Source organism: Anser brachyrhynchus (genome assembly GCF_964034855.1).
Source record: "Anser brachyrhynchus genome assembly, chromosome: 1".
Classification (NCBI taxonomy): Eukaryota; Metazoa; Chordata; class Aves; order Anseriformes; family Anatidae; genus Anser; species Anser brachyrhynchus.
Genome location: NC_137694.1, coordinates 109529704 through 109818061, shown reverse-complemented (window position 1 = coordinate 109818061; position 288358 = coordinate 109529704). Strand labels below are relative to the sequence as shown.

At 38.7% G+C, this 288358-nt stretch overlaps 1 protein-coding gene across 1 annotated transcript; it reads right to left on the bottom strand.

Moving 5' to 3' along the window:
- Nucleotides 1-46711: 46711 nt before the first annotated feature.
- Nucleotides 46712-266428, bottom strand: LOC308195819 (uncharacterized protein). The gene is made up of 2 exons (XM_080593868.1): nt 266137-266428; nt 46712-51354 (listed from the first exon to the last, which is right to left on the bottom strand). The coding sequence occupies exons 1-2, from the start codon at nt 266221-266223 to the stop codon at nt 49006-49008; spliced, it is 2436 nt and encodes an 811-aa protein (XP_080449994.1). The 5' UTR covers nt 266224-266428; the 3' UTR covers nt 46712-49005.
- Between the last annotated feature and the right edge of the window lie 21930 nt (nt 266429-288358).

The following is a 288358-nucleotide window of genomic DNA, read 5'->3' as shown; positions in this document are numbered from 1 at the left end:
TTATGTAGCCCAAGACACAATCAGCTTTCTGAGCTTCAAGTACAACACCTTGCACTTGACCTTCTTGAACTTTATGAGGTTCACAGGGTATCACCACCTCTCAAGCCTGTCCAGGTCCCTCTGGATGTCATCCCTTCCCTCTAGTGTATCAACTGTACCATTCAGCTTGGTGTCATCCACAAACTCACTGAGGGTTTACTCAATGCTGTTTATGTCATTAATAAAGATATTAAATAAAACTAGTCCCACTATGGACCCCTGAGAGATACCACTTGTCACTGTTGTACCTTGCTTATTACTGTTTTGCTGACTAAACTTTATCATGCAGATGCAGTAATTCAAATATTTTTCATGCTATTTATTTTCCCTCGAAAGACACAAAGAGGCTTAAAAATGGTCAAATTCATTAAAAAAAAAAAAAAAGTGCTGGCACATATACTTTCCATTCACCCATCCACACATCCAACCATCCTTCTCTAACTCCCTAGTGATTTCAGGAAACTGCTTAAAATACTTCCCCATCTGCTCCTGGAATGCCTACAGATCTCCATCTTTCACACTCGCTTTTCTACTTTCCTATTGTGCAACTGATGTTTTTTCCTCTCTCCCTTTTCAGTAGAGGGCTGGACGTTAGACTGAAGTGTTACATATATTTCATTTTGCTAGTAGTCCAACCCACAGACTGTCAAGCAGCAGAGATGCTCTCTGACAAATGTGTCCTTCCGAAATAGAGCTGACCCTGGATACAGCAGCTAATTCCCATTTTATATACACAGTAAGTCACAATAGAAAATCAATCACGTCATCATTGCATCATTAAAAAATGAAATACAATATCTCTGAAGTCTGAGGAAAAAAGAGAGGTTAAAATCACAAACTGAAGCTATAATTTATGACTTAATTAAACTCTGCATTGATACGCTTATCTGGCAATACCTTTTTTGCTCTTAAATTGGTGTCGTGGGAATGAATCACAAGGGTTATGATTAACTGAGTCTCAGTAGGCAATCAGATAGGAAATAGGAACAGATGTACTGAAGATTTCTAATATTTTCAATCCTTCTTTCTCTTTTCAGCGTCTTTGCAAAATTTCATCTATCACAAAGTAGTAGAGAGTTGTGATACAAAAGGTCATACAAAGAGTCTAATTGCTGAGTCGTTTCCTCTGAAATGAATTAGTTATGACATTGGTCATCATGCTTCCTTGCATGATCTTGGAATATTTGTTTTCGATATCAAAGCCTTTGTCCCTTACAAAGACAAAGCAGAGCCCATATTTTGCAGTAGTGCTACATACAGATTTGACATTTTCTGCAGCATTGTGCCCTGGCAAAGGTGAAATCCTATATACACCAATGCTTCAACCACAGATATTTTGAGTACAAAAGCCAATATAATACATATAAATATATGCAATATATTTTTGTGTTACAAACATAGACTGAGGCCATAACTGTTTCTAAACTTTACTTTTGTCTCTTTCTTACTCCCTAATGCTATAAGAAAATATGATAATTGAATAAAAAATATATTTATTTTTAATGTTTGCTTCTTTTAAGGACAGATTCACCCATCTATTTAATCTTAAAGTGACAGATAAATTAAGAGGTGAAGAATTGCCTAAATTATTTTTTAGTGGCTTAAAGAACATGAAATGAAGAATTCTTCATCCCACATTAAAAATAGCTTTTGTTGGATCAACTAACTTTGGAACTAAAGTACTCAAACTTCATCTCAAGCTTTTTTTGTCTACACATCTGAGTAATTTTTGCTCTTATGTTTTTATTTAGGACTTATTTTATCTGTGGAATACATTATACAAATACCAAATATTAATACTGTCAGCACAGCAGCAATGTTATGTGTGTCCATTCTTTTCTTTGGTCTAACTGTTGTAATTCTAATATAGAGAGCATTCCAGAATTTGTGTCCTGCAGAAAAGGCCAGATTTAGGACCATTATGTGGGTAACATCTGGAAAATGAAGGTTTTGAAGGTTTTAGTTCATGATCTACTCCCTGCCCCCCCCATCCCCAAGGGGAAAAAAATAAAAATAAAAAAGGAAATTTTTAATCAGGTTATGAATGGATCAAGTAGGATGCTGTCATAAATTTATAAAATGTCTTACTCCTAAAATTAATAAATAATAATAACCACAAACCAAGACATATTCCAACAACTATACCTCATTGGCCAACATATATTGCATAGACTTTTTCTAATATTTAGAAAATAACATTTTCTACTAATTATTATAAAGAATCTCTAGAAAGATTCATTTGCAGAACATAATATACTTCTGATCATTTGAGAATTTCTGGTCCTTTGTCTCTCCACCTCATGCCTGAAAAATGCTCATAAAAATAGTACCTGGGTTAGAAAGTTTTGGTAACTAATTTTTGTAGGTGTTTTTTGCTATTTTTTTTTTTTTTTTGCATATGCCTATGAAGAGTTGTTTGGTTATTACATTAGCAGGCTTTAAAATAGATGTTTAAACATAAATTCAGGAGTTACCCGTATTTAGGAAAAGATCAGAATCATATTTAATTCCCATAAATTTCAGAAATATCATACTAAAGGAAACATCAGGTTGTAAAACATGATATTCAAATAAAAGCGGAATACGTGTACCAACATCACGATTAAAAATCACCCATGTTTTTTTCACAGGTTTCTATTGCAAAGAGAGCTGTACTACAGAAAGAATTGCTCACTTATTACACATAAGAACACTGAACTTCTTCCTAGGTTTTGGGTCTACTCTTAGAGACTATGGAGTATTTCTTTACAGTGTGCACCATTAAAACAGAAGGTGATCAGAACCTAAAAAATTAACCTTTTAGAAATTGAAAAAGTTGGAATTATACTATAGAATCAGGACTAGTAATAGGTTTCTCAAAGTTGTTACTGATTTTGTCCACCTGTACTTGGCAACTTTTTTTACCGTCTCATTTATCTCACTATAGAGGAGAAAAAAGTCCATCGCAGATGTCTTGGTTTTGCAAAGTACTTGGAATAGCTGTTTTAATTTGCAGCAAGATTATTTTCTCTCATGCTCAAATTTCATTTCTTGATTCATTCTGTATGAAGCCAATCTATTCATTGCATAAACTGAACATTCTCCATAATGCAGCAATAATTGTGTTCAACTATAGACATTTGGATGATAATTATTTAATATTAAAGCACTGATTTGTATCTGACTTTGCAATAGTATATTTTTTAATTTCAATGTACTGTATCTAAAATAGCCTTAATAATCATTTCCCCTTTACTTCTTCAGCAAGATGAGGACAGCTGTACTTTTCAATCTAACGATGCTGATCTTTATCTGAATCATTAATAAAAGCTGCTGTTCATGCAAGCAATATTCTCCATCTAGCTTTAGCAAAAAGAGAAGACAACATTTCTCAGATCCTACAGTTTCGACAAAGCAGGCTAATTTAAACAAAACTGTGCTTGTAACCATACAGACAAACAAAGCTTAAAGTTTGATTGGGACCTTCAAAAGCTGGAAAACTATGGCTCCCAGACACTCCATGTTGATAAACTCAGCTAATTGTCTTCCGTCTCCAGTGAACTGCTTTGAACTGCTATTCACACTAGCTCTGGCTGTGTCTAACTACAAATTACAGTAAGGGTAGTTACAATCAGTATTAATTGACTGAATTTTTATGGAAACCTGAAGGCTACAGACAGTTGTGTTTGCTAGTCTTCTTAGACACAGTTGTACTTAAGTTATAAACTCTCCCCTGAAGAATTTTCATCCTAATAAACACAAGCTGTTTGGCAATCACTGCAAAGAAAGGTTTGGGGACTGTATGAACACGGTAATAATAACCTTTAAGTTATTTAAAGATTTTACTCTGAACTTTAATTTGAAGAGAGTCATGATTTTATTTTTTTGACATGAGCTGAGTAGAGCTACATAGATTAACAAGAAAATAAAATGGTGAATATGAGAATTTTAAAAGGGTCCATATTCTTATAAAGTAACAGTAATATATAGGTGCTGTGTTTTAACCCCGGAAGACTAAGCCCCATACACTCACTCACTCACTCACTCGCTCACTCACTCACTCACTCTTCCTGAGTGGGATGGGGAAAAGAATCAAAAAGATAAAAGAAAACTCATGGGTTCATATAAAGGCAGTTTATTAGGGAGGGAGGAAAAAAGGAAAAAAAAAAAAAAAAGGTGTTTGCACAAGCAAGATAAACAAGAAAATCATTCACTACCTCCCATCAGCAGGAAGATATTCAGCCACTTCCAGGAAAGCAGGGCCCATAAAACATAATGGTTCCTCGGGAAGACAAATGCCATCACTTCAAGCATTCCCCCTTCTTCCTTCTTTCCCCCAGCTTTCATCACTGAGCATGATGCTGCATGGTGTGAAACATCCCTTTGGCCAGCCTGGGTTAGCTGTCCTGGCTATGTCCCCTCCCAGTTTCTTGGTTACCCTCAGCCCGCTCACTGTCTGGGCAGTGTGAGAAGCAAGATCTTGACTCTGTGTAAACACTAGTCAAAAACAACTAAAACATTAATGTGTTATCAACACTATTTTCATCACAAATAGAAAACACAGCACCATACTACCTACTACAAAGAAAATCAATTTTATCCTGGCTAAACCAGCCCAATAGGCCAAATATCAAATAGAAAGGAGGAGAGATGTCTGTGACAGCATCAGACAGGGGAGGAGAGATGTCTGGGACAGCATCAGACAGGAGGCTTAGCATTGTGAAGGCAGGTATAGAACTCTCATTTGGGGTGTATTGATTGTAAAACTGCTTTTCATTAAAAAAATTAACAAACAAGCAAACAAAAGCAAAACAAACAAATAAACAAAAACAAACACCACACTGTTTCTGAATCAGTGGCTGTTAAGAAGAGAGGTTCAAATTCTGCTTTTAGTAACACATTTCAAAGACCAGGTCACAGATCTGCAGCAAAGATGCTCATGGTTTCTAACAAAGCATTTTGCTAAGGTTATCAGTAGAAGGACAGAGGGTACAAATGACAAGAGTAATATCCCAGAGGAGTACAACTGAGACAGAAATATTTCAACATAATAAATAATTAAATACATGTAAAAATAAATGTATATTACATTCTCTATGAATTTCAACTATTTTTATCATACCTCATTTAGAAAAGTTCTTTGCATCATAATGTCTTTTAAGCTTTTTTAAAAACCTTTCTTTTTAAACACAATATTGAGAGATTCCATATTTAAATTTAGCCTTAGCAAGTGACAACATAAAGATACAAAAAAATAAATATTTAGTATTCCATATTTAACCTCAATACCTTTTTATTATTTTTTTTTCCAAAGAAAAAATATTTAAAAGTCCAAAACTGAACCATTCATGTTTCCAAAAACATGAACGAATGTTTTCCCCTAGACTACAGCTAGGTCACTAAGAGCAACTTTCTGCTATGTTTATTCACACCTATTAATGCCACCTTCTAAAGTTTGCCTATTCAATTGCCAAAAGAACAGCTTACAAGAGAACTTTCTGTTCAGTGGGAATAAGGCCATTAGAATGAGAGCTTGTCCATTGCAAGAAGAAAACCCACACTCCAAACACATCTGTACAATTACAGGAGTCTGACCTCCCATTTTTATAATGTTGTCATTAAGGGTAGAAGGCCTCCATCTGTTCATAAGACAATCACAATGAGCTTTGAAAATTCCTAATACAATTTTTTCCTCTATTTTTCTCCTCTTGTATTTTACAGTGCAGAATCTGCTCTGACCACTATTATTCTGTGGAAAAACACCATCTTTTATTGGACAATCAACAATCATTGCTTTAATACAGTATACTTTTAAAATATTTGACATTGTTGTCCCCAGAGTTAAGAAAGTGCTGATATACATACTTTTAGCCGTTTTCACAGCACACACTTGTAAAATTATTATAAATGGTAGCTTTTCTATTGCTATAAAGTGTGTAGAAAATGATCCAGTTACAGTCTGTGAAAGTCTAAAAAATGGGAAAAAATAAAAATATCTTCTCAGTCAGTCCCTACTCTAGAACAGAAACCAGAAGAATGATCCAATAATATACTATTAGCAGCTCAGTCTTACTCTTGACGGAGAATCAAGTGTCAGTAGTGCATTATGTGGCAAGGTTTTTGTAGCAGGGGACTGAAGGGGTGGCTTTTGTGAGGAGTCCAGCAGCTGCCCCATGTTAGATAAGGGCCAGTTTCAGCCTGCTCCAGAGGTACCACTGGTGGCCAGAGCTGAGACAATAAGCGATCTTTGTGCCTCTGGGAGAGCGGAATTGAGGGGGGGGGGGGGGGGGGGGTTGTTAAGTGCTGTGCAACAGAACAGCAGCTGGGAAAATTAAAATGAGATGTGAGAACCTGCCCTGCAGACCCCAAGGTCAGAGCAGCAGGACGGCAAGAGGTACTCCAGGCACACAGAATCACAGAATCACAGAATCATCTAGGTTGGAAGAGACCTCCAAAATCACCTAGTCCAACCTCTGACCTAACACTAACAAGTCCTCCACTAAACCATATCACTAAGCTCTACATCTAAACGTCTTTTAAAGACCTCCAGGGATGGTGACTCAACCACTTCCCTGGGCAGCCCATTCCAATGCCTAACAACCTTTTTCAGTAAAGAAGTTCCTCCTAATATCCAACCTAAACCTCCCCTGGCACAACTTTAGACCATGCCCCCTCATCCTGTCACCAGGCACGTGGGAGAATAGACCAACCCCCACCTCTCTACAGCCTCCTTTAAGGTACCTGTAGAGTGCAGTAAGGTCGCCCCTGAACCTCCTCTTCTCCAGACTGAACAATCCCAGTTCCCTCAGCCGCTCCTCTTAAGACTTGTTCTCCAGACCCCTCACCAGCTTCGTCGCCCTTCTCTGGACTCACTCAAGCACCTCGACGTCCTTCTTGTAGCGAGGGGCCCAAAACTGAACACAGTACTCGAGGTGCGACCTCACCAGAGCCGAGTACAGGGGGACAATCACTTCCCTAGACCTGCTGGCCACACTGCTTCTTATGCAAGCCAGGATGCTGTTGGTCTTCTCGGCCACCTGAGCACACTGCTGGCTCATATTCAGCCGACTATCAACCAGTACTCCCAGGTCCTTCTCTGCCAGGCAGCTTTCTAACCACTCATCTCCCAGCCTGTAGCTCTGCTTGGGGTTGTTGTGCCCCAGGTGCAGGACCCGGCACTTGGTCTTGTGGAACCTCATACAGTTGGCCTCATCCCATCGGTCCAGCCTATCCAGATCCTCCTGCAGAGCCTTCCTACCCTTGAGCAGATCGACACATGCACCTAACTTGGTGTCATCTGCAAACTTATTGAGGGTGCACTCGATCCCCTCATCCAGATCATCGGTAAAGATATTAAAGAGGACTGGCCCCAGTACTGAGCCCTGGGGGACTCCACTAGTGACCGGCCTCCAACTGGATTTAACTCCATTCACCACGACTCTTTGGGCCCGGCTACCCAGCCAGTTTTTAACCCAACGAAGCATACGCCAGTCCAATCCACGAGCAGCCAGTTTCTGGAGGAGAACGTTGTGGGAAACGGTGTCAAAAGCCTTACTGAAATCAAGGTAGACCACATCCACAGCCTTTCCCTCATCCACCAAGCGCGTCACTTTGTCACAGAAGGAGATCAGGTTCGTCAAGCAGGACCTACCTTTCATAAACCCATGCCGACTGGGCCTGATCGCCTGGTTGCCCTGCAAGTGCCGCATGATGACAGTCAAGATAATCTGCTCCATGAGGTTCCCTGGCACTGAGGTCAAACTAACAGGCCTATAGTCTACCCTCTGGCCCTTCTTGTAGATGGGAGTCATGTTTGCCAGCCGCCAGTTGACTGGGACCTCCCCTGATAGCCAGGACTGCCGATAAATGATGGAAAGCGACTTGGCCAGCTCCTCCGCCAGTTCGCTCAGTACCCTCAGGTGGATCCCATCCGGCCCCATCGACTTGCGTACATCCAAGTGCTGCAAATGGTCGCCAACCATTTCCTCGTGTATTATGAGGGCCACATCCTGCACCCCATCCCCTTCTTCAGGGTACTGGGTATCCAGAGAACAACTGGTTTTGCTGCTGAAGACTGAGGCAAAGAAGGCATTAAGCACCTCAGCCTTTTCCTCATCTCTCGTCACTGATTTTTCCCCCCGCATCCAGTAAAGGATGGAGATTCTCCTTAGTCCTCCTTTTGGTGTCAATTTATTTGTAAAAACATTTTTTGTTATCTTTAACCACAGTAGCCAGATGAGCTCCAGATGAGCTGTGGCCTTTCTAATTTTCTCCCTGCGCAGCCTCGCAACATCCTTATAGTCCTCGTGAGTGGCCCGCCCTCTTTTCCAAAGATCATAAACCCTCTTTTTTCTCCTAAGCTCTAGCCACAACTCTCTGTTCAGCCAGGCCGGTCTTCTTCCGTGCTGGCTCGTCTTTGGACACGTGGGAACAGACCGCTCCTGAACCGTTAAGATTTCCTCCTTGAGGAGTGCCCAACCTTCCTGGACTCCTTTGCCCTTCAGAACCACCTCCCAAGGAACTCTGCCAACCAGCGTCCTGAACAGGTCAAAGTCTGCGCTCCGGAAGTCCAAGACAGCGGTTTTACTGATCCCTTTCCTGACTTCACCAAGAATAGAGAACTCTACCATTTCGTGGTCACTCTGCCCAAGACAGCTCTCGACCACCACATCTCCCACCAGGCCTCTGTTTGTGAACAGAAGGTCTAGCGGGACACCTCCCCTGGTAGGCTCTCTAACCAGCTGCGTCAGGAAGCTATCTTCCACGCTCTCCAGAAACCTCCTAGACTGCTTTCTCTGGGCTGCGTTGTGCTTCCAGGATATGTCTGGGAAGTTGAAGTCCCCCATGAGAATAAGCGCTGATGATTTTGCAACTTTTGCCAGCTGCCTGTAGAATACCTCCTCTGTCTCCTCATCCTGGTTTGGCGGTCTATAACAGACCCCCACCAGGATGCTTGCCTTGTTGGCCTTCCCACTGATCCTAACCCATAGGGACTCAACCTTACCAGTCCCAGCCTCAAGTTCCACAACATCAAAACACTCTCTGATATAGAGAGCCACACCACCACCCCTTCTGTGCTGCCTGTCCCTTCTGAAGAGCCTATAACCAGTCATTGCAGCACTCCAGTCATGAGAGTGGTCCCACCACATTTCAGTGATTGCAACCAAGTCATAGCTAGCCTGCTGCACAATGGCTTCCAGCTCCTCTTGTTCGTTGCCAATGCTGCGTGCATTAGTGTAGATGCCCTTCAGTTGGGCCATTGCCTTCTCCCCCGGCCTTGCCATTGTTCCCCCTGGCACAGCTCCAACAAGCCTTACTTCAGCCCCGTCCCCCTTCTTACCTAGTTTAAAGCCCTCTCCATGAGCCCTGCCAGCTCCTGGGCAAGGATCCGTTTTCCCCTTAGAGATAGGGACCCGTCTGCGGCCATCAGGCTGGGTGCCAAGTAAAGCGCCCCATGGTCAAAAAAACCCACAAAATTTCTGTGTTGGCACCAGCCTCTGAGCCACCTTTTTATCAGGTGGGCTTTCCGAGTCCTCTCTGTACCCTTCCTTGCCACTGTAGGGATGGACGAAAACACCACCTGTACTCCCGCTCCATCCACTAACCGTCCCAGTCCCCTAAAGTCCCATTTGATAGCCTTCAGGCTTCTCTCTTCAATATCATCTCTGCCAGCCTGGACTATCAAAAGAGGGTAGTAATCAGAGGGGCGAACCAGGTTGAACCAGGTTGGGAAGCTTTCTGTCAATGGCCCTGACCCTGGCCCCAGGGAGGCAGCAGACTTCCCTATGGGTTTGGTCAGGCTGACAAACAGGGCCCTCTGTTCCCCTGAGAAGGGAGTCTCCTTCTACGATCACCCTTCTGTCTTTCTTGGTGGAGGCAGTCCTGAGGCATGGAGTCAACTTCCTCGCCCTAGGCATCCTCCTGGATAGACTTTCTACCTCATCCTCACCCACTGGTCTCTCAAGCTCCAGGGCCTCAAATTTGTTGTGTAAGGGTACCTGGGAAGGTGGGGCCAGTGGGGGGGGGGGGGGGGGGGGGGCGCTGCCTGCGAGGTCGAGCAGGGACCTGTTTCCATTCTTCCTCATCTCCTAGGTCCCCTCCCTCTGCCCGACAGCGACAGGGCAGGGGGTCCACCACTGTTTGGGGTGTCTCACCCCGGTACCTCTCCTTCAGGCCTTGCAGGGAGTTGCTCCACCAGTCTATCTCCCGCTCACACTCCCTGATGGCCCTCAACCTCTCCACCTCCACCCTGAGCTCTGCCACCAGGCGGACCAGGTCATCCACCTGCTAGCACCTCACACACACAGTATCTCTGCCTCCCTCAGATGGCAGCAACAGGCTCAGACACTCCATGCATCCAGAGACCTGAGCTGCCACATTTTTGAGCGGGCAGCCAGTCTGGGTGGTTACAGACTTTCTAGAGAGAGCTCTTGGCCTAGCGTAGACAATTGTGGCCTAGCTAGTGGTAGACAGCCATTAGATGAGTTGTTCTTATGGGCGGGGCAGAACGCTCTGCCCTGCCTGAGCGCGCCCTGCCTGCGCAAACTGCTGCGCAAACTGCCTCGCCCTGCCCTTCTGACGCGCCACACCCTGTTTGCCCATCCTGGTCGCCGCGCTCCTGGTCGTTCACGCTCCCTAGGGGCTGCTTTTGAACGTCAGGGTAGAGGGGCATTGCTGGCTCCGCCTACACCTCGTCAGCCTCCCTCGCGAGGGCTGCCGGGTCCTGTCGACTCCCTCGGCTGCCTTGAGTGGCCTCGAGGCCTGAAAAAAAAGCCCTGCCCGCCTCGATCCCCGCTCTGCTGCAGAATGTGTCTGCCCCAGAGCTGATCACCTCGGCGAGTGAAGAAGTTCCCCTGTGGCCTGTGTAGAGGCCCCCGGTGGAGCAGGCTGTCGCCCTGCAGCCCATGGGTGCCACATGGAGCAGATCTCCATGCTGCAGCCCGGGGATGAGCCCCCGGTGGAGCAGGTGGATGTGGCCTGGAGGAGGCTGCGGCCCATGGAGAATCCCCACAGGAGCAGGCCCCAGGCCGGAGCTGCAGCCCGTGGAGAGGAGCCCATGCAGGAGCTGGGGGTCTGGGGGGAGCTGCCGCCCGTGGGGGACCCATGCTGGAGCAGTTTGCTCCTGGGGGATGGACCCCGTGGTACGGAGCCATGTGGGAGCATTTCTTGAAAAGCTGCTGCCTGTGGGCAGCCCCAGCAGGCTCAGTTCGGGAAGGATGGCATCCCTTGGGAGGGACCCCATGTGGAGCAGGGGCAGAGAGTGACCGTGAAGGAGCGGCGGAGACGAAGCATCAGGGACTGACCGCAGCCCCCATTCCCCATTCCCCTGAGCCACTCAGGGGGGAGGAAGTAGAATAGGGTGGATGGTGAGAAGGTGTCTATAGTATGCTTATATTTTTTTTTCACCATTCTAGTCTGTTATTAGTAGGCAAGAAATTACATTAATCTCCCTCCACTTAGTCTGTTTTGCCTGTGACGATAATTGGTGACTGATCTCCATGTCCTTATCTCAACCCTTGAACCCTTTTCATCGTATTTTTTCCCCTTTCCCTTTGAGGAGGAGGAATGAGACAGTAGCTGTGGTGGAGCTCAGCAGCCCAGATGGTTAAAACCACCACAGTGTCATGATCTGTTTTTACTCAGAAAGTCTAGAAAACTCATCCAGAGTCAATTTGCACCCAGAAATAAATAGTACATTTAAAAAAAAAAATCTGATAATTAATGTGTTTGTGTACTTTTAAACTCTGCAGTAGGTGCACATCATTATCTGGATTTGAGAGGTGTATCTACTTAATTCATGAAAGTTACAGTGGCTTTATGCTTTATGGCAATGGGGAACATTAGTGTTTGTCCCACTTTTCTCAGTTTCACTCTTTCTCTTTTATTTTTTTTTTTTTTCTTGAGCCTCTGAGGCCACAGATTCAGGCAGCAGTCATGAGTCATCTGCAGAATAATTATGTACAATAGAGAGTGAATAAGATGAAAATTCATTTATCTACATATCACGTTTTTTTCTTAACCTAATGCTAAAATGTGAGAGTAGGTAGCTGCTCTCCAAATATGTGTGACCTCAAAATCTTTTCACTTCCTAATGAACAACAGAACTACCTTGTCCCTGCTTTTAAGGAATTCTGCCTCAAGAAAGAACACTGTTTTTGTTTGCTTGCTTGCTTGATTAACTGGTTGATTTGCAAAGTTAATTTTTAGTGCAAGATAATATTTATATAACAGTTGATGTAGCTGGGAAACCAATGTAGGCTGTAGAACGCACAGGCTTTCTTCAGGTCTAAAGCTGAATCGGTAATCTTAAACTATGTGCAAATTGAGTACAACTGTTGAGTTTAATCTGATTGTATTAACTGATGAGGCAATTTGAAAGAAAAGCTGATACCACCCAAGGAGAAGAGGTGGATGACAAGTAAAGGTAATAACGTCAGTAATGCTTATGGAAAAGAGAGAGAATATAGGAAAGGTAAGGAAAATTATAAGATGTTTAGATTCTTAGTGATGCATTAGAATACTTAGCTCTCCAGAGTCAAAGCTTTCATTTTGGCTTTCCACACATATTTATTTTCAATACAGGTGTCTAGGGAACACAACAGTTAGAAGAACCTTCAAATGTTCACATTTATCTCTGTCTTCACAAGTGTACAAGAAGGTCAACTGTAATCTTAAGTGGATGTGGAAATGAAATTTTCTGAAGTAGAGACTTCTGAGATCCAACAATTCATTTTCCTTGTGCTTTTGAAGTTTTGTTTTGCTTATTTCCCATCTGTTATAAAATGCCTTGAGAAGAGAGATGCATTTAGTTTGTCCAGCAAGATGTGGGATTTTCTATTCCTATTTTTATTGAGGGTGTTTTGTTTTTTTTTTTTTCCCCATGTGGTTGCCATGGATTCCTAAACTTTTTTTTTTTTTTTTTTTTTAACTCTTCTGCAATTCTTGCTGATACTGTTCACGGCAAATTCCTGAATTCTGGTCTAGTCAATGATATTCAGACAAGGTCACCAACATACACAGTGTTGTTAATATTCACTTCATTCATTCAAATGTCTCATTTACAATGTTCTTGATTGTTCTGCAGATTGATATACTTTCTGCATCTGTGTTGAATAGTTACAGAGATAAAGTATGCAACCTTGGCATATATCTCTCTTGATGTCACACTGTTTAGTAGCTTCACAATCTGTTTGTATTGCTGCTTTCTCAAAAAGTGCATTTTTTTATTAGCTGCATATTTCATAAGTCACCATTACATATTCAAAAATATGTATGTCTGATATACTGGGTTTTACCAACAGTCTTCTCAAAATCAAGAAAACATTAATGAGCTTTTCTTTGAATATCTAATACATTAGTGTTTCTCATGCCCATGTAGAATCCAAACACACATTATAATGCTAGTCTCAGTGTCTTGACAGTAATGTGCAGAGGAGTTGCAACTATACCTTCATGGTAAATTTTGTAATTTGATATCGTGTACAGTTTTTGGTGTAGAAATTAGCACCAGTTATTTGAACAAATTTGTACATGTGATTTCTAAAAGTAAAAGCAGGCTTAGAGTTTACTTTGATGGCGTGAAATTTTTCAGCTTTTTAATACCATCCTGCCAACACATTCATTTTTGCTTGGTACAAACAATCTTCTGCCTAGATGTCATTTTGTAAGTATAAGAGATTCATGTCTGTAGCATCAAGTCTTTATTTTCAGGTTTATAAGAATCATCAAAAATATATATATATATAATAGTTAATTAAAATATCTGGAATATAACATACCTGTATTTAAATTCTTGCTCTGATGCAGAACTCACATTTGAATGTCAAACTCTTGTTTCCCTAGTGAATCTTCAAACATAAAAGTTGCTTAATTTTAGGGAGTCTTCCTCATAGCCCCTTTTGTTGAAATACTTTCACTTTTGGTTTGTTTCAGATTTTTTTTCAAGAAATAAACTTGTTTCTGAACCTCATTTTTGTTTCTCAGATCATAGTTCCTAATCCAACAGAAGACAGTTCAGAACAAGAAAGCTTGTCTCCTAATATGTCATTTTTGAAGTCTTTCATATGATGGCTTAAATTTTATTTCTGCATGCTTGCAATGTGCTTCATTTTGCTTTTTTCATTTTTCCTTTTGCTAGGGCTGATTAAGTCAAGAATGCCCTCTTGGTAGTCATGTAATTGCCACCAGTTCACTTGATCTCTGTCTTGCATGATTATTACAGAACTCTGTGAATTCTTGAGGACCTATTATTACTTATAGTAATATGTATGCCATTTATATGTATAACTAATCTTGTAGTTATTCAATACTGTTTAGCTGATTGCTTATTTTTCCTTACCTCGTTGTACTTGATTACTGAGGCCCGGTGTTAAAGGACAATATGTAATAAATAGCTTTCTCCTCTATGTATTTAGTTTTGCAGGACCAGTGTCCAGTCAACCTTTCTAAAAGTCAGTTATCACACACAAATGACTAATATAAAAGTTAGTCTTTTCCAGTACTCAACATCATATTTATTATCACTTTAAAAAACGAAGGAAATTGTCAATCAAGGACCTTCTGTGTGGTGCTTTTTAAAAAATGTACATAAAAATAAATAAATAATAATATCCATAGCTTTTAAGTGGTAGCAAATGAGAAAAAAATGTGGTTGTGAACCATTTTTTCATTATAAAATTTATTATGTCACTCTTTAAAATGTTGCCTTTCTGAAGTAAGGTTTTATGTCTCTTCTTTGACCAACTAAATCATAGTCTGTTGCCCAGTAATTCTCTAGAGTTTTGAATTATAGTCTTCAATCCAGTTTCCATATCATCAAAAGCAGCTTAAGTAGTATAGTACAGTTTTGACCAATACATAGTCCATTTACACCTTTACTTTTCATGTATATTTCCACATAACTGCACATGAGTGAAGGGATTCTGACTAAGAAAGACAAGCACTTGGAATTGTTCACAGTATTAGGTTGTTAAATCCAATTTAATCTGAAAAGCTGTCTCACAGGCATTTTATTTTCCTATGCTTTTATTTTAAATAGAAACCAAATAACTAATCTGAATCTGAATTTTGAAATTAAAAAATTTCTGAGTTTTGGAAAAAAGGCCAGGCTCTAATTTGTAGTGTTGTGTCAGTGGTACAGTCTAATTCAAAAAGCTGTTTAGGTTCCTAGCATGAGAAATGAATTTGTAAATATTTTGTAGAAGAAGGTCTACACTATTTTATCCCTTTCACTTATTCTTTCAGAGCTTACTTTAGCTTAGTCCCTTTGGCCACACATAAAAGGAGAAAATCAAGCTTATGCAATCACTCATTTTCCCAAGTGAGTAAAGCATGTAGCAGAGAAGCTTGCCTTATTCATAGCCACACCTGTATTCAACATCCAGAAGATGTGGTTGGAATATAATAGCCCTTCATTTCAGAAGTTGTGCAGGCATAGAGCCCGTGTTCATATAATTAAATTATGGGTTTTAATTAGATATTTAAATATTTTTAATTTCACATTCCCCATTTGCTTATGCCACTATTGGATGTTATAAAGTACTGATAATTTATGTTAGTCTTTCTGGACATTAATACTACAGGCAGCTTTAGGGTCAAAGTCAAATTCTGACATGAATCTCTGCAGCTAATGGGCACTGCTGTTCTGGCAAAATGAGCTGGGTAAGTGTGATGGCACTTCACTTTAAGTCAATCTGTGCTGGATTAGCTATTTTAAACTAAATAATTTGGTGCCAGAGACAGTAGTCAGGTGGAAATGATCATTGCAGTCATTGCGTTATTTAGCTGTTGTGGAACAGAATGTCTTGGGTCATACTTGCAGTATCCTAGAAGAGTTTATTATGTGAGCTGCAGTTTAATAGAGAACAGGCTGTATGAAGAAACAGGTATAAAATTTAGAATGAGAAGTCTTCTGGGACCCAAAACTCACCATGAATTTCCACGTTTCACTTTTTTCCTGAGAATACTGTATGCTTTTATTTTTTATTTATAGGCTTGAGCTGAAAATACAAACAAACAACAACAAAAAAAATCTTTTTCCCTAGGTGCAGCATTAAGATGAAAACACCAAAATAAGGATATGAGTACTGTGCACACTGCACTGTTTACACTGTTGTTGAAGCTGTACCCGAAGTGTTCCAGCCTAGCAAGCTCAAGCCTTGGGAGCAATATATCTGGAGGTGGCAGTAACAAAAATTTCACCCTATTACACAGCTGTTGTGATCTGTGATGCAGATGTACCCACTGACGATCTATTTTCCTTACTAGAAATGTCTCAGGTGTTAAAGCTAGATGAGGAAATAGTGTTAGTAGATAACTTGTATAAGAAGCAGAACCTAGAATTTGTACTCAGTCTACTTGGTACTTGTTGCAGCCGGCTTCTGTCTCCATGGCACAGAACCCTGAAATTTCTTCAGTTCTGCAAGTGGCGGGCTTCTGTTTATGTTTGGACATTCATCCCCTCAACATACACATATATGCAATTATGTGCTTCCTGTTGGTATTCACAGTTTAAGCTTTTTTTTTTTTTCATCTATGACAATCGGTAGAAGATTATTTCAGTAGAAAACAAATAAAAAATATCCAAGTGGCCAATATGTTTCTGCATGTCTGCCTATAAAATTAAAAAAAATAAAATTAAAATTAAAAAAAAAAATCACAGGCTTAAATACTGTACAATGTGGCTTGTTGTTCTACAGCAAAATAATACATTATGTTGGTAATGATGCAGCATTGTAGTTGTGAAATATTTTCAAAACCTTGATCACTGCTGGAAAGGTTTTTTTCTTCACCTTTTGAAAGGAGATTGAGTCAAAGGATATAACTGTCTTCTGTGTAGTTAAAATCAAACTTGCTTTTAGTCAAACTGGAATTAGTTTAGGGGTAAAGACAGACAAAAATAGAGGAAAAGAAAAAGAAGAGCTTGAGTAATCTGATGAACTCTATCTGAGAATGTCAATTCAGTCCCCTTTAGTCTCCATCCCACACGTCTCTCTCTTAGATATCTGTCTAGACTGCATCTCTCATAGTTGCTGACAAGCTCACAGAGTCCTATTAGCTCTTCAGGTTCACTGACATCAGTTGTTCTGGTATCAACATTACTGAGCATTTATAAAAAGAGTGAAAATTCTGTAGTTCAAAAAATCCAGGAAAGTTGCAAAGTTGCATTTATATATATATATAAAAGTTTAAAATAATCCCTTTAAATAAAATAAATAAATAATAAAATAAATAAAATCCCTTTATATATATATATATATTTATTTTAAGCTTTAATTCTTTATAAACCTTTAATACCAAACTGTGGTCTTTTTTAAGTGGAGTCATTATCACTACGAAGTTTCTTACAAAATCTTGTAAGCTTTTTCCGGGTATATTTATCAAAGGAGAAAAAACATATGAGGTAAAAGAATAGGGAAGAAATCAAGGAAGAAGATAAATTTTGTGAAACTACATGTAATTCAAAAACATTGTTTTGTTATACAGTAGAAGACATATCATAGACTTGACTTTCAGATTAAAATAAACAGTGTCTTTCAGAGTTGCATGACAACAGTTTTATCACTTCTAGGCAGCATGTTAACCCTGCCATTAGTCATTAAGGGATCATACCTTTTTTCCATAAATTAATGAAAATAAGGTTGATAGTACTAGTATATGCTCAGTCTTGTTGGCATGGTGACATGCCAAGCCAAGGATGTAATGAAATTTATGAAATCTGCATAGTTAACTTAATTTCTGATCTCTTAGTATTCTCCGAGGATCTTGACACATTTCTGAAGCTACTGCAATGTTAAAAGACACAAATTTACAAGAATTATTTTAATTTACTGAAAACATGTATTTTTCAAAGATTTGAGCTTATACGTGAATTATATTAATCACAGAGCACTTTACAACACTATTTAACAAATTGTACTGGTTTTGTATTGGAATGGAGTTAATTTTCTTCATAGCAGCCCTTATGGTGCTGTGTTTTGAATTTGTGACCAAAACTGTGCTGATATCAAAGAGACATCAGCACAGTAAGACACCAGTGTCTTATTGCTGAGCAGTGTTTGCACAGAATCAAGAACTTTTCTTTCTCCCACTCTGTCCCCATATTAGGTATGCTGGAGGTGCACAAGAAGCTGGGAGGGGACACAGGCAGGACAACTGGCCCATACTGACCAAAGGGATATCCTATACTATAAGACATGCTCACCATAAAAGTTCAAGAAAAAGGAGAAAGAAAGAACATTTGTGGTTATGATGTTTGTCTTCCCAAGCAACTGTTATGTGTGCCAAAGCCCCATTTTCCGGGAAATGGCTGAACATCTGCCTGTCTATGGGAAGTAGTGAATGAATGCTTTATTTTGCTTTGCTTCACTTATTGAACTGTCTTTATCATCAAGATGAGGTTTTTCCCTTCTTCCCTTCTGATTCTCTCCCCTGCCTTGCTGCTGGAGGAAGTGAGTAAGCAGCTGGGTGGGGTCTTATTTGCCAGGCAAGGTCAACCCACCATAAAAATGAAGTAGCGCAAACATGTTAAAGGATGGTCGTGATCCTCAAATTGTGATGAGAAGACTCATTCGAGTCTTGCATTGGATATGAATCCATAGATATTCATTCTGTCTCACTTAAATTTCATTCATTGGTATCAAGCCTTGGGAGTTCAAGCTTTTGGTTCAAAATATGCTCCAGGTCTCTATCTCTGCAGTAGATTTTAAATTAGTATGACTGATTTTAGTAAGATATAGTCATAGAATCACTGAGGTTGGAAAAGACCTGGTCCAACCTTTAACCTAGCACTGTCAAGTCCACCATAAAATCATGTCACCAAGAACTACATCTATGTGTTTTTTGAATACCTCCAGGAACGGTGATTCAATTACTTCCCTGGGCAGCCTGTTCCAATACTTTACGACCCTTTCAGTGAAGAAATTTTTCGTAATATCCAACCTAAACTTCCCCTGGCGCAGCTTAGATCCCAGTGCACATTTCTCATAGATCTTTGTTGCCCTAGTCATAAGAAAAAATAAAAAAGAAAAAAAAAAAAAGGTTCTGTCTATATTTTTCTTCGTCCTTTATCCCTTTATCCCCACTTCCATACGGATTTAATTCTAACACCTTTCTCTGTAGCATTTCAAGGCTATGTGCCAGGTCCTGCACTTGGATCACAACAACCCCATGCAAAGGTAAAGGCTGGGGGAAGAGTGACTTGAAAGCTGCCCAGTGGAAAGTTGCATTGGGTTTACGTGGCAAGGGTTTTGTAGCAGGGGGCTGCAGGGGTGGCCTCTGTGAGAAGAGACCAACAGCTGTCCCAGGTCAGATAAGGGCCAGCTCCAGATGGATTCAAAAGAGACCTGTTGCTGGCAATAGCCAAAACAAGGATCAATGCTGGTTGCACCTCTGTGTGACCAGATTTAAGAAAGAAAAACAACTGCTGCACAACACCAGCTGGGAGAGTGAGGAGTGAGAAACAGCCCTGCAGACACCAGGATCAGCACAGAAGGAGGGCAGGAGGTGCTCCAGGCAATGGAGCAGCAGTTCATCTGCGGCCTGTGGAGAGGCCCCTGGTGGAGCAGGCTGTCCCTCTGCAGCCCATGGTGTACCACGGCAGAGCAGATCTCCACACTGCATTCTGTGCAGAAGCCCCCAGTGGAGCAGGTGGATCTGACCTAAAGGAGGCTGCGGCCCATGGAGAGCCCCCGCAGGAGCAGGCCCCGGGCCGGAGCTGCAGCCAGTGGAGAGGAGCCCACGCAGCAGCAGGGGGTCTGGGGGGAGCTGCCGCCCGTGGGGGACCTATGTTGAAGCAGTTTGCTCCTGATGGATGGAACCCATGGTACAGACCCATGTTGGAGCATTTCTTGAAGAGCTGCTGCCTGTGGGAAGCCCAGGTAGGATCAGTTCAGGAAAGACAGCTTCCCGTGGGAGGGATCCCATGTGGAGTAGAGGCAGAGATTGACCATGAAAGAGCGGCAGAGACGAAGCATTGGTGACTGACTGTAGACCCCATTCCCCTGCACTGCTCAGGGGGAGGAGGTAGAAGAGGATGGATGGTGGGGAAAGGTGTTTTTAGTTTGCTTTTATTTTCTCATTGTTCTAGTCTGATAGTGATAGGCAATAAATTATATTACTTCCCTATGCTGAGTTGATTTTACACGACAACAATTCTTGAGTGATCTTCCTGTCCTTATCTCAACACCTGAGCCCTTTCTGTCATATTTTTCCCTCTTTTTCTTTGAGGAGGGGGAGTGAGAGAGTGATTTTGGTGGAGTTCAGCTGGCCAACAAGGTAAAACCACCACAAAAGGGACCTGAGGGTATTGGTCAATAGGCAGCTGAATATGAGCCAGCAGTGTTCTCAGGTGGCCAAGAAGGCCAGCAGCATCCTGGCTTGTATCAGAAATAATATGGTCAGCAGAACTAGGGAAGCAATTGTCACTCTGTACTCAACTCTGGTGAAACTGCAGCTCAAATACCATGTTCAGTTTTGGGCCCCTCACTACAGGAAGGACATCAAGGTGCTGGAGCATGTCAAAAGAAGGGCAACAAAGCTGCTGAATGGTCTAGAGAACAAGTTTTATGAGGAGTGGTTGAGGGAAGTGGGGTTATTTAGCCTAGAGAAAATAAGTCTCAGGGGAGATCTTATTGTTCTCTATAGTTACTTCAAAGGAAGTTGTAGTGAGGTGCGGGTCGGTCTCTTCTCTCAAGCAACAAGCAATAGGACAAAACGAAATGACCTCAAGTTGCTCCAGGGGAGGATTAGACTGGATATTAGGGAAAATTTCTTCACTGAAAGGGTTGTGACGCATTGGAACTGGCTGTCCAGAGAAGTGGTTGTCACCCTCCCTGGAGGTACGCAAAAGATGTGGTTCTTAAGGACGTGGTTTAGTGGTAGAATTGGCAGTGCTAGATTGGTTGGACTTGATGATCTTAGAGGTCTTTTCCAACCCAAATGATTCAGTGATTCTATGATTCTATGATCCCAGGTTAGAGTGGTTAGCAGGTGGTGACAGGGCAACCTGAGGTAGCAAGGTCTTGTTTCTGCTTCACTTCTACATTCAGATAGGTGATGAAGTGTGATCCCATTTGTGTGATCTCATACTCTGCATTCATTTTTTCACAGACTGCAAAAGAGAAAAGAATTAGACCTCTTAAAATCCTGAGGCACAGTCAAACATTAAATGATCTTGATAGCAACACAACAGAATCTTAAAATATGTAGCTACGTTTTAAATGTCTGAATACTTGGTGCAAATTGATTCACTGCTCTTGCCTCAAATTTTCTATACCTTTGCATCACATATTACAGTGAATATAATGATGTAAACAATATAGAAACTATGCAGGATTTACGCTATAGTATAGCAATTCTTTATGGTGTTAAACTATTATATGTCAGCACAAGATAACGGTTTTACGGTACAGTGTAATATCTGTACTATAGTTTCTGTATCACAGTATCTCAAAGATGAACAGGGTCCACTGAAAGAGGAAGGATCTGATGATTATACCTTAGGTGCTGATTTTCTTCAGTCATGAATCTTTGACCTCTCTCCAAGACCAACCTGAACAGAATTTTCCCAGTTGCAATTATGTCCAATGCATAAAATAATTAAAACTGGAAATTTAGAAGAGTTTTAGATACAGATGTGCTGATTGTGTGTAACTATTTTTGTTTGGTGATATAATGACATCGGATAAATAGGTGTGAATATTCTCTAATGACTAAGGTATAAATATTGGCCTGATAAATGAAAGAAGTATTTTCTGTTGTGGATATTTTAGTCACACATTCACTCCAGAATTGCCTTTGTATTCTAGTAATTAACAATCCAAATCATTAGAGGTTTTTTAATTAATGGTAAATTAATTAAACATTATTTAACTTTTTTTTCTTTTTTTTTTTCCCCAACATAAAAACAGCATTTATCTAAAATTATCCCTTAACATATAGAGGAATGAGTTTCTGTAACATCTCCAAATATAATTTCAATCTTTCACCAGATTTCAGTACTTCAAATAAAATTTGAAAGTATAAAAAGTATGAATAAAATGATTAAAAGTATGCTTTTTATTTACTGCATAGGTTTACTAGTGCTCCTCAGTTTGGGACAATAAATTGCCTCCATCCCAGTCAGTGTCAGTGCCATGAACCCTTTGGTCATAATAGTTCTTCAGTTTGACAACATTACAGGATTAACTCTTGATTTGAACTGAATTAAAAATTTCTGATCTTCCTAATTATATTTTTCCATAGTCCAGCTGCCTTCCGCTTTGGATTTCTGTTTCAGTCTGTTAAGTCTATGCTTACAGTTTGGCATTTCAGAACAAATTAAAATAACAAAATCTGGATTGAACCTAAAAATTCTCAGTATGTGTTTTCCTTCATCACATTCAGTCTTCTGCCAAACACACACATAAGTTTATAAACAGGTTAAAAATAATCACAGAATCATAGAATGGTTTGGGTTGGAAGGGACTTTAAAGATCATCCGACCCCCCTGCCATGCACAGGGCAGAAATTCTGAAGTTCTAACAGAGAGGACTTTCGCTATTCATTCTATGTTTTCCTCTTTCATTTGAATGGTCAATATTTTGCTTAGAAGTGCAAAACAATCATCATGTGAAGTTTTGTTCTGTATCTATGGTACTTCTGTGACCCCTGCCCTTACCTAGATTGTTATGACATTTCTAGCAGTTTCTACACTCAGTAACACGGCATAACTTTTGTGTAGCTCAGGCCCCTTGTCTACTCTAAAGAAAGCCCCAGGTTAACATTTTCCTTTCTAACCTGCTGCAGACCAAAGCTTTGCGCTCCAAGTCCATACCACCGCCTCCATCACACCACAGGCACTGAGCTCTTGCCGAAGTGCCTTCACGCCTTTTGAGGCACTTTTAGCCCCCAGACCACTGTCTTTCCCCATGTGGCTCCTGCTTCACTTGCATCTGTGTTGACACAAGGTTGCAGTGCTCCTACCCAACTTGATCACAGCTTAAAGCTTGTGACATTTTGAGGCCTTCCTTTTTCTCAGAATCTCAGATGACAGATGCAAGTGATTTTTTTTTTTTTTTTTTATAAGCTGGAGCCTCAGTAGGACTATTGGGAGGAATGGGTTAAAAACGGAAGATTGCTGAGGGGATGGCATCAGAATTGAAGACTGGCACGGAGGATTGTAAATACACACAAGTGACCTTGCAGCTGGGAATGTGTAAAGTCTGGGGAGCAGCAATGTAGAAAAACATGTAAATTGTCTGCTGCTGTTTGTGCTCTGTGTGTCTGACAAGTAGCACACCTGTGCTTAGATAGCATAGGTGTTTGGTGGACTTGGAGGTGCCATATCAGATGTGCTTGAGCTCCTGGCCTTGGTACAGAGAAGATCAAAGAAGCACAGTGAGAATCATAGCATGATGGTAAAAACTGCGCCTGCATGAACTCTTGATAAAAACAGGTGAAACCAGCAGGCTGGTGATCTCCTAGCATGGACCCTATTTAGCAGTTCCTGCGTTCCCACTTGTGTGCCTGTGTTTGTGTACCTGTACTCGGGTGCTCGGGGATTCTCCGCTTGGCGAGGTAACAAGAATAAATCTACTCTTTGCATTTTAGCTACGAGTCTGTGGTCGTTCCTGTTGCCTGCCTGTGATGACTCACAGAGGGACCCATCCATCTTTTATTTCCCTCGTTCAGGAAATCTTCAATTTTCTGGCACAGATGCTTACCATTGTCTTTTTGTTAGGATTTAGCAGTCTTGCCTGTCTTCAGATTTGCATGGTTCTTTTACTCATTTATCAGCCTGCTCCACTCATTTATCTTCTTTACTTGGCTACACAGTATTGAATGAAATTCTGTGTTTCTTCCCTACCCCACCCCCCAGTTAAACACAGTATCTTAAGATGCAGAACTGCAGAGATGGAGCTCATCAGTATAAATATTCGTAGGACAAGCTAAAACAAGTAGATGGTTTTTATGCACAGTGTTTATTTATCACTGACTATGGATTTTGTGAAATGGGTAAAAATATCATCATACACTGTAATATTCTCTCCCTACGGCTTTTGAGAAGTATGTTCTGAATGAAGCCTTTTTCTGTGAGCTCTCTCCCAATACCATTCAAACACAGACACTTCCCAATGCTTAGTGCTACTGCAACTGGTGTTTTACTGATACAATCATGAATTTGTGCTTTTTTTCCTCTGTGTCTTTATATCTTCAGAGTTGGCCTTTCCTCCCGCACTAGGCGATGATAAAACATATTTGTGGAAAAGACCTTGCATAACTTAAATTTTAGATGTATACCTTACTTGTAAATAGTCCATTAAGAACTGCTAAAGGAAGAAATGGAGGCTAACAAATAATCTTTCCAGTATGCCATTCATTAAAACATTTGTTTTAAATCCTGAGATAAGGAAACAATCATTTCCTCTGCTATACACTATTTCTGGAACTCAGTTTCTCATTTATAAAATGACAAAGTAGTTGACTACCTCATAGATAAACATATAAAAGAAGTCTTGAGGTGATCAAATACTACAGTAATGATGTTTTGTAGAGGACTAAACTATCAGTGTTTTCTGCATTACAATATTAGGGTTTCAGGGACATTATAGTCCATTTTATAAGTACTAGAATCAAATTTTTTAAATGTCTGAAGAAATTGTTCTATGATGATTATGGGAAAAGGAAGATTAAGTGTTCATTATAGACCCATTTCTATAACAGGGAAAACAAAAAAAGAATCTAACTTACCGGTAGGACTGTTTCCCTTTCTCTGCTACCCTCCAATTCACCTTAAAATGCATATTAAGTGAAAATTGTGTGCATGTCTCTGGGTACAATAATCTCAAGTGTAGGGAGCACTCACACTTTCTTATATGGGAATGGATGTATAGATCTTAGATTGCATACGAGAAAGACATTTTAGAAGTTTTCAGAAGGATTCACCCCTGAGTGCTGTAGAAGTTAGCAGACTTTATAGCTGAATCCCTCTCAACTATTTACCAAGAGTCATTGAAATCTGGGGAGGTCCCTTCTGACTGGAAGCCAGCCTGCATTATACCCATCTACAAAAAGGGCATGAGAAAAGACCCAGGAAACTATGGAGGAGTTCATCTAACCTCAGTCCTAGGAAAAGTTATGGGGAAGGATATCCTGGGGTTATTGAAAGTCAGTTTAAGAACAAAGCTCTTATCAGGCATAGTCAACATGTTTTCATCAAGGGAAAGTCCTCCCTAAGTAATCTGATTTCCTTCTATGATAAGGTCACCTGCTTGGTAGATGAAAGGAAGGCAGTAGATGTAATCTTTCTGTATTAGTAAGGCCTTTGATACTGTCCCTCACAGCATCCTTCTGGAGAACTTGACCAAATGTGAGAAAAAAAAAAAAAAAAAAGGTTAACATTACACTGGGTGACGAACTGGCGCAACAGCAAAGCTCAAAAGTTTGTAGTGAATAAGGCTACATCTGTCTGGCATCTGATCGATCTAGGTGTTCCCCAGGGTTCAGCTGTAGGTCCAGTTGCGTTCAACATTTTTATCAATGACCTGGATGCAGAAGTGGAATGCATCCTCAGCAAGTTTGGAAGGAACAAAACTGTACCAGGAGAGGTTCAAATTGGACATTAGGAAAAAATTCTTTACCGTGAGGACAGTCAGACACTGGAACAGGAAGTTGAGAGGTGGTTGAGGCTCCATGCCTGTCAGTGTTCGAGGCATTTGGATAATGCCTTTAATAATATGCTTTATCTTTTGTTTAGCCCTGAAGTGATCTGGCAGTTAGACTAGATGATCTTTGAAGATCCCTTCCAACTGAACTATTCTATTCTATTCTATTCTATTCTATTCTATTCTATTCTATTCTATTCTATTCTATTCTATTCTATTCTATTCTATTCTATGCTACGCTATGCGACGCTATGCGACGCTATGCGACGCTATGCGACGCTATGCGACGCTACGCTATGCTACGCTATGCTATGCTATGCTAAAAATTTTATCAGCAGGTAAATACATCATATGGCACTCTCTGTCAGGTAAGTAATTTCCCATCATGATTCTACAGCACATTAATAATGTCCTTTTCACTACAGCTAGTAATATTCAGAGCTGCTGGTACAGGTTTATGATCACAGTTCACAAATGCACAGCAAGTATGGTGGTGCATAATTAGCAAATCTGGTATATCCTTATCCCCTTAATTAGCTTTCCCTTGACATGCCATTTACATAGTGTGCAGAAATATTTGACTTTTTGGTGTATGCATAATTTTTGGAGAGTGAAAAGTGTGTGATGAGTTGTTTTTACATCAGAGATTCAATATTAAAACAAGTCTGCCAAACAGTTGTGGTTTGCCTAGTGGGAAGGTGAGTCTGTCCTTTCCCAAGAAACAATAGGCTCATCATGGGATGCAGTGATGTGGTACATGTCCTGCATTAGTTGGTGGTCATTTTCCTGAGCTGGAATTGTTCTGTGCTACCCAGATATAAACAGATGTGTCTGCATGCCACTTTCCAGAAAAGGTGATGTCTGTAGGGTATAAACTATCTCTTACTTTATTTTTCAGATAAAGCTCTGCTTCAGATCTAGCCTTTTGGAACCACAGCTCCTTCATCCAAGGAAGAAATCCTTCCATCTAGCTACTGAATACACTGGTGTCTCCCATAAGAATTCTTCCAAGGTGGCCTCTTAAAACAAGGTAATTAAAATATTAATAATTTTAGCCAGGAGAGTGGAAGGCATCCACCTATTTCCAGTCATGGGGTCCATTTAAACTTGAACTGTTTTCTCTGACTGTCATTTCTGATATATTTAATGGGGTCTCTCCATGACTACTACATTTTTGAAGAACCCTTGATTAGCTGCCAAACTGCTCCCTTGGTGACCAGAAGCACTCACAATGCGTTATTCTGCCAACAGTCGTGACACTGGGGTTTGCAGCATTACGGTTTTCCTCATCTTCTAAGACTACAGCCTGAGGAAAAAACAAAAACAAAACAAAACAAAACAAAACAACAACAACAACAACAAAACACAAAAGCTAGGGGCAGGTTTTTCTTTCTGCTCTCCTTGTTTTCTCTCATTCTAATAAGCTTTGTAAGAATAAGTGTTTGTGGTAGATCTTAGTCACAGTCAAGAAAGACTTTAATTAACTTAAATTAAAAAAATGACTTGCAAAAATATGCATTTATCCCAATCAGTTGGGTTTTAACAGGTATTACAATTACCCTTGTTTTTTTTTAAAGGTTTTAAATGGTATGTAATTTTTATGATGAAAGATTTGCAGATTCCCTTCTTAATCATTAGACACACACAGACCTTCTTTCTAAGTTTCATCTCATTTGCTAAGCAATTAAATCTGTTCACATTAATGAATTTTGGATTTCTATAAATATGATAAAGCTGAAAAATGTAGTGTTTAGTAAATAACACCAGTGTTATTTAACAATAGTAATCTATGAGTAGAGTGATTATCACTACTTTGCTTGCATATTTGTTTGTTGTTTTTTTTCCAAGTTACTATTTAACAATAATTTCAATTCTTCAGTTCTATCTCTGACAGCTTTTCCATGTGACTCACTGTTTTGGTGGGCCAGAATTGTACAACATGAAAGGTCTTTTTGAATTAAGCATATTCAACTGATAGTTTCTTTGGCAAAAATAGTTTCAATTTTTATAACATTAATAGTGAGCATCTAATTATAATAATTTCTAATTTATGCTTCTCTTTATAGTTGGACATTAAATCAAAGATTAAACAGTGATATGGAAGTCAAATGCATATGTATGCCTTTGTTTTTTTTAAGTGAATATAAGTCATTCAATAAAATAAACTTTTTATAAATAATCTTTCCAGATTTTTTTCCCTAAATGCAGCTGTATCAATACCATATTTTTCCCCAAATTTTTCAATTTAATTGCATTTGTTTTGACTGTGTTTACACCTTTCTGTCTGCTTGCTGGAAATAATGAGCAAATTAGTTCACTGGCATGAATGCTAATGCAAAATTTATTTTACCCGTGTATTGCCAAATATTTGTAGGAGTAAACTATCATTCATATACGCCATTAGTTACAGATGAAAACTCATTATAAGATTTTGGTTCATTAAATAAAATAAATAGCGTCTATAGCTGAATTTAATCAAAACAACTGGTTTTACAAAATACAAATGTTTAAAATTAGTTGCACTTAAAAAGCTACTGATCAGAAGAAGTTGGTGCACACAGTTTGTCAGATGCCAAGGAAATACCTCAGATTAAACTGGAGACCAAAATTAGTTTGTTTGCTTGTTTTTAACGAAATTCATCCATGAAAGAGGTGTTTATTTACAGAAAGCGTATGAAGAATTAAACTATAATAATTTGCCATTAATTATTTGCCAATAAAGAGCTTACATGTTGGGTCACACAGTTTCAGTAGGAAAGAACTAATTATTTACATATAATGTGCGGTCAGTCTAAATAGTAGCCCCTTATGCACCATGCATTTAAAAATAAATAAATCAAAGCATAAAAAATAAGTAGATAGTGTCACCATATTCTGCAAAGCTATTATACTTTTCTTAAAGCTCTGCCTATCCGGGGCAGATGTGTTCTGCTGCGGAGCAGGGAATCGAGGCGGGCAGGGCTTTTTTGCGGCATCGAGGCCACTCAAAGCAGCCAAGGGAGCCGCCAGGACCTGGCAGCCCTCATGAGGAAAGCTGACGCGGGGTAGGCAGAGCCAGCAGCGCCCCCTCCCCGGCCACTCAAAGGCAGCCCCAAGGGAGCGCAAGTGAACAGGGCAGGTAAACAAATAGCGTGGGCAAACAGGGTGAGGTGCGGCAGTTTGCGTGGCAGTTCACGTGGGCAGGGCAGAGCATTTTGCCCTGCTCACATCTACCGGATGCCTACCTATAGGTAAACCGTCATGGTCACCACAAGGAGGAGAGCTCTTTTTAGACAGTCTGTGGCCACCTAGACTGAGTGCCTGCTCAAAAAAGTGGCAGTTCAGGTCGCTCGATGCACGGAGTGCCTGGGCCTGTTGCTGCCATCTGAGGGCGGCAGAGACACCGCATGTGTGAGATGTGAGCAGGTGGATGACCTGCTCAGCCTGGTGGCAGAGCTCAAGGAGGAGCTGGAGAGGTTGAGGGATATCAAGGAGTGCGAGCGGGAGATAGACCTTTGGAGCAACTCCCTGCAAGGCCTGAAGGAAAAGCACTGGGGTGAGACACCCCAAACAGTGGTGGACCCCCTGCCCTGCCGAGCAGAGGGAGAGGACCTAGGAGATGAGGAGGAATGGAAACAGGTCCCTGCTCGACCTCGCAGGCAATGCCCCTCCCTACCGGCCCTGCATCCCCGGCCCATACACAACAGGTTTGAGGCCCTGGAGCTTGAGAGACCGGTGGGTGAGGATGAGGTGAACAGTCTACCCAGGAGGATGCCTAGGGCGAGGAAGTTGACTCCACACCTCAGGACTGCCCCCACTAAGAAAGACAGAAGGGTGATCGTTGCAGGCGATTGCCTTCTCAGGGGAACAGAGGGCCCTATTTGTCAACCTGACCAAACCCATAGGGAAGTCTGCTGCCTCCCTGGGGCCAGGGTCAGGGCCATTGACAGAAAGCTTCCTATCCTGGTTTGCCCCTCTGACTACTATCCTCTTTTGATACGCCAGGCTGGCAGAGATGATATTGAAGAGAGAAGCCTGAAGGCTATCAAACGGGATTTTAGGGGACTGGGAAAATTAGTAGATGGAGCGGGAGTACAGGTCATGCTTTCCTCCATCCCTACAGTGGCAGGAAGGGGTACAGAGAGGACTCGGAAAGCCCACCTGATAAACAGGTGGCTCAGAGGCTGGTGCCAACACAGAAATTTTGGTTTTTTTGACCATGGGGCGCTTTACTCAGTACCTGGCCTGATGGCCGCAGACAGGTCCCACCTATCTCTAAGGGGAAAACGGATGCTAGCCCAGGAGCTGGCAGGGCTCATGGAGAGGGCTTTAAACTAGGTAAGAAGGGGAACCGTGTGGGAATAAGGCTCGTTAGAGGTGTGCCAGGGAGAACAATGTCAGGGTCAGGGGAGCAGGCAATGGCCCATCTGAAGTGCATCTACACTAATGCACGCAGCATGGGCAACAAACAGGAGGAGTTGGAAGCCATTGTGCAGCAGGCTAGCTATGACTTGGTTGCAATCACTGAAATGTGGTGGGACCACTCTCATGACTGGAGTGCCGCAATGACTGGTTATAGGCTCTTCAGAAGGGACAGGCAGCACAGAAGGGGTGGTGGTGTGGCTCTCTATATCAGAGAATGTTTTGATGTTGTGGAACTTGAGGCTGGGACTGGTAAGGTTGAGTCCCTATGGGTTAGGATCAGTGGGAAGGCCAACAAGGCAAGCATCCTGGTGGGGGTCTGTTATGGACTGCCAAACCAGGATGAGGAGACAGATGAGGAATTCTACAGGCAGCTGGCAAAAGTTGCAAAATCGTCAGCGCTTATTCTCATGGGGGACTTCAACTTCCCAGACATACCCTGGAGATGCAATACAGCCCAGAGAAAGCAGTCTAGGAGGTTTCTGGAGAGTGTGGAAGATAGCTTCCTGACGCAGCTGGTTAGTGGGCCTACCAGGGGAGGTGCCCCTCTAGACCTTCTGTTCACAAACAGAGGTCTGGTGGGAGATGTGGTGGTCGGGAGCTATCTTGGGCAGAGTGACCACGAAATGGTAGAGTTCTCTATTCTTGGTGAAGTCAGGAAAGGGATCAGTAAAACTGCTGTCTTGGACTTCCGAAGGGCAGAAGGACGCTGTTGGCAGAGTCCCTTGGGAGGCAGTTCTGAAGGGCAAAGGAGTCCAGGAAGGCTGGGCACTCCTCAAGAAGGAAATCTTAATGGTTCAGGAGTAGTCTGTCCCCACGTGTCCAAAGATGAGCCAGCATGGAAGAAGACCGGCCTGGCTGAACAGAGAGTTGTGGCTAGAGCTTAGGAGAAAAAAGAGGGTTTATGATCTTTGGAAAAGAGGGCAGGCCACTCAGAAGGATTATAAGGATGTTGTAAGGATGTGTAGGGAGAAAATTAGAAAGGCCACAGCTCATCTGGAGCTCAATCTGGCTACTGCTGTTAAAGAAAACAGAAAATGTTTTTACAAATAAATTGACACCAAAAGGAGGACTAAGGAGAATCTCCATCCTTTACTGGATGCGGGGGGAAACTTAGTGACGAGAGATGAGGAAAAGGCTGAGGTGCTTAATGCCTTCTTTGCCTCTGTCTTTAGCGGCAAGACTATTTATCTGGATACCCAGTACCCTGAGCTGGTGGAAGGGGATGGGGAGCAGGATGTCGCCCTCACAATCCATGAGGAAACGGTTGGCGACCTGCTACAGCACTTAGAATGTGGTCTATTTTAACTTCAGTAAGGCTTTTGACACCGTTTCCCACAGCATTCTCCTCAAGAAACTGTCTGCTCGTGGATTGGACTGGTGTATGCTTCGTTGGGTTAAAAACTGGCTGGGTAGCCAGGCCCAAAGAGTCGTGGTGAATGGAGTTAAATCCAGTTGGAGGCCGGTCACTAGTGGAGTCCCCCAGGGCTCAGTACTGGGGCCAGTCCTCTTTAATATCTTTACCGATGATCTGGATGAGGGGATCGAGTGCACCCTCAATAAGTTTGCAGATGACACCAAGTTAGGTGCATGTGTCGATCTGCTCAAGGGTAGGAAGGCTCTGCAGGAGGATCTGGATAGGCTGGACCGATGGGCTGAGGCCAACTGTATGAGGTTCCACAAGACCAAGTGCCGGGTCCTGCACCTGGGGCACAACAACCCCAAGCAGAGCTACAGGCTGGGAGATGAGTGGTTAGAAAGCTGCCTGGCAGAGAAGGACCTGGGAGTATTGGTTGATAGTCGGCTGAATATGAGCCAGCAGTGTGCTCAGGTGGCCGAGAAGACCAACAGCATCCTGGCTTGCATAAGAAGCAGTGTGGCCAGCAGGTCTAGGGAAGTGATTGTGCCCCTGTACTCGGCTCTGGTGAGGTCGCACCTCGAGTACTGTGTTCAGTTTTGGGCCCCTCGCTACAAGAAGGACGTCGAGGTGCTTGAGTGAGTCCAGAGAAGGGCGACGAAGCTGGTGAGGGGTCTGGAGAACAAGTCTTAAGAGGAGCGGCTGAGGGAACTGGGATTGTTCAGTCTGGAGAAGAGGAGGTTCAGGGGCGACCTTACTGCACTCTACAGGTACCTTAAAGGAGGCTGTAGAGAGGTGGGGGTTGGTCTATTCTCCCACGTGCCTGGTGACAGGACGAGGGAGCATGGTCTGAAGTTGTGCCAGGGGAGGTTTAGGTTGGGTATTAGGAGGAACTTCTTTACTGAAAGGGTTGTTAGGCATTGGAATGGGCTGCCCAGGGAAGTGGTTGAGTCACCATCCCTGGAGGTCTTTAAAAGACGTTTAGATTTAGAACTTATTGATATGGTTTAGTGGAGGACTTGTTAGTGTTAGGGCAGAGGTTGGACTGGGTGATCTTGGAGGTCTCTTCCAACCTAGATGATTCTGTGATTTTGTAAAAACTTGAGATTATTTAAGGGATTTTTTTATTTTTATTTTTAAGAATAAGGCTCACAATATTATATTCTTCCAACAACAGTACCAAATAAAAATTAACAAAGTAAATAATTTTAAAATCTCATTTTCTAAACCTAAACTTAAATATGTCCTGTCTCGACAACTAATTCCTCTTTGACTTGGTCATTTATTTTAAATATAATCTTTACTCTGAGATTTACTCCACCTCACTATTGAGGACTTAGTGTGAGTAGAGGTTATTTGATATGTTCTTTGCTATAATAAATGTCTTTAAGAAAAAGACAATTTCATCCTGAACAATTCAATCAAAGCATAGCAAAGGTCATTCTTTGCTTTAACAAGTGCAACGTATGTGTTTGTCTGCTTTTTTAAAGGGAATTCCCTTAAAGAATTCTTCATATTGTTGTAATGACCTTTTACATGTAGGTGCTGAGCCTAAGCCTTGATGATTATTCTAACTGAATGACTGAAGCATTTTACCACTGTGGGATAAAACACAAAACTTGACAGAGTAATGATTGACAAAAGGCCACTTTACATGGCATGGTAGCCATTCAGGTTTTTGTAACTTTTAAAATTATTATTATTTATTTACTGCAGGTGGATGAACGGGTGTTGTATTAAAAGGTAAAGAAGTTTGGCAGGACCTAAACCCCCTTGCATTCCAGCTTGTCCTCAGATATCAGAGGGGCTGGGAATGGCTGGGCTTAGATTCTGAGTGGTGCCCAATTCAGCACTATAAGTCTGGTCACATTCAATATAGTGAATTACCATGATCACAGATGCACAAGTAGCATGACACACCTTCACTCGAGTAGATTAATGACCGGTGCAGTTTTTTGAAGCAACGGGATTTCAGGTTCTTTTGGATTACCAGTGAGAACTACACTAACTGTAAAGCACATGCCAATACCAAGAATATGACTAACACAACCAACTATGTATAAGTTAACTTATAAAACAACTCTATAGAGACTGCTAGGTTTCCCAGAGAAGCCCTCAGTATAACCAAAGGTTTGAATCTCATCTAGTATGTGTCCCTGTGGGGAGGAAGAGAGGTACAGCCCATTGACTGATCCCAGAAATCAGCCATGTTCTCCTGACTCGTCTGCCATGGTATCTTCCCTAACATTCTTTCTCTGTTGAGCCATTTTTATACTATTTTCTTACTTTTAGGTGGAGGTTAAGTTACTCTAATCATACATACCTTTGTTATGATTGATATAGAATTTTCTCTCTTTTGCTTTAAATGTATAAGGCTTAGAGAAATTCAGAGTGCATTCTCCCTGAGGGGCAGTCACACCTTGGAGGTGGGTAGCCTTTGGGATGGAGGTGTGTTTTGGCATTATAATGAGATTATAATGAGCACAGGTCACCAAAAGAACATGATTTTGCTATGAGTTCAGCTCAGGGCTGGCCATGCAGTCTGTCAGATCCGTAGTAGCATCAGGTTCCCCATCCCTGAGATGATACCACAGAGCCCGGCTGTGGGGTGTCCATTACACTCCACCCTCCATGCTGTTTCTCTTACAGTCAGCACACCAAGCTCCCCTGGTGTTGCCAGTATCTAAGGTTGCAGGTTACATTGCCAAGTGGACTACCATGGAACAGATTCCTTGCATATCTGCCTCATCTCACCCCAGAATTTTCCTCAGCACTGAACCATCTCTTAAGATGTGGACATGCCTTTAGCGTCAATAAGTCACCTCCAGCAATTATTCCACACAAGGGAAACAACATTGAGGAAAAGAACAGTGGGGTTTTCTTTTGGTTGTTTTTTGTGCTGCTGAACATCTGCAGAAAGCAAGGAAGAATCAAAGCTATTTAAATATAGATAGAAAAAAATAAGTTTTGCTAATAAAATTTATTTAGCTATCCAAATAAGTTGTCCAAGACAGCTGCTATCCTGTTGAAAAACAGGGAAAGATGTTTGCTCCAGGTATCTGGCACCACATATGAATGTCTAAGTCTGGCAATTGATAACAAGCTTGTGCTTAGTCGGTAAGATGAATAGCTAAATTGCTTATTTGTAGTTAATGCTTGATACTTAATTTGTTACTCGTTAATTGTTTAATTAATTAGTTTACGTCAGCAATCCCTCCCCCACAGTCTGAAAACCCTCACATCTTTAGTTATAAGAAAGGTGGTGTAGAGTCAAGGCCAGTTGAGGGGAAGATTTGCCTTTGCAATCCCTACTGATCTGACATAACTTCCCTCTGTAGGTGCTGCTGTTCATCTGTGGCCAGTGTTACTGCAAACATTGAAAGATCAGTAAGACTGGTCAGTAAGAAAGATGAATAGGACTGAAAGAAGTTTCTGTCCACAACTGTTTGGGAATGCTGGAGGCCATCTTTCTGCTTCAGCATGTGGTGTGTTACTTCTTCCAGTTGGAAATACTTTCAGATTTCAGTTCCAGGAGAAGTTGGATTTTCATCCTGTTTGGGTGGAATTTTGGTCTTTGTGTCAGTTTTGAACAAAACATGGTTATCGCTCCTTAATTCTCACCCTCACTAGCTGTGGAGCCAGCGCTACAATAAGTTATTCTAATTTATTCCAACTGACTTCCTTCCCTGAAGGCTGGCAATTGCTGATTTAGTAAACTCCAGTGGAACCATATGCTGTCAAACCATGAAGTTTTGTTAGCTGAAATCTTCATGAAATTGACTTTTCAGACAGTGTCTGTTGTGAGGTGGGAAGAAGGGGATAGGTGGGGTCCTATTTTAACTATTTTGTTTTAAAACTTCCTGAAGGCAAATGTAATTCCTTTTTCTGAACAAATAAGGGTTTGGGCTTTTCCTACTCTGGTTGTAAAAAGACCTTTTGGCTTTTTGAATAAATGTAAAGTAGAAGATGATAAATATTGTCAGCCCTCCCCCTCAATTTCTTATTGTAACTCATTTGCCAACATAAATATGACAGAACAACTGTGCAAGGGTTGGACACAATTTTTTTCTCATTTAGAAAATCTGTTAACTGATACCAAATGATTTTGCAGCTTATTTTATCAAAACACAAGCTTTTCCAGGTGCTCTGCCTCTAGTTTAAATTAACTCTTTCTGCGTCTCCATTAAGATTTAGTTTCAGTGATCTTTTTTGCATTTAAAGAGAAAGAACAGCACAACATAAAACTGAATGCATGGGAAAGAAGCAGGTAGTGAGACAATTAAGCTACCCAAGAAATTAATAAATCATACAATCATAAATCATAGAATGGCTGTGATTGGAAGGGACTTCAAAGATTATCCAGTTCCAACCCCCCCTGCCATGGACATGGACACCTCCCTCTAGACCAGGTTGCTCAAAGCCCCATCCAGACAGGTACTGAACACTTCCAAGGACGAGGCATCCACAACGTCCCTGAGCAACCTGTTCCAGTGCCTCACCACCCTCATAGTGAAGAATTTCCTCCTAACATCAAATCTAAATCTTCCTTCTTTTATTTTAAAACCATTCCCCCTTTCACTATCATTATCTGCCTGAGCAAATGGGAATAGCTAGGTTGGCTGTGGTGGAGGGATTCATCATTTTCCTTGAAGTCACTTCTTACCATAGCTTTTTGGTTACTCTGCATAAGAATAAGCTTTTGATGATGAACACCAATTTGTTAAAATGTCCTTTTTCATTAAAAAATGAGGGGAAGGTAGTTAAGAAGGATAAGTAATGGTGAGGAACTGTATAAACTATTGATGATGAGCTACATAAATTATTAGATCTAAAGTTGGAAAGAACTTTGAGAGCAAGTCAATAAAAACAGCAGCTTGCACATTCTGAATTCATACTGTGGGAAATAGAGAAGCTTTAGCAGAGACCAAATTAAACTTCCTGAAACACGCTACGTTGAAAGAGAAAAAGAAAGGCATCTGTTCCAGCCTGAAATCTTAAGACCTGTTTTCCTTCTGTATTCTGCCCATCTGTACTATCTTTCCAGAAAGTATTTCCATATGTAAAATACTTTTTCTCAAAAACTAATTCGAAGGCATCTTAATTGTTACTTTCATGTTGCAATTTCCACAAATAACTAATTAAATAATCCTAAACCCTATTTTGGAGACATTGCTGCAAAATGTGTCCTACTATCAGATATTTCTCTAGACATAATCTAGTGTATCTGTGGGCTTGGTTCACTCCTTATGTGTGTCCTCTGTGTAATTCAGTATGCCAGATTAGAAGGCATTTTAACACTTCACAAGGCTTCTGGCATATGTTGTGTTGCTGGTGGGACAACCACGGTAATAAGCAACTGGCACTCATATCATTAGCATGGATTGCTGTTTTGGCTAGTGCCAGTACCTTGGCTGGTAGCATGCATAAAAGCCCTTGTTTCTACCACTATGGTTATAAATACATATATGAATATATGTGTTTCTTATTATTTTCATACTGAATGAAAAAGATAATTTTAAGTAAAGTTACAAATAAGTCTTTAGTCTGAACAAGGCCTTTAATATGTTTTTTACAGACAGGCCACTTAAAGTCAGAGGATAGACTTAGCTCTTAAAGTCTTTGTAGTTAAGAAGATCCTTAGAGTCTTCTGTACAAACCTGTTTAAGTTGTTTTTTGCTGGCAAGGTGAGTCATAGAATCACAGAATGTTTTGGGCTTGAAAGGACCTTAAAAATCATCTAATTCCAACCCACCTGCCATGGACAGGGACACCTCCCACTAGACCAGGTTGCTCAAAGCCCCATCCAACTTGGCCTTGAACACTTCCAGGGATGGGGCATCCACAGCTTCTCTGGGCAACTTGTTCCAGTGCCTCACCACCCTCATACTGAAGAAATTCTTCATTATATTTAGTCTAAATCTACCCTTTTTTAGTTTAAAACCATTACTCCTTGCCCTATCACTACACTTCTTGACAAAGAGAACCTCCCCAGCTTTCCTGTCAGCCTGCTTTAAGCACTAGAAAGCCACTATAAGGTCTCCCCAGAGCTTTCTCTTCTTGAGGTTGAACAACCCCAAATCCCTCAGCCTGCCTTCATGGAAGAGGTGCTCCAGACCTTTGACCATCCTCGTGGCCCTCCTCTGTACTCATTTCAATAACTCCATGTCCTTCTTGTGCTGGGGGCCCCAGAACTGAATGCAGTACTCCTGCTCCAGGTCTCACAAGAGCAGAGGGGGAGAATCACCTCCCTCAACCTGCTGGCCACACTTCTTGTCATAGAATCATAGAATCATTAAGGTTGTGAAAGACCTCCAAGATCATCTGGTCCAACCATCACACTACTGTCAATGTCACCCACTAAACCATGTCGCTAAGTACCACATCCAACCTTTCCTTAAACACCCCCAGGGACAGTGGCTCCACCACTTCTCTGGGCAACCCGTTCCAATGCCTGACTGCTCTTTCTGAGAAGAAATGTCTGCTAATTTCCAAACTAAACCTCCCCTGGTGTAGCTTGAGGACATTCTCTCTAGTCCTGTCACTAATTATCTGTGAGAAAAGGCTGACCCTCAGCTCCCCACACCTTCCTTTTAGGTAGTTGTAGAGAGAAGCTATAAGGTCTCCCCTGAGCCTCCTCTTCTCTAGACTAAAGAACCCCAGTTCCCTCAGCCACTCCTCATAGGACTTGTGTTCCAGGCCCTTCTTGTAGCCCTCCTCTGGACACATTCCAGGGCCTCAATGTCTTTCTTGTAGTGAGGCGCCCAAAACTGAACACATTACTTGAGGCGTGGCCTCACCAGGGCAGAATACAAGAGGATGATCACCTGCCTGGTCCTGCTGGCTACACTATTCCTGATACAAGCCAGTATTGGCCACTTGGGCACACTGACGGCTCATGTTCAGGCAAGCATCAATCAGCACCCACAGATCCTTTTCCTCTGCACAGCTTTCGAGCCACTCTCTCCCAAGCCTGTAGCGCTGCATGGGGTTGTTGTGGCCAAAGTGCAGAACCTGGCATTTAGCCATGTTGAACCTCATCGATCCAACCTGTCCAGGTTCTTCTGCAGGGCCTTTCTACTCTGCAGCAGTTTGACACTTCCCCCCAACTTGGTGTATAGTTGGCTTTCTGGGCTGTAAACAAGCATTGCTGGCTCATGTTGAGCTATCTATAATCCTATCTGTGCTTAGGATTGTCCCAGCCCTGATGCAGGGCCTTGTACTTAGCCTTGCTGAACTTCTTGAGGTTCACACAGGCCCACCTCTCAAGCCTGTCCAGGTCCCTCTGGATGGCATCTCTTCATTCCAACATGTTGACAAAACCACACAGCTTAGTATCACCAGCAAACTTGCTGAGAGCACATTCAATTTCACTGTCCATGTCACCGACAAAGATATTAAACAGCACCAATCCCAATAGTGACCCCTGAGGAGCACCAGTTGTCACTGATCTCCACTTGGACATTGAGCTGTTGATGACAACTCTTGGAGTTGTGGGTGGAGTGTGATCCAGCCAATTCCATAGACATCAAGTGGTTCACCCATCATATCCACGTCTCTCCAGTTTAGAGACAAGGATATCATGGGGGACAGTGTCAAATACGTTGCACAAGTCCAGGCAGATGATATCATTTGCTCTTCCACTACCCACCAATGCTGTAACCCCATTGCAGAAGGCCACCTGGTTTGTCAGACATCCTATGCCCTTAGTGAAACCATGTTGGCTGTCACCACTCACCTTCTTATTTTCCATGTGCCTTAGCGTAGTTTTCAGAAGGATCTGCTCCATAGTTTTGCCAGGCAGAGAGGTGAGACTGGCTAGCCTGTAGTTCCCCAGATCTTCCCTTTTTCCCTTTCTAAAAATGGGGGTTATGTTTACCCTCTTCCAGTCAGTGGGAACTTCACCAAACTGCCACAACTTCTCAAATGTGATGGACAGTGGCTTCGCAACTACATCCACCAGTTCCCTCAAGACCAACATGTGTATCTCATCAGGTTCCATGGAGAGTCCTAAGCTGAAGTGAATTGTTAGAGCTTTTTTACATTGGTGAAATGGACAGAAGGAAACTTTTATGGATTTTTTGTTTGTTTGTTTGTTGTTTTTTTATGATTTGAGGGGTGGGAGATTAAATTGGGTCCTTATTGAGTTATTTTAATGTCTTTTGTACAGCAGTTCTTGATTTTGAGTCAACAATAAAGGAATCTGTATTTGTATTTGAGTAATGATGGAATTTTTAACCCACAGAGACTGCACTAAGTCAAAGACTGTAGAACTGCTGGCCCATGACCTACTCTTTGCTAATGATTGTATACAGATTGAGCAAACGCTACAGAATTTGCAGTACATTGCTATTTTGATCGTGCTGCTAAGTGGTTTGGCCCAAACATCAGCTTAATAAACAAAGGTCTGGGTCCAGCCATATCCTAATGAAAAGCAAGTCAAGCCAGTTGTTTTTGTTGACAGTGCAGCACCGACTGTTCTGCCCCTGTGGAAATGTGCCGTCTCAGAGTGTCATGATTGATGATGAAGACCCGTGGAGCAGAGGAAAAGCTTGAACAGCTTTTGTGGAGATTAAAACAGCCTTTCAAGATGCAAATAAGCATCTGAATCCAAACAAAAGTAAATGTGCACCATGCTGTTGGAATCTCTGTTCTCTTGCGTGGCTTAAAAATGATTTACGTCTGTTCCAGTAAGCATTTGGGGCTCTTTCACATGCATACTCTCTGTGCCCATGCAGCACAAACTTCCAGAATAATAGCCAATGTAGTAAAAGTCAAATATTCAAGCAAGACTCCTACAGGCTCAGATATATTGGACTGGCATCTGAGGCCTATGTCAGATTGTCTAAAATTATTTCAATAGATGCCAAAAATTAGTTGGATTGCCAGGAAGGCAGGCCAATGAAAGCTTAAGAAAATGTGCACAGGCAAATCTTTATCTATCTGATGTTATTTCCACAACATAGGAAAACTGCTATTATTGTAGATTTGCTGGTGGAAGAGTTGCCAGAACTGGTGGTTGCAGTGATGGTGTCAAAGTCACTAAGCTAAACCAGCAGAATAAAAGGTAACAGAGGAAAGCAATCATAACAAACAGAAAAAAATGCATGTGTGTTGCCTGTGGCATATAGTAAATTATGGAAACATTGGGCTAATCTCTCATCCAAGCCACAAAATACACTAATCTAGTCTACAGGGACTATAAATTTAACAACTCATGATTTTTTTTTCCTTTTTTTTTTTTTTTATTTTTCTTTCAGCAGTTTAATCCAGTGTTACTCATTTCACACATGAGGTCCAAAAAAGTTCAAGTATTGTTATCTGTTTTTATCTCTATGCAAGGGGTGGTGGGTGCCTTATGTCTAAAATGGAAAACAACTTGTTTCAGTTTTGGACACAACTTTAAGGTATGATTTTATCTTTAGACGGAGTTTTGTGGGTCGGTGGAATGGGTCGTGCCTCAATAAATGTTCCCCATTTTGGAGCATTAATGGTATTCTGTATCACCATTCAGTGTATATATGGTTTTTAGAGGACTTAAGAGTAAACATTTAAAGATAGAACAGATTTTCAACCTTAGGTATAACAGAATGAAGCTCAGCTATAACCAAAAGGCTTGTAAGTTACCCTGAAAAGGTCAGTAAGCTACCCCATGAAAGACATAGACAGTAAAACCCCAAATATCACCACTACGTTAGCAGGATATATCATCCTTAAAAACAGTGGATAGTCATTCGTCAGTACAATAAATTCTTAGCCCTCACTTGGGCATCTGCTCTATTTATCATATTGTGTTAAACCAGACAGCATTACTAGTGATGCAGTCTTTGACTGACGTGATTCCTGTCAGACATGACTACTGGTCTATCCTTTTCTTTTACAGAAAGCAAAGGTTTTTGGCTCTTTATCTGTTTTCAGAAAAGTCTTAACCTATGCTCTTCTCAGTTTTTTATTATTGTCTACCAGCATTTATCGTTAGTAAAATTCATTATTATGAGCTTGATTTTTCACTTATTATTATTTTCTTAATTATTTAATTTTCATCTCCCTATTCCATGTATCATTTTATACTTCATCATTGTTTTCACAACTAATTTAGTTAACATTTTTGCAAAGCCTTTATTTAGAATATATATACATAACCTATATCTTAAGTCCATTACTGAAAGTTGTTTAGACAGCTGTTACATCAGTAGGTAGTATGAATGTTTTCCCTTGTTATCTTGTATTCTTCTACTAGACACATCTAGGGTACCTCATTAATAGCCTGTGTAATGAAATATCATATCTTCATGACAAGAATAAGATTTGTTTTCCTTAGAAAAAAGTTATTATACCCATTTTCTTCGAGTTTTTTTCTTTGTTTTCCACAAGTTCAATAACATTCAATTAAAATAAGTATTTCATGAAAAATTATTGCTTTAACAGCAAATAATTTAATTTCCTTTAGGGCTCACCTGATGTCACTTTATGGATTCACTTGGCATCAAGAGGTATTTGTAGAAATATTTACAGTGGAATACAGTGTTCAGTTTGCTGAATTAGAAGAAAGTTATCAGACTCAAAGTGTCTGGATGTCTAACTAAATACCTGCTTTCTTTCAATATAGCCATCTCTGTACCTTACTAAAACCAAACATGGTAATGAGTAGAAGGATAATTCACTGATAAGCAGAAGAAAAAATTTATGCTACACAAAGGAAACAAACAAAAAAGTTTTACACTCAGATGTGTACACCTAAACTATGCATATTCCGTAAAGACAATCCCTTATTAAAAGCAGAATAAATTGCTTTTTTCTCACAACAGAACCTTATCACATAAGCACATCAGAATACATTATTTTAATTTTAAAAAAATGGAAGAAGAAATTAAAGATATTTGTGAGATAGGTTCTGTTTGAAGTAAATTTCTGGGATACTCATTTAGCAGAATTTCTAATTCAAAAAGAAAGAGACTTTTAAACATAAATTCCAACTTTCTGGATAAGAGTTAAACATAATGAAGGCTTAACCCAGTCATTTTTTTCACTTAAAGTATGTAAACATTTCATTTTTACTTCCCAGCTTTCTTGTGCCCCTTGAAAGGGAAAATCAGTGGATCATTTACACCAATATACCACTCCTTTGTTTTTGTTGCTGTATTGTATAGTACTGACCAAATCAAGCAGACCTAAATAACACAACTGAAAGTCTCATCAAATTTTACATTATATGCAATCAATTGTAAACTATGTTTCTGGAAGCAAAGCAATAACAATGAGAATGAGAATACTAGTAACATACCCATTAGCTTAATTTGTTTCATTTGTACTTTGGGCAAACCAAATGCAGTTATGGTATTCTTTAAACATTGCACTTGTTTTCTCAATACTTTGTATAAATTATCGCTATGATAAACTATCACTATTATCTCACCTACCAAACATATTGTACATGCATTAAAACTATTTTGACCATTAGTTCATATTTCTTTTAAAAAATACCTCTCCAATAATGTCTTTTGCTTTCTATTGTCAGCTAAGAAAAGCCACAATCTCACTCTATGTAAAGAACTTGATGTGCAGATAGATTCATTCTGAGTTCTGTACTGGGCATAGTCAGGGAAGGAAACATGCTGAAATGGATAACCCTTCTGGATCATTATAGGCAGTCTAAGATTTCATGCAGATGTAACTCTTCTTTTAACTCTATCCTTTGATTCCAGCCTTATGTAGATTTTTTTGTTCCTTTTGCTCTTGACATTCTCTTCGTTATCTGTGTTCAAACCTGTTTTACAGTTTTTCGTGAAGCATTTAATTTAAGGTGCAAGAATGACCTTGATTTTTCAATTTAAAATTTGCTCATGAACTGTATTCTTCAAAATCACTTTGAGACCAAGATACTGGCAGAAGACTTGCAAATTCTACCTAAAGGTGAATAAGGTGAATAGAAATGTTGAAAGAGTTCCTGCCACCTGGCAAGCTTAATCTGCATATTTATCACTTGGTTTTAACATCATTTTATAAACTGCTTTTTTTTTTTTTTTTTTTTTTTTTGTATCAGAAGCCTTCCTAAGAGGATATTTTATAACCTTCTCTTAGGAATGACGGTGACAATTATATGTAGCTCAACATGAATAGGAAGGTTCAGTGAGCACCTTTAAGGGAAAATATATGTACCAAAGGTTCTTCTTTGAGTCACTTAACAAGTACGTTTAACAGGAGTCCTACTTCTAATAATCATGTGCATTTTAAAGTGTAATTTATGATAGCATAATTTATTAATACTACAGAGAGAAAGTTGGACATCAGAGTCAAGTAGTCCCATGGTTGCATTATACAGTCCAATTTGGACAAAGATGAGGAGGAAATTTGATCTTGGTCAGTCAAAAAAATTATAACCTAGGTTGTTGAAATTCATTGAATAAGCTCAAGTGCCGCTGAAATTCACAATGCGGATGGGAACCTAGAGCAGGAAAAGAAAGTCTGTTACCAGTTTGTTGTGTTCAATAGTTATGATTCTTTCTTCTATTATAGTTATAGACATTTGCTTCTAGTGACTGGAAAATGAGGCCTTCATTTAGACTACAAAAACACTCCGGATAACACTAGTTTTAGAATTTCACAAATACATCCAAACACAAATATCCAACTTTCAGGGAGCAGAATTTATAAGTAGTGTTTGAATTTGTTTAAAATCGTTACTTTACAGGAGTTTTTTCCCCTAGTAAATAACACTATGTCTCAAACTATTGTATTTTTATTATGCAACTGCATAAAAGCTCCAAATTTTTACCAGACAAATGAATAAAATTCCAGTGCGCACAAATGGATTTTTCTGCTAAGAGGCTATTTAACCATGTAACAGCAGCAGTAGCTTGGCAAATACAGAGGGATTAATGGAAGGCAACATAACTCCAATTTTAAAGCTTCAGAGAAGAAACGTGCAGTTAACTCTTGGCACCACTGAGTTCAGTTAACTTCAGAGAGGACAGAATATTAGCACTAGGTTGTTATCTCTGATGAGTCTTAAATTACACATATTTTACATCTGCATTGACCCATGTAGTCCTTCATTTACTTTCAAGTGTTATTGTATGCCTTTGCTGGTATTCTAAAGTAAGAAAATTACTGAAGACTGTAAGACCTCATACTGAAACAATCAGAAAGATTTATCACTTGAGCTACAGCAATGTAGATATACATTTTTTTCTCAAACTTTGGAAAAATAAATTGAGGGGATACTCCATTGCTGAGATTTATATATATATATATACATATACATATACACACACACATATATATATATTCAGTGTTAAATTTGTGACATCCTGAGCCAATAACAAGATAAGAAAAGGAATGGTGACAACCCAGAGCCATGACAGTTTAGGTGAAGTCTGAATCCATGTGACTACTCTAAGCTCTGTAAGGCAGCACTGAGCTTGCTCAGAATTCAGGACCCATTTCCCTAGGTTAGAGCACACAGCTAAAGCGGGCTGGGCCAGGAAGAGAGAAGACTTTGTGCTGGCACCTGAGACATTTTATGGTGTTGCCTGCATTATCATAGGCAAATATGATTAAAATCTGGGGAGTGTAATTGCCAGCAGGAGCATTTGGCAACAATAATAACTGTTTTCAGGTAACTAAAACATTTTTTCATACTCTGATTAAGATGCCTGTGGGATGAGAACTGCTGGTGATGAGTTGTACCTGTACGTAAAAACATTCGTATTTGAATGTTGAGATGGAAATAATTTTTCATTAAATCTACTGGAAAAATCATTAATTATGTTAAACTAAGGCTTTGAAAATAAAGTTGCTTTTAAACCTTTTTATCTTTAAACAACATTATCTTTTTAAGATAATCCTGACTTCATAAATATTTTTACTTTAAAGATTTCAAGATCAATATTTTTTGTCCTGTTTTTCCCCTCTCCTCTCAGCTTTCCATCTGTTATCTTCAGCTCCTTTTGTCTCAGCTCAGGAAAAAACTTGTAAGGAAGATGAGATAATGGTGCCTGTCTTGCCTCTCTAGCAGGGAAAGTAATTGAGAATGTAATTTAAGAATAGCTCAATTATGCCACTCAGATAAGCACAACCTCATAAGCACACCACCATGTATCCTTTGTAAGGTATTACAAAGAATCTCTAACTTGTTATTTTGCAAAATAGTAGACAAAGGTGAACTAGTGAGCATAATTTAATTAAGGGTAATATTAAATTATAAATTAACTTGCAGCATAAAGCACAAGAAATCGATAAAATCAAATTAATACCGATGTACTATGCTGAAATTTTGTGTGGTCTATTTACATTTCAACTGAAAACTGGAAAAAAAAAGTATTTTGAAGGATGCAGTTAGATAAATTGTAAACACATTTCTTGATTAATTATTTCCTTTTGACAGCAAATATATTTCCTACTTGAAAAAACAATACAAATGAAGTTACTGTGGCAAAGGGGTCTAACAGATATTTCAGTCTGGTGATGATCAGTCAAGGTAAAAAGTTAAGTTCGGGGTGTGAGATGAGTAACTGTCCACTCCAGATTGGGATGAGCAGGTTTCTCTCTCTCTCTCTCTCTCTCTCTCTCTCTCTCTTTTTTTTTTTTAAATCTTCTCATTAAGAATGACTGTCATAGACCCTTAAGCATATAAACTGCAACAGTGAAACATATTGTCCATCCTTTACAGAAATCAAGTTATCATATAGAAAGACTATCACTTGACTTACAGAATCATTTGTTTTCTACATGAATAAAGATTAACCTATCACTCTTTAAGTCCTTCCTCAAACTTTTGCACTTCTAGAAACAAAACTATTTTTCAGTGCTAGCTTGTTGATTCCATCCTCATTTTACAACAAGGAAAAAAAGAAGCAATTCATTATTTTAATAAATAACACAGACACATGTCCCACACTTTGAATGACAGTTCCAATTAAAATGGAAAATCCTTAAAGTTAAAAATTCTTAGATATGTACTAGACCCACAAAAGGAATTCTTTATGCTTAAAACTTGTAGTTTTGTCAACACTACTGTAGGTCCAACTAGCATATGATAAAGTATGATTTCAGTTCCACTTCACATGCACTTTCATGAAAACATTTCAAGACAAACTCTTTAATCACTGAGTTTTTATGCTGAATTTGTCAACAACAGCAGCATATGCAGTCTTCATCTGGGTACAGGTGTAAGAAGCAGCAGTAGACCCAAAAGTTTATCAGAGTCACCAACATAATTATCAATTTTATCCCTTGACACCATGAAGCCCAACTGTCCATTATTTTCCAAATCACATTGACAGACTTGGTGTCATTAGAGCAGGCAAGACCTGCACTTATTTTGAATATCTCTTGCTCAGTGAGTCACCCCTCAGAACAGCCTTTTTATGTGGCATTCTCAAGAATCTTCTCAGGGGAATGGCCTAGTTACTTCCAAAAAGTATAGTACCCTTTCTTTATTCAGAGTTGTCAGTGTAACGTGTTTAATAGCAAGATATTCATGCCCATTTATTCTTTCCATCTAACCTCACTGAAGGCAGGATTCTGGCAGACCAGAGACAAGTGAAAATTGAGGCTACCTTATACTGATTGCATATCAGATTTAGTACAAGATTCCTGTCTATAGTTTCCTCAGAATTTCACATTAATCAGTGTTCCTCTATCAGTCTTTCCTGACAGTCTGTTTTTGCCAGTTAACACAAAACCTAAATGTGGTTGGAAGACTACTCTTGAAAAGTCCTAGGTCAATGACCACCTTTTCTGTATACTGTAGGAGATCCAAGAGGACACCATCTTAATTCGTACTGAATGAGTATATACTTACTCTATTTAATAAAATGAACATATGTTCCACCCATTAGATGTTTTTCAGCAGAGTGATATTTAGACCTGCCATTCATGGCCCTTAGACTGTGAGGAAAAACTTGGTAACTGGATGTTCATTTAACACATATAATTAGGAGAACCAGCTCTCCATGTATTTTTAATACTGTTTTACTCATGGTTGTTTGTGTGTACATTTATATATTTATATACATAGACAAATTGTACATATATATGTGTTGTGGTTTAACCCGGCTGGCAGCTAAACACCACACAGCCGTTCGCTCACCCTCCCCCCTCCCTCTCTGGGATGGGGGAGAGAAACGGGAAAGTGAAGCCGGTGAGTTGAGATAAAGACAGTTTATTAAGACAGGAATATAATAATAACAATAATAATAATAATAGTGATAATGATAATAGTATTAATAATAATAATGTGTAAGAAAACAAGTGATGCACAATGCAATTGCTCACCACCCGTTGACCGATGCCCAGCCTATCCCCGAGCAGCCGGCCCTCCCACCCCGGCCAGCCACCCCTATATATTGTTTAGCATGACGTCAGATGGTATGGAATACCCCTTTGGCCAGTTTGGGTCAGCTGTCCTGGGTCTGTCCCCTCCCAGCTCCTGCTGCACCCCCAGCCTGCTCGCTGGCAGGACAGAGCGAGAAGCCGAAAAGTCCTTGGCCTGATGTAAACACTGCTCTGCAACAATTAAAACATCAGCATGTTATCAGCGCTCTTCTCATCCTAATCCAAAACATAGCACCCTACCAGCTACTATGAGCTACTTAACTCTGTCCTAACTGGAACCAGGACAGATATCCACCCCTTATTCCATACCATTTATGTCATGCTCAGGTTACACTCTTTCCAATACATTCTACTTAATCACCATTTTCATCTATGATATATAGCAATCATGGTAGTGATGACATACAGTATTATATAATAATTAACATACTACAATTCAACTCATGGGCTATTCTCACCCAGTATCAAATCCCCTTGAGGTACACACCGGACCTCCCCATTCTTTTGCATTACCCACCAAGTGCATCCAGGTCCCTGAGCAAAAGCAATTCCACGAATGGGTTTGCCTTTTCCTGAGGCAGGAGTAGCCCAGACTGTTTTACCCAGCATGTTTCTTACGTGCACTACAGGAACTTTAACCCCTTCTACAGTGCGTAACAGGTTTGATTGGGCAGGTCCAGCTCAGTTGGCAGATCCCCTGGTATTGACTAACCAGGTGACTTTTGCCAAATGTGTATCCCAATTTTTGAATGTCCCAGCACCCATTGCTTTCAGTGTAGTCTTCAACAGTCCATTGTATCGTTCAACTTTTCCAGAGGCTGGTGCATGATAGGGGATGTGATACACCCACTCAATACCATGTTCTTTGGCCCAAGTGTCTATAAGGTTGTTTCGGAAATGGGTCCCGTTGTCTGACTCAATTCTCTCTGGGGTGCCATGTTGCCATAGGACTTGCTTTTCAAGGCCCAGGATAGTGTTCCGGGCGGTGGCATGGGGCACAGGATATGTTTCCAGCCATCCGGTGTTTGCTTCCACCATTGTAAGTACGTGGCGCTTGCCGTTGCGGGTTTGAGGGAGTGTGATGTAATCAATTTGCCAGGCCTCTCCATATTTATATTTCAGCCATCGTCCTCCATACCAAAGAGGCTTTGACCGTTTGGATTGCTTGATTGCAGCACATGTTTCACAGTCATGAATAACCTGTGCTATAGTGTCCATGGTCAGGTCCACCCCTCGATCACGAGCCCATCTCTATGTTGCATCTCTACCTTGATGGCCTGAGGTGTCATGGGCCCATCGGGCTATAAATAATTCACCTTTATGTTGCCAGTCCAGGTCCACCTGAGCCACTTCAATCTTAGCAGCCTGATCCACCTGCTGGTTGTTTTGATGTTCTTCAGTAGCCCGATTCTTGGGCACATGAGCATCTACATGGTGTACCTTTACAACCAGGTTCTCTACCCGGGCAGCAATATCTTGCCACAATGCCGCAGCCCAGATGGGCTTGCCCCTGCGCTGCCAGTTGTTCTGCTTCCATTGCTGTAACCACCCCCACAGGGCATTTGCTACCATCCATGAGTCAGTATAGAGATAGAGAACTGGCCACTTTTCTCGTTCAGCAATATCTAAAGCCAGCTGAATGGCTTTCACTTCTGTAAACTGACTCGATTCACCTTCTCCCTCAGCAGCCTCTGCAACTCGTCGTGTAGGACTCCATACAGCAGCTTTCCATCTCCGATGCTTTCCCACAATACGACAGGACCCGTCAGTGAACAAGGCATATTTCTTCCCATTTTCCGGTAGCTTGTTGTACAGTGGGGCTTCTTCAGCACGAACCACCTCCTCCTCTGATGATATCCCAAAGTATTTGCCTTCTGGCCAGTCCATAATCACCTCCAAGATTCCTGGGCGACTGGGGTTTCCTATTCGAGCCTGCTGAGTAATCAGTGCAACCCACTTGCTCCATGTAGCATCAGTTGCATGATGTGTAGAGGGGACCCTTCCTTTGAACATCCAGCCTAGTACCGGCAGTCGGGGTGCCAGGAGGAGCTGCGCTTCAGTACCGACCACTTCCGAAGCAGATCGAACTCCTTCATATGCTGCCAATATCTCCTTTTCAGTTGGAGTATAGCGGGCTTCAGATCCTCTGTATCCCCGACTCCAAAACCCCAGGGGTCGACCTCGAGTTTCCCCAGGTTCTTTCTGCCAGAGGCTCCAGGTGGGACCATTCTCCCCGGCTGCAGTGTAGAGCACATTCTTTACATCTGGTCCTGTTCGGACTGGCCCGAGGGCTACTGCATGAACTATTTCCTGCTTAATTTGTTCAAAGGCTTGTCGTTGATCAGGGCCCCATTCAAAAGCATTCTTCTTACGGGTTACTTGGTAGAGCGGGTTTACAATCAGACTGTAATTTGGAATATGCATTCTCCAAAACCCCACGACACCTAGGAAAGTTTGTGTTTCTTTTTTGCTAGCTGGTGGAGACATAGCTGTTATTTTGTTGATCACATCCATTGGGCTTTGACGACGTCCATCTTGCCATTTTATTCCTAAAAACTGGATCTCTCGTGCAGGTCCTTTAACTTTATTCTGTTTTATGGCAAAACCGGCCTTCAGAAGGATTTGGACTATTTTCTTCCCTTTCTCGAAAACTTCTTCTGCAGTGTCACCCCACACAATGATGTCATCGATGTACTGCAGGTGTTCAGGAGCTTCCCCCTGCTCCAGCGCAGACTGGATCAGTCCATGGCAAATGGTAGGGCTGTGTTTCCACCCCTGGGGCAGCCGATTCCAAGTATATTGGACTCCCCTCCAAGCGAAAGCAAACTGTGGCCTGCACTGTGCTGCTAGAGGGATGGAGAAAAATGCATTAGCGATATCAATTGTGGCATACCACTTGGCTGCCTTTGATTCCAGTTCATACTGGAGTTCTAGCATGTCCGGCACTGCAGCACTCAGTGGTGGCGTGACTTCGTTCAGGCCACGATAGTCCACTGTTAGTCTCCACTCACCATTAGACTTTCGCACTGGCCATATGGGACAAATAAAAGGTGAATGAGTCTTGCTGATCACTCCTTGGCTCTCCAGTTGACGAATTAGCTTATGGATGGGAATCAGGGAGTCTCGGTTGGTGCGATATTGCCGCCGGTGCACAGCTGTGGTAGCGATCGGCACTTGCTGTTCTTCAACCCTCAGCAACCCCACAACAGAAGGGTCCTCTGAGAGACCAGGCAAGGTAGACAACTGTTTAATGTCCTCTGTCTCCAAGGCAGCTATGCCAAAAGCCCAGCGGAACCCTTTTGGGTCCTTGAAATATCCTCTTCTAAGATAGTCTATGCCAAGGATGCATGGAGCATCTGGGCCAGTCACAATACGGTGCTTTTGCCACTCATTACCGGTTAGACTCACTTCAGCCTCCAATACAGTTAACTGCTGGGATCCCCCCATCACACCATAAATACAGATGGGCTCTGGCCCTTTATAGCTTGATGGCATTAGAGTACATTGTGCACCGGTGTCTACCAAAGCCTTATACTTCTGTGCGTCTGACGTGCCAGGCCATCGAATCCACACAGTCCAATAAACTCGATTGTCCCTTTCCTCCCCCTGGCTGGAGGCAGGGCCCCTCTAGTCCTGGTCAGAATCTTCGTTTCTGTGTTTAAAGGACTGCCTGCTGGAAGTTGGAGCAGCAAACTTTTCAGAGAACTCCTTTTTCCCAATTGTTTTCCTTTGCAATTCACGTACCCGTGCCTCTAGGGTCGCAGTAGATTTTCCATCCCATTTTCTCATGTCCTCTCCATGGTCACGTAGGTAAAACCACAGGGTGGCGCGGTGTGTGTGCCCATCATATTGTCTTCCTTGCATAGATGAACGTTTACCCCTAATAGCTGAGACACTGGTTTGTACAGGTGGGGAGGAAAATAATCTCTCTTCAAGTTGGTGGATCTTTTCAGAAAGTTTCTGCAAAGCATTCTCTTTTAGCTGGTGGACACTGGTTCGTTCAGGTGGAGGGGAAGATAAATTCTCTTTAAGTTGGTGGACCTCTTCAGAGAGTTTCTCCACAGCCGAGACACAGGCCTGTAGGGAAGAGGAGAGATTTCCTTCGTACTGCCGGAGTAATTTAGCCACGTCATTCACTGGGGGATTCTCCTCTGCTTTCCAGGCTAGTATTGCCAATGAGCTGGCATATGATGATGGTGCACTCCGTACAAACTTCCGCCACATAGGTGGTGTACACCGGACTGCATCTGGATCTGCGGATGTTTGTGCGTCGTCTAGGTCCTTATAAATGACTTCCCGTACGGCCAATTCCCTCAGGTACTGAATTCCCTTCTCCATGGTGGTCCATTTGCCTGGTAGACATACAAGTTCTTCCTTGAAGGGATACCTTTCCTGAACAGCTGACAGGAGACGCCTCCAGAGGCTGCGAGGTCGTGCTCCATCTCCAATTGCTTTGTCAATGCATGCGTCCCTAGCAAGGGATCCCAGCCGCCTGGCTTCCTTGCCCTCTAATTCCACATAATTGGCTCCCGTGTCCCAGCACCGGAGCAGCCAGGTGACAAGCTGCTCACCTATACAGCGACCAAAATCTTTTCGCACATCTCGTAGCTCACGCTGGTATAGAGTCCGGGTAGTTACTGATGATTTTTTGACATCCTCATCCTCATCTTCAGTCTCCTGCACCTTTGATGGCCCAGCCTCGTCTTCACTATGCCCAGACTTAGCAGAAGACTGTCTGCGTTCTAAACGACCTGAGCCTCTATACCATTTTTTCACCTTGTCTACAGGGGCAACTTGCACTGCTACAGCTCGTTTCTCTAACCCAGATACAGGGTCTGCCACAGGGGTTGGAATACCCTCTGCGGGGTCAACTTGCACTGCTACAGCTCGTTTCTCTGACCCAGACACAGGAGTGGGAGCAGCTGCAGGAGCTGGAGCTGCTGCAGGGGCTGGAGTGGCTGCGGGAGCTGGAGCTGGAGCAGCTGCAGGGGCTGGAGCGGCTGCAGGGGCTGGAGCGGCTGCAGGAGCTGGAACTGGAGCGGCTGCAGGAGCTGGAGCGGCTGCAGGAGCTGGAGCTGGAGTAGCTGCAGGAGCTGGAACTGGAGCGGCTGCAGGAGCTGGAGCGGGAGTAGCTGCAGGAGCTGGAGCTGGAGCAGCTGCAGGAGCTGGAACTGGAGTGGCTGCAGGAGCTGGAGCTGGAGCGGCTGCAGGAGCTGGAGCTGGAGCAGCTGCAGGAGCTGGAACTGGAGTGGCTGCAGGAGCTGGAGCTGGAGCGGCTGCAGGAGCTGGAGCGGCTGCAGGAGCTGGAGCGGCTGCAGGAGCGGGAGCTAGGTTGCTAGTAGCATCAATTGCAGCTCGATAGGCACAAGCCAGACCCCAGCACGCTACAGTGATTTGTGTCACTTTGGAACTGCCAGAGTCATGACACCTTTTTTTCAAGCATTCTGCCAGCTTTTTAGGATTTTGCAGTTGTTCAGGGGTGAATGTCCAAAACACTGGAGGCGACCACTGCTCTAGAAACCTGCCCATATCCTCCCACACTCCCTGCCACTCGCAACTATCCCGCCTCAAGACAGATCTCCGGATGAGATTCCTAAGTAGTTGTTTAACCCTCAACAAAACCTGAAGCGCATTCAGGAGACATAACAACAAGAGCAGGCTGGTCTGAGTATCCCAAGGATATTCAACATCTCGGAGAACCACCGTAACTAGCTCGGGGGATAAGAGGGTGGTGAAGGAGAAAGGGAGAGTGAACAGGTAGGGAAACATGTCTTCCCCTGTCCCCTTCACAGATTGGCTCCCTAACGAAAACAGGCAATAGGTGTAATTGCTAATAGTTTCCGAGATATGGGTTCCAAAGTATAGAGTCGACGTCAGTGCTGAGTACAAATACCAGGTTAAAGTCGTGACCAGATATTTCGTCATTTCATAAGCCATTGTTACACCGCACAGTACCATAACAATCTTAAACCAGGGCCCGGAAAGGATAAACAGTGCAACAGGGAGCACATACAGAAAGTAACGCACCATAAAACTCAATTTGGAATACAGGTACAGCAGACTGGAGATTAAGGCAATCAACATCGTGACTAGCAACTATTAAGCAGGTCCAATACTTATACCAATTTTAGTTTAACACACTCTGGTCAAATTTGTCGATATCTCAACCCTTCATGCCCCACGTTGGGCGCCAAAAGGGCTGTTGTGGTTTAACCCGGCTGGCAGCTAAACACCACACAGCCGTTCGCTCACCCTCCCCCCTCCCTCTCTGGGATGGGGGAGAGAAACAGGAAAGTGAAGCCGGTGAGTTGAGATAAAGACAGTTTATTAAGACAGGAATATAATAATAACAATAATAATAATAATAGTGATAATGATAATAGTATTAATAATAATAATGTGTAAGAAAACAAGTGATGCACAACGCAATTGCTCACCACCCGCTGACCGATGCCCAGCCTATCCCCGAGCAGCCGGCCCCCCACCCCGGCCAGCCACCCCTATATATTGTTTAGCATGACGTCAGATGGTATGGAATACCCCTTTGGCCAGTTTGGGTCAGCTGTCCTGGGTCTGTCCCCTCCCAGCTCCTGCTGCACCCCTAGCCTGCTCGCTGGCAGGACAGAGCGAGAAGCCGAAAAGTCCTTGGCCTGGTGTAAACACTGCTCTGCAACAATTGAAACATCAGCATGTTATCAGCGCTCTTCTCATCCTAATTCAAAACATAGCACCCTACCAGCTACTATGAGGGAAAATTAACTCTGTCCTAACTGGAACCAGGACAATATGTTTGCAGATCGGTTAACTTGTATGTTTCAGTTGCTCTGCTCTGTCAACTATCTACTAACTACAAATAAAAATAACTTTTTAACTTACACTTTTTGACTAAAACAGCATTTAGAACCATGACCTTGGAAGTTAAATTTTTTTGACTTTATCCTCAATATCCTCAAATTTAACAGAACACAGTATTTTTCTTGCATCTTAAATTAATTTGAAGTATATGCTAACATTTTCAACTGCTGGGTAAAAAAAAAAAAAGAACGAACAACAACAACAAAAAACACATCTATTATGTGAGCCCATAAAAGAAAGAATCTAAAAATATATATATTAAAAAATGTTATGGCAGAAACCACTGCCTTTTAATATTCATAGTGAATTTAGTTTGGAAGGAATCTTTTAAGGTCATCTTCTCTTATCTTTTTCACAAAGTAAGGCAGGTTTGGATTAGTGCATCCCGTCCAAGCTTCTGCCTGAGTCAAGGCCTCTAGCGTGCCAGAAGGCGGTCACTGCTATGAGTGCAGGGCAGGTCCTGTGGCACATCACCACCCAAAAACTAGTAGTCACATGCAGTCTTAAATGACCCCTCATGGACTCCTTTCCACACCAGCTGTCCTAGTTCCTTTGCTCATTCTGTTTAACGATCTCCTAGTCACTTGTGCTCTCTTCATGTTAGTTAGGTAGGAAGCCATACGCAAGCCTGCTCCATCTCTTCTAATCACCATGAGATTGGCTACTTAGAAGGCACCTTCTGATGTTGTCTTTTGGTTCCCAATTTTGATTCACAGGTCTTGTGAATGCTGAGCCAACTGCATGGTCCTTCCACCCACACTTTTTAAGATTTAAGAAAACCACCAGCCTACTCTGAGCATGGGTTTGGACAATGTGGCCTTTGGAGGTCCATTGAAACCTAAATTATTGTTCTACAATATATATATATATATTTCATATTTATATAACATGAACACAGAACAAAAGGATCTATAGCAAAAAAAAAATAATAAAAAAGTTGGTTCCAGTATAACACCATTCTATTATTTGAAGGAACATATCAAATTTATAGTGACAAGTGTTTCATTGCAGAATTTTTTAACTCAAACATGACACAGTCAGTTTAGTTGTAAAAATAAACTAAGATCAGTGTTGCTTTAACATTTTAGGGTATTCCTTTCATGTTTTCTGCCTTTGAGGTAACTGGAAAAAATATTGTGTTGTTTTTATTATTGTTTTTTCTTAATGTGCATATTGGTTATTAGGGGAACTGCTGTCAGTTAGTCCAGTGGTTTTCACTCTTTTCAGATATGAAGCAACTTTAAAATGTGTGACTCACTGTTATTTTCCAATGAGGACCTGTATCTGATTTAACTAAAGCTAAGATTTTCATGTCTGAAAACTGTGCACATTGAAATGTAGAAAATAAAAGCTCAGTTTTGTAGCAGACCCTAACCACAGAACTTGTGATAAGCTTTCCAGATCCAAAAGTCTTTCCCTTTTGACTTCCATTCTACTTTTATGAAATGATACATTAAATAACATTAATGGAGTCATAAAAGTCTTCCTCTCCTTTAAGTGTATCTGATCATTGAAGTACAAAACAGTGAACATGACTGATGGGGAAAAAGAAACAAAAAGAATGATAACAGCTTGCTATAGGTAAATAGATAGATAGATAGATAGATAGATAGATAGATAGATAGATAGATAAATACATAATTTGATTCATTTAGAATAGGAAAGACGTTTTCAGATAACTTATTTTCTCTAGTCTTGGACAGACTTTTCCACTAGATAGATGTGAATAGCTTCTGTGACATTTTTGTTGCTGGGCAACAGCCTGAGAGATATGAAAAGAGAAGCCAATAAAAGCAAAGTTACATGAGAAGCCAAATCAAAATATGCACATTCTTTGTGTAGTTCTCAAAAATATAGTGTAATTATGCAAATCTTCCTCATTCTGTTATTTAAAATGTTTGTCAACCAATCAGACTTAATGTGAGGAAGACAAAATATCCATATGGCATTTTTGTAAAGCATGATTATTTCAATCAGAGCACAGGGATTCCCTTTGTATAGCTCTGTTCCTGATCTGCCTGGAGTTGGAAAGTAGGCTTCAGCTGTTTTCTCGTTGTGGCAGAGATATATGCTTGTGCCTGCGAGAGGGGAAAGCCTTTCCTCAGACTTGGCATCACATCATACAAAGCCCAACATAAAGCATTCATTAGTATCTGGGCTCCTCAGAAACACCTTGGAATGCAAGCCATAAGTTGTGACGACCCTACTACTTCATTTGGCTTCTTTGCCTCTGTAGAGTTCATGCATCCTAACCTTGCGCACATTGCTTGATCTGAAACTTACTGTAAATAAAGACAGTATTTCTGAGCAAGTCATAGGATATGGTACTTATTATGAGACTGTACAAGTCTCATACAAGTACTGAACAAGTACGAGGTTACAAGTATTGAAATAAAAACTGCTGGCTCATCAAGATGAAAGGCCGGATGGATCCCTTTCAAATGATTTACACATATTCAGTGTCCACCAGCCCTAGATTTGAATTTTCTAAAACCAAACTAGCAGCTGAACACAACACTGCAGGACATACTTCGTGACAGCCTGCCTTTGTGTCACCACTGAGGAGTAGGTATATCCCTTCTACTGAACATGCCAATGAATGTAACATCAATCCGTCACACTGATCAAGAAATTGTAGAGCCTCCATGTCCTGCTTTAAAAATGCTGCTAACTGTCCACAAATGTTTCTTTATATTTCATAGGCTAGTTAATCAGGAGGTATTTCTCTTCTCAAGATTTTTTTTTCTCTCAAGCTGTATTTGAAAAGCTGCAGCAATGTCAACTTTATGAGATCTTACCCTTTTTTTTGCCATAAAAGAGTTTCCCTAATGAAAAGTCTTTTACTGTACAGAATTAAAAAGCAGCTGCTATTAAAGTAAAATATTTAATCAGCCACCTGTTTTCCTAGAATTCAGAAAGGTTACTGATTTCTGTCATTTTCAATTTGATATTTAGTTGAATTGTATACATATAATCCAAATTAGTTTTCAGTCAGGAGATGAGTTGAGCTTTCACTAACGGAACACATTTGGGCTACTTTGAAACTTTCTGTTTTCAGATTATAGAATCATAGAATCATAGAATATCCCGAGTTGGAAGGGACCCATAAGGATCATCAAGTCCAACTCCTGGCACTGCACAGGTCTGCCCAAAAGTTTAGACCATGTGACTAAGTGCACAGTCCAATCTCTTCTTAAATTCAGATGGGCTTGGTGCAGTGACTACTTCACTGGGGAGCCTGTTCCAGTGTGCTACCACCCTCTCGGCGAAGAACCTCTTCCTCATGTCCAGCCCAAACTTCCCCTGCCTCAGCTTCACATCGTTCCCATGGGTCCTGTCACTGGTGATAACAGAGAATAGGTCACCTGCCTCTCCACTCCCTCTCGCGAGGAAGTTGTAAACTGCGATGAGGTCCCCCCTCAGCCTCCTCTTCTCCAGGCTGAACAGGCCAAGTGACCTCAGCCGCTCCTCATATGTCTTCCCCTCTAGGGCCTTCACCATCTTCATCGCCCTCCTCTGGACACTCTCCAACAGTTTAATGTCCTTCTTGTACTGCGGTGCCCAGAACTGCACACAGTACTCGAGGTGAGGCCGCACCAGCACAGAGTAGAGCGGGACAATCACCTCCCTCGACCGACTAGCAATGCCGTGCTTGATGCATCCCAGGATATGGTTGGCCCTCCTGGCTGCCAGGGCACACTGGTGGCTCATATTCAACTTGCTGTCAACCACAACCCCCAGATCCCTCTCTGCAGGGCTGCTCTCCAGCGTCTCATCGCCCAGTCTGTACGTATAGCCAGGGTTGCCCCGTCCCAGGTGCAGGACCCAGCACTTGCTTTTGTTAAACTTCATGTGGTTGGTGATTGCCCAGCTCTCCAATCTGTCCAGATCTCTCTGCAAGGCCTTTCCACCCTCATCCGAGTCCACAACTCCTCCAAGTTTGGTGTCGTCGGCAAATTTGCTCAGAACACCTTCTAGTCCTACATCCAAATCATTTATAAAGACATTGAAGAGGACTGGCCCTAAAATGGAGCCTTGAGGGACCCCACTAGTGACCATCCGCCAGCCAGATGTGGCCCCATTCACCACAACCCTTTGAGCCCTGCCCGTCAGCCAATTGCTCACCCATCGTATGATGGTTTTGTTTAGCTCTATGCTGGACAATTTGTCCAGTAGGATCCTATGGGAAATCGTGTCAAAAGCTTTGCTGAAGTCCAAAAAGATCACATCAGCTGGTTTCCCTTGATCAACTAGATGGGTGATCTTATCATAAAAAGAAATCAAATTTGTTAGGCAGGACCTACCCCTCATGAACCCATGTTGGCTGCGACCAATGACTGCATTGTCCCCCAGGTGCGCCTCAATAACTTCAAGGATCATCTTCTCCATAATTTTACCAGGCACTGACGTGAGACTGACAGGCCTGTAATTGCTAGGGTCTTCTTTCTTACCCTTCTTGAAAATTGGCACAACATTTGCCAGCTTCCAGTCTACTGGGACCTCTCCAGATTCCCAAGATCGCTGAAAAATAATTGAGAGAGGTCCTGCGATGATGTCTGCCAGTTCTTTAAGCACCCTGGGATGAACCCCATCCGGACCCATGGACTTGTATGGATCCAGGTGGAGCAGCAAATCCATTCAGGGTTGGTTGGGTGTTTGTCATTCCCACCGTCATGGTCCTCCAGCTCAGAGTACCCTGGGTCCCGAAGCCCATCATCAGCGTTGAAGACAGAGGCAAAGAAGGCATTAAACGTCTCTGCTTTGCCTATGTCATTGCCTGTGAGGAGACCCTCCCCGTCAAGTATCGGACCTATGTTTTCTTTGGTTCTCCTTTTTCTGTTCACATATCTAAAAAAACCTTTTTTACTGTCTCTCACAGACATGGCCAGCTTCAACTCTAGTTGGGCTTTGGCCACACAAATTTTCTCCCTACAAACACAAACAGCATCCCTGTAGTCCTTCATCATCGCATGACCCTCCTTCCATCAGCCGTACACCTTCTTTTTTCACCTAAGCTCCAGTAGAAGATCCCTGGTCAGCCAGGCCGGCCTTCTGCCCCACTTGCCTGACTTCCGATATTTTGGAATCGCCTGATCTTGTGCTTTTAGGAGGCAGTGCTTAAAGATGAACCAGCACTGGTGGACACCAATGCCTTCAAAAGCAGTTTCCCAGGGGACCTTGCTGACTAATTCCCTCAGCAGCCTGAAGTCTGCTTTCCCCACATCCAGGGCTGAAGTTTCGGTGGCTGTTTTCCTTCTGTCACCATAAATTCTAAACTCAACCACTTCATGGTCACTATGACCGAGACGGCCGCCAATTGCCACGTCTCCCACAAGACCCTCTCTGTTCTCCAGCAACAGATCTAGGAGGGCGCCTTTCCTAGTTGGCTCGCTTAGCACATGCACCAAGAAGTTATCATCTAGGTGCTTTATGAACCTCCTGGACTTGCTCGTGTCAGCCATGTGGTGATCCCAGTTGACTTCTGGCAATTTAAAATCCCCCATTAGGACAAGGGGAGTTGATCTTGAGGAATCTCTTAGTTCTGCAAAGAATAATTCATCGGCGTTGTCGTCCTGGCCAGGTGGTCTGTAATAGACTCCTACAACAACATCCCCTTTATTTGTTCGTCCCTTAATCCTCACCCAGAGGCTCTCAACTTTGCCATCGCCAACTTGAAGTTCGACACAGTCCAGCCCATTCTTCACATACATCGCCACCCCACCACTTCGCCTACCCTGACTGTCCCTCCTGAAGAGCCTGTAACCATCTATTGCAGCACATCAGCCACAGGACTCATCCCACCAGGTTTCGCTTATGCTGATGATGTCGCAGCTGTGGGACTGGGCCAAGACTTCTAGCTCATCCATTTTATTCCTCATACTGTGTGTGTTTGTGTAGAAGCACTTCAAATGCGCTTCCCTACACGCAGCACCTTGTGTATCCGACCGAAGGGCCTCACTAGCACACTGTCCCTCTGATTCTAGCACACCATCCCTTAGCTCATCACCGGTGTGCCTGGTTCTATCCCCTTCCCCCTTCGACTCTAGTTTAAAGCCCTTTCTATCAGCCCAACCAACTCCTGAGCAAATATCCTCATCCCTCTCTAAGAGAGGCGCATCCCATTTGGTGCCAGCAAGCCCGGGGTCGCATAGACCTTCCCGTGATCGAAAAACCCAAAATTCTGCCAGTTGCACCAGTCCCAAAGCCACGTGTTAATGTGACGAGTCTGCTTGTCAGGTTCGATCCCTCCTATCGGAAGGACAGAGGCAAGTACAACCTGTGCCCCTACTGATCCTTTAAGTAGTCGCCCCAAAGACCTAAAGTCCCTTTTGATCGCTCTCGGACTTCTCGTTGCTACCTCGTCATTACCAGCCCGAAAGACCAGTAGCGGGTAGTAGTCAGTGGGCCGTACCGAGCCCCAGGGAGGCAACAGACTTCCCTGTGGGTAGGGTCCAGTCGGCATATTGGGCCCTCTGTCCCTTTCAAAAGGGAGTCCCCCATGACAATAACCCTTCTTTCTTTTTTAAGAGCTGATGTAGCAATGTGGGGGGTAGGGGACCTTGCCTTAGGCATCCTCACCAACCAGGACGGGCTTTCGCCTGCTTCATTGTTCTGGTTGTCATGTTCTAGAGCTTCGTACCTGTTATATAAGGGTAGATGGGAAGGTGAGGTGGGCAGGGACAGGGCTCTCCTACCCCCCGAACCGGAACCTGCCTCCATTCCCCTCCTTGGCTTAGGTCCCCTCCTGCTGCCTGGCGGGATGAGGGAGCTTTTGTCTTCTGCGTAGCAGGAGACATTTGTGCTATGGCAGGCTCATGAGTCTGTCTCAGGGAGGGTAGATTACACCTCCACCAGTCAATTTCCCTCTCTGACTCCCTGATGCTTCTGAGCCTGCTCACCTCCTCCTGAAGCTCCGCTACCTGGCTGAGCAGCTCTTCAACCTGGGCACCTCCCACAGGCATACCCCTCGCCGCTGCTGTCGGATACGGACAGAAGACTTGGGCACACCCTGCAGCCCAAGACCTGGACGTCTGTGTGTTTCCCCGAGCCCTCCGTCTGCGTAGCCACATCGATGACAGTGGCTGGAGAGGCCGCAAGAGATGCGCAGGCCATGGTTTTCTGCCTGGTTGATACCATGACCAGGTTCCTCACAGGCAGGTTACAGGTACCAAAGGGAAAGGCTGCTGCAAAAGACCGGCGAGGGGCCTTCCCTGCTCGCCCTGCTTGCGCGAACTGCTGCGCAAAGTGCTGCGCCACTCCCTTCTGACGCGCCACGCCCTGTTTGCCCGCTCTGTTTGCCGCACTCCTGGTCGCTCATGCTCCCTAGGGGCTGCTTTCGAGAGGCCAGGGAGGGGGCGCTGCTGGCTCCACCTACGCCTCATCAGCCTCCCTTGTGAGGGCTGCCGGGTCCTGGCGGCTCCCTTGAGTGGCCTCGATGCCAGAAAAAAAAGCCCTGCCTGTCCCAATCCCCCGCTCTGCTGCAGAACGCGTCTGCCGCGGAGCCGATCACCTCGGCAAGTGGCTGCGAAATGGCGGTGGTGCCCGATTTAAATGTCCCGCCACTGACGCTGCTGGCTCCGCCTACACCTCGTCAGCCTCCCTCGTGAGGTCTGCTGGGTCCTGGCGGCTCCCTCGAGTGGCCTTGATGCCGGAAAAAAAAGCCCTGCCTGTCCCGATCCCCCGCTCCACCGCAGAACACGTCTGCCCTGGAGCCGATCTCCTCGGCAAGTGGTATAGGTTTTTAGGTATATTGGATAGGATATTTTATGTTTGGTATGTCTTTCTTAATTACCCTCATCCTTCTCACTTTCTATCCCTCATTCTCCCTTGTTCCTCCTTTCCTTTAAGACAATGTTAAAAAAAATGCACACTGTGTCATTGTACCTTTCCTCCTTTCTACACAGTAGTCCATTAATGAAACAATTGTTTCATGAAATGCTCAAATCAGTACTAAATCACAATGGACAACTTCTTTTTCTACCCTCCTTAGTTTCTCTTTTCCAGTAAATGCATGTATATTCCACCTCTGTCATACCAGTAAACATCTGTAATTTAGCATGCTTGCTTTTGGTGCAATGGAGTTAATATTGACATATAGAGAGTATCCCTACAGGATAACATGCTGAAGTTCAGACAAAAGTAGACTAGCAACTGACAACTGCACTTTCTAAAAGAAGGAATTGAAGAGAGGAGTATGTTTGCCTCAGTGCATTCTTCAGGCAAGGTTATTGATAAAAGGAGAAACTTTTAATATACTGAAATGCTACTTGGACATGCATGCTTCAAAGGGAAAATCACCAGAAAGGGTAATTTGAACTAGGCACTGAAGCAGTACACACAAATGAAAGAGTGAACAGACCTGTGAGATATTACTTGGAAATCTGTGTTTGCTTCTTAGATATAATGGGCTTGCATTGCAGCATTCAGAATTTAGAAGGGAAAGGGTTTTCAAATGCAATAGAACTGAAGTTCAAATTAAAGTTCAGTTCTGTCCTGAAAGCTGGCCAAGAAACTTGGGTGAGCATAGTTATTATACAGTATATAAAACCAGAGAATTTTTGTTCATTTTAGTAGCAGTAGTATAGAGAATTTCTGGTAGAGAGAATTTAGAAAACAGGTGAATAGGTGGTTTGGATCACTAACTTAGAGTGTTAATTAAATTGACTGCATGTATAACAAGCAAGCAAATAAGCCAGTGCTCATAAAGATTTTATGTCTAAATTTAAGGACATTTTGGAATTCAGAGTGCAATCTCATTGCATCCATTGCTACTAAAATTGAGAGGTTCCCAAAACTACTTCATTAGCAAGGTCCTAGCATTATATGTCATGTCTGACTGGTTCATGCAGCTCTTTTCTGGTACAAATTGTTATATTTACTTTAGATGTGTACAAGATGGCTACTGGTTGGTCCTACAGTAGTTTCATGTGTTCTCTGGGATCTCATCATTCAGTTACTCAAATTCGCAGTTCATCATTAAACAGCAACCTGTATCCTGATTGCTCAGCTGTAGGAATCCAACCTTGGAAAACTGTCTGGTAGAGAACTGAAAGAAGAAAAAGTGAAATGTCAGCTGGCTCATTGATCTGTGGTCTCGGATCCATTTTCAATTGTCAAAAATACAGCCAGAGGTGGACCGAGTGTTATATCAAATGGCTGGAGCACATTATCAAAACAGTCAAATCCCTCATTTACGTGATTCCATGAATTTCACTAGCAGGACAATTATAATTGATGAAATAAAATACCCAGGTAGGCTTATAGGACTCCACATATACCTGTGGACAGAGGATTTGACATCAAGTTGTATTGCATTAAAAAGATATTTTGGTGGCAGGCAGACCAGGCACTTGTGATATGATGTAGAAATATTAAAACTATTGCTGACAGTAGGATCTGATAAATAGAGATTCTGAGCAGACTTTAAGAATAATCATGGTCTGGACAACTTTAGGAAATGCCTCGTAGGCTGGAAGACTCAGACTTGGAGAAAGAGAGTGGGGGAGTCTGATTTTTAGGAGACAAGCTATGCTCCCCTCTAACATTTTATGATTCCTAAATGCATTCATCCAAACACTAAACATGTCTGGGTATAGATTAATGAAAATTTTATTCTGAGACTGCTCTTCATCCCAGTCACTTTAACATTTGTCACTTTTTCAACCATGTCACCAATGAGCACTTGCTTTTGTTCCTCCAGTAATTTTAGTGGCAAATTCTCTTAGCTTGCAAGCATTTTTCAGTGTTTGTGTGTTAGTCCATTTCTAGGGTTCTACTTAATATGCACCATCATAGACTTCAGTTTATATATCTTTCAGTCATGCTGGGGATGTATAAATAGGCAAAGGAAACATAATGTACTGAAAAACACATTCTGCTTAATGTCAACAACTGCTTAGTAGGCTCCTTTATGAGGTTATTTAAATCATGTATTGCTAGGTATAACAGAATTTTTCTGTGAGCTAAGTGGAACTGTCTAATTACTCTTCCTAAGTGAGTGCAACAGAACTCCTAGGCATTCTTAGGAGTATTTTCCCTGTCAGACACATGCACTATAGTTGCCATGGACAGCAATGTGTTTGCTACCAATCATCTTAATTTTTTTAAGGTCCCCACTTACAGGTGACTCTGAATAGGTTCACACTCAACCTGTTAGAATTTAAGGGCAAGCTATCAGTTTTAAAACAGAAAATAAAATACCTCCTACTTAACAATAACTTCTGCTACCTTGCAGCTTAGTTGACTTGTTTTCCTAAATACCTGTTGATTGTAATCATTTATCATAATTTTTCTCATATTTATAGAATAAGAAAAGAAAAAATTAAACTGTAGATGCTCCTCCCCACTGTTTTATGACACCTTCCAGCAAGAGTAGAAAGCTTCTCAAAAAGGCACGTGCAGTCTGTATGATCTTTCTCTCTCCTCCTTTCACCTTACATAGACATGCTATATTATTTATATATATACATATATATATATTTATCTATACACTCCAGAGTATTTCATATGTCTATCAAAACATTAATGTTCAAATAATGTAAGCTACTCCTTAAGCACCATAAATACATTTGTTCTACATAAATGAAGCCCACTGGCTGTAATGACCTTAATGTTTTACACTGTCTGATATGCCAGCAGTCATTTAAGCAGTGAATTTATATATGAGAAATGTGATTTTTTCACATTTCACAATTTGAGACTGACACAAAAAGAATAATTTTTTGGATAAATGTTTTCTGAAATATTTTAAAACAAGTTTTCATTTTCAAACAGATTTTATTTATTAAAGTGGGAAAAAAGAGGGACATCATGGGGTTTCTAATAGTTCTTACTTGTGTAATATTTTTTACTTTTTAATTATTTTTATTTTAATTATTTATTGTTATTTGAATCTGTGATTCTATTTGTGCTTTACGTGTTTCCTACTAATTTTAGGAGAAAAAATACTGTTAGACAAAGGGGTCCTCAGAGGCCATTAAATGGAAAGAAGGAAAACAAAGATTCATGTCAGTTTGTTGGAAAAATATTGTTTCAAAAGTTCACTTCAAAAAATAAATCAGCTTTCAAAAAAATGTGAAAGCCTCTTTTTTGTTTTGATTCATGAAAATTGTTTTTTCTATCTTCAATGAACTCTATTTAACATTCCCCCCCCCCCAAAAAAAAAAAAAAAGTAGTGTAATCCTACACTGACATGAAGTTGTGGTGACATTCTTTTTCACAGTTTTTGTATGGTTTCAATGCTGTATAATGCTGAGCACTTTATTTTTTCTTTATAAAGCCTTTAAATAATGTGCTTAAATTTAAGCTACTAATTTCAGTTGCAGCAATGAAGTAGTATTCACTGACATGGCAGTATTTGTTGAAGCATGCAAACAATGACTTGATGTCAGTAAACATGTCACTGCTATAACTGAAATAAGAAACATTGCTTTACATGCTTAAATTTAAATATGTGCTTTAGTCAAAAAGCTCAGTGGCCGAAGATCATCTCTTAGTCCCCTTTGCTTAGCTGCTTGCACAGTACAACCCTGTTGTTGTGTATCACGGCATTGCCATTGCTAGTAGTGGGCCATAAACACTGTAATAAATTTGTAAGGCCTCAGGGCTGAGGCTTGCCAGTCCTGCTCTGTCTGAACTATTCCTGACCTTCCTGCAGATTCATTGTACGTGGCTTACCTTTGACAGCAGTTTCTCTAATCAACCACATCCTAGTTTGTTTTGCTTTTGTTTATCTTTGTGTGATACAAGCATAGTTTTAAACAAATAATAGTCACAAGCTGCTATTCTGTGACTATTCTTACCAAATTAAGAAATAAATAAAAATAAAAAAATAAATAAAAAAAAAAGACAGGATTCCAGCTAAGCCCTTTTCACATACAGGCACATCCATACACTGAAGCCTGAAGAAGACTTATTTTTCCCTAGACCCTCTTAGGTGACAGGCTTTTCCACTTATCAAGTTTTTAAAACATTCCACATCATCAAACTACTCTTTTGTGGTACCAGTACTTGTCCTAGATACCTTCATCCTCCTTAGAGCCTTTGAAACACTCTATCTCATGCTTCTATAAATGTGAGAAATATGAGTATTTGTTAAGCCTTTGCTACATCAAAAATGTTGTTCTCTTTTAGGTTCTAGTTCTCATCTTCCACATTTTTTAATTCTTGCATGTTTTTATCTTCCTCTCCTTCATTAAATTATTTTATTAAATAAATAAAACTTTTTCTTTTTTTTTTTTTGGGGGGGGGGAAGGGGGAACGGGAAATATCCACCTGGAGCTTCATCCCAACCTCTCTGTCAAAAAAAGGTGAGATAAGTCAGTTTCCAGAAGTGCCCCCCATCCCCCTTGGGATAACGAGTAATTTGGCCTCAACATCTTAATTTTAGAAGGCTAAGACTGATTGAGATGGCTTCTAGGGTTCAAAGGCTTCTAACAGCATGATTGTTTCTAATATTAGTGTTAAATATATGCTGAAAAAAAAATCAATTGAAGAATAAGAATTACATTTAGTTAAAAACAAAGGAAAACTAATTTCCACCCCATAAAGCAAATATAAGTTAAAGAGTTTGAAGTTACAGACTCACTAACCTAGGAGAGATTGGGAAGTCTTTTACCCTGTCCTATGGCATGATAATCTAGGTGGTATCCTTCCTGCCAGGAGCTTTTGTAAATTATTCTTGAAGTTTTCCAGTGGCGAACACTAATTCACTTTCCTTCCTACTAGAAAATTGTACATGGACATCTTGTCATTATAGGTGTATGTCTTCTTCCTTGCAGCAGCCTTTGTAAGTCTTTGGAGATCTACACCATGTCCATGCACAGCACTAGTCTTTTTTGACTAAAAGAACCCCAGACAGGGCATGTTAAATTCATGACCAATCATTCTTTTCTCTGTCTTCTGCATAATCTCTGCAGTTGGTTGGTCTACATCTTTTTGAAGCAAGGCATGTGCCAAAGTTGAGAGTAGGACATATTTGTTTATTTACAAATCTTTCAGCAATTCCCCTCCTTGGCTTTGGACCATTTTGTTATCTACTGGTCACTAACTAGATTAGGTTATTCTATTTTAGGACATCAGAATGTTTTTGATTCACAGTCAGCTTGCAGTTCAATAATGCACCTCAATCCCTTTATTAGACAGCTGCTCTCTACCAAGTTCCTTATTGCCACTTGAATTTGCCTGAGTGGTAAGACCTTGCCCTTTCCTCTGGTAAAAAACATCATGCATTTTTCATATCATATATCCTCAGTTTTTCAAGTTCATTTTGAGTCCCAAATTTTCTCTCCTGTATATGAGCAATTTCTCCCAAAGTGATGTAATTCATGAGTTGAATAAGCATATTTCATCACTACAGTAGTTAACGAAAATATTGAAAACAACAGGTCTGATTCTGCTTGATAACCTTTCATTTTTAACAGCAAGCCAATTGCTCATTTGCACATAAGAATGTCATATGTCAAAAAGCCTTACTACCACGAAAAAATGACATCTCCTACTTCTCTTCTATCCACAATCCTTATTGCCATGTCAGAGAAGGAAATTAAATTGGTCTGACAGAGCTTTTTTTCTTGACAAATCCATGTTAGCTACTTTGTACCTCTTAAAAGACAATTTTTTCCACTGGGTTGTTCAGCTTCCAATTTCTTAACTAGTGACGTCATGAAATCTCAGTTGTTTTCTAATTACCGCAGAGCTCTTGGGACAGAAATAGTCTAGATTGCTTATTTCTAAAAGTAAAATAAGATTTTTTTTCTAGGCTTTTTAGCAGTTAGAAAAAGAATATATAAGCAAACTTCCAACATATATCTTGATGCTTTATTTGACTACTCTGCAATGTAACCCATGAAATGCCAGATGATGGAACTTTACAGCGCTGTATTTGGATCATTATTATCATTATTATTATTAATAATAATAATAATAATTATTATTATTATTATTATTTATTTTACTATTTTATTTTTTTGATACTTAACATTTAGCATTATCTATAAACACAATTTATTTAATATATCATTATAGTATGGGATATTCTAATGTGAACAATATGAGTATAGATATTGATTCCCATGAATTTGAATTCTAGGGCAAAACCAGACATTTTCCATAGGTATTATCATCATTCCCCTTAAGTTCCAAGTATGAAAATAATCAACTATTCTTAAAAACAGAATTAACACTCCAAAAAGAAATTCTAAATAATTTCCCATTCTAATGCAATAATCAATGCCTATCTACTCTTAATATTTTTGTTTCTGAAAATGTTGTTGAAAAAGCTGACCATTTCATTGATAGTGCATTATTCTTTGTTTATAAAATTAAACTTAGAAGAATTTTGTCTTTTGTTCATGCTGCACTGAATATCTGCATGTCATTATAGCCTTCTACTTATCGAGGATAACTGTAACCACATGCTATGTAATGATACAGTTCACACTAGGCAAACTCAATGTTTGATGGGAATAATTAATCCCTAATATTCCATTATCAGAGGGGAAAAAATCCCTCAGAACAGGACATTTGGCATTAATTTTATTTTTATTTTGCAACAAGTCACACTGAAATACAAAAAAGCTTCAAGAACCTACTAAGAGGTCTTCTTTCTCATCCTTAATTTATCTTTTGTGCTATTAAAATTAAATAAAGTTTTCCTGAAGAGTTTACCTGTGTCTTCCAGGAGTATGAGAAAATTAGTGCCTAGACAGATAGCTTGGTTATTTGTGGGTAGGTCTACCTTTGATACAGCAATCAGGTGAACTTTATGTTTGCACATAAACCAGTTGGTCAAGAGAGAGTCAGAAAATCTCATATGTACTTTTATTGCACCTATTAGGTGTCTAACATTTGGCAAGTTACTTTTGTGTGTGTGTGTGTATGTGTGTGTTGCTTTCTTCATGCTACTTTCAAACATACAAAGGGAATGTAAGAAAAGTTCAAAGATCCATCTAGTGTTCTGTTCATCATAGTGTTCTGTTAATAGTGGTCAAAAGCAGATGCCTAGAGAAGAATATAAAAACATAAGGTGATATTTCCCCAAATACTGCTTTAGGTGCTAACAATTTATAGCTCAAAAGCTATTTTAATCCTCTGTGCCAAAAGATATCACAAAGCATGACTCTTATTGCATAGAAACCCTCAGAACTCCTGACAAAATCAAGTGATCAACCTTAGGTTTTGTGCTTCTGTATCCTTCATGTCCTTACACTTATGTGAACAACATATGATTTCATCAATCAGTTTCACAGCTATTTTCTAACCACATTTATTAGCATGCTGTAATCTCATTTATTAGAAGTGCTTTAGATGGATTTAGAGATATATCTCCTCCCATTCTGAAAACTACTTGTAGAAAAACTATTGCAGAATTTCTAGCAACTGCTGGAGCAGCATGTTCAAAATATTGGGATGAACCACATTTTTTACAGATTGCAGCTTACTTCATTAGGAGGTTGGACTAGTGCTATCATAGAGCCTGATATCCATACTGTCGATAAAGCCTTAATTTTAGATAAGATTGTAGTGTTATTCATTTCAATCAGCCAATTCACGTTCTTTAACTTTTGTTGTTTTGTGTTTTTTTGTTTGGTTGGTTGGTTTTTAACCTGTTGTGTTTTGAGCAATTGGGCTCTTCAGGTATATAAAAAAAAGCTATTTACAAAAAGCTAGAATGGTAAGATAAATTTCACTACACTTTTTCAAAGTACCTTTGAAAATATTCTGACAACTAAAAATATAAGTCAAAGGAGACATCAGGCAGGAGACAATGTGGCAGGCATTTAAGCACCACACAGCCTTTCACTCATTCCTCCCCAACCCTACCCCAAAGTGGGATGGGGGAGAGAATCAGAAAAAGGTAGAACTCATGGGTTGAGATAAAGACAATTTATTAGGACAGAAAAGGAATGGATAATATAATAATAATAATATACAAAACAAGTGACGCACGATGCAGTTGCTCACCACCCACTAACTGATACCCAGACAGTCCTCAAGCTGCAGCAGCCTTCCTTCAGCCAACTCTCACCAGTTTTACTGTTCAGCATTACACCACATAGTATGGGATATCCCTTTGGCCATTTTGGGTCAGTTGTTCTGGTTCTGTCCCCTCCCAACTGGCAGGGCAGCATGAGAAGCTGAAAAGTCCTTGACTGTGTGAGCACTGCTCAACTACAAATAAGCATCAATATGTTACCAACACTACTTTTCTTTTAACTCCAAAACATGGCACCATACCAGTCACAATGAAGAAAATTAACTTTATATCATCCAAATCAGGACAGAATTCATCTATAATTATGGTGACATAATTAAAATTTTTACAGCATGACAGTAATTGGCTGCCCTGGATATTTTTTCACTATCTTCTTTTTTTTCTCATCAGTTTTAAGACCCCTAATGTACCAAAGAGCTTCAGTGGATTTTTAGTAAATATTTCCAAAAGATGATATTCCAAGAAGAAAGAAGTTAATGAGAATATGAAGTATCTCCTATAGTTTCAGAAAACTTTAAAATACAGATTTTTGTTTTTCAAAACACCTCTGTTGGTTTTGTTATTGACAATTTAGATTCACCTCCAAACAAATATGGATATATGATTATTTTTTTTTTAATAAAAAACAAAAACATAAACATATGACTTCAGATTTTTGAAAAAAAAAAAACACGAAAAACATCAAATTACCGCATACATTTTTAATTGTCACACTTTTGGTGATCAATGTCAGAAAAGGAAGGAGATGGTATTGATTAAAGGTAATCAATTCTGGTGGGAAAATCAGTTTATATATAACTTTTCAAAAAGTCAGATTTAAAGTAGTAGTGGCTAGTAGGTGAAGACATTATCACAGAATCACAGAATCACAGAATCACAGAATTGTCTAGGTTGGAAGAGACCTCCAAGATCACCCAGTCCAACCTCTGACCTAACACTAACAAGTCCTCCACTAAACCATATCACTAAGCTCTACATCTAAACGTCTCTTAAAGACCTCCAGGGATGGTGCCTGAACCACTTCCCTGGGCAGCCCATTCCAATGCCTAACAACCCTTTCAGTAAAGAAGGTCTTCCTAATATCCAACATAAACCTCCCCTGGCACAACTTTAGCCCATTCCCCCTTGTCCGGTCACCAGGCACGTGGGAGAATAGACCACCCCCACCTCGCTACAGCCTCCTTTAAGGTATCTATAGAGAGCGATGAGGTCACCCCTGAGCCTCCTCCTCCAGGCTGAACAATCCCAGCTCCCTCAGCCGCTCCTCATAAGACTTGTTCTCCAGACCCCTCACCAGCATTGTCACCCTTCTCTGGACTCTCTCGAGCACCTCGACGTCCTTCTTGTAGCAAGGGGCCCAAAACTGAACACAGTACTCGAGGTGCGGCCCCACCAGAGCCGAGTACAGGGGGACAATCACTTCCCTAGACCTGCTGGCCACACTGCTTCTTATACAAGCCAGGATGCTGTTGGCCTTCTTGGCCACCTGAGCACACTGCTGGCTCATATTCAGCCGACTATCAACCAGTACTCCCAGGTCCTTCTCTGCCAGGCAGCTTTCCGACCACTCACCTCCCAGCCTGTAGTGCTGCTTGGGGTTGTTACGCCCCAGGTGCAGGACCCGGCACTTAGCCTTGTGGAACATCATACAGTTGACCTCAGCCCATCAGTCCAGCCTATCCAGATCCTCCCGCAGAGCCTTCCTACCTTGAGCAAATCGACACATGCACCTAACTTGGTGTCGTCTGCAAACTTACCGAGGGTGCACTCAATCCCCTCATCCAGATCATCGATAAAGATATTAAAGAGGACTGGCCCCAGTACTGAGCCCTGGGGGACTCCACTAGTGACCGGCCTCCAACTGGATTTAACTCCATTCACCACGACTCTTTGGGCCTGGCCATCCAGCCAGTTTTTAACCCAACGAAGCATACGCCAGTCCAATCCACAAGCAGCCAGTTTCTGGAGGAGAATGTTGTGGGAAATGGTGTCAAAAGCCTTACTGAAGTCAAGGTAGACCACATCCACAGCCTTTCCCTCATCCACTAAGCGCGTCACTTGGTCATAGCAGGAGATCAGGTTCGTCAAGCAGGACCTGCCCTTCATAAACCCATGCTGACTGGGCCTGATCGCCTGGTTGCCCTGTAAGTGCTGCGTGATGACAGTCAAGATCATCTGCTCCATGAGGTTCCCTGGCACTGAGGTCAAACTAACAGGCCTATAGTTCCCCGGGTCTACCCTCTGGCCCTTTTTGTAGATGGGAGTCATGTTTGCTAGCCGCCGGTCGACTGGGACCTCCCCTGATAGCCAGGACTGCCGATAAATGATGGAAAGCGACTTGGCCAGCTCCTCCACCAGTTCTCTCAGTACCCTCGGGTGGATCCCATCCGGCCCCATCGACTTGCGTACATCCAAGTGTTGTAGCAGGTCACCAACCATTTCCTCGTGTATTATGAGGGCCACATCCTGCTCCCCATCCCCTTCCACCAGCTCAGGGTACTGGGTATCCAGATAAATAGTCTTGCCGCTAAAGACAGAGGCAAAGAAGGCATTAAGCACCTCAGCCTTTTCCTCATCTCTCGTCACTAAGTTTCCCCCCGCATCCAGTAAAGGATGGAGATTCTCCTTAGTCCTCCTTTTGGTGTTGATATATTTGTAAAAACATTTTTTGTTATCTTTAACCACAGTAGCCAGATTGAGCTCCAGATGAGCTTTGGCCCTTCTAATTCTGACCCTGCACAGCCTCGCAACAGCCTTATAGTCCTCGTGAGTGGCCCGCCCTCTTTTCCAAAGATCATAAACCCTCCTTTTTCTCCTAAGCTCGAAACACAACTCTCTGTTCAGCCAGGCCGGTCTTCTTCCGTGCTGGCTCGTCTTTGGGCACGTGGGAACAGATCGCTCCTGAGCCTTTAAGATTTCCTCCTTGAGGAGTGCCCAGCCTTCCTGGACTACTCTGCCCTTCAGAACCACCTCCCAAGGGACTCTGCCAATCAGTGTCCTGAACAGCTCAAAGTCAGCCCTCCGGAAGTCCAAGACAGCGGTTTTACTGGTCCCCTTCCTGACTTCGCCAAGAATAGAGAACTCTACCATTTCGTGGTCACTCTGCCCAAGACAGCTCCCGACCACCACATCTCCCACCAGTCCATCACTGTTTGTGAACAGAAGGTCTAGCGGGATACCTCCCCTGGTAGGCTCTCTAACCAGCTGCGTCAGGAAGCTATCTTCCACGCTCTCCAGAAACCTCCTAGACTGCTTTCTCTGGGCTGCGTTGTGCTTCCAGGATATGTCTGGGAAGTTGAAGTCCCCCATGAGAATAAGCGCTGATGATTTTGCAACTTTTGCCAGCTGCCTGTAGAACTCCTCATCCGTCTCCTCATCCTGGTTTGGCGGTCTATAACAGACCCCCACCAGGATGCTTGCCTTGTTGGCCTTCCCACTGATCCTAACCCACAGGGACTCAACCTTATCAGTCCCAGCCTCAAGTTCCACAACATCAAAACACTCTCTGATATAGAGAGCCACACCACCACCCCTTCTGTGCTGCCTGTCCCTTCTGAAGAGGCTATAGCCAGACATTGCAGCACTCCAGTCATGAGAGTTGTCCCACCACGTTTCCGTGATGGCAACCAAGTCATAGCCTTCCCGCTGCACGATGGCTTCCAGCTCCTCTTGTTTGTTACCCATGCTGCGTGCATTAGTGTAGATGCCCTTCAGTTGGGCCATTGCCTTCTCCCCCGGCCTTGCCATTGTTCCCCCTGGCACAGCTCCAACAAGCCTTATTTCAGCCCCGCCCCCCTTCTTACCTAGTTTAAAGCCCTCTCCATGAGCCCTGCCAGCTCCTGGGCTAGGATCCGTTTTCCCCTTAGAGATAGGGATGTTCAAATTTGATTTCCATCTAAGCCATTAATATAGCCTTTAGAATTCATTTCCTGCTGATTACATTCTCTCTCTTTTTTTTTTTTTTTTTTTTTAAATAATCTAATTTGACAGCAGCTTTAGGCCTTTCAGACATGGATACGTGACATCTGAGTGTCTGGTAAATGCCAATGAAATCAGTCTTCTATCTTTCCTATTAAAACTGTCTGATGGTGACAGTCTGTAGACCTAATATTCAGTCAATAAATAAATAAAGACCCCACAGCCATAGACAGTATTATAAACAAAAAAAAAAACATTCAAGTAACACAAGAGTAAGGACCCCCTCAATAAAAATAGATAGATAGATAGATAGATAGATAGATAGATAGATAAAGATACATTGTTACAGTATTTTTCACTCTAACTGGAAATGGAAATGTCACTAAGTGTTTTTTGTGTGTGCAAAAAAATGACTGGAGTATGTAAGTACATGATAAGAATGGTTGAATAACTGGAAAGCAAATGTTAACCATCCAATTTTATTTTATTTTATTTTTCAATTGATTGGTTTTCAGTACACAGTGTCTTTCTTCTATACAAGACTGTGAATTGGCAACTGGCACTGATGAATAAACAGACTGTAAAATTCATGTTACTTGCCCAGTCTAGAGTTATAGCAAGTAGAGTCCTTTATATTATGAGTTGTTTGGGAAGAGCAGAGTTGAAAAATCATTAACGATTGGTTATTTTTTTTCTGAGAAAATGAGTGCTGAAAATGATCTTCCCCTCCACTTTTCCTCACTGACTTTAGAATGATGCTCTTCCCTTAGCTATTACCTTTCCCAGTTAAACTGATGTTGCTGAGTTTATTTCCAGTATTAAGCACAAAGATGGCAGTGGCTCATAGGAAAACATGTCATAAGGCCAGTAAGGACAGGGGCTGAGAATGTAAATGTTCATAGCATAGAGGAGATGAGCACAACAGTCAGCCTTGCGAAAGTATGATTTGCTGTAAAATAAGTCCTATCCTATCAAGTAGTTTGTAAATCCATAGCAAATGGCAACCTAGATCTTCCTAACACTTAGGGTAATTTATATTTGGTTATGTACTTGATCCTTTGACATGTATAGAAAGTGGAAGCAGGGACAGGTAACCTGGGAGGAATACAGAGACACAGGACATGGCTGAGGTACTGAAAGCCTTCTTTGTATCAGCACGTACCAGCAAGACCAGCCTTCTGGAGTGGTCACAAAGACCATGGGGAAGTCTCCAGTGAGGAAGACTTTGAGTGGAAGAGTTATGCTTGGCAGGAGAGGATCAAGTCAGGCAATACTTAAGCAAACTGTACATACATAAGTCCACAGAGCCTGATGTAATGCAACCATCAGCATGGAGGGAGCTGGTTCATGTCATTCTGAGGCCATTCCTAATTATCTTTGAAAAAACATGGTGACTGGGAGAGCTGCCTCTCCATCTGGGGGGACTGGGAGAAAGGAAATGTTACTCCTATCTTCAAGAAAGGCAGAAAGGAGGGCCTGGGGAACTATAGGGTGGCCAACATCACCTCAATCCCTGAGAAGGTGATGGAGAAACTTCATGTACCTTTCCAGTTACATGAAAGACAAGAAGTCACTGGGCATAGTCAGCATGGATTCACTAAGGGGAAGTCATGTTTGACCAGCCTGATAACCTTTTATGATAAAATAACTGGCCTGGCAGATGAGGACAGAGATGATATTGTCTACTTACAGTTCAGTAAGACTTTTGGCATTGTGTCCTTTAACATCCCCATTGAGAAATTGGTAAAGTATGGACTGGATTAGCAGAAAGTGACATGGATTGAAAAGCAGCTAAACAGCCAGTCCCAGAGATTGGTGATTAGTAGTGCAAAGTCTAGTTGGAGGCTACTAACTACCCATTGGTCAGTGTTAGGTCCAATCCTTTTCAACATCTTCGTCAATGATTTGGATAATAGGATAGACTGCACTCAGCAATTTTGCTGATGACTGGAATGTGTGGCAGATACACCAGCAGGTTGGTATTGCCATCCAGAGGGGCTTTGATGGGCTGGAGAAATGGGCTACCAGGAACCTCATGTAGTTCATCAAGGGGAAGTGCAAACTCCTGTTCCTAGGGAAGAATAACCCCATGCAAGAGTATATGCTAAGAGATGGCTATCTGGAAAGCAGGTTTGCATAAAAAGTCCTGTTCTGAATCAACAATGTGCCTTTGTGAAAATGAAGCCTAATGCTATCCTGGGCTGCATTAGAATGAGTTTTGCTGGGAGGCTGAAGGATGTGATCCTTTGCCTTTTTTCAGCACCAGTGAAGGTGCACCTGGAGTACTGTGGCTATTTCTGGGGCCCCAAGAGAGACATGCAGCTACTGAAGAAAATATAGTGAACAACCTCTAAGATGATTAAAGGACTGGATCATCTCTCCTACGAGGAAACACTGAGAGACCTGTAAAAGCTTGGCTGTTGGGGATATCTTATCAATGTATATATACACCTAAAGAGAGGGTCTAGAAGTAGCCAGACTCTTTTCAGTAGTGCCTAGTGACAGGACAAGAAGCAATGGGATGGACACAAACTGAAACACAGGATTCTCTGTCTGAACAACAGGAAACATTTTTGTTGTTGTTTGTTTGTTTTGTTTTGTTTTGTTTTATACTGTACAGGTGACTGAGTTCTGGGACAGGTTTGCCCAGAGAGTTTGTAGAATCTCCATCCCCAGAGATATTTGAAAGCTGTCTGTACACAGTCCTGGGCAACCTGCTGGGTGACCACTCTTGAGAAGGGGGTTTGGACCAGATGACTTCGAGAAATCCCTTCCAACCTCAGTCACTATGGCTAGCATGCAAAGAAACACAGCGAGGGAAAACAGCACCTCCCTTGAGTATTATGGATTGCACAAGATAAAAAATAATAATAATAATAATAAAATAAAAATAAAAAAAAGATTCATATTTCCTTTCCTCATGAGAAAAAGAAATGGAACACTCAAGTTTCTTAGGAAGCACCTGAGTACCTGGGGAATGTAGGAATGTATCTGCCTTCTATGTAGTAGGAGATTAAGATTTTTTTATTTTTTTTTTCTGGTAGGAGGCAGATACCTGATGGTTTCTTTCATCTCTCACCCATAACTTTACCCAAAGGTTACTCTTCAAAACCCTTGCCCAAGGGACATAGTCCCATTACCTTTGAGAGCAGTAACAACATTTTTTTTTTAATTGCATATCTGTATATACTGTTGTATATAACTAAATCGTATTACTGCAGCAGTGCCAAAGCAGCTGTCGAGACTGAATTCTCATCTTTCTAAGTAATATAAATGCACAACTAGACAATCCCCAGTGCAAACAATTCATAATTTGCACAGTACAGTAATAAAATGTATACCTATAAATAGTGTCACACCTTTTCCCCTTTTCACAAAGCATAATGAAGTTTTCAAATGTCTGCAGAGTAAAAAAAAAAAATAATTTAGCTATATGGACACTGAAATTGAAGCATTTAAGATTCTATAACATAGTATTATATGAATACTGCTGCGTTTTCTGAATTAGTATTGAATTTCATTTTATCTTGGACTCAAAGTTGGTGGGATATACATAGCAATTCGTTTATGAATTTATGACTAGCTGAGTCTTCCCCATGCTAAGCAATAGAAACTATATTTTATGAATGAGATAAATATTCAGTTCTAAATCTTTAAGTTGCAAAGTTCAGGTAATCTCCCTTGAGCACACATAGAAGCTTGATTTGATATAGGCAAGAATAAGAAATTATATTGAGGCCCTTTGCAGGAAACAAACTGTAAAGGTCATTTTCAGACTTCGGGAAAACAGCTCTCTCTCTCTATCTTGTAACTTGATATCGATCACATGAATCACAAAGATCTATTTATTTGCCAAACAAAAAACTATATGGGCTAAAAGAAATAATAATAAATTTTTCATTTAGTTACTTGTCCCATCCATCTTAGGATAGAGATATCTTTCTACTATGAAGAATCTAGACCACCGAAGAGTGAAGTGTCAATGATTTCAGGGAAAATTATATCTTGAAATTGCATATGAGCTGGAGTCATATCAAGTTGAATAGGATTAGCACTGTTTTCTATGGGAACTGGTGCAAACACATTGTATTCACCTAGAAAATCCTACTGAAAATATTCAGAGAAATGCATGCAAATATTTTCTTTCCAAGTCTAAACATTCATGTTTCTCCCCCCCCCCCCCCCAAAAAAAAAAGGTAAGATATTTTTTAAAATCCCATTACTCTTATAAAGTTTTGTGACCATTGGTTTATAGTCCTTGATAATTTGATAATTCACATCAAGAACTATTATACTGCAAACTAGACTTAAGTGATTCTGTATTTTGGGCCACATGTGAACACTTAGGATTGGATTTTCATTTGTACAGTAACTTCACTTCATGCCTGGAGCATTCCTATGAGGGAAAAAACAACTGTCTGTCCTTAATTCTGCTGCCAGTGACTGATCAAGGAATTAGAAGCCCAGCTTGTGACTGTTGTCAGCCATGATCTCCATTCTCCCTCTTAATTATAAAATTATTGTAGTACAAAAATAACGATAACTAGATTTACATTTTTATAAGTAGTTAACCTACCATCAAACTACTTTTATTTCATTAAACAAAAACAGCAGCAACAACAAATTGGAAACCATAATTACAATAAAGATATTGTATAAAAATATAGTGAGAGTGAATATTTAGGATGACTTGATGGTGATTGTTTTGAACAATAATATTCTTAATTCTTGCAAAGAATTCAGGAGGTTGTGACAAAAAGATTTATCAGTGACTCAGAGAAAGAGCTGCAGTAGAAGCTGGATCTCTTGAAACACTATTTTATATTTATAGCCTCCTGAAGCTGCAGTTTCCTGACTAATGCTGAATATATGGACTTCAGCATGAACATCTGAATATAGGAGCAATCTATTTGTCTTCTATTTTCTGTTTGTGAATTCTAACTCCATGTAAGACAGGTAGCATATCACATGTGAGAAACAGTGACCTTTGCATTACTTCCATCAAATTCTAATAATATTACCAGGTTCAATATTCTCATAGCTAAATCCACACAAGACAATCTTTGCTCAGCTATCAGCCTAAAGACTAAGGATACTTACTTTACTAGCAACGAAACAAGCACTCAAAGTTTTGCTTTTGTCCTTGTCTCTGTAATTCTTAGTATCTCCTCATCTGAAATCCACCAGAACTCAAGAAGGATCAGGCTACCGTGCATGGGTAATCATTTATACCACTTTTATCCAAATGATAGTAGTGACTTGCCCTCTGTCTTTTGTAGGAACACGATGCAACCCTCAATCTAGAGGGAGTTCCAGTGGCAGTACTACAGGAACAATACACTTTGCTTGGAATAATAAAAAAAGCAAGGGAAGGTTGTTCTAAACATCTGGCCAATTAGGTATTCATGTAGAACAGGGAAGACCTGATTCTAGCCCTTACTGCACTGGCTGCTTGATAAAAATAATGTAAACATCAAAGCAGCAGGATGTGTTTCAGTACGTCCCCTTAATTGAATGTTTCTTTGATATAGGCACAATTGTCTTTCTTGCACATTATAACATTTCAGATTTTATGTAATAAATTATATATATATATAATATATATAATATATAATGACTATATAATGTCAAACTCCAAACTGGAAGTCTCTTCACAAAGAACTCTGTTACAAGCTAGAATTTTTCATTGTGGAATAACTGGGAAATGCGAGAGCCTGGAGAAGAGAAGGCTCCATTTTCAATACTTAAAAGGGGCTCATAAAAAAGGTGGAGAGCAACTTTTTGCTTGGGCAGATAATGGTGCGACAAGGGAGAATGGTTTTAAACTCAATGAGGGGAGATTTAGATTAGATGTTAGGAGGAAATTCTTTACTCAGAGGGTGGTGAGGCACTGGAACAGGTTGCCCAGAGATGTGGATACCCCATTCCTGGAGGTGTTCAAGACCGGACTGGATGGAGCTTTGAGCAACCTGGTCTAATGTTGCCTGGTCCCTGCAACCTCTAGTCTGTTAGTAATAGGCAATAAACTATATTAATCTCCCTGTGCTGAGTCTGTTTTGCTGGTGATGGTAATTGGTGAGTGATCTTCCTCTCCTATCTCAGCCCTTGAGCCCTTTCCATTGTATTTTCTCCCACTTTTCCTTTGAGGAGGGGGAGTGAGAGAGCAGTGTGGTGGAGCTTAGTTGGCTATTGGTTTGAAACCACCACAGGAAGCTGCACACAGAGTCTCCGAAGAAAGAAAAAAGTCTGAAGATTTCTGAATTTTCTCAGACTTGTCTATTAATGCTCTTTGGATTCCCTCATTCAAACACACCTTTTAGTATCTTCTTGTTCCTTTAGCAATAGCTTGTTAAAATTGGTACAAAAAACTTAGGTCAACTGTTAATGTTAAACAGTCCTAGACCATTAGATTTTCTTTTAAGTGACATCATTTATCTTTTTTAATTCAGTCTACAAATTTTAGTGATAATAATGCTAAATAGTTAGACACCACAGCATCTTTGCCTTCACTAATCATCATCCTCCCCAATGTTGCTTTGCAGATCCGGAAACGAAGTCCTTTGACTTGTCCAATTCATGGGACGTAGAAAGCCTTTCATATGATATTCAGTGCCAAATAACCTTATTCAGATATATCTTTCAAGGTACCTCTTGGTAGCTCACATTGTTTGCTAGAATAATTTATTTACAATAAAGTGAAATTACTTTAACTGCCATGTCATTCCTTAGTTATTTAGATTCACATAGCTGTGAAACACAGAGATGTAGGTACACCTTATCTCATCATTATTGTCATGAAGGTGTATCTTTGGACCCTCCACCGCATAAGGTAATGTATTACAAAAGTTTGACTAGAGCATATTCTTGTGATATTTCTGGCCATCAGAGAAGCTCTCAGTCAAACCACTATCCTACATCAGCGCATAGTAAGCAAACATATTATTTAATCTACATATTCTGAGGAATCCTTTGGACACATTATGTTTTATCAATGACTACATTCAATTCAGTTCAAGGTCTTAAATTTTATTGCTTTAAAAAGAAGATGAAAAAGTACTCTAAGACATGTCGTCGTCCTCCTCCTGCCCCTCCCAACACACACAGCTGCTAGTACTTCATTATAAACATACATAATCTCTACATAAATCTCTCTTAGATCAAGGATCGTTGACCTGATAAATTGTAATAGAGTTGATAGCACTTGCATTCTATGTAAGTGTCTTGAAGGTGCATTATTTAAGTAAATGCGTTAAAACTGAATTTCTGTATTGAAGGGTATGTGGTTAGTGTCGGTCTGACAAAATAAGACCGTTCTTATTATTGTTAAGATGAAAACCACCTAATTCAGGATATCATTTCTTGAATGACACAGCAGATGACATTCTGCTCAAAAGGGAACAAGTCCTATTACAAAAAAGTAGTCTGACTGAAGTTTGCACAAGCTATAGAGCTGAGTGTCTAGCCTGAATTAGCTGGATAGACATATGCCAACATTGAGCCAAATCACAAATTTTAGTTTACCAAACTCTTGCCACATAAACCCAATACACTTACCAAACCATTGCAGGTTTTGCCCCATGTCAGATAAGAGCCAGTACCAGATAGCTTCAAAAGGTACCTGCCTCTGGCCAGAGCTGAGTCAGTGGGTGATGCTGGTTGCCCCTCTGTGAGATCATATTTAAGAAAGGGAAAATCTGCTGTGCCACAGCAGCTGGGAGAGAGGAATGAGAAAATACAGAAAGAAACAGCCCTGCAGACACCAAGGTCAATGCAGAAAGAGGGGGAGGAGGTGCTCCAGGTGCTGGAGCAAATGTTCCCCTGTGGCACATGGAGAGGCCCATGATGTCCCCCTGTAGCCCATGGTGTACCACGTTGGAGCAGATCTTTCTCACAAAGCAGCAGGGTGAGACATTATTCTGGTTAGTGCTTATATTGCTTGTTGAAATTTTATTGTGATTTCCCCCAGTTCTGTTCTTCAGATTTGAGGAGTGAAGGTTGTTAGCCCCAACTTTCTAGCCCTCTTTCCATTAGTCTTTTACAGCAGGAAGAATCCAATTCCTTCCCTTTCAACAGAATATAGCCTGCAGACACAGACACACAGAAATTGTCTCACTGCTGCTGCCCTTGACATGTTCTACAGTAAAGGGCCAGGAGCAGTAGCAGCACTTCATGGAGAAGGCAGTAACAAACACCTCTCTAAGCATGAGAGGACTTTCCTGGGACCACTCACCTCTATAATACTCCTGTCTGGAGAAATCTTTCTCTCTCCAAGACAGAATTTGAAGCTAGGAACATAGCCAATCAGATAGCTATCAGTAGCCCTACTATTTATTTCAAGTGAATGTTCTTGCTCTTAAGACTGTGCATTTTTCTTCTGTTAACAGAACTCAGAACTTTGTTAGTTTATCAAAGCACGTGCAGTGATTTTCAGAGAGACTTGAATTCTTTGAATATAGAATTAGAACTTTATAAGGCCAAATTCAGAACAGCAATAGTTAAAGAAGGTAATGTAATGCTTTTCCATGGAAACAAACAGAACTGATTCTAATTAACGGAAAATTACAAGACAAACCTAAAATAAGAGTTTAAAATGTAGTTGTTCACAAAACATCCTGGATTCTTCATTTCTTTTCCATTAATTTCTCAGGCAGCAATCTGTTAGCAAAGGAATTTTGGCATAATTTTTATGAACAATTATTTACATAGAATTTATGAAAAGCAGTGAAAGTTAATTCAGGGGAAAAAAACAAATTTGAATTAAAAAAAAAAAAAAAGAGGAAAGGACATGCCCAGTAAAAAAAGTTAAGCAACCCTGTTTTTAGCACAAGCAGATTGATTTGGTCTAAACTTCAAAATAGGGCTGAAAGAGCAAATGGTTAAAAATGTTATTTGGAAAAAAAAAAAAAAAGTTACCAAATAATCAAGTAACTGCAGGTTTTGGTAAAGGCTGTGTTACTCTTCAGCATTGACTTAAAGAGTCTCAGTCCTTTAAGTCTGAACACAATTAAACTGGCCTAAAAATAATAACTTAACATCTCTTATTAAATTTACTTTTCCAGCATATGCAAAGATAATACCAAGATATAAAAGCAGACTTTTGAAAATAGACTACGCTAGCTTATTACACACACATGCACACAAACGCACACACACACACAAAGTTTCAGAATTTCAGTATGTTGTAGTTTTCCTTATAAAATATATTGCAATGTTTAATATCTGAATTTGACCATGGTGTCCATAACATGCTTCTCAGATATAAAAAGATACAGGTATATTGGTCAGATATAGATAGGGGAAATTCATGGTAAAGAAAGATAATGAAGAAGCTTAGATGGAGCACTGAGATGTTTCCCATGATAATTCACTAAGGGCAACAATAGCTCTGCTAAAGCAGATAAAGATTGTAGGGCTACAAAAAGCAAGATATTAAGACAAGCGGTGAGTGTACCATTGAAGAAATAATTACAAATGTTCCAGAGGCCAGTTTGCATTGCTTTATAAGCATGAATTATACAGAACAAAAGAAAGTTGTATTTTATTAAATATGATGATAGATAAGTATCAGCAGCAACATTTTGCCTCACATGAGTATTTTAAATAAAAAAGAAAAATCTTGTTTTGGCTGCTTGGTGAATTGGGGCTGCAGAACTAGTGATCAGTATCTATAAATTATACCCTTAATTAAAATAGATAATTACAGTATTCATTATTTTAAGTGACTCAAGTGATATGAGTGGCATCTGAAATGAAAGGAAAAAGACAAATAGGAGGCAGTAATGGGGTCAAAGGCTAATGGAGAAAAACAGCTAAAAAGGGCAGCATTCGCTAATTATACAGATTTGAGGCTGGGAAAGTCTTGGGTGCTTTGCTGATTCTGCCATGGTGTCCAGGCTCCTGTGCTGACAGTGCACACAACAGGCAGTCTGTCCTGTAGTGGTGTGCCCCAGAGTACTCAAACACCTGGAATTCTCCTGTCTGTGCAGCTGGGGTCTGACAGGTAAAGGTCCTGTAGGCTATTTTAGGGTCTCATATGCCATCCAGACTTTACATGTGCTTTCCTTGACATGGACCCTGTGAAAAAGGAGGTGCCGTTGCCTCCTTCTAACTCCAAGGTGCCTGTGGGACACTAAGACTTACAGAACCTATAGATATTAACTGTATTTGGCTTAATACTCAGAGTAACCATTTAGATGTACTTTTTTTTTTTTTTTCTCCATCCCGCTGTATAAGGATTTTACTGAAGTATTTAATCTTGCTCTCAAGGTAGATGCTTGTTACAATCTTAAATAAAGTGTGTCATTTGACTTAAATTATACTAGATTTTTCTATTTTACAAGTCCAAGGAAAAATCTTCCAGTGCCTTCCATGTCTTCATTCAGACTAATAATAATGATATCCAGGTTTATGTAGACTTCCAAAATATCCAGTACCAATGCATTTAATTTTTTTTTTCTGGGGTGTGTGTGTGGAGGGTGGGGAGCGGGGAATAGAAATATATTATTTATTCAATATATTTTAATATTGTACATAACATTTAAGAACATTCATTAAAAAGAAGATTAAAGTAATAATAAAAGGTGATTTCTTTGGGGGTTTCACACTTTTATTGTTTAATAAATACCATTAAATTCTGTAAATTAAAATAGCAGAAAAGAGCAGGAAAAAGAGTAAGAGAAGACCCTGGTAAAAGAAGGTCTTCACAGCATAATTTAGAGTGCACTGAAAACAGTAGAATGATTCCAGACAGTAGAATGAAATTTTTCATGCTTATATATCTTGGGGAGTCATTCATATTTGTTTAATCTTTGTATTTATATTTCTTAATTAATGTTCAGATACCTGTCTATTCCTTTCTAACAAGGTAGTGACCTAACTTATAAACTCAGAAAGCTTATGGCATGATTTATGAACATTTACTAGATCATCTTAATATTTTTTGAATTACTGGAACATTTTATTTCAAAGATAACATTTAATTAGCTGGATCTTGTGGATCTTTACTTGTCTGTTAAGGACTTCTCTTTAGTTTTGTCTAATTAAGATGATTTATTCTTGCAGCACTGAAGAAAGCTTAAGTCCTTCATAACTGAAAAAGGAAAGCAACTTTTCTTCTTTATTAAAAACTTAGTTGCTGTGAAGAGCACATTGCTTTGGAAAGGCTTCAGGAGAAGCCATGAAAGCAAACTCTTCAGGCTTGAAAGACTAAAAGTTAAAGCTGTTGTGCCCTCATCTGTCGAAACAATATCTCAGTGGTGCAAAAACTTCCATCTGTTTCAGAAATCTATTAGTCAGGGATCCTTAATGGCAGAATGAACATAATGGATGAATGAGCTTCATTGCTCTGCCTGTATTCTTTCCTTTCTATACATGATGGCTTCAAATATTGACAAAGCTTTGAACGTGTAATTTAAAGATTATCCTCTACAATTTTGGACCAAATCAGCACACAATTATAAATGTTTGATAAATTACTAATGAAAACTGCAATTATAAGGCATTAAAAAAAATAGAAGCTGTTTTTTTTGTTTTGTTTTATTTTTTTCTCTATGCCCCCCACTTGAGCACAATGCTGAATCGTGTTTCCTTGGAAGTGATACAAGGAAGAACTTGCTACTAGGAATTGCATTATCTCACCCAGGCTTGATTCTTGTGTGATCTGGGAAATAATCTTGATCATCCATGGGGCTAGGAATATTGTTCCCTTCAGTGCAGAATTAAACATACTAATTTGTCCTTAAAACTTCTTGTCTCCTTGTCGCATTCTTAAGGGGTCTTAGGAGTCTTAGAATGCCTCCCACTTCCTCTTGAGCAGCATAGGATCCAGGAAGAATGAAAATGACTCCTGGAAAATATCAAGAATGCACAAAAGCATTGTATACTATGTATACTAAAATTAAGTTTCTATACTTAACTATTAAGTTTCTATACTTAATATACTTATATACTTAATATACTTATATACTTATTCTTATACTTAACTTCTATTAAGTTTCTATTAACTATTAAGTTTCTATACTTAACGCTGACTGTGCCTCAGGAACATTGATAAGAGAACACTTTGATAGATAAGGTAAATATTAAATATCAAATGATAGATGCCTATAGGAAGAAGGGAGAAGCATGTTCTCTTTCTTTTTCCACTTAATATCAGGATTCTAGAGATTGTTCCCCATCCCCACCCCCCACCTCCGACCCAAAAAAAAAAAAAGTAAAGAAAGAAAATTGCGGGATTTTAGCTCTTCCTGTAATGCTCTTTTTTTTTTTTTTCTTTTTCTTCTTTTAGACTAATTATAATGTCTGAAAGTCATATTCTTGAAAATCTATAAATTAGTTGTTACTTTTTCCTTTTCACTCAAATATCGAACTAAATCCAAAATTGTGAAAAGCACATCACAGTCACCATTTTTGCTAAATTTATCTAACTCAAAATCAATCAATCAATCAAACAAACAAACCATTAGGACAGTGACATTAAAATCCGTGAAAATGGGCAAGGATGAATAATATAGGAGGCTTTAATCCCCATCCGTTTCGCTGGTTAAGATATTTACAGGCACAATGGGAAATGTCATGGTCTATTATTTCAGTAGCTCCCATGTTCATGTTTTGCAAGATACTGCGCAAAACCTCTACCATCAGAAAAGCCATGACAAGACTCTCAATGCCCTAAAAGCTACCAAGATTTTGTCCCTTTGTCAGTGGTATGGTAACTCCACCTATCTGTCGAATACTGCTGAATCAACTCTGTACCAATATAAGTTGATCTGCATGGAACATATTTTGCTACTAAGGATAATGTTCCAGAGCTGCCACTCTTTTACTCAAAAATTAATTAAAGATGCATTTGCATCTCAACCTGCATTTTAGGAATATTTTTCATTGCTTATTACCCTGTCCTACAATTTCAGTAGGATTTTCTTTATGCAAATTTGTGTATCCCACCAGATATATATTCCAAGAGCTTTCACTCGTCTCATTGCTAATTCAGTGAAAACAGAGAATACAAGGCTGAATTACTCATTAGTATTTTTAAATAAATGCAGGGGAGAAATAAGATAGAGGTAAAAGTGGTAAGTGATGTCAACAGGATAAAGGCTAATTACAGTAAATCCTTAAATGATTATTATGCCTACCTGTGATTCTAATAAGGAGAAGAAAATCTTATATTTATTTAACTTGTCAGGTGCATAATTATTCTACAGGTCTAGACCTTCCTTCTGTTAGAACTTTTACCTTATTTCAAAAGTAGTTTTGGAAGCTTTCATTATGTTTTCATGGAATTTAGTAGATTACTGTATACGTATTGCAAATTTAGATATGCCATAGCTAGCTGTTTTTAAGATAAATGGAAATGGTGTCTTTTACTGGCTGCAATATTACTTTACATTAGAAAAATCTAGTCTAATACCTGTCTGGATTTCTAAAGGAAGCATAATTCTGGATTATACTCAGTGCATAATTTAGCTGCTAAATTTAACCCTTTTCTTTGAACTATCACAAGAAAACAGTGGTGACTGCAGACTGTGTGTATTCACTGGACTTCGATATAATTTGTACACATTTTATCCGACATTTTTTCTCCTGCACACTGATCTGGCATTTCATCCTTTTTATTTGTAAAATGTGACAGATCACATATCTTCTTCCCCAACAGAGTGACAACCCCTAACATGAGGATGATTCACTTCTGAATTTTTGCAAATTATTAATGGATTTTTCTTACAAATAACAAAAATTTCTTACAGTATAGTTTTCCTTTTTTTTAATGACCTTACTTTGCTAACATAAGCTTTTATTTCTTATACAGAGACATCATTTTATCCTGTTTTTCTTATATATTTCAGCATGTGAAATGGGACGTAGGCTGTAACTTTGCCTCAAGTGTTATATTATAGTTTCAACATTACAGAACAGACAATAAATTTTAGAACTAAAAAAAAGAACCAGAAAAATTTTAAACATACTCTGTATAAAGCTCTTCGTCAGCGTGGTGGTTTTACCCTGCTGGGCAGCTAAACAACACAACCGCTCTCTCACTCCTCAACAAAGGAAAAGGGGGAAAAAATATGATGGAAAGGTCTCAAGGGTTGAGATAAGGACAGGGAGGTTGTTCACCAATTATCATCACAGGCAAAACAGACCCAGCATTGGGATATTAATATAATTTATTGCCTATCACTAGCAGACTAGAGCAGTGAGAAACTAAAAGCAAACTAAAAACACCTTCCCCCACATCCACCCTCTTCTATGTACTTCTCCTGAGTGGCGCAGGGGAACAGGAAATGGGGGCTGCAGTCAGTCCCTAACGCTTCATCTCCACCGCTCCTTCATGGACACTCTCTGCCCCTGCTCCACGTGGGGTCCCTCCCACGGGATGCCATCTTTCCAGAACTGATCCTGTGGAGGCTTCCCACAGTCAGCGGCTCTTCAAGAACTGCTCCCGTATGGGTCCATACCACGGGATCCATCCGTCAGGAGGAAACTGCTCCAGCACAGGTCCCCCACGGGTGGTAGCGCCCCCCAAACCCTCTGCTCCTGCGTGGGCTCCTCTCCATGGGCTGCAGCTCCAACCTGGGGCCTGCGCCTGCGGGGGCTCTCCATGGGCCGCAGCCTCCTCCAGGCCACATCCACCTGCTCCACTGGGGGCTCCTCTGTGGGCTGCAGCATGAAGATCTGCTCCGCCGTGGGACCCATGGTATGCAGGGACTCCACCAGGGGCCTCCCCACAGGCCGCAGGGGAACTGCTGCTCCAACGCCTGGAGCACCTCCTGCCCTCCTTCTGCACTGACCTTGGGAACTGCAGGGCTAGTTCTCTCTGCATTTTCTCACTCCTCTCTCCCAGCTACTGTTGCACAGCAGTGTTTCTTTTTGTTTGTTTGCTGGTTTTTAACTTAAATCTGCTCTCCCAGAGGCACAACCAGCATCGCTCACTGGCTCAGCTCTGGGTCTCTTTGGAGCTGTCTGGAGCTGGCTCTGGTCTTACATGGGACAGCTCTGCTCACAGAGACCATCCGTGCAGCCTCCCTACTACCAAAACCTTGCCACGTGAACCCAATACAATCAGTAATGATTTTTACTTAACATCTTTTCCACAACTTTTCCTAAAAATGTCTGCCTTGCTAGGATGTCAGGAAAAATTCCTTCACTGTATATTTTTCAAATTAACTTGTGTATAAAAAGTAGAAATTTTAAATTATTCTATTCTCATATCTATGTTTCAAGTTTGATGGTTAAAATATTTGAGCCATCTCTGTGTTGTCATTAATCTCCTTAAGTACCACATCCTCTTCATATATGCATATACACTTGTTTGCACATACACCACCTTCATATATTTATATACATAACAGAAATCTGTTAAAGTTACAAATAGAGTTACCATTCAAAGTCTGTCTTTCTCCTGATTGTCATATAAAATATTTTATTCTCATTAAAATTTGTAGAGCAGCTATAGCCTAACTTTATTTCAGTCTATAGAAAATAGCATGCCACTTTTAGTCATTATTAAAAGCTTATTCTGCACAAAAAATTAGTCACTCTTTCCTGTATAAAAACAGGTCCGATTTAGAGTTGTTGTGGATAATGTATATCTTGTATCCTACTTGTGTTGAACAAATATGATGTATAATTTGGTCATTAACTTTTCATGGCAATGTTTTTGTGGTTTCTGTCAGGTACATTGTTAGTGCAGTAATTCCAGCTGCTTCAAAATATAATTATTATGTATTTTGCTTCATTTAGCTGTTTGGAATGCATATAAAAATATACTTCCTAAAATCATACGTGACAAGAAGTAAACCATGGCTGTTTTGCACAACCAGAGGTACTCAGAGTGTATAGAAATGCACCATGGAAGGATATTTGACTTGCTTTTACACCATTTGCAATATGAAGACAAAATGAGCTAAGCTATACTCTACGACTGCATCAACCTAATTCTCACGGACACGTGGTTAAATATTCGGATGCTGGAAAAAGTGTTGAAATTATAGTTACATATGCAGGTCATTATATTCATCAGCTGTCACTAGAAAGACTGACATTTCATAGACACTAGAGTGAAGAGACCAAGTACTGATCCATAAAATCAGAGCAAATGAATTGAAATTGATGGACCCCAAAAGGTTCAGTGCTTCTGCCTTAACTCTTGCCAATGACTGTTGGCTTAGAAAGTGCATTGATTTTAATACTTTGTAACTATGGCTAGATTTAAATTTTAATCATTCTATCCATTGCATAGATTCATGCTGTCAGATTCTGTTAGACAGCAGAGCTGATGATAAAACTAAACCTTTCTTTTCTTGCTTTCAGAGCTAACCTCCAAGTCAACAGTTACTTACAAGCAGAAGGGAAAAGAGTGAGGTTTGCAAGGTTATATTTTAGAGTACTTAAAATACTGAAAACTTTCCATGGAACACACTTCAAATGAAATCTCCAGTACTCAAATTAGTGATTCCCATTACCTTACTTGACTATCAAATTCTGATAGCAGTATAGCAGATACACATGCAACATGTATTGGTATATATTAACATATATATGTATGTACATATACATATGTATGTATATATACATAAAGTTACACCAAACCATACAGATGAAAACACGTCCTTGGGTGTTATGGTTTTGGCTGGAATTTGTATAGTGCTGTGTTTTGAATTCTCAATGAAAATAGTGGTGATAACACACTAACGTTTTAGTTATTGCAGAGCAGTCTTACACAGAGCCACTGACTTTTCTACATTTTGTGCTGCCCTGCCAACAACGAAGCCAAGGGTGCACCAGGAGCTGTGAGTGGACACAGCCAGGACAGCTGATGCAGTCCAACCAAAGGGATGTCCCATGCCATGTGGTGTCATGCTCAGCAATAACAGCTGGGATAAAGGAGGAACAAGGGGGGGAAGTTCAGAGTGATGGCATTTGTCTTCCCAAGGAACCGTTTCATGTGATAAGCCATGCTTTCCTGCTTTCCTGGAAGTGGCTAAATACCTACCTGCCGATGGGAAGTAGAGAATGAATTCCTTGTTTTGTTTTACTTGCCCATGAAGCTTTTGCTTTACCTAGTAACCTGCCTATATCTCAAACCATGAGTTCTCACAATTTCTGATTCTCTCACCCATCCCACATGGAGAGAATGACGAACAGCTATATGGTACTTAGCTGACTGTCAGGGTTAAATCACAAGATTGGACCAAACTAGAGTTTTGTCATGACAAAGTGAAAAGGTTCATTCAGTCAAACTTCTTCAATCTAGTTAGTGTTTAATAAAATTGGAGTACATTTCTAATTGAAATATTTCATCCGGGAAATGCCAAAACGAAATGTCTTTTGTTTTTTCCACGTGGAACAACTTAATCATTTGTTTCATTGAATCTGAAAATATCCTTCTCAGCCTGAATCTGAATTTTTCATGGAAAATAGCTTGTCAAAGTGTGTAGAAAGCTCTACTCATAACTTCTAAGGTTAAGAAATCACAAGAGGGTGATGTAATACATCACTGTCTCATATATTGGGTTAAATTTCTCTTCACGTGTACACCACTGGAAACCAGATTACATCAGTGAGACATAAACAGCATGATGAATGCTAGACTGACCAGGTTAAAAAAAAAAAAAAGTGCAGATTTTTTTTTAAGCTTTTTTTTTTTTTGAAACAACTAAATGAAATAGCATATAAAATAACTTTTACTAACTCCATCTGGCCTGTTCTCTGAGACTCGGAGGAAAAATATCTGGATATCAAGATTTAGTCCCTTCGTATACATAAATTACCTGAAATAAATGGGACATCAGAGATGAGTATCTAATGGATAACAGAGGACAGAATTTTCTCCAATTCATTCATATAAATGAATAAACTGTATGCTCCAATTTTTTTTTTATTACTATTTATTTTTTTCTCTTAACATGTAGCCTTTTATACGAGAATTGTTAATGTGCATTCATGAATACTGAGAATGTGTAATTCTTCAACATGTGCCACCATTTCATGCCTATTTTCTTTGCTTTTTCATCCAGTATGTGTGATTCCCAGCAAGACTCCCCAGTCTGTCTTGAAACTGAAAAAATGTTGCTTACTCCACCCCTGTGGAAATAAAGTTGTAATTTGAATGGTTTCTTATGAACAAACAATCTGTAAAATGAGTCACTACATGTTCTGTTTTTATAAAATTTATATTTACCCCATCGTTAACTGATCAACTCAATCAAAATTGAAATTAAATATTATTTCAGGTGGTTATTCTTTACCTACTTATTTGTATTACAAGTTAATACAAGATCGCAAGTACAATACTGAACTTACAGCAAATTTGAAAGGTTTTTTTTTTTTAACAGAAAGTTTTGAAAAGTTGAAAGTTTTGAAAGTTGAAAGGTTTTGTTTTTTTTTATTTTATTTTATTTTTAACAACATGAGAACTTCACATGCATTTTTCCCATTCTCAACAGAAACTAGGAAGTACTGAGAGCTTCTGAAATGAAGAGTAAGGAAGAAAAATGCATCTGTCTAATAAAAAATAAATGTGTATCTATATTATAACTTCAAATATGATACCTCATAAAGAAATTTAATTAATTCTGAAAAATATTTTCTAGTAAAATTTGGGAAATATCTTACTAAACCCCTTAATAAAATGCTTCTTCCCCCAAATTATTTTCTGGTCAAATAAATATGTTTTGTTTTGTTTTGTTTTGTTTTGTTTTAAAACGATTATTAGATATGATTTATAATCAAAAAGGAATGAAGTAGAACTGCAAATTTATATAAATGACTGGAGAAAATATACTATTATTCCTATTTACGTTAAGAGGAATAAATCCACTTAAAGATAAATTGATCATGTAGCATTCCATAAAAATTCTAAGAGAAACAAGAATTCAATGTGGTTTAGTCCATGACCTTAACTGTAAAAGTATACAGACTTGAAACTGTATAATTATTAATACAAATGACAAGTTAATAACAACTATACTCTCCTCACTACAGTCATCCTTTTGTTTCCCCATCAAGAATAAAAAGGCTAGTAGACTCTCTGAGAATGTCATTCAGTTTTAAGGACTGTTATTTCCTCTGTGCCTTTTAAATCTAATTGTCAAACAGCTCAGAGTCTCTTTTGTTGAGAACCTCAAAAGCAGTTTGAATGACACTATCAAGGGCAGCAGCAGTTTAGCTATTGGAGTCTCTGCTATGGTGCACACCAGTGACAAGAAACTAGATGGAGAAAACAAAATGCATTCTCTTTCAACTAAACTCGACTTTGATTTTACAAGTCATTTCTTTCCTCTCCTTTCAGATAGACAAAACGCAATTACACAATGAGAGTTAATTGTTACACATGGTTTTGCTTTTAGCTGAGTCAGTTTAACAGAGCACTCCAGATTATTTTGAGTGAAATGACCACAATTTGATGAAAAAGTTATAGCCAGCATTATAGTGTGTCTAGAGGACAGATTACAGAGCACCATAAGAAGTGACAAGAACAAGTACATGTCCCTGTAACTTCCATGATGGCTTACAATTGTTCTTTCTCCAATGTACGTGATGTTCTGCAGTATTATAGACCAGATAAGCACAGCTAGCGTGAAGAGAAGAATTTTATGACATCACTGTAATGTGCAGAGAGAGTTCAAGAGAATACATTTCAAAAGAGTATTAAATGGCTAGATTTCTGAAAGTCAAGATTCAACCAGTGCTCACTGCCTGTTTCCTTCCATTATATCACTATTGCCATCTTAGTCAAAATGTGTCACAGATGTTTGATGTGCCTGAGTGATGCTGTAATATATTATCTAGTTTTCAACTGCAGTATTTCTTTTTTAGGTGAGGAGAAAGGCTGTGTCTTCTAGAGTGTGTCTGAACCAAGGAAATCCCCAAAAGAAAATCCCATGGAAGAAATTGGTGCTTTATAAACTAGTTTTGGGAAGAAGGGGAAAGATGCTTTGTCAGACTTTCAGTGACAATACATTCAGAACAAGGAAAGGTTGCACTGAATGAAAGGTACCTAGAAAGTCCACTGCTCAAAGGCTGGAGAGAATTATAGACAAAAATATTTGTGGGATTGCCTGCAGTTCAGAGAAGAGTCAGATTATTTTAAGTTAACTTCTACAGAGGACGAAAGCAGTCTACATTAACTGCCTGAAATATGAGGCATGAAATCCTACCTGTTTGGCTTCAGTCATGCTTTGACTTTTGTTCTTTGTCTCACACTAAAAACAGGATTGTTACACACATTACTAGTGCTTCTTCTGTTACAGTCAATCTTTTGATTACATTGTGATTTTAGTAGTGGTACTAGCTCCATCACATGGAAAAAATATTGCAGAAAGTGGCTGCTAAAATAAACTTTACACAGTGAGGAAACTATACTTTAAATTAGTCTATATGTCTGTGACTGTATGTAGAATTATTATAATCATGATCTAAGCAGTCTTGAACTTTGTATATTTTTCAAAAGCCAGACCTCTTTATCTCCTTACTTTCATAAATAATCTCACAGGGTTTTCATATTATACTCATATTCAGGAAGATTCATATCTGCAACATTAAAGGAAAAATAAAATATAAAAAGTGCTCTGTTTTGCAGTTCTTATTCAGGCAATACTTAATCAGTTATCAGAACGAAACCTAAAGCACATGCAAAATGATGCAGTAAAATAAAGTGAACAGCAAAGTTTATTATTATTTTTATTAATTATTGTTTTTATCATTGGAACAATTCCCATGTCTGTTTAAGATTTATAGAACTATATAGATTTCCTTCATATTTCATGGGAAAAACAACAGGTTTTGTTTGTTTGTTTATTTCTTCATTTAGGGTAGATATTCTAGAGTAAAACAGATTCTAGATCTTGGTGTTGTTTGTTTGTTGTTGTTGTTCTAGATTAAGATTTTGTTCTAGATTAAGAATTTCCTCCGTAAATTATTTTGGTTTTGTTTCTGAGATTCTTGAAAAAGCATATTGAGAAAATACGCCATAAAGAAAAGTAAGTTTGCTAGCCTTTGAAATTCTGTACATTCCTATGCTCTGTTTTAAATATTAGTGTGCTGTCTGTCTAAATCTCTCAGTAAAACATAAAAGGACATCATAACTAGTAAACTAGTAAAAAAAAAGGGAAAAAGAAAAAAGAAAAAAGAAAAAAGAAAAAAGAAAAAAGAAAAAAGAAAAAAGAAAAAAGAAAAAAGAAAAAAGAAAAAAGAAAAAAGAAAAAAGAAAAAAGAAAAAAGAAAAAAGAAAAAAAAGAAGAAAGAAAAAAGAAGAAAGAAAAAAGAAGAAAGAAAAATGAAAAAAAAAAGAAAAAAGAAAAAAGAAAAAAGAAAAAAGAAAAAAGAAAGAAGAAAAAAAGAAAGAAAAAAGAAAAAAGGAAAAAGGAAAAAGGAAAAAGGAAAAAGGAAAAAGGAAAAAGGAAAAAAGAAGAAGAAAGAAGAAAGAAAAGAGAAAAGAAAATAGAAAGAAAGAAAGAAAGAAAGAAAGAAAGAAAGAAAGAAAGAAAGAAAGAAAGAAAGAAAGAAAGAAAGAAAGAGAAAGAGAAAGAAAGGAGAAAGAAAGAAAGAAAGAAAGAAAGAAAGAAAGAAAGAAAGAAAGAAAGAAAGAAAGAAAGAGAGAGAAAGAAAGAAAGAAAAAGAAAGAAAGAAAGAAAGAAAGAAAGAAAGAAAGAAAGAAAGAAAGAAAGAAAGAAAGAAAGAAAGAAAGAAAAAGAAAGAAAGAAAGAAAGAAAAAGAAAGAAAGAAAGAAAGAAAGAAAAAGAAAGAAAGAAAGAAAAAGAAAGAAAGAAAGAGAAAGAAAGAAAGAAAAGATCTGGCTCAGAGTTGGCTCAGACATTTTAGCCATGATCCACCATTGCCACTATGAGTAATTTCACAGAACTGTCAAAGCTGATGCTCTGCTAGAAAACATGCAGCAACCTTACTTACACACATTTCCCTGTTACCTTCTGGACTAAAGTGTCCTAATTGGAACAAAACTGAACTTTCGCCTCATTAGACATAATATTGTCTTGTCATTCATTATTAACAAATTGTTACTTCCATTACTGTAAAGATATTCAAAAATATTATTCCTTAAGAGTAATTGATAAAACAGAATATCATTTATACTTCATTTCACATTTTTCCATCTAGTGACTAGATGCCCAAAAATTGTATTTCAGCAGCTCCGATATCTCATTTGAATTTTTTATGAATTTTTAAAAATAGCAATATTTTCATTTGCTGTCCATTGTCCTTAGGGTCTAGACTAATATAATGGAATAATAATTCTATTAATTTGAAGTAAATTTTGTTTGTCTCTAAAAATTGATCCAAATAAAAATTTTATATGGATACACAAAACAATCTTGCTAAGTACTAGCAAGCAATAAATCTGTAGCATTCCTTAAAAGTGTAATAACTGCCTCTTGCAGGGATGGAAAACTTTTGTAGTGCAGAGGGAGAGTAAATTAAAGACCATACAGATACATTACGGTGAAGAATTTAAATTCACCTCTGAAGAATTTAAACTCACCTATGCTTCAAAAACACCTAGCAAGATGACAGTGGAAACCAGAAGGAGATGAAAATTGAAACTGCTAAGACAGAAATGATGCAGGAATATTCTGTCTATTCAAGAATACAAAATAGCTGCTTTCAGCCTTTTATTAATTTCCACATGAAGCAACCTTATAGAAGGGTTTACAGTCAGACAATAATTTATTCAGTGAAGACTTACCCACTGTTTCTGACATTCCTGTCACTATATTGTATCAATGTTATTTGAAACAACAACATATTAGTCTTTTCTCCCTACTATTAAAGTACACATCACTTTGAAAGTAAGCAAGAATTTTTATCACTCTTGAGTAGTTCATCATCTGAGTTAAATCAGTCCAGTATATTAGCCAGCTATTTTAAATCACTAACGAATATAATGAAGGTCTTAGAGGAATCTGAGAATGATTGTGACAAAATGGAAGAGTAAAAGCACAAAATTTGAATACCCCAGAAGGAAAAGCATAAGATATAAGTGAAAATAAAGAAATATGTAGTTTAAAGTCCATCAAACAGGTAATACCGTCCCTTTGAACCAGATACTTTGGGAAAAAAAGGCATAAGATGTAGGGTCTTCGGTGAAGAAACAAAACACTAACAAGAGTCTGAAGAAAAAAGTCATAGACTAGGAATTTGCACTTCAATGTTCCTTTTGAATTAGGGATATTTTTTTCTGCATTCCTGAGAGAGAATAATTAAGAGATAAATATAGCTAAAATTTCTAGTCCAAGGCCCTTCCTCCTAAAAAAAGATTATGTACAAAACCACTGAAGAACTTGAATTGACAAACAGGAGACAAGAGGAATGGGAGAAGGAGACTATGAATCCAAAAGGTTGACATTTCAAAAGAAGTCCCTTTGAAATGTGGAACCTTCCTCTCTTTCTTTATTCCCTGACATATATATCTGTGTGTGGGGGTGTGTGTGTGCAAGGGAATCGGGGAATGGAGAGAAGAAAGAGGGAGAAGACACAGAAAAGCATCTTATAAATCCTTTAAAGGGATTATGAGGAAGAAAAGGGAGGTAGCCATAATTAGAGGAAAAGAACACACACCTATTTAGTGCTGTCTAAAATACAATCAATAAGCTGCTTCATTGGCTTTCTGAAGTGAAACACTTCCTTTTAAATTTTTATTGAATAAATCCATATACGAATGCTTTCATAAGCCCTTTCTCAGTTAACATATGATGATTTCAAAGTGAAAGTACTGAATGTTTTAACTACTGCATTCCTTATTTTGAGGTCAGAGAGTATATGCATCTATTCCTGTGTATTTTATGGAATTCCTTATCTAACATTTCTGTGTCAGTCTTTTCTTCTCTGTGAGGCCTTTTCCTTTCAATTACTTGCATTATGGTCTATTATTCTTTAATGTGAATTCATAATTTACTTTTGTGTTCCTTAAAGATGTTAGGCCAGCTGTCCAGCTGCACCTTTCATCCTCTACTTGACTCCTTTTTTTGCTTGTACAATGGTTACATTAATACAATGTCCCAGGAGAGGGTTCTGAAACTCAAAAACGTGATTGGAAGGACAGCTGAATTCCTCAAAAGAGTACTATAGTTATATATGGTAGTATTTTATTTTGAAGGTCCCAGTCACTTTGAACCAAAATTATTCTTAGCCTTTTGTGCATTTAAAGATTCATTTCCTTTTCTTGCTTTTCTTCTTTATGTCCACTGGGCTGAGTAGAATCAGCTGAGACCACTGAGATCAGCTTTTATAGGGTGATAAAAACAATGCAGGAGTTGGAGCCATTGTTCAAATATCCTCCGACAAACTGTAAGTGTACAATTCATCAAATTGTTCTGTTTTAAATCTATCTGCTAAACAAAAAGATGCAGCTTGGAACACCTGTAAAATTAAGAATTGATCTCAAATCAGGATGTGATACTTTGTTTCCTGAAGATACACCATCTCACCCTCCACCCTCACATCCTATGCCTGGGCCCCCAACCTTCAGGCAACAGTTACTTTTCTGTAGACACTGCATAGCTCACGTGAGAGCTTCTGCTTTCTTTTGCTTTCTCACAAAGGTAGTCTTGTTAACACAATAAACATTGTATGTGGTTACGCATTCTCAGGACTATTTTACAGGATGTGTGATGAGTCACTAAGAAAATGGCTGGAAGGTTTTTTTGAATAACCCAGTGAAATTAGTAGGATTTTGTTCAGTTATAGAGCTCTCCATTACGAGATGCTACTACAGAATAAGGATAACACCATACAACACATATAACCCAGCCAGGCTAACTGCTCACTTCATTCTAGCAATTTCTTCAAGTTTTGTGGGGGAGAAAGGAACCATAAAACAGTTTCAGTTTTCATAACAAGGATGCAAGGTACCTAATTGATCTTTGCCTAGAAAGTCTTACAAGCTTAGGGAAATTTAACACACTATTTTATTGATGGCACACCTGTTCATTTTCAAAGTATTCTTTGAATTGCAGCAACATGAACTGCAGTAGCTAACATAATACCATGTTGATCGTTTAATTTTTTGAAGCAACACTGCTCTGGCTAGTTATACGCAATCTGTTCGTTTCACTTTCCTTGTTATACCAGGAGGTAGAAGAGACTTCTGAATGAAGATTTATGTTGCTCTTGCTCCTCATGTATTGTCTCTATCCTTTTCCACACCATCATAAAGTGAGTCAATAGCAGTGACAACACCTTTGAAATTTTACAGCTTGTCAATTTAAAAATGTATGTCAATCATTACTTTTGCATCACACTTATTTTGAAAGCATTTAAATAGTGCTTTTTTTTCTTTCTTTCTTTCCTTTTTTTTTTTTCTGAACAAGAAGAAATTAATAACAACATAAAGCACTTCTGAAAATACATGAGATATAACCCTCATACTGTGGACCTTTATATCCGCCTCTGTTTCTTACACAGTTTCTGCCTCTGCATTTTTACAAGAGTGGCAAAAAATAAGCCTAGCCAATAAAGATAAAATACTTATGGAAAAAAAAATGCAATTGCTAGCAATGTTTATTTCCAGGTACTGGGGAAATTACATGCTTTTAGTGAGATACTTAAAGTAATGATTGCCCACAGTTAAGAATGTTTTTTACTAAATGAAACATCTACTTCAGCAAACACCAGTTTTACCAGAACAGTTTATAAAAAGATGGATCAAAAGAGCTGTAACTTAGGGTAGGGCTACAGCAGAAGTCCAAGAATGGGTGAAGAGAGCAGCACGTGGGGTGGGTGTCATGGATGTACAGAGACAGTAGCAGAGTCTAGGGCTTGGTGGCAGAAAGGAGTACTCCAGAAAAGATCAACAGGTGTGAAAGGATTATTTCCTCTGTGGATTTTAAGGGGAAAGTATTTTTCTTTGCTAAACTTCTTGCTTTTTGCTTTTCCCTCACATTTTCTTTAGAGATGTTAAATTAGATATTAAACCTCATCTAGAGTTAAGCTTGACTGTTAAAAAATAACAGATAGGCAAGCCAGGAGTCTGAGGTTGCTTATGAAGTCTAGCCTTCATGAAAGACAGCTGAGTGTGAACACCCAAATCCCAAGAAAGGGCACTGACCTAATAGATCTAAGATTGGATTCAGTACCTAATTTTTTTTTAACAATGTTGTCCTAAAACAAAATTAACAGTAAATTGATGACTAAACAGAAATCTCTAAGTCTCATAAGTCTTAACATTAAAACTAAGAAAATTTGACCTTTTTTTGTTTGTAACAATTTCCTTATATTATGACAAAATATTTCCCTGTGGGTAAAATTTTCCTGGCATCTTTACTTCAAGTTTTGAAGATCTTTTTGGTTGGTTGGTTGTTTTGTCATGTTGTTTGATTTTTTTTTCTGTTGTTTTTAGGTTTGTTTTATCTTATTTCCTGTTTTTTGTTGGTTTGGTTTTTGTGTTTTGTTTTTGTTTGATAAACATAGACAGCTTTCTATTGTCCTTGTAGATTTTTATCTATTTGACAGATAAGTCTCACTATATAATTTTGGTAGACCCCAGAAAGCCATTTACAATCATTGTTATGAATTAGCTATGAGAAAATTTTGGTCAACTTGCCCTCTTGATCTCAGAGTTCAAAGTCTCAGTTCCACCTACAACTCAAATTGTTCCACCTACAATTCAAATAAAGTTCTCATCCTGTAGTGCTAGTATTTGCATATTTTTTTCTGCAATATTTCATTTTCTTGACCTCTTAACCTTGTAAAACAAACTCCCAAATCCCTTTTTGTAATGAAAATGAGCAGGCTAGAGTCTTGCTCACATTTATGTCAGTTTCACATCATTTTACAAGACCTGAAGTCTTCACCTGAGGTGAAGAAGAACATCTGATGAGTAAATAGACTTTCTCTGTAATGTAGTGATCTTGATGTCTCTGTAATGCAGTGATCTTGATACTTAGGGAAGGAGGAGGCAAAATCAGACATAAATACATTCTCCAGACATCCCAGCTGAGGGTGGCCTGTCTGCGTTTCCTGAAGGAGTGGAGTTCTTTCCAAGTTGCATGGCCAGTTTTGCCTGAGGTAGAGCAGACTACCTGTGACTCAGCAGGGCAAGTCCCAGGTACTATATGGGAGCACTCATAGCCATTCCACAGCACTTCCTGCAAGTGAAGGTGCCTCCTCTCTAGATTCCAGTGCCATACTCAATAATCTGACTTCAGATCAAAGGATCAACATAGTTTTATTACATAGGACCTGTTACTCTCTCCTCTCAAGGGCAAGATGCTTTGTCTCTCTCATATGAAAGTGGTATGCACTTGTACTAACTCAAAGAAACAACCTGATAATGTGAAAAATCTTAAATGATTTCATCTTGACTATTTTAGATATATACTAAGATATTTTTGTATGTTGTTCCATGTATGTTGCTCCATGTTGCAACAATGATTTCTCCTAGTGCCTAGCTCAGAGCTCATTTTTCCTTCCCTTCCTATCTGAATAAAGTAAAATTAGGTAAACATTTGCTTTCAGCAGAAATTGATAAAGTTGAACTCTAGACAGACAATTAGTACTTTTGCAATAATACCTCAGTGTTATGTATATCTTCTCCTTGCTACATAGAACATTTCTGAAGTGTGTAGATGCATAAACACAAATATCCTTTTGTCACTGAATGGGCTGCACATGGAGGGAAGGGTTATCCTCTAAACTTTTATATCCTGATAAGAGTCTGGGCCTTACAGTATCAGATAATGCACAAACATATGGTTTGGGATGAATTCCAGGAAAGGAGAAAGGTTATCTTCATGATACTAATCTGTCTGACCATAAGAGGTTACGTGAAGTTGGAATAGAAGAAGGAAAAAGTAACTGAATCGGTAAAGAAGAAATGCTCAAGGGAACAAGGTTAGAGAGAACTGCACGCCTCCCACAAGCCTGGCATGACGTCAAAACCCAAATTTTAAAGATGCTGGAAGAGATCAGACCACCCACAAAGTATCAGTGAAAGCTGTCAAGCACACAGAAAGGCATGGAGAGAAAGAAGGAACATGCTGAGAGCATGCTGAGACAGTCTGTTTCCTTCAGAAGCAATAAGGGAGGAGAAGTAGAGCAGTCAAGGCAAATTCACAAAGCCATACAAAGAAATACTGAAATTTAAGTGTAGATAAGAAGTATACATGCAGGTATTATTGATATTTGTTCCCTCTGCTATTTACCTTGGATGAAACAAAATATATACACTTATTTGTTCTCTAGCTTCTGTTTCTATATCAGTACAAATCTTCACCATAAAAGGTTCCTGCAGAGAAATGGTCACAAATGGTAGATGCAGCATAGCAAGTCACGTTAGGTTTACAGCAAATAGAGATTCAGCCTTGAAGTACCTACCATAAAACTAGATGAATTGCATACTCCCAGTCTGAATTAGATGGGGGAACTCTGGAATTTCAAATATATATATATATGTGTGTGTGTGTGTGTGTATTTGTATATATATGTTATATATATATATATTATAATAATAATGTCCAAACTGAAAGAAATATAAATGGGTGTCAACTAAGTCCTATCAGGTCAGCAGCCATTTCTCATTGACATTTATTTATGGGATAGTATTTAGATGAGTTTTCGATGGGAAATCATAGCTATTACGCCTCGGTGCTCCTCCCAGTCCCAGCAAAAGACCTTATAGTTCTCCATCACTCAGCTTAACCTTTTTTTGTTTGTTTGTTTTTGTTTTAAGCCAAAACTTAGTTTAAAAACTAAGTATTTAAAGGTGTAATGAAGCAGCACTTTAGACATATTTTGGCTGCAATGCATTGAGTGGAAATTTCCTTGGTGTTTATAGGTGTTTTTTTTTTCTAACACCGTGAAACAAATAGGCATTTTGAAAGATTGCACATACCTACCCATATTTTCAGCAATGCTGGGGAGTTTTACATGTGCAGCAATCTGCACAAGTCCAGAACCCCAGAAATGCTCAGGCCAGAAGGACCTTTTCAAGATCTCTAGTCCAACATCCTGCCCAAAGCAGGGAGAGCTCAGGCATCGGACCAGGACGCTCAGGGATTGTAAAGATGGGTTTATACAACCTCTCTGAGCAGCCTGATCAAATGTTTGGCTGTTCTCAGGGTGGAAAATGTTTTCCTTATATATAGTCAGAATGTCCCTTTTTTCAGTTTATGCCCGTTAGCTTTTGTCCTTTTACAAAGCATTGCCACACAGAGTATGTCTGGGACTTCTTGGTACCCTCTATGAAGGTACAGGAAGGCAGGCAGCTGTCAGGCTTCCCAACACGAACTCTTCTGCAGGCTTTTCAAGTCCTAGTCCCTCAGTTTCTCCTCACAGGGCAAGTGTTCCAGCCCCAACCATCACGGTGGCCCTCCATTGAACTCATCCCAGTTTATGAACACCTCTCCTATATTGGAGAGCCGAGAAGTGGAGCATGCAGAGTGGTAGTAGATGGTGATAATCCCTTCCCTTGATCTACCAGCAGTTCACACAGCCCAAGATGCTGATGACCATCTTTACTGCCAGAGCAGGCTGCTGACTCATGCTCAACTCGATATTCACTCAGACCCTAGGGTCTGTTCAGCAGAGCTGCTTCCCAACTGGTTAGTCCCCAGCCTGTATTGCTGCTACTACTACTACTACTACTACTACTACTAATAATAATAATAATAATAATAATAATAATAAGGTTACTTCTTCCCAGGTAGAGAATTTTTCATTTGCCCTTGTTGAATTTCATGAATTTTGCTCTGCCAAACTTTCTAAGGCCAAGGGATATTGAATTCTGGAAACATTTACCCTTATGAACCACATCTTCATAATGAAACTGCAAAGCATGTTAGAAGTCATTTTGCAAAATTAGTATTGTCAAGCACCTGAAATCTTTTAGAGCTTGTTTCTGTTCCTTGAAATTCAAACTTGAATTGCTTATGAGCCTTATGAACATGCAAAAAACTTCTTTTTATTTCAACCAGTTATAAATCACCCTGTTTCAGATTTAAAAGTATATTTTAGAGACCAAGGAGCCAGAAAACAACTATTTTTCTAAAGTCCTACTGATAGTTTTATTATAATTATTAATCTGGAGAAAAAAAAGAAAAAAAATGAGCTGGTCTATGAGATCCAAGTGTTTAAAACTGATAATAATGTAAGCTTTGGTTTAAGCCTTTGGTTAAATTTTGTATGCTGAACAGCACTGAGACCTAAGAGCAATTGCAACTTCAATAGCATTTCTTTTAGACTTTACTAGCAATGTTTTAATATGTTTTAATAGATTTGCTTATGCATTTGCTGTTAAGCACTTTTGCACAGCTGAAGTAAGAACATATGGCCAAGAGAGGTTTACTCAGAAAAGAGAGAACAATGACACTTCGTGCTTTTAGAATTTGATTGAATACTTGTTTTCCAGTTGTTCTGTTTTCACTTTAAAAGGAAAATATCAAAAAAAAAAAAAGTTTAGCTTCCAACTGGATGCAATTACTTTCTTTTCTGTCCATTGTTCAGATTTGATCTCTGAAAAGTGGGAAATTGTGTGATACTTACAGATTGTGTTTGTACCTTCTGTCTCCTAAACTGAACTAAAGTTTGTCTCATTAAGAGATCCAAAACCCTGCAAACACAGAAAACCTTTAAGCTTATATTCCTAGTTACTCTTAAAGTTATATTACATCTGTGAGGGGGGAACATAAAATATGAAGGATCTAAGTTGTTAAATCCAATGCTCTGATGTTGCAAAAAGCATATTTGTTTAACATTTCCAGCACAATCGTCTCCACTGATATTACCAAGAAAACTTATGGCAAAAAAGGTATACGTAGGGATATTTTCAAAACTGTGAATTACTGAAGTACTGTTGCATTAAAGGGTAAAGAAATTTGGCAGGACCTAAACCCCCTTGCATTCCAGCTTGTCCTCAGATATCAGAGGGGCTGGGAATGGCTGGGCTTAGATTCTGAGTGGTGCCCAATTCAGCACTATAAGTCTGGTCACATTCAATATAGTGAATTACCATGATCACAGATGCACAAGTAGCATGACACACCTTCACTCGAGTAGATTAATGACCGGTGCAGTTTTTTGAAGCAACAGGAGTTCAGGTTCTTTTGGATTACCAGTGAGAACTACACTAACTGTAAAGCACATGCCAATACCAAGAATATGACTAACACAACCAACTATGTATAAGTTAACTTATAAAACAACTCTATAGAGACTGCTAGGTTTCCCAGAGAAGCCCTCAGTATAACCAAAGGTTTGAATCTCACCCAGTAGGTGTCCCTATGTGGATGAAGAGACGTTGGCTGAACCCCTTGACTGATCCCAGAAATCAGCCATGTTCTCCTGACTCGTCTGCCATGGTATCTTCCCTGACATTCTTTCTCTGTTGAGCCATTTTTATACTATTTTCTCACTTTCAGGTGGAGCTTGAGTGACTCTAATCACACATACCTTTGTTATGATTGATATAGAATTTTCTTTCTTTTGCTTTAAATGTATAAGGCTTAGAGAAATTCAGAGTGCTTGCTTCCTGAGGGGCAGTCACACTTTGGAGGTGGGTAGCCTTTGGGATGGAGGTGTGTTTTGACATTATTAAGAAATTATAATGAGCACAGGTCACCGAAAGAATGTGATTTTGCTATGAGTTCAGCTCAGGGCTGGCCATGCAGTCTATCAAATCCGTAGTAGCATCAAGTTCCCCATTCCTGAGATGATACCACAGAGCCCGGCTGTGGGGTGTCCATTACACTCCACCCTCCATGCTGTTTCTCTTACAGTAAGCACACCAACTCCCCTGGTGTTGCCAGTATCTAAGGTTGCAGGTTACATTGCCAAGTGGACTACCATGGAACAGATTCCTTGCATATCTGCCTCATCTCACCCCAGAATTTTCCTCAGCACTGAACCATCTCTTAAGATGTGGACATGCCTTTAGCGTCAATAAGTCACCTCCAGCAATCATTCCACAAGCACTTTGATCCTTCTGCAAAGAAAAGGGAATAGAAGCTGCTGAGAATGTGATCTAGTGTTATTTACTGCCATTTTGGGGCCTGCCATGTTTACAGTGCTCTTCTTTAAAAAAATAATTTCTAGAGAAATAAGAAGTGTTTGTATGTGTCAGGAGGGAGCAAAGGAAAGTACCTATGACTAGATTATAGGAAAATAGGCCATAAATAAAGTATTGTTCCCATTCATCTGCAATTATTGATCAGTGCTAACTTAATACAATTACTTCCACACTATAGCAATATAAAATAAGACTCAGTTTCAGGTCTCTACTTCTATCTTTGTTGCAATTTAATTGTGCTATACCAGAAACTCCACAGTAGTAAATCACTGTAACTACAGATCTGTCCTGTCTATAACTTAACTAGACCTTGGCAAGTTTTTCTGATGTGAAACTATGTTCATTCACAACCTTTAGAAGAGCAACAGCTTAGATATTGTTAAAGAAATCTATATCCTAACACTTTCCCATTCTTTTGTTTTCAATTGGTTTATCAATGTTAAGGAAAAGTTGGCACTTTGACATGACAATGTTCTTTGCCATTTTCAGTTCTCCTAACATCCAGTTACTGAGTGGACATTTTATGTAGTTCTTTAAATTTACCTGGATAGAATAAGAAGGTAACTCTGCAGAGCTATTTCCCCTATTTAAATGTAATGCTATCTTGAAAACAATTAAATAAAACTACTGGATAACAGTAAAGTGAATATGACTTAAAAAAATAAATGAATATACTTTGCTGCTTCTCAGTAATCTCATTTATCTGAAAGTTTTCAATTTTAGTAGGGTAGTGTAAAGCCTACTTATCCATAGCTCCCGAAACAATTTGGCTAGTTGAGATACTAATTTGATAACTTTTTAATTACACTGCAGCAACACATATTCCCCTTGTCTCGTTCCAAATGTTTTTATTTCAAATAAGGAGAAAAGGAAATGCCTGGATAATTTCAAAACAAACCACATTAGGCTCTGGTGGGGTTCTGGTGGGATATCACTATACATAGAGATTTATTACCAGAACTACAGGAAGATTTTTAAAAGCCATGAAAATTCGTCTGGATATGATTTGTTTGCTTATATATTCTTATGTTCACATTTGGCATGCATACTGCACACAAAGTTTTCAGAAAAGAATGCTTATGTTGGAACGTACTAAAAATGAATACTACAGAATGTGCATGGGAAGCGAATGTTACATTAATGTAGTATGATTTTATACTGGTGTGGTAGTTTCATACTGACAGCTAGATAAACACCACCACACTGTCCTCTGACTGTCTCTTCCCAAAGGAAAAAGAGGAGGAAGTATGATGGAAAGGACTCAAGGGTTGAGGTAAGGACAAGGAGGCCACTCAACAATTATCATAACAGTCAAAACAGACCCATCATAGGAAGATCAATATAATTTATTGCCTATCACTATTAGACTAGAACAGGGAGAAACTAAAAGCAAACTAAAAACACTTTCGCTCCATCCACCCTCTTCTACCTCCTCCCCCCAAGTGTTGCAGGGGAACGGGGAGTAGGGGCTGCAGTCAGTCCCTAACGCTTCATCTCCACCGCTCCTTCACGGACACTCTCTGCCCCTGCTCCACGTGGGGTCCCTCCCACGGGATGCCATCTTTCCAGAACTGATCCTGTGGAGGCTTCCCACAGTCAGCGGCTCTTCAAGAACTGCTCCCGTATGGGTCCATACCACGGGATCCATCCGTCAGGAGGAAACTGCTCCAGCACAGGTCCCCCACGGGTGGCAGCGCCCCCCAAGCCCCCTGCTTCTGCGTGGGCTCCTCTCCACGGGCTGCAGCTCCGGCCCAGGGCCTGCTCCTGCGGGGGCTCTCCATGGGCTGCAGCCTCATCCAGGCCACATCCACCTGCTCCACTGGGGGCTCCTCCGTGGGTTGCAGCATGGAGATCTGCTCCATATGGGACCCATGGGCTACAGGGGGACAGCCTGCTCCACCAGGGACCTCTCCACAGGCCGCAGGGGAACTTCTGCTGCATGCCTGGAGCACCTTCTCCCCATCTTTCTGCACTGACCTTGGGGTCTGCAGGGCTAGTTCTCGCTACATTTTCTCGCTCCTCTCTCCCAGCTACTGAATAGCACTTTTTAGTTTCTTAACTATGATCTCAGAGAGGCACAACCAGCATTGTTCTTTGGCAGGGCCAGCATCAGGTCACTTTTGGATCTGGCTGGAACTGGCTCTTACTTAACATAGGTTTCTGGATTCTTCTCACAAAGGCCACCCCTGTAGCCCTTGCAACCAAAACCTTGCCACATAAACTTAATACAGCTGGCCAAATGATTCTTTAAGTCAAATTATTCCAATCCAGGAACTGATTTTTTTCCCATCAAAAGTAGACAATATACCTTGATTGCCAAAAAGAGGTATCAACCAGAGTGTGAACTACCAAAGGTTTGATAGCTTTCTCTAAATTAGACCAAAAATAATTTAGATCAAAAAATACACTTGATAAGACTAAAATTCTTACAGATGAAGAGAAGTTGGATGTTTTACACACCAGAATACCATGAAATTCTCCATTACACTAAATCTCCCTGTCGCAACAATCATGAATTTAACTAAACTGTGTGTTCCGATTTTTTTTTTTCCACTGACTCCTCCCATATATTTTAAACCCACTGGTGTCCTGACTCTGGTCATACATCAGTGTCTTTCCAACTACAGAATGTAACAAGCATCTGACTCAAAAAAAAAAAAATCTTCTGTTTTTATTAGAACACTAAGCTGAGGTATCTAGGATAATTAACGTTCTTCAGCAAAGATCTTGGCCACCTCCATACTACTCTCATACATATTTGTAGAATGGAAACAACAGAAGCACCTCCCTCCAAGAACCTATCAACCACATTTTATCCTTAATCTCACATGAGGAAAACACTTTGGATTTGAATGTTCTGTTAAAATCACGTTGGATTTGTAAAGATACCACAAGCCCTGCTTCTCTGTATGAATAGGCATCTCTGCACTTCAAAATATATTAAATTAATAGCAGTTATATAGTAATTACTACATTTACTCTAGGCCTACTAGCTTCAGAAACACCTTACTGCTATTATCAATTTTGAAAAGAATGAATTTAGAAGCTGCTATAAAGCTACACTTAGAGTAAGGAACACAAATAATATTTTAAATGCTAATCTTTTCACTATATTTTTTCCCCACAAGAAAACATTTCATATTTCATCATTAAACTGAGTGGGTCAATTTTTGCTGTAAGTATATTGTAAATGTAAAATCAAAATGGTAGCAAATCTGGGTTTTGGCCCAATTGTATTGCAAATAAAAGCGAGATATTAGCTTTTGTTTCTCTCCCTCTCTATATAATGCATATATACGCAAATATATATATAATTTTTTGTATGTGAGAAATACTATACTCCCTCTCCTACTTGGTTTATGATATACAGAAAATTAATAAGCATATGCATGTGTAGAATGTGCTATTATTAAGCTATGCAAATTATAATAGAGATGTTTCTGCTGCATCTGTCACAGCAATTTATAAAATTCTGTGATAGAAAATATCTACGCACCATGGGAAAACTTGAGATTCCATTTATCTTATTTTTCTAATTGAAATAGTACCGAAACAATGATTTTCTGTACAGTAGCTGGCAGTTAAGATAGCCTTCTCTCCCAGGAAATAGCAGTACTTCTAATTAACATGTTTTCAAAAAACAGCCTGTTGACAGTGAGCTTCAAGAGCAGAAAAAGGTTGCTAGGTATCTGCACTCATAAGATCTGAATTTCTTATGATTTGTGAGAGAATATATTGCAAAGGTTTCATCACTGGCAACTTACTCTGCTAAGAAATTTATTCTTCAGTGACTGGAAAACATTAATTCAAATTTTTTTAATGAACTAATGGGTCATGTAAAACACCTTATACTTTAGCAAGATCATTTTTAATCAAACATTGTAGGTTTAATGGGATAATATTTGAGCTACAATTCATGCATGGAAAACTGATCACTATTACTACACAAATGGTAGTAATCCCAGATAAATGAATAGGGTTGAAATATTACTGTATTCCAGTTTTCTTGTTGTTTTCTCAGTCATGACATCTTCTGCTGACATGCTTCCAACCTACTTTCTGCCAATGATAATGTCCATAGAAGGTTTATACATTTATGTACTACTAGAAATGCTTATTTCCCTATTAGCCCATTTTATTTTTTATGGACCAAATGGTGGAATTCTTATTACACCTTATCATTAGAGACATCTAAAGAGCATATTGAGCTTGTAAGACAGGCCAAGATATTTTCAAGAATTGAAAAATCACAGGTATAAATATGAATGAGATGTAGGTTCGTTTTCTTTGTTAAAGCTACATCTTGAAATATCAAACTGTTCATGCATACTGTATGCCCTTCATGTATATTCACTTGCTGTCTTCAGGAACCTTCATGTAGGATGATATGCCAGAAATTCCCTCCATTTTCTGAAGGACTCTAGTTCTACAGCATTTATATAGCTGTTACAAAATTATACACTGAGAGAAACAGAATCTACAGAATCTCAAGAGGTGAGACAAAACAGCACTCTGCTGATTAAAAAACAAAACAAAACAAAACAAAACAAAACAACAACAACAAAACTTATGTCTTGTTTAGCCAGTGAAAATAAGAATGTTTCTCAAAATCTGCCTAACATCAATCCAGTTAAACCAAAAGTGTTTTCTGTGTTGGTGGGAGGTGGGGAAGGGTTGTTGCTTACTTGCTTTGTTGTTGCTGTTGTTTTCTCTTGAAATTAACAATCTGCAAAGATTTAACAGATAATATATGAGAACAGGGTATGATTACATTGATATTCTCCTCCCCCTTTGTGCTCTTTCCAACTCTTGGGTAATCAACTGTAGTTCATCACAGATTATACTAGTGAATAATCTGCCTGAATTAATAATACCCCCCAAAAAAAACTTTAATTTGTTTATTTTTACTAATCTTGAAACATAATTTAATTGGCCATCGTTGCATGTTTATAGTTTATCACACTGTAGGGTTGAGTAGTCTGAGAACAGAAAGTTTAACTGACATCAAATTTGGACATAGGGAACAGAAGTAAGGTCTCCTGCTAAGCAGGTTTGTCCCCAGAGCAAGGCAATATGTCCCTTGAACAATTCTTCTTATTCCTAAAAGGATATATATATGAAGGAAACTACAAGTCCAAATTTAGCCATTTCTCACATTATGAGAGACGTACTACAACATTTATTGAAGTGACAGGGAGTCATTGTGTTATGGCAGATGAGACATTGAACCAGGAATCATGTAGACCTGATCCTAATTTCTAAAACACAATAATTATATTTATTTTCTTCATGATGAATATTCTACTCCTTTGAGATACTGAGCACCCTCCATTTCCACTGAAGTAAATAAAATGCAGATGTGGCCCTCAATGTTAATTCAAACCCTTGTGTTTACTGTAGGCAGGATGCCTGTTTTTTTTCATCTCTAACTAGACTAGAATAATAATTATCATCATCCTATTATCTCTGTGCTAAAAATTAAGAAAACCTTGCTTCACAATGAAGAATCTCTGCAGATTTCAGCATATAAAGAGGGAAATGAATGGGAAGAGACCAAAGATGCAGAACTCTTGTCAAATGTGTCTGAACTGATAGAAGTTGTGAACTACAGCTGCTAATCCAATGAACCAGATGGTATCAATTGTCAAACCAGGTGCAGGAAATAGGGTTGTTAGCCCTCCTGCAAATCAATTAGACCAGCATGAAAAATCTGTAAATGAACTTCCCACCAAACAAACAAATTGTACCAAAAACTGTCTCGGGTGCTCAGCTGAGTCATGAATGATCAGTCCTTTTGCAAGTGGCAGCTGCCATTAAATCTCTTTATTTCTTCTATGAATAAACTTAACAAAATTTAATTTTCAAGTGTTAATGTACCATTGGAAACTGCCTAATCCAACAACTTTCTCTTTACCGATCCATGTTAATTGGAAGTGTCAGAAAGTATGAAGTATGTCATTGAGCTAATACCAGTTACTACTGTACATATTTCAGTAGACCTTATTTATTCCAATACCCAAGTAAGTTTTTATTTCACTTAGGAAAAAATTATTCCAAAAAAGGTGTTTCTATAGTGCATACGGTAATATTAGTTAATCAGTTTTTGGTTGATGTTTTGATACTTTCTAATGGAGTCTGATCTGTAGTTTTCCCAAAATGACATACACTACACTGCAGGTTTCTTAAGACATTGTGGAGAGTGGTGGGCTGCTAAAGTATAAGGTTCTTAGATGGAGATTTCTAGGGTGATTCTAAGACTGTAAGAAGAAGGGAACTGATTATTTAAATTAGAGTAATTCACCATATTTTGTTTTATCCTAATTCTGACAGGAGGAAATACAAGACGTTTAAAGGAAATGTCCAAGAATAACTATAAATAGGTTTCTCCTCAAGTTACTGTCTTATTAAATATGCTTTGTAAATGGCTTTCTAGTCAAATGTGGAACAGAAATCTTGAAATATTTCATAAATATATTAGCTATATACACACTTTATACATATGTGTATATACACATGTATTTATATTAACTATATAAAAATGATTTTCACTTACTATTTTTAGCTAATGGGAGATATAGAAACCAAGTCTCTGAAAGTTTCTTGTGGCTTACAAAAAAATAAATGTTACATTTATTTTGTGGATGAGTTATTATTTAAAATATTTATATGTTGGAGGAAATTAAGTAAGAACTATTAACTGAAATGTGTGTAAGAGGGAAGAAAGGTCAACTTTAATATTTTAGTATGATAAACTGTCACCAAATGAATCATTATATTCTTCAGTGTTAAAGGTAGTGTTATTCAAAATATGTATAGGTAAGAGGGTATTTCTTTACTACATTGTTAGCTCAATGCAAAAGTATATGAGCAATAATGAGATCGGGAACTCAGAGCCCATTCCCTCATTATTGATGTTACACAAAAACACTTTTTCTGGCTAAAAGAGAATATACCAGATATATGTGGATTTATCATGAAGTATAAGTAGTGCTTTGCTTGTCCATGTTATAATAGTCCATGTTAACTAATACAGAAAAATCTCACTGATAATATCCTTAAAATTACTGCACAAAGCCTTCCAACTACCTCCTCCTCTCTAGGGTAGTTATGTTGGTTATGCACACCCTGGGTCTTAAGGCCAACAGCATCAGTCTTAAAACTTCTTTCAGAAGACGTAGGATGAGTAGCATTACAGAGAGCCAATGTACTCCATTGGAAGGATGGGGTCACCTCCTCTTCTGACATAGGGTTTGTTTCCCCATCCTGTCCTGCTGCCCTCCCCTTGCTCCCCAGGCAGGCCTGAAAGCTGCCCCACAGCCCCCCTGTACACCCAGTTCTGTGTGCCCTGCAGCGACAGCCTGGGGCTGTCAGCCCCTTGCCCCTGGGCCCTCACAAAGCTGAAGCTCAGCCAGGCCCCGCAATGGGCACTGGGCCACAGGGTGCCAGGGAAACCCAGCTCAGCCCCACACAGGCCCAGGGCAGCCTGGCCACCTCTGGGGCCTGGCACAAAGAGATACAGGCTGCCTTCCCTGAGCAATGGCAAAAATGTGTTTACTAGAATACACAGATCAACTGCTTTATGTCTTCTCTTTTTCTTCCAGGAAGTTTTCATTTTCCTTTTTCACAGAATGGTATAGCTTAAACAGGAAGAAAAGGCATCAGCCTTGTTGAGAGCCCGATCCTAAAAGCATTTTCATGGCAGATGCAAGAGGCTCATGTAACCCTTCCACAGCAGTATGAAAGCATAGGCTTTTTAGGATTTTAGTATTTTTAATCCTATTGAATACTTAGTCATGGGAAGAAAGGTCATGTGTTTAGTCTTCTGTGTAAAGCATTCATTCTGTGCATACATCGTAGCAGCTTTCAAGATTTTCAATGTCTACAAGGCTCTCAAAGCAAAAACAGCTACCTACAGACTTTTGGACACCCAGGAGGTAAAAAATTTTTCCATGTTTCCTTTTTTTCCTCCCATGAATGCAAGAAGTTCCTGCAAAGTCCCAATTCAAGGTTGGAAAGATACAATGGATATGCATTGAATTGAGAAAAATTTGGATGGGTTCTAGAACAGAAAGGAAACTATAACCTTCTTAAATTCTCCTAAGACAAAGCAACCACAGAGCAGTTTCTTCACATGTCAAACTCATAACTTGAGCTGATTATTCAATGCAATAACTTAGTGACTGAATAATTGGAACGGACCGATTTATTGATTCAATTTTAAATGTGCCCATTATTTGATCATTGTACTGTTCATCTTTAATTATCTAATAAAACTGTAGCATATTATCTTAGAAATATGTATCATTAAGTGAATATTTGCTTGCTTATGCTTTTCTAAAATCTATAAATGGATCATAGAACTGATTTATTTTCCTAAGTTAAAAAATGTGGCATGAACTCTCATACCACAAATAACTGTAGATAAGCAGCTTTTGAGCAGTTGGCCCTCCTTCCGTCAAAAGTTAGAGACTGAGATAATTCCCTTTTAGGCATCCTTATCCTAATACTGAATTCAAAGCAGAATTGGACCCTTAGGCCTGATATCTAGGAATAAAATATGAAAAAGGTAAGTTGAAGAAAAAACAAACAAAACAAAACAAACAAGCAAACAAAGAGAGAGAGAGAGGAAAGAAAGAAAGAAATGTCTCACATTAGCCACACACTCTTTGGAGTTCAACTTCCAGAGTCAAAACTAGAGATGAAAATGCACGTCCAGGCACTTAAGAATCAGATCTCCATGTAGGATACTGTGGTGCCTAATAATGAATGGAACAGATCTCAACCATTAAAACATGAACCCGAGAGGAAGAGAAAAATGACTTTGAATTGTACATAGTAGCCTGATTGTGCAGAATATGATAAACATGAGAACTTCTTTCTCTTGCTTTTCCTGAAGTAACACCTTATCTTCTTGTACTGGATCTGGCTGGGAATTTTCAGCATAGCAGGCCGTATGGTGCTGTGCTTTGGATTTGTGGCTGCAACAATCTTGATAACACACCAATGTTTAGGCTATTTCTGAACAGTGCTTGCAAAGCATCAAGGCTTTCTCTCTTTCACATTCTGTCCTGCACCTCCCTCCCCTCGAGAATAAGCTGGGAGTGGGCAAGAGAATGTAAGGGGACAGCAGACCTGAATTGACCAAAGGGATATCCTATACCATATGATGTTGTTGTCAGCAATAAGAGCAAAGTGAAAGGAGAATGAAGGGTAAACATTTGTGGTTATGGTATTTGTCTTCCCAAGCAACTGATACTCAAGTTGAGGCTCTGCTTTCCAGTAAGTCATTAAACATCTCCCTGCTATGGGAAGTAGTGAACATATTTCTCTTTTTGCTTTGCTTGTGCACACAGCTTTTGTTTTGTCTGTTAAGCTGTCATTATATTGATCCACAAGTCTTCTTGCCTTCCTTCTATTTTCTCCCCATCCCATAGGACAGGGGAGTGAGAAAGCAGCTGAGTGGGCATGTGGCTGTTAGTCAAGGTCAACCCACCACACTCCCATCCACAGATGCCGATCAGTTCTTTCTGTTGAAAAGGTAATCACAGTTTCTGTTCTTTTCTGCTAGTAAGGGACAAAAGATTCAGAAGCCAGAAAGACATCCAGCAAGAAAGATTATGATGGTGCATAGGAATTGTTTACATATTGCAGAAAGTACTGCTGGCTAAGTGGCTTAACCAGGCTCAAATGAGAGATTGCAACTCCGTGGCCCTCCTCTCCCACTAAGTTCTGTAACCCACTAATTAGGGCAGTTTTGTGGCATGTCTTAGTAAAGGTGGTGGCAGCTTTGGTTCTGCTTCTCTGCATGACTTCACCAACAAAAAAGACAGAGCTTTTACATATGGTTCTCTCTCTTATTTTATATGATTATCTGGAGGTTGGCAGATGTGTTGGATAGGCAAAGAAAAGATGGCACAGGTATTAAGAGGAAGGATGGCCTTCTTGAAGAGAGGCAGAGAGCTGAGATGGGACTACAGAATGGAAGATGCAGCTAGACACGGGAAAATGTTGTAAGGAAGTTTTACCAAATGAATCTATGTGTTCCTGTACAACTCACACAATTTGGAAGACTTGGGAAGTATCCTGTATGATTCCTGTCACTGCTTCATGCCAGTCACAGATGTGGAAGAAGGCATGACAACAGGATCTGGGACAGTGTCCATTCCACAGCAACTAATGTTTGGGCTTATGTTTTCTTGATTTCCATAACAAGAAATCCTAAAGAAGCCCTAATTAAAAAAAAAAAAAAAAGCCCTAATTCTAGATAACTATCTTCATCGCTGTAAAATCTTATTTCAGCCATCTAAATTGAATCTTATATGTTTAAAAGTTCTGCATCTCATTAGCTATTACTATGTGCAAGCATACTCTTCTCCCCTGGAGAAAAAGCAGTGTCTCTCTACCACAACAGCACCACATAAAACTGAGGTAGAATAAAGAAATAGAAACACAGTTAGTTAGATGGGAAAATGCATGCTTTTGTGGACAAGTAACATTTTGGTGAATGTTTTGAATGAATAACGTATCTTGCAGGGAAGAGAGCATGACACCCATTACTAATACCTGTCTGCTTCAGAATGGCAATTTCACTGGCCAAGTCAAGATGATGCCTGCCTTGAGAGTCTTCACTGGACAATTCCATTCAAATATTATTGGGTTTTCCCAATATGTGAAAAATATATGTGAAATGGATGATGCAGTTAGCTTGATTGCTTCTTTGTAGTACTAGAGAAAGGTGGTTTCTGAATGGAACAGTAGGAAAAAACAACAAATGTAGAAACACACAACAGATGGTAACAGTAAATTTTTGAGTCTGTTAGCTTGTGGATAATTATTTCTGTTCTTTGACAGAAAGAAAACAGGCTGCATTTCCTTACCAGCATTTTTTGCTTTCCTACACCCCCCCAGATACAACAAATCTTTAATAGCATAATTTCCCAATAGATGTTTCTCTCAGTTAAAGACAATGTACCTAATCTACCCCCAATCTAAATCATTGCCTCTCTAACCAAGTCAAGAGTTCTACACTGATTCACGTCAGCTGGCATCTCAGCCCAGGAGTCACATATTATTATTATTTTTTTTTTTTTAACTCCTTATCATTTCCGAGAAAACAACAATAGCAACAATATCAGAAATGAAATTACCACTAAATTCTCATCTCATAGCAGAAAAGTACACTTCTATTTTGAGATTATTAATCAGAGATAGAAGACTACATGTACTATAGGAACTCCAGGGAGAGAAAACAAACAAACAAACAGACAAAAAAAAAAGGCTCCATTCATATATCTAATAATTATAGCACATATTAATTATTAATATATAATCTAGAAGTGGGAGTCAAGGTCAGAGATGGGAGTCAAGGTCTGAGATAACTACCTAAAAAAGACATTTGTTAGAAAGACTGTCAACAGGAAAATAACATAAATATATTTAAAAAAAAAAAAAAGTGCAGTTCAAGTTCACAGAAATGTTAACAAGATAAAATAGTTATGCATGCAGATAGAGTAAGAAAATTCTTTTGCTGACACATAGTCCCATGAAAGACTTCATTTAATTAAAAAGTAAATAAAGCCTACAAGTTTTGTTTGACTACTAATGAAAACAATTCACTTGTCACTCCTTATGAGTGTACAAATTCTAAAGCCAAACAATGTGTGACAAAAGATAAATATCAAGTGAATGCAACTGAGCAGCAACGTGACTCTCTCTGTAGCTGAAGGAGTGTCACTTTGCTGTTCTACTGCAGTACTGATTTTTAATTTTATAGTATCTTTCTGCTGAATTCTTGTATGAGCTGCTGGAGTATGAATGGAAACAGCACTTCTCCACTGATTCCTGGTGAGTTTACCCTTTATGTACACAAGGGACTCACATTTGATAATAATCACTTTCCTCCTTCAAATTGGTTGAAATCAGTGACCTTGGCAGGGAATGAAAATCACAGTTGGTTGACCTGGTCTTTTCTGCTGTCTGGACACAGGCTGCAGTTTCATATCACAGAATGTTCATCTGTTTGCAATGTTGCAGATTTGCAGAGTAAAACACAGGCTAAAGGAGACGCTAGCAATATGAATGCAGATGTAACAGTTTCAAGTTCCTGTACGAGTCAGTCCCCACCACCACTCAAAAAAAAATAAAACAATAATAATAAAAAAATCCCATAGCACATGCCTTGAGATACTTCTGCCTAAGTGAATACTTAGTTATTGAAACCATCACCATAAATCTTGTACAGATCAGATGAACATCACACACTTCTTTACAGATTCAATATACATTTTAAATTTGAATATATCATTTTTTCTTGTGGGATGACAGTTTATTCATTTGCTAAACAGAGTTTTTTTTAAAGAATAAAAATAAATACAGAAAGGTAAATAAGCAGATTCATTAATTCTACTATTTTTTAAGAGAACAATTCACAATGAATCATGTACTTTTTTCTGACTTTTGGATGGTCTGTACACTGATTTCAAGTTTTCTGAGTAAACTTATCTTCTGGTTTTAATAGAATACGACAGGGGAAACTTTCTTCCTTTTAATCTCTAAACTGATTATGAATAGCTTATTGGCTATGTTCGTGATCTGATATTTAGAATGCACATCTAATTATTGTTAGTCACAGGAGATATTATGACATCAACTCTGATTCATACCTGACAATGGAGAGCAGGGTGGAGAGGATGCTCCTCTCCACATACTGCTTAGAGGTCCTGTGTGTTAGAGAGGGAAGGGAAGAGAGTGTCTTGTGTCAACCTCCTGAATGCCAAAAGAGGATTATATTTCTAGGTACCTAAGTAAAGAGCTGCTGTTTAAGAATCCCAAATCCTTCTGAGTTTCGTGCTCTCAAAAACTAACTCACCTCTGACTGTTGGCCATTAACACATATTTTGAATTTCTTCTACCAAGAACCTCACAATACTTGCTGAACAAAATTCCTAGTCCATGACCACAGTTAATCTCATGGCTACACACTATTTCCAGTCCACTTTTCTCCTCCATATGCCCAATTTTATCTAACTTAAACCTCTTCAGATCTTTCTGAACCCCCTCTGCTGTATCGTCCTCTGTAAGCATCCTATAGGTCATTCTGCTTTTTTGAGACCTTTCCTTGAATCTTTCCGAAGACACATGCTCACACTTTTCTGTTCTAATAAAGTTCAAAAGCCCAAATATAGGTGAAAAACAAACAAACAAAAAAAAATCATACTGAAAACAAACAAAAATGTTCATACTGTTCTTGTGAATATGAATGGACTCAGTAATATCTGTAAACATTGCATCTTCTCTTCCTCCCAACCCTCCTGCCCCAAACAAAAACACTTTTTTTCATTTTTTCTCTATTATTAGACTATCATAAAATTCATTTAGAAGCACAGATTAAAGTTGCAGTCAATTTTTTCATTCATAAAAAGTAATTGCGAATTTCCCATCTGTGGTCATATTTCTGAAATATCAATGAGATCTTTACCACAGTAGTTCCTTACAGTAGAACCTAAGACAGTCAGCTTCATGCACCATGCAGTGTTTGTTCCATGGAAAGTATGTTACAAATGTGGGCAAGTCACTAAGCTGCTGGCTAGGCCCTAGCCGGTGGCTGAGATTATGCTAACAGAATATGACATGGCAGTCTACTGGACAAGACATGAGAAATTGCTGTATATGGTAAATAACAGAGTGAGGAGCTGACAGAAGTGACAGACAGCGCTGAGAAGGATGTCTGGATTTCAGAGGCTACCCAAGGAGTTGTGTACCAGTCTGTGCCAGACTTCACAGACATTTTGAGGGGAATCTTGGGGACATTTAGGTGAATAAAAAGTTTCAAGGCCAACAGTGCCTAAATTAGTATATAATTTATACCACGTAAAGTTGAGATTTGGGTACAGGTACAGTGAAACTATTACCAATGGGGAAAACATAATTAGGACAGGTTGCTTGTATGGGAAGAGACTGGATGGAGGAAGAAAAACTACAAGAGTTGTGAGAAGAAGAGTCAGGAATCAGGAAAATGGATAATAAGTTACCACAGGAAATAAGCAGGGCTGGTTACTGCAGCTGGAATGGGAAAATAAAGAAAACCCATTGTTCTGAACATAACATGAAAAGGCAAACCTGCTTCCACAATCAGGAGGAAGCCAGTAAGGAAGCACCTGGATGGAAATATCAAGCACTCTGGTATCAGCACATCAGCACCTACACACCAATCCACAAGTTGTACTAGGTTTGTTAATCTCACTGGTTGTGGGAAAGGAATTCACAGGGAGCTTTGCACTGTTTCACACATCCCTGAATTAGAGATAATAAGGAAAACAGCGGTAGAACCAAAAACTTGAGCAAGGTCGAGATAAAGTAAATTGGCTACAGTGTTAAAGATGAGTTTTCGGCAGTGGCCAATTGCTGGCTGGCTCGAGGTGCGTGTCTGAGGGTCTCTAACCAATTGTATGACAGATTCGGATGCATGGACAGCGCGTGGGGCTACAGGGAAAGTATATGTAGTAGTGAAAAAGGGAGATAAAGGTCTGTTCAAGAGCCATCAGGAGTCCGTGTCTTGCATCCCTTCAACTGGTCTTGACCATTGCCTCCACTACAGCCACAAAATACAAATATGTATTTGTACAACAGCTTTTCTTTGAAGAGTATACATGATCTTTGTTTATATTTTATATCATTTTGTGGCAAGACTCTAATAGCCAGTTTTTGGTAGCCCACATTCTAACTGCATTCTACATCTCACATGAAATATGGTACTTTGGGTGTGAATAACTTGAGACTGCAGGCATAGCTCCTTTCCATATAAAGATTATGCAGTTTAGAAACCCTTGTTGCCTATGCCTATGTTAATACTAAAAGGGAATAGGGTGGATTCAACATAAATTGAAATTATCATGTATAAGCAAATACTTTAGAAATATGCTGCACCTCTAATGTTTATTAAGAAAGTCAAGAAAGCTTCCTGAGAGTAAGCTTTTAATTCTGGTGTGCTGGCTAAATTTCAGTTCATGTAATTACATGCTGCCTGCTTCATTTTTCCTTGCATTTTTAATTAGATTCAGCATTCTTCTGCTTTTGTCCTTAGCCATTTTACAGTGTGACTGCATTCTATTAGCCACTGCAGCATTCTACAGCACAAATGCACTGCAAAACTGACTAAAGCAATTTCTTTCTATATAACTTGTAATCTAAAACAGTTTTGAGGCATTCCAGGAAGAACAGTCCTCTATAAGCATATGGACACTTAGTATGAAATCAATGTAGCAGGCAAATGTTGGCCAGCCTCTCTGGTCCTCATCCAGCAAAGCATTTCAACACATGAGCTTCTCTTGGCTTCATTTCTTCCATGTGTGTTTTGCTAGATTTGTGTTGAAGAAAAGGTAATTCTGTCTGATCTGCAATTAGAAATGCTGGTGAGGGTTCTGTATTGTCTTTGACCCTAATCCGGACTTGATTTCTACTGTTTCTTCTCTCTCACTTCAAGCCACAATGTTTAATGCAGCAACCACACAGCTTTCCAGGGAAAGAGTAAGGTAGGCAATAAAGCAGATTACTGTATGTTTTCAAGGGTAAAAGGACATTATTAACCTTCACCTCACAATTGCCTTTAAGACAAAATCAGAATATACCTCATAACTAACACAAAAAATATATCACGGTGATCTTTAGTTGTAGCAAAGTTGCTACATACAACTTGCTACAAAGTTTGCTATACAAAATGCTTAGACAGTACTATAGCTGATATGAGCAGCCTTTTTATTATTATTAAATGAAATGCTCAGACTAATTTCTACATTACTGTTGCATTCCTTCCATAGGCGTCAAGTATGAAAAGTAACATGGATAATGTTAACTTACCGTGAAAATTTGAGCACATATCACTTCTAGTTGAGTGTTTGGACTTCTGCATTGCTTTTGCATTCTATAGATGAGATGAGATTCTATAGATGAGAAACCAGGACTGAAATCCCAATTACAGTTTTTTTGTTTGTTTTCTCTTTGTGACAAAGTTGTTAATAGACAACTTATAAGAACTATGAAAATAATACTATTTAGGGAACTGATTTACCAAAATGGCATACACCCAACAAGAATGCATTCTTAAAGGGCAGAACCTCTCATTTTTAAAAGAATCTGAAGATACTCCATGCTAAACATATTTGAAAAGAAACATACGGACACAAAGGATACAAAATGTAAGTGCTCCTCTGCAAACATATCTTCACATCAGAGAAAAGTACTTCACTTTTAATTCTAGGTAGCCTCTCTGAAATAAATTCATTAATATCAAACTCTTTATTATCTTAATCAAAAAGAAGGATCTCATTTTGATTACAAGAAATGTAAGGCTAGCTATAGAGAATGGAAATATATAATCATTCTTTAAATACAATACTATATGCTTTCTTTGCATGATGGTGTGGTGGTTTTACTCAGGTGGGCAGCTGAGCTCCACCACAACTGCTTTCTCACTCCCCCTCCTCAAAGCGAAAGGGGGAGAAAATACGATGGAAAGGACTCACAGGTTGAGATAAGGACAGGGAGATCACTTAACAATTACAGTGACGGGCAAAACAGACTCAGCATAGAGAGATTAGAGAAATGTATTGCCTATTACTAACAAGCTAGAGAAGTGAGAAAGGAAGAAACAAAGTAAGAAACAAAGTAAGGAAACCAAAAAACCCTTCCCATCATCCACCCTCTTCTACCTCCCCCTGAGTGGCACAGGGAGAAGGGAGGATGGGGGCTGCGGTCAGTCCCCAACACTTCGCCTCTGTTGCTCCTTCACAGTCACACTCTTCCCCTGCTCCTCATGGGGTCCCTCCCATGGGACGCAGTCGTTCCTGAACTGATCCTGCAGAGGCTGCCCACAGGCAGCAGCTCTTCAAGAACTGTTCCCACATGACTCCGTACCACGGGGTCTATCTATTGGGAGCAAACTGTTCCAATATGGGTCTTCCATGGGCGGCAGTTCCTGCATGGTTCCCTCTTCAGGGGCTGCAGCTCTGGCCCAGGGCCTGCTCCTGCAGGGGTTCTCCATGGGCCACAGCCTCCTCCAGGCCACATCCACCTGCTCCACTGGGGGCTCCTCCACGGGCTGCAGTGTGGAGATTTGCTCCATGTGGGACCCTTGGGCTGCAGGGGGACAGCCTGCTCCACCAGGGGCTTCTGCACAGGCCGCCGGGGAACTTCTGGTCCATGCCTGGAGCACCTCCTGCCCTCCTGCACTGACCTTGGGGTCTGCAGTGTTGGTTCTCACTCCTCACTCTCCCAGCTGCTGATGGGCAGCAGTTTTTTTTCCTTTCTTAAATCTGCTTTCAGAGAGGCGCAAAAAACATTGTTTATTGGCTTGGCTCTAGGCAGCAGGAGGTCCTTTTGGAGCCAGCTGAAAATGGCCCTTAACTAACATGCGGCAGCTTCTGGATTCTTCTCACAGAGGCCACCCCTGCAGCCCCCTGCTATGAAAACCTTGCCACATGAACCCACTACAGATGGTCATTGTAAGACATTTTGCACCAAAGGCAAGTATCTGATACAAAAACTAGAACTTACTGAAATATTTTTGCACGGGTGCCTTTTCAGAGAAATTCACAGATTTGCTAACATGAAAACACTTGACATGTTTGCATTGATTTTGTTTCATTTTTTGGTAGGCAACTACTATATTTTGTAGCTCTAATATTGGTTGAACAGATTATGGAAAACAAATAATAATCATGCTGTTTCTATATTGATGTGATCACAGAATCACATATAATCACGGAATTTTGGAAAGGGTTGGAAAGGACTTTAAATATCATCTAATTCCAAATTCCCTCCCATGGACAGGGACACCTTCTGCTAGATCTTGTTGCTGAAAATCCCTTCCAACCTGGCCTTGAACACCTCCAGGGATGGGGCATCCACAACTTCTCTAGGCAACCTGTTCCAGTGCCTCACCACCTCCTGAGTAAAGAACTTATTTCTAATGTCTAAACGAAATCTACCCTCTTTTAGTTTTAAATCATTACCCCTACTCCTATCACTACTCTCTTTGATGAAGAGTCCCTCCCAGCTTTCCTGTAGCCCCCTTTTGGTACTGAAAGCCACTATAAGGTCTTCTTGGAGCTTTCCGTTCTCCAGGCTGAAAAAACCCAACTCCCTCAGCCTGTCTTCATAGGAGAGGTGCTCCAGCCTCTATGATCATGCTTGTGGGATGATCTCCTCAGGACTTGTTCTAATAGGTCCAATGGTTCCACTTCTTCTAATAGGTCCATGTCTTTCTTATACGTGTGGCCCCAGAGCTGAACACAGTGCTCGAAGTGTGGCCTCGCCAGGGCTGAGTATAGAGGGACAATCACTTCCCTAGTCCTGCTGACCGCACTATTCCTGATACAAGCCAGGATGCTGTTGGCCTTCTTGGCCATCTGAACACACTGTTGGCTCATATTCAGCTGCCTATTGACCAATACCCCCAGGTCCCTTTCTGACTGGCAGCCTTCCAGCAACTCTTCCCCTAGCCTGTAGCGTTACATGGGGTTGTTGCATGCCAAGTGCAGGACCCGGCACTTAGCCTTGTTGAACTTCATACATTTGCCCTCAGCCCACTGGTCCAGCCTATCCAGATCCCTCTGCAGAGCCTTCCTACCCTCCCATGATGGTTCACAGAAACCACACAATAGCAGACATGGTGCAAGCAAATGGTTTGATTAATCCCTGAGGCTGAGCCTAGATATAGAGAAACAATTAAAATAGGTGTTATAAAATGCAGTTTCCTGTAAAAGATGCTGGGACTACCCTTGAGAAAAGTATTAGATACCGAGAAAAAGGAGGGTTGGGGATGAGAGAAGGGGGCAGGGGCGGGGGAGTGGGGTGGGTAAGTACCTCTGAATCACTGCTCCATAATAAATATATGGATGCATTAAAAAGAAAATATTTAAATTATTTGGATATTTTGCTTTTTTTTCTTTCTGAAATGCTTTTTGTCTTAAAATTTAAAGGAGAGAAACTAAAAATGAGGGGATCACAACAGTTAAATAGTTAAAAGAGTTAAAAACACAGCAACATACTAGCTTCTAGGAAGAAAATTAACTCTAACCTAGATGAAACCAAGACATAGACGTTAATAGATGGAAGAGACTTCAACAAGGAAAAGATAGGTGTTAGATAAAAACTCCACTGCCAGTGCTGAAAGCACTAACCAGAATGTCTGCTTCTCCCTTTCAGAGTGTCCTGAGTACAGACCTACTGAATTACTAACAGGAGCAGCATAGACAGTGGGACCTCTTCAATACTTTTGGAAAGTGCACTAAACTGTACAGAAATCCCTACTGAGTTTAGAAAACTCTGAGCTGTAAAGCAACCACAGAGCTGCTGGACAGAAGCACCTGGTGGGCAAGATGTAAGCACTTAGTATCTAGTTGGAGGCAGGAATTCACATCTCACGTCTTTGGTAATGGTTATATTCTACCTGCTTCCTGCTTTTTATCCACTCATTTTAGGCCATCTTTTTATGCACCAACTTATTCTTACGTAACACTGAGGTACTGTTATAGTAACACTGAGGTAGCACTACTAAGTTGCTAAACAACTAATTCTGATTTGATTTTCCCTGGAGGAGGCAGTTAAATTTGAGGCACTGCAGAACATGTTTTACAGGTGCCTATAGCATTGGCTTTAGCATTTGGTCTTTGTTTATTCCAAATTCTTTAAAACCAGTCAAAAAAAAAAAAGCCAAAATACATTAAATAAATAGTAATATGGCAGCAAGAGATAAAAGGATGAAGATTCTTTAAAGCAATATATTTCTTAATCATATTTTATTCCATTTAACCTTCAACAGAATCTGTTCTCTCCTTCACGTAGATTCTTAGTGTCTCTCCACATTAATTGGACCTAAAATTGTACAGCTGTAAAACTTACCCTGTAAAAATATTAGTTAATGCATACAACAGGCATGCAGCAAAAGAACCACCATTTATGAGTGTACATTTCCTAATCACATATTCCATTACAAATTAAATTCTATCTGAGGGAACATGAAATCTAGCACTTTAGTTGGCTAATGGAAAGAGTCCTCTACTTTCTGACATTGTTTGCAATCTAATGTCTCATCTAACAGCTATAGTCCCACAATTACAAATATAGTTTAAGTAGATAATGCACATTAGTTCCCTAGCAAGTGTAATGTAGCATTCAATTTTTCACTCAGTACTGACTCAGACTAGAACTAGAATCCATTCTTCAAACTGACAATGAGTTCTTTAAAACATTCAAACTTTTCCAGCACAAATAAACAGAAGTCTTTTCATAGTGTTTTTACTCTTTTTAAAATTATTTACTTTAAATTATTATTTAAATTATTTACTTTAAATTATCATTAAATTATTTAAATTATTATTATTTTTTTTATTACTGGAATATTTTATGACCAGCCAGCTACAAATATTCTGATACTTTCCTTTATATCCTCCTTTCCTTCGACTATTTCCTTTAAAAATTAATTAATTAAAATAAAACAATGAAATTGTGTGTTTTGTACATCATTTCACTGTTGAGACTCTACCATGGATTTCCAGTTTATCCTATGAAAGTCAGCAAAAGATAAATGTAAACCCATTCCATTAAAGCAAGCAAAGTAAATATATCAAATTACTCTCATTCTGCTGCTAGCTTCAGTGGGTTTAGGGGGATGAATACCTGCAATTATACAGTTTGTCTTGTCATATAGCACAGGCTAGAAAATATTCATTAAAAATTTCTTATGAAAAGTTAAAGTTTCATAAGAAATCATTAGCACTTTGTTCTGATCAGGTTCTCTTAAAGTATGATGCATGCTTTTTTAAAAGATGGGCTTGCAAAATGATTTAAAGAGAATCTGGAAAGCTTCAAATATATACTATACAAAACAATTAAAATATTTGTTTAGGTTTCTACAAATGAATTAGCTGAATTAAATTTCCAGCAAGTTCAATTTCATTTTAGCACACAGGATTATAGAATGTATTAGGAATGTAAATTTGGTGACAGGGAAAAAAAATCCAAATTATTTCAGTATTCCTTGACCTTGGAATTCCTAGTCCTGCTGATCAGAAATGTAAGTTAAACTTCATTTTGAAAAAAGACTGATAAATATAACTATACTAAAAACTAATACCTATGATCGATTCCATTGTCACTATAAAACATTGCCAGCCAGACCATTCCTCCAGTGGCATATTTCAAGTGTTTATTTTGCAGTAGAAGACACTTTAAAGCACTGCATCAAATATTAGTAATAATGTCACTCTGACTCTACAAAGAAAAGAAGTCCATCCAACGTCTGATTCTAGAAAGTCAGAAAAAATATAGGAATACAGGTTAAATACAGGAATTCATAGGGAATCTTTTACAACACAAACATATTTAGCAAGGTATCTGTGTGCTTGATCACAGATACAGTTGAAATTGTAACACTTTTTCTGTAAAACCTTACATGAAGCTTATTGTAATAATTTGAAAGCTAAAAGCAAACCAAAAAGCCTACATAGTCAATAGAAGAATGCTATTGTCAAGAAAGAGGGGCTGTGAAGTTCTGATACAAATAGGATGAGGAGGAATAGTAGAGTGGAGAAAAAGTCAGAGCCACACCAGATGTTTTTGCAGATGATTTGAGTATTCCTTAGTCTATTCATTGGTAAGAAGTTTAAACACAGAAGTGGGATAGTACAAGGTGAAGATTTTGAACGTAGATCACAGAATTCCCACATAGCCTTTACATTTCCAATTTTTCCTCTATTCATATAAAGGCCCATTTGAAGTGGGGTGGGGTTCTATCTATTCTCAATCATATGAGCACTGCAAAAGTAGAACAACGACTTGCTGTACTGGCCATGATGCAACTGGAATATATCTTAGGTCTCAAAAGGGACAAAAATATTTAATTAATTTAACTAATACTAATTGTATATGACCTGTTAGAGCAATTTTCCCTTAGCTATACCCATGCAATCCTGCTGTGATTGTGTTTATTGAAGTCAGCAGGGTCACACAAAAACACCCAATGAACAATATCAGACAGAACAAGTTCATAAAAATCATAATCTGTTCACAGTTCATGAACAAAGTGAGATACGTTCAGTGAATATAAAAGAAGACTGACATGCATTCAATGAGCCCCTTAGAACATTAATGTCCCCATGACTGTATAGTACAACCTTGAGTGAAGAAAATGTATGCTTTAGTTCTTGGTACTTTAAAAGCTATCACCAGGAACAAGCTGGAAGGCTTTTATAAATCCCTATTTATTCATTGAGAATACATTGTTTGTTATCTTAATGGTATCTATGAAACACTGTGAATCACTATCTATCCCTATTAAATCTACCTTCATATTTCTCTCCTCTCCTGTTCTCTCAACTCCATTTGGAGAAGTTGATGAGGCTGAATGAAGTCTGTAATAATAAGATTTAATGGGTGTAGTATCTGTAGGTAGACAAGGTCATAAATGTTGAGTAAGGAGCAGCAAAGGTAAAAGAAAGGAGTACGGTCTTAAACAAATAAAAACCTTGCAAAAAGCTAGTTAGCTTCTATCCTAAGAAAGTGATTCACTTTTCCTCAGTGAATGAAATTCTTTGCTCATGAGCAAAGATTAGATTTTATTTTTATAACAAGCTTATTTTTATCAGCTTGTTCTTTCCTGTGAATTTTTCATCAAATATCTTGCTTATACAGTTAAATGTTTATAAAGGCACAGATTACCAAAATAATTTGTGCATCCAATTCCCCTTGGTTACAGAAGACTTTATGACCCTGAATTCTTTTGTGAATCTGGGATTTTACAGATATTATGAGTAATCTTTTCTATAATTTTTAATTTGAGTGTTTTGTAATTTTTATTTTTATTTTTTTTCCTGCTATTGCTCAGCCAAATAGTTTAAACTAGGTCTAATTCAACTTTCCCCAAGAGAATAATGTGCAGTGTCAAAGTTAGCTTTTCACAGATAGTGTGAACTGTAAGCACTATTGTCATCTTGTTATGTGACATTAAGTTCATTTTAATAAATGGATTTGAGTATTTTATGTTTTGAAGGACCGAGTAAATATCATTTTTTTCTGAGAGAGAAATTTCAATAACTGAACGTGCGTACTTTTATTTGTTACCCTGCTGTAATTGTAATATCAATAGTGCTTTGCTTCCAGTCCAAGAAAGAAGCTTATATATTTTGCCAGGTTATTTTATCAATAGTGTTACTAAAATAATAGTAATAAATTGTACAATTAAAAATATCCCAATTTTCATATATAACCTTTCTTCTTCCCGTGCTCTTCCTGTTCTTCCTGTTCTCATTGAGCTAACAAACTTCTTCCTTCTTTTTTTCTCAAAAACCTTGAACTATTTTTCTTCATGAGCCAGACTGTTTTTCCCCTCCCAGATACAATCATTCCATTCTCTTTTATCTCCCTTGCATCCCTCAGTGATTTTTACTTCCATCTCCTGGCCCTTCCCCACTTCTTCCATCCCCTCATCATTTCTTCTTCTTTCAGCCCAGATTGTTCCTTCCCTAACTTCTGAAACATTCAAGGTATTGTATAACATTTGTTTCCATATATCTCAAAAAAAAAAAAAAAAAACACATAATGCATACATTTTCTCAATATTCACTTAACTCAAAAGTTTCTACTATGCAGCATTAGCTGTACCAGTAAAATTCACTGAGACACCATCAAATATATTGGACTACAACCTACACCAGTGAAAGGCGAATATGAAGTCACCAACACAAGGACTAAAATGAACCAATATTCATTGGAATATGATCAGAAGCAAGAATTATAACCTAATTATAGGTGGATTTCAGGGAGAAAAGATTAAGTGTAGGAGAAAAAATAATACATATTTATTACAAGCAGCAATAATAAGGGACCAAAATAAACATTTGAATCATAACCTCCTAATAAAACATTCAGTTCATTTTGATTATGTACTTTACAAAAATGCAATATCCTACTTAGCATTGCTTTTGGTCTCCAAGTGTAACTCAGGCACTTCCACTTACACCCTTCAATACACATACTCATCAGTCAAGTCATTACATAGAATCACAGAATTATTTAGGTTGGAAGAGACCTCCAAGATCACCCAGTCCAACCTCTGACCTAACACTAAAAAGTCCTCCATTAAACCATATCACTAAGCTCTACATCTAAACGTCTTTTAAATACCTCCAGGGATGGTGACTCAACCACATCCCTGGGCAGCCCATTCCAATGCCTAACAACCCTTTCGGTAAAGAAGTTTTTCCTAATATCCAACCTAAACCTCCCCTGGCACAACTTTAGCCCATTCCCCTGTGGTGGTTTTACCATGCTAGGCAGCTGAACACCACAACCGCTCTCTCCCTCCCCCTCCTTAGATGAGGAGGGGAAGAAGTAAAGGAAAGAACAACTCACATGTTGAGATAAGGATGATTTAATTAAAGGAAAAAAAATAATTATTAATTAATAATAATCTTTCCTTAAACAATTTAACTAAACAATTAACAATTTAACTAAAGGGGAAAAAAGGAAAGGGGAAAAGGGAGGGGGAGAGGGAAGACTAAACAAAACAAGTAAAGGCTATGTGGAAGTGCAGAGGAAAGAAATTACTCTCTACTTTCCACAAATGAGCGATGCTTGACCACGTCCTTGAAGCAGGGCCACAACGCACGTAGCCGGTGTTCGGGAGGAGGACAGACGTTTTCACAATGAGAGCCCACCCCTCCCTCTTCCTCCTTTTCCCACCTTTTATTGCTGAGTGAGACATCATATGGTATGGAATATCCCTTTAGTTGGTTTAGGTCAGCTGCCCTGGTGATGTTTCTTTTCTCACATCTTTGCCCACCCCTAGGGGAATTAGGGAGAGTCCTAATGCTGTGCCAGCACTACTCAGCAGCAGACACAACACTGGAGTTATACCATTGCTGTTTTAGCTACGAGTGCAGAGCACAGCACTGTATGGGCTGCTGCAGGGAAAGTTAACATCCCAGCCCGACCCAGTACATCCCCCTCGTCCAGTCACTGGGCGTGTGGGAGAACAGACCAACCCCCAGCTTGCTACAACCTCCTTTAAGGTACCTGTAGAGAGGGATAAGGTCCTCCTCTTCTCCAGGCTAAACAACCCCAGCTTCCTCAGCCACTCCTCGTAAGACACACTTTTTTTCCCTGATCTTTTCAACTACCACGAGCTGGACTGAATATATGGGTAATACAGCAAAGAGGTAAAACATGTGCCCAATCTGTTTATTGCAGTAACTACAGATAATATAGTAGCTGTACATAATAATAATGTACTAGATCCTTCACTGGTTTGGTGATTTCAGTTCAGTTGCTGGCTAATGATCTGGTCTTTTGTTTTTAATTAGTGACTCACTCACCCATAGCAAAGACAGCAACTTGCTATATAAAACAAATGAAAAGAGGAACAGTATTTCCAATGCATTACGGAGCAGGTAAAACTACTACAGATCTTCACCCTTTCCCTGTGTGTTTGAATTCTCTGGCAGGACAGTCAGGCAAAAAATGATGCAACTTCATGACAGCTGGATGAAATCAACAGGAAATTAGTTAATTCCTAATTGATAGGTAAATATTTGATTAGGAATCAGTTAATGAGAGCTCTTAGTTTTAGTTTTTGTTTGATTTGGGAAATTTTTCACAAGATAATTGATTTTCTTTTCCTTGTCTACCAAGATATTCTACATCCTCAAGATCAATTTAGAACAAAGAAAATATTTCATGATCTTGCATACACAGTGCAGAAGTGTTTTTTTCCCCGTGTTTTTGTTTCCCAAAGGCTCTGGACACAGCGCTAGAAGTCTGCAAGCCTCCAGGCAACTGCAAGTATTTCGTGTACAGTCTGATAGACTTTGTAGTGTTATAACTAATGTTTCTAGGCTTTCAACCACTATATGCTGAGGTTAAATTAACTCCTGTTTCCAGTATTTATGACAATTTCTTTATAAATGAGAAAACTTCAAACTTCATATTAAGCTTCATCAAGCCACAATGATCCAAATACTTCTGTGGTTTAGACTGAAAAATAATTTTGGCTACACACTTTGCATTGTGATTTCATGTATAATAGTATCTCTAATTTCTACATAGCTGCTCTATACCTTGTCCATGGATCATATAGAGCCAGACAAAGTTCACTAAATCTCACAAGAAAAGAAAATCAATTAGAAAACGTATTTTTACAAGTACCTATAAATTGTATAGTAGTTAAAGAAATTTTAAGTCAAAAGTATAAGTTCCAAAAGAGTTCAGATGTACCTCAAGACAAGCATTCACTGTGCAGGGAACTTATATTTACATTTTTTTCAATTAAGATACTAGAGATTTGACTACTATCAGCTTTAAGTTCATTAAATTATTTTTTTAGATCAAGTCATAATTTCCCTTGAAATATATTCTCCTTAAAATTTAGGTGCTTAATTCCCTAATGGACATTTGAAAATTACAGCCCAAGTTCTTTATCATCAAAAGATCATTAGTGTATAAGTTTGTACTGCTTACTTGCTCACTTTTTTTCTGATGTTGTTTCACATTCTACAGAATCATATAAATATAACCACTTAATTAAATCTCTTTCTAAAAGATTGAGCATATTCATTTAACAAGAATATTTCTGCAACAATAAGTTAGCTGGTTGATTTGAAAAAACTACTGATTTTGCTAATCAGTGTAAGAAAGGTTGCTTGAAAGCAACCAATCTGTGAAATAAGGTAGAGGTTAGATAACTGCCTAAACGTAAATTACCAGGGTAGATAACTTGCACAAATGGTCATATTATTATTATTATTACTGTTATCTCACATATTTTAATTATCTTAAAATATTCCTTGTTGTTTTACTTGTGAAACTAGTTGGATCAGTGCTTGTTTTGATATAATTGAATGATTTCAAATTCTGAAGAGCTGGAAAACTAACAGCAAATGCTTCTATGCTAGATATCCAAGAGCAGGTGAGGATGTAGAGAGACAAACAAGAAAGGCAATACCCTACACTTTATTTTATATAATTAAAGACTTTTGGAGCTTTCCAGATGAGATTTTTCCCCTTCATTCTCCTATGAAATAAATTTAGATATTGGAGAACTCCAGAAACCTATGGTCCTTTCAATACTGCCTGTATCTTCAGCACTCAGGCATCCTAACTCTATTACAAAACACCTAAAACTGCTGCTTTTGACTGTGGAAGGAATCCACTGAAAAGCATATCTTGATGAGCTCTTCTTCTTTGTAACTAACAAAACAGTGCAAAAATTAAAGCAAACATAAATTTTATGATGAGAGAAAAATCTAAGATGCTCAATTGGCTTAGCTAGTTCCTAAAGTTAAGGAAGCAACTGCTGAAAGGATGGGGAACGCCATGAAAGTGATGTTATTATTTCTGTATATATTCCAAACTGAGTTAGCTAACTGACACCACTCTTATTTCATGGAAACCAAGGAGTATCCCTGATTCAAAACACAGATAGCACAGTTTGATTTGAAAATTTGGCTTCAGATCTAAGAAACGGTGATACACGTCTGAGTTTAACATAAAGAGTGAAGTTAAGTCTTTCACAATTATAACATCAAAGAGAACTCTATCCACTATATATTTCTCTTTTATATTATTCAAAATAAAATTATAGGATTGCTGGTGGAAAATAAAATTCTCAGGAAAACATTTGTCTTTGTTAAACCTAAGAACACAAACATTGGTTCAGGTTTCTAGGCAAAAACTCTCAGAATTTTTTTTGCATGTTAATCTTTGTCAAAGTATTTCAATATTTTTTTATTATTTCTGGGATCTAAGCCTGTGCACATTGATAAAGCTAATGAATCTCTAGGTGCTAAAGGTACCAAGCCAACATGTTTGTCTCTAAAAGAAGGCTCCATACTTTAAACCACAGTGCAGTTTTTGTTCTACTCCCCACTCCCCCCCCCCCCCCCCAAAAAAAAAAAAAAAAAAAGAAAGAACTGAAGTGATTCTAGATCAATTTGAGAACACAAAACACCTCTGAAATGTCTGGACCATTTCATAATTAAATTGGTCAGGAAGACTAGAATCAAACAAAAGTAAAATTCTCTTTTCATGTAATCATCATGGCTGTTTCCAGAGGCCAGAGAGCAGCTACAAAGAAAAGGTCACTTTACCTGTGAACGTATTCTTTTTTTTTTTTTTCAAATAAGTTTTCAGGGAAAGGAGAAAACTAAGATAATATCTGTCCTGTCCCATTTCCTATTTTCTCTGTCTTCCTAGAAGCTCCTGCTGCAAAGACTCAGTAGTCCTTCTTCTATACTAAAAAGTAATATGTAACATAAATCAAATACAGTGAGCCTTCCTGAAAGGGAGAAAAGTTATAGCAATAGCAATTTGCATGTCACGCATTTTTTTTATATTCTATCAAAGGCAGTTAAGAATTTGACACTAGTTGTCTTCAGTTATTTGAGAGATATACCCCCAAGAACAGTAATCTCACAACGTATCCAAAATTGGAATTTATATTCTATAGATGTGAAGGAATATCATCTTTGACTTATTTGTAAGCACTCTGAAACTATAAATAATACAATAGTGTGGAAATCTAATATTTTCCTTTTACTTAGCTAGAGAAGGATACCATTCATGTAAGAACTTCTGCATTGTTTAGCATGTATTATAGTTTCATTAAACTCCAGAGAATCTCTCAGCAGACCAAGCACAAGTGATGACAAAAGATCATCTTGCCATCACTGATCAAGAAAACCTCTCTCGTTAAGATCTATTTAAATTAAGGAATACATACAGAGAATTGCAAAAAAAGTTTGATACGAGTTATACACTGATACTTTGTCAACAGTACAGAAGAGCAGTTCAGTGATTCAGAAGTACTAAGTGAAGGATATTTTTATTAAAAGCATTAAATCAATCATTAGTGAATTAAACTATTAACAACTTTCACTTTCTAAGATAAACAGTCCTCTTCTCAAGAATACTAATGGATTTTCTTATCTCCATACCCTATTAGTGTCAAAATATCTTGCAGTTAATCAGATGAGTTCTTTCAAAAACATGAGTATTTCATTTCCAAATAGGGCAACTTTTCAGTGAAGGAGTGGATTTAAAGTATTTGAGGCAGTGAAAAAACATCTTAAAACTATGAAAGATACACCAAGCTCATTTTACATTATTTTGTATTTGGGTTTCTTTTTTTTCCCAATTACAAGGTATTCCCCCTAGCCAATCTCCTGAGTAAGATCTCTCTCTCTCTTTCTTGTCAGCCTGTAAAATAGATTGCCTGTCTTTAAAGTTATGCAGTCAGAAAATTACAAGTCAGGTTAAAGGATACCATTTATAGCCCTCCTTGACAACTGATGGGCTCTGTCTACATGTAATTTAATCCCTTCTGCCTCTAATATACTAGGTCATGGATCTTAGTAGAATGACAGTTTTTCAAAGCGGAACTCTTCATATCTTCAGGGAACTAGCATAGAATCAGTATCTCTTATTTAAAGCATTTTCAAAACCACATGCCAGTATGTTTTCACTGATTTGGATATTCCTAGTATTTACTCTTTGATACCAACTGACTGTCATCTATCAGTGCTTTCAGGGTACTTATGTAAGGATGAATTTGGATTTTGAAATTGCTATTGAAAATGGACTTGCTGGAGTACAACAGAGCTCTACTTATGCTATTCCTTTTTATTTATTTATTTATTTATTTTCTGCAGAAATAAGAGAGCTGGCAGGAGGTCAAAGTCTGTTTGGATGTCACCAAACTTAGAGACAGGATATTAGCCAAGTTTCTGTTTCTGGACACCCAAAATTAAACAGCATTCCTAGGATCTGTTGTCTAGGTGTGGCCAGTGGAGTTCATGTCAGGAATTTCAAGCAGATGCTAGCTTCATTTGTTATCTTTTACCACAACCATATTTAAGGAGATTAATTTCAAATAATATGTCTACTATTTAACTTCTAAAAGTTAAAAATTCTAACAAGTTTAATAAGGAAGGTCTTCTTAAGTCTTGAAAACCTTATCAACACCCACAACGTTTCCTATTTTTATATATCAGATTTGATAAAGCAATATAAAGTATATATGATACAAAGCACATCTTTTCTTCACACAATACGGCATATCTGTTACCGTATTGTTTCTACACTCTCATCAAGTCACATGTTAATTTTGCCCTTTCAAAATAATAAAATCAATTGAAAGACTAACTGTTAACAAGGACCATTCATTCATTGGTCCTTCACTAGATCTATCTTATTTCCCTCAGTGGTCCAGTTAAGCTTCTTCACTCTATCCCTTGACAAAAGCAAAAGAATAATTTAACTGCTTCCATAATATCTCTATAATAGTTGCTACATTCTTTTGCCTTATACTTTAAACCTCTTTGCCAGAGATTTTTCTCATGGGATCACCTTCCTTTTCTCTGGGACTTACTTGCATGCAGAGATTAAACATAACTCTAAAGATCTAGAAGAGTTATTCCAGCCTCGTGTAGGGTTTAGGTAATGTGTCAGTACATATTATGTAAGTACATGGAATATTCCTTTCAATGAGGGACCATTAAAGTTTGTAGCGAGGACTGCTTCCACATGTGAATTACAAAATCTGTCTTCTGTTAGAAACAAAGATTAGCTCTGCCATATGAAAGCATATAAAATGAAATTATTTAAAGTAACATCACCCATTTACAGACATTACACTAACAAATCATTTGTTAGTGATGATAATAATATGGACAGAGGAGATACGGTAAACCTCATCACTTGAAAATGGTCCCTTACACAGGACTCAACACATAATTACAGTTATGTTTTTTGGACAGAATCTACAGGATTCTGCTACTGCAGAGCTTTATTTTAAATGTGTTTTGAAACTTTTTTTCAACCAATCTTTTTTTCAGCTATTCAAAGTCATACCTAAATTCCAACCAATGAGAAATCCCAGTGAAATTAGGGCCATTCTAAAGATATTTCCAATTAAATACCTGTATAAACATCTCACTCACTTATGGCCCAAGAGCGAAATAAAGAATTACTTCAGAGATTTTCAGATACTTATGTGTGATTCAGAGAAATCATAAAGGTCTGCCAAATTCCTGCATGACCAAGCATCTCCCCTAAACTGTGATATAACTCAGATACAGTGAGTTCCTTTACAATTAAATTTGTTGCACATATGGCCAACAGCATTTATACGGTTCATTTGTAAAAAGTTACTGTTTAGAACAGTGTTAAATGTGAGACGATGACAACACTACTAACAGTAGTATATTTCTGTATTTTTACAGAACTATGGCTGTTATGTCTTCCTGCTACAGCCAGAGCCCGCAGATATTGTTCAGAATTCATTCACACCATCCTATAAGCAATTGCTGTGGAATCAACTGCTCAAAGGACTTGTCTGCCCACAGGTAATGCCAGGCATACCTCTCAAGGGGGAAACTAATGAGAGTGAAAATGAAATAGTCCAGCAATGATACAGAACAGGAAGACAGAGTCAATGGTGAGAATAGAGGCAGGCAGACAGGAGTGCTCATCCTAAATTCAAAATGAAGTCAACCAAATTTTAGTTTTAGTACCGGTAGGATTTTTTAGCATTGTCTTTAACAGATCAAATTTAGGTCTCCATCTTGATTTATATAAATATGGGGTCTGAATTCACACAAAAGTTAGGTATTTGTGATTATTTTATTTTATTTTTTATTCAGGACATTCTAACAGCCCTAACACCTGAGAATGGACACAACAGATCTGTTTTAATTTCAAGTCAAAAAATGTTCAATATCTATTTAGCATGGTACATTTACCCTATATATATATATGCCATATATTTATAATAGTCACATATCTCCAATATCTATTTAGCATGGTGTGTATATCCTATATATTTATGCCCTATATGCCATATGTTTGCTATATATCTACATATAAAGCCTATAGAAACAAAACAGATTATTAATGATTGTACTTTAACTGATTATTTTAGAGTTCTATTATTAGAATGACAAAATAGAAAAATATAAAAGAGTGAAAGAACAGAAAATGACAAGAAATTCCCTTCTTTGGGAAGTCATATTGAACAAACAGATGTATAATTCTTTTTACGACATATTTGGATGAAGTTCAGTACCTTAATGAGAGAGAAAGAGATTACGATAATTCTTCCATTGTCATTGAATTCCTTTTGTTTAAGCTTAGTGCTGCCTTAAAAAAATAAATAAATAAATGGCACAGTATGAAAATCACCATTGTTCCAGAGGGACAGTGCAGGATAGATATAATACTAAAAGCCTTCTTAAACTGGAATATACAGCATCATCCTTGTTCTAGCCACTTTTTAGAGTGTTGAATAAAAACTACAAGTGAGTGGTCAGCATTCATAACACCATGTTAAGAATAACTACTCTTTTCCAACAGTACAGTATTAGAAATGCCTATAACAAAGTAATGTTGTCAGAAGAAATAGACTTCAGCATATTCAAAGCAAGTTATTAACTATATTTTAAAAAAATCTAAAAAAAACAAAAATTGTAACATTTATCATCTTATTACCAAAATGACTTGTGATGTTACATAAATATTAACATCTCTCACCTCTTTTAATAGAGGACATGAATATATTTGCAAGATATGAATATATTTGCCAGAAATATCTTTTGACATAGATATTTCAAAAAGAAAGAAAAGACCATGTCACTCATAACTGAAAAAATATTTGTTTTCCAATAATTTCTATTAATAAGTAAAGAACTCCATATAAGCAGAGGTTCTGGGGAAAAAAAAAAAAAAAGAGAAAAAAAAAAAAAAAGAAAAAACAAGTCCTAAGGGCATAGATCTAATATAATCCAGAGACTGACTGTAAAACAAATAGACAAATACTTCATTATTTTCATACAATCCTTTAATATACCTCTATATGAATGGAAAATTCAGGACAAATAAAACCAGAACAGAACAAAATAAACAATAACACGACAACAAAAAAAAGAGCTTCTGTTGTCAAAATAAAATTCAAATGCAAATTCAAACTGCAGTCTATAGGAAAAGTAACATTTGGGACTGAAACACAAACTCTCCTCAGTGACAATCAAACGTGTGCTTTGTGCAGATGTCTTGACTGACAGTGTTTTAAGTACAAGTGAATATTAACAGAAGATTCTGCCTGCCATGAAGTGGCTTAGTGTCATTTTTCTTCATTCTCAGTGCTGTTTTATTGTTAACTCACTTTTTCAAAACAGCAGATTTCTTTAACCTATCAAAGTTCTTTGCCCCCTCCTTCCTCCAGGAATGTCTTGCACACTGATTTGATTTATGCCAAGACAGTGACTTGTATTTTTATTCTAAATGTCAGATTTACAAGTTCTGTGTACTTATTCATAGATACTTTCATCTCTCCATGCTAAATGTGATTTTTTTATACTTCAAAGCCTGGATACTTTTCTTGGGAAAAAAATAAAAATGAAATAAGGAAAACCACCAGTTCTCATATTCTTATGCATATGATTACTGATATAGGAGAGGTTGATATTAAATGTCATGAAGATGTGTGGCCAAGCTTGACCTTATTTAAAAATATAAATCTCATTAGTACATATTTAGGAAGCTAGTAAAGTCTAGTGAACCCCTTTTCAGGTTGGGGAGGGAGGGGGGAATCTGTTCTCTGCGCTAAGCTTGACTGTGATATTAACTGACATTTTAATAATTTTCCAGATTTGTGTAAATCTTAAGTATATGCTGGAGTCTTGAAAATAGTAAACTGTTAACATACAAGTGTGAGCTACCAGCTAGCAAACTGCCTTTTAGATGCAACAATCTGTTCCTATATGGCTTCCAATTCTGCTTCAATGCCTGTGAAAAAAACAGTTTTGCCGATGAATAGGTACAGCACACTAAAGGAGGAAAAACTACAGGATGAGCAACTTTAAAAAGCAAGACATTTCTACATAAACTTCATGGTAATTAATTGGATTTTCATATTATTTCACTAAAATGTGCATTTATATGGAGAAAGAGCTACATTTTCAAAATGATTCCTTATTTAGAAAATAACAATAAAAATGTAAAATTTTTCAAAAAGCATTTAAAATGTAAGAGAACCAGTCCAGATTCTTTACTGCAATTGTGTTTAACAGGTAGGATATGTGAGATTGACTCCAGTTCTGATATTCTCAAATACTGAAACTCATACTGATGACAGACCTAAAAAAGGCATTGTGTCCCTCTGGATTTGCATCAGCAGGATGAATCTGAGAGACTTTGTTAATATTAATATACTGTGTGGTCAAACAGCTGGAAAAAATAATCCTCCACACTTCCTCATGCCATAAGCCTCATTGGATGCCCCCAAGTAATAGGAAATTTATGAAGAATAGAAGTGTTTGGCTGCCTACCAGAGATACTGGAATATTTAATTATGTGAAGTGCTCAGCACGGTGACCAGTACAGCAAAAAAAGCACAGAAAAATAGAGATCGTGTAACTGTTCCTGCTTTTAAAATACTTTCTCAGTCCAACCTCTCTCCTGTTAAAATTGTCTCTAGTTTCTCCAGACGCTGACAAATAGTCAATTAATTTGAACTAAAGAGAATTACTTCTAATCAAACAGCTTTTAACAGAATATGGTTTTTGTTCATACCATGTAAAAATGTGTCCAATCAGAAGCTTCACTGAGGTCCTCAGGACTCTATTCATTTCTCATTTTAAGCTAGGTGTTGTCTTGGTTACCCCAGTCCAAATTATGTGGCTTTCAGCTACCAAAATAGGACTAACTGTGCCTGAGCTGGCCTCAGGTTTTGCGATATCCACAAGATACATGCATATAGCAAACCTGTGCTTTCCAGTGCCTGAGACTGGACACCAAGCACCATATGTTACAGAATCTCAAATGATGCTGCCCGACCACATTATAACAATTAAATACTTACTGTGTGATCTTTTCCAGAGAGGCATTTGGCATTTTCTCAATGCTTTCATCATAAAATCTAGAGTATTCTCTCTTTTTGCCATACTAATTTCTTTTCTTAATTCAAACACTTGCTTAAATGAAATTTGCCAAACTTTTCAATGGGATTTCTCAATGCACCTGTGCCACAGTAACTATTTACCACATGCTAACAGAATCTTACCTAATATAATCAGAAGGTAAATTCTGTAACTTCCTGAAAGCAAAAATTAGTGAAGTAAACATAACATTTTTTATGCATAGTATCTTGTTCAGAGCTGAAAAGAATGTACCATATATATGTGGAGCCAAGAATTTATTGTTGGTCAAACTCATGTTTTCACAATCTGACAGTTCATGTTACAAAATACAGGAAATTTTTAATAACAATACAGTTAAAATGATTTTTTTTAAAATAGTACAGTTAAAATTATTTATATATATTAAAAGAAAGCAAGAAAGGAAGCAAGCAAGCAAGAAAGATCCTTCTTATTGTCTACCTGTTTTACCTGGTATTATGCTCACCCTTCCAATGTCCTTCTACATCCTGTCATTGAAAAAATTTTTGTGCTTTCTTACCCCAACATGTTGCCCTCCCCCTGCTCCCAGTGCAGGGCTGAAAGCTAGCCTGCAGCACCCCCCCCCCCCCCCTCCCCCCCATGCCCCTAGGGTTTTGTGCCCCACAGGGACAGCCTGGGGCTGTCAGCCCCTTCCCCCTGGGGCGCTCACAGAGCTGAAGCTCAGCCAGGCCAGGCAATGGGCACTGGGCGCCAGGAAAACCCAGCTCAGCCCCACACAGGCCAAGGGCAGTCTGGCCACCTCTGAAGCCTGAAAGACAAGGCAGCAAACAGCCTGTGGCCTAACTAGGGTAGTTATTTTCCCAGTGTCTCCTAAGAATTAGTTAAAACATATTAAAACTATGTTTGTAATACTAATCATTTGAGTTATATTTTCTAAATAATTTGTCGCTTTTAGGCCTTTAATAGAGACTTGTAGAACACTGGATTAGAATCCAGTCAGAAAGTGTGAGCTACCAACTGAGAATCCAATACAATGAAGCTATCCATCCCTTTGAAATTCTTCTCCATGCTACATTATTACTTGAATTAAAACCATAGTGAAATATGCATCATGCTCTGTGTTCTCCAAATTTGTTAGAATAGAGTAAGCCTGGCTCTGATAATTACAGACAAAGCTGATGCCTTTATTAGACTAACAAGGGAGTTGTTGAATATTTGCTGAAGTGCCAATTAATTACCATGGAAGTTAGATTTTATACTCTGATGACCTAGTTAAAGAAACGTTAATTATAATCAACTAACCTTTTTTGGTATTGTCACATGAGGCTAAAAGCTACAGATCTTCTACAGAAATAAAATTAACATTCTTCTACTGTCACACAGATGTCCGGCAGGTCAACTGTTAAAATTTCTTTTGGGGATTCTCAAGATAGAATAAAAATTTCCAAATAAGAAAGCATACAGTTCACATAATTGAACAGAAGGATAAAGGTCTCAACTGCAATAACAAATGAATACAGATGAACCTTTTTAGTAACACCCTGCAAAATGTAAGATCCCTTAGAACATAAACAAGAAGGGGTACAAAAAGGTGCCAAGGGAAGTGCTAATCATTTAGTTTCCAGTCTTAGAGAACTGAAGGACATTTGAGACAATGAAAAATCTGAAAACTTCAGAAAGGATACAGGGATGGTGACAAGCTCAGGCCTTTATGTGTCTGACAATCAGATAAGTGAAGGTACACTTAGAATCACAAAATGGTTTGGGTTCAAAAGGACTTTAAAGATCATCTAGTTTCAACTGCCCTGTCATGGGCAGGAAAACTTTCATTAAATCATGTTGCTCAAAGCCCCATCCAACCTGGCCTTGAACAGTTCCAGGAATGGGGCATCCACAACTTCTCTGGGCAACCTGTTCCAGTGCCTTACCATCCTTATAAAGGAAGCATTCAGTGCATTATCAAGCAGACACGTCATCACTGGTTATTTTTCCTCAGAGCTATTTCTAGGAGCTGTTGTGAACAAATACTTCCTCAATGTGTGGTCTACCATTGATAAAGATTATTAAGCCTTTTCCAGTTTCAAATAAGAATGAAACTGCATCTGCAGGTTAGGATGATTTTTATGTATAAATGAATATTCACACTCTCTCATGAATTAATTTATTATATATATATATATTTTTTTTTTCTGGAAAACAAAGTAGACTCACCCTTTCCCTTCACACCACCATTAAGGAAGAAAAGATACTGAATACTGCAAGCTCAACTCTATAAAGAGATTCACATCTGCAGTGTACAAATATATATATATATACATATATATAAAATAGGTACTATTGTAGAGGCATAGCAGTAGCTCCAACATTTAAACCTTCATGCCATGTTCACTACCTATCACCAAAACTATCTGGACAAATTAGAGGGCTGGGCAATCACTAACCGCATGAAATTTAACAAGAGCAAGTGCCAGATTCTGCACCTAGGATGGGGCAACCCTGGACATACATACAAGCTGGGAGATGAGAGGCTGGAGAGGAGCCCCATGGAAAGGGATTTGGGAGTTTCTGGCTGACAGCAAGTTGAATCCGAGTCAACAGTGCATCCTGGCAGCCAACATATCCTGGGCTGCATCAGGCACAGTATAGCTAGCTAATCAAGGGAAGTTATTGTCCCTTTCCTCTGCACTGGTGCAGCCTCACCTCAAGTACCGTGTGCAGTTTTGGGCACCACAATATAAGAAGGATATAAAACTACTAGAGAGTGTCCAAAGGAGATGAAAAGTTCTTCCTTTGGTAAGAGATATGAGCTAAAGGGACAGAGGCAAATATATCAACCAAATAAAACATGCACGCTTCATTTTTACTATTATCACTCTAGTGACTAGGAGTGATAATTTTCATAAAAAAATTCTGGATGCTTGGGGCTTTGTAAGTATCAATTCCACCAAACAACCTTTCTTGTTTTCTAAAGAAAATTTAGAAGTAATTTATTATTTGGGGGTGATGTTTTCAGTACTCTCTAGGTTATTTGACACAGTCACCCCAACCTGTTTTTTCTCTTCTCTAAGTCAAAGTCATAAAACTGGCTCCTATCACTGGATAATAGGGAATAGAACATAAGCCAGTTAATTTCCCAGTAATTGTACTTAAAGATTAATTCTGAAGTGTTGTTTGATTTCATTTTTTGGTGTCCAGCTCTACCAAGAATGTGATTCAGTGCCAAATACGATTTCTAAAGGCTTTTATGAAAGGGACTTTCATAATGTCCCTTCCAACCCAAGCTGTTCTATGATTCAAGTTGTTTTATATTCAAATAAAGTTATTTTCAGAGGAAATGAATATTTCTCAAGGCTACAGTTCACTATATTTCAACAGGTTTTTAACATATAAGATAACTTACGGGAGTAGTTCTAAGAAAATTCTTCTTTCTCCATATCTCTTATTTCTCATGTTCTGTAAAAAATGATTAAAATCTCATACTGTTTGAAGAAATGTATTTCCTACATTTTTTTGTTTGTAGAATTAAAACCTCACTCCCTCAAAATAAACATTAATGCTGCAGTCTTCTTTAAAAATGAGGGAGTTTCAACACTTGGTTTCCAAGTTTTGTTTTGTTGTTGTTGTTTGTTTTAATGAGGAATTTAGAGAACTTAGCAAACTCAAAAGTGAGATTATTTTAGCAAGGATATAACATAAAATTCACTGAAAATTACTGACTTTTATTTCATAAGTAATGAAATATGAATAAGATGAAACAGTAATTACGAGAAACAAAAACAGACCTTCAGTTCTGCATAGCAGAAAGAATATGAAGCGCATGTAGCTACAATTGCACAAGTTCTCAATAAGTAAATCAATGATCCTGATAAAAGGAAAGTACTTTTTAATCTCAGTGTGGCCAAGTGTCCAGAAATATCACACTTCAAAAGATTTGAGGGAAAAATAAATAAATAAATAGTTAGATGTCTTTACCTCTCTTTTTTATCTATATTGTAATTTCATTTTTTAAGCAATTCTCAGTCACAACAGCATATTATAATAGTTTTTATTTTCACAAGTCACTTCCAAGTTGACTTTACATTTTCATCCTTACTGGAATTATATTATTATTATTATTATTGCAACTTAAACTTGCACCCTGGTATTAATAAAAGACAGTTCTATGACATAATTCAAATATTTTGTCTGAACAAAAACATCTTATATTTTTCCTGCCTGACTTTTCTGAGTAAAATACAAAATAGCACTCTCATAAAATAACAGGAACAATATTCAACTGCTAAAGCAGGCTAAAAGCTATGTTTCCTATATGTATTTCCACTGTAAGACTGTTTTATATGAAAAGTCCAGGTTACAGGCACGTGAGTCTCCAGCAAATCAATAACACACAGCAAAGTTTGAAGCAAAAAAAACATTAAATCTATGCTTACAAATGGCACTCCTTGATTCTAGTGATCTTTTTATAACCTGTAATAATTCATCTCTATATATATATGTGATGAAATATCACGCTTCTGAATTTGAAAATCACTCTGAACTTCTTCAGGAAAAGACAAATACAGGGGAAAACATATCATGCAAATATCATTTTATAAAGCACTTTTCTAAATTCCAGGGGTGATAAAAAGTCATTAGTTGCTGTGCAAGTCTACAAAAAAAAAGGGGGGGGGGGGAGTGGGCAATTTCTGTAGTTATATTTCTTTTCTCTGCACCATAAGACAGAAAGAGAGTGAGTCACTATAGATAGATAGATAGATAGATATAGCCATTAAACTAAACTAAACTAAAATGTCATTTTATTTGTTTTGTTTGTTTGTTTTTTTCTGAACCAATATAAAATAATTATTTTTCAATCTGACTTTCTATTCTCTGCCTACTGTTTCTTGTAGAAAATAAAAGAAGGGAAGAAAATGAAAAATTAAAGCAGGTTTTCTTTTAAGATTTTTTTTTCTGTCAACTATCTGGATTACACTGATTGTAAAACCCAATAGCAATTATGAATACTTATTAAACATTTCACACATCCTATATAGTCCTTTATTTATCCAACAACTTGGAATAAATATTTAAAGTTTTAGAGATATGTAAACTATATATTTTTTTTCCTTTTGGGGATATTATTACAGGTTCCCACAAGAATTTATACTGCAAATGTCACCCATTCTGCAAATCAAAATGCCAAACTCTTCAAATGTTAAGGTACATTATGGACTGCATTTTCAGACAGTTAAAGGATGCTGACATATGGTAAACACAAAGTAACAGATACACTTAAGCGATAATATGTAATATTATAGACAATATTTGTTCATTAGAAAATAGGCACGTGTGTTTTTTTTTTTTAAGTTTCTTGTATAGAAATCTGGTATCACAGTGTTTTCTTATCATTTGTTTGGTTTGGGTAGAACAAGAGAAAAAACATATTTTTAATGTTCTATTTCAGAGTCTTAATGACAGTAACTGATAAGTTGACCTATGCATTCTGCTTCTCTATGATCACACAGAATTAATTTTTCCTTTAGGTACACGTCAGATATAATTTTATAACTCAGTTTGACATTATGTACTTTTACATGGTCCTGGAGTAGTATTTTTTAAGTAAAAAATATCTGAGGGATAAATGCTTGCTGATTACACTGATATTTTGATATTTTTTATATTTTGATATCTGAATTTATACTATATTTAGAATATCAAATGCTTGCAGAACATAAGAACATATCTTAGAAGTCCTGCAGAGGCTTGGCAAGAGACACCAGACAGTACCATGGAGAGCACCAGAACACTTAACAGAGAGACCTGGAAAAACAGAGGGTAGAATGAAAGCATCTGATGAAATTCTAACATTTAAAATGAACGATGTCATAATAAGGTAGGTCTTGGGAATTTACAACAATGAATTACTCATAATACATGCTTTTGAAAGTAGACGTTTACTAATAGCAATTATTACCCAGGGAGTGTGGAAGTGGGGGGGAAGTGGGAGGGAATGTGTCAGTTAAAACTCTTAAAAATGAACACACACACACGCAAACAAGACAGAAAAAAAAAAAGGAAAAAAAAAAGAAAAAAAAGAAAGAAAAAAAAAGAAACGAAACAAGAAACAAGAAAAAAAAAAAGAAAAAAGAACAAAGAACAAAGAAAAAAAAAGAAAAAAGAAGAAGAAAAAAGAACAAAGAAAAAAGAAAAAGAAAAAGAAAAAAGAAAAAAAGATAAAAGAAAGTAGGTCTGTTCTGTAGTTCAGAACCAACTTAATTTAACTAGATGTGTCCTATTTATGAAAGTGTACTGTCTCTACCCTACATCAACAGAATTAGGTTATAAAGTAATAATAATAATAATGAAAATAATCCCTGATTCTTCCCATTAAGTTCAATGAGAGCAGAAGTGGGCCACAGATTTGTTTACCCACAAAGCCTGAGAGCTCAAGTCCTTTGAATTGCTGAGTGATCTCCATTTTTTTAAGCTCAAAATGAGACTGCAGACAGAGCCTGCCATATGCCCAGTCCAGGCAGGTTCATGTCTTTAACAAAATACACATACAGGTGTCTCAAAGTATCTGATGTAGTTTGAATTACACTGTTTGCATCAGATCACACATTTTATGAACTTAGGGAGTTTTTTTTTCTTAAATAAATAATAAGTGTGAAAGAGCTGTAATCTTAGTACTTTATAAAGCTGCTTTTTCTCTAGCATAAAGATATGACTAGCTATTAAAATTGCGGTTAGAAAAATGGATAAAGTAGATCTAGGGTGAAGGGTTTTCTCTCTTCTCCCCCTTTAAAGGAATTCTTTTGAACAATGTCAAAGTTGCTGTTTGTTATGCACAATGGAAACAAAGGTTAGTAAAGAGTAATCTTTTATAGAACTATTTTGGTGAATTAAATATTGCTTATAAAGTTCGATCTAAAAGATAACAGCACTTTCTACAAACTCTCAATATATTTTTCTCCATCACATTGTGCACTGTACTGCTTTAAAATCATCACTTTTGAAAATGTTATGATCAGAAGAAAAAATGGGTTGGAGAGAAAGGATTTTTACGGTTTAACTGCTGTAGAAGTTTCAACTCTTAAGTATTGATTTGATTTGTTAAGAAGAAAATCCAGACCATCAGTCTAAGACTCTCCAAAATGTGCAGTGTTAAACTTCAAAAAATAAAATATGATTTATTTTTTAAAGGTTAAATATGTCAAAATGGATCCTACTGTAACTAAGGAATACATAAAAAACAGTCAAAGCATAAGTTATCTGTGGTAACAACAACAAAATGAAGAGTCTGTAATGACTACCACAAGACTGTAAGGAGATAGAATCACAGAATCATTTAGTTTGGAAAAGACCTCTAAGATCATCAAATCTAACTGTTAACCCATCACTGGCAAGTCTACCACTAAACCATGTCCCTAAGCACCACATCTACACATCTTATGAATGCCTCCAGGGATGGTGACTCAAATACTTCCCTGGGCAGCCTGTTCCAATGCTTCACAACCCTTTCAGTGTATAATTTTTTCCCAGTATCCAACCTAAACCTCCCCTGGTGCAACCTGAGGCCATTTTCTCTTGCCCTGTCGCTTGTTGCTTGGGAGAAGAGACTGAACCCCATCCCACTACAACCTCCTTTGTGGTAATTGTAGAGAGTGATAGGATCTCCCCTGAGCCTCCTTATGTCTAGGCTAGATAATACCAGCTCTCTCAGCTGCTCATCATAAGATTTGTTCTCTAGACCCTTGACCAGCTTCATTGCCCTTCTCTGGACGTGCTCCAGCACCTTGATGCCCTTCTTGCAGTGAAGGGTCCCAAACTGAACACAATATTCAAGGTGCAGCATCACCAAAGCCGAGTACAGGGGACAATTACTTTCCTAGTCCTGCTGGCCACATTATTTCTGATACAAGCCAGGATGCTGTTGGCCTTCGTGGCCACCTGAGCACACTGCTGGCTCATATGCAGCCAGCTATCAACCAATACCCACAGATCCCTTTCTAGCCACTCTTCCCTCAGCTTGTAGCATTGAATGGGGTTGTTGTGCCCCAAGTACAGGATCCAGCACTTAGCCTTGTTGAACTTCATACAGTAGGCCTCAGCCCATCAGTCCAGCCTATCCAGATCCCTCTACAGAGCCTTCCTACCCTCAAGCAGATCAGCAGTCACACCTAACTTGGTGTCGTCTGCAAACTTACTGAGGGTGCACTCGATCCCTTTGTCCAGATCATTGATAAAGATATTGAAGAGAACTGGCCCCAGTACAGAGCCCTGTGGGACATCACTTGTGACCAGCCTCCAGCTGGATTTAACTCTATCACCACGACCCATTGGGCTCAGACCCAGCCAGTTTTTTACCCAGTGAAGTGTACACCCATCCAAGCCATGAGCAGCCAGTTTCTCTAGCAGAATGCTGTGGGAAACAGTGTCAAAAACTTCATTAAATCTGGGTAGACGACATCCACAGCCTTTCCCTCATTCACTAAGCACATCTCTTCATCAGAGAAGGAGATCAGGTTAGTCAGGCAGGATGTGCCTTTCATAAACCGGGCTAACTAGACCAATACTGACTGTGCCTGATCACCTGGTTGTCCTGTATGTGCTGTGTGATGGCACTCGAGCTGTTCCACAACCTTCCCTGGGTCTTCTTTCTAGCCTTTCATGAAGACAGGCATCACATTTGCTAGCTGCCAATCAACTGGAATCTCCCCTGATAGCCAGGAGTGCTGATAAATGATGGAAAGTGGCTTAGTGAGCACTTCTGCAAGCCCCTTAATTACCCGTAGGTGGATAGGAGAGGTAACATGCTAGATACACATAGATAAAAGAGTCAGCCCAGAGGGCTGAAGTATTGATACAGAGATTTTCATCTCTGTTTCTGGGTTCAGAACCACACCCACCATTGCATCATTTTTTGTTTCATGGTGTTCTGACAGTATGTTGCAGAAACCGAAAATATGAAGTAACTTACTGTACAGAACAGAGTCATGCCCCCCAGACAGCCCTACCAAGACCCAAGCAAACAGCGCTTCACCTTATCCATCTGCATACAGCCCCATGCAGCATTTTGGGATAAGAGTTGGCAGGGGAATGAATTTGTGGCAGTTGAGACTCAGAATAGGAAAGGTTTTTCAGATGCTCATCACCCACGGTACCTGCCAGGTTTTCATGCAGCTGCATTCTCCCTGAGACATTGTCCAACAGCACAAGTGATCAAGAATGCAGAGAAAACATGGGATTAGAATTGCAGATGTGTCTAACAAATGCCCATGCTTGTTCTCTGGAACACCTGCTCAGCCCCTCACTGCCAGGGGAAATCATGCACAAGGGGAGGGACACAAGGAAGACCTTCAGCTGCTGAGCAACAATTTGTCACTCAATTTCTGTCACTTCTTATATTTTAGTATGCAGCTGTGTCATTTTTAGGTTTATGGTAAGTCTTTTCACTGTATTAATCATTTTCTTGGGTTCTGAGATAATCTTCACATAAAAGCTATCTACCCAATGCCACTTGCTGAATTATTAAAAATAAAATAAAATAACATAAAATAAAAAAGAGACAAACAAAGAACTGAAGGACTTTAACAAAGAGCTACAAAGTACTGAATTCCTTAACAACAATAATTATATAATGGTTAGTAAAAAATCAATATCAACTATTCCAGTATTATTAAAACAACTACATACAAACATAATCTACTGTGATATAATTAATATTGTATTTTAATGTTATTTTCAGATAGACCGCTTTACAAGGAATATAAATCTATTCTAAACTTTTAAATTATCTACCTTTAGTGGAGCACTTACTGTCTGAGAAAGGCAGGGTTAAAAATGTTTCTCCACCTTCTTCCTATAAAACTACTGTTCTAGACACAAGACATGAATGGATTAATTCTAGTTTTGGTTTCTTTCTTGTTTTTGTTTGTTTTGCTGTATCTCTGAATTTTGCCTTCTTTCTGATAGATAAATTGTTACCATTTCATATCCAGTTCTCCCTCAGTTTCATCACCTATCTCAACTCACAGGCACTTTTATCAGCTTCTAGGATATTTAGACTTTCATAGAACTAAAAACCATATGTACAACTCCTGTAACAGAAGAAATCAAACAAAATAATGTAGCACTGGTGAAATACATGGGTATAAAAGTCACTTTGATATGTATAATATGAATATTGCTTGGTGTCTGTATGCTAACCTCTCAACTTATATTTTTACAGTTAAAAAACCGCTGTCTAACAAGGACTTTGCTTCATCTCTTATTGCTCTGCTGCTTCAATATACATACATTAATGAAAGGAAACAGCGGTTTTCTTACCAAGATGAATGATTATTGTGAGTAAAATCCTCAAAATTTAACATTTTTTTTAAATTATTTTTAAACAAACAGTTAAGTTTTCCTGAAAAAAGAAAAGGAAAAAAAAAAAAAGGAAAAAAAAAAATGTTCTCTGTTTCTGTCTCTATATACAGTGATATATGCAAATATCTATATGTATTTGTCTGTGCATTCATCTATGTATGTATATGGTCATGATATTACTTGAGCTTTAAAGTTCCTCAGAGGCATGTGAAAGACATTTTATTAAGGAACAGAGCTAAAAATCCCAGTGTCTATCCAATAACTATTGTGCCAGTAATTTGCCTAAGGAGAAACAAACAGCACAGTTATTAATTGATTAAACAAATAAAACACCAGTAAACCACATAGAGAATATCCAAGAACCCCACTTACGAACTTAAGAACTTTTACTTTGCAAAATCAAGGAGGTCACCTGTTGTGAAATAATTATCATGGAAACAGCTAACAAGCCAGAGGTTCTGGTTTTAGTACATAAAGTACACCAACATGACAGCTTAAGTACAGTTTTAGAATGTCATATATTTAAATTTCTAGTAAGTACATTTAATTGCAAGTTTCATCTAAATGCTTTCAATAATGTCTTTTCTGAGAAATATTTGCATATGCTTTTGAAAGCAACCATACTGAAGAAAATATAGACTTTGCACTTTCAAGACATTTTTTCTGGAGTAATCAGCTTTTATACATGTTTTTGGTGAAAGTATTCTCCCAGTCCAGTTAGAAAATACCTAATGACAATCTGTACTTTAGGGTGATCATAGCAGAAGGCATGGGGTGCCCATTTTAGCTCCCATTATGAACTTAATATATCCTGATACACTTCACTGGTTAAATTTATAGAAATGATAAACAGGAAAAAAATCATTAGAAATACTCTACTACCATAAACATTGGTCTTTCTAGCTCACTACTCAGTCTCCTGCAGCCACAACACTACCACCATATATGACAGAGCTACAGAGGGTAGCCAGGCATATCAGCCTACCTACTATAGGTGTTACATGTCGCTGTGCTCTCCAGTGCCCATGACTGCTAGAAGTGCAGGGAGAGAAGGACTGATTCCTCACTTTCTCTGTGTCTCTGTGACAGGCCCTGTGACCACAGCTACACCAGGAGCTGCAATTCCTGCAATGGCTTTCCTCCTCCACCACCTTTCCTACAACAAGAAAGGGTATTAAAAGCTTTCCCCATAAAGACTACAGCAACCATCTTTTTTTTTTTTTTTCTTATGGCCACCTCCACAGCCATGGGCACCTGGAGTAAAAAAACTTCAGTAATATCCAAAGGCATGGGTTGCAGCTGCAATTAATATTATTTCAGTGCATGTGACTCACATTCCACACACACACACACACGAAGACTTTGGGAGAAAAGGCAATATCACACACACACACACTGAGGATTATAAACAGTCCAATTAATGCTTAGCATTGCATTACTACAGTTGTACACCCCCAAGGGCTGTGTGCCCTACAGGGATGGCCTGGGGCTGTCAGCCCCTTCCACCTGTGGAACTGCCAGAGCTGAAGCTCAGCCAGGCTGGGCAATGGGCACCGGGCCACGGGGCTTCGGGGAAACCCAGCTCAGACACATGCAGGCTGAGAGAAGACCAGCCATTTTCTCAGACCTGACTGAGAAGTATCAGCATAAGTCAAGAAAGAGAGTTATAAATTAATCCCTTCACAGTTTTTCTGAAAGCTCTGAAGTGTTGTGGGATTTGCTGAATAATTTTTCAGAATTCACCTTACTTTCTACTGTCATGACTGTCATGACTCTGAGACATATCGACATATCTTCTCTCAGCTTTCTCCTTTCCAAGCTGAGACTTTTTTAATTTTGCTTTGTAAGATAGCTACTCCATCCCCACAATCACGCTAATTGCTCTTTCTCATACCTTCTTGTAGCTTCTCACTAATTCTGCTATGTCCTCCACGAAATGCTGAGACTAGAACTGTAAATGTTTCTCATGATGTTAACCACTGTATAACCCATTGCATCTGGGGTTCCTTCTACCACATTCTTTGAACCAGGAAAATATTCTTTTTCCTTTCTCTTTTTCCCTCAGTTAATTTCCTTACTGTGCGGTAGTGAACAAAAGGTTCTGATAACAAATCTCAGGTACATTTGTTACCTAGATCCTCTCTATATCCTTTTTTTTTTTTTTTTTTTTTTTGGCATTGACCTGATCACTGTGCAAGAATTTTAAGACCTTCATTCTCTTCACACAATGTATCTGCACAATGTATGTTATATGATGCATCCTTAACTCATCTGAAATAGCCAAATAGCCATAACTGTTCTCTTTGAAAAAGGAATTGTTGTATGTTGTATACAGTTATAACTTTGTAATCACCACAGTATAAAAACCTATAAGCCTATTATAAATCACCATGGTATTTTTCAGACTTTGATTCTTCTGCAAAAGCTAGCAAGCCAACAAAATTGTAACCCAAGAATAAATGGCAAGGAAAAGAAGATGATACTCTCCTTAATAGCCTGCTATTCCATTTCATTTCTGTGGTAACTGAAGAAGGGTTTTGGTGACTATCTTTTGGTCTTCCCTACGCCTGCGAGACTCTTGTGAGGTTTCTACTCCTATTATTCATGCAATAGTTATTTGATGAAAAAAAAAAAACAACTTCAAGACAGATGTCTTCATCACTGCTTCTTTGAAAGTTCAGTGCGTAAAACCACAGAGCTGGATTCGGGAAAAACTTGAGTCATTATTTTTGTTTGTTTTTCGTTTTACAGGATATGAGCAAACAAACATTCCTGCAACTAATCTAGTTTGGAACTCAACCAAATACAGCACAAATCAGTCAGTAAAAAGGGGCTCTAAATTATTGTGTCCTACATCCCATTTCAAAAGTAGCTCCAAAGCAAGCCTGCAGCTGATATGGCCATAAACATTTCTCAATGTCAATTCCCAGCATAGTGAAATGACCCCATAAACATTGAGAGGACTTATGGAGAACTGGACAATATTGGCAACCATCACCATATCCACGTTTCCTCTACAGACAGATGGAGCATCTGTGTTCCTGGGGAGGTGTGTTAACTTCTTCCCAATTCAACTGGCATTTTTACAAATACTTGAACAATTGTCCAGTTGTGTGCAAAAATGGAAAGCCTTAAGAAAACACCTACATTAATCACATCCTGAATACACTTCTAAATTGCAGATGTGGTGCTCCTGCTTACTTGCACCCATGATGAACAGAATATTGGTCTTTCAAGATCTGTGCCATACCAGAAACACAAACAAGCAACAAAGGTCTCTGCCAAAGAAATGTATTTGTCAGTCAGTGCTGCAAACTCTACACATGCAGTTACACTGTAGCCTCTGCAAAATCCACTTCTGCTGAGGTTTTACAGATAACCAGGGTACGAAGATGTTACTTCTTTCTGTTACTTGGGATAACTCCTTAAACTGCAGGGTTCTTTAGTTCTAATATGTATTTCTTCATCATGTGACTCCCCACTCTCATTTGCTCTACTCTTTTCTGAATTTTCACAGGAGTGTTGTCTTTGCGGAGTTTGTTTAATAATCCAAAGGGAATCCATACAGGCTTTTAAAAATGGATGCCATGAACCAGTATATCTCACCTGTGTTCCACATATATTAAGCTCGCTATTTAACCAGAAGAATTTTCCAGATCAATCCCTTTATCCCTCAAACACCGTAAGATTTCTTTCTCCTCATCAACATCTCCAATCTTACTTCTGTCTGCACAGGTAGCATTAACAAGACCAGGAGTGATGGCAGTCAAGCTGATTTTCACAGATGGTTCATTATCTTGTTTCTTTAAGTTCTCTGTCAATATTGCTTTGTAAATAGTTCATTATTTTTTATATGAATCTAAATTTAGATATTCACTTCAATAATGAATACCCACTGAAAAGTATTTAATAAGAGCTTTGAATACATAATACAATAACAGCAAAAGAAACATTTCTAATTTAAACACTAAGGATTAGATATTCTTGTTTTCTTGGGTGTAGAAAGTCAGCAAAAAATACTGTTTGCAAGATTCCATAATAAGAATTCTGTTGCAAGATTGCATAACAAATAACCACAATATTCCTAGAACTGATATTTTATTACTAGGTTCTTTCTCAGGATAATACTTCAGCAGCTTTCAGTCAAAACAGACCTGATTAATTTCAACTCTGTCTGTCATGGAACTGTTGATGGTTGACAGCATAACTGTGTATTTGTATCCTTCTAATGTTTCAATAATCCATTTTGCCATTAGACTACATCTTGCCTCTGGCAACATTCGGTGAGAAATGTCTTAGGAGTACTTGCTGAATACACTTATTGAAAAAAAATAATTTTTACGCTTACTGTGTTATGTAGCTAAGAATACTATGCTATTTCCAAATAGCCATTAAAATGTGACTGGACATTCTGCAAACCATGGAAAACAAATCTACCTAAACGAATGCAAATCTATGAGGAAGAAATAATCCTAAAGAGTTCTGCTCTTACGTGGTATTTTTCCTAGCTATTGGCTACACCTGCAAAAACAAGCAGGGGCGGTAAAATAGAACAGGTTTAAGTGGTGAAAGAGTTCACAGAGACTGGACAATAGGAGGACCCTTGGTTCTTTAGCTGTTATCATACAAGCTATTTCAGGGTGGAATTACAGCAGTTCTTCAGAAAATGATGAAATGTTTTGTTCTGCATTGAAACACATGCAGTGAAACAGCATTTCTGAAAATAAACTAAAATAAATGAAATTAAATTAAATTAAAAAGTAAAATAAAATAAAATCTGTCTTTATTAGTGCATCTTTTTTTTCTGCAACTTGAGATAAAAGCAGTTGATGATGGAATGGAGGTAAATTTCAAACGTATATCCAATTCTTTGTGAGGATTGATATCCCATTACTGAAGACTTTTCTTAAGAGCCAAACACTATGCAGAAAGCTAAAACTTCTGAAACCCCCATGATAGCACTGAGGAGTTGAGAGCCAAAAAGCCAGGGTGGGAGTAAATGATTGGAAACTGTTACTGAAACTTTTAACAAATTCTTTCTCTACAATGATTTGATATTAAAATTGTCTCCACCCAGTCCTTGGTAAAGGAAATTCTTTTTTAAACATACTTTTAACCTATAGATTCACAAGATGTTACTTGACGTAAGTGGCTATTTTCTTTGATAGAGCACTTATTAGTGTTACACAAATCTATTCTCTTGTTTTTATTATTCATATGATCAGGTCCACATTTTGTTAGGTGCTGTACCAGATGGATCCACCATCACGGTGAAGGACACAAGGAGACAGTAAAAAAAATAACACTGTCACGGCTATCACCTTTTATTTCCCCTCCTGGTCTGGTAGCATACTGGCTACTGTTGCAGATCATGACATGACATGTTTGACACAGCACCCCTCTGAGCATTCATCAAGAAGCTTCTGCAATGTGACCTATTTGCCAGCCTTTCTCTCTTTCCTCCTCATCAAGTATCCATTTTTCCCAGTAGTGAAGACAAATATAAAGAGGAAGAATGAATGGGGAATGACAAGTTGCTGTCACTAACACTGGTCAACATGTCATGCCTAAGAAGTATGTTATGCTCTTTTATGAGTAAAATATGCACACTGTTCTTCAACTAGTTGTTAGTTTGTTTTTTCATAAAAATCATCAATCCCATTAAAAAAAAAAAAAAAAGTGGAATAGGTTGGTGTACAGAAATTCCTGCATTATATTAGTGTTTCAGGTATGGGTCAAATGGGAAGTACTAATTGAAGTGGCATATAAAATGATCATACACCCATTCCCATAATACATGAATAGGGATAGGAAATTAAATTATTGAATAGGAACTACAGAAAAAGTATGGGGAAATATTTTTCATGCAACGTACACGTAAATTGTCAAATTTGTTGTTCCAGACTTTTGCAAATGCCAGAGGCTTATCTGCAGTGAAAAAGCACTAGAATAAATTTGTTGAAGAAAAATCCATCAAAAGCTCATCTCTTTATGGGTTTAGGATACCTGGAAGACAGCTAAAGAAAAAAATAAAAATAAAAAATGAGGAGGACAGGGTCTGATGGGTCAGTTTTCATCATTAGTTTAGAATAGTGTCCCCAGACCAAGAGCTAAGAAGATAATGCAGCATTCAATAGTTTAAAGAAGTGATTCCATTCATTTCACATACATGTTTATTGTAAATACTATCACTAGTATATCAGATTATATATTGCAACCACACAAATACATTTTCACTGTTACATGGTTTGGGTATTTTTTGTTCATTAATGGGATGGGGTAATTATCATCTTTATTTCCAATAAAGGAAAAAAAATAAATTTAATGTGTTTGTGCATCATATTGCTTGTCTGCAATAATGTAATAGTATGTAACTAAGAATAAGTCTAAAATATTTTGTCAAATTATTCTACATATAACATTAGTTTCAAGAAAAGTACTAAATACTAAAATTATAGCTGTTCTTTTGTTTTCTCCACTGTCTCACTGCCTCAGCGAAGCACACTGTGCCAGACGTGAATGGGAGCTAGCTACTACTGATTGCCTGGGCATCCATGGGCTATAGACACTGTAGAATACTTCTTTTCAATAGCAGTTGTGTAGTGAAAATTTCAGCATCTCTCCAGCATTTACAACTTGGAGAGCTGTATGACATTTGGGAGTAGTCATTTGGCTGTCTGAGGCATAGATACTAGTTAAAACCTGAAGCTTTGTAAATTATGTAGATGTGGCTTTTCAACTTGTGGCTAATCTCAGGTTTAACAAGATCTTGTTCTTTTCTTTATTATTAGAAGAAAGGGGGAAAATATTCAGAATCTTTTTCAGTTGTAGCATGAGGTTACATCATAGGGAAAGCTACCAAGAATAGCATAACTACCCCCATAGGAGTATCAACTAAATTTTCAGCTCCTTTCATGGAGGTTGTCAGAAAATCATGCAACTTTCATTTCTATTTAATGAAGATGAAATCTGATGTGCTAACTTGAAAATCCTAGGTGGTCCCTCTTTGCCTAGCCTTTGTTCAATTTCTGAACAGTAAAATGCTGCAAATATGCTATTCTATTTACCCTGTTTTCTTTTTTTGTTTTGTCAGGATAGCTTCCACTAAATTAAAATACAATGTAATGATTATCAGTGGGATACTGAATAACAATTACAATATATTTATCTTGTTTATCTCACCCTCTAACATCTCTCGTATCTGCATGGTAGCTGCAGGATAAAACCTTCATAATGTCTCTATAGCAAATATGGACATGGGGCCAATCTTGGAGAATTAATCCTAGCATTTACAAACAGTTTCCACCAGAGGTACCCAGCAAAGGGAAGAATTTTTCACTTCCGTCCAGATTTCAAAGTACTAATTAGGACACCATCAACCAGTATAAATGACTCATTAATTGTATAATAAAAAAATCCTATTTTAATTTGCAAAGACTGTATCATACCTGATACAATCCTGATAGTACCTTAGGCTTTGAATTTAATTTTAGACAAAAAAAAAAAAAAGAGAGAGAGAGAGAGAGAGAAAACAAAATAAGGAAACCATAATAATTGTCAGTACTCTATAAGAAGATCATAAGAAGCTATCTACACATACAATCTAATTTCACCCCAGTCCTTTGACATCTACTCACGTTATTCTTTGTAAGAAAGCCAGTGAATATTTGTGTGGAAAAAGTCTATATTTGTTTGTAAGATCAAGGTATGTGAGTAAATTTTTACTATAACAAAAGTTCATAATACAGCTACTCAGGAGGTAGTCAGTAGCACTGTCATAAAAGCAAAAATCATTCCCATTTATTTTATTCCCTTTTCTCCATCATTTAAATGCTGCTGCATTGCATTACTGTAATGTAAAGGAATTGTTAATAATACATTTTACCTTTTTGTATTCTCCCACCTATACCTGACTGACTTGGAACAATAAGATATATTTTTCTCTGGGTGTGAACACATGAACAAAAATTACACCAAAAAACAGAAGCAAGAGCCGGTATTCTGCTAGTATTCTGTATACTGCTTGAAGGGTAAAGCTCAATGGAATTGGCTTTGCTACATAGTTACACTTGTTATGGATATATATTCAATTTTACATATCTGATTTTTTTTTCTTTACAATTTTTCAAACAAATTTGTCACAGAAATGAACCATTTTCAAAGTAGACTAAGTAGACTACCTTCTTTCCAAACAATCATTTACATAGTTCATTTCCTAAGGCAGATTCCTGAGGCAATAAAGGCAAGCATGATTTACTTTCAACACAACATACACAGATACTGTATATCTAACGTATACAATATTCTGGGCACTACCAAACCATTTATCAACAACCTAATACTTCAGTATTACTTATTCTAGATTTCTTTGGTTCAATAATTTTCTATTAAGTCATTTTGAAGAGCTAATTTGAAAGAAAATGTATAACAGTGGCATGTACACTGACACATCATGCATTCGTTATACAACGTCCACAGTAACTTCACAGCAACTGCCTGATTTTGCCATTTCATTGTTTTTATGCTTACAAAATACCATTGCATTAGTGGAGTGTAAAAGTCCTCATGTTCAAAATATATACTCCTAAGAATAAGATCTATGGCTAAAGCCGCTTACTCATTTATAATTTTTCATCTAGTAGCTAGCTAGAAAAATATATTTCACATTTATTTCTTCATGCTTTCAGATAATAACTTCTGAAACTAGAATCACTAAAGTTTAAAACAGATATGTCTCCCCGTAACTTAAGGAACACGAAGAAGTTTCATGTGCAAATAAATGTATTTTTTAACATTCATGTTTTCTGTACTTTCTGTGCAAAGTATAGACTATACAGATTTACATATATAAGTGGCTGTATCTACTTATCTTTTTCATTAGATAATTTTCATTAGTGCGCTCTACTGACAGGCAAGCTTGAAAACGAAACTTTTGCTATTCATCAGTGTGAGCAAAAGTCTGAAAACTGGTAGGTTGTGGTACACTGATTTTGGTTCCCTTATTCTACGTCTCTCTCTTCCTTCACATTAGTACGTTTGTTACTAAGACTGCTGGTTGTGTTGCTTTAAGGACGACTCTCTGTGATGCCAAAACAAAACAAAACAAAAATCGAACAAACTACCAAAACACCAGAAGAAAGGCTTTCGAACAAGTCTTTGTGAGGACCCTCCCATTTTATCCATTCACTCAGAATTCCTTCAACCCTTTAAAACCAACTACCACAGAAATGTCTCTGGCAGTAGCAGCTTGCCTGCTGTTTGCTCTCTTAAGTGTGAACTGACTTGGTGCCCATGCCTCCTCATGGGCAGGTCAAAGTTTCTATACTTTCTTTGAGAAAACATTCTCCATCTTACCTTCAAAGGATGTATTTTTAATGGTCTAATTGCAATCTGCCATAAAATATCTTTTGTTCCAAATACTAGCTCTCTCTTAGCATAACTTTTATAGGCATCTTAATTGAGACAAAATGTATATGGTTGTAGCCATAGCCTTTGAAATGTGCAATTACAGAAATGATCTGTGATATACAGATTTTCATTGAGACTTACAAGGCAAATAAATGTGTGCTATTGACTATTTACATAGCTGCTTTTTTATTATTATTAATTTTTAATTTACTTTCCATACTGTAATAGAATTCACCACTGACTATAGAGCTGCATATTTTTTTTAAGTGTCATTTCTTTCTTACAGCATGAAGTCCTGGAATATTTAGGGAAAAAATTAAAGGAGCATGCATTAAAGGATGGGATGGGAGAGGTCTGATCCTTTGGGATGCAACTTTTGAGTCTGAATACTATGAAGATAACAATGAAAAAGATAAATGTAGTTGTGCCAGCAGCCTGAGAGAAAGATTAATGAGAACCTGACCCCTTTCTGTCCCAGACAATTTAAGGGAATAAAGCCTATTTAATTCTATAGCTATCTGGAAGCTCACTTTAGCTAGTGGTAGGAAAGGGGTTTAAGAACAACCAAGAAATTTAAACGTGTAGATTGAGTTTACTGCTACCTCTTTAGTTACAAGAGGAAATGACCTATACCTAAAAAAAATGGATCAGATGCCACTACAAGGGATGGGAAAAACTGATGAACTGTAGTTTTGAATTCTTCATAAAGCAGTTTGTAAGATATTCCATGCTGTTCTGTTTTTTGTTGACCTGTGATGTAGAAAAGGTCATGCTATCAATAAATTAGAATTTCAATAATGAGTTATTTAACTATAATTCATGTTCCCTAATTATTAAAAAGAAGCAGAAGTTCTTGTTATAGGAAAATGTTTCATTAATACCTATGATTCCACTTCAAAAAGAGATGGACAAAACTGTGCAGCTGGAGTAGAAGTGAAATTGGAGAGCTATTCTGGAGTGTAATCATGGATCAACTCTCTGGATTTGCTTTTACTTCTCATTTGCTCAGAGTAGTATGTACCAATTTGGCACATGCTTCTTCCTCTTCTCTTCTAGTTCCCACGGAACCAAGATATATCCCGTGGACTGATAGAGCCAAGATATATCCCGTGGATTGACAGAGCCAAGCACTATCCACCTCAGCTAATAACACTGCTTCCAAATAGAAGATTTATGTCTACTACTATGTTCTTTTGAATAATATGCACTACTACACGTCCATACCTGCAAATACTGAAAGAATGTCAGATAGCACATTGGTGGGTTTTTTTGAAACAGAAGGAAATAAAATATTTCAGCACAAGTGACTACACTAGCTTTCCTATCTTCTGTTGAAACAAAAGCAAAATAAAATTATAATAAAAATAAATAAATATTAATAATTTTTAAATGTTAAAATATAACAAAATAATAAAAAATAATAAAAATATATATTTTTAAGGAAACACAACTGTAAGGGTTGTGAAGCACTGGAACAGGCTGCCCAGGGAAGTAGCTGAATCACCATCCCTGGAAGTATACAAAAAATGTGTAGATGTAAAGCATAGTGACATGATTTAATGGTGGGCTTGGCAGTGCTAGGCTAAACGTTGGACTAGATGATCTTAGAGGTCTTTTCCAAACTAAATGATTCTATGATTCTAAAAGGAAAGAAAGTTTATTATATACCATGTCACGGGTCAATTTTATTTGATCATAAGATAGCAATACGTATCATTATGACAGACATAGGTTGTTAGTGATGCATTTTCTTGCACCTCTAGGTTTCAAATCTAATTTTAACTTTTTAGTTGTTGTTGGTGGTGGTATTTAATAATCTTTTCAGATAAATATAATTTAGCACAATCAGGAAAGAAATTAAAAACACTGATGTCCTGTTAAGTTACACTATAATGTAAATGAAGTGTTGTCCAAGATGTTGTAATTCCTATTGATAAATTTCATCATAATCTAACAGAGTTGTACTAACAGAATTGTAGAAGCCATGTATCAGTATCTTAGCCACATATTTGACACAATGTACTTAGCAGGTTAATTTGTGTGGCGTTGAACTTCCATTGTTCTTTACAATTAACTATCTGAATCTTTTTTTATGCAAAACATTTGTTAGTTTTAGACTTCATTACGTATTTATTCATTTAAACTTTATATTAAGATATGTTCACCACTGACTAGAATCTAAATTTAAAAGTGCTTGCATTAGACACGCCTCACTTTCAATTTATGACTATGGACAGCAGTTAAGGTATTGAATCTACAATTAGATTATTGCTGTAGGAGCTGGACAAAAACAAATGAGAATTAACATGGTTTTCTGTGAATGACTTCCTGGGATATCTTTTACATTATTTACCATTATTTTCTTGCATGACTTAAATAGAAATTTTTACATGGTTTACAGTCTGATACAAATATGTTATCATAGAATCATAGAATCATTAGGGTTGGAAAAAACGTCCAAGATCATCTGCTCCAACCATCACCCTACTACCAATCTCAACCACTAAACCATGTCCCTAAACACCAAGTCCAACCTTTCCTTAAACACCCTCAGGAACGGTGCTACATGGGAACACACTTTTATTCTTTCCCTCCTCACACCATATATTCATATTAAAAAAGAGTTGAAACACATATATTGAATAGCAGAAATTCAGGCAAGCTGAATAAAAAAGAGATTTAAAAAAAAAAGAAAAAAAATGAAAAGAAAAATGAATTTTTCCTACTGGTCTGTCTAGAAATTGGTAACATAATGAAGTATTTTTCTGTATTAATAACAGATATGTGCTATTTGACTGAAAAAATAATGCTGCATTTGGTAGATAGGAAGTATCTAGAACTGTAGGCAGCAATTCATCTTCCTTACAGACACACACATACATACACACACAACCCTAATGGATAAACTTATGACTTGAAGATGGAATAACAGCTTTCCAAATATTTTTCTTCTAATACCAGTCAAATGTGATACCTTTGCTACTTGCCTATGATATACACTTCCATACGAAAACATTTACTGTTATAATTACTACTTGTTAACTCTTCTACCCCTGGAAAAACATAATGGAGTGACAAGAAAGCAAAAAGTAAACTGCATGTGAGCAGAAAGGAATAATATTTTTAGTATGAAGATCCAGTCAAACAGCATGCTTGTGCAGTGATGCCTTTGAAGGATCTAGCCCATTAAGTTAAAAAAAAAAAAAAAAAAGATGCTCAGTGTAGATTTGACAACTGTATTACACAGGTTTCGAAACTGCCTGTCACTTCAAAACACTTTTTTGTCTGAGGGGAAAATAAATAATCTACAAAAGAACTTTCTGTTGGTAATATTCAGGGAGATAGCTCTGCCTCACTTATATTGAGAACATCTTTGAAAGAATAACTTTACGTACATAAAGAAGAGAATCAGTTTTATAATAAAAAATAAATAAAAGCTAAAAGAAATTCATGGTAAAATGGCAATGGTTTAGCAAGAGGCAATAGTCACACATTGTGACTTGGTACATTCAGACTGTGCATCAGTAAACCTTTTTTTACCAGCACAGTAGTGCAGCAGTGGAACAGGTTATGCGGAGGGGGTGAGTAATCTCCATCTCTGAAGATTTTCGAGTCTCATTATAAAAAGACATAGCTGGTCTGATTTAGTGCTGGCAATAGATATGTTTGAAAAGTAGGTTTGAATAGGTGGCCTCCATCTGTAGCATTTAATCAATATTCCTATGACTCAACCATTACTAAAAAAAATAAATAATAATAATTAATAAAAATAAAAAATAAATTTCTGTTGCATCCTTCATAGCTCTATGCAGCTTAGTTAGTCAGGTTAGGCACCTTTTATAGTCAATGGGAAGAAATGGCTCATCAAAATATGATCCATCCGACAATTTTTAACTCTTTATTTCAAGAAGGGATTAATTACACCCTAAACTACAATGACTGTAATTACAGTTTAGATTGAAAACTTAAGATGTAAATGTCAATTTTACTCAGATAAGCCCCATCTTTTATGACTGCTCAGAAAACATACTATTGATTGAGTTAGAAGCTGACGGAGATTTTATGAAACTTTTTCAGTGGTTGTTTCAGGTAGACTTCATAACTTTTATTATGAGCTTTAACAACATAGAAGCTGTTCACAATGAGTTTCATTCTAATACTGTTAACAGAAATAGCAACACTACATAGCAATAATATATGTCGCAAGAAAATGAGAATCAGAACCCTTTTGGTCTTGTTCAGCAGTTATATTCTCTAAAGATTTTCTGAGAAATTCCACCCTAAGAAATAAAAATAAGAAATACTGCTTTAGCCTGTTCATCATATTGTCTTTAGTAACATAATCTTGTATGGATACCATGGTCGGTTTAAGTCTGACCTCTGTTTTTGCTTCTTCAGACCTCCAAAACTAAATGGTTGGATATTGAAAAATAAGAAATCAAAGCCAAGACCAAACCTGGTATTCTGGATTCTATTCTATGTTCAAAGCTATAGAAAACTTCCTTAGTCCTCAGAAAAGACTGAAAAACAGAATTAATGACTGTTATTTTTAGCAAGAGGAAATATTAAAGGGAAATATGAAAGAAGCTTAAAATTAAAAAAAAATAAATAAATAAATCAACTTTAACTAAAAATGGCTTACATGTTCATTTCCTTGCAGACTGAAAATTGATTCTGAAAAAAACAAGTGGATATTTGTCTCCCAAAAGGATGTTGTCAAATCTAATTGACCAACTTAATTCTGAAGCCCAAATGGAATAAGAAAGAATAGGTTAGGTATTTCAATATTTTTCATGAGATTGAACTTGTCTTTAGAGTTATTTTTCACTGTTTAAATTTGTAAGATTTTTTTTACCATCTAACTGATAATGATTTAATTTTGCTTTGCTCTAATGTACGTATTTTATTATTTAAACTTAGGCAAGTTTAAATTGGCTTGCTTTATGGTCTGATTTTCAGAAGTCTGCTGATTATTTAGAAGTTTTTACAGCAAGTTTGTGACAATGTGTTGGAAGCTAGGTATATGAATGAGTTACCAACTCACACTCCAAAGGTAGATTTTCCAGGATATGTATACACAGTTATAGATCCAAAAGAAACAGTTATGGATACAGCTGACATCTCCATAGGTCATTTACATCTGCAGATGAATACAGCGCTCAAATGGAAACAAACAAACAAACAAAAACTACTAAAAAAATAAGAAATATTAGAGGCATTTGGATACTGAGTCTGATATGAAAAGAAATGGCATCTTACCCTAGGAACTTGGATAAAGCAGATGAATGTGAAGTCAGTGGAACAATGCTCATGAAATGGACATATTCTGAACCAATACAGCTTCATTGTCTCTTTCAAAAATTAGTATTATATTAGTATTGTATTAGTATAGTATTAGTATTATAATTTATTAGTATTATAAAAGGACTACTGGATTCATCATGTCCATGTCTCCAGTCCATGACAGTCATCTGAAAATACTATCACACTAGTTTGAGATATATTAAAGTATTTTTCTTCTGCTATGAAGAATGGCTGAGAGAGATGGGGATGTTGAGCATAAAGAAGAGAAGGCTCCGAGGTGAACTTATTGCAGCTTTTCAATATTTAAAGGGGGCTTATAGAAAAGACGGAGAATGACTTTTTACTTGGGCAGATAACGATAAGACAAGGGATAATGGTTTTAAACTGAAAGAGGAGAGATTTAGATTAGATGTTAGGAGTTCCCTTCCAATTCCTAACATTCTGTGATTCTGTGATGCTTTGAAATTCTTCACTCGGAAGGTGGTGAGGCACTGGTACAGGTTGCACAGAGAAGTTGTGGATGCCCCATTCCTGGAAGTGTTCAAGGCCAGGTTGGATGGGGCTTTGGGCAACCTGATCTAGTGGGAGGTGACTCTGCCCGTGGCAGATGGGTTGAAACTGGATGAACTTTAACTGGATGATCAGAAACTTCATATGAAACTGCAACCAAAATTGGAATTATAAGAAGACAATTTCCCTCAGTAGGGTCTTTCTTGCAGCATGCCAGGCAGTGAAGTTAATAGAAAAGTAAAAAGCAAAATGTTGGACTCATGGCCAAGTGAAGATGATTAGCTTCTTTCCAAATCATGTGAATAAATAAGAACATTTAAATACAGATTTATATTTTTAATCTAGACTTGTAAAGGATTAAAACAAAAGGAATCAAAGGTGCCAAAGAACTTCAGAAAAATAAGTAAATTTTTGATTTTTTTTTGATAAAAAATTGTGTATAACACTCATATATACAATGGAAAAGAGGATTAAACAAGTCCACTCAGCTTACTTCAAAACAGCGTTTGGTTGAGACAGGTATAAAATGTATGGGTCTGGTGTCTGTGTGTTAGAGAAGTGGCTGAAATCATGGTGGGTACTAGAAGAACTACACAAGATATTTGAAAGCTGGAAAGAAAAAAAAATCTCTAGAGAGTTTTCAATTAGCTTAGAATAACCACAAGGAAATTGAGAAGTGATATGGTCTCAGTGCAATAGTATCTTCCAGATAAAAACACTGAGTAATCATATTGAAGTTCAAGAGAAAGATGTTTAAATAATAAAAAGATAGCTATTTTAAAATCAAGAGAAATGGACAAATCAGAAGTCCATACTTCTTTGATATCCCCAGATCAAGACATAAAACTCCTCCAGGATTGCTTCAGCTGAACACAATCATTTTAGACAAATATACTGGGCTCAGTGCAGGAATAATCAGATGAAAAACACTATCTTGTAGAATGCAGAAAGTAAGGCTAGACACACATAATTGACTTTTCCATCTATAGTTCCATATTAGAACAATTATTTCCTGATTAACTCTCTCTCATCTTTGAAGTGTTTTATCTGTGTGGAGAAGCACATCTTCACATTTCAGCCCCAATGACCTCCTGATAGCTCTTTTAGTTACATCACAAGTCAGGATTCTTAAATCATCTGCCAGTTCTCTATACCTCAAAAGATAAGCAGACGAGTAAGATTTCCAAATGACAAAATAGAAATGTAAAAATACATCAATGTATGAAAGCCACATATCTGTGCATGCACAAAGTGTTTACTTTCCATATTTATGAAACCCTTATTCATTTGACTATACTTGTGAAGCGTGCCAGAAGTCCTGACCAGAGGACACTGAGAGTAGAGTTAAAAACATGCAATAGCAGGCCAGAGAAGTAATCCCAGTCGGTCAAGGTAACTCTTGAAAGGCAATTTATAGGACAAAATTAGTTTTCAAAAAATAAATTGGAAATCAATTCTGCCGATGGAAGAAGATATGATTGTCGTCCCCATCTCCCCCCCACCACCACCCCCACAGCTTTGGGTAACTGGATAGTCTGAGTAACAGACATACAAGTTCTGTATAAAGTAGAAGGGGAAAAAATGACTTTCGTTATTTTTCTTTTGTGTTTGTATTGCAATATGTCTCTGCAGTTACTGACTGTCAGTATGTTCTTCTTGTTGCACACATTGCCCACCTAAACTTTGTGAGATGTGAGAACTAAGAATTTTCTTCAATACAGAGACTACTAAATTTTAAGGTCTCAGAGAAAATGATGAAAACTATTTAAGGAGGTACCTAAAACCAAACTTTCCTGATAAGCCTTTTAAATCATGGTCTACGATCTTTGCAGTAATCACTACACAATTAAAAGTTGCTCACATAACGGATATATACAGGTAGATATAGGAGTTCATATTTGTAGTAGAACAGAGGATTGTATTTCCTTGAGAGAACTACCACATTAATTTTATATGACTGGATTTGTAAAGGCAATCCATGTGCTTCAGTTCTGCTTTCAGTCCTTTAGTGTCTGGTCCTACCAGGAATCAGGAATTGCAAAAGGACATGAAGCTGAAACATAAAAACAAACAAAAGGATCCCAGGAATATATATATTTATTATTATTATTATTATTTTACATAAATGACAATCATTTTTAGCCAGTAGCTCTATTTTCCGAGTAAATCAGCACTTATTTATTTATTTATTGTCTACCTCAAAATACTATCATTATCCTAATTAGTTTTACCAAAATTTTGTATAATCAGGAACTGTATAGCTATTTAGGAAGCTTAGGAACAGCTTTCAAAGAGTGATTGAACTGAACATTGCCAAATGACAAAGAAATCTAAAAATTTTTCATTCCAGTAGCTGTGAATGACATCTTGTGAACACCTCCTACAGCTTAAAATTCTTATATTTTAAGAGATTTTTGCAGGACTCAATTCAATGTCTCTTCATGTATATTGAACCTGTAGATGGAGGCTGGGGGTCAAAGTCCTCCCCACTGTAAGCGAAGAGCAGGTTCGATACCACCTGATGAATCTAAACAGGTACAAGTCTATGGGACCTGATGACATGAATCCCAGGGCCCTGAGGGAACTGGCTGATGTAGTTGCCAAGCCTCTCTCCGTCATAGTTGAAAAGTCCCAGCATTTGGGCAATGTCCCTGGTGAGTGGAAAAATGGAAATGCCATGCCCCTACTCTTCAACAGTTAAAACAAAGAATTGAACAAAGAGCACTACTCTTCAACAATTAAAACAATTAGGAGACATTTCTTCTCAGAAAGAGTGGTCAGGCATTGGAACGGGTTGCCCAGGGAAGTGATCGAGTCACCATCCCTGGAGGTGTTCAAGGAAAGGTTGGACCTGGTGCTTAGAGACATGGCTTTGTGGGTGACATTGGTAGTAGGGTGATGGTTGGACCAGATGATCTTGAAGGTCTTTTCCAACCTTAATTTTTCTATGATTCTATGATTATATTTTTATTTTCTCATTCTTTGGTTAACACAATTTTGGTGTGAAATGGAGATAGATAGATAGAGAAAGTAAATGTGTTCCACCACTGTTTAATTTTCCAAGGAATTTATCTGTGTGAGAGGTACTGGTTTTGAGTCTCTGATCAGTTTAAACAAGAACTTGAACCAAAGTGTCTTACGTTAAATTGAGGATTACAACAACCACAACACTTGTCTAGACTGAAGGAGGAATGGCTTTAAGTAGCTAAAGGAAGCATAAGGCAAGTAGAAAATACAGCTTGACAGTATCACCTGTCAGACACAGAAGCACTTCAGTGAGTGCAAAAATGAGTGTTGGTTGGATCAATTTCTCATGCAGCTTATTCTTTTAAAACAAGAAAATTGTCAAAATAGGGCTTTAAAAATAAATGATGTTTCCAAATGAACAACATGGAGGATTCTAAAGACAAGTGGTATAGCTTGAAAGACATGTCAAAGGTGAGCCACTGCTAAGAAAGAAAGTAAACAGAACTATAATGGTTACCATTTAGATACACAGGAGAGAAACAAGTACATGTCTCATTAACTCAGTCTACCTCAAATCTGGATGAGAAGGCCAGAGAGATATTATCTTTCACAAATAAATGAATGTAGTTTCTATAATCATTTAGATATTATTTACACAAACGAGGACAAAGAAGGTGAACACAGAAATAGAAGCAGTGCATTCCAGAAGTATGGCATTCCAATCAAAATAACCTAAAGATTAGCAATAAGTAGAAAGTACTACTTTACCTAAATTTGCTACTGATCCAGCACAACCTGCTCAGGAAACTGTAGTGAGGGGACGAGTTAAATGGAAGACAAAATTAAAATGAAAAATCATATAATAATAGAGTATCTTGGGTTGGAAGGGATCTTAAAGATCATCTAGTTCCAACCTCCCTGCCATGAGCAGGGATGCAACCCACTCAGGGTAGCCCAGGGCCTTGTCCAACCTGGTCTTGAACACTTCCAGGGATGGGGCATCCACAACCTCTCTGGGCAACCTGTTCCAGTTCCACATTACCCTCTGAGTGAAGAATTTCCTCCTAACTTCTAGTCCAAATCTCCCCTCTTTTAGTTCAAACTATCACCCCTTGTCCTATCATTATCTGCCTGAGTAAAAAGTCATTCTCCATCTTTTCTATAAGCATCCTTTAAGTAATGAAAGGCTGCAATGAGGTCTCCCCAGATCCTTCTCTTCTTCATGCTGAACTTCCCCAGCTCTCTCAGCCTGTCATCATAGGAGAGGTACTCCAGCCTTCTGATCAACTTTGTGGTCCTCTCCTGGGCCCCGTCTTGTGCTGGGGGCTCCAGTCCTGGATAGAGTACTACAAGTAAGTCTGCACGAGGGCAGAGTAATAGTCCTACTGAATTAACCCACTGTGAAGCCATCAGCAGAATAAGAATGCTTTCCAGAATCTGAACTTCAATCAGCATCATAAATAATTACGGTCCCTAAATACAAAGGGACTATCCTGGGAGTAAGATGAAAAATAATTTTAAGTTGTGACACAAATATTTTTTCCTGAAGTATAGTAACAGTTTAAACCATTTAGGTCTTCCATTTGCCATGGTAAACAAATCATTTAGCCGCGTTTGAGTGTATTGTTTCTTTAGTATTTATATTTACAGGAGTGCACAAGACTACTTGAATTTCCAGTAGCACCAATACACAGCAACTAGAAATGCTCAACACCAAAATAATAAAAAACATTTACCTAAGGAGTATACATCAGCACATGGCACAGAGGTCATTCCTAAACATGGGTGTCCAGAGTAGCAGAACCTGTGAACTAAAACTATCCTCAACTGTTACTCTACTTTTCCTAGTTTCTCATTTCTCCATATTTCTCTGGAAATATATTTGCTCACAGGTTCATTTGTAAGTGTAAGAGAAGTTGTATTAATTCTTATATGAAAGTCCATTATGAAATATGAATGTTTTTTGAACGTAGATCTAAATAAAGGGATTAATATAAGCCGAATATAAGTTCCTGGTGTGATGATGTTATAAACACTTGTGGATGATACCTGGATATACAATGGAAAAGAGGAATGAACAAGTCCACTCAGCTTACTTCAAAACAGCATTTGACTGAATGAATCAGAGGGATTAGCTGGAATTGTGAAAGAGTTTTACGTGTAAATTAAAAAAATAACTTCTGGGTCTGTATATGACAAGAACCAAGGGTTGTGAGCAGCTCTGCCTTGCTTTCACTGCCCCCTAGCTCCCCCTGACCAGGGCCCAGGAGCTCCATGCCAGCTCCAGCCCCATTGGCAGCCCATGCTGAGCCCTGGCCCCAATAGGACATTCACCCACACCAGTGCCTCATTTCCAGACCCAGCCTTAGTCCATCCCCTCACTGCATCCAGGCTGAGGATGGGCTCCACTGCCACCCCCAGCTCTGCCTGCCAACCTCAGGGGCTGGAGGGTGAGGGTAGGCCTTGCCTGCACCCAGGTCACTCCCTGATCCTGGCTCCCATCTCCCCATGCTGCCATGGTGCTTATCTTTGTAATCATCTAGTGACATACTGTCGCTGTCTGAGGTATTTAATAAGCTGCATGCAATAAGCAAGTACAAAATCTTTTGTAGTATAATCAAATGCAGTTTAGTGAACTGAATAATATTCTCAGCCTTTATTAAATATAAATATATTCTAATGATTTGCAATAAACATTTTGAAATAAAGAAACACAAACACAATGCTTTATATATTAAGTTAGTTTAAATTCTCTTTTTGTAATTCTCAGTGTCCTCCTGTTAAATTAATTGAAAAAATATGAGATTCCTTCTGTAGGAAAAGTTATACTTCTAAATGCCTGTGGATTGTAGCTAAACTCAACTAAACACAATGTAGGTTAATGCAAACAACAAATATATTATATTACTTAATAGACTTTATCTCTTGTCATTTGAATGGGACCCATTACTATAGGTAGCAGTGATATGGTGAGGTAATATTCACAAGCAAAAGCACTCTAAAAACACAAATGAAAACTAATGATGTACATTTTGTAGTTGCAGTAACCAAGGACTATGCAGATACTTTGCAGTTTCAATACCATGTGGTTACAGTGGAAAAAACAGTGAAGAATTTTACCTACTGTCATTTGCAGGAGAACAACTATAATCCAAGCTTTTGGTCAAGCATCTGAAAAATCTTTTAGTCTTTTAAAAACACCTCAAGTTAAATGTGTTTTGTTTAAATGGACTCACTACGTAGATTTTTTTTAATCTTTATGGTACTGATCCAATGTCCCTTAAATTTTATTCACTAGTTTAAGAAGATGCTTTTCTTACACTGCTTCTACACATAAGTTTATTTTTAGTCTCTTTTAATCTGTGACTTCCATATTATTTTCCAAATGCACAGATGGCTTTACCTATTATTTTTTTTTCTGTTAGAAACCTCCATAAATGTCATTTCCAGTTTGGGGTTCAAAAATCATTTTAATATTTTATCCAGAACTAGACTGATCTTACTAGTTATCTTTCACTATAGTTGGCAAATAATAGTTTACTTGATTTATCTCTGGAAAAAAAAAAAATCATTTATACTCCAAATCCTGGAATTTACATTCAAGGAAAGTAAGGATCTTTTTGGAAAACTAGGAAAAAAATGGAGATCACTCCATTGGAGTGATCCAGTTCACATTAGGCACTCAATTATTTCTTCCATATCCCAGATTTAGGAAAGCACTAACATACTGATATGATTTTTCATCTCCATTGTTCATGCTGTCTCTTTGACAAAAACAACTAAAAATTTCACTCAAGAACATAGGTCTTTCCTGAACAGAATAGAAAGTGCTATGAATAAAAAATGCTTGTGATAGAAATGGACTGAGTGCCTAAAGCATGAAAGGAATGTTTGATCTATACTTTTCACAGCACAAAAACAAAGGTTGAAATCCTACCCCACTGAAATCAATGGCAAAACTCCCATTTTACTTTAATAGAATTTTTTTGTTGTTGTTGTTGTTTTTTTTAACCTGAAAGACCTGCAAGGATAAAAGAATGATGTGTTTAGGTTCTTTTTTGGGCATTGTTAAAATACAGCCAGTAATTTCCCAGCAACATTTTTCATGTAATTCCTTGCTGTAGGGCTAGAATTTGGCTGAATCTGAGAAGACAGGAGTTTGTTCGGTTTGTGGGAATGGGAGGTGTTTAGCTTCATGGGTTTTAAAGACAAAGTATTCAGGCCCATCTCCATTCTGGGGAAATTTACCACTCATTCATGTGTTAGTTGCAAGCTATTTGAGGTAAAAATACTCTGTTTCTGACTCATTTCTGATGGCTGTATTCCAACAGATTTCTCTATTCCCACTTCAAGCCCTTTTAGTGTTCCATGCCTTCAGCTCCAAGAACTTCATTTCTATCTACATGAAGGAAGTTAATGAGTATATCAGTTGGTCTTCTCCTGTTCCAGGACCAGGAAGAGTTTCCAGGATATAGAAAGAGTTCTTGAAATCTTTTGCTTTCATTAACTAGTGTAGTTCCACAGTGTATGTTATACATGGTGCACTGTTACAGCTACACAAAGAATATGGTGGCTTCCAGGACACTGGACCCATTGAACCATGAGCTAGGGAAGTCACAAAGCTGGTTAGATGTTTCAGATCAATCATAATTAAAACATGAATGATGTCCTGTTCCCAGCAGCTCATCTGTAAAGAAACTGCACTTGGTTTTAAAGGTTCTCAGTTATGCAGCCACACTAGAACATAAAGCCATTTTCCCTTGTCTCTTTTTCTTTTTTATTGCTACTACACAATTTGCAAAATAAACCCAGGACAACTATCAGCATGCTGCTATATGAGACCTTATTTTCTTAGGATTAACTACCTAAATCATACTTTTATAAGAAGGTGAGTAATTTAGATACTATGGAATTCTATCCTTGTAAGGCAGAAACTATTGAAAAGCAACACCTTTCACCCAATGAGGTTTATAAGCACAGACTGAAGGGGATGTAAGGGAACTGGCATCCTCTATAAACAACATTTCTCCTTTCCTGTTTCAGAAAAATTTCCTCAGTCTGTAACATAGAGAGACTATTTTCAGTTTATCATTTGTCCTTATAGCTTATCTTCATATTTTGTATTCCATATTTGATGTTTTGTCTTCCTAATACCTTTCTTTGAATGACACAGTAGTCAGATATCTGTCTTTATAAAGACTTGCCTTCCTAAAGCTGCTTGATTGAACTTTTTCATCTACTTGCTAGCCATTAGATTTGTCTTTTTGTTAATTTAATGAACAGAAATGACAAACAGAATTTTAAGTTGCTGTGTTATTCGTTGCATCTTGAGAAGCCAAAATAAAGACTTTAACTTAAAAGAACAACTTGACAATGGAATAAACAATTTATAATTTTGCTATTTCTGCTGTAATTATTCAAATTAATTTACTTGGTCTTTTAATTGGATTCATTTGAGCTCATTCCTTTTCTTTTATGGAGAACAAAGGATATTTGTTGAGTGGTTACTTATTAATGCAATGCACCATAAATGCACACATACTAAAAAAAGGAAAAAAGTGGCACTGAACTAGCACTGTGTACTGCTTTATTATTATCCATCTGGATAAGATACATTTGAAAGTTCTATTGTTAATACTTGTATATGATCATTTCTGCAAGTAATTTAGAAATTAAAATAAAAATGTTCCAATTTACTGGAGTGCACAAGAATTTAAAAAAAAATCTAAGTGAAAAATACACCTGAGATCTATTGACTTCTGTAAAGTCAATAAGATGCTTTGACTACAGTGTTTCCTAATGCATTGATATATGATGTTACTGTACATTGTAGAATTTTGTGTTATTTTGAACTGCAGAATCATAACAGGAGTAGGACTGCTTCAACTGTTATCACATCCCAAAACCTCAAGCTAAATCTTAAAAAAACAATGCTTGCATTTTAATTTTCAAAACTAATTTGACCTCATCTTTTCTTCTGTAAAGCTGATTTTTTGGGGACAGTCTGGAGTGTGTATCTGCACAGGAAAGTAAGGGTCAGGCTTCTTCTTTATAGAAGTATGCTAAAAGCTGCCAGTGTTGGTATTTTACTTTTAGTTCCTGAGACTTGAATTGTACAGGCTCATAAAATGTATGTGGTAAATGCATCTGGTCCATGTCGACTAAGGAAGTAAATTGTTTAAAGGAGACACTGAGTCAAATCCATTTTGCTATAAATAAATTAGCACAGCATGCTACTAATTAACAATTTTTTTTTTAGGTGCAGGTGAAAAATAAAAGAGAAATACATCTCTACATGAAGTATTGCTTTATCCCGTAATCTATTAGTGGTATTGCTCTCCTGCTCATCCAAGTATCTTCTATCCTTTTCTGTGAAATGCAGAGGAATGGAAGCGGTGAGGAAAGCCTTCATATCTAGCTTGCTTTTGTCCCAGGGTCAGTGGAACATGCCTGGGGACTTGGATGCTTTCAAATACACCCAGAGGCCTGTCTTCTTCCTGGCTAGGGTCAACCTGAGATGAGTTTTGCATCAATCCCAACATGAGAAACAGGCTCCCAAACAGAGAGTAATTTATCTAGAAAGTGCACATCAGGACACTGGGGTTATGTACCTAGTTATTTGTTATCATGTATACCTTAGCTAAGACCTCTATGCCTCACCCAACTTAAATACATAAGGAAAAATCCTATTGTCTTTCCTATTTATATGTGAATATATTGTTCTCATGTGATACAAGTACTAGAGTGCAAGCATTCTCCTATGGGAGTCATTGCCATTCAGGGCAATTTCTTTAACTCTGAACAGGTGAAAATTGATAACCGTGTTCAAGACAATTAACCTTCCCTTCCTCAAATACTGTTGTTGGTCTTGTGAGGAGGAATGTTCATAAAAGCTGTAATCCAAAGACATCCATTCTGTTTTTCATTGTTTTTTTAATTAACCGTTATTTGTTTCTAGATATTTTATTAGGGAAAAAGAAAAAAAAAAGAAAGAAAAAAGAAAAACACACTAAAATTAGTTTTTAAAACTACTTTCAGATCAAAAATACAATCAGAATATTTAGCTATAAGCTCATCTCCAGGCTATCAGTATAAAAGAACATTTTTCAGTGATCTGAACCCAGATTCATCTCCCCTGAATTAGTCCAGCCAAAAGGCAATTAGATAGTTCTCAAAATTAGCCAGCTGCATTTCAGTTGCAAAGAAATACCCTAAAGCCAGATAAACCATTTCCCCTTTATGTCCCATAGACAGTACTTTGGATGGTAGGCACTCATCCTGAATAATCTGTCTCCCTTTTATCTTGACCTGGACAGCTGAATAGCCTGAAGCTTGCAAAATGGTCTTATGCCAGGCCCATAAGATGTCCTTTCCCTCCTCCATTTATGAGTTTGCACAACACTTCAAATATCTGTCACAACTATCACAGTTCTGTTTTGCAAGGAGAGTTGCTTGATTATTGTCTAATATGAGGAATAGAAAACAATTGGTCACTTAAGTAGAAACAGTAAGGTATAGCACCTAGTAAGCTATTTTCCAGATTTAGGTGACAATGCTCCTAAACACACTCCCTTTTGAATTACTCTTTTTCACTCTAGATTGTGCATCCAGAGGTAACAGTCCCACATTGGCAAATAGGAGATTTATACAATTAAATGGTAATCTTACATGTTCACTAGATGAGAAATTTAATGAAGAGAGAGTTCTCGAGAAAGAGCTAAGCTATGGAGAGGATAGAAGATCAGCATGACCCCGGAACTGTGTGTGGGGGGTACAGCACAGTTTTTGAGGGAACAACCACATGCTGTACCCCAAACTGCCAAGGCTGACATTTATCCCTGAGACAGCAGTAAGTGCAAGTCTAGGGAGCTCTCTGCAACTTCACAGTCAATGTCACGAATGTTCCACTTCTCAATGCTATGAGCAAGACATAATTCATTTCTTGACATCTTTCAGCTTTTGAGTACCTAGCCAAATCCAGCTATGGCAATGGCAAGCATCTTATCCCTAAGGCGGGGGGCATATCCCATGACCAGAGTCACCATGCTGAAGAGAAAATTAGAAAAAGTACATCACAGCAACACACAGTAAAAACACTCAAATCAATATTGATTCAGAATGTCATTAGGTAGGATAATGCCTACTTTCCTAAGGTGTGGAAAAGCCAGTCCCTTTTCCCTTCTGGAAACACAGTCCAGCTGACAGAATAAGGTGCACGAGACCTCTAGGCATCCCAATTGGTGAAGGCCAAATGCAGCTACCAGTTCATTCCATTCCACAAAAATTTATTTTCCTATTTTGCACATGAAGGTGAAAGGTCATCAGTTTTTTTGGTTGTTACATAAAGTACTTTCAAATCAATGGGAGCAGAAAACTACTTTAACTATTAATAATCTTAATTTCATTTTTAAAAGTTTATTAATTTTAATTTTCTTTGTATTTATTATTTTAAAACTGTATAATCATTGTGCCTGTATTCCTGCCACGGGGGAAAATAAAAAAAAAAAATAAAAAAAACACATTATTGTATCTTCTTTAAGTAACATGCTTTGAAAGAAGCACACATTAATAAGCATATGTTAATTAGCATATGCATACTGAATGTGAGTCCAGCTACCTCAATCTTGCAGCCATTTTCTATGCAAAGAACTCCTCCTTAGGAGACAGCTGGAAGCTGAATTTGTAAAAATAGTCCATAGGGAAGATTTTTAAAACCTGTTATTAATCCATTATATTTTTAAAAGTACTTTTTCTGCCTTTTTTTTTTTTTGGTTGTTTTTCTGTATGCATATGCATCGGTATTTATAGAGAGCTGAATGCTACAAGACAAGCTCCTTTACAGTTTTATGGTACATTGCTTCTCTTATGATTTTCTGCCCCCAGTGTTTCCCATTTAGCTCCATCCCTTTTTAGCTCCATCTCTAGTGGAAAATTTAGAAGGTGAACACTCATTCCAGTTTCACTACCTGATGTATCAAGTATAGAAATTTAATTTCATTAAGTAACTATTTAACAGGTGCAAGAAATTATGAAGATACGTTAGACCCTCTATACATAAAGGCACTTTAAACAAACATCCATATTATATTGTTTATCTTACATCCATAAGTAAATGCTCTGTATATGTATTCAAAAGATTTCCACACTAGAACACACATTTTGCCATTATCCTAAGTGACAGTACTACAAAATCTAGACATCATTCAATTTGTTAGAATGCTAATAATTGTAACTTTTTTCAGTTCAAATTATTTTACCACTATTGAGCCCACTATAAATAGTAAAAGACAGTAAATTAAATTTAACAGGAATTGCATTCAAAGAAATATTCACTTTTAGCTTATGGATCTGAAATGAACAGAAGAGATAAGTTTGCTGTGTGACAGTAAATACTTTCAGATTTCTTATGTGTACATACTCAGTATCAATTGTATCTAAACAATCTAATACTTCCTTCCACTATACGCTGCATATCTTATCTTGACTGTCTTTTAATTTGACACTGATACATATCTCTATAGCATGAGGGACTATACTTCGTCTGTTTGCTGTAGCAGACCAATCTCCAGTAATTAAGGTAGAGCTAAGTAATGCTTCTGAAAAATAGGTGCCTGAACCCCACCTTACTTGTGGTGTAAGAGCAGAGTTAGGTACCCACAAGAAATAAGAATATATGGGACAAAGTCTTTTCCATTAAGGAGATGACAATTGTAAAGTTCTAGTCAGTGAATATTAGTATCGCTATCATGGATAAAACGCTACTTCTTTACAAGATAGTGCATATTTTGAGAACTTTCTGATAGCAGTTATGATCTAACCTAAGCAGTCCTAGGTTAATATAAGGAGACCTGACAATTTAAAAATATTCAAATGAGGAAAATATCCAGAGCAAAACCTCCCTGGTGTAAATATTCAGCTGAAGTCAATGCATGTACATCAATTATTCCCACTGGAAATTTGACCCTCTGTTATCATCAAGGTGCTGCGGCTTAACTAAAATTTAGTAGGACCCTTCCTTTCACATCTCTAAGCAGACATCTCTTTCAGATTGTATCACCATATGAATGGAGCAGTGAAAAGATTGACACATAATTAAAGTGATTATTTCAGCTTTCTGACAGCCTCCTAACAAGCCAAGCAAAATAATGTAGGCCATTGCAATTTTTTTCATTTTCAAAACAAAACCATAGTTTGTGCAACAAAGCACAGTCTGCATGCATCACAGCAGGAGAGAGAAGCAATTGTCAAAGGGTGAACTCTTATCTGCTTGCAAACATTTTCCATGACAAGTATTTCTTAGGTGATCTACAGTGCTTTTGGTGCAAAACAGAACAATATAAAAATCCCAAAGGACTGATTAGATTTCCAAAGTAAGCTTCTTGGAGAATATTAGGGGGGAGGGCTGGGAAGATAAAATGAGAGCCTTTAACAAAATTACAGTGAGTTGATAAAAATTGGAAGAAAGGGCTTCAGTAGCAATACCAAATTGCACTCTCCTCTTCAGTATAAGATCTGAGAGCAGGAGGAATAAGGGCTGTTGTCACTACCTCCAGGTACTGAGGATGCAGTCATGGTATGAAATATTCAGATCTTATAGAAGTACTTAACTCTTAGTCACTCCACATCATGATTCATCTGTTATTCATCATTTAGTCTCCAGAAACCAGTTAGTAGATGATTTATCTAGAACAACTTGAATCTGGATGACTAAATCCTAAAATCACTCCTTTTGAAGTTATACATCTTTATTCTGACAACATCCCTGTTGTTACTCACTAACATACACAGACATCTGTTTTTCAGAAAGTCTGAGTGATATATAAGAATCACTTTGCTGACCATTGAAAACTCAGTTTCTTTAATGTTTTGAATTAAAAGATATCTTGTTCCCTACAAAACAAACTTTGAATAGTTCAAGATACTTACACTTAAGGACTGTGACTGCCATGGATACAACAGCTGGTGCCAATTGCTCTCACCTGCCTGTAACCATCTTCCCCTGTGATCCTCCTTCACAACTTCCCCCAACCTCTTCCTCATCCTAGGGCTGCCCTGGTCACAGGAAGACAGCCTGAACATTGACTTTATGTTTCCCTGCAGGGAGGGGGTACCCAAAGCCTGGGGGGCAAGAACTTACTGTGGTTTTATCCGGGGGGCACTGCCACTACCACCTAGCTGCTTTGGTGCAAATATCCTTACACTGCTGGATGAGATAACAAAGGAGCTGTTGTCCAGCTGTAGGTTCACCATTATCTTCACTGCTGTTTAAAGTCCTGCAACAATTCCCCACACCCCAAGGCCTGTGACTGAGGTTCATAATCCCAATACAGCTATGCCAAGTATGACACTCCCAAATCATGGCCCTTCACCTACCACCTCACTGCCTCCATGTTGAACTTCCTGAAGCCTGGGACCATGGCTCTGCCCTTGCCATGTAGCCCCTTCAGCAACACTCACAGCTGCATGCTGTTACATAGCCAGATCCTTCAAGAAAAAAAGGGGAGGGAAACACCTTCACCCACAGGGCCATATCAACTGGCTTTCAGGACGAGAGGTGCCCTTTGGGTGTTTTGGCACCTTGTTGCACACAAAATTAGCAGCCCTTAAGGAGTATCTCAGAGAGCACCTGGCACATGGGTTCATATCTCTCCACTGGCCCCATAGGGCCCTTATATCTCTTTAAAAAAAGAAGAATCAGGGAGGGGGAGAGAGGTTGCAAAAGGTAGCACATAAAAGGTAACTACAGGGCAGTCAGAACAACTAGAGTCTGCTGGTACATAGAGGACTTTGACAATAATATTTATATAAAATATACTTTAATAATTTAGAACTAAAATCTTTCAGTGGGATGGTTGGCCATGCATATGTTTTTCTCCACTGAAACTTGTGCTGCATGCCATCTATAAAGATTGCATGATTTATCATCCGGCTTTAGTTTTTTACTCTGTAGTCTTTTGCTACAAGAGAGATGAAAAGCAAGATTATTTCCTTATATGCAAAAAATGCTGTAGCTGTTATTTATCTTTACTCTGCATGTACTTCTTCACCTATTTGTTGATTTCTGCTGTAAGCATAGTTTTCAAGTCCAATGGGAAAAATATCACCTTTTCATCTTCCTTGTTTGAACTTTGTCTACAAAACTGTGCTTTGATAGCAGAAGCCTTCATATGTTTTCTGTCATTTACTATTTTTAAAAAGAAACATCACAGAAAGGATGAAAGATGAGAGCTCAAAACTATTGTGTGATGTGATAATGAAAGATACCATCTCCACTGCACCCCAAACTGTGAGTTGGTGTCTTTCTAGCTACACGCTGAAGTACTGGAATACTTTTAAGTTTTAAGTCAAGTTTATTCTGAAAAACAAACTGTCCTGAATTTATAGTACAGATAAGCTGTCATCAAGTTAACTTTAGGTACTGGAAACTCAAAGATATATTTTCTAATATATGCACTAAACAAAATTTGTCTAGATTGCTTGAATAAAAGCAGCAAGAAAACAAAAGAAACCTATGCTGTCTCATCATTCACAAAACTTGCATATTATTTGCTCAGTCCAACATACTCAAGGTGAGCTGTCAGATCAATCCAACAGCCACAGTAACTGCCATTGACAGAGTGACTGCCCCTTCTGCTGCCTCATCTTCTCTAATGGCAGCTTTTATGTGGCCGTGCATCTATTCTCACCTGGTAGATGTGTGGGCAACACACTCTCACAGTGAGTAAAGGGTTCAAACAGAGAATGAGTTACTGAGGTGAAGAAAGATTTTAATTATATATAAATGGGAAGGAGCATCTCCAGATTTGCACCAAGGTGCTCAAGTGATAGCAAGGAGGACTAGGTGCTCATGTAATATAAGTTAACATAGCTCTTTTCAAAGAAGTGAAGTGCTTCATGCTATTCATACTAACTAGAGGTTCAGGTTAAATTTTCACTGCTCTGATCCACCAGCCTAATCTAGACGAGGCATATATTTTAGAAGTGGTTGATAGTAAATCAAAATAAATCAATTTGTGGGTATCTAGCAGATGGCTACATAACTTTTCTTAATCTTTTTTTTTTTTTTTTTCCCCTATAATGGTGGCTTTGTTAATGCTCTAAAATATTTGGAACGAGAATGTTTTAATGTTCTGGATATGCAGAATGCTACATATAATTTGTCATTTGAAACATTTTTGAATCAGCAATTCTAACGTAAAAAATAAAAACGCATTAGAATATACTAACCTCTTCTGATTACAGAATGTCTCTCAACTACACATAGAACTGCTAATTTTGTAAATATGAAAATGTTAAATAGGTCATCAAATGCTGTTATTTTCTTAGTCCTGCTACACAACAGTACTTTGTCCTCAAAAAAATTGATCAAAGTAGAAAATTACCCAATCAGATATAATAGCCTCCTGAGACTATGATAGGAATTAATGATACTTGTTGTATCAAATGTTTGTGAGATGGTCTGATTTTATACCAACAATTCCTAGTACTTCTCTAAATAAATAGACACCAGAGAAGATTGATATAAGACAAAATAAAAATATTACTTTTAAAAAATGCAAAACATTATGAACTCTCCTAAACTTTAGTCAGCAGTAATTATGAGTATCTGACATAAATTATGTATGCAACATCATACAGGAAAGTTAATTTCAAACTGCAATATGTAAAAGTGCATCTAGAAATAGCACAAGAGAGCCTCTCAGAGGGAATAAACTTTATACATCGGCTTGCCTTCTGGTTGGAAGCCAAAGTCATATGTTGGAAGAATAATTCAATTTCATTGTCTAAGAACTAGTGCTACTTATTCATCTTTCTCTGATTAGGTAAAAGAAAAAAAAAAAAAGAATATAACAGTTATATTCAGAAATAATGAATATAAATTGAAACTCAGCTAAGTGTTCAGCTTAGTGGCAAAACTGAAGGAGAACAGTGGAGCAGAAGAACCTTCTGGAGTAGAAATGGTAGATAAAAGACTGTGGGTTTTTGTTGGTGGTTTTGTTTGATTGTTGGTTTGTTTTGTCATGAAGGAAAGAAAAGACTATGTGGAATTAAAGTTCAGAAGTTTTTTTCAAAGTGAATAGTCCTCCCAGAAGCACAATAAAGTGCACAACTGAACACCAAAAGATCACAGAATATTATGGATTGGAAGGGACCTTGAAGGATCATCTAGTCCAATCCCCCAAGATACTGGAGAAGACAAGTTCAGTAGTATTATGAAAAGGCTGCAACAACGAGAACGGGATATTCTCTTTGTGCTTTCTATGGTGCAGTGAGGAACAGATATCCTCAAAGGATGATTTTATAAGGCTAACTTCCACAATCTCCCAATGCTGTAGAAAAATCGCTAGAGAGTTAGGGGCTGATAGTCTTTGTACTGAATTTCCATGATGACAACGGAATTTCATTTTGTTCGTGAAAAGGATGATTCATATAAGTACTTTGCAGTAATGGATTTATGAATTTACCATGGACAATGACCATGCAACACATACACAAGAAAAATCTTGTTACTATCCTGAGTCATACAGAGCAATTTTTTATTTTTATCCATAATACTGTTTTCAGAATGGCTTTTTCACCTTTCATCGTAAAGGATAATTGACTTTCTGGACAGGAAAGAAATACAAAAATCATTCAACATTTAACATCAAATATCATATAAGTCTTAGGAAAAGAAGACATACATGCTAATTCAAGGCAGAGTAGCATTTCAATACAGGAGACAGTAGAGCAACTTTGGAGACACACAGATTTTACAAGACAGTCAAGGTAGGCCTGAGACATAGGATGCAAAGTCTCTAACAAGCAGTTGCTCACAGAGGCTGAGTTCTGCCTGCTAGTCAGTTTTATTGGCTCTCCTAGCAATAACAGCTAGCAAAGACAAAATATTTACACATCATCTCCTTTGAATGCATACAAGCATAACTCTGACAAAGACACAGCAGCTATACAAAGATTAATAGACATTAAAGGGAGAAAGACAGGTCTGTACAGTGAATAAAATTTAAACAAAAGTATGGAAAATGAAATATGCTATTAAACAGAGCATCAAAGTCTGATAAACTGATAAGAAACTGAAAAAAAAAAGAATAATAAGGAAAACACAAGTTAAAGAGAAATACTCTGAATGTAGAAAAGTGCTAAAAGGTTAAGGATTTGAAAAATGTAACATTCCTATAAACTGTAGTAAGCCTGTATGTTGTCATGTCACTTTTCTTTTTGTTAACGTGGGTCAAAAGACTAGAATGAGCTTAATATGCAAGGGACAGATATTGAAACTGAAGAAATACTGCAGATTGAAACTTCTGTGTTCATAAGAACTTTGATGATTCTGTTAATATTATTCAAGGAAATCAAAGTTGTGCCCTCTGAAACGACACCCCAGCATGTGTTTCACACTCTGCATCACCTATCTAAATTGCAGGCAGATGTACTGAAAGAAAACTGACTGCACATGACTTCATGGAAGGCTGAACAAGGTAAGACATTTGTGAATGCAGTTTCTTTATCTTTTCACTAAGTGGCATTTCTCTAGTGAGGGTAGTATATAATTTCTGAGGTTGTAGAGGGGAAAACATCCCCTTTCCCACCTTATTTTTATGTTTATCTTTAATTAAGACCATTTCGTTTATCAAAGAAGTTAAGTAACATGTTTTATTCCTTCTGTTCACCTGATAGCTTTTTAAACAACAAGACACAGGAGGACAAGCAATATTGAGTCAAGTAATGCCATACAGTTTTACAGTCTTGAACATGTTAGACCAGAAAGTAGTATTTCTAATATCTAATATCTATCAGCAGGGCTGATAGATAGGCCTTTAAACAAGTTGAAGGGGGAAGGAGATAAAACCAGGCACGCCAGTGATGAGCTAAGGGATGGTGCGCTAGAATTAGAGGGACTGTGTGCCAGTGAGGTCCTTTGGTCGGCTCCAGAAGGTGCTGTGTATAGGGAAGCGCATTTGAAGTGCTTCTACACAAACACACACAGTATGAGGAATAAAATGGATGAGCTAGAAGTCTTGGCCCAGTCCCACAGCTGCGACATCATCAGCATAAGCGAAACCTGGTGGGATGAGTCCTGTGGCTGGTGTGCTGCAATAGATGGTTACAGGCTCTTCAGGAGGGACAGGCAGGGTAGGCAAGGTGGCGGGGTGGCGATGTATGTGAAGCATGGGCTGGACTGTGTGGAACTTCAAGTTGGCGATGGCAAAGTTGAGAGCCTCTGGGTAAGGATTAAGGGACGAACAAATAAAGGGGATGTCATTGTGGGAGTCTATTACAGACCACCTGGCCAGGACGACAACGCCGATGAATTATTCTTTGCAGAACTAAGAGATTCCTCAAGATCAACTCCCCTTGTCCTAATGGGGGATTTTAAATTGCCAGAAGTCAACTGGGATCACCACATGGCTGACACGAGCAAGTCCAGGAGGTTCATAAAGCACCTAGATGATAACTTCTTGGTGCATGTGCTAAGCGAGCCAACTAGGAAAGGTGCCCTCCTAGATCTGTTGCTGGAGAACAGAGAGGGTCTTGTGGGAGACGTGGCAATTGGCGGCCGTCTCGGTCATAGTGACCATGAAGTGGTTGAGTTTAGAATTTATGGTGACAGAAGGAAAACAGCCACCGAAACTTCAGCCCTGGATGTGGGGAAAGCAGACTTCAGGCTGCTGAGGGAATTAGTCAGCAAGGTCCCCTGGGAAACTGCTTTTGAAGGCATTGGTGTCCACCAGTGCTGGTCCATCTTTAAGCACTGCCTCCTAAAAGCACAAGATCAGGCGATTCCAAAATATCGGAAGTCAGGCAAGTGGGGCAGAAGGCCGGCCTGGCTGACCAGGGATCTTCTACTGGAGATTAGGCGGAAAAAGAAAGTGTACAGCTACTGGAAGGAGGGTCAGGTGACAAGGAAGGAATACAGGGATGCTGTTCGTGTTTGTAGGGAGAAAATTTGTGTGGCCAAAGCCCAACTAGAGTTGAAGCTGGCCATGTCTGTGAGAGACAATAAAAAAGGTTTTTTTAGATATGTGAACAGAAAAAGGAGAACCAAAGAAAACATAGGTCCGATACTTGACGGGGAGGGTCTCCTCACAGGCAATGACATAGGCAAAGCAGAGACGTTTAATGCCTTCTTTGCCTCTGTCTTCAATGCTGATGATGGGCTTCGGGACCCTGGGTGCCCTGAGTGGGAGGACCATGACGGTGGGAATGACAAACTCCCTACCAACCCTGAACGTGTGCGGGATTTGCTGCTCCACCCGGATCCATACAAGTCCATGGGTCCGGATGGGTACATCCCAGGGTGCTTAAAGAGCTGGCTGACGTCATCGCAGGACCTCTCTCAATTATTTTTCAACGATCTTGGGAATCTGGAGAGGTCCCAGTAGACTGGAAGCTGGCAAATGTTGTCCCAGTTTTCAAGAAGGGTAAGAAAGAAGACCCTAGCAATTACAGGCCTGTCAGTCTCACGTCAGTGCCTGGTAAAATTATGGAGAAGATGATCCTTGAAGTTATTGAGGCACACCTGGGGGACAATGCAGTCATTGGTCGCAGCCAACATGGTTTCATGAGGGGTAGGTCCTGCCTAACAAATTTGATTTCCTTTTATGATAAGATCACCCATCTAGTTGACCAAGGGAAACCAGCTGATGTGATCTTTTTGGACTTCAGCAAAGCTTTTGACACGGTTTCCCATAGGATCCTACTGGACGAAATGTCCAGCATACAACTTAACAAAACCATCATACGATGGGTGAGCAATTGGCTGACGGGCAGGGCTCAAAGGGTTGTGGTGAATGGGGCCACATCTGGCTGGCGGATGGTCACTAGTGGGGTCCCTCAAGGCTCCATTTTAGGGCCAGTCCTCTTCAATGTCTTTATAAATGATTTGGATGTAGGACTAGAAGGTGTTCTGAGCAAATTTGCCGACGACACCAAACTTGGAGGAGTTGTGGACTCGGATGAGGGTGGAAAGGCCTTGCAGAGAGATCTGGACAGATTGGAGAGCTGGGCAATCACCAACCACATGAAGTTTAACAAAGGCAAGTGCCAGGTCCTGCACCTGGGACAGGGCAACCCTGGCTATACGTACAGACTGGGTGATGAGATGCTGGGGAGCAGCCCCACAGAGAGGGATCTGGGGGTTGTGCTTGACAGCAAGTTGAATATGAGCCAGCAGTGTGCCCTGGCAGCCAGTAAGGCCAACCATATCCTGGGATGCATCAAGCACGGCATTGCTAGTCGGTCGAGGGAGGTGATTGTCCCGCTCTACTCTGTGCTGGTGCGGCCTCACCTCGAGTACTGTGTGCAGTTCTGGGCACCGCAGTACAAGAAGGACATTAAACTGTTGGAGAGTGTCCAGAGGAGGGCGACGAAGATGGTGAAGGCCCTAGAGGGGAAGACATATGAGGAGCAGCTGAGGTCACTGGGCTTGTTCAGCCTGGAGAAGAGGAGGCTGAGGGGGGACCTCATCGCAGTCTACAACTTCCTCGCGAAGGGGAGTGGAGAGGCAGGTGACCTATTCACTGTAAACACCAGTGATAGGACCCATGGGAATGGTGTTAAGCTGAGGCAGGGGAAGTTTAGCCTGGACATCAGGAAGAGGTTCTTCACCAAGAGCGTGGTCGCACACTGGAACAGGCTCCCCAGGGACGTAATCACTGCACCAACCCTGTCTGAATTTAAAAAGCGATTGGACTGTGCACTTTGTCACATGGTCTAAACTTCGGGCAGACTTGTGCAGTGCCAGGAGTTGGACTAGATGATCCTTATGGGTCCCTTCCAACTCGGGATATTCTACGATTCTATGATTTCATGCCAGCAAGCAGACAGAAGTTGTCTTATACAGAAGTCATTGCAATGAGACTCCTTAGGACGTCAGTTTGTCTAAAAGCTTTTTCACTCAATGGGAAACTAAAATTCATGGGAAAAAAATATGTGATTTTTAACAAGTTTCTCAAACATAACTTCAATATATGCTTCATGAACTTTTTTTTTTTTTTTTTTTTAGGTATCCAAAATACTAAAACTGGTTATTTTAATGATTGCAAAAATGATTCTATAATTCTTTGTGGATCGCATCACTGTTCACGTCTTTCCTATTCTGCTTCACAAGGATTGCAATTATTCTGAGATTCCCTCGTCTGCACGGAAAAAAAAGGCAAATACTTTCTTCCTGGAGAAATGGGTTGTGTGATCTATCTTCTCCAGACTTGTTATCATCCATTTAGATCAGAGACATGCTATTATGAAAATACATTTATTATTTCTTGCAGCAGTAAATAAATCTGTAGATCAGTAGAGTATTTAAGCCAAAAAAAAATCAGTGATACATTTTATTTGCTCAGTAGAGATATTCAGGCAATTCTAAGGGCAAAGTAAATAAAAACTACCCTTATTACTGTTGAAAAGTAATAGCTTCCTCCAAATAAATCATATGGAAAGAAGGGACTTCTATAGGAAAAAGAAAAAAAAAACTCAAATGGTAAGCTGAAAATGACAGTTACCAGTTATTCAACTTGACATGGGCTGTATTAAGCTTAAGGTATTTACATTTGCTGAATAATATTAAAAAAAAAATCTTTCTTTGTGAAACAATAAGAATGTATTAAATTAATACCTAATGAGATACTTCTGACAGTAGTAGAAAATAGTGCTAGCATTTCTATTTCAACACATGAAAAGATCATTTATTTTCTTCTTTGTTTGTTTAATCTGGAATGCTTAGAACATTGTTAATAGCTGAGAAATGACAACAAATGAGTCAAATCATTCACACCTGAGAGTTACAAACTTTGTTAGTTGTCAATAGAGCTCATTGAATTGCTTATTAACATAAAGCACTGGTTAAAGAGTGCTCAGAAATTACTTGTTTCCAGAGTGTTGGCTAAGTCCTAGACTGACCAAAAATCTTGGTCCTAAGTGCATAAAACAGGAAGGAGATAGAACTGAAGAACCTTTCTTTAAGTCCCTTGTTCATCTGCTATCTAAGCACAAAGTCAATCCAATAGACCACTGGAGAGTATTCCCCAGGTACCTGAATTTCTGTCTACGTTTGCCCTGCTCTGAGTTGCAACTTGTCTGTCTCTGGTCCCTATCCTTGGCCTTTAGAAAACAGATATGAGTAGTACTATCTACAAGACACATTGTTTGTCACCTCTGTTAGGATCAAAATCAAATGGACAAATGGGAGCCACCCTTAGTTATTAATAAAATCTTTATACGCTAATCAAAATACAAGTTACTGTTAGTCTAATCACAATAACACTAAGACTCACATGTCAAATTAACACAGGAAGGCCTCATTAATGATACCTTTAAAATTGTTATGCAAAATTTGGGAACACTTACTCTTTCCTCTGAAGTTATGCCCACCTTCCTGAAGACTCTCTGGGTTTAGGCAGTACTCAAGAAATGTCAAAGCATAGCTACACACAGTAACGCAGCCAGCAAAATTACATCCACCCAGGCCTACAGTCACAGCTCTGACTGCAGCACAACTCTGGCTTTAGATATCACTACAGGTTGGCACAACTTAAACTCTTATATACCTGTAACACTTCGTATGGGAGATTGGAGCTGCTAAATCACTGAGTCATTTTGTAAATCCATTCTTGCCCTTTTCTGAAGGGGAGGTAGAGTACAAGCAATACTATTTATAAGAACAAATTGGTCTATCAGCATATTGTTGTGTTTTACTATAATCCTCAGCTTTGAACTCACTTTCTCTAAGACTGAGTGGTCATACAGCTTTTCTGTTATCTCAGAAGTGAGCCTTCTCTTACTAACAAGATAGATTTCATAGCTCATTTTCTGCCCCAATGGTAGTGTTCACTGGGAGCTGAGATAAGAAATATGTTCAAATTCAATTATTTGATTATGATCTAATTATACAGACACCAAAATATAAACAAGATCTAAATATAATCTTGCAAAACAATCATAATAGATTTTTTTCCATTTGCACCAACTAAAACAAAATAAAACCAGCTAAATCTACAGTATTTTTAGTGTTTTGAACTATACAAAGAAAATTAACGTACCTCCTATAGAATATGCACTGATTGGACAGAGTTAAATACCATGGCTCACTCCTAAATATTTGAGTTAATTCAGCAGAATACAGAACTTATGGACCTTTGTGAACTCCAGGAATTGTACCTAAGTTGAAGGTCAGACACCATGTGAAATTGATTTTTCATCTCAGTAAAGACAGGAATGATTCTGTCTTGCTAATGCAACATTATAAAGGTCTCACTAAAGCTCATCATACTAACAGAGAACATCTGATTCCATCCCTCACTAGCCTCCAGAAGTTATATTATAGAAGTTCAGTGCTTGCAAAAATTCCCAGGTTAATTTGGTTATGCTCCCCCCACTTCTAAATCATGTCTGCATAAAGCACAAGGTAGGGGAGAAGAAATTCAAATTCTTCTTTTTTCCATTATAGAATCATAGAATGGTTTGGGTTGGAAGGGACCTTAAAGATCATCTAATTCCAACCCTCCTCCCATGGACAGGGGCACCTTCTACTTGACCAGGTTGCCTAAAGCCCCATCCAAACTGGCCTTAAACACTTCCAGGAATGGGGCATCCACAACTTCTCTGGGCAACCTCTTCTAGTGCCACACCACACTTTGAGTAAAGAATTTCTTCCAAATATCTAATTTAAACCTACCCTCTTTTAATTTAAAACCATTACTCCTAGTCCTATTACAACATCTAAATGATGTGCTTCCTATATATTAAATTCCTATATATGTCACTTCCTATAACAGTGACATTTTAGTGACAAAATCATCTGAACACTCTCTACTTCCTTACAACATATTTGTGTGAGCTCTTCATACTCTCCCTTTGGCAGACCAAACTCAAACTAGATGAGTCATATCCTGCACTAGGAACACTGTTTAGTATAAAACAGGCTATCTTCCATAATGAAGTGTAAAGGTATTTTTTTTTCCCTTTAAACTTTCTATGTAAGTTTAACTCCAACAATACTTCCCAGCTTTAAAGACATAAAACCCACCTGAAATGCACATCCTATACAGCATGAGATTCTGACGATTCCTTCATAGACACGTGGATCAATAATATGGTAATTCACCTTCAGTCTTTGCCTTGATTTGGCCATCTTATTCCTTTATTTTACATATTCTTGTGATGATCCAGTAGTTTTAGGCTCAGTAGCATGTTCCTTTTATCTTTATTTATTTATTTATTTATTTATTCACAGAATCACAGAATTGTCTAGGTTGGAAGAGACCTCCAAGATCACCCAGTCCAACCTCTTACCTAATACTAACAAGTCCTCCACTAAACCATATCACTAAGCTCTACATCTAAACGTCACTTAAAGACCTCCAGGGATGGTGACTCAACCACTTCCCTGGGCAGCCTATTCCAATGCCTAACAACCCTTTCAGTAAAGGAGTTCTTCCTAACATCCAACCTAAACCTCCTCTGGCACAACTTTAGCCCATTCCCCCTCGTCCTGTCACCAGGCACGTGGGAGAATAGACCAACCCCCACCTCTCTACAGCCTCCTTTAAGGTACCTGTAGAGAGCAATAAGGTTGCCCCTGAGCCTCCTCTTCTCCAGGCTGAACAATCCCAGTTCCCTCAGCCGCTCCTCATAAGACTTGTTCTCCAGACCCCTCACCAGCATTGTCACCCTTCTCTGGACTCTCTCGAGCACCTCGACGTCCTTCTTGTAGCAAGGGGCCCAAAACTGAACACAGTACTCGAGGTGCGGCCTCACCAGAGCCGAGTACAGGGGGACAATCACTTCCCTAGACCTGCTGGCCACACTGCTTCTTATACAAGCCAGGATGCTGTTGGCCTTCTTGGCCACCTGAGCACACTGCTGGCTCATATTCAGCCGACTATCAACCAGTACTCCCAGGTCCTTCTCTGCCAGGCAGCTTTCCAACCACTCACCTCCCAGCCTGTAGTGCTGCTTGGGGCTGTTACGCCCCAGGTGCAGGACCCGGCACTTAGCCTTGTGGAACTTCATACAGTTGACCTCAGCCCATCGGTCCAGCCTATCCAGATCCTCCTGCAGAGCCTTCCTACCTTGAGCAGATCGACACACGCACCTAACTTGGTGTCGTCTACAAATTTACCGAGGGTGCACTCAATCCCCTCATCCAGATCATCGATAAAGATATTAAAGAGGACTGGCCCCAGTACTGAGCCCTGGGGGACTCCACTAGTAACTGGCCTCCAACTGGATTTAACTCCATTCACCATGACTCTTTGGGCCCAGCTACCCAGCCAGTTTTTAACCCAACGAAGCATACGCCAGTCCAAGCCATGAGCAGCCAGTTTCTGAAGGAGAATGTTGTGGCAAACGGTGTCAAAAGCCTTACTGAAGTCAAGGTAGATCACATCCACAGCCTTTCCCTCATCCACCAAGCGCGTCACTTGGTCATAGAAGGAGATCAGGTTCGTCAAGCAGGACCTACCTTTCATAAACCCATGCTGACTGGGCCTGATCGCCTGGTTGCCCTGCAAGTGCCGCGTGATGACACTCAAGATAATCTGTTCCATGAGGTTCCCTGGCACTGAGGTCAAACTAACAGGCCTATAGTTCCCCGGGTCTACCCTCTGGCCCTTCTTGTAGATGGGAGTCATGTTTGCTAGCTGCCAATTGACTGGGACCTCCCCTGATAGCCAGGACTGCCGATAAATGATGGAAAGCGACTTGGCCAGCTCCTCCACCAGTTCTCTCAGTACCCTTGGGTGGATCCCTTCTGGCCCAATCGACTTGCGTACATCCAAGTGCTGTAGCAGGTCGCCAACCATTTCCTCGTGGATAGTGAGGGCCACATCCTGCTCCCCATCCCCTTCCACCAGCTCAGGGTACTGGGTATCCAGAGAACAACTGGTTTTGCCGCTAAAGTCTGAGGCAAAGAAGGCATTAAGCACCTCAGCCTTTTCCTCATCTCTCGTCACTGATTTTTCCCCCCGCATCCAGTAAAGGATGGAGATTCTCCTTAGTCCTCGTTTCTGTGTTGATGTATTTGTAAAAACATTTTTTGTTATCTTTAACCACAGTAGCCAGATTGAGCTCCAGATGAGCTGTGGCCTTTCTAATTTTCTCCCTGCGCAGCCTCGCAACATCCTTATAGTCCTCATGAGTGACCCGCCCTCTTTTCCAAAGATTATAAACCCTCTTTTTTCTCCTAAGCTCGAACCACAACTCTCTGTTCAGCCAGGCCGGTCTTCTTCCGTGCTGGCTCGTCTTTGGGCACGTGGGAACAGACCGCTCCTGAGCCATTAAAATTTCCTCCTTGAGGAGTGCCCAGCCTTTCTGGACTACTCTGCCCTTCAGAACCTCCTCCCAAGGGACTCTGCCAATCAGTGTCCTGAACAGCTCAAAGTCAGCCCTCCGGAAGTCCAAGACAGCGGTTTTACTGGTCCCCTTCCTGACTTCACCAAGAATAGAGACTTCGACCATTTCGTGGTCACTCTGCCCAAGACAGCTCCCGACCACCATATCTCCCACCAGTCCGTCACTGTTTGTGAACAGAAGGTCTAGCGGGATACCTCCCCTGGTAGGCTCTCTAACCAGCTGCGTCAGGAAGCTATCTTCCACGCTCTCCAGAAACCTCCTAGACTGCTTTCTCTGGGCTGCGTTGTGCTTCCAGGATATGTCTGGGAAGTTGAAGTCCCTCACGAGAACAAGCGCTGACGATTTTGCAACTTCTGCCAGCTGCCTGTAGAACTCCTCATCCGTCTCCTCATCCTGGTTCGGCGGTCTATAACAGACCCCCACCAGGATGCTTGCCTTGTTGGCCTTCCCACTGATCCTAACCCACAGAGACTCAACCTTATCAGTCCCAGCCTCAAGTTCCACAACATCAAAACACTCTCTGATATAGAGAGCCACACCACCACCCCTTCTGTGCTGCCTGTCCCTTCTGAAGAGCCTATAGCCAGACATTGCAGCACTCCCGTCATGAGAGTGGTCCCACCACGTTTCCGTGATGGCAACCAAGTCATAGCCTGCCTGCCGCACGATGGCTTCCAGCTCCTCTTGTTTGTTACCCATGCTGCGTGCATTAGTGTAGATGCCCTTCAGTTGGGCCATTGCCTTCTCCCCCGGCCTTGCCATTGTTCCCCCTGGCACAGCTCCAGCAAGGCTTATTTCAGCCCCGTCGCCCTTCTTACCTAGTTTAAAGCTATCTCAATGAGCCCTGCCAGCTCCTGGGCTAGGATCCGTTTTCCCCTTAGAGATAGGTGGGACCCGTCTGCGGCCATCAGGCCGGGTGCCGAGTAAAGCGCCCCATGGTCAAAAAAAACAGAATTTCTGTGTTGGCACCAGCCTCTGAGCCACGTGTTAATCAGGTGGGCTTTCCGTGTCCACTCTGTACCCCTCCCTGCTACTGTAGGGATGGATGAAAACACCACCTGTACTCCCGCTCCATCCACTAACCGTTCCAGTCCCCTAAAGTCCTTATTGTTATTTTTTATTTTTTACTTCTTTTAATAAAGCACATAAAACAATCCAAATTTCCACTTCCCATTGTGGGATGACATTTACAAGAACTAAGGTCAATTAAGTGAGCTATCTTATTGCCACTTGTCCTGTTTCCTGAATTAAAGCTGCTATTCCTCACAGCTGGGTTTTCGACGTTTACATATTCAGACTGCTGCTAAGCTCTAAACATTGCAAGGTGATGAATGCCCTCTGTTCCCACCTCCTACCTCTTCTGCTGTAAAATGCAGAAATATCAATTTTGTTTAACAAACAAACAAAAAGCTTGAAGAAAACTTGTTTGCATCTGGGAAGGAATGAAAGGAGAAGGAGGAGCAAGTCGCATCTCAGGCTAATTGGTATCACAGAGGAGGGCTCTCACAGTGTTCTGAAGTCCTAGGTTGGAGACCGTTATTTGCTTCAAGCAGAGGCTTTCTCCCTCAGACTGGCACTTATAATTAATGTATTAAATACATTAAATAGCCCCAACAGACCAGAAGGGGTCAGACAGATGGATTCAGAGGCCTGGTGTTAGGGCAGTTATTATTTTTTGATCAATTCCATTGCAAAGGCTATTTATTTCAAGCACACTTTCATACAGCAGTACAGGTACTGATGTCCAGCATCCAGGTGGCTGAAGAGGCATGGTGAGTTGGGCATTATTGGGCCTGAGGAGCTGGCTTTTCTACATGGACTATTATGGAAGTGTTAGACTATTAACCTTATGGTGGTGTTAACTGGTTTTAAGTCTTGTGTGCCTCCTGTGACAGTCAAGGCGGGGCCCAGAAGGTAGAGAGAGAGGACTTCAAGAACCTGTACCCCAAAACTGCAGGCCGTGTCCAACAGAGCCGGGCTCCTGTTCCCACATGTGCAGCCCAAGGAAGGCGGCACAGGAAGTGCAGGCAGGCTCTGTGGCAGAGAGGTGGGGTCGTGCAACTCCTTTTTATATTAACTCATATTAACTTTAAGAGGGGACGTGTTAGGGAATGAATTCAGAAGGCCAAGCTCAACCTGTAGCTATACTAGCAAGGTAGCAACTTGAAAAATGACAACGTGTTATGGAGAACAGCTGGCCAGCTTTAACCAGTGACTGTGCTAACAAAACAGCAACATGTGAAACAGCAGAAATGAGAAAAATTAGACATAGCAAAGGGGCTGATAGCTTCAGAGTTGCTGACCAAGGATAGTAATTACTAGGGCAACCTTGTCACACTGAATAAGGGTGTGAAAAATAGAATAAGTAGGGGATGAGGTGTTTATCTGGGAAGGAAAGAGGATGTTGACAGGGAAGAATTTAGAAAAGAAAAAAAGGTGAATTTAATGGGCAGCAAATCATGTGATTTGGACTGTTCAGGGGCTATCAGGCAGCCTGATGCCTACTTACTACAGTGGAACAGGACAATGAAGCCATTGTAATTGCAGGTGCATATGACATACACCTCCAGGTGGGGAGACAAGTACAAATGCTTTCCCTGCCATCAAGAATGGCACAGCTGGTGAGGCAGACTGGACTCCCTAACCACCTTCTCTATAATATAATAGCTTCTCTATAATATATAGCTAATCATGCAGGCAAGGCCATTTTCACATACACAGAACTTTTACCAGTGAGATACAGAAATAAAATACAAACGTAAAGAAAAGAGAAGGTGGAGTAGTGGAAGACATAGATTTTTAAGACAAATAAATGTCTCCAAAGGGTATTGATCTAGCCATGATCTTCAGTAATAACCATAGAAACTTAAAGGAAGTAAGCTAAGCAAGTTTAAGTTAATAAATAAATAACAAAGATTAATTCTTGACAGTATTCCAATATTTCCAGCTCTTCGCAGTCATCTCTGAAATCCCAGGATGATTCAAAAATCACTACAGAAGATTAATACAGAATTGTATAATCAATAATATTATGCCCATAATTGTTACCCAACAGCCTTCAACTTCTAAAATGAAGTGTTAGCTCCCAGAATGACAATTTGTCCTTAAAAAACAGTGGTATAACACAGCCCCATTCTAAGCTAAAAAATAAAACTCATTTTCATTGTCTATGTATCATTTTTTTGACTGGATAGATTCTAAGGCTATCCCACATTAATGGCTAAGTGACAAAGAAATAAATATATTTATGACTTATTTACAGCCTGATCATACGGTGTGGGCTGGGGGGAGGAAGGTGTGGGGGAGGAATATGTAGATTAGAACAAAACGAAGAAACTAAAAGAGCAGTATGAGCAAAAGGCAACGAAGAAATCTGATGTTTTAAAAAGAGACACATGCATCAATATGATTAAGGGAGTGGAGCATCTCCCTTATGAGGAAAGGCTGAGGGAGCTGTCTCTCTTTAGCTTGGAGGAGACTGAGGGGTGACCTTATTAATGCTTATAAATATGTAAAGGGTGAGTGTCAGGACGACAGAGCCAGGCTCTTCTCAGTGACATCAAATGACAGGACAAGGGGAAATGGGTGCAAGCTGGAACATAGGGGATTCCACTTAAATATGAGATGAAGCTTTTTCACAGTGAGGGTGACAGAACACTGGAACAGGTTGCCCGGGGGGTTGTGGAGTGTCCTTCTCTGGAGACATTCAAAACACACCTGGATGTGTTCCTGTGTGACGTGATCTAGGTGTTCCTGCTCTGGCAGGGGGATTGGACTAGATGATCTTTCAAGGTTCCTTCCAATCCCTAACATTCTGTGGTACTGTGATCAAGAGCATACAGTTTTACCAAGGTGTTACATAAAATAAGAAAATATCATTTAACTTTATTTATTAAGAGCCTCATGGCATGTTAAATTGAAGTTTATATCCTATCAATATATACTAGCATCTCCAAAAGTCTGTTATAACTTTAGTTTATGTTATTTCCTTACAAACAGGATATTAAAAGTGGCTAAAGCAAAAAAGATCGAATCACTTACAACGTAAGATTGTTATACCTGATGTGTTACATATGACTCAGTTTAAAAAATATGATGAACTTAATCTTTAATGCCTCAAGAGAAATACTCTACCCAGAAAGAAAGGCCAAAAAAAAAAGGAGAAAATGTGCTAAAACATCTGGTGGAGCATCCATGAGGGAACCAAGGAAATGTCTGGCTGAAGAAAAAAGTAAGGATCAGCAGAGGAGATGGAAGACAACATCAGGCTGTCTGGTAAGACAAGGTTAAATCTAATGGCAACAGTGAGTAAATCAAAAGACAAAAGTTAAATTAAATTGCAGAGTGAGTTAATGAAACGGTAGCAATGAATAAATACAGGCCAAAACCCTAAAGGCAGCAGTGGAAAAGTTAATCAAATGGCAACAGTGAGGTGAAAAGTGACAGAGTTAATTAATGGCAGCACAAGTCTGATGGTCAAATGGCAGGAAAAAAAAAATAAAAAAAAAAATGTGAATGCTTATCATCAGCAGATGACATGTGGAGTATGTGGAGAATCCAGAAGATGACATTTGTACAAATGCTGCAATATGCTTTTGTAGGAGGCTGGAGAGGGTCTTTCCTGGAGACTACCTAGTGCAGCTTGGCAGAACCAGAGCCAGCTACAGCCTGCCAGGGGTGTTAACCACAGCCTGCTCAGGATATATGTCAGAAACACAACTCCACTGTGGGGACTTGCTACATATTCCCCACGAAGACAGGAGAGGTGAGAGGGTGAACTCACATTCCTGGGCACTGTTTTAGAAGGGACTGTAATGCTGCAAGCGAGACTCATTTCAGTTTACATTATGAGGCTAAGCTGGGCTGATTTATACAGCACTTTATTCCTAACAAGAAAAAGACTGTGAATCTTCATGTGTTATACAGCAACCAGGTTATTTTGCTTCCCGATTAGACTGGTGTATACCAGATACTAAATGAACAAACTCTTATAATATGCAAATAGCAATAAAATGGAGGTTTAGTTAACTATTTATCTATTCATTCATTCATTCATTCATTGTGTGGCCTACATAAAACTTAACAGTACCTCAGAGCAGCTCTTTCCATGTTTTGGCTATAGTTAGTTGTGCTCACAAAATATCCAGATGACTCATGATGGAGTGGAAATAGTACCACATAGCATTTCTGATTTGGAAGTGAGTTCTATGAAAAACAATCACATATCCCCAATTTCCCCCTATTTTTAATGAGTTAGTAATGTATAGCTTTCCCTTCTAGCCTGTGAGAACTTAATTTCTAGATGAGCCGTTGGTGAAAAATTTTTCAAAAGCTTTTTGAAAGGCCAAGTACACTAAATCTACTGTATCATTCCTATCAGCATGCTTTTGACTAGAGTAAAAACCATTAAGAGACTTGCGAGGAATGACTTACTCTACAAAAAAAAAAAAAAAAAACACATTTGTTGTTTCCAGTCTGTTGAATTATTTATATTTCCCACTCATTGTTTTTTATAGTTTCCACCAACTTGCTTGAAACCATGACAGTTGCAAAAGCAGAGCCAACAGAGCTGTAGTGCACTAACAGTGGGTTACAGTCAAGAATTTTATTACTCACATCATGTTCTCGAATCTCTGTACCAAAAAATGAGACAAACTATAGGATGATTTGTTTAAAGAAGAAAACTCAAAGTAATGTCTCATCCAAATGCACTGTCATGCTCTCTGACTAAATATGGGCTTATTACACACCAAGAACTGCAGAAAGACAAAGAAACAAAAGTGAACATGTGAAACATCCGGATTTTTCTGCCTAGTGAGGTCCTATGATATATGCCTTGTTCCTCTGTTAATGTAAATGAGCAGCTCCTTCTACAGAGGAACAAACCTCTGGAGAAACAACGCCCAAAATCAGAATAAATAAATAAATATATAAAGATAGATGCAGTCCAAAGCTAAACATAAATACCAACATCTCTAGGAAAATGAAACAGAGACCAACATTTCCATCATAGATTTTAACTTTCAAGAGCCTTATCTATAAAACCATCAGTCAACCAGCACTGCGATACACTCACTGCAGTGACCTTGCATAAAAGCACATACTCATCCACCACAGAAAAGCTTAATAAAATCTGGTCTAATTATAATGAATATTGATGCAAAGCACCCTCATTCAAGGTAACTCATTTGAGAAATGAGACTGGGATGGACAAAAGTCAAGGTCTGATCAGCTCCAGAACAACCAGTAAAGACATATCTGTTAACTGTACTATCAGAAATGCTTTAAGAAAAAAAAAAAAAAAAAAACGTTAAGCAGAGCTTACTAGACCAAAAGGACAGTAAAGATAAACCAGTTAAAAAGACATGCTTGGAGCAAGTCTGATTTTCCAAGATTCAGGATATTATTGAACCACTGCTACATCAACAGGAATCTTTACATTAAATCCTGTTCTGAGATTCAAGGATGACAGACAGCGGTTGGTAGTTACAAATGCCTATAGACAATTATGTATCTACAGCAGCACAACTTGAACTCCCCATCCTCTAACTAAAATAAATAAATAAATAAATAAATCTCTTACAGCGTTACCATGTATGCCTGCTGTAAAATTACAGAAAGCAAAAGTCATTAGCTGCACATAATTGTGAATAGCATATCCTAGAACTACCACAAAGACAACAGTGGCTTAGTTTTTCTAAAATGCCTATTTTAAAAAGAAAGACATAAATTATAAGTGACTAGGATGTAGAAAACAGTAGGTTTTTTAGCATGAGTAATTTCAGATGTATTTCTGGTTCAAAAAAAAATAATAAGTTAGAGCTTCTTCTTAAGCATTTGTTTACGTACAAGCAAAAAAGAAATGGGCATTTTGATCAAGTAAAATATCTGTAAAATTAAAGCATCTATTTTATTTTTTTAAAAAAACAACATGAGTCTGCTGCATTACTAATTATGGTTCATTGAACAAGAAGGAAAACACCTTAGACATTCCTGACAACTATGCTCAAACTATAATGCTAGTAAAAATAAGACCTACACCTACAAGATGTGATTACGTTGCTTCCAGTTTTATGCAAATGAAATTCTACTTGAAGCTAATTTTTGAACGTTCCGAAGCTTCAATTAAGACAGGAACACTTGCTCACCTGAGTGCAGATTCTCTAGTGGAGTAAATTGCCATAGCTACTCAACCACGTGAAAACAATTTGAACAGCTGGACAGGACACGTCTCTTAGAGGTAAATACTGAGAAGTGCTAAGACAGTTTTGAAGACATAGATTTCCCAGGACATTTCCCCATATTTACATTAAGACAACACTTTAATGCTTAGCAATGCTTCTTTTCAAAATAACTGCCATATGCAATAGCCTCATGTAAATGAAAAAAACATTTGTTTGGAGGAGACTTGAGATCCATCACCGCTAGTGGGAATCAGGAATAAAAATAAGCTGTTTTTACAAACTTAACCCTTACATACAATCCAGAACCCTTCTGTTTTCTGCAGTGTTCAATATTGTTCCGTGTAAATTCATATTTAATAGTAGATTGCAGCTGAACTATTCTTTATCCATAGTGTCCACCAGAAAGACTGTGGTGGGTGCAAGGGTGCAAGGGCAAAACTGGAAGTACACTCCTGGTGAATTTTGAGATTTCAGAGTAAACAGTAAGTAGCAAGGGAGGTGGAAAGCTGTAAAGCTTAACCAAGACCTACTATTTAATCCATTCAAATATGATGAAAAGTTTTGGAAATGATCATAGGAGCCACTCCATGTACAGACTTGCAAGCAACAGATAGTAAAGCAGTGATAGTTAAGCTTAATTTAATAATGTTAACCTCTTCCAGTACAGAAGTCATAAGGAAAAAGTCCACACCATGTGGCTGAAGAAGACAACGAGGATGAGAGTTTTATGTTCACTGTTTTTCCTCTGTCCCAAATTCACTATTTTTAGTGTACCTATAAAACCTCACTTCATCTAAACACTTTTATTATAAAATTGTCTATGTTAATGTTTATGAGCATAATGTAAAATGTTCAAAAACTCCACAAAAAGTCTATTTTAGTTCTGCTTACTTTATACTACTCCAAGTAATAAAACTACTATTGTATCTATAATACTACATGTGATAGCAGTAGAGTGATCTTTTTTAAAATATATATTCATATTCAGGATTCTTTAATGCCCCATATTCCTCTAAACAATAAAGTAGTAAATGTATTGCTGAAGTAGAAAGCTTGATTAGCTTCAAGAGAAAATGATTAGATATGCCAGCTCACATTCAAAAAAAAATTCAAAATGAGATTTTATGCAGGCATCTTCTTTATCTTGAAGTCCAACAATGAGGAGAAAATGTAGTCATCCATGGACATATGTCAAACAATGAAGGTTTTCTGACCTGTTAACTAGTGCTTGTAACTTCTAATATTAATTCTAATTACAAGAAAGTCTTTTTAGATATAGGTTTCATGAGTCTTGATTGTTTCAGTTACGGGGTGTAGGGGACAGTTAGTCCTATGTTGTTTCAATGCATCACTGAAAATGCATTATTTCTTAGTTGTTTCCCACACAAACTCAAGAACTGAAGAACACTGTGAAATCAGTTTGCAGTATGATGATGGCACTTAAACTCCAGACTTAAACATTCAAACTTGCTGTATAATATAATCATAAGCCTGAGATTTTAATACACCGGCTTTTATCTTGTCAGTTATTGGGGTGAGGAGGGGGAGGAATACAAGAAGCAAAAGAAAAGTCTATGTAACACTCCATAGACTGAAATAAAATGTTATTTAGTGTCATTTTAAAATAGATGGGATCTTTTCACAGTTACGTTATCTACATAAGCTGGAATCCTTTCACACTTTAGGAAAATGGTATACAGTACTTGATTCAACACTATTTTTCCATTAATATATGTTACTACTTCTCCTTTTCCTCCTCCAGAACAAATCTAAAACCTCTCAAGTATAAATCATCAAAAAAACAAACAAGAAAGGAGACTATATCTGGGAAAGATTGATGGCTGAAAATCTAGCAAGATTTTCTGGGATTTACCACAAAGAAATATGAGATTTGAAGGATGTATGAATTCTAGTCAGCTACAAAAAAAAAAAAAAAAAAAACAAAAAAAAAACTGGGGCAGGGGTTGGTGGGGGCAATAGAAATAGATACATGGTAGTTTGGTCACAGAAACCTCCATGTTTAATTCTGTTAGTTGGCAGCCTGTGGTTGATGTAGCCATATCTCTTTCCACTCTTGTTCTACCGAAGATAAATAAATCATATTTGCAGCAGAGTCATGTACCCTAAACACTAGTTATAGAGTATGTCTTTTTTGGTTCAATGAATATTTAGTTATACATAATGCATGAGTAGAATAACAGTAGAACAGAACACACAGGCATTCACTATAGGAAAACACATATGCATGCTAAAGTTGGCCAAAATATTACTATATACAACTAAACCCATTTGCATCATACTATAAAGGAGCACACCTAATACAATTTGTTAATAGACTCTTTGAGCAGCAGTTTCTGAGCCCTGTTTCTAGATCTCCTGGGAACTTCTTCTGGGATATTTGAAGGACTCTGGGAACTCTTGAGGATTTTCAGGATACTTGTGGTTCTGGAAGAATAGCTACAGAAGGCTACAGAAGGCGACTGCTAGTGAGCTCGAGAAGTGGATGGGACCACTGATGACTATCTGTGTGCAATGGTGACACACTGCAGGGCATGGTGCCCAGGACTCCCTGGATGAGCAGCTGCCACACAGTACTCCCCAGCTCCCAGCACGGCAAAGACTTGTCTCAGCTGAGCTCCCAAGGGTGGATGCAGCTGTCTATGTTTAAGACTGCTGGAAGTGCACGGGCAGGGCGAGATGGTACCCTTGTCTGTAGGAGGTGTGCACTGACATCATATTCCCAAGTTAAGAGTGCTGCCATGGATAGATGCAGGCTTTTTAGGAAGAACAATCTGGAACAGCATGCAGTGAAGTTGCCCATGATGTGAGAGAGCAGTGGGAATGCATGGAGCTCTGTCTAAGGGTGGACAGTAAGTCAGGTGAGAGCTTGAGTGGCCAGGATTAGAAAGAACAATTCAGGTGATGCTGTTGTGGGTGTCTGCAACAGATCAGGAAGACCTTCTTCAGACAGCTTGAAGAAACTTGGTCCTTATGGGATACTTGAACCACTCTACAGGGCACAAGCAAGGCAGGGTGGTTTCAGGAGTGGTACAAGCACAGCAGGGGCATACTCCTTTCGACTGGCAGATTAGAAACAAAGCACAGCAACCTAAACCCATGTTAGGAGGGAAGTGCCCTTGCTGCTCAAGATATTCTGTCATAGTTAACAGCAAGGTACTGTTCAGACAGTGAGCTCTAGTGTATGGATTTCTTGGCAAGATATGAACAAAGAATGTGATCAGTTAGAGACACAGAAGCAGAAAAGATCATAATTTGGTTTGTGTCTTTAGGGGAAATTGGTTACCTCAGATGTCAAATAGGCAAATAGTTCAATCCACTGAAGGCAAGAAAGAATGTGTCAAAATAAAAAAGGGGGTTATTGCTACTATTTTAACAGTTCAAACCTTACACTGTTTAAATATACCCTGATATATCACTTTCTATATTACACAGATAAATCCATTAGTACATTTTGAAAAATATAACCTTAGTTATTTTTACATTACTCTGGTATCAGATATGACAATATAATTTTTCAGGAGTTAACATACTCTTGAGGTAGTACATTCAATAACTTTCATTCATCAAAGTCCATGCTTCAGTATTCTTTGAAACTGTAAGTTCCAATGTTGCTGTAATTCACATCACTTCAAAAAAGTGCCCTCACCCACTCTGTAACACACAAAGTGCATGGATCCCCTATCCCTCTTTTCAGCTGCCTTCCTCAATAGATCATAGATTTTCTACAGAAAAGAATCCTTTTTTCCCCTCATTTCTCCATATTCTTCATTTGAACTTTTTTCCCTCTCTTGAAATTCCTGATTTTATGGCTTTTAATCTAATTTTCCAAGATTTTCATCTTTCAAGTCTATCATTAATCTAGGTTTGCCAGTTGCCTTAGGTCCTTCTTTGTCCATCTCTCTTGTTAGTATTCATTCTTTTGCTTTTTGCCACCTTGATGCCTTCTCTTGTTTCTCCAGTACTTTCTAGTTTACATCCAGACTATATTCTTTTCTACACAATATGTAAATAAATAAAAACTGAAGCAGGTTTAATTTCGGGTTGGCTGTTTTCAATGAAACTTTGCTTTTAGCCTCTGGTAACTCATCCTGAGTCTGATTTTCCTCTAAGTTACTATTGTGTTTATCCATACCAATGGGCATTTAAATATTACAATATCTACTGTGGGTATTGCAGATAAATAAACCACTGAGTATGTTGATCACTTAAGTGCCCAAATTCCAAGTCTTTCATATAATATCACTCAGTGAAAATGGCCCAATCTGGACTTTAATATCTATTCTAATAATACACAAGAGATTTACATTAGTAGCTCAAAGTCCTGCTAAGCAAAATCCTAAGTGATTTCTTTCAAGAAAGAAGATGCCCATAGGCACAACACTTTAGTACTTAAGTGTCTATGGTAATTTCTATTATAAATCTAGATTCTAGGCAACATATTCTACTTGCTTAAAATTAGATCAATAAATTTCCACAATTTATATTACTTCTAATAAACAAAATTAAGCTCTGTTTGAGCTTAAGTGGAAATCTACATGTACTTTCATCCTTTCCTAAAAATATAGAATTTAGAACATAAAAATATGTATTATCAAAATTGACACAGAATTAGGGAATTTTTTATATATTCAGATAAAATAAATAGTTTTAAATTAGCTACATAATTTTTTACACTTTACCTACAGTAAATAATTTTGCCAATCAGAAAGAAAATTGATTTTCACAAGTAGGATTAATACACAATGCAATGGCTTTACTATATGTGTATTGATATTTATATACTAAATTGGTGGAATCAATGAGACCATTTGATAGATAGTGGGATGATTTGAACTGGAGTTCAAACAAGTCTGGCAAACCTTGTGCCTGAAGGGGAAAAACTGAAATGAGCTATTCTTACTGCCATGAACACGGACAGGTTCATATGTATGGAGGAGAACTTACTCTCGATTCTTGAATTTTACAAAAATACTCACTAGAATATTGCTAATGCGGTTAGTACGAGACTATTTGCAATAGTGAAGCCTTCAATGATCATTTACTGATTCTCTGTTAGGTACAGTGACTATAATGGACAGTTTCTGTTCTATTAAGCCATCTCTTTTCACATTTAATTTATAATATAGTTGTATTGTGATCTGGCTTCCTCTGGGAAGTAGTAAGAACTATTTGTGAAATTTCAGGTGGCAAAATATAATGTATGCTCATTGACAATATACTGAAAACTTTAGGAACAACTTCAATTTCACAAAAGGATGTGTTTTGTCTTAGATACCAATAATATCACCATAAAAATCAATCTTAATTAACGTCATACTATTTTGCTCACTCTATTCCTGAATATTTTTCTTCATTTCTACACATGCTAATTTACCCAAGTCCTTCACAGATTGTGAGTGATTAGGAGGGCAGCACCGAGACAACCGTACAAGTCTCAGTATTTTTTTGTTCGTATTTGGTCAAAAACATCATCATCCTTATCTTCACCATTTTCCCATATCTTTTCCACACTATGTACATGTGGAGTTTGTTGCTTTTATTATCTGTATCACACTCTGGTTGTTATTGAGTCTTTGACATTTTTGCTATGTAGAACTAAATAACCATCACACTGTTTCAGAATTGTCCTTTTTGCTTTCTGCAATTCTTGTATCATGGTTGCATTAACAATGTAATTAAGTCACATGTCAACTTGTTGGCTCTTATGCATTATTCATTATTTGTCAGGCTATGATCCATCATAATGGCCTAGTGGGAGATTTCAAACCACCTCATTTGATCTGATTAATCAATTTACTGCTGTAGATTAATATTTCTGTGCTAGTGAAAAGCATACAATTGTAAAATATATCAAGTTTTAATCCAAATTCTAAATTTGAATATGAAGTAATATAGAATCATAAAATCATTAAGGTTGGAAAAGGCCTCCAAGATCATCTGGTCCAACTGTCCCCCAAAGTATATATGTAAGTCATATAATATTATATACATTATATATTTATATAATATAAGTATGCAGGTAAGTGCGCCTAAGTATCTACATATCCACAGCAAGAATCAAAGAGGACTTTCGAAAATTTATCAGTACTGGTTTGGGAAGAAAAGAAGGAACATCTGAGTATGTCCTAATTTAACACCAAATTTCCTTTGTTTAACATGCCAAGATCCCTTTCTGAAATGTTACTATGCCATACTATTCTAGCATATTTTGACTATTACTTCTTTGTGCCCAATGCTTGTGTACAACCATACAGTACACAAAAATCATTGGCACAGCTGTTGTAGCCAAGACAAATACTGAGTGCTGCTAGTGTACAAAGAACAGCATATTGATCTTACTATACCACTAGTCATAATAGAAAAGGTTAAAGAGGCAACAGCTTAAAGTATTTCTACAATAATCGTATATCAGCAATATGCAATTACCAGCTTTATGAGTTCCTTCCATGTAATCTGAAGCCATAAAGTCCTCTTTAAGAGAATCTAAGATATCCTTCTTGAATTATTTTCCTACTGATCTGTGGCATGTTAGCTCCTGTCCTCCTTGTAAGCTCCTGTCCTCCTCCTGTTAATAGAGTTCCATCTTTTGTTTCTTGTACTTGACATGCTGTATTTAAAACTTACAGTATGATGTAGCCTACAATAAAGACATGCATTTGATAGGTGGGAGCTTATTAGGGTCTCTACAGTCCAGATCTGCACATCACTGAGGCTTTAAAATTGCAAAGCATTCGTTCTAAATAGTGTTCATCCTGATCTGATCAAAGTCTGGGTAAAAGGAATTAACGAAAAAAACTACATTTTAAAGGGGGAGGAAAATAACTTTGGTAAGACTGCATAGCAACATATGCAGCAGTAGAAATACACTATTTTCCTACTGATAATGCTGTATTTAGAGTGCTACTTGGGTAAAGGGGGTACTTTTCTGTATTCAGTATTGCAAATAGAAAAGGACTCTTCATTAATATGAAATATTAAAAGTAGCTATCTACATGTACTAACACCTACAGCAGTTTTCTGACATGTTTAGCACTGTTCCCAGGAAGAAAAAAAATCCTTCTTCCATGATATCTCCTAAAGCATCATTGCGTGTGTGATAGAACATGACAGCTGTCTTATGTAGAAATTGGTCTAAAACGCACCCACTGCTGTTGGCAATAAGCAGGAAAGAAAGATGACAAACATATGTCTCCAGAGAACTGGAAGAATATCATTCTAAACTCTGGAAACAATGCAAGGTCCCCATCACTAAAACAACACAAATTAAAAGAATGATTAGTTACTTAGGTTGAGCCAGATGCATACAAACAAAACTAATAAAATATTTTTTTACTGAAGATGGGAACCAGAGAAAATTCATTCATTGTAACCAAGTAGAGAACTCAAAATGATGGGATAATCCTCTAAATGTTTATTTGCATAATTTGAGAAGAGAAGGGCTTACAGACAGATTTTGTTCTATTTTTGAAATATATACAATACATCTGATGGCAGACTTTACATGAGTTGAAGATCTAGGCAATTCTTGACTAGAAAACTTTATGATCATTTATTGTCCATTTTGATCTAAAGGTCCTATCAAGAACTCTCTTAAGACCTGAGCTATGCAAAGAGACAAGAGAAAAAGGGAGGAAAATTAATAAGGTCAAGTCCTCTTGAGCTGTATTTGAAACTGAATTTAGGATACATTCTACAGATGTATAGTAGATAAGTACTCAGATCAGCAGATACTAATTAGTGAAGAAAAGCAACAGTTGTGTCTGATCTTTGCCCAAGAGTTCTGATTGCCCTTGCACTACCTTTTATGCCCATGCACTAATTTTCACTAATTGTTCCATCAATTGCTACTCCTTCTCATTAACTCCTCTGGCTATTTGTATAACAAGGAAGGTATTACACCAATATGTAAGCTCATTTTTTATGACATAAATGTACATGGAGAGAAAATGGCAAACAGCTAACAAAATCTTGGAATAGAAGTAAACTAAAGCCGTATTATTTCCTCTTTCTTTAAAATGTGCAATGCAAGAGTTTGAATTGCAGTTATCAGAATGACCTTAATTCTAGTTTTCTAGCTTCTAAGCACTTGATCTCCCTCCTTAGAAAGTCTATAAAACATATCTATATATGCACTTATATATGCACATACACTTGTAGATGTAAGACTTCACTTCAGAATGTTTCATAAGATATTCAAACATCTTAGTTGGCATCTGATTTTTCCCCTCTCTTAGTATTTGAAATAAGTAGAGTTTTCATGTCTTGGTCACTGTGAGATGCTAATGACTTTTTAAAGGAACAATTGTAACCAACAGAGTTAATCATACCATACAGTCTAGTGTTATAAAATTATGGTAAAATGTTGAATAAACCTATATATTTAATACCATCCCGTTCAAAAATTGAGGAATCAGATAAAATAGAGTAAGTCAGAAGAGAAAAAAGCCAGGAGAGCAGAACTATAACTAGATACTTACAAAGAGCATTGTGGGTTTATTGCATGGCCCATTATAACAATGCCTCAAACAAAATTTGTGATACATATGCTGGATTATGAAATCCATGTTTGTTTGTTTGTTTTTCATTACTGTAAACTGGTATAGCTTTACTTAATTATATCTACTAGCAATTAATATTCTTCACCATGTTACTTCTAAAATGAAATTTTAAACTCTTTGGCGAGATATCATAACCTTGATTTTCCTATGTAAAGCACCTAGCAGTGTTCTGTCCACTATAAATTAGTGGATATAGCATGGTTGTTTAAGCATCTATATTCCACAGAAAAAACACTGATTATCACACAGTGAACCAAACTTCAAAATACAAAATCAACCCCTCAAAAATCTGCTTCACACAGATTTCTAGTAGCAGGATGTAATTTACTTTATATGTTCTTAAGAAAGTGTTTTGGAAAGCTTCAAGATATTTGAGTGCCATTGACTTTAATGAATATGAACATAGGCTACTAACATCACTATTTTTTCTTTTCTTCAGACTAACTGGAATAATTGCTTGAAAGGAAAGAAATAGCTTATTCAAGAGTCAAAGTACCCATGCAAGTCTGAGTTGAGCTTAAAGCATTATCTGCTCATCTTTTCTTACTATCCTTCCACAATTTTCTTTTAATTCTAACCTTCTCAGTCTCTCACTAATTCATGACGTTTAATAGTTTCAAAAACATCCAAAAATATATTCCCTTTCTGAATTTCATATTTTGCATCAAAGCTTTGTTCTGCATAGATTTTCCTCTCTTGCACTGACTAACAAATTCTTCCTACTTTCCCTAATCAGAATTATTATCCTGGAGATAATGTTTGCTTTATATTGTGAACTCTTCAAACTGGAAAGAAACTCAGTCTTTTAAGCATTAGGTGACTTGCAGTAGCGGTAGTACAATAGTCACTGACAGTCTAAGATATTAGAGAAGGAAGAGAAGGAAGGCAAGTTGAGAGACATAGTATGGTGCCTTGCAGACATTGAGAGTTCATTTCTGCCAGCTTACCTACCACTGCACAGAACCAACCCTCCAGGTATTTGTAATGGAAAAATAAGAAACTACTCTCTCTACAACCATCCACACACAACTGTTTTCTTAATGGCATGCTACGAGCCTCAGTACCTGACAGATGTTTTTAGAAAAGTGAAACCATTGAAAGTAATTTTTATGTATTTAGTTTCTTGATATAATATTTTCAAACACTTTTGAATGAGAGGTTTACAAAATGGTACCTAAATCAACACTTCAAATTTTGCGTTTATTCTACATTAAATTAAAAATAATAATAATAAATCTCAGTATGTTCTATTTCCTGACTACCTGAATGTGCAGTAAAGCACATAAATATTAGTTAACCTTTTTCTACTTTTACAGCATTATTTACCTGAGATATTCACAGTATTATCATTAATCATTCAATAGCAAAAGAGAAGTGTGGAACAATTGAAAATGAGTACACAAATGAAACCTTTCATATGTCATATGGCATATTTATGCCTTTTTAATTTTTAAGTGGCATTCAATGTGACGATTAAAGGATATCAGGGTTTTTTTTTAACAGAAAAATAATATTTAATATTAGCCTACGCCAAAATAAATAAATAAATAAATAAATGTATTTTTAAATGGGGAAATACATACTGCAATATTTTTGGAAGAATAAGTATTTAAATAGTGTTCAATCTTAAAACTTTTATTTCTCAAAAGGCAGAAAAGGATGCATGCTGGTTTCCACCTTTTCCTGACAAAGATTTGCACTACATTAAGAGCTGGCCATGTTTTCACCTATCTTCTATTTTTTACTATATACTGTCATTTCTGTTGATCAATGCTTTTCAAATTTTAAAGTCAGCCTGTCTAAGGAGACTCAGGGATGTGGCAAACTCAAAAAAGAGGAAAGACGGAAAGTACTTTACTCCTAGATAATTTATAAACAGGATTTAATATAAGAACTTTTTTTTTCTTTTTTTCTTTTTTTGGCAGGGGTATAGAGGGCACACATTCAAAAGCAAGGTCAAAGGTATTTTCAACATATGTGAGAGAGTTTCCAGGGAAATCTAGAAAACCTTGGGATGAAAAAGGGTATGATTTTGGCCAGATGCCACAAAACATGCCGCTACGTTACTTCTTTGGAATTGGAAAGTAGTACATGATTTAATGTGCTCTTGCATCAGATAAAGGAATTAAGTAGTCACTGAGAGACTATGAAGTTTCATATTATCACCATTTTGTTCATCTTCAGACATTAGAAAGGTAAGCACTAAATTGCCTAATGTGTAAAGCATACTAAATACCATTACATACAAAGATAAAATTTTTGCAGGGTGGACTGCATCCATCATGTCATTTTTTCATCAATATGTCAATAAGCTCATTGTGGATCATGCCACCAATGACAGTGGAAAAGAAATGATATCTATTAACGCTCTTTTGATACTAAAACCATTTCTACTTTGAAAGTATCAGGATTTGGACTTCCTTAGACTTCAGAGTTCCTTTGAACAGCCAGACTCCTCTGTTTCAAATGGATTTTCTTCAATGTTCATTAAAGATAAATGTTCCATTATGAAATTATGACCCAATGAAAGGTCATAATCTGTGAATACAGAATTGGAAAGGGAAGGGACACAACCTGACATCTACACGCCAGACTTTTCCTGGTCCTGTCACTGGCCAGCTGGAAGAACAGGAGGTGGATGATCATTTCCATTGCTCACTTAATTTCATAGCCCATTCTAAAATACACTTCTCTTCCTGTCCCAGGAGGCTCTTCTGCCATCAGGAAGCCAGAAAGGAGGTGAGGAGAAGGCACTTTTGCCTTGGCAGTGCCTGATGCACAGCACAGTTACACCCCATTAAGAATCATTATTTCGTGGTTTTTCTGCCATGGAGATGTTTTTTTCTGGTCTTCTACTCCTCTATGGAGACGTTATCTAGTCCCGCCCTATATGAGGAATGTTCAAAAAGATTAGGCATCCTGGCTGCTTGTATCAACTGTCTTCTACTAAAGAAGAGTAATTTTTTTTAACAAACAACTAACGTCTTTAAAGTTGTCAGTCACATGCCCTTTTTAATTAACATCAAATTAAAAATGCCATCACTAATGTAGACATCTATACATACAGCACATCTATACATACATCTTAATATGTACATCAACTATACATAAATTATACAGAACTCTTATTACTGAATACTTATTTCTACTAAGTGTATGGAACTTTTTTCATCCACTATCAAACAGATATATATCTGAACTACAAAATAAGATTTACCCTTACTTAATACACATCTTTTTTTCATCCATTAGGGACAAAATTATCCCTAATCATAGATTTCTACACTGTTCATCCAGGCCAAGTAGTGTCCAATTCTAATGGAAACACCTGAATTACTACTCACCATAAGCAACCAAATATGTCACTATTTTGTAAATAAACCTGTGAATTAAGTTGTAACATATAATCATTTCAATTAGGCTACTTGTTTTTTTTCCAGATATAATCTCTGTTTCTATATTTTAGTCCTTCTGTCTTTACTGAGTTAAAAAATGGGAAGGGAAGGGAAGGGAAGGGAAGGGAAGGGAAGGGAAGGGAAGGGAAGGGAAGGGAAGGGAAGGGAAGGGAAGGGAAGGGAAGGGAAGGGAAGGGAAGGGAAGGGAAGGGAAGGGAAGGGAAGGGAAGGGAAGGGAAGGGAAGGGAAGGGAAGGGAAGGGAAGGGAAGGGAAGGGAAGGGAAGGGAAGGGAAGGGAAGGGAAGGGAAGGGAAGGGAAGGGAAGGGAAGGGAAGGGAAGGGAAGGGAAGGGAAGGGAAGGGAAGGGAAGGGAAGGGAAGGGAAGGGAAGGGAAGGGAAGGGAAGGGAAGGGAAGGGAAGGGAAGGGAAGGGAAGGGAAGGGAAGGGAAGGGAAGGGAAGGGAAGGGAAGGGAAGGGAAGGGAAGGGAAGGGAAGGGAAGGGAAGGGAAGGGAAGGGAAGGGAAGGGAAGGGAAGGGAAGGGAAGGGAAGGGAAGGGAAGGGAAGGGAAGGAACTTACCTAAACAAAACAAAACAAAACAAACAAATGGAACAAACAAACAAACAAACAAAAAACAGTTTGGACTGTCCATGAAGAGAAATGAAGGAAGTATGATTAAATTTTATGATAATATTTGACTTTTATGCCATTGCATAGAACATGGAAAGGATTATAAGGGAAATCATGGTGACCTATTTGTACTGTGATAGACCCTACATGTCCCTTTTCATGGACACGGCCTCGTAGCCTTGTATTGGCTCTAAAAATGTAAAGCAGAAAGACAACTTCAAACAAAGGTACTTACAATCTAAATTGAACAAGTGCTATGGATAGAGACAGTGTGACATAATTCTGCTTTAGCTGATAAGCACTGATCTTTTTACACACTGTCTAATTATGTGATATCAATGTATGTTTCAAGAGGGATCTAAAAACGAGACCAAATGTTGCTTTTTAAACTGATAATGGAAGTACAAGTATTTTATTGATATTTTAACGCCTTAGAGAATTCTTCTTTTCCCCATTATAGAATCATAGAATGGTTTGGGTTGGAAGAGACCTTAAATATCACCCAAATCCAACCCCCCTTCCATGGGGAGGGACACCTACCACTAGACCAGGTTGCTCAAAGCCCCATTCAACCTTGATGTTAGCTACTGACACTTCTGGTCTTAATTAGTTCTTGTTTCTTAGCTTCCTTCTTTGTCTTTCATAAAAATACAGAATGGTTAAGGTTGGAAGGGAACTCTGAAGGTCATCTGGTTCAACCCCTTTGTTCAGGCTGGGTAACATACAGCAGGTTGCCCAGGACCATGTCCAGATGGCTTTTGAATATTTCCAAGGATAGAACCTCTCTGGAAAACCTGTGCCAATGATCACTTACCTACATAGTTGTTTTTTGTTTGTTTGTTTGTTTGTTTGTTTTTTAAAAGTGTTTCCTGATGTTCATACAGAGCCTCCTGTGTTTCAGTGCGTTTTCATTGCCCCTGGTCCTGCCACTGGGCACCACTGAGGTACTAATCTGAAACTTAAATCATCATATGGGTTTACCTCCACAGAAATACCAATTTGCAATAAAAATATTAGCATATCACAATAGTCTGTGTATATTACAAAACAACTCCTTGTTCCTTGAACTGATCTACAAAAGACTACCCTTCCATTTTCTACTTATCTCATCAGTGACTGTGCTAGTCTTTTTAAATTAGTTTCCAAAAACATACAAACATAGCTTCAGTACTAAGACCACTCTAAGGATGGACTAGAAATGTAGACATACATGAAAGTCATAGAAGATACTGAACTTGTGAGGGGAGAGGGATTTATCTTTGTCACACATTCTCAGTGCAATCCTTCCAATTACTGTGCTGTGGCTTTCAAATTATTACTGCACATGTTTTTTCCTGGAGACCATAGAAATTAAGAGTATGTTCTGTGTTGGAAAGGGAACAACTGGTGAGAACTCTGAGCTAGAGCCAAACAAAGTACTAATGACAATAAGTACAGCAGAGTTATATCAATGTGGAGCTAATTATCTCTGCTGGGACACCCAGCTAATCAGCACAACTGTTAACCCATGCTACTGCACTTGTACAACTTTTCCAATTAAGCTACTGTGCCTATTCAGGTCCACACTGATCCATGTAGCTCGCTTGGATCTCGGCAGGAGGACCACAGAGCATTGTGCTGGGCTGCAAAGGCGTGCCTTGGAGTTCCTTGTGGAAATCAAGGGAAATGCTTTAATGCCACAAATGCCAAAATTTATTTTTGAATGTAACAAGTTTTTCACAACACATTGTGGTAGTGCTGATGCTCTGAGTTTCCTGTTTCAGTCAGCTTGGATTATATCTTTATTAGCAAAAGGTCTAGGTTTCTGTTCGTGATGCAGCATGCTCTGACTGAGTACTTAAGCTACAGGAATCAGCTTTTCCAATTCCAAAGAAAATTTCTCTCATTTCCACCTGTCCATATGCCTGAGTTTAAAAATACTAGGCTGAAGTTTCATTAGTACAATTTGCTTGAAATTTGGAAAAATTGCACCACAGATTGTGGCTTTATTAGTCTATGTAGACGGTTTGATTTTATGAAAACAAACAAATGGTTGGGCAGTGGTAGTTGGAATCAAAGCAAATAATCTATGCCCTTTAGATCTCTGATATTCGTGTTTTGACACTGCCACAAAATATATGCAAAAATAGGCCAAGCATATATCCCCATGTACAAAATAAAACACTAAATACTATTAAGGTCTAGATTAGAAGTCCTGTCCTTGAAATAGAAGCAACCATGACAAATCTAAGGACTATAATTATTACGCCAGCTGCTTGCTGTTTCTTTCACTCTGGCTTCGTTTTTCATTGCAAATATATACCTGGGCACATTGTCTTCCCTGTTTGTTTGTACTAATTATTGTCATTCTGCCACTTTTCAATGTTTAAGTAATCCATATGTTTGAATTCAATCTCTTTTCCATATGTTATTTCCATTCAGCTGAATCATGCAGAAGAGGAAAGACAATCATTCAAGGAGTATAATTTATTTGTAAGTAAAATACTGAATCTGAGTTACCATTTTTATTTTTATCTAAGATATATGTCTTGGAGCATCTATTAAAACAACAATAGAAAGCCATAAGATTGAGCTGTTTTCAGAGAGGGTATTTGAAAATGTAATATGCACTAGGTTTGCTATTTGTAGTGACTACAGTGATTTATGTAAGTATTATTTAAGGAAGGTAATGCCAGAAGATGAGGCAGATATGTTTTGTGATAATCAATTATATAAACATATTCACATTAAAGGAAATGCTGTCTGGCTTCATGTTACGTTAAATGAGTTGTTTAGGAGATTCTGGTTTTTCACTCCTACCAGTTTACAACACCAATACTTTTAATCTCTCATACATTTCAGGTATTCACAACATTTACAGGTGATATTAAAAAAAAAAAAAAAAAGGAAATAAATGTCTGACATAGCATTTTCTGAAGTTCTTTCTTTTCCCAAATAATTTTAAAACAATAACTCTATGAACAAGATGGCACCCATATTTTTAGGCCAATTGACCTAATAATTTTCAAATAAAATATTTTAAAATATCTCAGATACATACCAAGCCACTAAACATGAACTCAGAAATAAAAGAAATGTATTTACATCAGAAAGTCCTTTGAAAACATTTTCAAAGTCCTTTTATGTTAAGTACAAACTACTTCTCTTATACTTCTCATTACATTTACTGCTGTTACTCATTATCCTTTCAACAGCAATCATATCAATCTGAGAAACTTTAGTCTTTCAGTCAGATGGCTTTTTCTGTTTCTATTATGCTTTCTGGCAGTGTTGTAAACCAGTGCATTATTTCTCATAGGCTACTACATGCTTCACCATCCTGATCCCAGCAATATGTTGCTTTCAAACTGAAAGAACTTATGGAAACTCATGGAAACTAAACCAGCTGTTAGGAGCTTATTCTGTTTGTTTCATTTACTTCAAATTAGTTTTACTTTTAAAAGATCTTAGGTTCACTTCCCTTCTCCATTAATTATTTCCTAATAAGCAATGAGCTGGCTCTTTCTACCTAAATTTAATGGAACAGGTAGGAGCCATAAGATATTGCATATTATTGCTTAATTGTCTGACTGATTAACTGCTCATTATTTGCCTAAATGTTAATTTTCTGTATTTCACATTAACTGCATGATTGCTAAACTGCTATATTGCTTATACTTTTCTCATCTACTGTCCTTTCTTTGGAATCTATGCATTTCTACCTCAACAGCGAAATTTCTGTTGCCTTCTTTGTTCCTCCCACATCAACAGCTATCCTTAGTTTTGCTACTTTGCTCTTCCTTTTGTTCCTCTCTAACCATTGCTTCCTCTTTTCTTATCCTTTTTCTATTCAATAGAATTTGCAATTACAGTTCCTTCTATACTGTTTTTCTTTCCCCTACATTTTGCTCTCTACTGTGTTGACCGATAGGCCTGAAATTCACTGCCCTAGGCAACAAAGCTTGTATTACACTGATATGTTTTAAAGCCTATTTTAAGAGACCTCAGGTGGTATCAAATAATCTAATGCAAACTGCATAGTTTATTACAAAAATAGGGCAAGGGATCTTTAGGGCTAAAGCTAAAGTCACAGTTAGCATGACAAGAAACTGGGAAAATTGGGCCATGAGGTTAGTAGCAGCCCATCCAAGCTGTTCTGTGATAATGTTTTCTGTTCTTTGATCTAGATATCAAAGTAAAGACAGGTAGAGCTGAGTACTGACTTCAACGGGTGCAGGCAACCTGTTGTATTTTACACCTTTCAGACAAATTCTGCCAACTTCAAATAGCCAACGAAGTAAAATAAAATAATTATATAGTTCTAGAAGGTGAGCAGGCAATCTCTGAAATAGTTTATGCATACAAAATTGTCTATAGTGTCAGAAACCACCCACAAAACAGTTAAACTGGTATCCTAGGAACAGAAAAAGTTCAGGTCAAGCAAGCATTGAATTCCATGCATATTACATCTCTCAGATTAATATGCCTGCTACCTTTCTTGTTGTAGATGTTAAGCATATGACAAATCTCATCACATCTCTCCTTTATATAGGCAAATAGGCAAACATAAGACTGCTACAATCCTGTTCTAAGATTTTTTTATACTAAATTCTTTTTAGGAAAATCATTATATTTCAAAAGTCCAAAGTACATTTTCAACTGTGTTGAAAAATGGTATCAAGTTACATTGGTGGAATATAGCCACTCCATTTGTTGCTGTTGTTGTTTGTTTATAAATTCCATTAACCATCATTTCATGTCCCAAATCTCTTATTACATAAATGGATATCTGACAGCCAACCTAGCTAGCTTATGAAATCTCTTTATTCCTTTAACTCTACTGAGCACACACAAAATCTCATCAGTACAAAATACTTGTTTACTGTCTTGAACTAATCAAACATTCTAAATCATCCTTCTGTGGAATAGGTGTGCTAGTTCCAGACATGGCTTTATGAGAAAAAAAAAAAAAAAAGAGAGATGCAAAACTTCTACTGTTCACACATATCTGGCCCATTATCAACAAGGAAAATTTAATTCTTCTCCAGGAAATACTCATTTTGTTCTAGTCTGTGTACCTGAACTTGTATGAATTGACAGAGACAGACCTTGCTGAGTACTGCAGTATACCACTAAGAATTTTATTTGCGGAGAGAGAGATTTTATCAGTCTGATAATACTATTGAATTCAAAACCACAAACAATTTTATTCTGTAACAAATTGAACATTGTGCAGATCTAAAATAGTTCTGTTTGAAAAGCCTAATCACTTTTTACTGCTTACAATAATAAAATGAAGTAGTACTCATACGACTTGGATGTTCATGCCACAGAAAGAAGAGTTTATCAGCATCTTGACCACCAGATTCAAGAGGAAGGTTTTTGTCTGTATGCTTAACATATTCTTTTAAAATTTCTTTCACAAAGAATTATGTGGATGATACTGCCTGTGGCTGCAGATACTCCCTCCTATTGCATCCTCTACATTGCCATGGAATCTTAATTCCCACCATGATCTACTATGCTAGATATACCCTCCCAGACACCATCATGCCCAGGCTGCCATGTCAATCAGGCATATGCCAGCAGATGCTCCCTCCATCCCAGAGGAAAGCTCTGAAGTACACACCTGTAGCCATGGCTGGAGCCAAAGCCTCACAGCAAGGGCAGAGGGCACCTGTGTCAGGCAGTGGTGGCACCATTCCTTCCCCAGCTTCCCAACACAGTGTATGGCTGGGACCAGACCTTCAGCCAGCTGGGAGTAACAGGGTCTGAGAGGTCCCACATTTGTCCAGACTGATGGAACATGACATTACTGGGGCAGCCTCTGGGCTTTTCACAGTGCTGCAGGACACAAGCAACACTGACTGTGAATGTGGAAAAGCAGAACAAAATGCCAAGTCAAGATAACACACGTGATAACAGCAAGGAAATCCTCAAAGGGAATTCCCAAAATGACCACACAAACCAGAAGACTTGTCTGATGGACCCACGAATTGTAAAAAATTTTGAGGAAAGATCCACACAGAGGGTGGGTGGGTTGGGACCACACAGCTACCTGTAAGGCTCTTGCAGTCTGCAGGCAGGTGCCATACACTTTTCTTTTTCCTTGATTCAATGCTGTTTCATGTAAGGTTTTCAAAATCTCCAGCAAGACACTGAGGAGGGAAAAGACCAACGTATGTTTTGGGTTGCCTCCCAAACCAGGTCCCGCTCTAGACCACAGCCCTTTTTATACTGTCCCATCCATGTCACAGACCCCACTGTGATGTGGCCACTACTGATTTGCTGTCTGTTGTGACATGGCCATCATAGTTCTCAGTACAAGGAGCTGATGTAGTGAGCAGACCACAGCTCCATCGGGAAACAGGACTGTGGCTCCTGGCACTTGCTCGAATGCACTGTGCTGGACAATCTCCTCAACCCAGGCCTGTTGGGAGATGCCTACACATAGCACCAGTAATTGCTCCAGTCTGCGTGGGGGTACCTCTCACTTGCGGTCTGCCATCACCTCACATCCTCTTACCACCTTCCACTGCTCCTGCTCCTGCCTCCCTTTGGTCCCCTCCTTGCTGGCTTTCTCCTAGGCTGCAAGGATGTGCAGAATCATATGGAAGACATTTCAACTGTATTCAATTTACATTCATTTAAACCACAGTATCTAGAACTGGATGCCATGCCATGCTGTGGAAGACAACAACCTTAGCCAATATAAAGGCCTGAAGAGGTTGGTTTTTTAGTGACTTAATCTGTCTTTCAGGGCTTGCATTCTTAAACTTTTGTCAGTATATTTTCCCAATTTTGTTCTAACAGTTCTGAAATTGCTTTCTAAATAAACTTAATGGCCTGAACATAAAGTATTTGAACAGTTTCTTTTTTTTTTTTCCTAATGTGAAGTAATTTTTATTTAGCTGTTACTAACAGAATATAAGATTGATGACACAAACCTTTTGTGTCATCTTTTTTTGTTTGTTGTTTGCTGGTTGATTGGTTTACATTGTGTTTCAGTGTTTAGCTCTGGAAGAAATACGTTCTGTAGTGGAATTGTGATGAAAATAAGTTTCTTCTTACCATGGTGAACTTACTCAAAATGTCTGCCTGATGCTTGTACGGTTCAATTTTTCTTCAGCCACCCTGACTTCCTCATAACAGAGACTTCTAGAACTGGACTTCATATTAACTATGGGACATTGATCATTTTGCTGCTAATCTCAGGAGAGAGTCACCACTGTTCTCAACCATGACAATGCAAAAAAAAAAAAAAAAAAAAAAAGCGCTTTAAAAGTTAAATAATGACTTTTTATCATTATTCTATGGATTTTTTTTTCTGTCTTGTCCTAGCAAAGCCGAGTGTTTCTTCTTCCTTTCAAACTTTTTCAAATTCACCTTGGATAAAAATGGATAATGTAATGAATAATGGAGAATGAGAAAGTGGGAATAATAAAAGGTAGCTGTCATTTTTTCACAAATCAAACTGTCTACAACATATAAGAAAATAGAAGGCCAGTGTTGTGGTTTAACCTGGCAGGCAGCTAAACACCACACAGCTGTTCACTCACTCCCACCTAGTGTGATGGGGGAGAGAATCAGAGAAAGGTAAAATGTGTGGGTTGAGTTAAAAACAATTTAATAGGATAAAAAAGGAAGGGAAAATGATAATAAAAAAATAACAACAAAAACAATAATAATAATATACAAGAGACACACAATGCAACTGCTCACCACCCACTGACCAATACCCAGGTCATCCCCAAGCAGCAGCCATCCCCCTAGCCAGCTTCCCAAGTTTTATTGTTCCACATGACATTACATGGTATGCAATATCCTTTTGGTCAGTTTGGGTCAGCTGTTCTGGTTCTGTCCAACCCCAATTACTTGTGCACCCCAGCCTCCTCACTGGCAAGGAAGCATGAGAAGTTGAAAAGCCCTTGACTTTGTTTAAGCACTGCTCAAAAACAACTAAGCATCAGTGTGTTATCAACATTGTTTTTCTCTTAAATACAAAACACAGCATCTTACCAGCCACTATGAAGAAAATTGACCCTATTTCAGGCAAAAATAGGACACCCAGGAATCTTCTACAGCTGTGGAAAATTGTAACATTCATATTGATATGAATGGAGAAGGGCTATAAAACTGAAGTGCTGGTGACATTTGTAGCAGTGGGTCACCAAAATCCTAGTGCATATCTACCTGCAGACTTTCAGGACTTTGAAATAGAGACACTGACTAAATGTTGGTGACTCACAGGGGTGAGATAGGCTAGAGAGATATGTTATTCCCTGAATGGTACAATGAGATACAGCCAGAAACAGCACACTCCTATGCAGAACTCAGAAATATTGGAAGGAGCTTGAAAATTGATGCCTCCCCTGTCCTCCATGCTATTGCAAGCAGCCCTGGCTGGACTGCCTGAATATAAGGTCATCTTTGTGCCTGAATGCTCAGCAGACTGCCTACTTGCATCTGGGCACTGGTAGGTATTGAGACTGAGAGTTTGAGAGACTGAAATCAGTTGTGCTACAGGCTGGGAGATGAGTGGCTGTAAAGCTTCCTGGCAGAGAATGACCTGGGAGTATTGGTTGATAGTCGGCTGAATATGAGCCAGCAGTGTGCCCAGGTGGCCAAGAAGGCCAACAGCATCCTGGCTTGTATAAGAAGCAGTGTGGCCAGCAGGTCTAGGGAAGTGATTGTGCCCCTGTACTCGGCTTGGTGAGGCCGCACCTCGAGTACTGTGTTCAGTTTTGGGCCCCTTGCTACAAGAAGGACGTCGAGGTGCTCGAGAGAGTCCAGAGAAGGGTGACAATGCTGGTGAGGGGTCTGGAGAACAAGTCTTATGAGGAGCGGCTGAGGGAACTGGGATTGTTCAGCCTGGAGAAGAGGAGGCTCAGGGGCGACCTTATTGCTCTCTACAGGTACCTTAAAGGAGGCTGTAGCGAGGTGGGGGTTGGTCTATTCTCCCACGTGCCTGGTGACAGGACGAGGGGGAATGGGCTAAAGTTGCGCCAGGGGAGGTTTAGGTTGGATATTAGGAAAAAATTCTTTACCGAAAGGGGTGTTAGGAATTGGAATGGGCTGCCCAGGGAAGTGGTTGAGTCAGCATCCCTGGAGGTCTTTAAGAGACGTTTAGATGTAGAGCTTAGTGATATGGTTTAGTGGAGGACTTGTTAGTGTTAGGTCAGAGGCTGGACTGGGTGATCTTGGAGGTCTCTTCCAACCTAAATGATTCTGTGAGTCTGTGTTTTAAATTTATCTTTCCATCCCATGAGGTATTGCACTGAGCTACTGAAACATTATTACGCACAGGGCAACTGAGCAATTATTATGTTTTCATGAAAGATACATAAAGTGTATCTTTTGGATGTATCTGGGTATATGAATACTGTGATAAGCAGTTCAACATTCATTCATGCAATTATAGGTCATGAGATGAAATTATTCATTTGTTAAATAAAGGGTCTCGTTTCTAGTGCTAAAGTACAAAAGAAAATCAGCATTTCTAGGACTGGGTTGATGCTTTCATTCTTCAAAGAAACCAAATTAAAAATATATATTCATATTATCAGTACTGTGACTAAATCAGAAACAAAATCAGTAGTCTCTGGGCTACTGTTTCATTTGCACACCCTACTAGATGCATAGGTTGCAGGAGCAGTATGTCTCTTGATCTTTGGAATAATCATGGCTCACAGCATTTCCTTTTCTTTCCCCATTGTTCCCACCACCCAGCTCCAAAGGGAAAAGCTGCCTTCTGTCTGTTTATGTGTACATGTGTGTGACAGGGGATGTGCACTGTCCAGAGCTTTTGTGATTCTGAGTCTACAGGGTCCTTGACGTTACACAGTGTTTGATGCTGTTCACCAAGAGCCACTGGAGAAACCTGGTGGTAAGACATTCAGGCAGCTTCAGCTTCACAATGGTCGTGAATGCATTTAGGGACTGTTCTGTCACAAACAAATTGCCAAGATGGAAGACCTCTGAAGAACAAAAGAGCTAATGCTCAGGTCCTACTGAGATCTCACCTCATTTGTTATGAGGCTGGTGCATATCTCTGAGTATTTTGAGGTAATTTATGAAAAGTGTGTCTCCAGCTGAGTCAGGAGCAGGCACATGATAGATGTCAGAAATCAACCAGCTCAAGAACACAGTAAAAGAGCAGTAAGGCAATACATAGTCTTGTCAAGGCCAGAATAGAGTACCTAGGCTTTCTGCACATGGAAAATTCTCAGGAATTGTGTTAAAGCATGCAACTAAGTTAATAAAATTTGAACTTATGTTGTATTTGAAAGTTGTTAGAGTCAATGGAGAATATATATAGGTATATATGTAGGTTTACAGTAAAAATCACTGTTCCATAGGTCTTGAGAATGTCTGTAACACAAGGACTTTTTAGATACCCATGAGGATATATTTCTTTAAAATATCTTGGAATGCCAAGCTGTCCATAATTTAGGAAATGGATTGTGGAGAGAGACATGATTTCAGACACCTCCAGTGCTTACAGTTGACTTCAGGATAACATGAAGAGATGAGACTACTCCCAGAAGCATGGTCTCCTATGGACTGGAACAGGAGGATTAAAAATAATAATAATAATGAAAAAAAAAATAATTAAAAGAATCATAGTAATTAAGGTTTTTACATTCCACCTTGCTAAACTCCTATTTAAATATAGAAAAGAGAGATTTTGAAAAGCAACCTCTGCCAGGTTTAGGACACCAGATGCCACACTGGAAAACTGCCTGGTTGTTCTCTGGAATTTGTAGCCAATGAAAGGGAAGGCCATGGCACCAAGTGAATGAGGACAGAATTACAGAGAATTTGTGGGTACATTATTGAATTACAGTATAAATACAGTTTGTGGAAATTGGATTTCCCTAAACCTGCTGTACTTGAATTTGTAACTTTAATATTTTTCCAGTATTTTTAATAAAAAGTGTTCCCGCAAAATATGAATCAAAACAGTTTTATGATAGAAAATACTGGTTTAGAAAATATTTTCTGGTGGATTTGCTGAACAAATATATTCCACATAAGATTTCTCAAAAATTAAGAACAATTTCAGAAAACAAATCAAAAAGAAAAACCACCACCACCACCACCACCAAAATATATAGATTCTAAACAAGTGTTTACATTTTTTTTTCAGTTGCTATTTTATACTGTCTTGTGATATTAGTAATGGTACATAATCTGAGAGGTGAGAGATTTGCATTATAAACACATGAAATAAGTATGTTTATATATATACATACATATATGTATATATACATATGTATATGTATGTGTGTATGTATATATACATATATGTATGTATATGTATATATGTATATATACATACACATATATATATACAGTATATATATATACACTGACCAAAATGTTGTAGAAATTAGCTGTTCTGGTCACATGTGGGATAGCCAAAGGGAAATTCTGACATTGGCTCCATGTTCAACAGGATGGAGAGGAGTCTTTAAGGAAAACATCTAGGAAATTTTTAAAGGGCAGAGGAGGGAGACTGTCAGCAGCCCAGATCTCTTCTGCAGTGAAGAAACTAGAAATGCAGGAATGCTTAGTATTTGGAGATTTTCACTTTCAGTTAGTAAAGATAAGTTATTCTAAAAAAAAAACAATGAAGTAAGTTCATATTTGTTCTGATATTCCACAAAGTTGTTTTTCAAATGGATTTTCTTACAGGACCACTAACATCAGATGAGTCAATTTATTCAGTAACCGTCTGTTTTTGTTGTTGTTGTTGTTTTGGTTTGGTTTGGTTTGGTTTTTGTTTGTTTGTTGTTGTTGTTGTTGTTATTTGTTTTTGTTTGTTTTTTCTAAATGTCGAAGTTCTATATTTTTCATAGCGCAAAAAAACTCACCATATGACTTTGTACTTTCTATTGTGTGTATTGGCATAAATGCAAGTAGGAGAAACACATGCCTATTTACTTACCATGCATCCTAGCTACAGGATCTCAGAAACTGGAAAGTAAATTTGCTAAATTACCTTGACTTCTGTAGTTTCTGGTAATAAAATACTCAGTTTATCAATGTTAAGTAGGCTCATAAGACAATTGAGAAAAAAGGTGCTATGATGCAGGAATTCAAAATTTGGATAAACTTCTCGTAAACTGATTTATGGTGCAGCTTTTGTGTTACTGTAAGGGGCCAGTTAAGACATTGATATTCCTACATTTCTAAATAGAATTGCATATATACTTAAAAAAAGAAAAGAAAAGCACTTTAGTGTGCTGAAGATACGTAGCATTTTGTTGGAGGTAGAAGTAGAATCTTTGGCTTAGTGGGAAAGTGGGGGTTAATAAGGAACTAAAAATTCGTTAATAACATTTTCACACAAAGAAAAGCTTATAGCAGTGATGTTTTTTAGATAACATTAGCATGCAACTGACTTATTAAATAGTTATAGCCAGTAAAATATGTAACTTACAAGCTTTTACTTGTTAAAAGGTGTCATTCACCTTTAAAAATCCAGTATTACAGTATAAACGTAATGATCAAAAAAGTCCACAACTGTGATAACAACTATGGAGTGACTGAATTATTTCATGCCACATACAAAACACTCAATCTTGTAAACTGTGGCTGAAGATGTAAACAGCATTAAAGAATCACCTCACAGCTACTAAAAGTTTACCTCCTTAGAAAGAGAACAAAGGTAAGTAACAACATCACTGTTTGTTAGGGTCACCAATACAAATCCAGAAGTCAGAACTAACTATCAGTCCTATTGGTCTTATTCTCACATAAATACCACATGAGTAATTGTAGAAATGAAAGAACGTTTCTCTTGTAAAATAGGATAAAAAACAGAATATATCTTCTGAGGAATAAGCAAAGTAGTTGGGTTGGTGGGGGAATCAATGCCCCTCAAAGGTATTCAAAAAGGAAAAAAGAAGAATTGTTGAAACAGATTCGTTTGGCATGGCTGCAGCATTAAAAAACAAAAAAAAAACAAACAAAAAAAAACCTCTCATCTACGCTAAATCAAATAGAGTTATTAAGCAAAAAAGTGTAGAAGCTAACAGCACACTGTTCAGATAGCTGAACATAGCTATCAGCATAGTTTGCCTCTTTCTCATTAATCTTTAAATGCATTTACTGCATCACATAGCTGTTCCATTTTTGGAAGGCATGTTCATCTCAGGCCATGGAAAAATGATAGAAAAGACATTATAATTTTTATCTTCATCTCCACTGAAATTAATCAATATAGGGTCTACTAAATATTTAAATTATTACTGGTGAATGATTTTTGTGTTAATATGCATTTGATTAATTTGTTTTACCTACTCATCTTTACAAGTGAGTTGTGATTAGTACGTATGAATCAATCATTTTTGAATAAGCACTTTGAATACACTGAGTGGATGCAGTAAGTTGTGAACAACACTGCTTGTGGGGGCATCTTTTTGTAATGGATTTTAAAGGTAAGTTTCGTAATTAGTTTTCATACCATTATTTTTTTTTGTCATCCAGCCTTCTGTCTCTCCCCGATTTTCTTACAAATTGTCTGATAAAATGCATATTTATTTTATAACAGTATTCAGAATGATGATATATACTGTTTTGTGCAGGATGACATATTTCACAATAATACTTTTAATTAACAACTCTAGTTCTTCATAGAGAAAAAAAGGGGGTAGGAAAAAAAAAAAAGAAAAAAAGATTAGCATGCCATGGATATCATGTACATTTTGTTTAGCCAGGATCTTTTGGTAGGAAAGAGAAATGCAATTGGATTGTTAAGTGCACTGTACACACTTCAGGCTACACAGAATATTGATAAAACTTTCACAGAAAGTATAGAGTCACTGTAAAATGCTTTGTGTTACTTCACTTCTTAATAGACTCTCTGGCCTTCATGGCACCTCTGCTGTGAGGAAAGACCGAGAGAGATGGGACTGTTCAGCCTGGAGAAGTGAAGGCTTGAGGGGATCTCAGCAATGTGGATAAATATCTGAAGGGAGGCTATAAAGACAGAGCATGGCTCTCTTCAGTGGTGCCCAGTGGCAGGAGCACGAACTGAAACAGAAACACATCTGAACATAAGAAGAAACTTTTTTACTGGGAGGGTGAGTGCGCTCAAGCACAGGCTGCCCAGACAGGCTGTGGAGTCTTCACCCTTGGAAATATCCAAAGGCCACCTGGAAACTTCTAGACAACCTGCTGTGTAGCTCCTTGGTAGAGCAGGGAGTTGAACCAGATGACCTTCAGAGATCAACCTCAACCATTCTGTGATTCTGTGAGCAAGAAATTCAGAGAAATGTGCTTAGGGTTTTTGTAGCAGCTGGCATAAAAGTCCAGGCATATGTGATATATAGAGTTTGAAGAGTTTAGTTCAGGCTAGATTTAGTGTTTTTTGTTTGTTTGTTTGTTTGTTTTTCACACAGCAAACATCTCACCAGGCATGTGGCTTGCAGCTGCATGAAGGACCAGGCATTGTTTCAGACCTTTAAGTTTCTTACAGGCTGCAGAACATTTGATGTGCATTGAAGGAGTTTCTTGTTTAATTTCCTCCAGAAGGAAATCATCTGGCACACACCAGCGTGACTATAGTGTGAAGCAAAATAATGTGCATTAAGTAATCAGAGAATTTACTTAAAAACTGACGTACTGCTGTTAAAAATAATAATTGAAAAAAATAATTGAAAAAAAAAAAAAGGTAATATAGACAGCCAATGAGCATCCCTCAGAAAGCATAGAACATCAAACATATAGTGGAAAGGAATGTTTATTTTATATTTTCCTCTATGTACAAGATTGCCTTTATTGAAAAGGAGTTTGCAGACCAAAAATAAATGAACAATGAATTTCTTGCCTAATCAATTATTTCTCATTCCTCTGCACCATTGCTCCACAATCAAAACAAAAACACAATCAAAACAAAATATATATTTTTTTATGTGTTTCCCTTGTGTTTCTTTACAAAATTCACCTCACTTTTCTAAGTATGTTGCTGTGGTGAAAAAGCAGAACTTCCTAATATTGATACAATTCTAATAGTTTTTATTATTATTATTATTATTATTATTATTATTATTATTATTATTTATTTCGTGTAGTAACTCATAGAATATCCTGAGTTGGAAGGAAACTGCAATGATCATTGAATCCAGCTCCTGGTCCACACACAAAAAAAATCAGACCCTATGTCTGAGAACATTGTCCAAACACTTCTGGAAATCCAGCAGGCTTGTTGCCTGGGGAGCCTGTTCCAGTGACAAACCACTCCCTTGGTGGAGAACCTTTTCCTGATTTCCAGCCTGACCCTCCCCTGTCTCAGGCCCATGCCATTCTCTCGGGTCCTGTCGCTGTCCCCAGAGAGCAGAGCTCAGCTCCTGCCCTTTCGCTCCCCTTCGCTGCAGAGGAAGCTGCAGGCTGCCAGGAGGTCTCCCCTCAGTCTCCTTTTCTCTGGCTGAACAAACCAAATGACTTCAGCCACTTCTCATATGTCTGTCTTCCCCTCTAGATCCTTCACTATCTCCTGTGCATGAGAAAAGAAAAATATCCTTGAGTCAGCTGTACCAAAACACATTTTCTCCCTTTCTTCCTAAAGGCTGTTCTTAGTATAAAGATTTATTATTATTTTTTTTTAATACGAGATTAAATCACACAGCTCTACCAAATCTATGGTATCTACCAAATCTTTATATTGTAGACCAAGTATAGATTTACCAAAGGCAGTTCTAGTGGCTAAACACCATATTTACAAACCTTTTATCTTAAGTCACAAAATGCATTAAAGGAGTATGCAATACAAGGATGTGTGATTCTACATTCTTACGCATTGCATTTGTACTCAGCTTCACATAGAAAGGACCTCAGTCTTGTCTTCAGTGTCTCTGCTAAGAAATTGCTGGAGAACTAGAAAGTGGCTATGAAACTAATTCTGTCTTTAATATTTGCTTTCTCCTGTGCTTTTTGAACAATTTTACTGAGTTCCATCATATTTATTTGCTTGTAATCTCACTGAAATTAGTCAAATGATTGGTTCCAAATCTACACTATGTGCTTAAAGAAAAAACAACTTCAAAATTAATCTATTGCACTGTAAGGGTTCAAGCTATGATGAAAGTGAAAACAAACAAACAAACAAAAACCCCTATAATTAATTTTTAAAAGACTGTAAAATATCTATTTTTTTTTCTTGCTAGTACATAGTGGAATGTGTTTCTACTATTTCAGGTGCAACATAGGTGTATGGACATCTGATTAAAAAAACAACCTGCTACACCTTGCAAAAAATGTTGTCATAAGATGTAAATTGGATTATTTATTCGTGAAATTAGGCCCATATATAAAAGTAATAAAGATTCCTTCTCAGGGAGCTGAGCATAAGATAATTATATCAGTAGCACATGAGAAAAAGCTGTATATATTCTTCATCCAACAGAGTTCCTATTCCACCACCACAAAGGAATTATTCTTTTAAGAGATTCAAAGTCACAGCTTTTCCTACTTCTCTCTCAGAAGCAATTTTTTAATACTTTCCAGAGGAATAGTTGCCTCTGAAATCTCACACTGGAATAGCCAAAAGAACATATCCATGCTCCAAAGTCTGACACGAAAGACAGTGAAAGCCTTGAATGACTTCTTTATTTCTAATTAAAACAGACAGATCTCCGAGTCCTACAAAATTCCAAATAATGTCAGAACACACTGTATTGACAGCCAGCCAGCCAAAAGGACCAAAGATTTAGCAGTCTTTCAGGAAATATAGACACAGCTTTATTTTGGAATAAATCCTCATAAAGAGTGAAGAAGTGGCTTCAGTTTTGCTACACACTCTGCAACAGTTGTTGTAACTTTGCTACCCAAATAATTCTGTTGCCATATGAATGACTGTGTAATGCATGTTGGTATGCTGATGACATTTACCAACAGCTCAGCTATTATCTTTATTTCAATAGAGCTGTATTTTATTGACATGCAAATGAGCAGCCTAGGAACATCTATTATTCGGATCAAACACAAGAACTGCATTCTACTGTAAAATATGCAGATTAAAAAATAATACATAATTCTGGTACATATAATTTCAATGGCAATATTTCATTACAATATATATATATATATTTCAAATCTGGAGAGTTATTCACACTGGGACAGCAACTGTTGTGATGGAATATAAAAATTCAGATTTAGAATATGAACTAAACAGCTTTGGCATGAGTTCTGATAAAAGAGTATTCGAGTACAAGAAGTAAATCATTCCAGTATTTGAATTACATGTGAAAAATGTTTAATCTACCATTCTTTCCTCTTCAGCATCTTGTTCTTCTCAGTTATAACATTAATGAAGATGCCTTATTATATTGACAGATAACAAAAAGCATAAATAACATCTTCTCCCAGTGCTTAATGATATATTTGCTTTAAAAAATCAGTGGTACAGCAAAACCCTATGATGATGATAGTCCATCATTCTTCAGTTCAGAGTTCCTCACTGTTTTCACAACTGATATTATCTTTAACAGATCACTCTATTTTAACTAAGTTTCTTTCCTCCCCAAAGTGAAAATATTATTTCAATCATACCTCTGTATGATTTTAACACAAAATGGGTCTTTAAAATGATATGCATATTTAATACAGATATTTAGGAGGGAATTTTTCAGAACATTTAAATAAATGTGAGTGCCACAACATTGCTATCTCTGTAAATGTTTCACCAAAACACAAAAAAATCTTGATTTACAGCACACCCCCACAGCAAGCACTTTATGCTTATATAATATATATATAAATATAATATATAAATATATATATATAATAATATATATTATAAATATATAAAAATATTTTAAGCTAAAATAACTTCTGAGATCTGAGGCCTCCAAACTTGAATTCTGATGTAACTCCGTGGTTGTTTACTCTGTGCATTAGGCAAATGAATCTCTCTGGCTGCTGTGTAGAGTTTTATTTAACTTAAATTAAAAGGAAGAGATTAAAGCTTGTTTTCACAATCAGACTGATTTGTAATTAAGTTTAAAAAAAAAAAAGTTATGTATACAGTATTGATGACACTGTAGAAAAAACAGAATTGTTAAAAATGATTCCCTATAACAAGAAAATATCTATAAAATCTGCTTTGGTTAAGTCTGACAGGAGAGGATAGGGATACATCAGAATTATCCAATGATTTATATTGCCTGCCACTGAAACAGAAATAAAACAATATCATAAAGTATTATATGATAAGATACCAAAAAATAAGTCAAGTGTATTTTAACTATTCCCTCTGAAGTGTCTTGCAAATGGTATTTTAATAGGTTCCATTCATGCAGCACTTGGCTTTTTTCATAGCTATCGTGAAGTATCAGGTACAAACACATTTCTTCTTAAGACCATGCTGTGATCCAGAAATGTTTGAAATATATTGTAAACCTGTAAACACTACTTAACTTCCTCCATTGTAAATGTATACCAAGACATCACCTACAATATGTTTCAAACTATAAAACATTAATCCAATGAAGCAAAAAATGTAACATGAACAAACTATAAACAAACATCCAAGTGTACTTGAAACTCAGAAATACATATAAAATATTTACAAACAAGAGTGTATTGATTACTGTAGACATAAAACTGTAGTATTAACCATTAAGACAGATCATGCCTTCATATCTATAACAAACTCTGAATTACACAAAATGCAAAATGTTATATAAAACTTATAGTTTCACTGCTGCAAACAGAAGTTTTTGGAGTTTTCTGAAGCTGTCTCTCCACATCATTTTGCTTTCCATAGGTCTCCTTCAACTTTTTTTGACAGAAAAAAATATATGAAATGAGTGAAAATCTTTGTTTTATTTTGTTTGTTTGTTTTGTTTAAAACATTTTTCTTTTTCATTCTCTTAAAGATTGTTGTTTCCAGGCTGCACGCACTGAAAACTGGGAAGATTACAACTGTCAAATGTTTCCCTGATTCATATGCATGCAGAATAGGACCTAAGATCAGAAAATGATACGAAAAGCATAGAAAACAAGAAAAAAGAAAACAAAATTAGTGCAGGACAAAGAGCAGGTATGAACTGCCTTTGTTTCACCAAAGTTAACAGTACCACAAAGCATTCTTGTTAATCAAGGATCTGCTCCCAGCCACCACTCAACAGTTTCCAAATTAGTTTCTTAGAAAAGAGTGTAAAAATAATGTATTCTTAACGAAGAGATAAATCTAAGTATTCTTGTGTTTTCTCTAAAGATACTGGTATAATCCTATCATAAGCAATTTCTATGCCTGTTCACATGACAACATATTCTCTAACAGCAATAATTCCTTAGCTCTCTTCCATATCAGGTAAGATGTGTGCTATACATCTCATGGTTCTGTGTTTTGGAGTCTAGGCTGATGTACACACATGCAATTCCTAAAGGCAATAAATTTGTAAAAAATCACATTGAATTCCTTAATTCCGATATTGCAACTTTGTAATATAGGAAAATTTTAACATCTCAGTATATTAGTTATAATAGACTTTGCATATATTTTCTATTAGAGAACAATATAATAAATAATATCACAGAATGACACAATTGAAGGGGTTGGAAGAGACCTTGAAAGATCATCGGGTCCAACCCCCATGCCAAAGCATGTTCCTTAGAGCAGCCTGCCCAGGTAGGCATCCAGACGGGCCTTGAATATCTCCAGAGAAAGAGACTCCACAACCTCCCTGGGCAGCCTGTTCCAGTGCTCCGTCACCCTCACCGTGAAGAAGTTCTTTCGCATGTTGGTGCAGAACTTCCTGTGCTCTATCTTGTGGCCATTACCCCTTGTCCTATCCCCACAAACCACTGAAAAGAGGTTGACCAAATCCGTCTGTCTCCCACACCTCAGGTGTTTATACACATTGGTGAGATCCCCTCTCAGTCTTCTTTTCTCCAGGCTGAACAAACCCAGGTCTCTCAGCCTTTCTTCACAGGGAAGATGCTCCAGGCCCTGTATCATCTTTGTGGCCCTCCACTGGACTCTTTCCAGGAGATCCCTGTCTTTTTTGTACCGGGGAGCCCAGAACTGGGCACAGTACTCCAGGTGAGGCCTGACCAGGGCAGAGCAGAGGGGGAGGATCACCTCCCTTGACCTGCTGGCCACGCTCCTTTTAATGCACACCAGGATCCCATTGGCCCTCTTGGCCACGAGGGCACACTGCTGGCTCATGGTCAACCTGTCGTCCACCAGGACCCCCAGGTCCTTCTCCTCAGAGCTCCTCTCCAGCAGGTCGTCCCCCAGCCTGTACCGATACATGCAGTTGTTCCTTCCCAGGTGCAGGACTCTACACTTGCTCTTATTAAACCTCATTTGGTTTCTTGCTGCCCATCTCTCCAGCCGGTCCTGGTCTCGCTGAATGGCAGCACAGCCTTCTGGCATGTCGGCCACTCCTCTCAGCTTTGTGTCATCGGCTTACTTGCTGAGGGCAGACACTATTCCCTCATCAAGGTCGTCGATGAAGATGTTGAACAAGAGCGGACCCAGCACCGACCCCTGGGGAACGCCGCTAGTCACAGGTCTCCAGCCGGACTCTGCGCCGCCAATCACCACGCTCTGAGCTCGGCCAGTCAGCCAGTTCTCAACCCACCTTACTGTCCACTCCTCTATCCCACACTTTCTCAGCTTTGCTATCAGGATGTTATGGGAGACAGTATCGAAAGCCTTGCTAAAGTCAAGGTAGATGACATCCACTGCTCTGCCTCCGTCTACCCAGCTGGTGATGCCATCATAGAAGGCAACGAGGTTGGTTGAGCACGACTTCCCCTTGGTGAGTCCATGCTGACTACTCCTCATAACATTCTTCTCTTCCAATTGCTTGGAGATGACATCCAGAACGAGCTGTTCCAACACCTTTCCAGGGACAGAGGTGAGACTGACTGGCCTGCAGTTTCCCGGATCCTCCTTCTTGCCCTTCTCGAAGACCGGAGTGACATTGGCTATCCTCCAGTCTTCAGGCACCTCTCCTGTTCTCCAGGACCTTTCAAAGATGATAGAGAGTGATTCGGCAATCACCTCTGCCAACTCCCTTAGCACACATGGATGCATCCCATCGGGACCCATGGATTTGTGTGCATTGAGCCCACTCAGACGCTCCCGAACCACTCTCTCATCAACCACAGAGGAACCCTCCATTTCCCAGCCCCTTTCTCCTCCTGCCAGGGTTGAGGAGTCCCGGGGGGGAGTCCTTGAAGCAAAGACTGAAGCAAGGAAAGCATTCAGTATCTCTGCCTTCTCGGCGTCTCCCGTTACCAGGACACCCCCCTCGTTCAGCAAGGGACCCACATTATCCCTAGTCTTCCTTTTACTGTTTACCTACTTAAAAAAAAACCCTTCTTATTATCTTTTATCTCTTTTGCAAGCCTCATCTCTAGGTGGGCTTCAGCCTTCCTCTTCGCATCCCTGCAGGCCCTGACAACACTTCTATACTCCTCCCAAGAGGACAGGACCTTTTTCCACATTTCATAGACCTTCCTCTTCCTTTTGATCTTATCGATGAGCTCCTTGCTCATCCACTCAGGCTTCCTGCCCCCCTTCCTGGATTTCCTACTCTTAGGGATGCACCAATCCTGAGCTTGGAAGAAGTGCTGTTTAAATGTAGCCCAGCTCTCACAAGCACTCTTGTCTTCTAGCAACCTAGCCCATGAGATACTCCCAAGCAGGTCCCGGAAGAGGTCAAAGTTGGCTCTTCGAAAATCCAGGGTAGCAATCTTGCTTCTAGCCTTAATTTTTCCACCAACTTCCATCCTGAACTCCACCATCTCATGGTCGCTGCATCCCAAGCTGCCCCCAACCTTCACATCCCTAACAAGCCCATCCCTGTTGGTAAGGACAAGGTCCAGAAGCACCCCCCGCCTCATCGGCTCCTCCACCACCTGCGTCAGAAAATTGTCTTCAACACATTGTAGGAACCGTTTGGACTGCGCGTGCCTGGCCAAGTTGCTTACCCAACAGATGTCTGGATAATTGAAGTCCCCCATGAGAACCAGCACCTATGATTGTGAGGCTACTACCAGCTGCTTGTAGAAGGCCTCATCGACCTCCTCCTCCTGATCTGGTGACCCATAGTACACCCCCACAACAGTGTCCCCCATACCAGCCCACCCCTTAATTCTCACCCACAAGCTCTACATTTGTCCTTCACCCTCCCCCAGGTGGAGCTGGGTACACTCTAATTGCTCCCTCATATGAAGGGCAACCCCATCCCCTCGCTTCCCCAGCCTGTCTTTCCTAAAAGGGACATAGCCCTCCATGACAGCGTTCCTGTCATGCGAGCTGTCCCACCATGTCTCTGTGATCGCAAAGAGATCGTGGCCCTGCAACGGAACATAGATCTCGAGCTCATCCTGTTTATTTACCATGCTCCACGCATTGGTATACAGGCACTTTAGGGAAGCAGCAGGAGCAGTTACCCCTGGAGGGATGCAAGAAGATGATTCCGGATGGGGTATCGGGATCATTACCTTCTCTGAGGAGCCCTCAGACAATCCTATGGAACAACTCAGAGGTTTTTCCCTACTATCTTCAACAGCGACAGCAGTGACAACTTCCCCCAGCCCTTCTCTGTCACTTTTAGCTCCCCTCCCTTCCCCCATCAAACCTAGTTTAAAGCCCTGGTAACCAGCCCAGAGAGCTTGCTCCCCAACACACTTGTGCCCCACTTGCTGAGTTGGAGTCGGTCATCAGCCCACATACCCAGCTTCTCAAAGGACTGCCCAAGATCGAAATACCCAAATCCTTGGTCCAGACACCACCCCCTCATTCAGTCATTTACCTGTCCCATTCTTCTCCTTCTTTCTGGGTCCCGGTCACCCAGCGGGAGGACAGAGGAGAACACTACCTGCATCCCTGATCCCTTCAACAACCTTCCCAGGGATGCAAGGTCCTTTTTAATATTCCTCATTTTTCTAGTTGCAGCTTCCCGGGATCCAACCTGAATGACAAGAGGATAGTAGTCCTCCGGTTTAATGAGCTGTGGCAGAGCCTTCCTAACATCTCTGACACATGCCCCAGGAAGACAGCACACCTCTCTGGATAGGTTATCTGGGCGACAAATGGGAGCCTCAGTGCCCCTCAGCAAGGAGTCTCTGATCACTAAGACTCTCCATTCTTTTTCTGTGGCACTAGTTGTGATGCAGTGCTCCGTCCAGCCCCGATCCCTATGCTCAGTACTTCCCCCAATCTTGACACGCTTCTCAGGGTTGCTTCCCAGGTTCGGACTACTGCCCAGACCCTCAACCTCTTCCTTTTCCTGCCTGAGAGCCTCAAATCTATTACCCGGGGACACCGTGGGGATTGGTGGCACCGTGGGTGTCGGGGGCAAACGTCTCTTTCTGCTTCAAGCCAAGACAAGGGTCCAGCTCCTTTTCTCTTGTGGGCGGTCAAGCCCTCTGTCCTGCATGCGACAGGCTGGGTCAGCTACTACCCCTTGCAGGGACTTAGGAGGGGGCTGATGGGCATCAGCAGGGGCGGGTTGACACCTCCTGTCTGTCACCCTCAGAGACTCCCAGGAGCCCCTCAGGCTGCAGCTTTCTTGCTGCAGCCCAGCCACCTGCTCGAGGAGTTCCTTAAGCAGGGCACACCTGCACCCATGACAGCCCTCTCTTCCCTCAGGACACAGGTGGGTCTCCAGATTCTGGAGCTCCCCACAGTCACCTGTCTGGACTGCCACTTCCCCCCTCAGGGGATCCACCTGAGTGCCCACATGAGTTCAGAGAGGCAGCATCTCCTCCATTTGGGTTGCTGCCTCAGACCGGCCGCTGCAACAGGTGCCCACCATGGTGAATTCTAGGTGCAGCGAGGCAGAGTTTCCCGAAGAAAGATGGGGAAGAGAAAGGGAGGTGGGAACGGGGGGAGAGGACCCTCCTCGCACTCCTCCCTGCCCCGCCTGAACTGCCCGCGCTAACTGCCAAGCCCGCCCTGTTAGCACATCCTGTTGGCGGCGCTCCTAGGTCACGACGCTCCCTGGGCACTGCTTTTATAGATTCAGGGGGTGGGTGGGCTGCTGTCACCCCTGGCTCCGCCCTCAGCACGTCAACGCCCGCGGCGGCACAAGCACAGCTCCTGCCTGCTCGGGGAGAGGGGGCCGGGGCTGCGGCTCTGACCAAGCCGCTCTCTGCCGCGTTACTGGGGGGGTTTAGGGGTTGGCTCCGTTCGTCTCCCTGCCAGGAGCCCTCGCTGCAGCCGATCCGCACGAGGTCCTCGTTGAAAATATCCATTACAAAGGCAGCAAACTGCTTATGTTAAGACAATAGCTCAAACATGACTTTTACAAAAAGTTATTTCTATCAATGATAACTATGATCTTTATGTTTTGTTCTTTTTTGTATGTTTGTTTTGCTTTTTTTCCTCATATTTATCTACCTTATTTTCTTTCTCAGTGCTACAATGCACAAAAGGGGGAAAAAAAGACAACAACAGCAGCAACAACAACATAAGTGTACAGATAAGAGAATTAAAGTTTTTTTACTCGTATTTTCTTCTTTATTATACTGGGGATATGCCACTCAACATGCAAATGAACAAAACCATGGGATATGATCCTGTATTTTGTGTTTAGTTACATAATTTAGATACATTTGGTAAATGTTTTGTGGCTTTCTGCCCCTTTACTATACAAAGAGACAGAAGAAAGAATATTTTTTGTAATCTCATTATTACACTATGCACCACGTATATCTAACATACCTAGCATATGCCAAATACAAACACAAAATAAAGCTCTAAAATGCCAAAATATAAATGCCATCTAACTGTTGGTAGAATCATAGTGTTTATTTATTCAATTTTGCAATTGCAATATCTATCATGTAACTATAGTAACATAGTTTGTTACTCTCCTGTACAAAAACATAACTTTTGATGGATTATTTACAAAGGAAAGCAACTAAGCAGAAGATCAAGAACATCATTAAAGCCTCAGTCATATGACAATTCAAACAAAAACATATTGGTTGCAGCCCTGTACAGCGTGCCTTTCAAATCAGCAGAATTTGTGTGTTTGGGTTTTGAATACAGAAAATAAACTTCCAGAGTTTTTGATCTAGAAAGGAGAATACAAATTTAAAATGAGGGCAAAGAAGTACCTTTGCATTCATACTGTCAGGTAGCATGGCAGGGCAGGGGCTGATTCCAGCAGAAGAGCTGGGGTGACCTGAGTGCAGGCAGGGTGTGCCCTTACCCTCCAGCCCCTGAGCAGAGCTGGGGGTGTTAGTGTGGCCCACCAGCAGCCCCGGGCACTTTGAGGGGACAGGTTGGTACCAGGACCAGCATCACACAAGGAGACAAGGCTAGGGCCAGAGACAAGGCATGCTGCAGGATCAGTCCATATCTCGCTAGGGCCAGAGCTGGGCATGGGCTGCTGAAGAGGCTGGAGCTGACATGGGGCTCCTTGGCCTTAGGCTGGTGGAGCATGAGGTACAAAACAGGGCTGCCAATGTCCCTGAGTGTCCACATGTACTACTACTCAAAGAAATTAATTTCTGACACGTAAACGATGAACCTGGGTGGCAAGTCCTCAGCAAAGACTGTTTGGGGAGGTAGGCTGGAAAACAAAGAGGCTGTGAGATTGCACTCATTTTTTTTGTCAAAAAGGAAGCTGTGACCCTTGGACACCCATTCTGGAGTAGACTTACCTTGATTTTCTGCCCGTAGCAGAACCCCCTCTGGAGCAAGGGAGAAGTATGAGGAGGAAAGAATGGCAGAGAGGAGCTGTTACAGACTGACCACAGCCCCCATTCTCCATCCCCTGCTGGCACTCAGGGTAAAGGAGGCAGAAGAGGCAGAAGCTGAAAGAGTGAAGATGAGCCTGGAAAAAAAGAAGAGGGGTGGAGGGAAGTCGCTTCAGTTTTTGTCTTTGTTTTTCACCATCCTCCTCTGTTCTTAATTAGTAGTAAGTGAAATTACTTTTCACCAAGTTGAGTCAGTTTTGCATGTGATGGTAACTGATAAGTGATCTCTCCATTCTTACATTGACCCACCAGCTTTTCCATCTAATTTAGAAAATAAGATGTTTTGCTGAGGAGGGGGAGTGAGAGAGCAGCTGCACTGGCATTCGGGAGCCAGTCAAGGTCAATCCACCACAGTGCTGTTTATGAATCTGGTGAAAGTAATCACAACCTGGGAAAATATGCTGATCCCAGTTCAGGTATAACTCAAACATGGGCTACATTTACCAATTATTTCTGTTTTTCCACCAAAAAGATGGCCCAACTGATCCTTGATGTATTTCCTCTGCTGCTCTCTGTATCATTATCATTCAGATACCACTCGTCAGAAACAAACCATGGGACTAATTTGTCTGAAAATTAGTCCCACAAAGAGAGAATAGTTTTCAACTGTAGCAACTTATTGATCCTCTTCAGCATGTGGCTTTACGAGTATTTGTGGGTAAATCAATTTTTCTAGAATAAAATCCTTAAAATATCAAAAGCACAATTAAATTAATAACATTGTGAATGATATGGGAATCCACAGATAGACCCTGCAACGTGTTATGGAGAGGAGAAAACTTACCTTCTGCTTAAAAGCTGTTTGATATATAGGATTTGGAAATACATTGCATCTTTAAATAACTTTCTACAGATGTATATAAAATGTTGATTACTGTAAATAAATGTGCAATACTCAGATAATACGCAGCACACATTATATATATTTATAGGAAAAATAGTTCTTTTACATCTGCTAAATGCCAAGAGCATATATCCAAATATATAGAGTTGCTTTCAAAGGCAGCTTCATTCCTGTCATCAGTTGAATTTACTGTTTTTGGAAAGGCAGCCAGAACAAAAGTAGTCATCATCAAAGTTAGTACCTTTTGAATTGTATAAAAATCTGCTTGATTTTCACATGCAGATCTTCTGTGCCCATTTCTTTATTCATAACAGAACACTGACATGAATTTCAGAGAAAATAGGATGAAGATGGATAAATTAAATACGACAGTATGCTATTACAGGAAATTGTAGGAGTTCCATAATGCTGGAGGAGAGGTTCAGATCCATATGAAGGAGACACTGCTTATGATTTGAAAGCTCTAAAATATTTGACAGTTATTACCTACACATAGCTAAAGTGGGGAACAAGGCTGAAATCATAGTCTCTCACAATGAATAGTCAAATTGTATTTCCCTCCTTTACATATTGGCATAAATAGTGTATTTTATTAATTTTATTAATAGTATAGCATTGAGCCTGGAGCTGCATTGTACAAATATATTTTTATAGTTACCTTTTGTTGTAAATCTTTAGTGCTGATATAATTGCTGTATTACCACAGACAGGACAATTTTACAGAGAAATCTGCATCATACTGGCAACCAGTTTCATTTAAATGCAGTGTAAAATTAAGCACCTAAAAACAAGGGGTACCTACCAAGCTTTGTGATGGGTAAAAATCCTCCAAACACTCAAACTCTGAAAGTAACTTTCCATTAGTGCTTCATCATGAACTTGCAAAATGTGCTGTAGCAAGGGAGCTAGCTAGATTGAGAAGAGTGTAGAAGAGGTAGGAAAAGTTTTCTCTGTATGATTGATAAAACACATCTGGTTCTGAAGTTCTGCAGAGGGTGTTGGAAACATACACATTATTAAAAGGTTGTATAAATGCTTTACAGTAAGGACCTTAAAAAAAAAAAAAAAGAGACTATCAAAAAGGAAACATAAGCAATTAAAGTAGGTGCAAAGTACAAGTATTTCTACAGGTTAAAACTATTAAGTGCTAGTGGACACTTCCCTCTGGTGAGGCAGAAAACAAACAAACAAACAACAACAACAAAAAACATGGCATCCAACTGAGTTCAATATAGCAAAAATAAAAATGGAAAAAAAAAAAACATTTTACACCACAGAATCAGTCCAGGTTCCTGTAGGTATTGCATGAGTGAAGAAAATATATTTTAAAATGTCTAAAAAACAAAAGTTAAATCTTCTGTAAGCTTGTTAATATTTAAAAATATGGCATATACAGAACAATAAACGTAATGATACCAAAGGTTTTACATGCACCAAGTAGGTATGACTTCCAAAGTTTACTTCACTATGAGTAAATAATGAAGTCTTCCTAAACTCAGAATAAATGTCTTTCCACCAGGCACGATAACCAAGCTCATGGGCAAGAGCTCTCGTCTTCTCTTCCTCTCAGTAGTGAAATATTTTTTGTATAAAACAATAGATTATAAGAATATACTCTCTTACTTCCTCTTCTCTCTTTCTGTTATAGATACAGTGAGAGACAGAAGAACAGTCACTTTACTGCTTTCCCTCTTACATTTTTCATTCAATGCAAATCATCCAAGAATGTTATCAGCTAAAATACTACACTAATGAAAACTCAGATTTATGGCAGGACACGGACCAACTTTTTCTTCACATGATGACAAGCACCTCTATTAAGAAGCTAATTTTTATTTGTCTTTATATAAATTTACATGTATCCTGTATTAATAATCTAAGGAGATTTTTAATGAAAATATCAGGAAATACTGCAGAACACATCATCAAAAGTTAGGCAAGGCATGACAGGCCTTGGTCCTATCTCCAGCCTCTGGCAGGGCTTCCTCAGAGCTTCCTGAAGCTCAGAGACTCTATACCTGATACTTTCAGTGTTGATCCATTGCCTGACTTTCTGACCAATAATGTTGTTAAAGATCATGGGCATGTGCTATTACTGGCAAAACAGTTAAATGAAATGTGTATAAATACTAATAGAAGTTATTTGCCTGCAGGACAGATACTTGCTTCCAGGCTTGATTTCTGTTAGCTCAGTGACTTTATGAGTTGCAGCAGACTCTAAGCAGCCCTTTCTGATCCATTCTAAGTTTTTCTGGCTGTTTGTTTGCAGTAGTTCTCAGAAATCTCCCCTCTCTGTGACTCTCCCCCACCCTCTGCCTGTCACCTGCCTCCCCCCGTGCAAGTTTTCTGCTTATGAGTTCATTATGAGTTCAGTTCTACCCAGGTGGGAACAATTTATCTTCCATTCATAGGATTCTCCATGATCAAAATAGCGTTATTTTTCAAAGGCACATACAATAAACAAATAAAATACATAGTGCATGACATAATGTGTCAATAGATGTTTCTTTTACAACCGCCAAGTAGTTGGAAAAAGCTAACCTCATTAGTAACATCCTGTTCCTGTGGAGTTTCAGGCAAAATGCTCATTTCAATGCAGATGGTAATATTGATTGTAATGAGTGACAGAAAATTCCAACTTAGAATTCCGTAGAACATTTATTCCTAAAGTGAATGCTCCTACTCTAAGAAAAATATTTGCACTTAGCCCTTATATTCTGTCCCTTCCCTTAGCCTCTCTCTATCTATTTAATGAGCTTTTAATGGAACAAAACAGTTACTAGTGGTACTTACACTTATCACATAAATAATATTTGCCAGGATGAAGAGGCACAGGTGGGTGTATAATGAAACCTATAAAGATTAACATATGTGCCGTCAGGCTACAAATAAAGTAAAATTTTGAAATTTCCAACGTTATTTTTGTACTGAAATGCTTTCAAATAATCACCAGTAAAACCTGAAATAGCGTGTAATTAGACAACAAAAACAAAAATAAAAATCACAGGATCACAGGACTAACTACTAACACCACCCCCCAAAAAAAAAAAAAAAAAAAAAAAGAACACCACCACACAACACAATGGAAATTAATCCAAGCCTGTTTTGAATGTTTACAGCTACGCAGCAACTGGAACATTTTAAGAACATTTTGAAGAAATGATTAAATTACACTTTGTTTCTTTCAACTCAATAAAACTGTTTTCAAAACCTCTTTCTATTGTGTTTTGCAATCTTTAGTCAGCACTGCCTAGAGCTTTACTGACTTAAATAATGTGCTTTGTTTAAAAAAAAAAATCAAAATGAAGGAAAATATACTACTTAAGTCACTTTCTATAGTTCACAATTAGCAGGTTTTTTAAGCAAATGACTGCTCATGCATTCAGTACCTTTCCAAAATATCAAATACAAAGTTTTATGACAATAGAAACAGGTTGTGATAATAAACGTTACCAGTATAAAGGGTAAAATCAATTAATTAGCATAGGTTATTAACAGTTGCTTGGATATTTGATTAGTATTTGCTTTGTTTAATATTTGCTTTTATGTAGTACCAAGTTTCATTACCCTGGTGAGAGGAGAAACTATGTTATCCAAAAAACAAGCATGTAATTCTCCATGGGTCCTAGTCTAACCTTAAAAGAACTTGCAGTACGTTTATATAAAAAATTGTGGTTGTACCAGAACCCAGGATAAGATACAAAGGAATCTACTGATTCAGGCTGCTTTGAAAATACCACATTGAATTCTCATGCAATGAAGATATTTTGACATCCATCTGCACACACATTCATAGCATTGCAAAATGTTGTCTGCAGATCTAATGCAAAGTAATGAGTGATTTACAGGAAGGTCTGGAGCACAGAACTTTCCCTTTCTAGACAACAGCCCAATCATTACCTTACAGAGCCATTTTACTCTTTCATCTTCTGAAGTACATTAGTAAATATTTTAGCATCCTACTCCAACTGGGAGAGCTTGGGAAGAAAGAAATCAGAGCATCTTCCTTACAACTCCCACCAAGACATTACAAACTCATTATTAAGAAGCTCTGGATTTGACTGTAGGCACCTTTTTTAGGAGACTGCTGAACCACCCTCTCAAAGTACATAGGATTGTAGCTGGAAGGTATATTACTCAATGTTTTTCAACTTTCATTCCTGGGTATCTCCAAAAAGACTCTTTAAATAATAGTTTTAACACGTGTGTCAGTGTGACTGATCTATAATGAAGTGAGAAAGGTTAGATTTTACTGGAAACTATTTGGCAGACATATTAGTTTGGTTAGTCATGAAATTGGTTGATAAAAATAAGAAATGAATAATGTAACTGTGCTTTTTTATGTTTCCTTTCCATTGTTCAGTAAACCCTTAGTTGCATTATGTAACTGCAATTGGTGTTAGCCACAGGGTATATATCAAAAAGGATTTTCAGATTTATCCATCCATAAATGTCAGGCTATTAATAATTTTACAGATAACTCTATGTATTGGAAGTCACCTGTGATGAACACAATATATGAAAATTAAAGATCAGCATGTTTTGTGTGCCTGTGCCAAGATATGCAGGCATGTGTGCAAAAACTGAGTGTTTTCTGAATATCAGACAGAACTCTTTTAAGATGCTGTTTTTTAAAATAAGAAATGGTATTGCTTAGGTTGGGGATAGAGAATATAATTTCAAGACCTCAAGGTCTCCATTAAAGAAAACTATATCTGTATAATCATTTTGGCATGATCAAACATTTTTTAAACTTTTCTGAAAAACTGAAATATAACAGCATTAAATTACCTATAAATTGCAAGGCTGTAATTTTGTGTGCTCATATCTTTTATTCTTCTCTCGCTCTGACAGCGTAATCTCTTGATAATATTTTAATAGATAGATTTCCAAGCCAGTTCTTAGCAAAAAGTCAAAATCTACATTGTAATTCAGACACATTATATTTTAAACCTCTAGTGCCTTTAATTAACTATTTATTTTTTTCTGTCTATCTCTGTTCTACTTCTGTTTGCATTTCCATTATTTCAGAAAAAAATGCAGAGTTGTTTCAGGTACAATTTTCGTTTCATACTAATTGTACAAGACAGATTTTAAAGTTCTAATACAGTACATTAAGCAACCTAGAAGCAGTAGCAAAGAAACCACGGCTGTGAAACTGTTTGAGAGATCTCTTATACTAGTTTCATTTGTTTCCTCACCATTTTATTTACAGTTTTTTGTTACTTAACTCTATCAGGTGATATTTATACAATGAAAAAAGAGGTAGAATATTAACCTTTTAACTCATACATGTTGAATAACAGACACAGATAGGACATACAGTGCCTCCTACAAATACGAAAAACCTCTCAGTTACCCAGTGCTTTTTTTTTTTTTTTTTTTTTTTTTGTAGTTAAATGTGCTGTTGGGTTAGCAAATACAAGCAGGAACTATTATGGTGGTTTGGCTGTTTTTACCTCCAGTAGTGTATTGCCCCCTACTTTGAAACATTTTGTAATTTACACCATTTCTTACATTTGCAGAGAACCCAGCTACTGTGTATGCTCTGGGTTCAAATATTAAAGGTTTTTTGTTTGCTTGCTTGCTTGCTTATTTTTTATGGATTTCAGTCTTCTTCACTTCTTTTACTTCTTTTCTTTCAGTCTTAAGTTATTATGAGCTAACATGAATGACTCTGTGGTATCTAAGGAGAATAGTGGTTTCATTGGATTTTTTATATATTCTACTTTCAATTTATATTTTACTTTTATACCATCACTACCTAAAAGTACAGAGAATTGATTTTAACAACACTTCTATTCCCTCCCACTACCCCCTTAAAAGGGTTTCTATGGTCACAAATGATTATGAATTCATGATCAGGGAGAAGAAGGGTAGTAGAGTGATAACATGTAGGACTTGCAACACAAGCAAGGTTTAACACCACCTTTGAATAAATTTTTGTATTTCCCAAGAGCTGAAAGAAACAGATCCAATCTGCTAAAGCCTATATGAATACAGAAGTGGTTATATTTAAAACTTAATTCTTAGCATTTATCCTTGACTTATTATCCTTGTGTTCTATATAAAGCTTGGGAAATATGGGCTTTTGTGAGGCATACTCAACTTCCTGAGGAAGCAGGAAGCAAATTTGCAAGAAAAATATCTCCTCAATGAACTTCATGGAGTTTACTTGTTGCCCTGAAGATACTCATACAAATGTAGATACTTAGGAGATATTTAGAAGTGCAGACTTCACCTGATTTTGTGCCCCATCTGGTACCTTATCTCTATGTACCTATTTAGATTTCTTACCTTGATGTCCTGGTTTCAGTTAGGACAGAGTTAATTTTCCTCCTAGTAGCTGGTAGGGTGCTATGTTTTGGATTAGGATGAGAAAAGTGCTGATAACATGCTGGTGTTTTAGTTGTTGCAGAGCAGTGCTTACACCAAGCCAAGGACTTTTCAGCCTCTCGCTCTGTCCTGCCAGCGAGCAGGCTAGGGGTGCAGCAGGAGCTGGGAGGGGACAGACCCAGGACAGCTGACCCACACTGGCCTAAGGGGTATTCCATACCATCTGACATCACGCTAAACAATATATAGGGGTGGCTGGCCGGGGTGGGTGGGGCTGGCTGCTCGGGGGTAGGCTGGGCATTGGTCAACGGGTGGTGAGCAATTGCATTGTGCATCACTTGTTTTGTACACATTATTATTAGTAATACTATTTATTATTATTATTATTATTATTATTATTATTATTATTATTATTATTATTATTATCCTGTCTTAATAAACTGTCTTTATCTCAACTCACAGGCTTCACTTCCCCGTTTCTCTCCCCCATCCCAGAGAGGGAGGGGGGAGGGTGAGCGAACGGCTGTGTGGTGTTTAGCTGCCGGCCGGGTTAAACCACAACACTTCAGTACTTCATAATCCTTGCCATATTTTTGTCATGATGAAAATTATGGGTGTGTACTATAATTTCACAGTATTTTTTCTTGACCAGCTTTTTTTCTCTTGTATGTACTTGAATCCCCTAACTGAAACAGTGATATAACCCACCTGCTTTCTTGCACCTTTGATTTTGTTTGCATTTGAATGCCACAATGAACTGATGAAAAGTTCAGAATTACAATAAATTACAAGAAATTTTGGCTTCTATACTAGCATAGACTTGCAATGAAAGATTTTGCTTCTTTGCTTTGAAATCTCACCCCATCCTGGGGGTTCAAACAACATCTTGTACAGGAATACAATAAACTTAACTCAATGCAGTGACTCTCCTTATGTAAAAATTGCTCCAAGTGTCGAGAAAGGGCAAGGCAACCTTTCTCATTCTGTTCTTTTCCTTACAGCTTGGTATTCTGAAAATGGATTAAGTACAATTTTCACTCCAGCTCATTTTCCCAAGACTCTGGGTTTCAGCCAAAGCCAATAGTTATTGGCCCAGGTGTAAAGATGGGAAAAAAAAAGACAGTGAAAGACACTATACTCTTTTTTAGGTATCAAAATACTTAGTAATGTTTCAAAATATGTAATCTCTAGCTTCTTCATAAGTACTGGGAAATGATAATGGAAACAGATACTCTTCATACCTTTATACCTTTATAACTGTAAAAATTAATTGCAAGTATAAGAGAACACAATTTATTTGGTATGTGAAAGAAGTGGAAGAACACATACATGGAGTGGTGACTGAATATGCAGGCTGTAAATGAAGGTATGCCAATGCTGAGGTCATAGTGACTGCAGTTAGTATAAAACTGACCTAGATATATTGCGACACTTATTTAGTTTAAGTATTAGTACCAATTTGGTTGTGGCAGCATGAAGCACTGCATCGGCTGCAAAACCCAGCCAAGCTGCAGGGTACACGAATTTGTGCTCTGCTCTCAAGGGTAGAATCCCGCTAGTATATAAGACAGATATTTTAGATCAGATTGGGGATCTCTATGCACTTGCTTTTGTGCCTGCCCTACAGACATAATCTAACAGGGATTTTTTTAAAATGAGGGTGATGGTGGGTAAAGAGGCTGTCGAGGCTGTGGGAGGCAAGTCTAAAGAAATGGTCATGCATGAGACAGAACAATCAGCGTGCAGAGCAGAGACTGCTCTGTTTTTTTCCAAACAGCACATAAAAGAATCCTATGATCTGACAAAAACGTTTTGCTCAGAATAGACTGTGCATATAATCAGAATGTTTCCATTTCCACTAGGTTTGTAAAATCTTTTCTTCTTCTCCATACTACTTTTTCATAACCCATTTGTGACAGGATTTGAAGTATTCACTTTGTGATAATTAGCACAGTTTTTCAGTTTTCTCCCTCTTTATTCAATGAGGTTGTTTGCATTGTTTACTCAAGTGCCTGGTACTGACTATGTAGGAGTTGGGAGCTCACAGAGATAAATGAGACTATTTACTCTTTGCAGCACTACTATTCAGTCCTCGTACAGACTTATTTAGGGCTCAGTGTAATGGTTACATATTGCATACACTGTTTACCTTCTGCAGATAATTTATTTTTTCCCTACAACCACTTACCTAAATATTTTCATTTTTTCAATAGAAATTAGAAGATGATCAAGGAGAATATAAAGATATTAAGACAGTTAACTCAAAGCATTTGACATATAACTATGTATTTAGGATGTAAAATATCTAAGTCCTGGAAAGGTCTGTGAGCATTGAAGCTTGTTATTAAACATCCATTTGAATGATAAGTGCTCAAAATAGATTTGACAAAGAATGATAAAACTCTCTTAACCTGCCTGTATATGATAATAAAGTGAAATAAATAAATAAAGGTAGCAAAAGGAAAGCTAAGCAACTTATCATTAACAATACTGATAGGATAGGAAGGATGATCTTTAAGGTCCCTTCCAACCCAAATCATTCTATGATCTATTCATTTGATTTGCTAATTCTTCTGTGCTACCTATAGAAGACAGAAATAACCAGGATTATTAATAATACTTATTTTAGTAATCCAACATAGAACGTCTCAATCTGTTAGCATTAAGGTGTTAAGCCATCTTATTTCTCTGTTTTTTCCAGTTCATTAGACATTAGTCCTAGAAAAGAAACTTTTCAGCAGTCATCCAGTGGTTCCATCTCTTCAGGTTATTGTTCTTCAGAGAATTATCCTGAAAAAGAAACTAACAAAGAGCTACTAAAACCATTGGGTTAGCATACTTTTCCACTTCTTATTATATTTACACAGTTACACAGTTACATTAATCTGTTAACTTAGTCTGAACTGTCCATGTGTGTCAGTCAGAGTGGTGTTTTTAATTTGTTATATATATATATATGGAGATTTTTTTTTTTTTTTTTTTTTTTTTTTTTACGTTTTGAGATATATCCAAGGAACAGTTCATATAGAGAGTTCAGCTGTAAGCTGTTTTTCCTTGGGACTCTGCTTGCTCCATAGCCAACACAATTTGACGGTTTCATAATTGTGGCATTCTGCTGTTTTTTAGAGACCCTGAGTATACTTCTTAAGTTAATGTTATACTGTTTGGTCACGAACTCTAACACCCTGGACATATTTCCAAAATGATCAGCCCCCTCCTCACATTGGGCTCCTATACCCACCACCTTGGGAATGCATATGGCAAGTTAAGGAATTAATGACTCCAGAGGAATTTGAGACTTGACTGTAACTTTCCTCTTGCAGCCTGCTAGGGCTGAGCATACATTGCCGAATGGCAGACAAAAACAGAGCCAGCCACTAACAGATGTACAAAGAGAGGAGAACTGTGTTTCTGCAGGCACCACATGCACACAAACAGCACTCACATAAACATGAACAATACAAATGGCCCGTTCAAGCTCTTACTTGCAGGCTAATTGGACTAGATGCATGCTAGCAGATGTCACGCTTACATCCATATCCATGGCAAATGCTGGCATCTTTTACTCAGACACCACACACTTCTGGCACCCAGAAAAACAGCAACAAAAAATTGCATCCTACATACACAAATGCTTGTTCCCAATACATCCCCCTAAACAAACAAACAGAAAACAGAATTCTGTGCGAACCAGATAGTTAGCACACCTTCAGAAGAGGTGTCACACAAGCATGCCAAGGGCACAGTGCCACTTGGGCTAATGCACCCAGTGCTTTGAGGGGCAAAAACCTACACAGACCAATGAATCCAATGGGATGAGGCCTAAGGTCTTGTTTGGACCACTGAACCCAGTACAGAAAGTGTCAAAATTCACAACTTCAGTTTACCAAGAAGGTGATTATGCCCAAGCAATGACAAGCGGCACATAACAGGAGTGCTTAGCATCACAAACAAGAGCACAGGACTGCTCCATAAAACACAGACACCCTTAGCCTCATTCTTCACTGACTGTCATGGGCAATTATAAGGACAAAACCTCAACACTGAAGAACACAGAAATAAAATTTCAGATTTTATTTACTAAATGGGATGAGTATAGTAAGGAGATAACAATCCCTATTCTGCTGCCCCTCACCACCTCCCAGATGAAGGCTTCCAGTTTCCATTGACAGAGGGGAACAAGACACTCACTTGAGCCAGTCAAGGTGTCCAATCCTGTCTGCCAGCCTGGCCTTTACAGGTAGTGGTTCCACCCTTAGCTCAGACATCTGCATGGTGTTGGATGCCCATGAAAGTGCTCCCCTGCAAAAGGCTATTGTTTTCACTTTTTACTGCTTTCCAAATTGAGCATGAGATTGAGAGAAGGGATTATACTCCTTTAATCAGCACTGGTTAGACTACATCTAGATACCGTGTTCAGTTTTGGATCTCCAGCACAAGAAAGACATTGATAAAGTGCAACAAGGTATGGGGAGGACCACCAAGCAATGTGGGGGCTGGAGCACTTGCCCCTTAAAGAGGAGCAGAAGGACAGGTGATTAGCGTGGAGAGGAGACAGCTGCAGGGAAGACTTAATTGCTGCCTGCCTGTTCTGTTGGGGAGGTCATGGAGGAGATGGAGTCAGTGGAGCTCAGGATATAGACAAAAGGCATAAATTGACACAAAGAGATTCAGACTCAGAATAGGAAGAAACTTTTTCCCCATAAGGACAGTCAAGCCCAGAGACTTTGTACAGCCTCCATCCTTGAGGTTTTCAAGATCCAGCCAGATATAGAATCACAGAATCAGAGAATCACAGAATCACAGACTCAAAGGGGTTGGAAGGGACCTCGAAAGATCATCGGGTCCAACCCCCATGCCAAAGCAGGTTCCTTAGAGCAGGCTGCCCAGGTAGGCATCCAGACGGGCCTTGAATATCTCCAGAGAAGGAGACTCCACAACCTCCCTGGGCAGCCTGTTCCAGTGCTCGGTCACCCTCACCGTGAACAAGTTCTTTCGCATGTTGGTGCAGAACTTCCTGTGCTCTATCTTGTGGCCATTACCCCTTGTCCTATCCCCACAAACCACTGAAAAGAGGTTGACCAAATCCCTCTGTCTCTCACACCTCAGGTGTTTATACACATTGGTGAGATCCCCTCTCAGTCTTCTTTTCTCCAGGCTGAACAGACCCAGGTCTCTCAGCCTTTCTTCACAGGGAAGATGCTCCAGGCCCTGTTTCATCTTTGTGGCCCTCCACTGGACTCTTTCCAGGAGATCCCTGTCTTTTTTGTACCGGGGAGCCCAGAACTGGACACAGTACTACAGGTGAGGCCTGACCAGGGCAGAGCAGAGGGGGAGGATCACCTCCCTTGACCTGCTGGCCACGCTCCTTTTAATGCACACCAGGATCCCATTGGCCCTCTTGACCACGAGGGCACACTGCTGGCTCATGGTCAACCTGTCGTCCACCAGGACCCCCAGGTCCTTCTCCTCAGAGCTCCTCTCCAGCAGGTCGTCCCCCAGCCTGTACCGATACATGCAGTTGTTCCTTCCCAGGTGCAGGACTCTACACTTGCTCTTATTAAACCTCATTTGGTTTCTTCCTGCCCATCTCTCCAGCCGGTCCTGGTCTCGCTGAATGGCAGCACAGCCTTCTGGCATGTCGGCCACTCCTCTCAGCTTTGTGTCATCGGCTTACTTGCTGAGGGCAGACACTATTCCCTCATCAAGGTCGTCGATGAAGATGTTGAACAAGAGCGGACCCAGCACCGACCCCTGGGGAACGCTGCTAGTCACAGGTCTGCAGCCGGACTCTGCGCCGCCAATCACCACCCTCTGAGCTCGGCCAGTCAGCCAGTTCTCAACCCACCTTACTGTCCACTCCTCTATCCCACACTTTCTCAGCTTTGCTATCAGGATGTTATGGGAGACAGTATCGAAAGCCTTGCTAAAGTCAAGGTAGATGACATCCACTGCTCTGCCTCCGTCTACCCAGCTGGTGATGCCATCATAGAAGGCAACGAGGTTGGTTGAGCACGACTTCCCCTTGGTGAGTCCATGCTGACTACTCCTCATAACATTCTTCTCTTCCAATTGCTTGGAGATGACATCCAGAACGAGCTGTTCCAACACCTTTCCAGGGACAGAGGTGAGACTGACTGGCCTGCAGTTTCCCGGATCCTCCTTCTTGCCCTTCTCGAAGATCGGAGTGACATTGGCTATCCTCCAGTCTTCAGGCACCTCTCCTGTTCTCCAGAACCTTTCAAAGATGATAGAGAGTGATTCGGCAATCACCTCTGCCAACTCCCTTAGCACACATGGATGCATCCCAACAGGACCCATGGATTTGTGTGCATTGAGCCCACTCAGACGCTCCCGAACCACTCTCTCATCAACCACAGAGGAACCCTCCATTTCCCAGCCCCTTTCTCCTCCTGCCAGGGTTGAGGAGTCCCGGGGGGGAGTCCTTGAAGCAAAGACTGAAGCAAGGAAAGCATTCAGTATCTCTGCCTTCTCGGCGTCTCCCGTTACCAGGACACCCCCCTCGTTCAGCAAGGGACCCACATTATCCCTAGTCTTCCTTCTACTGTTTACCTGGTCCGATCCGATACCTGACTTTGCTTCAGGTAGGAGATTTAACTAGGGTCTCTTCCCACCTTAATTATTCTGTATTTTTATAACATTTCTTTTCCACGAAGGTAGTATTTTTATTTTTAAAGATAATTAAAATTAAAGTTCTATGCTGAAGGTTGTCTTATTGCAATGATATTAATTAATTCAAGAATGTAAATAGTTTGGTGTATCTTTTTAGAAGTTACTGAGATAGCATGCATTTACAAATAAAATGATATGAAATTTTGCTGTTTATATGCAAACTAAGGAATTTTGTATCAATATCAATTGTAAAATAACATAGTAAGATTAAACGCAGTGCTACCACAGTACAGCATATACATCAGTACCTGTAGTTAGAACATCATTTGCATAATGCATAAATCACACAAATATTTCTCATAATTAATTTAGCCTCTTTCCCCTTCTCAGTATGATATGAGCAGACCTGATGAAATACAAGCAGACTTGGTTTAAGAACACACACAAAAAGAAAAGGTTCATATGCAAGGAGTGGGTTTCAGCACTTTTGTCAGCATGCAGCTGAAGCTAAAATGGAAAAGTATAAATTATATATCATCTGTTTTGCCACCACAAGCTGTGTCCTAGTTGCAGTGGAAAACAGCATTCACTTGCAGGGGAGAGAAACTGGTACGCCCTTCTTTGTACAGATTCTCAATGAATGGAAGAGGTTTAAGGTCTCAGAAAGCAGTTTCACAAGAGGTTGATACTGGGATATGTGATCTCAGATCATCATCTGCTACAGTGCTACACTGTTCTGGGCCAGCCTCTCTCCTGAGATCTTGCTGAACCTAACTCAGAGAAGAAACCCACCACTGCCAGATTTCCAGCCACTTGCAGACTAGGAAAGCAGGATTCTGCATTAGAACCTTCATAGAACCTTCATTTATTTCAATTCACTGCTGGTTCTTTTTTTTTTTTTTTTTTTTTAATTATTACTATTATTATTTTCATTCATTCTTTCTTCCATGTCACATAAATGTACAGAGGAGCCTCTTGTCAAAAAGTCTGTCTTGCTAAGACAGTCTTGGTCAAAAAATTCATGTCTCATCCCTTCTCTGCCTTCTCCTCTTAGCTTAACTATCCATCTCCAAGTATGCTGTTCCCTAGCTCCTCACACCAACACCACTGAGGTTCACTTGACTTCTGCAGAGCTGAACAAAAGACAAAGTCTACAGTGGACTGTTTTCCCCACAAAAGTGGACTAGTTTTTCCCAAAATGACAATAAGGAAGGAAGATTCAATGGAGATTCTTCATTTCTGTTGTATTGTTTACAGTATTTTTCCTTCTTTTTTACCATTGTTTTGTTCCAGACTATTCCTAAATCTTATACCCTTTTTGCTTTCCAAAGTGATTTAGCAAATGCTTATTCTCTTATTCTGTCAGTGAATTAGTAGGGATGGTATATGAACTTCTTATGTGCAGCTCCTGATATCTAAAGCAGCCCTTCAGTGCCTATTCATTTCTTAGGTTCTCAATCTCAATTGAAATCTCTATGGAAAACAGTACCTTTTCAAACCTCTCTCAAATTTATCCTATTGTTAGATGCTCACTTTAATTCTATAATTACTTCATTACTTTTGCAAACCATTCTGCTATGAAAGATGAAAATCAAGGCAGTATTATATCAGACAAAGAAAAAAAAAAGAGCTATAGGAAAGAATGAAGCTTCTTTTTTTTTTTCTCTAAAATTTAAGGGCATAAGAGTTGCTCTTTCAGAGACGAGTTTTCTCTTCCGTTCATGTTTATAGTTAATATATGTTTCATTCCAAAACTTCCCAGGTTTAGACAGGTCTGAATGAAGGAGAGATTCTAAAAAAAAATAAATAAAATAATCAATATTTGAATATTAAACAGCTCTGACTGGATACTGGGAAATATGATTCTATTTGCGGATGAATAGTGTTTCTTTATTTTAAAAACATGTTTTACCTACATTAATGTTCTCTTCCATTTCTCCTTCTATTGTTTTTACGTAGTTCCTACAAGCAAACACAGAGCATTTCTTATATGGTATCTATCAGCAGATTCAGCATGAGCAGCTGAAATGATAGAATATTCACACATTTGAAAGTATTTCATTTCTTCTTGCCTAGCTTATTGGAATCATATACAAGTTGTTAACTGAGACTAAATGTTTTAATGTATTCAAAGGTGATCCACTTTTAGATATCAGATAAATGTTCACACCATCTCTTTGATGACAGTCAATTTTTAAATACAATCAGACAATCATGTTTTTTACATTATAGAAACCGGACACTTTCCCAGTCATCCTTTTCAAATTATGCCACTGTCCGACATCATATCACTAGCTAGAAAGATAAAATTAAGTTGTTCAAAATAAGTTTGATGTAACAGCATTTATCATTTTACTCTTTTAAGAGACTACTTAAGGGAGTCACACATGCAAAAGATTTGCATGAATACCAGATCTACTAAAATGCTAACCTAAAATTTAAATGTCATGTTTTAATTTTAAAGTCTTCTGATGTAAACTGTTCCACAACCTAGAGGAGAAAATCCCCATGAAAGATTTTAGAGTTGTCAAAGTAGTAATACACAGGAAATCACGGAAGGCTAGAAATACTCGACATATAGAGAAAGACAGCTGCAGCCTCTACCTCATACAGCCTCAACACTTCCTGTAAAGAGAGTGAAATTCCCATTAAGACTTGTCTCTCCTGCTAAACCAATCACCTTTCTTTGCAAAGATTTGTATTCAGGATTCATAGAAAACAGTGGATATCACATGTAAGAGTGAAAAAAAATAAATAATCCTGTAGTTAAATTGCATAATCTGCATTATTTGTGTCACTAACAGCAATCTTGCTCACATGACTTCAAAACTCATAATAGTAACAACTACTTGAACTGAAATGCGTGTCATACTACAACTGGCTTCCAAAATACATGGCTGCAATATTTCTGCTAGACCACATAAAAATGGGTGATAAAGCATTTTGTCATCTCCTGTTTTGGAAGAAGAAAAAGCTAAGCTAGCACTGGTGTCCTACACTTTCATAAGTGGTGAAGTGTTTTTAATTTCTATAGTGCTGCGGTTATAGTTTCTATAATGTCTATGCTGACAGTTTAATTTCTTCTCAAAATGATAAGAAATTCCATTATCTTGTTGCCATTCTTCTGCAATTATAACTGCAAAATTAAATGCAAGAAAAGTAATCCAACTTCCCTATAAATGACTGAATATCATTGTATGAAATTTCAAAAGAATTGTATATATATTTTTAAGCATTTGTTAAACATCAGTGAATGAATCACATTGCCACCACTTCTTCACTTGTGTGATGTTGTTAAACACTACCTGAGTTGTGTTATTAGAGAAACATATTTGTGAGGGCAATCTTAATTTCAGCCTCGACTGAGTACAGAACCGATTCACTAAATGAAATGAAGAAGTCTGCTTTGAAAACAAATACCAGGGTCATCGAAGCTGAAGTGGCTGTGCAAGCACTCCAGTCTGGAATCTTCAGTTGAGTCAATTCTAATTTTTTTTCAGAGGTTTTTAAGGACTCACAGCTCCTCCAGAAAGCAACAGTGGCTTTTGACTGTTTAACTGCATGTGTTTTGCCCAAAAGCACACAATTGCCTGAATGGATGAACAAGGAGCTCCTGGACAAACTCAAACACAAAAACAAAGCCTACAGAGGGTGGAAGAAAAGACAAGTATCCTGGAAGGAATGCAGAGAAATTATCCAAGCAGCCAGGAACAGGGTTAGGAAAGACCTGCTAGAATTAGATCTGGCCAGGGATGTCAAGGGCAACAAGAAAAACTTCTGTGAGTATATATCAGTGATAAAATGAATACTGGGCAAAATGTGGGCCTGCTTCTGAAGGAAATGGGAGATCTGGTTACTCTAGATATGGAAATGGCTGAGATACTCAGTAACTTTTCTGCCTCACACTTCATTGGCAAGTGCTCTAGCCATACTACCCAAATCCCAGGAGGCAAAGGCATGGACTGGGAAAATGAAGAACCACCCACAGTAGGAGGTCAGGTTTGAGACCATCTAAGGAATGTGAAGGTGCACGAGTCCATGGGACCTGATGAGATGCATCCAAGGGTCCTGAGGGAAGTGGTGGATGAAGTTACTAAGCCACCACCCACCCGCCCACCATATTTGAGAAGTTGTGGCAGTCTGGTGAAGTTCCCACTGACTGGAAAAGGGAAAAAAAAAAATTAGAAAGGGAAAAAAGGAAGACCTGGGGAACTACAGGCCAGGCAGTCTCACTTCTATGCCTGGTAAAACCACGGAGCAGATCTTCATGGAAACTTTACTAGGTTACATAGAAACCAAAGAGGTGATTGGTGACAGCCACATGGCTTCACTAAGGGCAAATCATGCCTGACAAATTTTGGTGTCCTTCTATAGCGTTACAGTGTTGGTGGATAAGGGAAGAGCAACTGACATCATCTACCTGGAATAGTGCAAAACATTTGATGCTGTCCTGCACAACATGCTTATCTCTAAATTGAAAACATGGGTTTGACAGATGGACCATTCAGTGGTAAGGAATTGGCTGGATAGTCCCACTCATTCAATTGGTACTGTCAATATGCTGGAGGGAAGAGATGCCATCCAGGGGGATGTTGAAAGGCTTGAGTGCTAGGCCTGTACAAACCTCATGAGGTTCAACAAGGCCAAGTGCAAGGTCCTGCATCTAGGCCAGGGCATTCCTAAGCACAAATACAGGCTGAGTGGAGAATAGATTGAAAGCAGCCCTGATGAGAAGGACCTGGGGGTGTTGGTTGATGAGAAGCTCAACATGAGCTGGCAATGTGCACTTGCAGTCCAGAAAGCCAACCGTATCCTGGGCTGCATCAAAAGAAGTGTGACTAGCCAGGTGAGGGAGGTGATTGTTCCCCTCTACTCTGCTCTCAGGAGAGACCCCACATGAAGTACCGCATCCAGTTCCGGAGCCCCCAGCAGAAGAACAACATGGACCTGTTAGAGCAAGTCCAGAGGAGGGCCACAAGAATGATCAAAGGGCTGGATCACCTCTCCTATGAAGACAGGTTGAGAGAATTGGAGTTGATCAGCCTGGAGAAGATAAGGCTCCAGGGAGGCCTTATAGTGGCCTTCCACTACCTAATGGGGCTGGAGAAGGACTCATTGTCAGGGAGTGTAGTGATAGGACAAAGAGCAATGGTTTTAAGCTAAAAGAGGGTAGACTTAGGCTAGATATAAGGAAGAAATTATTTACTGTGAGGGTGGTGAGGCACTGGAACAGGTTGCCCAGAGAAGCTGTGGACGCCCCATCCCTGGAAGTGTTCAAGGCCAGGGTGGATGGGGCTTTGGGCAACCTGGTCTAGTGGGAGGTGTCCCTGCCCATGGCAGGGGGGTTGGAATAGTCTGGTCTTTAAGGTCCCTTTCAACCCAATCCATTCTGTGGTTCTGTGATTCTATAATTACTTCTATAATTACAAACTAGGAATAAACTCCTGTTCTTGATTTACTGTGCCTTGCTTATCCTCTGTGGTTCACTACTCTTTCACGAAAATACCATATAGGCCCATAGCTTTGGCAAAAAATTGCACTTAATTCTGCTAGAATATTTTAAGAATTAGCATCACTAGCCTAATTTTCAATATATTTTGGATGGGATCTCATCTATTCTGTCTTTTCTAACATACTTTTGAATGTGGTATTACTTGGAGAACTGAGTGTCAAAGAAATAACAAAATGTAATATTTATACATTCTTTTCATAACACATCAGTTCTCTGGCAGGGATGCTCAGTGGCAAGAAGGGACCAAGTAAACCATATACCTGTCAAGGAATAGAGGTTCTCCCAGAGCACACAGAAAAATAAGAACATTCCTGAAGCCGTGACAAGCAAAAATGGTATTCAATTCAGTTCACTCCACAGATCCCATAGACTTCCTCCTAGCTAGCTGGAACGGAAGCTGGATTTTTCAGGCACGCGTTTGTTAAGAGAGAGAGGGGTACCTGAAGAGGCTGTTACACAGTGTCCATTATGTAGTACTATGATATATTACATAGTATTACGTAGTGTATCCATTTCTAGTTTGAACAATAACAGTCTTATATAAACTACAAAGGTGAATTAACATTAGATCACTACCAGCAAAGGACAAGTTTTAGAGCCAGATGTTTCTCCTTTAAGTGATGAACACAAAAATAAGGATACATTTTGCTAAACACAGAACAAGCAAGCAGACAGCTCTTTTGGATTAATATAATATTCAAACTACAACATTTTAATGCAAGTCAAACATTAAAAAATAAAGGAAGTTAATTGATTTTAAATCTAAGCCATTCTGCTTTTATGTTGAGTTTTATATTTATTTTTTATATGTATATGTATATATTTTATATGTATTATCTTGCCATGCTACAATTTATGGTTTCATAATTACATTTTCCTGGCATTGCTTTATTTCTTAGGAAGTTTCTCTACTGTTGCACATAAGCAACAAAGCAAATTACCATCGTGAAGTGAAATAGCAATAACTCATATCTTCTAAATGCACAAGATAAGAACAAGAATTTCTTTTCCAGTTTTAAGAGTCTTTACCTGTTACCACTATAGGCAGGATTTAAAATGAAAAAGAAGTGATATATTTTACAATTTTCTTCCTTTTACAGCGTTCGTGAGCTATTTAAAGTGTGATATGAATCAGAATAGTGGGTAGAAAGTTCATTATATTGCAATTTTGTTTTCCCATGCTTTAATTACAAATATAGAATTCATAATTGATGCATATAAGTAAAGTCACAAGATGAAAAATAAAACAAAGTTAATATTCAAGGAAGAAGTTTTCCTCATTTGTGATGGTTTTGCATTCCTGTGAAAACTTTCAAGTGTTTTTTAATGCTTCCTATGGTCAAAATATAGAAAATGCATATTATTTTTGGTAGAGTTATAAAGACATAGATTATGCCCATGTACTCTTAGACTTCAGCTTCAATGAAAACAATTTTTTCCATTACAGAGTTAGAAATGAAATAACTGTCTATGAAATTATATGCACCTAGTTATCTAAATTGCCTACTCTGAACACATTTTAAAAATTATGGATATTTTCTGCATTCAGAATATCATTTCCAATAGGTCACCTTCCAGAATTCTGTTCCCTCTTTCTTTAGTAGTCATTTATCCCTTTCAGCTCCTTGAAGCAAAATCTTTATTGATCTTTAATTACTAAAATACCATAAAGTTCAATGGGTGATTTGATATATCAAAGCTACGACCTGAAAATCTGGATCATGTTACTCACATTATGACTTTTCTTCTGATATCATTTCTTATGCCAAATAATATGTCACCTCCCAAGTGATCTTCATGACTTCAGTATGACCATTTCCAAAAAGCTCCTATGCATATATGAATGAGATCAGTATCTTGCTGTTTAAAAGCGAGATACTCCTCCATATTTCTGCACAGAAATATGAGTGGTTTCTCAGTCAAACTGAGTAGATAAAGTTACAAAAAAGACAAGGAACATTCTGTATATCTGCAATACAATATTCTATAAAACTATTTCACAGTTTCATTAATTATCAGGGACAGACAACTCTCAAAGGCAAATTTATTCCTTCTGGAAAACTTTTTTCTACCCCTCCTACTTACAAAAAGGAAATTGATCAGAAACCTTATTCTGAATATTAAAAAAGAGAGACTGGGATTCAGGGAGAGATGGGACAAATGATTCTGACATGCCAAGAAGCCCCAGTACGGCTGGCGCAATGCCCCCAAACAACTGCGTTCTTCAGCAAGGAACTGAGTAAATCCAGGTTATCTGCAAAGCAATACCTGCTTGCTGAGCAAAGTGCTTGGAGATAACTTTGAAAGACCTCTGTTATTTGAAGAGCTGAGAGGTATCACTGTGCACAAGTTTATCCCAATTTCTAGGTTATATCACTTCTGCTAGATTTTTCAGGTTTCAATTCAAATAATTTTCAAAGGAAAACAGTCCAGATATTTTTTTTTAAGTATACATGACAGCAAATATGAAGACATACAGACATCTTATAAACTAACAGTCCACTGTTCAAAAGGGGAGGAAAGTAATTAAACCATAATCATGTTTAATGACTTATATTTAACATCTTCTGAAACTCAAAGGACATAAAGGCACCATTTGACACAATTTACTTATAGGAAACACTCCACTGAATTGAACTTCTTGAAGTGAATTGCAACATCTGAAACTTGATGAATTTGACCTTAAATATCAATGTTTAGATGAGTGAGATTTATACAGGAGGAACAGAACAGGACAAGACACCAGTAAGGTGACTTAATTAAAAGTAAACACGTCACTGACTACTCAGAAATTATTTCTCCACTATTTTCAGTCTGCTCCATTATTGGCAAGACTATTACCTGTCTCTAATACCTTCCTCCGACTTAAGGATTAGGCAGGACATTATTATACCTGCCTGATCACTGTCAATGCTTCTGAATTCTAGGACTCCCTTATGTGCCTATCTAATCTTCATTTCCTTCTAATTTTAACAGGAAAATAGACACTTGCTAGCCATTTTTCCATGTAACACCAGGTTTGAGTAAAGACCAACAATGCCTGGCATAAAGACTTTCATGTGGACAACACATTTTCCTCAGCTCAAAACATTATTTTCTGGTAAGAAGTGGAGATTAAAATAAAATAAAATAAAATAAAATTAAAAAAAAAAAAAAGCTTGAAAATGAGAGTGAAAACACGCTTCTACCAGGGACCTCTGCAGTTCTTTTCTCACCTCAGAAACATCCTTGTTGTGGTTTAACCCGGCCGGCAGCTAAACACCACACAGCCGTTCGCTCACCCTCCCCCCTCCCTCTCTGGGATGGGGGAGAGAAACGGGAAAGTGAAGCCGGTGAGTTGAGATAAAGACAGTTTATTAAGACAGGGAAATAATAATAACAATAATAATAATAATAGTGATAATGATAATAGTATTAACAATAATAATGTGTAAGAAAACAAGTGATGCACAATGCAATCGCTCACCACCCGCTGACCGATGCCCAGCCTATCCCCGAGCAGCCGGCCCCCCACCCCGGCCAGCCACCCCTATATATTGTTTAGCATGACGTCAGATGGTATGGAATACCCCTTTGGCCAGTTTGGGTCAGCTGTCCTGGGTCTGTCCCCTCCCAGCTCCTGCTGCACCCCTAGCCTGCTCGCTGGCAGGACAGAGCGAGAAGCTGAAAAGTCCTTGGCCTGGTGTAAGCACTGCTCTGCAACAATTAAAACATCAGCATGTTATCAGCGCTTTTCTCATCCTAATCCAAAACATAGCACCCTACCAGCTACTAGGAAGAAAATTAACTCTGTCCTAACTGAAACCAGGACATATATCCACCCCTTATTCCATACCATTTATGTCATGCTCAGGTTACACTCTTTCCAATACATTCTAATTAATCATCATTTTCATCTATGGTATATAGCAATCATGGTAGTGATGACATACAGTATTATATAATAATTAACATACTACAATTCAACTCATGGGCTCTTCTTACCCAGTATTAAATCCCCTTGAGGTACACACCAGACCTCCCCATTCTTTTGCATTACCCACCAAGTGCATCCAGGTCCCTGAGCAAAAGCAATCCCACGAGTGGGTTTGCCTTTTCCTGAGGCAGGAGTAGCCCAGACTGTCTTACCCAGCATGTTTCTTATGTGCACTACAGGAACTTTAACCCCTTCTACAGTGCGTAACTGGTTTGATTGGGCAGGTCCAGCTCGGTTGGCAGATCCCCTGGTATTGACTAATCAGGTGGCTTTTGCCAAATGTGTATCCCAACTACTGAATGTCCCAGCACCCATTGCTTTCAGTGTAGTTTTTAACAGTCCATTGTATCGTTCAACTTTCCTGGAGGCTGGTGCATGATAGGGGATGTGATACACCCACTGAATACCACGTTCTTTGGCCCAAGTGTCTATAAGGTTGTTTCGGAAATGAGTCCCATTGTCTGACTCAATTCTCTCTGGGGTGCCATGTCGCCATAGGACTTGCTTTTCAAGGCCCAGGATAGTGTTCCGGGCGGTGGTATGGAGCACAGGATATGTTTCCAGCCATCCGGTGGTTGCTTCCACCATTGTAAGCGCGTGGCGCTTGCCGTTGCGGGTTTGAGGGAGTGTGATGTAATCAATCTGCCAGGCCTCTCCATATTTATATTTCAGCCATCGTCCTCCATACCAAAGAGGTTTTGACCGTTTGGCTTGCTTGATTGCAGCACATGTTTCACAATCATGAACAACCTGTGCTATAGTGTCCATGGTCAGGTCCACCCCTCGATCACGAGCCCATCTGTATGTTGCATCTCTACCTTGATGGCTTGAGGTGTCTTGGGCCCATCGGGCTATAAATAATTCACCTTTATGTTGCCAGTCCAGGTCCACCTGAGCCACTTCAATCTTAGCAGCCTGATCCACCTGCTGGTTGTTTTGGTGTTCTTCAGTAGCCCGATTCTTGGGCACATGAGCATCTACATGGCGTACCTTTACAACCAGGTTCTCTACCCGGGCAGCAATATCTTGCCACAATGCCGCAGCCTAGATGGGCTTGCCCCTGCGCTGCCAGTTGTTCTGCTTCCATTGCTGTAACCACCCCCACAGGGCATTTGCTACCATTCATGAATCAGTATAGAGATAGAGAACTGGCCACTTTTCTCGTTCAGCAATATCTAAAGCCAGCTGAATGGCTTTTACTTCTGCAAACTGACTCGATTCACCTTCTCCCTCAGCAGCTTCTGCAACTCGTCGTGTAGGACTCCATACAGCAGCTTTCCATCTCCGGTGCTTTCCCACAATACGACAGGACCCATCAGTGAACAGGGCATATTTCTTCTCATTTTCTGGTAGCTTGTTGTACAGTGGGGCTTCTTCAGCACGGACCACCTCCTCCTCTGATGACATCCCAAAGTATTTGCCTTCTGGCCAGTCCATAATCACTTCCAAGATTCCTGGGCAACTGGGGTCTCCTATTTGAGCCCGCTGAGTAATCAGTGCAACCCACTTGCTCCATGTAGCATCAGTTGCATGATGTGTAGAGGGGACCCTTCCTTTGAACACCCAGCCTAGTACCGGCAGTCGGGGTGCCAGGAGGAGCTGCGCTTCAGTACCGACCACTTCCGAAGCAGATCGAACTCCTTCATATGCTGCCAATATCTCCTTTTCAGTTGGAGTATAGCGGGCCTCAGATCCTCTGTATCCCCGACTCCAAAACCCCAGGGGTCGACCTCAAGTTTCCCCAGGTTCTTTCTGCCAGAGGCTCCAGGTGGGACCATTCTCCCCGGCTGCGGTGTAGAGCACATTCTTTACATCTGGTCCTGTTCGGACTGGCCCAAGGGCTACTGCATGAACTATTTCCTGCTTAATTTGTTCAAAGGCTTGTCATTGCTCAGGGCCCCATTCAAAAGCATTCTTCTTACGGGTTACTTGGTAGAGCGGGTTTACAATCAGACTGTAATTTGGAATATGCATTCTCCAAAACCCCACGACACCTAGGAAAGTTTGTGTTTCTTTTTTGCTAGTTGGTGGAGACATAGCTGTTATTTTGTTGATCACATCCATTGGGCTTTGACGACGTCCATCTTGCCATTTTATTCCTAAAAACTGGATCTCTCGTGCAGGTCCTTTAACTTTATTCTGTTTTATGGCAAAACCGGCCTTCAGAAGGATTTGGACTATTTTCTTCCCTTTCTCGAAAACTTCTTCTGCAGTGTCACCCCACACAATGATGTCATCGATGTACTGCAGGTGTTCAGGAGCTTCCCCCTGCTCCAGCACAGACTGGATCAGTCCATGGCAAATGGTAGGGCTGTGTTTCCACCCCTGGGGCAGCCGATTCCAAGTATATTGGACTCCCCTCCAAGTGAAAGCAAACTGTGGCCTGCACTGTGCTGCTAGAGGGATGGAAAAAAATGCATTAGCGATATCAATTGTGGCATACCACTTGGCTGCCTTTGATTCCAGTTCATACTGGAGTTCTAGCATGTCCGGCACTGCAGCACTCAGTGGTGGCATGACTTCGTTCAGGCCACGATAGTCCACTGTTAGTCTCCACTCACCATTGGACTTTCGCACTGGCCATATGGGACAATTAAAAGGTGAATGAGTCTTGCTGATCACTCCTTGGCTCTCCAGTTGACGAATTAGCTTATGGATGGGACTCAGGGAGTCTCGGTTGGTGCGATATTGCCGCCGGTGCACAGTTGTGGTAGCGATCGGCACTTGCTGTTCTTCAACCCTCAGCAACCCCACAACAGAAGGGTCCTCTGAGAGACCAGGCAAGGTAGACAACTGTTTAATGTCCTCTGTCTCCAAGGCAGCTATGCCAAAAGCCCAGCGGAACCCTTTTGGGTCCTTGAAATATCCTCTTCTAAGATAGTCTATGCCAAGGATGCACGGAGCATCTGGGCCAGTCACAATACGGTGCTTTTGCCACTCATTACCGGTTAGACTCACTTCAGCCTCCAATACAGTTAACTGCTGGGATCCCCCCATCACACCATAAATACAGATGGGCTCTGGCCCTTTATAGCTTGATGGCATTAGAGTACATTGTGCACCGGTGTCTACTAAAGCCTTATACTTCTGTGCGTCTGGCGTGCCAGGCCATCGAATCCACACAGTCCAATAAACTCGATTGTCCCTTTCCTCCCCCTGGCTGGAGGCAGGGCCCCTCTAGTCCTGGTCAGAATCTTCGTTTCTGTGTTTAAAGGACTGCCTGCTGGAAGTTGGAGCAGCAAACTTTTCAGAGAACCCCTTTTTCCCAATTGTTTTCTTTTGCAACTCACTTACCCGTGCCTCTAGGGTCGCAGTAGATTTTCCATCCCATTTTCTCATGTCCTCTCCATGGTCACGTAGGTAAAACCACAGGGTGGCGCGGTGTGTGTGCCCATCATATTGTCTTCCTTGCACAGATGAACGTTTACCCCTAATAGCTGAGACACTGGTTTGTACAGGTGGGGAGGAAAATAATCTCTCTTCAAGTTGGTGGATCTTTTCAGAAAGTTTCTCCAAAGTATTCTCTTTTAGCTGGTGGACACTGGTTCGTTCAGGTGGAGAGGAAGATAAATTCTCTTTAAGTTAGTGGAACTCTTCAGAGAGTTTCTCCACAGCCGAGACACAGGCCTGTAGGAAAGAGGAGAGACTTTCTTCATACTGCCGGAGTTGTTTAGCCACTTCATCCACTGTGGGTTCCTCATCCTCTTTCCAGGCCATTATTGCCAATGAGCTGGCATATGATGATGGTGCACTCTGTATAAACTTGCGTCACATGGGTCGTGTACACTTGACTTCATCTGGATCTCTGGATATTTGTCCGTCATCTAGGTCCTCATAAATCACCTCCCATATAGCTAATTCCCTCAGGTACTGAATTCCCTTCTCCATGGTGGTCCACTTGCCTGGTAGACATACAAGTTCTTCCTTGAAGGGATACCTTTCCTTCACAGCTGACAGGAGACGCCTCCAGAGGCTGTGAGATCGTGCTGCATCTCCAATTGCTTTGTCAATGCCTGCGTCTCTAGCAAGGGATCCCAGTCGCCTGGCTTCCCTGCCCTCTAATTCCACACAATTGGCTCTGGTGTCCCAGCACTGGAGCAGCCAGGTGACAAGCTGCTCACCTATGCAGCGACCAAAATCTTTTCGCACATCTCGTAGCTCACGCTGGTATAGAGTCCGGGTAGTTACTGTTGATTTTTCGACATCCTCATCCTCACCTTCATCCTCCTGCACATTTGATGGCCCAGCCTCATCTTCTCTATACCTAGACCTGGCAGAAGACTGTTTGCGTTCTAAACGACCTGAGCCTCTATACCATTTTTTCACCTTGTCTACAGGGGCAACTTGCACTGCTACAGCTCGTTTCTCTGACCCAGCCACAGGGTCTGCCACAGGGGTTGGAATACCCTCTGCGGGGTCAACTTGCACTGCTACAGCTCACTTCTCTGACCCAGCCACAGGGTCTGCCACAGGGGTTGGAATACTCTCTGCAGGGGCAACTTGCACTGCTACAGCTCGTTTCTCTGACCCAGCCCCAGCAGCTGGAGCGGCTGCAGGAGCTGGAGCAGCTGCAGGGTCTGTCACTAGGTTGATAGTAGCATCAGTTGCAGCTCGATAGGCACAAGCCAGACCCCAGCACGCTACAGTGATTTGTGTCACTTTGGAACTGCCAGAGTCATGACACCTTTTTTTCAAGCATTCTGCCAGCTTTTTAGGATTTTGCAGTTGTTCAGGGGTGAATGTCCAAAACACTGGAGGTGACCACTGCTCTAGAAACCTGCCCATATCCTCCCACACTCTCTGCCACTCGCAACTATCCCGCCACAAGACAGATCTCCGGATGAGATTCCTAAGTAGTTGTTTAACCCTCAACAAAACCTGAAGCGCATTCAGGAGACATAACAACAAGAACATGCTAGTCTGAGTATCCCAAGGATATTCAACATCTTGGAGAACTATTGTAACTAGCTTGGGGGATAAGAGGGTGGTGAAGGAGAAAGGGAGAGTGAACAGGTAGATTGGCTCTCAGACGAAAAAAGGCAATAGGTGTAATTGCTAATAGTTTCCGAGATATGGTTTCCAAAGTACAGAGTAGACGACAGTGCTGAGTACAAATACCAGGTTAGAGTCATGACCAGAAATCTCATCATTTCATAAGCCATTGTTACACCGCACAGTACCATAACAATCTTAAACCAGGGCCCGGAAAGGATAAACAGCGCGACAGGGAGAACATACAGGAAGTAATGTGCTATAAAACTCAATTTGGGAAACAGGCACAGCAGACTTGAGATTAAGGCAATCAACATCGTGACTAGCAACTATTAAGCAGGTCCAATACTTATACCAATTTTAGTTTAACACACTCTGGTCAAATCTGTCGTTATCGCAACCCTTCGTGCCCCACGTTGGGCGCCAAAAGGACTGTTGTGGTTTAACCCGGCCGGCAGCTAAACACCACACAGCCGTTCGCTCACCCTCCCCCCTCCCTCTCTGGGATGGGGGAGAGAAACTGGAAAGTGAAGCCGGTGAGTTGAGATAAAGACAGTTTATTAAGACAGGGAAATAATAATAACAATAATAATAATAATAATAATAGTATTAACAATAATAATGTGTACGAAACAAGTGATGCACAATGCAATTGCTCACCACCCGCTGACCGATGCCCAGCCTATTCCCGAGCAGCCGGCCCCCCACCCCGGCCAGCCACCCCTATATATTGTTTAGCATGACGCCAGATGGTATGGAATACCCCTTTGGCCAGTTTGGGTCAGCTGTCCTGGGTCTGTCCCCTCCCAGCTCCTGCTGCACCCCCAGCCTGCTCGCTGGCAGGACAGAGCGAGAAGCCGAAAAGTCCTTGGCTTGGTGTAAGCACTGCTCTGCAACAACTAAAACATCAGCATGTTATCAGCGCTTTTCTCATCCTAATCCAAAACATAGCACCCTACCAGCTACTAGGAGGAAAATTAACTCTGTCCTAACTGAAACCAGGACAATCCTTTCTACCATAAAGGCTGCAGGCACACAGGCTTCAAATTGCTAACCTTACTAGCATTAACTCAGGACCAATCTGAATATGAATTAGGACAGCAGATCCTTTTATTTAGTTATTATTTTTTGTCCAACTCTAATTTCAGGGTTTCATGTTTCCCTTTAAAAGATTGCCAGAAAGTTTTTATCTTTTCACATTAAAATCAAATATCCATTAGTTAGGACAGCATAGGCTGGCTGCAAAAGAAATACTTTTTGTACCTGTAACAACAAAACCTTATCCTTGGAAGCACAAGTCTGTCTTGATAAGGGATATTTCATCTGTACAGCAGTGTTTTCTGTTTCAGTGTACTTTGGTTGCAAAGAATTCAGGTACATTTCATCTCTTCAAGAGACATATAGTTCTTATGAAAAAAAAAATATTCTCAACATAAATAAGACTTCTGAGTGCTTGAAATGTCTTTTCACTTTCAACTATGTCAAGTGCTTTTCTCAATAAAAAAATTTTAAATATACATTGGAAAATCTGATTTTTTTTTTTCCAGTTGCTGTCCTTTCATGTATACACAAATTTATTTTATATACTTGGTCACAGAAGCATTGCTTGAAAGTGATGCAACTGTATCATTTTTTATGGTGGAAATTTATATTTATACATACAATTGTGAAATGACTCCTCATTCTTTAAATTCCCCTGCTAAATTTTATTTGAAGATAAGGAAACCTGTTTAAACAGAGATGCCCCTTTTTGAAAAAAAAAAAAAAAAAAGCTACAGATTTTAATTCATCATAAATTGATTTTATATTCTAACACAGATCTGAGATATTAACCTGGAAGCTTGTTACTTGCTTCTCTCCAGGATTGACTCAGCTTGCTGACTTGGACAGGGACTAGCAGTTCTTATGAAATCTGAAGAGCTTTGTTTAAAACAGAAGCTCCCAAATGGAAGTTATGGAAGGCTTACTTGAATAAAAAATGGGAAATTAGGAATTTTTAACTTTTACAGTTTACCAGATAGGGAAAAAAAATGAGGTCTGCATTCAGTAAAGACATTCAGACACTCTCCAGAACCACTACTATATTTTTAGATAATGTTGCCATACCATATGATTGCCTTTAGCTTATGAAATTTCATACGCGTGAGCAGATTCAGAAGGGAAACCCTGAAAGAAGTCAAATTCAATTATATGTATTTTTTTAAACAAGCTGTAAATTGAATACCAACAACTAGGATGTGCTGATATTAATTACCATATCATAAAATATTGCATCTAAATTATGAAACTGTTTGGGGACTCTAGGAAAAAATAGTAACAAATTCAGAAATGCAAACCATGGAACAGCTGAAATAAAATATACTAGAGAGGAATGAAGAAGAAAATAGTTAATTTTGACAAGAAAAATAAAACTTTGAAATGGGGTCTGGACTCATCACTACAAGTTAAGAAAACATCAACCACAGCAGTTTATACTTATCATTCTAATAATCCTGGTGCTTTCTCAAGTGCCTTCAGCAAACACAAATAAACAAGGAAAAATGAAAAACAACCAGTCCAAGCTTGTGAATCTGTAAGGCACTGGAATTGCCTTAGGTATTTGTGTGTGTGTGTGTTTCCTAATTTAGTCACATGAACTATACAAAAGGTAGGAGTTACTGTTTGTTGACTATTAATAAACCTGTTTAAAATCTGAGCTGTTAAGAAAAACTCTGTTTTAGATACAAGGGAGTGAAATTTGAAATAGTTAGTTCAGTTAACCAAAACTCAATTTTAGGCACTGCAACATGAAACGATAACATAAACTAGAGGAGTTTTACCTCTTGAGGTTAGGAGCTTGAATCTCCAAATTCTTTGTGCTTTGACAGTTTATTGACATTGTCATGAGAAGTTCCAGGTGGGCCTGCTCTATGAAAGAAATTTCACCATTATTTTTGAATTGGCTAATGATTTCTCTGTTTAATCATTTCTCACATATAATGCAGCAAGAGAAGAACACTCAAAGAATATTAAGCCAGCAGGATGCCCTATTGAGAAGCCTCACATTGCTGACTTTATTCACAACATGCCATCCATCCATCCCACATACATACAGAAGACCCACAACTATTCTAATTAGAACAACATCACACTGGTATAGATTTTAGGTAAAATGGCAAGTACGGTCCTGACCATTCACTGAACATTAGTAAACCCCAAACAGCTCTGCAAAACAAAGGAGAAGTGTGTCCAATTATTTCTTTGTTTAAGTTTCCTTTTTTTAACAGTGTCCAAACAGGCTGCCACATACTGAAAGGCATCACAAGATGCACGAACACCAGGGGCACAGACCTGCACAGCTGGAACTGATGAACGCCTTTTCATTCCATATTTCCTTAGAAGGTTTATTATAGTGAATTATTATACTATCTTAAATTCTGATTCAACAAATATTACGTAAAGCAAACTAAGCTTAATTTGCTAGGATAGGATTCTCTCTTACACTGAAAAGGTTGTGCAAGTATTCTCAATCCCATGTGCAACTACGCTACTTTTGATGTCTTACTTCAGGGTGTGTGTATTCCTATGGTCTAGAGGAATATACAAAGGACAGACTGGAGCAACGTGAAAGAGGGGAAAGTCAATTTAGATTTAGATATCTTGAAACACCAGCCACAAGGCATCCATGAATCTGGGCTGTTGAGGTCCATCTGAGCTGCTGCTGTTAAAGCTCTGACAAGAAAGCCTACTGCTTCCTAGCAAAACCACCATGAAGCACTGAGCTTCCCAGTGCAGGTGTCAAAAGGATTAAGTCACATTCCTGTGGTTTAACACAACATCCACTTCACTCCTTAGTGCCAGTGCACAACGTGACTAAAGGAAAACTCAGAGTGCGATGTCCCTGCTCGTGCAAGTACACAGCATGTCAAAGCCTCTCAATTTGCATAGCAATTAGTAGACAAGGACAAGCTGTAAACCCAAAGATGGACAAATATGATATGAAAACAAATTTCATGCTGAGAGTTCTCAGGTGTTTTTATTAGGACTGACAAATGAGAAGTATGATTTGAGAGAAAGCTGAACCTGACTCACCACTGTTTTCTTGCAACTTTACCCTTGCGAACAGGATGATTTTGATGGTGTTAGCTACTGCAGTGCAAACCTAGGCAGGACCAGTATTTTTAAATCTCACTTGTCCCTTATTATTCAAAGGGAAATCTGCTAAAACCCCACATTTGCCATCAATGATACCTCTTAGCATTGTCACACTCAAACTGAGCAGAGCACACCATGGAGGAGAATTACACACTGTCCAAGGACAGAGATATTGTTGTATGTCAAGGAGTTAGTGATGCACACAGCAGTTAACCTGGGCAGATCCAAGCCCATGCTGTGCTGCAACTACAGTGTAACCATCAGGCTGTGTGGGGCGGCTGTGCATATCCCTCCGGATGTTGATTGTAACAAAGGAGACCACGGGCAGCTCCCACTCAATTCTAGCAAGTAAACTACCTACATGTCCTTGCGTCTATCAAGAGCTACAGCAGCAAGTTCCCATGGGAATGCTCTTCGTTGGATAGTAGAAATAACGAATAGAATTGGTTTCCTTGTAAGAAAATCCTGTAAGAGCTCAGAGGAGCAAACCAGTGAGCCTCTATATGGGCGGGATCTGCATGGCATGCTACACTGTGATCAGAGTCCCATTCGATGCTGTACAGCTCAGAGCTCCCACCATTTGATGGGACATAGGAGTACCTATACTGTTTTGTGTTAGCTCTGACAAATAGCATTTAAAATTGTTTTTTTCAGAGTCTGAGTGCCTTTCTTATCAGGATCATAAAAAAACAGCACCTCCTGGTGCAAAACAAGGAGGAGTTTCATGGGTGTTTAAATTCTGCTTTCATTCCTCTTCTCTGATCTTGAGGCATAGTTGTTCTGTGTAAAATGTTTGTTTTCCCTTCTCTGCATAGGAAGGAAGTGAATGTTAGGACTGAGATGGCTAGCAAAGAAATTCATGTTTTTCCACAAGAACAGCGGTAGCTAAACTGCTATTTAAAATGCATGTATAGTATGATGTCCTGAGACTGAAAAAAAAAAAAAAAAAAAGATTGTTCATCACAAGTAACTGTCATGCCAAGAAACACTTTTAACTAAAGAAGTGTTATTGCTAATCAGAACAGACTAAAGGAGCCCTCTAAAGTAAATTACTGCCCTGACTATCATTCAGTGGGAGATTTTCCATCTGAAAATCTGTGTGATAGAACATTATATAAAAATAAAGTGTGAATATCAAAACTGCAAAAAGGCTCAATATTGTGTAATTTGTATTTAAAGACTCATCAGAGCGTTCTGTTGGACTGTCTTGTAAAGACTTGTTTTGTTTTCTTTTTAAGTGCTTAGGTACTTGTGGATTTTACCCAGCTGGGCAGCTGAGCTCCACAAATGCTCTCTCACTCCCCCCTCTCCCCCCTCCCGCCCTCCCCCCCCAAAGGGAAAGGGGGAGAAAATACAATGGAAAGGAATCAAGAGTTGAGATAAGGACAGGGAGATCACTCAACAATTATCATGACAGGCAAAACAGACAGCATAGGGAGATTAATAAAATTTATTACCTATTGATAACAAGCTAGAGCAGTGAGAAACTAAAAGCAAACTAAAAACATGTTCTCCACATCCACTCTCTTCTACCTCCTCCCACCATGCGGGGCAAGGGAACAGGGAATGGGGGCTGCGGTCCGTCCCTAACACTTGGTCATCTGCTGCTCCTTCACTCTCTGCCGCTGCTCCACATGGGTTCCCTCCACAGGATGCCATCCTTCCTGAACTGATCCTGCATGGGCTTCCCACAAGCAGCAGCTCTTTAAGAACTGCTCCCACATGGCTCTGTACCACAGGGTCCATCCATCAGGAGAAAACTGCACCAGCATGGGTCCCCCACGGGCGGCAGCTTCCCCCAGACCCCGTGCTCCTGCGGGGGCTCTCCATAGGCCGCAGCCGCCTCCAGGCCACATCCACCTGCTCCACCGGGGGCTCCTCCACGGGCTGCAGCGTGGAGATCTGCTCCGTGTGGGACCCATGGGCTGCAGGGGGACAGCCTGCTCCACCAGGGGCCTCTCCACAGGCCGCAGGGGAACTGCTGCTCCGTGCCTGGAGCACCTCCTGCCCTCCTGCTGCGCTGATCTTGGGGGCTGCAGGGCTGCTTCTCACTCCTTACTCTCACAGATGCTGTTTGCAGCAGGTTTTTTCCCTTTCTTAAATCTGCTCTCACAGAGGCGCAAACAACATCACTTATTGGCTTGGCTCTGTCCAACAGCAGATCCCTTTGGAGCTGGCTGAAACCGACCCTTATCTAACATGGGGTAGCTGCTGGATTCTTCTCACAGAGGCCATCCCTGCAGCCCCCCTGCTACCAAAATCTTGCCACATAAACCCAATACAATACTCAAAATGCTGGAGGCAAATAGTATGGAGGAGTCCTGCCAAAAAATCTAAAATGAATGGATCATGTCCTACAGAACTCCCAAGATCCTGTCCACTTCAAATGATACTCTGAGGAGCAGAGCCAAAATCATGATGTTAGTCTCTCACAGACCTGGTGGGGTACTGTGTGTCAAATGAAACAGAATCATGTTTTCCTTGAAGTTCTACAGGTCTTACTTAGCCAGCTATACTGTAGAGCCAAGGACAACAGTGGTTTTTTAAATATCTTTACTTGCTTTCCCTTTCTAGATTTATTTCTCTTCTGACTTGGAGCCTGCTTCTGTAGCCAAGCATCAGATATGACATTCTGGTTTGCATGAAAGTTAAGAGGAGCTTTGGTATTCAATTTATAAAAAGGTAAGCATTGGGCGAAAGCATAAAAAAATTGCCAGTGGCTTGCAGTATTTGATATAGCATTTACTGTTCCACTGGAGTTGCTGTGGATAAAAGACAACTTCAAACAAATACAAGCTCACTTATTTGATATGTACTGCAGCTTTTATACAAAATGAAAACGAGTGCTTAAAGAATACATGAAACAGGCATCATAACATATACCTAGGAAATCAAAATGACAATTTATTTGTAGAAAGAGTTGAGGGTATTCAAGTTTAATTTTTTTATCAGTATAACTGCATAGTTCATTGTCATTAAATTGCAGGCTATTCTAGGCATTGTAGGTAGCAAGAACGCAGACGAAAAGAATACAATCAATGTTCTTTTCAAATACATGTGAACTAGATACCAACAATTTGATTATTCTCCATGAGTGATACTATTATTATCCTGATATAAAGCATCCTCATTCAGGTTAATAAACATCAATATTTATCTAAATTCATTTCATTCATTGCTCTTGCAAGTATAATAGAAACTTCAGTAATAAGCGTTTTCTTTACTCTCAAGAGCATAAACTGAAGAAAAAAAATCAAAAAACATTTTTTTCCAGTACTGACACTGGAAAGTGCTGATATACTGAAAAAAAAAAATAGAGACAGGAAGAAAGCCTTCCTGATTTTAGCACGGAAAATTCACAGGAGATAGAGTTTAATAAATTAAAGAGAATTAGGAAGGCAAAGAAGCAACATAATAGTTAGAAAATGGATTGAATTACACACAATTAAAAATTAACCAAGTGCTTTTATGATGTACTTAAAACATCATACATTTCTAAAAGGGCTAAAAATACACAGAAATCCATAAGGCATAATAATACAGAATGAATACTGTATATCAACAGAGGAGTGGGCTGACAATATTTCTAACCATGTTAAATTAAAACCTGCAAATGGCTACTGATATCCTTCAAAAGATTCCCTTTGAATTACAATGGAATGAGGTCTTTAAAGTGATGTGAAAAACAGCAATTTTAGAGAGGACGAAAAGTGACAGCTTTTGGAATGATACTTAACAGCTCCTTAGCATCTGTCCTTGCCTTAGAATCACAGAGGTCTAAGCAACAAAAAGTGTTTTATTTCTACACCAGATAATATTGACAAACTTACATGAGTTCAGTACATGAAGGAATTAGACAATAAAAGCAGCTTTATGGAAACTACCCAGTACAGCTTGCTATCCAGTTACTAAAAATCTGGGTTACACGTAGACTTTTTGAATTATCAGTAAGACAACAAAAGTGGATGGAGTTTTTGGTAAAGAAAAGATCTTTTTTTTTCAACATGTAATTTAAAATGGTATGAAAAGGGGGAGCATACTGATGTGTGCTTTGAGTCCCAAGTGAGTAAGGAGCAGAAGCATTGTGAACACTTCCTTAACTTGTTTGGTCAAAGGCTTAAAGTCAGTTATATGAATAAAGATTTTATGGACTTGGGATTTCACATTGGACATTTTATCAGAGGATCACAGAGCTCTGCTGAAGGCAGAGTTTCCTCATTTTTACAAGCAGAAAGGCAAGATACAGTGAAATAAACTTGGTCACAGTCACACAGCAATTCAAGGACATTGCTAAGATGAGCCCTAGTCCTTCCATTTCCCCAGGTCAAATCACTAGACCATACTGCTTTTTAAAGACAGTTGAAGATATAACTCACAGAAAATGGTGACAAGTGCACTGATGGATAAGATACCTTAGAATCTTTCTAGAGATTAGATTTATTAATCAAAAATTGACTCTGCAATTATTTTAGAATTGTTATTCACGGAATATCTTATTTGTCTGTTAAATAAGTGAAGGACAAAATTATGAAAAATTAATGAAATTATTTGAAAATATAACTTTCCTTGCATATACAACTGTACAGAAAGCTGTACTTTATAGAAACAGCTGTGCTGGCCAAGCCTGGCCTGTTACTTCCCTTGGGGGGGGGGGGGAAACTAAATCCAAGAAAGCACTTTCGTTCTTCCTTCTCTCACTCTCTGCCCTTGGCAGTACACCAGCATGTAAGTGAAATCTGCTACTGTACAGTCCTGCTATAAACTAAAAATGAAAAGAAGAGCCAGAAAATAATGGGAAGGGAAATATGGCTGTGCAAACTATTCAAGCTCTGAATTAAGAAGTCTAAGCTGGCAATCTCATTGTATGTCATATGAGGTTTTGCAGTTTTGTTGCTAAACAGGAAATTTGAGTTGATGTAAAGTGCTGATCAGCAAGCTTCTCCTCTCCAAAATTACTCGAGGAAAAGAAGAAACTACTCAGACATTAGCATGAGGTACAGAATTAGAAAGAACAGTTTGGGGCTATCAAACCTATCAAAACTAAACAGGAATATTGCACAGTGAAAAACTCATGGATCTGCAGATGAAAGCAAACCAAAATGAAATTACAAAGCAAAGTATAACTAGTAATATCTTTTAAATTTTTCTACAAGATAATTTAGGAAAACTTATTCCTTTCTTCTAATGTTACGTCTACCCTCCTGAAGCCCCTCAGGGTGATGAAGCTTGGGGGTGTTGCAGTGAGCCACTAGTATCCCGAGGTCACCCTAGGAGGGATGTCACACTGCTGCTGAGGCTTCTTCCTCCTCAGTTCCCAGGTCCACCTGCATTGCTTTTTATATGTTCCCTTTATACATTTTCCATTCTTTACACATTTCCTGAGACCTGTGACATACTGCTGCCTGCCTCAAGCAGCAGCAAATATAACCGTATTTACTGGGCTACAAAATCAAGCAATAAAGGTCTGAGAGGTTTTCCCGGACTTCTGGGACACTTGGAGATGTGGACGTGATCCAAATGTTCAGGCAGGCTCTGGAGTTTCATCTTCACTTGTCCTTTATATGGTACTCAAACTGCTCTAGAAATGCACGCCAGGATGTGGAAGATAAAGCAAAGATTTAGTCTAAGAATACCATGAGGATTTACCACATCTTTTACCACTCCTGGACTCTTTTTTTATTTTTTATTTTTTATTTTTGGAAAGTAACAGTTACAAAATACCATCCTCTCCACAGATAGTAATGTATGAAGAAAAGTCCAACGGGTAACCTCCCTTGAAGAAAAAAAAAATATATATATATACACATACATTTCATTTGGTGAAAGTATGTGCCAGAATGAACCTTGGTTTTCACAAGAATTGGAGACTCAGAGTTGAAAATCAACCTGTGTATGTAAAGTGTAGGTATCTACTACAGAAAAGTGTGAGAACTACTGGAAGCTTTAAATGTGCATGCGCATAAAATACTGCTGAACGCAAGAAATTTCCTTTCTCACATGTCAAACACTATTACAATCATCTTGATAAACTCTCTTGATCTTTATCCTTCCCCTTAATTATGCCTTTTCTGTCTTTTCTTTTCCATGTGAAGTTTCCATCATGTCTTTTCACTGAGTCTCCTTCTCCAGCGAGACACACACAATCCCTTTCAGTGCCTATGCACACAACTGCATTTTCAGCTTTCTAGCCAATTTCAACCATGCTGAATGATGAAGTTGTGTTATGCTTCTGCAAAGGTTGTGAAAATGGGCAGCCAGATAGGGGAAGGAGGGCATGCTGGGCATGATGCTGAATAACAAGCTCAAGCTTTATTAAAGTCCAGAGAATCACCAAGAAAAGTGACATTACAAGTGCCTCAATCCCAGGAAAGGCTTCATTCACCATTCACACACTTTAGAACAACAAAGGCAATCAAACTTCATTCACCCTGGTGATGTGAATTATTTTTTTTTCCACCTTATTTCTTACTGGGAAGTAAGGAGAGACTAAAATATAGCCTTATGTATTGAGAAAGCTATAATGGTCTTAGCTCAGGCCGCATGCATTTTAGTGAGCTGAATTTTGCATTCTGTTTGCCTGCATTTCCTTTATATAGCACTAAAAAATCCCCTGAAAGCCATGAGATTACCAATTTGAAAATGCAGTAATAGTTCAAGTTTTTACCACGTCCATTCACTGTAATGTTTTTCAGGAGACTAAATCTGTATTGCACCATTGTCTTTTTTCCTCTGAAACTATGGTCACTGAAATTAAGTATCAGAATTTTAATATCTCATACAATTTGCGGCAGGTGCTTTACTACCTCAATCTTTTCAATATGCTGTATTCTGATTGTCCTGCCTTTCCCTTCCACACAGTTTACAGCCTCACTGAACAGTAGGAAAAAATGTACTCACCATCAAACAAAACCACAAAACATTGTAGCTGAAAGAGAAAAGGTCAGAAGTTTCAAAAGCCACTGGACTATTATATGTATTTCAGAAATATTAATAACTTCAGTGAGAATCCTTACCTTTATGCTATTTTAAGTAAGAGTAGTTTGCTATTGAAGGATTTTTTAAAAGATGCAGTGATGAACTATTTCATTAATTTTTCAATTTAAAAAATAAAATCACATAAAATGCTCCTCTTACCATTGCTGATCAAAATACCCCAAGATACAAATTTTCCATTCCAGGTATTTACCATAAAAGGAGAGAAAGTGAAAGCCTGGTTTCTCAATACTGCAAAACAAGGAGATTCCACCTTTTACCTAACAACACAAACTGCATCAGTTTCTTGAGTGTATGGGAGATCCATTTTTCATTCTATTACCTGCTTGAGAAGGCTGAAATCTCCAGTTTGCAAAGAACGCTGTCTCTCCAGAGAGCAGACTTGGACTTCAGAGTATTGGGCAGTCTGATAAGTCTCCTTTTATTGCAGCTTTCAGGTATTTAAATGTTTTGTAAGTCAAAAACAAGAAGACACCGAGATGCCTCATGGAGATGTGGCATTGGACACATGTAACAGAAGTGATTCGTGTCTAACCTTCCGTGATCTATTTTTTCTTTGCAAAACAGCTTAAATTACACTACGAGACCACTTCATCCCACCCAGGAATATCCAATAAGCCTGTGCTGTATCCTTTTCTACTTTGCTGGAGCATATTCCCAACCTGCAAATTATTGGAAACTGAGAAAAGGAGAAAGTATTGTTACATCCCTGTTTGCTACTCACTTCAGTTCCTAGGCAAGGTCAGGGGGCACACATGTGACGGTGGCACTATCTACTTCTCGTGGACTGGACTGAGTCCAACTCTTCTATCCTGTTCTCCCCACATCCTGCCCCATAGCCCAAAGCTAAGAACACATTCCAACCGATCTGAGAATGGTCAGGAAGAAGCTCATTACTAAAACAGAAAGAAACAGCTAAATTCACAACAGACATGTGAATAGCCACAGGAAAACTATTGGAAATATAATATATAACACTTACTGAAGATTTAGAATGAGATAGAAAAATCTTATTTCTTTGCACAATGGCAACACATAATAGAGAAATTAATTCTTCTAATCCTTTTCTTTTTCATAATAAAGCAAAAGGCTAAAATTGATCTGAAGTGCCTACATCTTTGGACAACTTTCAGATGAATGTCTAGTCCTTCAAAGTTGAATTCTGTATCATGGCAAAATGCACTTTTGTAACATCAAAGAATTAAGCCTGCATTTTCTTTACCCATTTTTCAGCTGCTAACAAAGACAAGCATGGTGTTTAAAGAATACAAGTTTAGCACAACAATAAACTGAAACAAACTGAAACTTTCCAAAGTCTCTTCTCCAGCTACAGTTGCTAATCTCACTGATCAACCACAAACACTAAAATAAATAGCTAATAGGTCTGAAATCATCCATGCTCAAAACCCCATATGACTTGGGGTCACAGTTTACAGTACAGAAATATTCCCACTCTACATAGCAACATGAACTATCCTGCAAGCAAAGCCATTTCTCGTAAATCTTACTTATTAGGAAAAGGTCAGTGTCCTTGTCCTTAAACACCTGAATCATTCTGGATAATGTAATTTAGTGTTTTGTTTGTTTGTTTGGTTGGTTGGTTTTTTTCCCCTCACTTTTAATTTAACATCTTAATAATAGACTATAGAGATCGCATTTAAAATTTTGTGAGGTTTTTATAATGGTCTGACTTAAGAATATGTTTCATTATATTAAAGTAAAAACAAACAACAAAACAAACAAAAAAAACACAACAACAACAACTAAAACAAGCACTCAATCTTAGACCAGTGAAATGTGAAATGTTTCCTCTTATCTTTTAATATACAGAACAGAATATTAAAACTAGTGATATTACCTTTCCTGTTCTACTTTTAGAAACGTGACTACAAATTGTGCTGGACATATTTGATATACAAGGGGTTAGTTGTTACTTTTCACAAAATAAAGAATTATCCTTTCTTTCAATAGCCCACTGTATTTAAACACTGCCATTTGTATATACCTGCAAGAAGTAGAGCTGGGCCACCAAGACTCACCTCTGACCAATGAGAGGTCTCTCATTCTTACGACCAGAGGGACTAGTCCAATCATTGAGCTCAATGAATTCAAGTACAACTTTAAATGGGGTTAGAGAATGATTTTGTTTTATATCTAAAGTTGTTTTAATACGTACTTATGAAAAATAAATAAATTTGCTTGCTTGGGAAACTGGTTTTGTTTGTTTGCTTTAGCATGTTAGCAGATGAAATTGGTTTGGTCTCTGAACTTGCCAAGTAGGGAAATAAAGATTTTTAACAGTTTCTTCAGAAGTATTATTTTATGTTCGTTCATTTCCTTGATATGACTTAGGTTCCAAATCTTTTTCTATCCTTCATAAAATGATCTTTGAACGGTGGTCAGTCACTTACTTGGTTCAGATCACTGCAGATAAGTTCTTCATCTTTTTAAAATGGACTTTCTCAGTAAGAATTTCTTTCATGAAAATACCAATTAAATGTATCATTGGATCAATGGAAAATACCATTAAATGCCCAATTGAAATATTGGGCATCATTTCACCACAACTAAAAATAAATAAACAAATAATTAATTAACTAATAAAAAGGCTAGAACTTGTGCACAAACTTTGGGCTTTGTTGAGATTTTCCTCATTTTTTCACTGCTCTCTCTAGTCAAATACTGAATTACTAAGTGTATCTATAATAAATTCTGCTATTGCTACCTCCTGTTAAGTAATGAAATACCATCAGTTAGAGCCCATAGTTATCACCTTACAAAGTTCCTTCAGAGCATTCACATTAGTGGCTACAAAATGCAGCATGTTACAGAGACCCTTGTATCTGCAGTAAGCTGTAGGAGGTCACAGCTGTACCCATGAGATGTCGCATTTGCAGCTCACCCACCTACCAGGTAAGAAGAGCTCATGAGTTTGTATACAGTGCTGTATTGCTTTTAGAAGCCAAGTAAAACCAGAACTACATGCACATATATTACTGCCTCCCCAACTTTTTAATAAGGCCGTGGCTTATAGTACCTTTTCAATATCTTCCAAGAATGTCTAACTAGTGGATATAGCATGCACCTTTTGTTTCTTTTGATTACTTGTGCAAATGATTCTTAAAATGTGCAAATACATTTTTTTCCGGGAAAAAAAGTTTGCATCCAGAATTAGCTACCGGGAATGCAAGCTGGGTAGACCGGCACAAGCCACAGCTAGCATTGCTGTGGTAGCCGTGAAGCTCTTCCAAATTGTTCTTTCACGAAATGTACACTAAAAAAAAAAAAAAAGAAAAAAGAAAAGAAAAAAAAAGAGAGAGAGAGAGAAGAGAAGCTACTGGTATTCCCTTTTACAGATTACACCTGCCAAACAGGCAAGTAATACTTGAACAAAAGTGACATTTATGTAAACTAACTGTTTATGAAGTTCTTGATGTGTTCCTTATGTAATTATCTCTCAACGTTGCATCCTGACACACAGAGAAGGCTACAACATCTGTTCATTTTATAGCCAACTGTTATTTTTGCCTTCATACAGATAGTTTTCCAACATTTTTATGTACATATACACGCACACACACATATATATAAATGCACAAAAATGCATTTACTTATACACTTGCATATATATCTTAATAATTGGCTAAGAAAGCAGGCTTTCATTTTGCTTCATAGTGAATCATTACATACCAAAACTGACACTTCTGATGAATGGCTGGGTAAGTTAAAACAAAATTAAGAATTAGAAGTAGATGGGTTTAACCAGAGATACTTTCTTAAGGAAAACAAAATAAAAAGAAAAGCAAATGAAAAAAACAGGGTAAGCCATTGTTTTTATTTTTATAAAGTCTATAATTAACCTACCACATCTGCTGTCTGAGTTTTATTTTGTCTTGCACACAAGTCAAGAAACAGAAAGCTGGATTCAGTCATTTCACTCACACCAAGCAACCCATTTCTTCATGTTCCATTAATCACTGTGAGAACATTTCATTAATCATTGTAGGAAAAGGTATCAGACATGGTCTACAGCAAACTCAGAATATTACACTAGATCAAGCAAATAAATCTTCATTTAAGAAAGATAAAACTGCTCATGATCCCCTCCTTAAAAAAAAATAAAACAAGTACCGACTGGATTCATCAGTTTCCTCTGGCCGCTTACCACTGCTAGGACAACATTGAAGTACTTAATATTCTTGCACCCTGGCTGCAGCTGTCCAGAGGAGAGCCAGTCTGCCTTTTCAGCTGACAAATGATCAGGATGTAAAGGTAGTAGATGCAAAGGAAGAACTAGCTGTTAGCTGCCATCCCTTTTCCCACTGAACATACAGAAGACATGCCAGAGAAAAATAAATGGGGACAGACCACAATGGAGCAGAGCTCCTCTATTTAAAACTTCTACCTGCATGAAACATAACAGCTACACTAAAATAATATTGGATGCTATTGCACCTATAACATAACAGATGGACAGAAGATAAGTTTATCAAGTATAATAAGTTAGAGAAGTTTCTCAGATCACTGATATCTGCTGTTATCATATATTAATGTAGTAGTAGGTTTGTCATTTGCAAAGCCTGACATGAGAAAGTGCTGGCAGATTCATACTGGTAATTTTAATCAAAGCTCAAGAGCAATATTACATCAGGAGAGGCTGCAGTGAAATGCCCTCTGGTTTTGGAAGGAGCATTCTGCAGAATTTTCTGGTCATTCAATCTTCCAATCGAATCAAAGCTCACTTTAAATTTCCATCCGTTTCTTACCAAATTCTAAAGAATAATCTTGATGTTCTTCCAAAGTCAAAATATTGAGCTGATAGGCATTCAAAGTCCTAGGATTCTCCATGTTAATATCATAACACTATTTGTAGCATGTGCCTGACAATAGGCAATTAGTGTAAACAAAACCAAACACCCTTCTAAGTTCAAACAAATAAAAAAGAAAATATTAAGACAGTAAATAACAACAAAATGCAGTGAGCACAAAGGGACAGTGTAAGAGATGAAACATGAAAACTAGTGATAAACATAGGATTTTATCGATAGTCAAATTTAAAATCTCCTTATCAGTAAGGTTTCTAATATGCTTAGCAAGACATGCTTTAAACTAATATTGCTGTTACGCAGAAATTTCTTATTTGGCATCTCTTTCTAAAGGTCATAGGGTAATTTTTTCTAAAAGGAAAACCGAAAATATTTATTCATAAATAAATATATTCCAGAACAGTTTTAATGGCATTTAACCACCCACTTATGTGCAGTCACCCATAACAAGTATATTGTTTCTATATACTGTAATTACAGTACAAGATAAAGGTCTCATATGTACAACTAACCACTTAGTAAATTATAGGTTATGTTGATAATTACAGACATTGCTGAAATCACAAAATGAAAATCTTTTTCCTAAGTTTCCTAATAATCTTCCCTGTAGGCAGTTTTCCTATTATACGTGAATTCTATAGAAGCCTTAAGAAAATGTCATAATGCAGAAATATTTGTTTGAATAGTTCCTGCTGCCAGCAGCAAACTATAATTTAACACACTCTGGGATACACAGGCTGTCATTAATTCAACTTGCATCTGTAAGTGCTTATTTATTCCATTCTGTAGTCACATGGCACAGATTTGGTCTAAACAGCATCAGTAGCATCTTGCAGGATTTCTTGATGACGTTGAAAGAAAGTTCTTCCATTTTGTTTGTTTATAAACACCTTCTGCACAGCCTTCGAAATTACTACTCAGTAATCAGTGGTAAAGGCAGTGAAATATTTTTTTTATGTATATTTTTAATCCATCTTTGATGGCACAGGGAAAAGCAATAAACAAACCCAAAACAAACCCTTTTCTAAGGGTTCACAGATTAAAGGAAAGACTATATCATCATTTCCAAAATGCTGGGAAAGAGGCCACAAAGAAAAAAAAATTTACTTTTTATTCTTTACTTAAAATGAAGCTAGGTTGAGTATGCTATTCACACCTTGTGTGTGCCTGTTTCTGGATTTTTTTTTTTTCATTAGAAGACTTAAATCAATAAAAGCATGGGGTTTCCACTCATCTCAAGAATAGATCTCAGAAGCACTTGCCTTTTTCTTTGAATAAAAAAGGAAAGAAGAAATGACGCATCTTTTCTGCATTCCTCCCTACTAGTGACATCTTTATTTTCTCCTCACATTATGTATGTAGTCATTAAAATAATCATTCAGCACTTCTAGTCCTGAAGAACTCTTTTTGTTTCTCTAATCAATTCATGCATTCTATTATCTGTCCAATAGAAGAGATAAAAAAATTACTTACACAGTTATTCTTCAGGCAGGTGGACACTACCATTTTATTTCTGTGCAAATAAGGGTGAAATTCTAAGACCAATGTCTTGGAGAAGTCAGCTAGTCCTCACATCTAAAAATAAACTGAAAGTCCTCTCATCCAAAGAAAATATGCATAAAACATGACAAAAGATTTGACCCAAGACAAAAATGTTAAATAGCTGTCACTTTAAGAGTTATTGTATATAATTAAGAGAACTCAAAATGAGCAAGTGTGTGCTTCCTAACGAATGCCTACCTAAGGGCTTCTTAAGGAAAACATAGTCTCAGTCACAGAATATTAAAAAGTGAGAAACAACAACAAAAAAGGAAGTCTTTTAACAACTAAGATGTACAAAACACAATGTGATGTACACTATTCCAGAGGCTTTATCACAAGCCTCATTATACTTGGTATTTTTCTTGAGGTCACATGGAAATATAAGAATTTTAGATTTCTCTTTTCTGTTCCTCTAGACTGCAAAGAAATCATTGAATCTAAGGGCTGAAAAAAATAGAAGGCAGATACAAAGAACCTGTGATTAATCGCTTAAATGCAATCTTAGTAATTTTTATTTTTTTTTTCTTCTGAGGACTGCTGCATGATTTTTGAATGTTGTTGGATGTTGGCAACACTTGATTACTATGATCATTAAAGACAAATATTTGTGGTTAGTTAATACACATTCTCACAAACATTTAGTATTATATTACAGCTAATTTAAGGGGTTTGTTTTTTATTGCAAAGTGAACTGTCTTATGAACTCCAAGATTTGAAACCTTATGAGAGAAGTTACGTTAAGACTTTTTCAACTTAGTTAAAACTTTCTCAGAAATATAAACTCTGGATATTTTGCAAGTGACTAGCTTTATATGCGTGCAAAGATCGTGGGATTTTGAAGAAAGAAAGAAAGTAGCAGTTTAGCAAACACATTTCATTATGGAACGTATGTGTTAGTTTACAGCCCCACTAACTTCCTGCACCTACTGTCAACATGAATGATTGAAAATGAGCAGTAAAAAAAAAAAGTCTCTCTCTGTACATTACCTATTTACATGAGAGACATACACAAACACACATTCACATATGCCCTCCAAAATCATTACACATCTCCATATGTGTATCTCCATCTCACATCTCCTTGCTGCAAGGCTTTGAAAATAAACATGGCAAAGACTAAAAATTTAGTGGTTTAGTTACAGCTTGTCAAAGGAAAAGAGAACTGTGATGGGTAAAACATTAATATCTCTCCTCCCTTCTCTTTTATGCTGAATAAATTATTCATTTGTCATTTATTAGCTAACTGTGCATATTTTACCATTTTCTAAAGACTAATAATTACTTTATGCAACTCGAAGTATTTACACTGGATTTGTATGACTTTTTTGCACATTGACAGTTTAAACACTGTCATATAAAATACAGTGATTACTATTGCCTTGTCTGAAAGGAGGTTGTAAAAACATGTCTCATTAATTTTATGAGGTCATCCAATTGATATAAGAGAGTACTGGAGATTTCAGCTTGCAGCTGTAAGGCAAACAGGGGTCCCCGTGGGTGCACAGGCAGTCCTGTCTGGTGGTAGCTGGCAATGCAGCTCAACCACCCAGTCCCCTCTTCAGTATTTCTTTTTCCTGCATCAGCAACAGCTGCCTGGTCACACATGATGACAGCAGCATGAAGCTCAGCATTTGAGGGCCCTCTCATGCATGCAAATTTCACTTAAGGACTCTGTCCTAATCTGGGGTGTAGGTAAAGTGACTATTAATGATGCAAATAGTTTCCTGAAGAGTAACTGTAGCAAACCCTTATTTCCAAGTGCATTTTCTCTCCAGTTCTCCACTTCCACTCATCCAGCTCCTATCCCAGTGTTTCTCCAAAATTATCGTGCTCCTTGCAGGATCTTACATTCCCTCTTCTTCTGCATTGCTGCAGGTATCCCCAGAATCCCCTATCCTGGGCCTTCCAATAACAGCAATGCTCCCACTCATTTTTTCTTGAGTGCTGCCTGAAGGAGAGGAGGAGCACATAGCGATGTGCCTGGGTCCAGGCCTGTGATGATGGGGAAGGCTGTTGCTGAGAGGCAGAATGGAGAACAGGCTTTCCTGGATCACAGACGTTAATAGGTGTGTCACCTGTACCCTGCCGGTTTAAAAACTTAGTATTCTTGAGCAGTCAGGTCCTTTACATGTAATTGAAATGGATTAATAGGTTCAAGTATTATATTTGAGATCCAAAACAATATGAAATCACTTATTGTCAGCTAGGATAAAAATGTGCACTTGAATCATTTCAGTGGAGGTGGATAGCTAAGATTTAGGGCCTAATTCCCAACATGAGAAGTCATGTACACTCACAAATATTAATTGCAATGAAGAAAGAAAAAAAAAAAAAAACAAGCAAACAAGCAAACAAACAAAACCATTAACCTCAGTGCAAGTCTGTCACCAAGTTCTTCAAGTTTCATTGAATTGGAAGTGATTGTATATTAATAGATAAATTACACCTTGTGTTACCACTAGAAAGACTATACCAATATAGAAGAGAGGTAGAAGAATTTGTGTCAAGATACAAACAGAATTGGGTAATTTTTATTAAAGATATTAAAGATATTTTAAAATTTATATTATGGAAGACTTCTGTATTTCTTACTTATCTGTTGGTACTGGTGAGAAATAGCATCAATGAACACTTACTGAAATAAATTTCTTAATATGTGAACTGCATATTGTTGTAAGTGAAATGAACTATAT

What these genes read in the sequence shown, in the direction of transcription:
- LOC308195819 (XM_080593868.1), bottom strand. Translation starts at nt 266,223, where the DNA reads ATGCCATCAAGCTATAAAGGGCCAGAGCCCATCTGTATTTATGGTGTG. An exon ending in TAACTGTATTGGAGGCTGAA is followed by an intron (nt 51,355 to 266,136) that starts GTGAGTCTAACC and finishes AGCCAGGGGGAG; the next exon opens with GAAAGGGACAATCGAGTTTA.